The sequence below is a fragment of the Alligator mississippiensis genome, chromosome 3, assembly GCF_030867095.1.
Source record: "Alligator mississippiensis isolate rAllMis1 chromosome 3, rAllMis1, whole genome shotgun sequence".
NCBI lineage: Eukaryota > Metazoa > Chordata > Crocodylia > Alligatoridae > Alligator > Alligator mississippiensis.
In genome coordinates, this window is record NC_081826.1 from 97,600,384 (window position 1) to 97,829,266 (window position 228,883).

At 42.8% G+C, this 228,883-nt stretch overlaps 1 protein-coding gene across 2 annotated transcripts; it reads right to left on the reverse strand.

The window, feature by feature from the left end:
* Nucleotides 1-2,592: 2,592 nt before the first annotated feature.
* Nucleotides 2,593-204,138, reverse strand: SPIRE1 (spire type actin nucleation factor 1). 2 transcript variants are annotated; one of them, XM_019490406.2, is made up of 17 exons: nucleotides 203,851-204,138; nucleotides 168,948-168,982; nucleotides 98,652-98,885; nucleotides 76,725-76,850; nucleotides 53,626-53,709; nucleotides 50,211-50,375; nucleotides 42,637-42,723; nucleotides 41,851-41,980; nucleotides 23,521-23,690; nucleotides 17,568-17,649; nucleotides 17,056-17,198; nucleotides 14,098-14,271; nucleotides 10,441-10,578; nucleotides 9,188-9,258; nucleotides 8,020-8,047; nucleotides 7,791-7,927; nucleotides 2,593-6,802 (listed from the first exon to the last, which is right to left on the reverse strand). In XM_019490406.2, exons 1-17 carry the CDS (start codon nucleotides 204,098-204,100, stop codon nucleotides 6,544-6,546), a joined length of 2,313 nt encoding a protein of 770 aa, XP_019345951.1. In that variant the 5' UTR covers nucleotides 204,101-204,138; the 3' UTR covers nucleotides 2,593-6,543. The 2 variants fall into 2 exon arrangements, with proteins under 2 accessions (XP_019345951.1, XP_014462095.1); XM_014606609.3 differs by lacking the exon at nucleotides 14,098-14,271 and having other exon boundaries at nucleotides 203,851-204,137.
* Nucleotides 204,139-228,883: the final 24,745 nt, after the last annotated feature.

Consider the following 228,883-nt stretch of genomic DNA (forward strand, 5'->3'; position numbering starts at 1 on the left):
TGTGAATTAGCTTTAAGTGCAAAACCATAGAAGCAAAGACACTGGTTCACAAAATGTTCTTTGTTCATTACTTGATTGTTGCTTAGCTTTAACTGATCAGTATACTTTCTTGTAGCCTTTTAAATTAAAAACTAATTCACAAATCTTTGTGATCAGGAAACGTTTTTTTAAAGGACAAATTTGCTCTATCACACCACATGCAACCCACATTCACTTGCAGCCTGATTTTCTTCTCAGAATATTTTTGCATACACAACTCCACTTAGTTCAGCGGAGTAACTTCTGCTTGGTATCAGTCTGAGATCAGATTTGGTCTTCTCTACAGGATCAAGTACTTTTTCCTTTTCTGATCTAGGTGGCACACTGTTAAAAAGCCATACACTGCTGTATGAAGGTGTTTCCACTGGTGGAGACACCTTGGTGCTAGCCCAATAGCAAGAGAACGTGGGACAACTCTTAGGTATACAGAAGACCTTTGTGGCACTCATTTTGCCTGTTGTGCAATGAAAAATTTGAGGACAGCTTGTAAGCCCCCACAAGAGAAACTACTTTGAAACAAAGAACTTTTGCTAAACAGTAAAGGTGCAGTACAGGGAGAGTCTTACTGTAAATCTAAAAAGTTTTATAAACTAAAATATATTTTAGAAATCTGTTCAGAATCTCTGGTCTGTTAAGGTGGCTTTGTACTACTTTAAAGCCCCAACTGCCCAATGAAAAACATGCTCAGAAATTCTCCAATGGCATAAGATTGGCCACTAGCCAAGGTCTATCCACCTTTGTCATCTCCAGCTGCTGCAGAGACACCTGCAGCAGAGCAATAAGGTCTAACAGTGCTCTACTTTCCATTGGTGGCTGGCCTAGAACAGAGGGCTGTGAAGGTGGTTAAAACAGACCAGATCATGCCATGTGGCCTGTTTATTACCAAAGCTGCTGCAAATTCCCAGGACTGTATTATCAATATCAGCCCATCAAAAATAAAAACACCAAGAGGGAGAACTTTACTTATCCCAATTCCAGCATTTAAAAGTAACTGAAAATAGTTCCAAGCCATAGCTAATGAGGTTCAACTATGGCTGTAGCACAGGAAAAATAAGTAATTAGGCTTCGCTGTTAAATTTGCAAGTGAGGGTTTTAAGTTTTCATTAAATGGAGCTCCATTAATTTGTTAGTCTTTTTGGATATAGGGTTTCACACAGAAAACTAGACAGTTTGCAATAAAGGGTAATGCTACAATAACTGCAGCTTTTCATTCATAGATTTCCAAGTGCTTTACTAAGTGTGGTTCACATTGTTATCTCCATTTGACAGACTGGGAAATAGAAGCACAGACTTCCTGTAACTCACCCAAGGCAGAACCTAGGGCTTCAGCATTGTCTATTTATGGAACCCCCAGGGAATACCCTCCATGCAGGGAATACAAGCAGACTTTGTATTCTCCACCCCCATTCTTCACAGTTCCTGATGAACCTACATAGCTCAAGCCTTTCACCCCATTTCAGACTACATCTGTGAGAGACAGCCAAAAATCTAGCTCCAAAGTCTCCCAACCTCAGGGAGGGCTTGATAATGCTGTAATGAGGCCAATGCTAATTGTCTTTTATTTACAAGCTACACTCCAAAGGAGGATCAAGGTCTATTTCTATAATTTATAGGACTGGTCCAGTGCCACTTTCCAGCTGTTTTTTTTCTTAGGATGTGTTTGTAGTCATGTGTAACAGACAGGTTGAAAGCATATTCACCCAATCATAACAGACTACATAGAATCAACAGTCACCAGCCCCTCATTAACTTGAAGTATTTACATATCAAATCAAAAAACAGATCAGTATGATGTTTTCAATATGGATATGACACGTAATTTTCTGGTAGTATAACTGTATGCTGCAGTATTATAAAACATAGGTACAGCTCCCTTCCCCCTATGTGGTGTCACTGTTTAACAAATGAGATTGAGATCATAAGGAAGACATTCCAAAAAGGTGCACAGAACTGCTAGATGTGCTTAGGCATGAAGGCATCAACCATGGTAGTTTAAAACTGGAGTTTTGTTGTTTGTTTTTTTTTAACTATAGAGCATGCATCCAATAAATAACCATGGGACCGGACTATAAAATTGTGACTAAGAGGAAAAGTTAGAGCTGAAGAGGGAAGAAAACAATTGGTTGCTTGGTCATCTCTGAATGCCTCCTAGTGCCTCTCACACAATGCACATTGAAGATAAGCACAAAAAAGGCCAGTGGGGTGTGAAAAGTTCAGAAATGATGCATATAGGAATAGTCAAAATTATGTACAGATCTTTAGCTTTTGATATGGAAACATTCTGATCAAAGAAGGGATTTGGTTGGAAATGGTAATCCTTTTCTGCATGCTAATCATAATGATTTGGATGACACACAGTTTTATTGCTATTCTAAGAATACTTTGTCATGTTTCCTTCCTTTCATGCAGCAAGTGCTCTGATGTTACTCATCCATTATCATTCACATTTCTTTGCCAAAAGAAAAAGCCATGTGACCTTTGCAAAACTATACAAGCACTTATAGAAAGACTTTTACCGTTGTTTACATATGAATAATTAACACAGACAAAGGCTATGATGGAAAGGCATTTTATTTTCCCCAGTTAATGTGTTTTTTTTAATAAATGACTTCATGAAAAACCCATAAGTAATATTGTCACCATGAATGTTTAGAAAGTTTAGAGTTTATACACAAAGGGCTGCAAAAAAGGCCTGCTTGCTATTTTCATCACAGCTATTTGCAAGGCTGAGCTGGCTTTGAATTCTTAACAACTGTGTTCATATACAAAATACAAGACCATTGCACTGTCAACAGCTTCTTCTTTTTTTGTTTAACCCTTTGGGTCTCCTATGATACACTTAAAACAATCCTAGGTTTATTAACACTGTTAGAAAAATAAAAGATTTAAAACCCGGAAATGAGCTCCCTGTGCTAATCTCACATTCTTTTAAACAGAAAGTCATTTAAAAATGTCTACAGAGTGCAGGCCTCCAAGTTTCACCTTGAGAGGCACAAAACTTTAAGTCTAATAAAATAATAGTCAATATACATATAAATAAGACTAATTTTCTTTTTAAATCTTCATGGGAAAGTCAATTCCCATTGCTCAAGGGATGGCAGCTTTCTAAATATTAATAGATATAGTATTTACAGACTTTTGTTTTTATATTCTGATACTGATATGAAATTCAAACCATAAATAGGGCACTATGGGCAGCTTCAAGAGGTATGGAGGCAAAGTGGACTGATCCTTGCCACTTGGAGGGGGGTTTGGGACACCGGTGTGAGAGGCAAGTCACTCATTGCACATAGTTCCAGGTCCTTCAGTCTTCACATGACCAAGAGAATCCCATTCCTTACTCATGCCTTTGCCATGTTAACAGCTGGCACATTGTACAGGGCCTATTTCTCTACAGTACAGATGGGAATAATGATGGTGGGGGAAGAAAAAAGGGGAGTGTCAGTTGTCTGTCAGGGTTCCCCTTTCTAGGTGCTTTTGAAAGGTTGTGTATTGTGCATTATACAGCCCTAGAGGATCTTAGGTAGACAAGCCAGCCAAGGCAGGGCTGGGAGCTACCACCTGCTGCATCATAGTGCCCTCCTGTAACAGCAGATTGCTGTGCAAAAAGCCAGCAGTCAGTGAGTCTGTTCTGTGCTTATCTGGTTTCTAACACAAAGAGGTCCTGATCCATGCTGTGGGCTCCTACATTCGACAGTAACACACAGAGTAAATAATAAATAACAGCGCTAGCAGCAGCATTAACTCTCCTCTATGGCATCAGTCCCCTGGGAAGCAGCACTAATGGGGGAGAGAACAGGGAGACTCACTGGCAGAAGGGAACACAGTGGGGGAGGCACTTCTCTTGGATGATCAAGGGCCTTCAGAACTGGAATCTGGTTCTATCACACGCATGCTGGCTCCAGGGCATTACAGGGCCAGCGTCTCTGCCACCCCTGCAATGCTCTCAATAGAAAGAAAAGTAATGCTGGATACTCTGAAGGCCAGAGACCTGAGAGATGCCAAGGAACATACATCTTGTTCCTGCAACTTTTGCCATGGGACTATGAGAAGGGCTCTCTTAGATTTGTGCTGTGTATATGGGAGCATTTCTGGAGGAAAAATGTAAACAGAACAGCAGTGTTTAAAGCAAAATGGCATACACTTCCTTGAAAAGTGCTCATCAGCTGGGCATATTATGGAAGGGATGCAGGGATTTGTTTTGGCACAGAAACAAGAGGGAAAAAGAGCTCACCAGATTTGAAGACAGTGACTTCTAAGAGTGAGCACCTGACTTGAGAATTTTACTTCCTCATTATAGGTGAACTGCTCTGTGCTACCCACCTCCTGCAAGTCAACATACTTGCCCAAACCCTGCAGTTCAAGGTGCACTGTCTGAGAACCCAAAATAGAGGGCTATCCCAGCTGCACTATTCTATATCTTAAAGGAAGAGTTCAAGATGGGGACTCAGCTGCAATGCTTACTACCTGCTTCAGTCAAATCCCTAGCGGTAGTTCAGCATGCTGTGTGGTTAGGCAAACAGCTCTTTTATATAAATGTGATCAAAAGGAAATAAAGATGGGCTTGAGGGTCCTTGGGCCATGCATCTCAGGAATAACTTAAATGCATGACAGAAAACTCCCAAACTGTTTGGGAATTTACAATTTAACATGACAACATGCCTCAAAGGGGAAATCTTGTACATATGGGATGGCAGAGAGACCAGGCTGACAGTGGAATTGAAATAGTTCTGCTGTGTGCAAGGTGAGGGCAGAATCTGATACAGCTCCAGAAGAGATGAGCAAGTCACTGCTGCCCTTCCACACTGCAAGGACAGTGCACCAGTAGTTACACAGTGGCTCTAACATTGTTTTGTGGACGGAAGAAGCCAGGCTCAAGCCATTAAGCCAGAACCCTTCCTTAAAAAATTGTTATAAGTCTGGGGAGAAGATTTGGCCCCTAATGATTTTTTAAAAATGCGTACTATTTAGCCAAGAGATTCTATTTTTTTAAAAATATGTATTTAGATTTTGAAGAAAAATTGACCTTGGTTACATTACATAAGCTACTTTGGAGCAGTTCTGAGGTATCTCTCATCAATCTGTAGTATAGAAATGTTAATAAATAGATCAAACTTTTCTGTTATGTCACTCTATAATACAGTGCTGTATAGATATTAAATATGGTTCTGGGTATTAAAATTTATGAAAAAGTTACTGTATATACAGTAGCTGATTTTCAAGTATTAGTAACTTGGCTATGTTAATTTTGTTTTCTAAATACCAAAATGACCCAGCTCCAAATGATGGCCTAAGCTCTGCTTTTGTTTTAATTTAAAAAAAGCAAACCAAAACAACATTCCAAACATATAAAAAGTGCAAAATAGCATGTGATGTTAACTAACATTGTAACATTACTGGAACTTTTTTAAACAGCCAGGATGGCTTTTCTGTAAGCGTGTTAAAAAGTAAAAGAAAAAATGAAGCACTTCCCAATCTGAGACCCAGTCGTCCCAAATTTCAGCAGGATACCAATTTTTACAGCCAAGTTATAAACCCCAGAAAAAATGGGGTTTATAATGGATACGATCTCAGGCGCATAATTATAGTAGTGCTTGTGTTCCACTAGAATACAAATATACACATTACCCACACTTCTTGCTGGGTAACCATGTTACATACTTACAGGAATTCAGTTAAAATTAGAAGCCCCACTTATTCCCCACCCTCCCCATGAAGTCTACAGCTCTATCTACTACTAAAAGTATTACTATTACTACTGCTACCATCAATAATCATAATACATTCAAGATAAGATGTAAACTACTAAGACCTGCACAGGAGACACTTACAAATATGCCAGGGCTTAGAAGTACAGCAGCTCAGGGAAAATGACCACCCCTTTGGGCATACACCAATTTTGCACTGGAACACAGATAAAGTCCCATGCTGAACCATGATCTCAGAGCTGAAAGAAAGATCACTTTAAACCCTTCATGAATTGTTCTTGGTTTTGTGCTAAGAGACCATTTGAGCTACACAGCCCACACTAGGCAGTTGGTGTAGTGTACATGGCTGTGTGTGCCATATAAACTAGAACATGAACACTATTTGGTTGATAATGCCAATATGACTTACTGCTTAAACTGTGCTAACATTGACATTGCTAGATTTGGTTCTCCAGTAGGCATACATTTCAGCGCCTCTCCTGAAAATGATTCAAAGTTTGGTTAAAAAAAATCTGAATGCAACTAAAGGCTTTCTAGCTCCCAAGCACACAGAGGCAACAATTTAAAATTATTATTTTCCTCCAGTGCACATGAATTATTGGCTGACCTGTTGCCATCTTGCAGAAACATGAATGTATTATTCAGCATCTCTGGAAACTGTGAACTAGCAAACTCTGCCACCTAATGCAAATTTAAGCCCAGTAAGTAAAACAAAGAGAAAGAAAGACAATCAGTTGATCTCTCACAGATGTGGATCTCAAGAAGACAAAAAAAGAAAAAGAAAAAGGCACAGGGTTCAGATCTCATTGATAGTTCTCTCAGAAGGGCAGTATTCAGAGGTTCCTGGGGATGACATGTAGAATGACTGTGTTTTCCTTTTTAACCTGGCTCGCTTGTTGGCCAGAGAGAGGCTGCGTCGACTTGAATTGATGATTTCTGAAATAAACTTTTTGCAGTCCACACACACCTCCATGGTGCTCCAGTCCTCCATTAACTCCTTGGGAAACTGTAGCTCTTCATTTGACTTATCCACAGACTTGGACCTTGAGGGCAACCTGAGAGAGACAGAAGCAGTCCCTTACTTATTACCATTATTTATAGTTAATTACCATTATTTAGAGTTTAGCCCATCTTTGGGTCATAATGGAGACACACTTCCAAAAATGAGAGACTACATAAACGTTGCTGCCCCCTCGTCCATAACCAGGGGAGGGGAAAAATAGCAGAAAGAGGATGCAGATGGGAAGATATCAGTAAGATTACATGGCTATTCACTGAAGGCTAGTGAAAAGCGTGATTTGGCAAAAAGGATTTTCTGATTCTCTAAATGGATGTCTTACTTGGCTATATCATCTGCAAACACCATGGCGGAAGTGATTAACAGAGAGAGGCTTGAACAGATTTTACAGGAGTGTAGTTGATCATCTCAGAAAATACTCTTTTTCCATATTATTTCTGTGAGTGGTTTCAACAACAACCTGTGCTCAAAATGTTATTCTGTAATCTTGTCAAGGCCAAATTGAAGAAAATTCATGGCTAGAAGCAGAATGAGTTTGATCACTCAATATAGGAAATGTTTTTATTTAGTTACTAATCCCAGGCTGTAAGTTTTTCCTTCTAAGAATCCAGCTGTACTAGAAAAAAATTAGAGTATTTTGTAGGTGTCTTGCATGGATGCAGTTGTTCCGGTCTTAGTATAGTTTTCAACCACAATATAGACTGATATTGTTAATATCATGTCAGCTACTTCTATACAGATATATAAAGCTTATATTTCTTGACTGGCAAATGAAAAGGATCAAGCTGAGTGTCTACTTTCTCTTAAAATGAAAGGAAAAGCTTCAATTTTTAACAGATGGAAAAGCAAAATTAATAAGGAAAATAATTTATTTTCAGACTTCTACAAGGATACCACTAAAACTGAATAATTAAAACCAACTATAAAAGCAGACCCAAGTAATTGCATCTCTTTTATTATTAACCTTAGAAGATGATATTATGAAGAACCAAAGTACATGCATCTAAACTTAGGAGGTCTCTCACCTGGGCATACTCCTCAGTGACCGGTGATGGCTGGTAGATGGCTTTTCAGGTCTCATAAAACTTTCTCCTTTCTGCAAGGCAGAAGGTCCAAGAGAAAAGATAGGAAGGGTGGAATATGGCTTTGATGGCAATCGCATCTATTACAGGAACAGGAAAATGAGAATATGACATATCCTTACCAAAGACAGAACTTTTCAGAAAGGGACAAATTGTACATTTCTTAACTTACTTTTTTGCAACATTGGGAACATACAGGCCTGTGTAGAAAAGTAAAAGTATAAATCATTCAACTTGAAAAAATAATACTGAAATAAAATAATGTGGAATGTAAACTTTCAGTATTTACACTGTTTTCTACTAGCTGTTCTAAAATCTATACATTTTATTTCTGAAGCTGATTTATTATTCTGTCTTCAATCTGAAGCTGAAGCTTAAACCCAGGAAAAGGCCTGGTCAAGAAATACTGATTACAAACAAAATAGTGAAGAGAAATATAAATTACACCCCCTCCCTCCATTAAATAAAGGCTAGTATATTCTTTAAAAATGATAATGAAAATCAATGACAACCTGGAGCTCTTGATATACTGCCTCTTGCATTATCATTATAAAACCTGCTTATTTTAGAAGTAAACATTCCCTCCACCTGCAGCTGCCACTGCTGCAAACTAAAATGGAAATGGAGTTTCTTAGGATTTCAACATGTCACTGCAAATACCACATTTTTGCATGTATCAGAAACCACCAAATAAGATACACACCTTGTTTTGGGAAGGCAGAATGAAGAAAAAAAGATTTTTCTGGTCATGGCTAAATTCCAGCTGCGTGGAGCACAGTCAGTGTCACCTGCTCTTCCAAAAGCTAGAGACTGAACCAAGTCACAGTCATTGCTGAAATGACAGCAACTTTGGCTAAGCCAATAGCTTGTAGCTGCAGACTCCCCCCCTCACTTGCCTCTAGCCAGCAAGGAGCAAGAACCAGGCAGCCATCCCTGTGCCCTGGCACGGAAATCAGCTTCCTCGCTTAAAACATGCATGCCCATTTTAGACGGCTAATTTTTGTGGAAAGGATGCACATGGTATGAGAGTAAACACAATAATAAAGATTCTGCAGTTGATGAAGCAGGAGTTTACATAGATTCCCACTCACTCCTCCCCACATATGTGAGGGCTCTGCAGGGCTAACATATTAGTATCGTTTCTCTCATGTCATTGTAACACCTGAACAACATAGACTATGCAACAGGAAGTAAGCGGAGCCATTTTTACATACTAATTTGTTCACAACTGCACTTTTAAAAACAAAAGAAAACAATGGTGAAACATAAAACCAGTGAGGTTTCCAATGCATGAATCCTAGCATTTCACTGTAATATAATACCAGCTGTCAAACACTCACCTCTTACAGAACTGACAGGTATATGACCATGTGAAGAAAGAAAACCTCCTTGTTCGACAACAGAAACAGAGCTAATAAAAACAGAATAGTCCACAAGGTTAGAGTCCACAAGGTGCAATGGGCCAGCACTTTCCTTTAGCATATCTCAGGTTCTTAGACCCCTTGTGTTGTTTTCTATAAATATATCAAGAAGTTAAACACCAGAGAGGGAGAAGATCTATTCACAGAAAAAGACAATGCCAGAGCAGGAACAAAGAGGTACAATTCCGTGATTTCTACTCTTTCAAACACATTTGGACATTTTTAAACAACAGAGAGGAGCTGTGGCCTGGGACACCCGCATTTTATTGGTTTAAGTTTTATGCCTGTTATGCACAAAATCAGATTAAATGATAACAGTCCCTTGTGACCCTTAAATATATGACACATGCCTAGCCTTTGAAAAAACAGACTGAAGATGCATTTACTCTTACGTCAATAGGCAGGAGTCAAGGAGAAGGAATGGAGACGTGGTTAATACATATATTTATTTCTGATCTGCACTCTGTCAATTAAAGTACACTGATAGATGGGTTCTTTGTTATCACCCCTCATGAGGTCCCACAATGCATGATTGCCCTGGCACTTTTTGTTTCATCTTAGCTTGCTACTTACAAGCCCCTGCTTCTTATAAGTCATGCCTAAGGTTCAACATCCCATGAGCAAAAGACTAATGCACTTTATTTATCTTTTGAGAACAATGGAAATTTAAAATAATCCTACTTTCTTTAAAATTCAGAATGTAATAAATCAGCCAAGTCAGGAGAAAAGATTCCTCACCAATTTCATTACAAATTAATTAGAAGAATTTACTGACATGGCTGATTGTCTACTTTTCATAAAAAGGCTTTGATCAGTACTCATTCTATATGGAAAACTCCGCAAAGATTGAACGTGTGTCAATTTTTAAACTTCATCTGGTTTCAAAAGCTCCACTTTCTATTATTGGAATGTGACTGACAAGTGTTGCAATGTTCGTTGTAGAGAAGAACATCCATTTTATAGTGGGGGCTCGACACTTGCGTGAATAACTAAGTCTGAGAAGCTGGCACAAAACAATATAGAGCCATTGGCTTTAATCATCTCTGTACACTCTACACACTGGAATGATAGTAGAAGGGAGTGGGGACACTTGACCCCTGAGGTCAGAGGCTACATAACGTGCGAATACTCTCCGTGAAGGGGTTATTGTGGAACAACTGAACCAGGCTTACCTTTCCTTTCTTAAGGGCAGTATAGATATCTTTATACTGCTGGTACTTTTCCAACTCTGCCTTCACTAGTACCTGACGGATATGCATGACTTCCTCCACAGTCAGAGCTAGGCATTCCACTGGGTAACAAAATTCCTCCTGTTAAGTCAAAAATTGATATTACTATGAAGCCCATATTTTCCAGAATCCAACCTAGAAAGCCAGCCACCTGGTTAGTAACTTCAGAGACAGAAGATTTCACCATTCAAATGGAGTATCATTGGCTCATCTATGGGCATCACATGAGCTTCAAACCAGCTAGGAGACTGGTTAAATGCAATTCTAATGGTCTGATATCCAGGTTTTATAACACTGCAAACAAGAGAAATTTTCTCGTTTATTTCTCTGAGCACATACCATCTGATACCTGCATACATTTGCTTGCTTTATTTATTATGAATTTGTTATTATTATTAACCAATTATAATGCGTGTTATAATTTAATAGGGCACAGGGTGATTTACTATACAGTTATAAAAAGACAATGCTTAGAGCTGTTGACCTTGGAAGTGTGTTGTTTATAAAAACAAGCCACTTCTCTGAAATTTTGTGGTGCCCAGAATAGCCAAAGAAAGCAGTTAGTAACCCACTCTAAGAGAATTTTTTTTTATTCAGTGGTACCACACATTGATGATTGTTGATATAATCATAGATTTGAAAATTATGAATGTGTATGGCCTTCCTTTCCACCCAGAATGACAAAAATGGCAATTTAAATTTTCTGAAAATAATGTTAAAATATAAAGCTGGGCAAAATGGTTAATCCAATATTGTGTTTTTACTGACAGAGAACCACTCAGAGGTTCCAAATACTTCCTATTTGAGAAATTTCCATATATATTTAAGTACGTACATTTAATATAATTGCAACATTGAAGATACACCATCTAATTTTGGCACCACAGAATAAAAAGCATTATTCCAGCCCTCTAGTTGATTACACAGTTCTAACAGAAAGACAGATGCTGCACTAGGAATGCCCATCCCTTTAGGTATTATGCACCTTGTCAGTTAGCCCAGAGGGACTACTGTTGTAAAGTAACAATGCAATGTAATGTTCTTTGAGTAAATACAGAAAAGTTTTGTACTCACCAACACTTTGCTGGCAGTACTGTACAAGAAGTTTTGAAATATAATTTAGATAGCAATGTGATCATTCAGATTGGTTATAAAGTAGTATTCAATTTAGGTAGAATTCAAATTCTGTTCTGTCTTTCAATTAGGAAAAAAAAATTGATCTGTGTTGCAGCCCTGGCAAACATTAGCATTTAGGAACCACCACATTTTTAAGAACTGTTCTCTTACCTATCTAGAAAGGAAACACACAGAAACTTCACCCTGCTTAAAAGTACCCACAAACAGCTAAAATTAAGTTAATTTTGGTTTCTTTTAACAGCCAATCTTCTGGTTTGTATCTTCATTGAGGAAGCCTGGGTTTCTGGAAAACCCAAACCATGCCAAATCCAACTGTGATTTGCTCTGAGAGGAGTAAAACTCCACAAGCAAAAACAAAAAACAAACCACCCAAAACAAACCCTTTGCTTGTTAGCAACCTTTCAGCTAACCAGCAGCTGTCAGTATTGCATTCTAGATCCTTTCCATAAAAATAGCACTGATACATAGCATACAGACTTTGGGGAGGATGGGAAGGAAGTAGATGGGCAAACATTGGGCAGAAAATGTCAGTCGGAGACTTATTTTCTACAGTGTGAGATATTAAGGTGGTGTTTGGAGTAAACAGGACTGAATGCTTTTAGTCGACCACAATTTTCAATTTTTAAAAAGCTATTTCTTAACTGGAATCCCTTCCCCACTCCAAAAATGTACTTGGCATCAGATTTAGTTCTTTTTGTGGGCAACAAAATCTTTTTTATGTTTTTAAAGATCAGTTTTTCACATTTGACGACACACGATAAATATATGACATGATGCGTTTTTAAAGCCCTAGTAAAGACTTATTTAATTTGTGAATGTGCTATTTCACTGAAGATCTGTAAGTCTAGTACTTTGGGTAGCAGGAAAATGATTTGGATCTGTTCTTCCAACAATAAAAAAAAAAATCCTTAAGCCAAGTGTGAATAGCTACCAGGCAAAAAATAAAATTGCTAACATTTTTAAATGCTGATGTTTTAATTTGAGAGGTTAAACAAGGACAACAAAACTTTAATGCAACATTAAACAAAAGTTAATTTTCAGGCTGATTCTGCAGAATATTTGATTATTTTTCTTCTCAAAAGAATATTTAGTTTCAACCTAACTTCCAAAGTCTTGAAATTAAATGAATAGATATTAAACTAAGCACTAACTAAAGTTCACCAAAATAACAACGTTTAGAGTTGCAGTTCAAACTCAGAATTTACATGGATGCTGTACGTCCTATGTCCCCTGTAATACTGCTGCACAATAGATTATGTTAAGGACAGAATGTGACTTCTGAATTTCCTTGTTTTTCTGGGTTTGTACCCATTTTAATTTTAAAGTCTTATTATTAAAAGAGAAAAAAGTCACAATAAAATAATACTTTTTGTCCATTAATCTGTTAAGGATTTATTTGTCATTTATTGAACACGTAGTCACAGCACACACCAAAATGCATGGTTGTGGATAAATTTATATTTAGAACAATACACCGTCTTAATTATATAGCCATAATATGAAATAAGTGCTTTGCAGATCATTCTTCGTATGCATTCATCTAAATAACTCATTATGAACACCTATTAGTAGTATCTGTTTCCATACCAGTATATTCATTATACCACATGTATTGTAAAACTTATCACCACTTACGCAGATAAGTTGCAACAGTTAAGTATTGAATGATCAAGTGCTGGATGAAACCCATATTTATGCAACTCAGGTTAAACATTTTTAAATTCTTGACACTTAATATAAAACAGCTTCAGTTTGCAAAACCTGGCTGGATCTCTCTAACTTCTCTTTTGCAGTGGGTTTCTAATTTCATTTTCTGGTTGAGGCCATTCATGAGAGGAAAAATATACCAAATTTCAGATCTTTAAATTTCAGAAACCAAATTTTTAAAAAGATCCAATTCATATTCAATTAAAAATGGTTGTAGAGAAGCTCCTGTTTTCTTCTGAAGTGGTTGGTTCATTTACCCTGGAAAAGACTAGCACTAATAATATTGAAAGTTCTGTTGTTTACAAAGGCTTTAAAAGCATTAAAAGACCAAAACCATTTTTTCAAGTAACATTATGTTTACAAATGGCATTGTGTTCTGTAATACAACATATCCTGTTAAGGCAACAACATCTTAATCATTTCACCTTAGTTCAAAGATCATAATACCAATAGTTTTACTTGCTTAGGTTTCAGGATCTTTATAAACTGTGCCTTTAAGAATTGTCTTACTGATAGTCTTGTGATGTTGCATTTTTAGTTTGCTGTCCTTTCACAACTGATTATTTTTCCCCCATAAGTAACTGAAGCATGTAGATAGACATAAGTATCCTACAAACACTGAAATCAATTCTAAAGTCAAATCAATCAGGACTGCTGTTGCAACCTAAGCTGTTAATTCTTGTACAGCTTAGGAAGTGCTCCCCTTATGGGGAACTAGCTTGTAAAGATTTCCAAAACCAGCAGAAAGAGGCAAACCTTTGCGGGTTTCCACCTGCTGGTAAAAGCTCTCTCACAGAGATAATACATAGCCCCTGCCACCCCAAACATGGCTGCTTCAAAAGGATGAGAGTTGAACAAAGAAGCCGTTTGTATGGTTGAAAAAAGTGGCCTGAAAGTCGTCCTTGGAAAGAGACTGGTTATCCTAGGAACCTGAACAATAGATATAGGAAGCAGAAAAAGGAACGCGAAATAAAAATGACAATGTTAGCAGGGATTCTGGCTAATGAAAATAAGAAAAACCAAAAACACTTTAACATGCATATCTCAGTACACTGGCTGCATCTTATTGCGTAGGTACAAAGCTGAGTAACATCAATAAGCATGCCATAACACTAATTCTCAGAAAAGTAGTGAATGATGTAACCAATTTTTCCGAGTTTGTTTCTCCTCCCCACCCAACCAACTTCAGCACTAATTCCTTCGAGGTGTTTGAAAGGTCAGTTCACAAAAACACCGTATGCAAAACAGTTGCTTGCTAATCCTGTTAAAAAGCTCCAGAAATGGCCTGCCTGCTTTCACTGACACTGAGGTCTAGTTACTGATGAGCTCTTTCACCTTCAAGGGGAACTGCAGTCACTGGAACAGATGATAAGAAATGAAACTCCATCAATCCTGGAGGAAGGGATGAAGAAGTGTGAAGTCAAATAAAAAGGAAATAATATATTTAATTTTTTGTGGCTCTGACTCAAGGAACTGCAGTATTAAGAACTAGTGTCTGGTTCAGAAGCTAGACGGCAGCTTTCATAAGCAGGAGTTTTATGTCAGGGTAGAGTGGCTAGCTAATTTACAGTCAGTACCAAAACACTGTATTGAACTAAACAAAAAACCTTCTTCTGAATAACTGTGCACACCATGAGGGAAAAACTGCTAAGATTAACAAATAAATTCATCAGCAGCTAAGAAAAAAAATGTCAGTAAAAGAGCATTACCATCATTTTTTTTTCCTACACAAAAATGTTGCTAGCAAGTGGGCTGGGGGAGGACCAGCTCCTAAGAGGTAAAGAAAATAAACAAAAAAACAAAAAACAAATCATCCTTGCATGTTCTGAATATTTTTTAAGCCACACACTTTGGACTCCTTCAGATATTTTCCTGCTTTTGCTCAATTCTACCTCTGTGTAAGCCAATTAGAATTTGACTGTATTGGTTTTATTATACACTCGCTCCTTTATAAACAGTGCCTTACAGATGCCAAATATCAACAAATAGATTCACGGCAGGAAAACACATTTTTGTCAAGAACCTGATCAAGCTGACTAAAATAAGGACCTTATATATGAGTTTTTTAAGTTGCAAGGGCTTTCAAGCACTGTCTTGTTTAGAAGATATCGGCAAGTTGCATGAAATCAGTATCATAATCTAACTCAGGGGTTGGCCACATTTTGGGGCAGGGTACCAAAAATACCCACAACCTCAACTTGTAAAATGTTGGCGTGCCAGGGGCAGATGGCCGGGAAGCACGAGGGGCCCAATCCTTGTTGTGGCAGTGTAACCCTGGCCCCTTCCCCACTGTTCATTCCAAGGTGCACGTGCCCAGCAAAATGCCTTCGCATGCTACACTGGCACCCATGCTGGGGGTTGCCTACCCCTGATCTAACTTGTTCAGATATCTGAAAAGTGTAAAACAGTCAACATCTCGAGGTAGGACATATTGCTTTTTCCCCTTTTAATGATGGGAAATTGTTCCCCAAGTAAAAACATCTCCTGATCCAGAGTGACGGCCAAAATCCTCTTTTCACTGCTTGTGTCCCAAGCAGCCCTGAGGGAAACCCTCCTCTCAAGTCACTCCTTAAGCTAACACTTGGGCAAAGAATTCTAGCTGTGCTGCGCGCTCCTTAAGCTACGAGTGGGGACTCCAGAACGCCATTCACATAAATTGTAGTCAGGGTACAAGTGTGGTAAAGAGAGCCAATTTATTCCTTGCAGAGAAGTGGGTGAACCTTCCTCAGTATATATGAAGACTACATAATTACTACACTTCAACCTTCTCACCTTGATGGATTTGCACTACAGTCAGCCACTCTCTCTCGGGCCAAAGAAAAATAACACGGAGTCCCTTCAAAGCCCATTAGTGGCACTTAAGTAAGAGCAAGGACTGGCAGGTACTCCCTCCCTTTTAGACCGGGAACGCTTCTGTAAATCTACCATATGCTAAAACTTCAAAGCAGCACGCTGAGTCCCTGGTGATAAGGAAAATAAGAGACTAGGAACACAACCTTGGCATCTGACACAAAGTGGCAAAGCTCTATGCATCATGCCAGGACAAAGAGCCAACTTTTCATCTCCTGTGCCATTTATGCTCTGCTGGAAAACAGTTCTCAATTGAAGTTATTTGTTCAAATGTACCGCACTTTCTTCTCAAGTAGCAAAGCGGTTTTTGCCTTAGTGACTCCAACAATACAATGTGGTCACAACTGATATAGATGCCTGACATCTTTTACACACAGAAATTTTAACTGTATTAGTTGTTAACATGGGAGGAAGAGAAACCTGCTCCATGTGTTTACACATGAATGACAATACTTCAATAATAAGAACATAGATTGACTGCTTTGAAATTGCCTCATTTCAAATGAAATATCTGTCAATTATAAGGTAAGTTAGTTTCTTTACCATGCTGAAATTAAAAAACAAAATAATGGGCCTCAGTCACAAAGCTCAAATCAGAAGCCAAATCTCTTTGAAGTCCTGAGGTATCTGAACCCAGGAGGTTTGGTTTAATATTTTAGAGAAAGTTCAAATTCTGAATTCCCCTAAAACTCCCCCAATGTGTAAAACTGGGTTTGTAACTGGGATCTTGCTTTGGATCCAGCTCTAATAACACTGTAGCCAAGTTTTAATTCTATATAAACTACTAGAAAATGTCCCTCTCTTATCACAACTATAGCTTCTCACTCTATAGCCAACATTCAAAGATAACTCTGTACTACTTACAAGTGACCTTGAGCTCTGTTTCGAAGGTGGCAGGAATTGTCTCACATTAGTTGGAGTTTCCTTTTCAATTGAGTGTCGTCTCTGAGGAGGTTGCCGCCTCTCTGGCTGAGGTGTAGACGATATTGGCAAGAACTTCGGAGGCACTAAAGATTCAACCACCAGAAGTTAGCTCTAATGAAAAAACTATGAAATACTATTGTTCAGCAATGATAATAGCCATAGTTTTGGTGGAAAAAAAATGGTTAGATGTCGCAAACATTTGCCAAAACAACAGAGTATCTCTGTGCAGCTGTCAATGGCCAAAATTTTTAACCTATCTGAAATGAGCACACTCATAAAAAAGGGGTTTCTTACTCTAGGAACAGCCTTATCAATTAACACCAACCTGTTCCATCTTTTCGCAAAAGACATTCAGGCAAAGTTCATATGACAGAAAACAACAGGAGGCAGGAGAGCGAAAAAGCTTAGCCTCGTTTTATTTAAACATGATTGTCTAGATACTGAGCACTTACTCCTCCTGCTCTCTTGAGAAGCATCTTCCAATTGTGTGGGAGACGCGCTGCTGCTGCTTGTTGATTTGTGCATAGATTCCTCCTGGGAGCAAAAAAATTGGAAGGGTCAGAATTCCTCATACTCAGTCTCTCTCTTTTACCCCTACATGCAAAACTAATGTCAGTGGTATATCACATCATTAAACCACTTGTCTTCTAAGACTCTTTAAGAAAAATGTTGAAGTTAGGCAGTCTTGTGTAAGCATCTTTTTCCAGATATATTTTTTGCTGGTAATTGGAATATATGGTGCACAGCTCAAGAGCTCAATATATTCAACTGCATTATAAAGACCAAGAATAGAACCTAAGTGAGCGTTGTAATCTGCCTTTTCCTTAAGTAACTGCTCTGGATACTGAGGGCCTAGCAGATATTTTCAAGCACAGTGCCAAATTAATTCGAGTTTATTATTTCATACTGGCAAGAAACAAGCACGTGGCATTTTCTGGTCTCCAAAGAAATGAAGCATGACTCTAAGACAACATATGACTCAGTAAAGACAAATTAATCTAATCACTTATCTTTACTGCACTGTTCTCTAATCTCTAATTCTCATGCATTTCTCCTTCCTTCTGTGCTTAAAGACACTTCATTCATTAGGTTAAGTATGTTCTCACCACAGCAACCAAGCACTAGCAAGTGGTGGGAGATGAATGAGAGTGAAATAGGCTTTGACTAACATCTTTCAGTTAATGGGTGTCTGGAGAGTTGTGCTTCCTGATGAATTATTAGCTTTACAAACTGCCCTTACCTATAACCTGTTATTTAAATACTCAATACAAAGAACTTATAGGATATTACTGGTGCTTGCAGAGAGCAAATAGGGTTGAAGAAATGGTTGTGAACCCTGTTCAGGCTTAAGATAAATGCTCTTAGTAAAGAAGGCTTGATATTACAAGTGTCTGTAGAAAGAACATAAGGTTGAAGAAAAGGCTGGGGACATCGTTTAGTTCTAAGACAAATGCTCTTGGCAAAGGAGGCTTGTACGCAGTTACCTTTTATACTCTTGGGTTTACAAGTCAAACGAAGTGACTCAGTCAGAAAACAAGCAAGCAACTGAGGCTCCCTTCCAGGGACAGACTTAAAGTCACATGAATCTCAAGCAGGCAAGTCTGTAGTGACTGAAACAATGCCTCCTCTAGTTATGGAAAATCAGAAGGGAAAGTTGTTAGAAATATCACATGAACAAAAGGCACCACAGGCCAGGAGGCGTCACAAATTATGATCAGGTGATCTTCTATGCAATAACCAAGAAAAGGTCACAGCAAAAATTTCAAAAGAGTTGCATGAAAACTTAAAAGCTATCTGAAAACATTCAGCAGATCGAAAGGAGGGTTCCCAGACACTCCACCACAGCCAATTAGTGTAAACTTCGTGAAAAAGAAGAATTGCTGTTTAAACTGCAATGGTGAACTTTTACCTTTCTGAAAATTAAAACTTCTTATAAGGCAAAAGGTACCAAGACTAGTATATAGTCACAAAGATGACTATTTATTTTGTCCATAAGCAGAGGAAATAAGTAGCTAAAATATTAAGATAAAGACATTTTTTTTAAATCTGCCAGTACGCTTTTTTATTTAATTTTGAATAATTGATGCCACTCTCCACTCAATCTGTAAAAGCAGAGGGGTGCAAGAGCCTGTGGTTCAGGCTGGAAGAAAAGCAGCTGAGTGGACAAAAAAAAAATCAAAGAAATGTAAGCCATGACCCTCTCGCCGTTCCTCCTTTCTCGCAGAAATGTCATTCTAAGCAAGTGAAAACATATGTGCTTATTTGTGCTGAAAATTTTGACTTTTGTCTTCTGGGGTTTTGTTCTCTGAGCTTTTGTTCTCCTTTTTCTCTGCCTTTTTATTTTGCCATTGAAAATTTGTCACTGGAGGAGTCTGGGGAGGGAAAAATAAATGGTAACACTGAAAATAGCAACAGGACTACTTTTATTTTTGTAAAGAAGGAAAAATTGCAAACCATGAACATTTCTAATTATATCTTCCCATTGAAAAAAACTTCTGACGTTTGTTGTTGAAAAACACCTCTTAAAAATTTAGACGATTTGTTATTCTACTGGTAAGTGTGGGATTTAGTCAGATGCTGCCTTACCCCAACTGGCCAGGCCATGGGTGGCCAATCTTTGGTACATGTGCTGAAAGTGGCACAGGCAGCCTGTGTGTGTGGTACATGGCAGATTAGGGGCAGGCAGCACAGCAAGAGATAATACAGGAAGCAGCAAGCAGAGCACCAGATCAGCAGCGGGGAAGAAAGCAGAGCAGATCGGGCAGCAGAAGGGGACTGAAGTGGCACCAAGGAGGGTAAAGGCCTTAATTTGTGCTAGGCCTGCCAAAAAGGCTAGCCCCCACTGGACTAGGCTATGCAGTAGACAGATGTCCTCATCCTCTTGTCCATTAGCATTAGTGGGAATTTTGCTACTGACTACTATAGAATTGAATGGCCCAGAACAGTCTACTGTAATTTGTGTTGCTTCCCACTTTGTGGAATTGCTGCTCTTTCCACAAAGTGGGAAGCTGGGGGCAGCTCTGACCAAGCAACCACCTATCCAGGTACCACAGAAAAGTAGGATGAAAGTGGTGGAGAACAAGACTATGAAAATGAGATTTCCATCTACTGCCTCTGGCAGACCCCTCAGGATTCAACTTCTTTAAGTAGTAGAAATGAATGGATTTGTAGTTACTTCAGTGGTGGGATGGACTCTGCTCAGAAGCAACAGACGTCAAACATGACTAACCTGCTTCGGGAAGAACGAGAGCTATGGATATAGTTATGTTACAAATGCCAAGTCTGCTTAGGTAAAAATATACCATGTTCATATTTTAAATTACTTTTCACTCCCTGTAAGCCTCATGTGCAATGAGTATATGAACTATTTTGTTGCCCTGTGATCACGAGAGAGAGTTGTAGGCTCTCAAAAAAATATTAGCAAATCAGGTACAGTAATTATTAGTAAATCGTAAGAGAAATTTACATATACTAGTATTGTTCTGTTGATTTTTAATGTAGACAGAGGCAAGACCAGAATCTTTGATGACACTTCTGGACACATTTGGATCTAGAGCCAAATAAGCACAGCCTCATATCTACTCAGAAAGCCCTATCTACGTTAACATTTTCAGGGGCTCTACGTTAACGCCTGTGTTGTCTACACACACCCTTAGAGGCATGACCCCAGGGGTCATCTGAAGGTATCACTGCTACTGTCATCAGGTAAACTCATGTGTGTTGTCCATTAGGAGATTATTTCTATAATTCTTTAAAATACAAAGGGTAGGAGAGTATGGCTCTCCTAAATCTCCTACTCAGACTGTGACTCGTATTACAATAACGAATTAGAAGAGAACAGGCATGCTTGTTTGGTATTCAGCCTTGCAAGCAACTGGGCAGGGAGGGAGCTGCAAACCTCCAGCTGTTTAGATGTACAGGGGAAGGTAATTGCATAGTGAGGAGGGAGGAGAAGCTTACAAAACAAACTTCTCCACAGTACAAAGGGAAAGCCTTGTGACTGAGGCACCACTCATCCTCTGTTCTGCTGGGGTGGGACAGCTACATGCCACCTCTTATTTATGGAGGAATGTAGTTATAATTAAACTCCTAATGAGTAATTCTAAAGAGACTAGCAATTCACTCCCTGTGCAGTTGTAAGCATGGAAGTGTCTGAGTCATTCATAGGCCATTAGAATACTGCATCCGCCCCTAGTTATATATACTACAAATTAGGTCAGCAAAGAAATATATTTCAGCATCTCACTTCTCCTTTATCCTCTACAGCAGTGAGGGCCATCCTTTTTGACAGACATGACACAAATTAACTCCACACCTTCCAAGTGCCACTTTGATCCCTTTCCTTTACCCAATCTCATTTTCAACTTTCTGTTCCATGACCAACTCGCTGCTCTGCTTTCTGCTTCCTTCCCTATGCTCCCTGCCTGATCTGATGCTCTGCTTTCTGCTCCCTGTTCTGCCAGTGTACTGTCTCTCCCCTCCCCAATCTGCCTCATGCTACACACACAGGCTGCCTGTACCACTTGTGATACCAATGCCACAGGTTGGCCACCCTTGTTCTACAGCATTCTTCAACTTTTCTGTCAGTTTAATAACTTCCTTTTGAACTTTCCAATTAATTAATCTTTTTTACTATTTTAACACTGAACATAGCATTACACCAAGGCACAGCCACTACAGTAACAAAGCAGCCCAATTACCTTGGTTGTTTCACAATCTACTTCTGGTCATTCAAACCCACATAGCACTTTTTTTCTTTTTTGCAATTTCATTGCATGGACAACTTATTTCCTATTTATCTTCTGCTGTATCCCTCAGAGCCTTCTCTAAATGACACTCCTGCACAGAGCGAATTCCCCAGCATATACTTGAGCGTTTGATTATTCGTGCCTACAAGAATCAGTTTACATGCATCTTTACCAAACCTCTTTTTATTGATTTAAGCTCATTTCTCCAAGTCAAATATGATATATTATCTTGGGAGGAAATGCAGCAAACTGCAAGCTGGGAGACCATGAATTCTAGTCCCGGCTCTTTCGCTTACTGCTGCCATTACTTATCTCGCAATGTCTTTTTTATTAACAAGATCTCATGCACTTACTATTGTTCACTCATTTATAGAAAGATGAGAAGTTATACTTCAGGCCAAGCTGGAAATAGAGCCCAAGTCTCATCCATTTGGTTGCACTGTCTTTCAACATGAACATGTCAAATTATCACTTGTATAACTCCCACAAATATAAAGAGATCCTGTCACCCTCTAAAAGCTAGACCAAAAAAAGAGGTTTATAACAGCTTGACTGAGGCTGCCTTCACACTAACAGACCTGGTTCTTTAGTATAAGTGATAAGAAACTCATACTTTTACATCCAAACACAGGTTCTAGATGACCCACAACACAGTTACATGCAGTTATGCTTCCTTAACCTCAGCAACACACTGTGGTCCCAAAACAGGTGTAAAAATTAAGGATTCATCACTCTATTGCTGCCACACAAATGGCTGTGTAACCTGCCTTGCAAATCTTTCCAGGTTGATCCCCACAGTAGGTACTAGTGCATTTTCTTTACAAAATACTTGTACAACTTAAGTGAAAAATCTGTACTGATGATTTGTAGTTTGTGGGTCCAGACCCTGCTGATGACATATTTAGAAATGAATTTGGATGTTGTGGTAATACTTGGCTCATTGTTCCCTTTTTAGCATTAGTATTTGGTCAGTGGGAGGTATCTTACTAAAAACTGCAAAGAGTAGTTAACAGACAGAGCAACATGCAGGTGATTTAGCTGTCTCCCTTCTCCAGGATGTATTGTCATTACTCCTTAGGGTTTTGATAATGATCTACATAGCTTTTTTTTTTCTATAGCTCATCCTGCTCTCTGGCTGAGTTAGCTGGATTCAAAGCCATTCCCATTTAAAAGAAGTTGGATTGCCTTCACATGTAACAATTTGATGGGTCCCAGATGCAGCTCCCATATCACTTCAGTATTCTTCTATCCACTCTCTCCTTAATCATAAGCTCTTCCAGACAGCCCAGACATAAGCTCTTACTATGGGTTTGTTCAGAGTACAGCACAAAAACTTCTGCATGGGAGCCAACATCACGTTATTTTCAACGTATTTAGAAAATTGCCAACCATGTTATCATTATGTCCACATAGTGTTAGCAAATACTGGGAATTAAAGAAGTAGATAAAAGGCCAAAAAGATTAAATCATATATAAGACATCTGGGGAGGCTGAATTTTGGGAAACTGGCAATACTGTAATCCAATCCTCATTATAACTTAAAAAGTCAACATCAGTGACCACCACCACCTATGAATTCATGAACTCAGATTATTTTGTCCATCAAACAGTAATTAAATTAAATTCTGTAAGTAAGCTGAGCACAAAGATGTCTTACCTCAGAATCTGAACTGTCCAGTTCAGCCAAGGTAGGGGCTTTAAGGAGTCTCTTTCGCTGTCCTGTCACTTGGGTAGTGCCAAGACCATTCAGCTTTCCTTGGGGTGTCAAGCCACCATTCACTATGGAGCTATCTGCTAATTTTCTTGAAGACTTTGGAGTGGATACATCTGAAAAAAGAAACAGAAGGATTGGAATTTTGACTTTAGAAGGGATATGTATTTGGGCAATCAACTTGCAATGCTCCTTTCAGATTTTACTGCCAATGCAGCACATACAGAGAACTACTGTTTTGTGATAGTTATATGTGTAGTAATTTTACATAGCTTAGAAAATTACAAGCCATGGCATGTGGTGCAGACATGATGTAAAGAAATGAAAAGTGGAAGAAAACAGTAGTTCACTTTGCTTCTTTCTTGCTTTCTTTCTACTTCTTAAATAAAAATCCCTCCATTTAGTTGTTTTCTACGATTAGCTTCTAAATCACGAGCCAAGGAACAGAAATGCCCACTTAAGCCAGACAAATGGATCCTCAGTGAACACTGAGACTATTCTATATTGGCATGTTGACAAAATACACACACAAACTATTCCAAGTGAGGGTAAAATTACCCTTTCTTTTTCCATATATAAAGCAACAATGACAATGAGTTAAACAACAGGAGCTTGTCTAAAATGTGAACAATTTCATGTTTACATTTTAGTTTGTATTAAAAATGTGCATCTTTGGTCGTGTTTTGCATGTAGCAGTGGAGACATGAAGCCTGATTCCATTTTCATCTATGCAGGTTTTACATGGGCATAATTCCATTGAGTGCAATAAAATTATCCTGGATTTTTATCCAACCTAAGATCAAACTGAAGCCATATAATATAAGCAGGTCTGCTCTGTTCAGTCCAAACCTACAGATGACAACTTAGTTTTGAACATAATAAGGGAGGGAGGAGGAGGTTTTGACATTTATTTTTGTTTAGGTAAATGAACAGAGAAAATGAGGAGTTTCAAAATGATAAATTAAAAAAAATATATTGGAGGGAAGATGGTTCGATAAATAACTCCTTGCAATTCAATGGAGGATTCAACAACCAGAAAGGCCCCTTTCAGTCCTCTGACCATATGTGGAAGTAAAAGAATTTTGAGGAAAACTATACCAGATTTACATGTCGGCCTAAGCATCTGGCCTTCCTGTGATGTGTAGTTATATGACTCCCTTCCTTCTAACCACAGATCATGTCATGGAGTATTCCCATTTCAAAGACGGGGAACTGTGGTATAGTAGAAGACTCATCAGTTGAGTGATTCTCAACCAGTGTCCCATAGCCATGAAATCCTTGTTGAGCATTAATAGCACTATTAGGTGTGCCAGTGCCTACACAATTCACAAGGTAAACACAGATACTTCATAAATTCATAGATGTTAGGGTCGGAAGGGACCTCAGAAGGTCGTTGAGTCCAACCCCCTGCCCTGGGCAGGAAAGTGCGATGGGGTCAGACAACCCCAGCTAGGTGCTTGTCCAGTCTCCTCTTGAAGACCCCCAGGGTAGGGAAGAGCACCACCTCCCTTGGAAGCACATTCCAGATTCTGGCAACTCTTACTGTGAAGTTCTTTCTAATGTCCAGCCTAAATCTGCTCTCTGTCATTTTGTGGCCATTGTTCCTAGTTACTTCAGGGGATGCCCTAGTAAATAGAGCATCTCCTATTCCCAGCTGCCTTCCCCTGATGAATGTGTAGGCAGCCACAGGATCACCTCTCAGCCTTCTCTTGCCAAGGCTGAAGAGATCTAGGTCCCTGAGTCTCTCCTTGTAGGGCCTTGCCTGCAGGCCTCTGACCATACGAGTTTCCCTCCTCTGAACCCTCTCAAGATTCTCCGCATCCCTCTTGAAGTGCGGTACCCAAAACTGGATGCAGTACTCCAACTGCGGTCTATCCAGTGCCGCATAGAGTGGAAGCATCCCCTGGACCTGTTTGTCATGCATCTGCTAATGCATGATAAAGTGCAGTTAGCTTTGTTGATCACTTCATCACATTGACTCATGTTCATCTGGGAGTCAACTATGACTCCAAGATCCCTTTCCAGGGCTGTGCTGCTGGGAAGGTCATCCCCCAGTCTGTAAGTGTGTTGGTGGCTCTTTTTGCCCAGGTGCAGCACTTTGCACTTGTCTTTGTTGAACTGCATCCTATTTTGTTCTGCCCATTTTTCCAACCTGTCCAGATCAGCCTGGATCTGTTCCCTACCGTCTGATGTATTAACACTGCCCCAAAATTTGGTATTATTTGTGAGCTTGGACAGGGTGCTCTCCACACCCTTGTCCAAGTCACTGATGAAGACATTGAATAGCACCGGTCCAAGGACCAAGTGTTCAGGACTCCAATGTCCACATCTTTCCAGGTCAATATTGACCCATCCACCCCCACTCTCTGGGTGCGACCCCTAAGCCAATTTGTCACCCACCTGACTGTGTTATCATCTACATCACAGCCTGTCAGTTTATTTATGAGAACAGAATGCGATACAGTATCAAAGGCCTTCTTAAAGTCTAGGTAGATGACATCTACTTTTTATTCCCCACCAAGTCATCCCCTGTAGCTAACACCAAGTCCAGCAAGGCATTTCCCCTAGTGGGATCATATACCTCCTGCGTTAGGCATGTCTATTTCGAATAGAAATCCATAATGTTAAAAACCATTCTGACCTTTTGTGGTCTAAGTTTTCTGCAACAAGAATTGATCTATTATTTTTCTATAATAAAAAAACAAGTTAAAAATAAGAACTAGCATTTTCTGGAGGGTGCACTGAGTCCATCAAGGGGTGCCTTGTGCCTAAAAAGGTCAAGAACCACTGGATTAGTCACTTAACCCAATGTCTCACAGAACTCTGTGGGGCAAGGTTTCCCAAATCCCAGGTTAGCCCTACATACACTGGACCATCCTTTTTAAACACTGATGTTAAATATGTCTTTATTAGGAGAATGAATTGATGCAGTTACACTGGTAGATAAAATTGGATGGTGTTACAAAAGTATACCCATTTTAAAACACTCTCAATGCAACAGAATTCCACTTTAAACAACAATGACTTAATTATGTATTTTTAAAAGCTGGTCAGATTATTAAATGCAGGATCTATGAAAAGAGGAGAGAGAATAAGGTATGGTGTGATCCTTCTATAAATATACCCGCAAGTGGAAATGTGAGAAAACGTGACTATTTGCATCATGATACTCCAAGCTCATAAATTTGAATATTGCAGTATTATCACTGGTTCCAGGTATTTCCCTACCATGAGTCACCTGTCAAAGACCTTATAACCTTTCAACCCTTCTTTTTATTCTTCTGTAGTTTTGCTTATGGGAATATTGGATCTGCGGGAGATATTTTTGGGTTCTCTTTGATGTTCAGAAGTATCTGGTGACTGATGCACATCAATTACACAATATTCTCCTGGTGTCCACTCACCTCTACTTCGTAAGATCAGCAGAAAATATATTTCTGCTACCAGTCCTGGGGAAGCTCAGAATTTCCCAAACCAAATTCATCCCTTTAACTGTAGTTAAGGAAATGTGGAAGTTTTCCTGTCAACTGCATATAAGTTCATGGAGCCTCATATATCATAGGAAACCTAAAGCATTTTATTTTATTTTGACCGACAACCCAACACTGCGGGAAGTATTTAAATATTTTGCTTAAGAGTGTTCATAGGTTTACTATTCTGAACTACAAGTGAAACTTTGGTACTGGGTCATAATATATTTGTTTTGAAAAACTCCCTAGTATGGTATGTTATCTATGGGAAAAATGTTGGCACATATGAAGGATGAAACAAAAGAAAAAAATAGAAACGAACAAAACTAGCTTAATTAGCAAAAAAAGTTAGTGAATAAACAAACTGAATTTAGTTCACTATGATTTGTGTGGAGAGACTATTGGCCATTTACTAATATTTGGACAACTGCCTGGAATTTATGGGGGGGACAATTAATCCTATGAAGTTTAAGAGATTTTAGCACAAATAATTTGCCCAGAAACCAAATCAAAACCAAAAACGTGTTACTGGTTGCCCACTGGACACTATCTGCTAGTCCAGGGGTTGGCAACATTTTGGACAGAGTGCCAAAAATACCTGCAACCCCTACTTGGAAGATGCTGGCATGCCAAGGGTGGATGGTGGGGGAGCCACAAGGGCTCAATCCTGTGACAGCACAACCTGGGCCCCTACTCCACCGTCTGCCCCAACATGTGCGTGCACCTGCCGCCAGCAATAAGCCACGCCAGGTTTCCACAGATCCCAGTGCAGCTGCTTGCAGCCTCCCCGCCACCTGCTGTGAGCAGCCTGGGCTCTCTGGTGGGCAGCAGGGGCCTGCCCAGAGACCAGGCCAGCTGTGGCAGGCAGCCGGGAGGTGCAAACAGTTGCACCAGGGCTCTGCAGAGCCCTGGCCTAGCTTGTTGCTGGTGGCGGGTGCACATATGCTTTGGGGCGGATGGCAGGGAAAGGCCTGGGCTGCGCTGCCACAACAAGGATCGGGCTGCTTGCAGCTCCCCTGCTGTCTACCTCAGCTATGCATGCACCTGTCACCAGTGACAAGCTGGGCTGGGGCTCTGCAGCCCCCAGTTCAGCTGTTTGCAGCTTCCTGGCTGCCTGCCTAGGGCAGGGCCCTACAACCTCCATGGATCCTGGGCTGCTCACAACAGGCAGCAGGGAGACGCCAGCAGCTTCACCAGGGTCTGTGGCATCCCAGCCCAGCTTGTTGCTGGCAGCAGGTGCAAGCATGCCTCCAGGAGGACAGTGGGAGATCTGCAAGGGACCTGATCCTTCTTGTGGCAGTGCAGGCCCAGCTCCTTCCCCGCTGTCCGCCTTATGGTGCATATGCCAAGCCAAATGCCTTTATGTGCCGCACTGGCATGCATGCCAGGGGTTGCCAAACCCTGTGCTAGTCTCTTCTTGAAAAGATTTCAGTAATCTAATCAGGAAGCACAAACATTACCATGGGGTGATTAAAAGCACATTGACAAAAATAATGTCAAAGCAGTCAAAAGAACAGTTCACAAATAACCAGTAGACTGAAGATACAGGCAAATGTACATTCGGCACTGCTGCAAAAGCAGAACATTTCAGAAGGACAGATGGTAAATGGGGGTGTACAGCAGCTGTTACATTCAAATGGTTATTATGCCTGCACAGGCCAGGAGTGATGAAAATGTAGCAAAACTGCTCCAGATTTAACTGTGGATGAAGCAGTGCTAAAGTTGGGACTTTTGCTACATCTATACCTCTCCCAGCTTTGGCACACATACCCATTAAAACAGGGGTCAGTAAAATGTGGCTTGTGGGCTGAATGTAGCCTGCCAGCTGACTGGATCCAACCCGCAGAGGGCATTCGCCAAATGACTGGATCTAGTCCGTGGCTGCCCCCACTGAACTCCACATGGGGCTGAGCCCGGCCTGGGGCAGTGAGCGCTGAGCTGCTGCCCGTGCTTACTGGTCACAGCCCCAGCCAGCACGCACACAGAATCATGGAAAATTAGGGTTGGAGGGAACCTCAGGATGCTATCTAGTCCAACCCCCTGCTCAAAGCAGGACCATCACCAACTACATCATCCCAGCCAAGGTTTGTCTAGCCACATCTTAAAAACCACAACTTCTCTGGGTAACCTGTTACAGTGTTTTACTACTCTCCTAGTGAGAAAATTCTTCCTAATATCTAATCTAAACTTCCCTTGCTGCAACTTGAAACCATTGTTCCTTGTTCAACTTGTTCCTCCTTGCATCTGTCACCACTGAGAACAGTTTAGCTCCATCCTCTTTTGAATCCCCCCTTAGGTAGTTGAAGGCTGCTATTAAATCACCTCTCAGTCTCTCTTCTAGAGTAAAGCCCAGTTCCCACAGCATCTCCTCATAAGTCATGTCCCCCAGCCCCTAAACGATTTTTGCTCCCCTCCACTGGACTCTCTCCAACTTGTCCACATCCTTTCTGTAGTGGGGGCCCAAAACTGAACATAACACTCCAGATGTGGCCTCAATGACATCCTGAATAGATGGGAATAATCACTTCCCTTAACCTGCTGGCCACACTCCTACCAATACAGCCCAGTATGTCATTAGCCTTCTTGCCAACAAGGGCACATGGTTGGCTCATATTCAGTTTATTGTCCACTGTAACCACTAGGTCCTTTTCTGCAGAGCTGCTGCCCAGCCAATCAGCCCCCAGCCTGTACTGGTACATAGGATTGTTCCATCCTAAGTGCAGAACTTTGTATTTGTCCCTGTTGAACTTCATGAGATTCCTTTTAGCCCAATCCTCCAATCTGTCTAGGTCACTGAGCAGGAGGAGCTGCTGCTGGAAATGAGGGGAAATGCCACACCAGGACCAGTCCAGCTAGTAAGCTGTGCATAGTGGCCAGGGCAGAGCCAGCAGGCATGGATGGGAACATGGCACAGGATGCCCCAGGTGACAGCCAGTGGGGCTTGGACCCATGTGGAGTGCAAGACTGCACTACCTGGACAAGTTCTGCCACCCCTCTGCACCTTCCCCACTCCCTTGCTCACCCTCAGCCAGCTCCCGGGACCTAATGCCCAAGCAGCACCCTACCCCCACACTACACCCTCAGGGCAGGGGCATGCAAGGAGCAGATTGCCCATCCAGTTCCTGAACACCACTCCCTGCCTGTCTGTGGCCCCATCCCACATAGGGAGTTTTGGTGAGTTGTTTGGGCGGGAGTGGGGACCGATACAGCCCACAACAGTTCATCAAAACTTGGTATGTGGCTCCTGGGCCCAAATAATTGCCCACCCCTGCATTAGCATGTAATAGTTGCTGCATGATTCTGGGCAAGAGTTCCCTTTCCCTTTTGAAACAGCTCCAAATGCACATTTGTCCATACCTGGATACCTACTTATAATTAATGTATCTGAAGAAAAATTTCTTTGGTTCACACATAATTCACAAAATCTAAAAAGGAATTAAGTTCATAAAAAAAATACTCATCATACGTAATAAAGGGCCCAACTAGCTGTAGGCTATGTCTGAACTGAGGTGATTCAACTGCTATCCTGACAAGCTGCAGATGCAGGAGGTGCTGGGGATAACACCTTATTCCATTACAAACTGTTTTTTGCAAGACAAACAGGGTCAAGCAGTATCCATTCTCAGAGTTAGTTTTCAGAGTAAGCATTAGCTGTGCAATAGGAAGAATGCTTCTGGTTTTTCAGAAAGAAAGTTATGTGAGCTATCATATATACTACACACAGTATGAAAGCCAGAGAAAATGCTGTGTTTGCTTATTCTGTTTCATAAGCCATATTTTAAATCATTTTAATATCACCATTTTAACTCTTATATGGCATTTTTGTGCCTGTAGCTTATTGGAGGGTGATAGCAATAAAGCGAGTGTGACTTTAATTTTTCTTATTTACATATAAAATAGGAAATTATGTAGATGACAGATGCAAACCTAAGTGATTATATAACCATATGCAATTTGTGTTCTAACCAACTCTTTTTAGCACATGAAAACCTAGACTTGATTACTGTTGTAAAATAGGCTGCTTTGCCTTAAGTTTTTCACAATATGTTAAAGAGAAGGTAGAAAAGAAAATAGGCTACCTGGATTTCTCCATTAGTTACAATATTAGAATACTTGGAAAATAATATATATCGAGTAACAAGTACAGAGATGTGCTGTTCATTTGAATAGACTTGATTACATATTTAACTTAGATAGGAGAACTAATTGGCATACTGAGAAAACTCTTTCAAAGATTTGTGCCACGCTCATTACAGTGGCAGTGCAGTTAACAGATATCTGTGCCTTTACCAAGACATTTTATAATAGTCTTATGATCCTGTAAGACCAATGGAAGCAGAAGATACTCAGTATTTTTCTGGGAAGGGCCCAGAAAGAACATCTCTCATTGAGGTGGACCACAGCAATTTTGGAAAATAACAGAAACATTAACTTTGTACATTTGTGTTCAACATGTGTCCAAGAAAGCAAAATGACTAAGTTACTATACAACTTCCCTTAAACAACTACGGATTAAGGACTCTCCTAACACCTGGCATATACCATATACCCCTAGAAGACTGCTTTAATTTCCATCTGGCTATTTATGACTTCATTCTGCCTACTGAGAACCACAGGGACTGGCAACTCCTGTGTACCACCATCTCCAAGAACGCTTCCTGCACCAATAGCTAAGAGAAAGGTGGCATAAGAGATAGGCATTATGGTATGCCAACTACACTGGCTTACCCCAGGAGGACTTTCCCTCATGAAAGGGGAATCAGCTGATTAAGCTGATTAAGCTATCTTAATACCAGGCATGTCCTTCAGCATTCTACTTTAGTTGAAGGTTCTGTTTTTCAGCAAGTTTGCACTTTTATGACAATTTCAGTTGGACAGACAGCACTGAAAATAAAACAGGTAAATATGGATGTAATAATTACAAAATGGCAAGAAATGTAACTCGTCCCTCAAAATAAAGAACAAAGCAAAAGTTTCAATAAAATTAAGCAAAACTGCTTATCTGTGATCCACAAATATTTACTTCATTTTGTGCTGCTTATTCGTTGTCCCACCTCTACCTAGAAGGTTGACTTAATAACACCTGAATTTACTTACAAAGGCAAGTTTGGATCACAAGCGATAAAACATCTCTGTATATGCTTCACATGACTTTTAAAAAAGGACATTTAGCAAATGGATAAAAAAAAAAAACAGGAAGAATTCTTCACTGGTCAGTCAGAAAGGTCAAATCTAGGCACAGTATAATAACCAGGGTTGCTGTGAAGCAGCTTACCGAGATTATTATGGTAATAAATTGTCAAATTTATGAAAGGTTGGTGATGAAGAATATTTTTTGATTTAACATGAACTAGAAATAATGTTTCAGAGCCATGAACAGTAGTTCTGAAGAGCAAGAGTATACCTGGGCACACATACATGGAACAGATTCTCCCTTCACTGATCAGTACAGGTATTCTTACCACATTCTGCTTTTTTAGACATCACACGTTCACTAAGAAATAAACTACCTCAAATTTCCTGTGGAATAGGAGTGTGCATATAGGAAGTTATCACAGCACAGCTGATATGCTCTTAAATTCACAGCATTGCTTATTTTGGGGTAACTTACTCATGTACCCATACCCTTATACTTGCAGGTCAGTCAGCTCTGTCTTGAAATAACAGAAGTATTGAAAAATAAAAATTTAACTGGTTTATCCTAATCTTACCAGCAAAAAATTTCAAGGCAAAACACAGCCCCTAACATATGTATTGAGGTAGTAATGTTTTGCTCACTCTAACCTTTGCTGTTCTATTAGAAGCATTGGGCCACATTATGCCATTCCTTGAAAAAAAAATCTTCAGAAAAATAGGGAAATGGGAAGCTGGAAATGCATAAGGATAAAGTGGCACATTGATACCATCATGGAAGGAATCTCAGAGCTTGTCTGCACAGGGAAGTTAGGTCACAGTTAGCTAGGGTGTGGATCTAGTGCTTGACCTATTCTACATTCAGAATAGACACAACCAGGTTGCTCAACCCCAAATACAGCCCACGGGGCCATGGCAACTGGCCTGTGGGGCTTCCTGTGGTTTGGACATTTCGTGGCACAGGAGTAATGATAATTAACATGGCCACCTCTCTCCTGCTATCAAACTTCCAAGCCCCCGGCAGCCGGACCATGACCAGGATAGAATGATGCCATGTGGCTGGACTGGACCCCAGCTGCACCTGCTCCCACTGGCCAGATTTGGCCCATAGAAACTTGGTACTGTCCATCCAGCCAATAAGGCTAAAAGGTTGGGCACCACTAGGTGTGAGGAATGTGTGCAGTGTAGCTAGTATACTAACTTCAAACTCTAGATCACTGTGCATTAACTTCCCTACAGAGAAGCCATAAGGAACAATTAGGCAGGCATCCTATATAAACATACAGGTAAAAAAACACCAGCAAATTGTAACAATGTATTTTATAAAATTAGGTGAGTTAAAAGAACAGTTAAAAGAAAACTACCTGGCCTCCTTCTGTAAATGAATGTTTTCACATTTCATACTTCATCATATGCCTGTGCTGTGAGAGTGCTCAACAGAACTTCAGGTACCTATAGTCTATTACTGCTTATACATTAAAAAAAAATTAAATACACTAGAGAAATCTAACCATCTGATGGATTCCCATTCCGTATGTCAGCTAGGTGCTACAGCAGAGTTGGACTACCACAGATGGAAGGTAGCTTGTTGACTCTTCTCTGAGAAGAAGTCCTGCATCCTCATTAGGAGCTTTAAATGCTTCACATCCGACCACTGAGCCTTGGTCTTCAGGGGAAGGGAGTCCACAAAGAATTAGAAGCACATCGATACATTAAAAATAAATTTAAAATGTAAAAGTGGTGGCTCAGGGGTGAGTTCCCATGGTAGCATTAGAAGTTTTAAAGTTGTCATTTGGATTTTAATGCTTTGAAGCTTCTTTGAACATGTGAAAGGAAGCTTGCAAAACTTCCAATACAGCTAAAAGTAATGTGTTCCTCATCAGAGGACTACTGATAAATGTGATTACATCTGCACATATGATATCAATACACACAGATTTATTGTGTGCTTATGTGCATGGATTTGTATGTAACTTATGTATATATACAATGTTAATCAAAGACATATTTTTAGACATGTTAATAGTTGCTTTTGGATACCCTCAAAAACATTGTGAAAGATGATCAAATCGCACAGTGACTCTCTAGAGCAGTGGTTCTCAATATTTTTTTTTTGGAACCAAGGCACCCCTCCATAATTTTTGTGAACTGAGTGCCACCCAATTTTGAAAACTAAATATAGATATTATGGGGCTTATTTTCTTGGCTAGGGGCCTGGTCCTGGGTCTGGGGGATTGTCCAGACAGGGACAAGCCTGAACCTGCACTTATCAGCTTATCTCCTCACACTTCACTTATCTCCTCCATACCCTTGCTGGGAATCACTGTTCTAGAGATTCAGCTTAAACATTCTACAGTATGTATATTTGCTGGTAGCCTCAATACTAAAAGTCCAATTTTGAGGGAGGGGGAAAGATAAGACCTGGAAATAATAAATAATGAACAAATCAGGATTAAAGATAACATTGTGCTCAAGGTTCTTTTCCCAGATTTGCAAGTTAGCTGTGGATCATCTTACTTTTCACTAAACTAAGTGCTGGATGACAAACAGCTCTCCATACATTCATATCCTTTTACATAGCAGAACTGTAGATTTTAGGAGTTTATCTAGTTTAATCTACTTTCACTGACCATTGCTTGGAAGAATCACTTCAAGTTTTTCTTAGATGAGAGTTAAACAAACAAATGGATGGGACAAATTGCACAATAACCACGTCAGGTGTGTTAGCACCTTTTACCTGACAAGTCAAAACTGTAAGACATGCTAAGTGGCCGCATTGCTGGAAAAAAAAAGAAAAAAAAAACAACAAAAAGAACATAATTCAGCTATTAGGAAAACAGAGAAGTAACAAAAAGAAAAGATTAGCTTCATTTAAATCATTTTGGATTCCAGTGCACAGGTTAGCATAAATCCAAAATGTGTCAGAGACGCTTTTTTCTTTACTGTAGAAAAGGTGCAAGTGTGAACAGCATCAGTGGGATGTACAAATACATAGCTGTAGAACACCATTTCTGTAATACAATAAAACAAAAATCTAACTTAAGAAATAAATATCTTGAAAACCAGAAGTTAAGGTTTTTATCTAAAATAACATTTACAAATGACAAATCATAACTGACAGGAAAAAAAAGTAAAAGGTACAAAGCCATATTCACACAAGTTTCAGTGACCCAAAAGAAAGATCTGTAGTTTTTTGGAAGCTTAATCTCCCATGATTATAATTAAACTAATAAAGAGAGGCATTCAAACCAAGTTTAGTCACTAGCTCCTTAAAAAAAAGATGAAAACCTAACAAACGGAAAATTACTAAATCTTGGTCTTTTAGTTTGCCTTACACTTAAATATATACTATCCTCTCCTTGACAGTTATGTTTTCAGTGTAAATTAAGAAGTCAAAGGTTCATTGGGCCTGGAAAGTTCATATAACTAATGAAATGAGACATCTGTCTTGTTACAAGCATGTGGTCCGCCACACTTAAACACAGCTTGGTTAGTGCATTTATTTTTGACAAAAATATATATCTAGCTCCAATCTCAAACATGAATTACCAATTGTACTAAACTGGTACATTATCCAACATTTATTAGAAACTAGGATGAGACCAAATTCATTCTGATTTGCAACACAAATGCTAATGCTTTAACTGTAAGAGTTATCAAGTCAGTCAGTCCCAACATTAAGAATAATCAAAAGGAGAAAAAATAAACATAGCAGCTAAGCAACATAATCTGCACCTACTTGTCAACTTGTTAAAAATGCAGGGTGTCATAAATGGATCTGGCAGGCATATACCCTTTAAGCTAATATATGTTTAAAGGGCTCATTAATGGGAGTTAGTGACAGTAATATACAGTAGGTGCTTGAGCCAGAGCCAAGAAACGTGGGAGCAGAAGAGCTTCAAGTTCAAGACTAAACAAACCAAATGTTACAGCAGTTGCAGAAAGAATCCCTTAATACTGTATATTCAAATTATGTTCACTCTTAATTGAGAGACATGTATTTTAGTTAATTTTTTGCTGGGAGTTCCCAATCCTGAATTTAAAATAAAGCAAATCTCTGTAAAACAAAACATAGAAGGGAAGAGCTGGCTCCTTCCAAGGCTACTTCAGCTCCATTTGTTCATGTAAAAAATAAACCCACTCTTTTAATTAAAAATAAATACTTTTTAAGCCTCTCTTTTCCTGACATTTTATTTAGACTTGTTAGCTTAAGCCACTCAGTCATATCTGTCATTCTTTTGTTGCACTTTTCCCTATAAATACTTATAGTCTGGTTGTAGAAATTAATTGACATATTTCAACCAATGGTGAAAACAGTAACAACTGCACTTGTACAATATACCTTGTACTTTAATTGGATTCATCTCAAGGCCTTTTCGATTTTCACTGTTATGGTATTATCAAAGACATCCACCTTGATGGTTTAACTGGATTAGCCATACTCATCTCTCCCTTCTCTGTTCTTCCATTTAGATTATAAATCCTAAACCTTATTACCTTATTATTTCATTATACTAAATTACATGCAACACTTATCTGTAGACCTGATCTATTTCTAGCTTTCTAAATGTAGTAGCCATTTTCTCATCCCAATTCTATTGTATATAAGTGAATTTTGCTCTTAAGAAAATGCAGAGTTCAAACAGTTGGTCAGTTTCATTGTAAAAAAAGGAAAAAATGGCATACTTCAAAATAAGAAGCAACTCCCTCTAAATGAGTCAAAAGGTATTTTTCCATTTCTTTATGCTAGTGACAAATAAGCATTTGCATAGCTGTCTCAGCAAAACTTTTCTAGTTTTTTAAATAAACTAAGACATCACCCATTCATATCTCAAAAAGTTCTAAAAAGCCATTTTTGAGCTGGAAGAAGATAGCCATGGTTCCAAAAATTAAAAACTACTTTTAAGATAGTGGGGATTTGAAAAGTAGTTACTGGAGCACGTTTATATTCAATCCAAGTCCCCCCCCCCCCCCCCCCCCCCCCCCAAATCTAAGTACTAATGGTCTGAAATTTGGAATTGCTTTTGGAAATTAAAAAGCTATCTTTAAAATTCTGATTTGTTTTAAAGATGTGAACTTGCTCCCTCCGTAAGGACACAGTATAGTTCCGAGACAAAGAACACCTTATACATTCAAAGTTAAATGTTTACATATTGAAGCAGTGAAAATGAAGCCTCCTAAGATTCTGCTGAGCTTCCAGGCTTTCAAACAGAAAAAAATAAGTCTGAAAAAATAAACACGAGAAGGTTTGTCAACCATAAATCAAATCCCAAATAGGATCCAGATGGTCCACAAAAATCACTGTTAAGAACATCCTGTTGTTCAAATAGTACCCAAACTTTACCAATATATCGTATTTACTTGATTATAAGACAATCCTGAATATAACATGACCCCCCAATAATGACATTCTATATATGGAAAACTTATAAAGTTGTTATAATTTTCCAGGCATACTGTATAATTATTGGAGGTTTGCCTTGAATTTCTCTCACTCCCACTGTTACAGCAGGGAAAATAAAGGGGGGGAGGGGGAAAAGAATCAGGTCCTCTACCTTGTCCTCTACCCGCACCCCCATCTTCTTCCCCCTGCAACTCCTTCCCTACCTTCTCCCTGCAATTTCTTCCCCCCTGCAGCAACTTCCCCATCCCTGCTCTCCCTGAGGATGTGGAAATGAGGGACACATTTGAAAATACTGATGTTGACATAAACATAACTCTATGAATTTGCATATAGAGAAATTACTACAGATTCTCATACATTTGATTCATCCATAATGAATGGATTTTATCTTTTTTGAAACTGCTGCAAGCTTTACCTTTTGACCTTTTTCGAAACTGCACAGCTACTCCATAAAAACACTTTGAAGCAGCACTTACTTTTGTACCTACATATATATAGTGCAATTTTTTTTAAAGTAAAATTTTCATGTTCCAAACCAAATCAGAGAAATCAATTCCAAATCCGTGAGTCATTCAAAAACCATGTTGTGCGGGCCAGGTCGGGCCCCGGGCCCTTTTCGTCACTCTGCACGCGGGCTGTGGCCGGCAGCCCAGGCAGGCCAGGTTGGAGAGGGCGGGCGCCGAGCTAGAATTAGGCACAGACGCGTAACGGTTGATTTTAAGATTGTTTACTTACACCGAGATGGTCGCGGTGCAGGCTGAGAACTTGCTTGAGTTGCGGTTACAACAGAAAACACGAACAATCATGTGGAGTTTGCTAGGCTCCATGCAGACAGAAAACACGAACAATCACGTGGAGTTTGCTAGGCTCCACGCAGACAGAACTCCGGATGTCCAGGACAAGCGTGCATAAAACTCGTCGATACGTCTTATAGAAGGTTCCGTTCGAAGACGGGAAGAGGTGGGCGGTGGATCAGGCCGCCAAACTCCTCTGAGCAACACACAGGGTTTCTATTACCCTGCCGCGCACACCCAGAGTCCCCACGAGATGGATGCGGAGTCCTCTTCGGTTTGGGCGGAAACTGCTCCAGCCTCTTATACGGCCAGCAGGCCAATCGCCAGCCGCCACGTGGGAATAATTTAGCACTAGCCAATTGCGGGACACGAATTTGCATGCGAAGAGCGGGAACTCCTCTGCACCGTGCATTTCTGTGTTGCAAAGAAAATGCACCCTGCAAAGACCACTGCAAAGTGGCGGGAACACTCCTTTGCATGCGGGTTCTCTGTGCAGCAGAACTCCTCCGTGCAATGAAGCTGTAAACCCACGGGGATAATTCTTAGTGCCGAAGCACACACAAAAAATCAGACCTTTGGGTCATGACACATGTGCGGCCCTACTACCAGAAAACATCCTCTACCCCGGCCTGGGCTTCAGATGCTTCCAAATCCTTTGGCAGGCATCCTATGTGCGGGCCCAGGCCCAGAGCCTTGGGGTTCAGATGCCCCAAAGTTTCGCTTGCCCTCAGCTGTATGGCCACAGGGGCAAGCTGGGGAGAAGTCTCTCATTTCCATACAGTAGGCATATAGCCAAGATCTTCCCACTGGAACAGAAAGTGGGAGACAATGCCTTACCTAGGTCAAGGTACTACCTCTTGCCAAGAAAGTGGTTTTCCTCTGCAACTATGAAAGCCGCATTTATGCATGAGATTAGTCCAAAGCCAAAAGGCTCATAATTTACCATGTAGTTCACTGGACTGTGCCCCAGCAGAGTCAACAGTGTTTCAAAGCATGGTGAACCCACACCTAAGCAGTGATCAGTATACCCCCCACAAAGGATCCATGAGCTAATTACCCTCCTCCCCATTCATGACTGGAACCATGTGTTTTTGTCACAAGTCCTGGGATGCTCCAAAAATTTACAGGCAGATAAAACACAGGGCAATCTGGTCTGGCTTCACCTCATGGGGTTCAGGACCATGCTAATCATATGTGACAGGCTGAGAGATGAGGTGACAAGTGGGATTCCCGGTGAAGTGTTTGAGGCCCTGTTTGGTGATGTTTACCACATATTTAAAGATGGAGAAGAAATAGGAATCATTGGAAATGGGAAAGAAAGGTTCAGCTCAGTTGTGGGCGTGACGAGGAAGTTGCAATATATTCAATGTAGTGACTCACTATGACCTGAAAAAGAGCCGGTGCTAAGGGAGACTGAGCATGATGGACACTATCGTATGTCTCATTCAGATGGGCTGCATTAACCTATTCTTGTTGTAGGTTTCTGTTAGGATGTTTGCCTAATATGGACCATGTGTTTTAGAGTCATGTTCAGTGTTGGCTACATTTTATCATAGTTGGTTTCCATTACTGAGCACATACTGCTTTTGGCACCAGTTTAATGATAGACAATGTATTTAATGAGATTTCCTTATATGTGAATATGAGAGACTTGTTTCTTCCATGCTGATTGGGGGGAAAAGCCTTGTCTTATATTTGAGTAAATATTATAGTAATCACTACTAATTACACCCTAATTGCATTCACTTCTAAACAACTATGCACACTTATTCTGTTAAAACAGAATTGCAATTGTAGTTTGTTTCTTTGCCTCTTCAGCAGCCTTCCTCTGCACAAATATAGCTCACAAAACTTTCCTGTGACAGGTAAATATTTTAAGAAAAGAAAATGAAAGAGACAGCATAGGGCATTTACAACCTCTTTAGCTGTCAGGCTTTACATTAGTTTAAATAGTCTTGAGTGGTGATTGCTGAAAAATGCAATGTTTCTATTACTTCATAATACCGGGGAAGACAAATTATGGCCCATGAGCTACATATGGCCCACCAAGGGATTCTGTCCGGCCTCTGGTAGGTCCCTTGGCCCTGCCTGGGGCTAGGCACAGGGGGCAGCCTGGGCTGTAGTGTGTGTGTGGCCTATTCCACTGTCCCAGCCACGCAGCAGGACAGGGGTGGTGTGACAGCCAGACTTGACATCCTGGCAGCCCCCACCATGGTGGCTCACTCTGGCCGACTGCCACTGCCAGTCCACCCCATACCCACCACCATGGGCGCCAGGTGGAGCAGGTGGGGAGTTCTCTATGGAGACTAGCTTGGAGCCCCTGTGGGCAGGGCTCACTTGACAGGGCAGATAGAACGGGGCTAGGATAGGATTTGTTCCCTGCACGTCCCTGTGACGGGTGCCGGTTCCATGGGCAGGGACGTGCAAGGAGTGGATCATGACTCTGCCCCAGGCTTTGGCCCCAGCCCCGGCCCCATGCTATCACCCTCCCACAATCCTGGCTTTGGCTTGCCCGTTCCACTCCCAGACACCGCTCCCTGTCCACCCATGGCCCCATCCCATCTGCCTGGCCGAGCACATCTTGCATGTGGGGGTCCCAAGCCGTCTCCATGGAGACCCTGCCTGCATGCTCTGTCTAGCACCACCCCTCCAGGTGCTGGGTCATACAGGCCAGATAGAGTCAGTTGCCTCCCCCCACCCCTTCTGTGCTGAGTCAGCAAGAACTGCTGTCTTCTGCTGGGGAGCCAGTATTTTATTTTTATTAAGTTTTTTTGGTGATTTGGTGGGTTTCATGGACAATCTCAGATTTCCTGTAGTTTCAACAAAAGTGTGAATTAAGTAGGTCCCTCATAATAGGCAACTAATCATTATTTATGTACTGTAGAAGCTAAACACTTTGTTATGTAAATCTTAATCAGTCACTGATTCAGAAGTCATACACATGATTATAGAGGCTCCCACTCCATAACTTATAGAATGAGGCACAATTGTACATCCCAACTGATGCAATATTCTTATCTTTAAAGTTCAGCAAAACATAAATAAAAACAAATAATCACTAAAGAATAAAGAGAGTAATGAACTTGACAGCAAAAAATAAAGAGAATAAAATGAGTTAAGATCAGATCTAAGAAGTACATTTTACTGCATATTAGGAAAACAAGCTTCTGTTCACGTCTGAGCCAATTTAACGTAATTTCCTCTACCAAACAATAAATGTAATGGCAATTAAATTAGTCTATTTATGACATCAGAAACCTACAGAGATCAGGCTGAATTATAGTGTCATCTTCTTAAAGCAAGGAAATAATCATTTGAACATATTGGAAAAGCCACACGGTCCTAGGAAAGCTTGGAAGATCCACTGCCTCTACTTTAGCAATCTGCAGAGATTAATAATACTGTTGCCTACATGGGCCACTTTTATATGAGCACTGATGCCCAAGACAGGTGCTAATATGAGCAATACACTCACCTAGCCTGCTATGCCTGACCTCATCTGGTGAGACAGGACGCAGCTTTCTTTCTGCCTTGATTTCCTCCAATATCCTTTCATGGAGGCTGCGTGGTCGAGGTGGGGTTGGTTTCAGTTTTCTTGCAGATGCCTTTGGAATTAAAACAGTGACTATTAAAGCAAAACATTACTCCCTAGAAGTGATTCCATAAGTGTTCTTTTAAGCAGCAGATTATCTTGAAGTGATTTTATGTGCATTCAATTAAAAGACAACCAGAATATTGGAAGGATAATTTTGAAAGCCTCTAAGACAGTGGTTCTCAACTTTTTAAATTAAAGGCACCCCTCAGAAAATGCCAGCTCTTAGGCTTTCTTCGAACATTTTTTCTATTGCAAAGAATGCAACAGCCAGAATGTTTTTGATTTTGAATGCTATGGATTTCTATTTGAAATTTCTGGTCTTGTGTACATCATATTTGTACACCAAACAGTGGTAATATTGTGCAGCACCCTCAAAAGCATCTCACAGCACCCCTGGGTGCACTCTGGTTGAGAATCACTGCTCTGAGACAACATAGTTCCATGAAGTTATGGCACAAACATTAATGTAAAGGTGCCATGGTTTTACAATGATCATCTTACACAGACCTTGTTTTATACATAGAAGACAACATTTTTGGTGCAGCACACTCAAATATTTTTGCTACAGGATCATTTAAAAAAAAAAAAAATCACAACTATTCCCTGACCACAAGCACATTTTAAAAGCCATGCTTTCATTAGGAAGAAACATATTGGATTACATACAGGGTTTAATGGAGGTCGTGATCGGATAAAATCCAGGATTATTTCATGAGCGCTCTTTTTTAATCGAGGTGGAATATCACCACTGACCTGAAAGAAGGAAAATGACACATGTATTTTTATGCTCTGCATTCAAATTTGTGCTCTCAGATGAGATCAGATAAACATACTTAACATCCAGAGGGAGCCTTTAGTTTTGACACAAACATATTCTAAAAATGTCATCAGTTCTGAAAAAAGTGATAATTTGTGTGCAGGATATAGAAAAGAAATGCTGCATATAAGAGCATTTTCATTTTATAAGCAGATGTAGAATGAATGCAATCACAGTAATGTTAATTACTAATACTTAGGATTTAGTAGTGAAATCAGGGCTTGCAGGAGAACAGAGGGTTCATTAGGGCATTGACAAACTTCTGCAGTGTTTTGGAGGACAAAATGCAAACAGCTCTTAGCTAACTGTTTGAATCCAAGAGAACAACTTGCGATGCTGATAATTTTGCAAATTATTATGCTGTCTCCAATACAGTGGTTCTTAACCTTGTTAAATTCAAAGCACCCTCAGAAAATGCCAGCTCCTAGCTTTCACTCATTTCTTGACTACAGAAAAATAACCTGTTTTTCTGGTGCAAGGAACTCAGGAAGACCACAACAGGTCAGAATATTTTTGACACTATGGATTCCTGTTTGAAATCTCTGGGTTTATCTTGTAAACTGTGTGGGTGTTTGCACACCTAAGAGTGATACTTGCGTGGCACCCAGTGACATTCTTAAAGGAATCTCATGGAACCCCAGGGTGTTACAGCGCTCTGGTTGATAATCATTGCTCTAATATTCTGTTTTTCAGGAAGGTTATCAAGAAGGTTGTGATGAGGCAATTCGGGCATTACGTAGGGTCCTGAGATTTTCATGAGCCCTTTTCCAAGTTGTTTCTGATTTGGGTATGGGCACTCAGACTGTGCTAGTCCCATTGACTAAAGATCTGTTTCTGGAAACAGAAAAAGATCAAGTGTCCCTTCTCATTCTTTTAGATCAGGGTGGGCAATTATTTTGCCTGGAGGGCACCTTAATGACTTTTGGTGAGCTGTCAAGGGCCACAAGGGTAGCCCCACCCCTTGACAAGTGCCCTGCCTGGAACACCATCTGGGGATGAGAAGTCCCACCCCTAACCTTTGCCACCGGAAGTCCCTCCTCTTGCCCCCAAAAGCACTCATTTTGGGAGGAGGGGTTGCCATCTTGGAACCAGAAAAAAATCATATACTATGAATCAAATATCTACTATAATATATTTTAATTTTATTTTAAAAAATAGTTTTGTCCTGATTTACAGGTGTTTGCATAATAGCGCAAAATAAAGTCTTATTCTCGGATTTTGTGTGTGTGAGGGAGGTATGGGATTTGTGTGGGGTGTGGATGGGTTTTGGGGGGGTTGTAAAGTGGTGTGGGGGGCTGTGGATGTGTGTGTGGGTTGGTATGTGGTTTGTGGGGGTGTGGTCTGTGGGTGGTATGGGTGTATATGTGGGTGGGTGTGAGGTGTTTGTGGGTTTTATGGGGTATGTAGGTGTGTGTAGGAGATGTGGGGGGGTGGGAGTGTGTGTAGGGGGTGTCAGGTTTGTGGGGGAAGTGTGGGGCCCCCCTACCACATACCCCTTCCCCCCCATGGCGCACAGCCTCTACTTCCAGTGGCGGCAGCAGCAGGTGATGGGCCCTCAGGGCTCTCATGGCCCACAATAGGCAGAGCCCCCTGGGCGGCACTTGGCTCCAGCTGAGTCCTAGGGGCTGCACATGGCACGGAACTAGCCTGGCTCACTGCTGCCTGCCTCTAAAACAAACTGGACTGGCTCTGTGCCATCGTGTGGGGATCATGGCACTGAAGGCAGGAGCCATGCACCTGTGGGGTGGGCCAGGCCAGCTCTGTGCTTTCACATAGCGCTTCCATCACTCTAGTGGGAAACTGCACATGGTGACACGGAGCCTGCCTGGCCCAATGGCCCATGACTCCTGGCCCACATGTAATTGGTTAGGGCAGGCTCTCTGCCGCCATGTGGGGCTCCTGGCTTTGCAGCCAGGAGCACACGCTGCTGAGCCAGGCCAGGACAGCTCCATGCCACCACCTGCAGCCCCCCAGAACTCAGCCAGAGCCATGCATCACTGGAAGGCTCTGCCTGTCATAGGCTAGGAGAGCTCTGAGGACCCAGTGCCTGCTGTTGCTGCCTTTGGCAGCAGGGGCTATGCACCATAAGGTGGCAAGGGGCCCATACCCCCTCTACACAAACCACACACCCAGCCCCCACAAACCCCACACCCATGAACACCTAACCCACACTCCCGACAGCCACCTACACACACATACATGTGTGCACACCATCAGGCCAGGCAGATTCCCTGTCACCACATTTGGTTCCTAGCAATGCAGGCAGCAGCTCCACTCACCAGCTATCCAGTCACCTGGCATCACGCTCAGTGCCTCCACATGGGGCTCCCAGCTGGAGTGCCAGGAGCCCCAAGGACATGGAGGAGCCTGCCTAGTCTGATGACACACAACCTCTGAAAGCCTGAGCCTCCCAGTGGCTGCCAGAGGGGCAGCCACGCCGGTAATAATTGTTTTTCGGAGGGCCCCACAGGCCAAATAGAATGGCTGGATCTAGTCCCTAGGCCATATTTTGCCTGCCTGTTTTAGATCTACCAGCTGCCAATCAACCCTGAAGATGTGCCCCATGTGTGCAAATCTCAGCAAAAAGTGATGGTATTACTTTAAAACTGCTCCACTCTAAATTTCTCAATGTTTAAAGTCACCTGACTACACTGATCTACCCATACTTTAAAAAATACTTTGAAGATTTAAACTGAGCTTGCAGATAAATGATATACTTTGATAATAAATGTAAATAATCAAGACATTAAAATAAACAATTCAATTAAAAGGGAATATGACACTTTATGATATGGAGAGTATTATTTTAAAGCAATTAAGTATATTTTCCACTTTAAAAAAAAATTGACAGTTTTCAGAAAGCGTCATGGTTTTCACAGTTGAAAATAAGATAAGAAATCTCCCATCTCCAGGCTACTTTTCAAGAGCTATCAAAGGCAGGAGCAATACAAAATTAACATCAGACAGCTGCATGGTGAGCTGGGGGGGTCTTAATCCAGTCCCAAGTGGTCATATCTTAATATACCAATATAAAATAGAAAACTTTGCATTTCAATAGCACTTTTCATCAAAGGACCTCCAAGTGTCCTACACACTGAATTGAATAACAAGCTACCACTGTCCCATCAATAAGGGTTAAAAGCCCAACTATTTCACATCTGGAAAAACTGAAGCCGAAGATACATTCAAATAATTCCTCAAGGTCACAAAGGAAACCTGTGTCAAGGTGACTGTCATAGTTAGCAGCAGTATCAGTAAAAAGCTGAGGAATGGAGGAAGAGCTTGGAGATTTAGGAGGCAGCAGCTGCCAGAGCAGACTGGGAGCCTGGGGGGCTGTATGTTAACATGGTAACTCCTCAGGGGCTGCATGCAGTCCCCAGGCTACCAGTTGGATTGCCTTATACTAATGTTTATTCAGAGTGCCCCAAAGAACTTTTGAATTTATCCCAAATGCTTATTTTGGGGGGAAAAAAGTTTCTAAAATGAAGTCTAAAGAATAATTTTGTACAAACTCTGTATAAACTGTTGCTGTTAAACAGGTAAAATTAGTAATCTACTAGTAATCTACTGAGGTCATAAGATCCACCAGAAATTTAAAGAGTCACACAGTAAAAACAAAGTGAAATTAAAAAGTAATTAAAAATGGCTGCCTGCACTTGCATTCAGTCCATCACCATCAAGTTTGATAAATCTGATTTGTGGCTAAACAGGTTAATTGCATACAAGAAAGTTCAGTTTACTGAAATATTACTTAGCTATAGCACTTAGAAATATTACTTAGCTATAGCACTTACTTATAATAAAAGTGGAGAAGTAGCCGCAATTCTATAGAACTCAACTTTAGTAGTTTTGACCTTTACCTTTAAAATAGCTGGAATTCTTCTACTATTAAAGATCAATGAAAACCAGAAAACTGCAGTTATTAGTAATTATTACCCCACCTTGCCTTACAATCTGGAGCACCAAAAGCATTTCTAAATAAACTGTAAATTAAATCTTTTGTTCCGTTTTCAAAATTCCTTCTGGAGGCACTCAGGCCAATAATACTTTTATTTTGCTAGGGTGTTATATTATGACCCCCCCCCCCCCAAAAAAAAAAAAAAGTAATCACTTTATATTATAAATGAAAGAAATTTACTTTATAATGCCTTTTCACATAATTGTAAGATTTAGGTAACATTCTGTTATAATTATTAATATGTACTTTGATAGGTACCCATTAATGCTGACAACTCTTACACCTGCTTTGTTAACAATTCTGCCAAGTATCTGTTTCAACTGACAGGAAGAAAAATAATTTTTCTTCCCCTGGCTGCTTTTCAGTTCAGATTTGAGGTTTTTATCTTTCCTTCTCCTTTTATATAATAGTTATGACAGTCTTCTGATGGGATGATATATATTTAGGTATGATCCATGACAGACTTCTAAAAGATGCTGTACTGAGAAGATCTAAGTGAACTTGTGCTGATGTGTGAACCTGGCAGGCTTAGTAAATTTTATTCCACGTTAAATTGTATCTCTATTATTGTACAACTTCCTGAATATCTTTAGGCATACTCAGCAGTAAAACAAAATTCTCAGAGGAAACATGTAGTAATAACCTAGTTATTTTTTCATTATGAAGATACTAGCAAACCATAGTCAGACAGTCAAATAGTACCACAGATTTTATATCTGCAGCAGATTCTAATCCTAATTTATGTTTATGTATGTGTGCCCAAAGATCATTTTAGACAACCTGCCTAGTATTTCACAGATGAAAGCAGCAGGATAGAACTGGAGGTTTGCAGGCAGGCAGGTTTGCAGCCTGGACGCCAGGAGGAACAAACATGCCTTCAAAGCCTGGTATGTAATAAAGAAAAACACTTGAGAAGAAACAGAAATTAGTTTAACAGAAGGTGAAGTTGAAGCTAATTTGGTAGAAGTTGAACTAGAATATTGCCCATGGATACCCATTCAAACAAAACTACAGCACTCAATACATCTATTATGTCCAAAAGTCAAGGCCCATAAGGTTTTATTTTTCAGTGGATGAGATTTTAACACCTAATACAAGCCTCTGAATCAATAAGTTCAGGGAAGATAGGGATGTTATCTGTCTATTTATGTACTTACTTTGGCCCTACCACTACGTACTCTGAGCAGCAGCATCTGCTGTAGGAAAAACTTAGATCTGATAACAAATTCTGTTCCTGACAGGCACGAAGCCTTTCAGTTCACTTGTAATGAACTATTTCTATTCTTAAGGAAACACATTAATTTACTTGAATGTTTGGGTGCTCAGATTTTTTTCCTTCTAGTTTTTTTCCCTAAACATCTTTAGTCTTCTAATCATCCACTGATTATCTGCTTGATGCATAGGATTCCATCCCAATCATCAAAAGGAAAAAAAAATAGATTTGTAGCAGAGTAGAAGCACTTCAGTCATGGAGTGCTACCTTGTATTTGTTTTGCCTTAAGATTTGTGCTAGCTTCCTTCAAGTTTGCAAATGTTTTTCCTTGGTACAGCATCCATTTGCTACTCAGGCCCTTTGAGTGTCAGGCACCACAGGTATCCTGCTGCAAGCAGGCACTCAAAGGTGCTCTGCCACACCAACCTTTCTGGCAGGTGTGCCCCATACTAGGCCTTTATACTCCCCAAGTATACTCCAATCCTGCCTTGTGTTCCCTTCTGCTTCTTGCCCTCTACTCCCTGCCTGATCTGTTGCTCTGCTTTCTGTTTCCTTCCCCATCTGCCACTGTGCTGCCTGTCCCATCTCTGACCTGCTGCATGCCACATACAGAGGTGGTCTGTATCACTTGTGGCATGTGTGCCACAAGTTGTTCACTCCTGCCTCAGACCATACAGTTTCCTAATCTTTATGATGTAGATAGATATTCCACAAGTAAACCACTGACATTTGAAGCCTGCCTTCAAGCCTCAGCTTGTTTTTGGACTTCATAAAAGCACTAGGCTGCACTAACATAACTGTGCCCAAATCAGAATTTATGAAGCTTTTTCATAGGTGAAGATTTCAAGGGAAAACAATAAAAGCCCATAAATTATTAATACATGAAACATAAATGGGCCCCTGCTGTTTCAGTAAGTCAAGCATGTGATGTATATACAAATACTTCAGGTTTTCTTGTTCCTTTAGGAAATGTCCTCCTCCAGCACTTCATGAATTTTCAAAGTATCATGGCCTAACATCTTCAAATTAACACATTTAACTTTCCAAAATTATGTTAGGGTCTGAGAGTAATGTGTCCCCACCATAAAGAGCCTACAAGAATTTCTGCTCAATAGTGAAGAATGGCAAAACATGTTTGGTGTCACTAGGAAGCCAGTATAAAACCAATTTGTTCAAGGATATAAAATTTAGGTTCCCTGTCTGCTGCAATTTTTCAGTTCTTGTCGCATGAAAATGCAGTGTATAGCATTTACTAGATTAATTATTTGCTCTAGAATCATTTTCAAAATTTAGGATATAGTTTAAACTAGAATGGAGGCCAATTCTAAAAATTAAAGATAAGGCAAGAGGGACCTTTCATGTTTATATTAATACTGCTCTAACTCCAGGCTGTCTAAAAGGTGACCTATGGGCTGCATCTGGCCCCCAAGGGATCAACCTATGGTCCCCAAGCTCTTGTTCTGGATGCTGCTCCCTCCATTGCTCTTCTTCTGCTACTACAGAAATCTTCAGGCTCTCCTGCACTCCTCCAGCTTTCATAGCTCCCCTGAGGGAGCTCCTGCTTGGAAGGCAGAGGCCAGAGGCGGATCCAAGGGAGTGCTCTGGTGCACCTGCAGCCCCATTGGATTCTCGTTCCACCCAAAATTTAAAACTAACTCCCTGGAAGTGGCAGCAGCATTTCTAGTCAGGCAGTGCTGAGGGAATCAATTACTTCTAAACTATTCAATCCAGGAGTTTTAATGACCCTCACTTTTTTTAATAGTCTTGTTTTTCCACCAATCAAGCTATCCTTTGTTCTGAAATTCTGCTGTCTGTTAGGTGATTCTGGTGATGAAGCTCCCATTTCACAGCCCTGCAGACTGTTTTTGACCAATTCCAATGAAGTTATCTTTGTTTTTTTATTTCAATCTTAAACTGAATAATACAGCCCTAGGCCCCTGGCATATCAGTAAGGCTTCTAGTTCATTTTTAAATGGAGTACAAAAAAAAAAAAAAAGTGTTTTTATGTGATGATGGACCTCACCACCTGCACCCCCTTTTCAAAAGTCTAGATCTGCCCATGGCAGAGACCCAGTGTGCTGCAAAGAGAGTGGTGCAGCACAGGTTACAGTCCAAAAGGGGGAGGGAGGGAAACACAGTGCACTGCAGCAGGGTGCGCCCACAGCAGAGGGGGCAAGGGACCTCACGTGATGTGACATGCAGCTTGGGGAGGCGGGGGGCACATGGCCAGGGTGCCAACTGTTGTAACTTACCATAACCTTCCTTAAGGTGTAGCGCTTAGATCTAATATCATCCATCAGCATCTCGTAGGGCGTGAGCTGATATTCTATTGGGAGAGGGTTGTACTGACGCTCTTGAACCTTTTTAAGTTTTACACCATTCCGCAAATCTCGCATCACCTGTACCCAAAAACGAGCCTGGAGACGCACAGGAAACAAATATTGTTATAAATGTCTGCATTCATTACTCCTTAAACAAGACAGTTTAACCTAAAAAACACTGACTCCCCACATCTGAATAGCTTTAAACCCATTACATAAAATTGACTGACTTCAACCCCAGCTTGGGCTCAAGGTTGGAGTCAGAGACACTGACTTTGCTCCGCAACCTGTTCCTACCCTCAATTGCAGCTTCAGCCTGGCAGTGGCAGTGACAGCAGCCCCAGGCTGAGCTCAGATTACCTGCCCCACAATCGCCTGCCTGCCAATACTGCTTGCTTCCCTGCTGCTGTTTCCCCAGCTGCAGCTGAGGCAAGTAGGTGTGTTGGAGTGGGGGGACAAATTATGAATATATATTTTTAATTTGCATGTATAGAATCTAGTTTTGGGGGGCTGTCTTAAATTCAAAGTCATACTGGATTCAGGTTAAATTAGAAGAGAAAACAAAAGCTGTGAGTTATTTTGGTTCCTCATTACAGGGGGGTAGGTTGTAGCCATGTTGGTCTAAGGACATAAGCAGACAAGGTTCTTTGGGTAAATCTGATATCTTTTATTAGACCAATTCAAATAGTTGGACATTTTTTTCTTAGCAAGCTTTTGTGCTTAACCCTGACAAAGGGTTTTTAAATACATAAGCTTGCTAACAATTTTTTTCCAACTATTTGAGTTGGTCTAATAAAGATATTAGATTTACCCAAATAACCTTGTCTGCCTTTGGTTCCTCATGGATTTTACAAAATCACATTCTAACTCGGCATGACTTGCACTGTCAGCTCAAGAGATGTTCAAAACTGGAATAGCAGGGATATGACATATGATGAGGAAGGTATAATGACAGAGCTACATAAGGAATCTGCACAGCATGTTATCGTTTTGCTGTGTCTTCCCCATGGAGTTCACATAACTGGCTTTAATACCAAAACACTATGGGTGCTTACAAATGTGGAAAAAAAACAAAACGGCACTTTTCTTTCAGCTCAGTGCATCCCTGTGCCAAGCACAACACATGCCCAGAAGAGGTATCGCATCAGTTTGACCCAGCTAGCCCAGCATTTGTATAACTCACATGCTTCAGCGGAGCTTTCTGGTGCTTTTATCTAATAGCTTATTTAATAAGCTATTAGATAAAAGTGCCAAAAAGCCCCACTGAAGCACAAGCTATACAAATCCTGGGTGAGCTGGGTCAAACTGATGCGATGCCTCTTCTGGTAAAGCGCTGGTTTCCACCCTCCACCCCCCAACCCATCCCCCACCCCCTGCATCCGTCAGCACCCTATGTAGTTTGTATTTTAGCACGTGCAATGTTTGTATTTTAGCACATGCAGTGTAATATAATAAAAGTTTTACGTGTCCATGAGGATCAGTATCTTAGATAGCAAAGCTTAAAGGGAACCTTGACTTCATACATAAGCATCTGTAAAGTTTGAGCATACTGGTAGTGCTAGGCAGATACAACAAACAATGAACTAATTAAGAAACAACTAATCGTTGTTATTCCTTGGCCCAGAATTATTTGTCATATTGAATGAAATAGTTTGAATGTTTGTAAAGGTTGCCCATTAGCCAGTTTCAGGAAGAAGATAAGATTTATCTCCTTATCTAGTTCATTGTTTTGGGGACTACGTGCAAAAGGTCCTGACTTTGCTTAAAGTCTTAATTTAAATTTCATCTTTTAGAAGTCTTTTACAAAGAGAGCAAATATCCTGAATTCCAAGAGATCAAACCCTGAGGCCTTTTGACCAGATTGGTAAGAAAAGGGCATTTGCAGTGATATGGAAGTTTCCCAAAGGTAATTTAAAATGCTCAACAAAGGTAAAAGAATCTGTTGAGTAAGATCCGAGCCCAAATTTGGGAGCAGTGATATATTGAGTAGGAGGAGCCCACTGACGGCAGCTCGCTCAATAAAAACTGTAACTTACTGTCCCAATTTGGAGGTGACTATACTTGTAGAACAACGAAGGAAAAATCGCAAGTATAGCCTGGGTCAGACTGATCACCTGAACTACCCTCTCCGTGAACACGAATCTCTTAGTTCACGCTGAAGCCGTGGAGCACCTGAAAGGGACTGAAGGAAGGGGACTTAGTCCTATCACTGCTGAAGCCAGCCTATTGAATTGTATTGCTGAGCCCATTTCATTGAACCGTACTACTGAGGCCAACCCATTAAATCGTACTACTGAGGAATGAAACCATATTTTGGTATTTGGCTTCTTGGAATTCTAGGATTGTAAGTATAATATGAAAAATAATAGTATTGATTCAAATTTAACTTTTAGTTGTAATTGTAGTTGTTTTTGTAACACTAATTCTTATAGTATTGTTTGGGAAGGAAGTGCATTCGGAGCATTGTTTCTGATATATGTAATTATTGTGTTTTTAATGTTTGTGGTGTTTCTTAAAGCTAAGCAGTGTTATATATGTAGCAAAGAGTTTTAAAATAAAATTGTGTTGTATGAATTAAGTGTGTAATCATTGTGAAATCGTGCAATCAGCTAACTACTCCCCCAGCCAGTGCATCAAAACGAATCAGTAAATTGTGTGGGATTTTCTCTATTCCATAACCCACCAGAGACATTATTATTCAGAAATTTTTAGCAAATTTTCAGCAGGTAGAAGTATTGGGAGACTTCTTCAACCACTAAGAAACTTCTCCCATTCAATTGTATTTTGTTCCTTGGGTCACCCATGCCCTTTAACAGCTTCCACAAATTCTTCTTATCCATTTAGCAGGGAGCAGGGTGGGGTGAGGTGCAGGGTAGAACTCAGTCTATCTTCTCTGCTGCTATGACATATTGTCAATACAGCCTTTGTTTACATTTTGAACTTTTTAACTGCAAGTTCCTTCATGAAAAATTAGCTGAGACCTACTAAATTTCAACCAGAAAAGAAAAAAACATTTATGTGCAAATTATTTTCCCTGCTACTAATGTGAGTATGAAATATCAGTTGTTTCCCACCATTTCTGTAATTTATAACAGAATTATATCCCAGATCAACCTCATTGGCTATCTTTGGACCCATAGATCAGAATCATCCTAGACTGTGAGGGACTACCAAAGAAGAATTGATAACAAATTCTTATAACAGAACCAAAACATTGCATATACTGACTTTTACATAATGCAACTGATGTTAAATAAGCAATTTAAAAACATCATTACTTTTTTAACATGGAAATATAAAACACTAAAAATTCTGAAAATTTATGATTACTCAGCTACAGACTTACCCAATCAGCGTTTTTCAACTCATCAAGGTCTGTGCTGGATTCATCACTCCCTTCTTTGTCCATCTCCTGAATCTTCTTCAGATTCTGTCAATTAAAATAAATTTGTGAACAAGTTGTATAACAATGATGTACTGAAGCAAAGTAGATAAGATTTTCACAGGCTCCTGTTTGTTACAGCGAGATTTGTTTAGAGTCTGCTCATCTTTTCATAGTTTTATGGTGAATAATTCAGAGAAATGCTTTCAGAGTGTTTACAGCCACTAGCAACACCAAAAATTTTCTTTCCAATGAAAATTTCCTTTTATTGAAGGCGACTACAACATGTAATTCCCTGCATAAGCCAATCAAGCCCCAGTGTAAAAATAATTAAGTTTCTTCTTGATCCTGCTGTTTGGGAGTGGGGAAGGCTCTTTCAGAACTCTGCTTTCATTGTTGTTAGAAACTGTTTTCAAATTCCTAGTCTAAAGTTATTCAAAGCCAAGTTATACCATCTATTCTTGTGCCACTGTTATCTTTAACTTAAGTACCTTTACGCCCTCTCTGGTATTTAACCACCCAATGGATTTGTTGACAGTCATCATATGCATTCTCAGCTTGTTTGGCCTAAACAAATTGTAGGTCGTAAGACAGGCAATGAGCAATAAGTATTAAAATCTGTAAGTCTAAATTTCTGTGAAAGCAGCAGAGTGCATCAGAACATTTGGACTTCTCATCAAGAATGCTGCAATTAAATAAGTTCATTAACCAGCAAATTGTAAGGTGTATGGCACCAAATGTGACTGATCATGTATGGGTAATGACATGAGTTTAATATAAATGCTTCTAATGTATAAAAAGAGTAGGGCTGTGCGAAACAGCTTTGTTTCGATTCGGTTTTGGATTCGGCCATTTTGGAGGACAGTGATTCGTTTCGGCGTTTTGGATCACTGTCCTGGTTCGTTTCGGCCAAGCCTGTTTCAAACAGGCTGCAAGCTTAGCACAGCCCTACTGACCAGCTGGGCGGGGCTTGGGTCCGGGGGCTGCAGGGCCCCAGCAGGGAGCAGGATGGGGCTGTGGGTGGCTCATCTGGGGGAGGGCTGCTGCCCTCCATGCAGGCAAGGAGACCCCCATGCAGATCTCTGATCCCTGTCATGCTGGGTCGCGGGACAGGGAAGCAGCGCAGAGCAGTGAGCAAGCCTGCTGATCCCTGACATGTGACTGAACTCTGCAGGAAGCAAAGATCCACGCTGGGGTCTCCTGGCCGCCACTGCCCGCCCCGCACTGCCCCACCGACGTGGGGCTGTGCGGGGTGGGCAGCAGCGGCGGCAAGGAGACCCCAGAGTGGATCTCTGCTCCCTGCAGAGCCAGGTCGCGCAGCAGGGACCAGCACTGCCTTGCCGCGCAACCTGGCTCCATAGGGAGCAGAGATCCGTGCCAGGGTCTCCATGCTGCTGGTCCCACGTCATGCAGCCCTGTGTCACCAGGGCAGCATGGGGCAGGCAGCAGCTGCAGGGAGACCCCTGGCATGGATCTCTGCTCCCCACGGAGCCAACTTGCACAGCAGGGTAGCAGCATACAGCTGTTTCCCTGCAAGTCCAGCTCTGAAACACCGACATTTTCCGAAACATTTTGGATGCCTCATTTCATCGTCTTTCATTTCAATATGAGTTTGGTCTTTTGGGTGCCGAAATGGCCAGAAACACCTCCGAAATGAAACGGCTGCCGAAATTTTGTGCAGCCCTAAAAAACCAGTAAAACAGAAATTCACTTTAGATTTATGTTTAATCCTGCACTCTATCTGCTGTAGGCCAGTCCTATCACCTAGTTGATAGTATGAATAAAGGCTATGCTAAGTTTATTCACTGAATAGCTGCCATATGCTTATTCGAACCATGCTGCAGTAGGACCAAACAGGTCCTTGCAAGCAACACCACAAATAAACCAAGCTCTCATCTCACAAGATAAGCTCTGAATTTCTCTTCTCATTCTTTTGCAGCTCTTTTCCTAGATGAATCCCCATGCTTTGTATAATGGTATTAATACTTCCTCATCTTTACTGACAATGCCTCCACTGATATACATCCTAGGATTTAATTTGCCTTTTCAGCTAAGTACAGTCAAAAAGCTCAAGGCTGAATCAATTCAGTCTTCAAAGGTTAGTCTAAGCTGTAAAGATTGAATTGATATGCAAGTAAACAGACATTCACTTTTGATTCTAGAAATGCAGCCATATGCCTGCAGTGGCCCATGCCAGAAGCTAGGGTGCACTAGAGCATGCCTCCCTGCTTGGCTGGAGTAGACAGCTTGGGCTGAGGCTAGCCTACCCACCCTGCAAGGCTGGGTTTTTGAGGGAGGTGGAAAACATCCTGGGATGCTGGGGGACTGTGAATTAACTTGAATCTGGAGGGGATCTGGGACAGAAATTCAATAAACTGATTTAACCTAAATCAGTTAAGGCGGATACTATATCCAATCAGGTTCATCTTAAACTGGTTCCGGCCATTTGGAAACCAGTTAATGTGATGATCACCCTCCTTTACTGCAGTGAAACCTGGACTGTCTACTGATGCCACAGGATCAAATGGGAGGACAGCCAGACCAGTGCGAGCATCCTTCATGAAGCTGCGTCCACCAGCATTGAAGTCTTGCTCTTGAGAAATCAACTCCAATGGATGGACCACTGAGTCTGGATGTCCGAGAACTGCCTCCCTAACCAGATCCTCTTTTCCCAGCTCTCCGCTGGCCAACGCTCAAAGGGCGGTCAAAGGAAATGGTACAAAGACACACTCAAGGTCGCCCTCAAGCACAGAGGCATCAACATCAATGGCAGGGAGGAGCAAGCTGCTGACTGTTCAGCGGGGCGCCACCTGGTCCACTAAGGTGCGCACCACTTTGAGGCCCAAAGACTCGATACTGAGGCGGAACAGCAGTGGCAGAGGAAGGAAAAGGAAAGCAACCCAGGGCTGCAAATCCCACTCCCCTGTGCAACGTGTCCCCATTGTCAAAGAATGTGCGTATCCAGAATTATGGCTCCTCGTCACCTGAGAACCTATCAAGCCTGACTGAAATCATCCTCAACTCTGAGGGACTGCCAACAACTTCCCAGTCTAATGAATTCCCAGATTGTAGCAGAAGTTTTGTTACTTAATCCTTAAGTACACAACTTTTTCCTTTGTACTACTGAATTTCATCTGATTCCCATTATACCAGTTCAAGGTCATTCAGTTCTTTTGTACAACACAATCCTCCTCTGTACTGACTCTCTCTCCTAACTTGGTGTCATCAGCAAATATCATTAACACACTCCTACTTTTGATGCCAACATCATTAATTAAAATATTCAATAAAAACAAACCCAAAATAGCTCTTCAATCAATTCCACCAGTAACCTCCCACCAGCCTGATACTTCCCCTTTCAGCAATACTCATCACCATCCCCATTTGCGCCAGTTCCTTTTCCACCTTAACATTTTTTCTAGTGCTCCTCATATTCCTCAAACATGCTAATAGTTTCTTATGTGGCATGGTATCAAATGCTTTGCTGATGTTCAGTCTAGGGGAAGCTATCCAGTTAGTCTGGCATAATCAACCTTTGGTAAAACCGTACTACATCAGTATAAAAGTAGCTTTTATAATACATAGTTACCATCTTTTAATTGAAATAAAATAAACACAGATAATGACAAGAAATCAATCAACTACAAACAGATCTTTTAAAGATAATAAAGGTTATAAGATTTGATAATGCTTGTTTGCAAAGTTCATGTATTTTAATTGTAACAAAATATCAAGCTTAAAAGACATTTTAAAACATTTTAAAAAGTGTTTTTCTCAGCACAGATTAAAGATACTCAATAGCACTTTAAATTTACAGACTTTGATTAAAATTGGACCTGCGATTGAATGCTACAGTACCTGGAAGAGTAGGTTTTTCAGGTTCATTTCACATTTAAAAAATAAATATATTCTATATATTTTTAAATAAGTGGACTGAGCATTAGTAGTTATCATCTCATGCACACATCACATACAAAATATCACATTCAAATAAAATATCCTTTCTTACTTTTACACAGAGTGCTTTTGAAAGCACATTGGGACGCAAAGAAGGAATCCCACTTGACATTACTGCAGACACTTTAAGAACAGAACTGCACTTTAGAAGGGTTTAATTTACATTTTCCCAACTAATTACTTACTCCTGCACACTTCAAAAACATGACTAGCTAAAATTTTTGCTAACTAAACCTCTGGAGTTTACATTAGGAGATTAAATCAATCTGTTACAAATCTGGAAAAGTTTTAATTTATGAAGAACAAGAAATATTCACCTTCCCTTTAAAGTAGTGGTTTTCAACCTTTTTAGTTTGTGAACCCCTAAAAATGTTGAATGGAGATGCAGACCCCTTTAGAAATTTCAAATGAAGGTGTGGACCCCTTTGAATTGTAAGCTTGGGTATTCACATACTTTTAATATCAATCAATAGACATTTTTCACAGACCCCTTAGATCTAATCTGCAGACTGAAAACCACTGCTTTAGAGCTATGCAATTAAACCAGCATATCACACTTTAGTGCTTCCTTTAATGCAGGGATGTCAAAGATACTGCCCCTGGAGCCCCATCATCCAGCCTGTGGTGCTGCCCAGGGGTCTCAAGTAGACCCACAAGGGGCATGTGGGGTGCTCTGGATGGATCTGCATATGGCAGCTGCTCCAGGATCATGCTGCACACAGTGCCCACTCCAGTGTCCATCTGCTCCATGATGGATGCAGAGTGTGTCCTAAAGTAGCCAGAGTAGGTGCCAAATACAGCATGGCCCCAGAGTTGCTGGAATGGAGACTGTGTGCAGCATGATCCCAGAGTGGCCAGAGTAGATGCCATGTAGTGTGTGGTCCCAGAGTGGCCAATTCAGGACCATACCGCATATGGCACCCACCTGGGGCCACAGCACATGTGGTGCCTGCTCCAGTTTGCTCACTTGGTCTTTCAGCTGGTGAATGTCTGGTTTTTTTTAATCCAATGGTTACATTTGGCTGCTTCTCTTCCTTCATTTCCTTAGCGGTATGAACTCTTATCATTTCATGAATCCAAGGTGCCTTTTACCTTCTGATTCTCAACCAATTTCACTATATTAGTAAGCAACAAATGGAGAAGGCTTCTCTCCCATTTGTTTTTTTTATCCATTTGGACCAAAGTATCCCCAAAACAATGAAAAATTTGTTGGGCTGTCTCTGCACTGCTGTGTGTCACCCTCCCAGCAGACTTGTACAGCAACACTCTTTACACCACGTGTGGCCCATAAATAATGGTCATCAGTTAGAAATCCCAGGCATCTTTCAAGCCGCATAAGGCAATATAAAAGTCCTGAAAATCTGGGATGAATTTTTAAGCAATGGATGGTTTAGGTAGATTTTACATTTAGGAGACATCTAAATGCTTTTATTTACTCAGACACTCTGTGATTACACTCATTGGTTCAAATTCAGTTTGCCTCAGTCATGCAGGTTTACTACTCCAATGAACTGCTTCCATAGGTACTTATTTCCTTTTACTTACAAGATGCTCTTATGAGAAATGAAATTTGCTTTTAAAGTTGAAGTGAACAGTTAGAACAGCAGGGCATCATTCCACTGCCTCCCTGTTTAGCTTCTGATTTATGATATTTCAGATATTATTAATTATGTTAGCTACAATTTATGAGCTTAGTGCATAAGTTTATCTTATTCATAAGCTGTTTTGAGGGACAAGAGCATGGCAGTTAGTCTTAAACTACTGCAGATCTTAAACAGCCAAACAGCCATTTAATGCTAAAATAAATTCTTTTAAATTCTACTGTATATGAAAATATTCTTACAAAATGAAATCTTCAAGTAAATACTGAAGAATAAAAGTAATATACATTCAGTGCCAGGGTAAAGGACTGTGTTTTTGTTTACCAAATATCTCATTCTTATACTCTCCCCACTCCCACATGCCAAAGTAGTTCCTCTGATCTATTGTATTTCTATGGTAACTGAAACGATGTCCTTATTTCACCGTTTTCCACAATGTCTCTATTATGCTGGCCATGTCTCCCTGAAACATCCCTTGCGCTGGTCCTCAAGAGAAAAAGTTAATCAGATTCTTTGAACTCACTGGCTGTATCCAGATGAGTGTGACTGTGTAGTAGTATGTGGTGCTGCAGACCTGTCTGCAGCACCACATACCGCACATTCACATATTTCCCATACTGCTATCTTGCAGCACAGGGGTTTTTTTGACCTTGGGAGATCCTGGGGTCAAAAAAACCCACATGGAAAAAAACCAGGGTGGCACACATGGCTGCAGTGCACATGCCTGCAGTGCACAATCAGCTCCATGCAGAGGCACACTCCAGCTGTCAGCCAGGCTCCAAGCTGCAGGAGTGCCATGGCTAAAGCTTCCCTGGCCTCCACAACCCCGAGTAAGGCTGCTGGGGCCAGAGGGTGCATGGCACAGGGGTTCCCCAGGGACAAACAGCAGCAGCACAAGGCTTTTTGTCCCTGGAGACTCTAATGTCCGTGCTTGTCTGGATGTAGCCACTGAGTTCATTTTACCCACTCTCTAAAAACAATGTAAAGCTGGATTATTGGACAGGAGACCTGTGATGAATATTCCTGGGATGGGAACCCTAGTCGCAGGCAGGCCTGAGAACAAAGTATGAGCAGAGATCCATCCCCTTACTGTTATCATCTGTGTTAAGCCATACCCTAGAACTCCACATAGCAGGTGCATTCAAGATTTAAGTCCTGTGAGAAGTTATTTTCAAAATTATTTTTTAACTGATGTATAAATCAGAGATCTAAATTAGAACATTAAATCATTAACAAGAGAAACAAAACAGCAGGCTCATTAAACATCAATTTTTATACATATGTTTAAATTTTGTTCAAGTTTTACAGTAAGTAAACATGATAGTCTAATCTATTCCCTAGTGAACACCCGTCTGCATCCCAAGTTCCCCTTTAAAAAGCAGTAATTTTTTTTCCCAAAAAGGAGAAAAAGAAGTCTCATTTACTCTTATTTCTGCCACCAAATCCAGTGTTTAAATCTGAGTGTTTCCCCTTTTCTACAACAGTTGCAAAGTGCTGACTCATTTTAGAACCAGTCTTTGAGAACTGTAAATGTCTTGTATTCTCCTAAACTAGAGGGTCTCAATATTTTTAGACACAAGGCATCCCTCAGAAAATGCCAGCTCTATCTACATTTTCACTTGTTTTTTCACTACACAAAACTAACAGAGCAATTATTTTGCTTCAAAGAACTCAGAAAGACCATGGCAGACCAGAATGTTTTTAACACTAGGAATTCATATTTGAACTCTCTAGGTTCATCTTGTGAACCATGTTTGCACACTTAGCATGCTAATGTTGCATAGCACCCAATGGCACCTTGGTTGAGAATCACTGTCCTAAGCTATGAATGTTTGGGGATGGCCAGCAATATTATAAAATTTCTTCCTGCTCTTCCTAACCAAGTAAAAGGTAACTTTAATGAAGGGACTGAAAACAGTCACACATTACTACTCTCTTCAACAATGGAAGGCACACATGCATTTTTCAAGTTAACGAGTCCAGCTGCTTAACCTTTATTTTGAATGCTGAATGAGACCTGCAGCAATCATCTGTCAGCAACCATGAAGTTTTCCATTCCTTAACATATGGTTTGCTGGACTGGCTTATGTTCAAAGGATGCAAGTCTGACATAAATGCTGAATATTCCAGGTCACTAAGAGAGTCCAACCTGGTTAACTTTATAGCTATAAAATCAGAAGGCGCAAAAGCTACGAATAAGTGAAAGACCACCATCAACAAAGATGTCCCACTTGAGGAGTCTTTCCCTAATAAGATTAGTGGGGAAAATTTTACTTGGGGAAGTACAAATGTAGGTGAGTCATTATATATCACAGGGTTGTAAGAGCAAAGAATACCAAGTAAAACACTGTGGTGGAGCCCAACCCATTACTCTACCACAGCTGAGCTGTCTTCTTGTGATGGCCACGCTCCTCTTCCCACCTCAACAGCCATATTTTCAGCAGTTCTAACATGAATATATGAAGAGAAAGAAGAGAGGCAATATCTAGGTCCAGCAAATTTACCGTCTTGTATAGTGTTAGTCTATGTTCTGAATGACAACCCAACACAAACACATTGTTCAGCTCTTCAGATGCCAAGACATGAAGTACACGCTTTTCCATTAGATACTGAGCATCTCTATTAGCAACCAACATTATACACAGACTCAGGACACTGAAATAACAATGACAAAAAGTTGTTTTTACTTTTCATTTAGCCTTTTCCTTTTGAATGCTGATCTAACCACAACAGTCTCCACCTCCAGACAGGATTACTGTCCCAGACTGAATGCTTTACAAAGGTCAAAAGCAACTACAATCCCATCACAAAGGAGTCTGTCTGAGAGAGAGATTAAAAAGAGCACTTTGACACCAGGATTCTGGCTCCCTCTCTCCAAGTCTAAAACTGCTTCAAATCCCAGGTGAGATTCTGAGTCTTTAAATCCCAGTTGAGGATGGCAGCACGATGGGTTATGGTAGCTTTCCCTTATGCTTTCCTAAATCTGGGCTGCTCTTCAAACCCTGACACATCACAGACAGCTCTGGAGACCTAAATTATGGCAGATAGTTCTCAGATGCCTATTCCCAGAACCGCCACAGCATTGTGATCTGTGACCACAATCATTAACAGAGCTATAAAGCAGTTTGATTTTAAGTCAGAAGGCAACCACCACAATACCAAAGCAGCTTTGTGAGAGAGCAATAGAGACAAAGAGAGAAACAGAAGTCCAATGACTATCATAGTTCACAATGGATGAAATCTTTATGAATTTAGCCTGCAACTTTCATGGTGGTGGGTATATTAGGACTTAGTACAGAGGGTGGGAAAAATACAGGCCACGGGCTGGATCCAGTCCACCAACTGTTTGTATCCAGCACATGGCTGCCCCTGTGGTGCTTCACATGGGGCCAAGTGAGCAGAAACATGGCATGGGATGCCCCTGATGGGGCATTAACCCGTGTTCTGGTGTCCAGGGAGTGCACGCCTCTTTCCAGAAGAGGGGCCGCGAGTGGGGGGGGGGTGTCAGAGCTGCCGCAGACTAGCTGGGGCAGGCGGCTGCACCGGGCCTTGGAGTGGGCCACAGCCCCCCAAGCCTCCCTGGCAAAGCTGCTGCTTGCACCGCGCAGTCTGCAGCAGCTCTCCCCACCCCATAGCACAGCCCTCTTGCCCACAGTGAGGCCGCACTCCCTGCTGGGAAGAGGCTTCTTGTTCGGGACACTGTGACAGGGGCTGCAGCCCCAGTCAGGGTCGCTCCCCCCTCACTGCTCCAGCAGCAAGGGCAAGGCCAGAGGCCCGCCAGCACGGCCCCCTTAGGCAGGGGGCAGGGAGGGGAGTTATTCCCCCTCCCCTCCCCCGAGTGGGACTGCAGGAGGGCCTGCTTGCCCTGACCACCACTACCACCTCCTCCTTGCAGGGAGGGAGTGACAGAATAAGCCCCCTCCTGCCCCCTCTGCCAGATGCCAGAGAGGGGGGAATAACCCCCTGCTCTGTCCCCCACCTAAAGGGGCCATGCTGACTGGCCTCTGGCCCCACCTCTGCCACTGGAGTGGCAAGGGGGGAGCGACCCTGAAGGGGGCTGCAGCCCTTATCATGGTGTCCCAGAGTATGAACCTCTTCCCAGCAGGGGGGCCAAACAGCAGTCATGTGCTTGGATTTTGTGGGCAGGGGGGCCACACTGAGGGGTGGGGGGAGCTGCTGCAAACTGCTGCAAGTGGTGGCAGTGCTAGGAAGGCTTGGGGGGCTATGGCCCCCTCTGAGCCCCAGTGCTGCCACCTGCCCTGTGCAGTCCGCGGCAGCTCTGACCACCACTTGCTGCACCCCACCCCCGCAATGCTGGGAAGAGGCTCATGCTCCCCAGACACCAGGACAGGAGCTGCTGCCCCCATCAGAGCCCTGCTCCCTCACCGCTCCAGCAGCAGGGTTGGGGGCTTGGCCACAGGCCAGCCAGCAGGGCTCCTTAGGCGAGGAGGCAGGGAGAGGGGGTTGAGGAGGGAATAATCACCTCCCTGCCCCTTCTGCCCCTAGAGCCATGCCAGCCAGTGTTTGGCCATACCCTGGCCCTGCTGCTGCAGCAGCAAGCGGGGAGTGCCAGGCAGACCCTGGATTAGGTCGATGCCAGTGGGACAGGGAGAGGGGAATTAAAACCCTCCCTGGCCAGTTCACTCCAAGCTACTGCCTGGGCTGGCCACACGCTCCCCCAGCACAGCTTCCCTGAAGCCAAGGGTGCACCTAGGCTACTGTAGGCATGTGCCTGCATTTTGTGAGTGTCTATTCACCTGTAAATTGGTTCAATGTAGTCAGGTTAGGCTAACCTGCAAAGATTGAATTCAGGCTCCGGCTTTTTGAATGTCTGTCCCTAGCCTAGGGAATACTGGAGGCTGTATAATGTGGCCCTGCATGCCAGATCTAGGCACCCAGGATCAGGGTGCTGAATGGCTGAATTGGGGTGGCATGCTGGGGATCAGGCTGGTGCAGGGGTGAACCCCACACCACTCATCTGGCAGGCATGGCCAGAAGGTTAGTCACTACTGATACAGAGTTTGCCTCATAGAAATTTAGAAAACAGTGCAATTTAGCAAGATACACAAATAAAAAAAATATCCATAATAATACCAGTTACGAAGGTATCCTTAAACTCTTCTCTGTATATTAGGTACTGCTGAGCAGTGAATCTGTCCACTGTTATTGACATTTCTGCCAAGTCCTGCAGACTGAATTAAATTGAATCACCTTCCTCCATAATCCTCCATCATCAGCCAATGTAACCGAGGTTTGGAATCCATTTCAGTAGCAAATAAAGCAAACCAAAACATTTGCAGTAAAATGGAGCATTTATCAAAACTTAACTGAAATCCAAAATCTGTATGAACAATCTCTTCTGTGGTACCATTTATACTTACCCAAGGGACAAGAAACAAATAGCTAGAGGAAGCCTATTTTTCTTTGATACGTGCATAGCTTAGTTAAGTTTAATTTTAGAGGGGGAAAAAATCTTAAAAGGTCGCTCTGGCTAACCTTAAGACTTCAAACCCCACCACAGATTTCATTTACATGTTACAGAAAGGTCTTGATGCATTTGTACATTTGTAGGAAATCTGAACATTAAGCATTTCAACAGCTTTATTTTATAACCATTAAAGCACTTGACACTTTTTATATCCCTGTGGTCTGTCACACTGTTCCCTATTGATTTGTCTAAATAAATACATGGGTTTCTTTATATTTTTGCATTGTTTAAAGTAACCAGTTACTTTTTGAAAGTATCTTTCCTTTGCTCCAAGACAGATGGAAAATTATGTAATGCCCTTGTCTGCATAACAGCAAAAACTCAATGGTCCCTAAAATTTACAAGTTCAAGCAGCTCTGCATAAACAGGACTAGATCCTGCCTACATCTTTCAGTCATTCGAAACTGTAAAATATCATCACCTCCAGTTTCTGTTTTCTATTGCTAGATACTCTATTAAGCATGGAAGTGATTCTGACCCTGATAACTGGGGAACATAAAATATGCCATCTTGCACATCTGGAATAAGATGTAAGATGTCATTCATAAAACAGGCTGCTTCACAATGGTGACAAGAGATTTTACCTACCTAATTACCACATTTAAGTTGTGTGGGCCTGGGACTGCAGCAACTACTCCCTTGAGATTACCCCATTTAACTTAAGTGAGTTACCTATAAGAGTAAGGTTTGCAGAATCAGTCCTTAAAACATCTCTCTGGTTTTGGTACTTCTACAGGGATTTGAATTCCATATTCAATACTTGCTTTTTGAAGCTAGCAGGTACTTTGCAGTCGTGTGGAGAGAGAAAGCAGATTAAGTACTTTGTTGTCCATTTATGACCACTCACTGATCACAACAACAATATACTGACAGGCTCCACAATTAGCTGCTAGGTAGACGTTATTGGCTGTGATACCATAACTCATAGCAGGTATTTAAATGAATAAACATTTGGCAATATCTTCACGTTTGTGGAACATAACCTTAGCAATATTCTATAATATTTTTAAAAGTACATTAATAGATACAATGCAAAGATACTGTTTGATCCTAAGTATGTATCTATGCATTTATTTTTGTAGATTGGTGATGTGCTCTTTGAATCTAAGTTTATAGAAGCAAAATAGCTGCTTGTTTCACACTGTTCGTAAAAAAATGACAGTATGATTGCAAAGTTCTTACCAGTGTTGTTAATATTAGATTACATCTTGTTAAAGAGAAAAGAAAAAATCAGACCGTTATCAGCAACCATAGCAACAGCTTACTAGGTAAGCCTGCAAACAAGCTAAAGCAGGGGTTGACAATTTACAGCCTCTGGGCCAGATCCAGCCTGTAGAGCCACTAGATTTGGTCCAGAGCAGGGGGGCTTCAGCATTATTTGGTTCTTTATATTTTTTCACATACACCAGTAGGAACATATTATTCACAGAACAACCAGTCCCTCTTTGACCTCACTATCCTTGTATTCAAGGAAAATTTACCTAAAACCCTTAAGAGGCGAACTTGGAAACAAAAATTCATAACCTGGCTGGACACTAAGGCTAAGTACAGACATAGAAGTCCAAGCCTGAATTGATTCAATCTTTGCAGGTTACTGTAACCTGCGTAGATTAACCTGACAAGCAAGTGAATAGACATTCACTCTTGATTCTGGCAATGCAGCCACGTGCCTGCAGTGGCTCAGGCTAGAAGGTCCTAGGGTGAGCCCTCCCTTTCCTTCAGGCTGGAGGGAAGCTGAGCTGAAGGGAGGTGTGGCCAGGCCCTGGCAGGCTGAGTATAACTGGGGAGGGGTTTAAACTCCTACCCTGACTTGCAGGGACCCCAGCCAGGGTCTGCCCAGCTTTTCTCCCTGCTTGTGGCTCAGCATGACCCAGGACCCCCAGAAATCCCTTTCCAGCCATTGTGCCTTCCCTGCTGCTGGCGCCAGGGTTTCACTTGGGGCAGCTCAGGAGCAAAGGCCAGATTGTGGGGAGGGAGGGGAATGAAACGGCTCCAAGCCCAGGTGGGGGGACACAGAGGGATCGTGGCATCAGCTGGCTTCATCTTGGACATGAGCCTTGCTGAGCAGAGGTACCTAGGCTGTGGGGAGGGGGCGGAGAAGGGACTCAAGTGTATCCATGCTAGCCTGGGGCAGAGCCGAGCTGAACATGTAGCTGGGGGGAGCAGCTCCTGCCTGGCAGCCCCTTCTACCTATTGGAGAGCAGCACCCAGGCCAGCCCCAGCCCCTGAAGCAGTGCGGACGGCATGGGCTCACCCCCTCAGCCCCAAGCGCTATTACCTGCATGCCCCCAGGCCACCAGGCACACACCGTTCACTCTTCCCCTACACAGCGGCACAGCACGGCTCTGTATACCAGGCACCAAGCATGGGATGCTATCCCTACAGCTTCCCTGCCACCACCACCACCATCTGGTCACTGGGCAGCCGACTGCAGTTTGGTGCTGTGGGCGACATCTACCAATATGGCCAAGGTGGGCCTCCCTGATACTGGCAGCAAAGGCAGCAGCAACAACAGGGAAGCTGTGGGGATAGTGCCCTGTGCCTGGTACACAAGGCTGTGCTGCACCACTGCCAGGAGGGGAAAAGTGAGCAGTGCACACCCAGCTTGGCACCCAGTGGCCTGGGAGACACGTATAATAACACTCGGGGCTGAGCGGGCGAGCCCGTGCCATGCGCACCGCTGTAGGGGCCAGGGCCAGCCTAGGTACCTCTCCAGAGGGTAGAAGAGGCTGCCAGGCAGGAGCTGCTGCCCTAGCTAGCATGGACACACTTGAGCCCCTTCCCTGCCCCGCCCTCACGCCCCCAGCCTGAGTTCCTCTGCTTGGTGGGGCTCACATCCAGGATGAAGCCACTGCCACTGCAATTCCTCTGTGCATGTCCCAACCTGGGCTTGGGGTCATTTCATCCCCCTCCCTCCTCTGACCTGGCCTTTGCTCCTAGGCTGCCCCAAGCAAAATCCCGGTCCCGGTGGCTGGGAAGGCACAGTGGGATTGCCTCCCGGCTGGGAGGGGCTCTGAGGGTCCTGGGCTATGCTAAGCCATGAACAAGGGGGAAAAGCCAGCAAGACCCTGGTTTGGGTCCCTGTTGGTGGGAGAGGAGAGGCAGGGGGGTTTAATCCGCTAGCTGGGAAATTGGCTCCGTGGTTGGACCCAGAGGGTGGTAATTGATGGAAGTCAATCGTCATGGTGTCCTGTGACCAGTGGGGTCCCCTGAGGCTCTGTCTTTGGACCCATATTGTTCAACATCTTCATTAATGATGTGGACATTGGAGTCAGAAGCAGACTGGCCAGGTTTGCTGATGACAAACTTTGGGGCAAAGCATCCATGCCAGAAGACAGGAGGGTGATCCAGGCTGACCTGGACAGGCTCAGCAAATGAGCGGACGAGAACCTGATGGTGTTTAACACTGAAAAATACAAGGTTTTCCACCTTGGGAGGAAAAACCTGCAGCATCCCTATAGGCTCGGCAGTGCTACGCTGGCTAGCACTATGGAAGAAAGAGACTTGGGGGTCATCATTGACCACAAGATGAACATGAGCCTGCAATGCGATGCTGAGGCTAGTAAAGTGACCAAAACGCTGGCTTGCATCCATAGATGCTTCTCAAGCAAATCCCGGGACGTCATTCTCCCCTTGTACTTGGCTTTGGTGAGGCCGCAGCTGGAGTATTGCGTCTAGTTTTGGGCTCCACAATTCAAAAAGGATGTGGAGAAGCTTGGGAGAGTCCAGAGAAGAGCCACGTGCCTGATCAGAGGTCAGAAAAAGAGACCTTACAACAATAGGCTGAGAGCCATGGGGCTCTGTAGCCTGGAAAAGCGCAGGCTCAGGGGTGATCTGATGGCCACCTATAAGTTTATCGGGGTGACCACTGGTATCTGGGGGAACGTTTGTTCACCAGAGCGTCCCAAGGGATGACGAAGTTGAATGGTTTTAAACTACTACAAGACCGTTTCAGGCTGGACATAAGGAAGAATTTCTTTATTGTCCGAGCCCCCAAAGTCTGGAACAGTCTGCCATCGGAGGTGATTCAAGCACCTACAGTGAACACCTTCAAGAGTAAATTGGATGCATATCTTGCTGGGATCCTATGACCCCAGCTGACTGCCTGCCTTTCGGGCAGGGGGCTGGAGTCAACGATCTTCCAAGGTCCCTTCCAGCCCTAATGTCTATGAAATCTATGAAAATTCCCCTCTGCCTGAGCCTGCTGTCCCATGCCCCCGTCCCTTCCACTCCAGTGGAGAAAAGTCTGGCAGGGGCTGCTCTGCCCCTTCCAGGCAGGCCAGGCTATGTCCCCAACACACACACCCTCTTGTCAGCTAGCCATCACTGCTCCAGCTGGACAGCAGAGGCGTGGGGCCAATCCTGCTCTGCTCCAGCAGATGGCACAGCCCAGCCCAGGCCTGCAAAGCATGCTACAATGCTCGGGAACTGTGATTTAATTTAAATCAGGAAGGGGTCTGGGACAGAAGTTCCATAAACTGGTTTAACCTAAATCAGTTAAGTCTCATACTACATTCAACCAGATTTATCTTAAACCAGTTTCTGCCATTTTGAAACTGGTTTATGTGCACTGAATTTATGTTCTGTTACAGATTTAAACCAGTTTCTGATCACTTAAACCAGTCTGTGTATAACTTCTGTCCCTAGCTTTAACACCAACCTCTTAATATCAAGTATGTTGTTACCTGAAGAAGGGTGTTTGTACCCGAAAGCTTGCAAAGAACAATTTTTCCAACTATTTAGCTGGTCTAATAAAAGATATCACATTTACCCAAAGAACCTTGTCTGCTTAAGCTCTTATTATCACTGACATTGGTTTTATGGTGCATAATAGGTTATATAACTTACCTGATTCCCAAATTCTTTCCACACAGAAAAAGTGAGAACAACCCTTTTGATAGGCCTTGTTCACCCAGTAATCAGCTTCTTTTCTTTTCCTAATTGTTTATCTGCTACCCCTGGGAATTTCTCTCTGCCCTCTTACAACTCTTTTTTACTGTGCTGTGCTGGCTTCTACTGCTCAGACCTAATGAGGAATGTCTTGCATTTGAAAGCTTGTCTAACTCTAATCCCAACTATGCAGTTGGTCCAATAAATGATATCACCCTAGAAATCCTTACTTCTTGCATAATTCTTGCACCACCAAAGCTACAATGTAACTCTAACATCACCATAACTAGACCATTGAATTCACTGCCACAGGAAATCTTTGTGGCCAAGATTCAAAACAGAACTGGACGTTTAAAACTTATTGCAATTTATCTTGAAATTTATCTGGTCTTATGCCTCTGGGCTTGAGCTAATATTTAAATTTAAAAAATCTGGAAGAGGCCTATTGTGGCAAATTATCCCACATCTGCCTACTACACTTTCCTCAGAAGTATACACTGCTAGCTAGCAAGAGAGGCAGGATGATGGATTACATGCATCTCAGGTCTGATACACGATTGCAGTTTTTATGTTCCTATGTTTGCATAAAAAAATATTCCATTACAAAATGAACAGCTGCTCCTAGCCCCTAAAAAAAGGAATGTTCACTTTATCTGATGCATTCTTTTCCTTAGACCTGCAATTATGTCTTTGGTCCAGTTCATACAAAGGAAATCCTATACCTTTTGATCTTGAAAACAATTAGTCTCCTGCATTGTTACTTTTAAGCACATTTTAATTAAAGCACATCTGTTAAGTTTTGTGTCATTAAGAAAAGTAATTTTATCTTAATAAAGCAGGTAGTTTTCATTTCATAAGAACAGATATGACTGTTCTGTTTCAGGGGGTGCATTTTCAGCTGGTAGTGAAAAAAAGATGACTACCTCCCCTATGTGAGTTGCTTATGCAGTTAAGACAAAGCTCCACTGCTCAGGTTGAAGAAAAACAGCAAGTGTCTCACCTCTCTTTCGCCAACAGCCCTATGAGCCAGAGCAGCAGGCAAGGGAGTTATAGGAAGTCCTAGCCCATCTTGAGGCCAAAAAGCAGAAGGTACCGGCCCCAATTGTGGACCAGACAAGCATTATTTCTCCTCAGAGCACCTGAAAGGAGAGGCGTGAGTAGCAAAAGGAGATGGGCAGCAAGGCCAACAAAATGACCCAAATAAAAAAAAAAAAGCAAAAAATGGGAATAATTTACCAAGCTTGCCAGAAAGATTCTACTGTACAATGAAATTAAGGTTTTAGGAGATCTAATTTCTTTTAAGGGAGGTTGAGTTAATGAGGTTTATACTGAGAAGCTACCTTGTAGCTGCTGCAGCTATTCCATGACATTTCTTTATACATACTCTCTCTTGCTTTTTGCTATAACAGTAGCTAGTATGCCACCTCACCCTTCCTGGCTTCATTCTATTCACCCCATTTATCACTCTCTTAGTGAACAGATATCTTTCTCTGGCTGTAGGTTATTTTTGTTGCTCATCTCAGAACCTTTGTATAAAAAGGATACTATTAAAAAGGTGCAGCAGGGAACTATAAACATTTCAATTTGCACTCATTGTGATGACGTATACAAATTTACTCATTGCTTCCTCAATTATGAGTATTACGCTCACCCAAATTACTTCTAATGAAACCTTTCTGTCACTACACATAATCTATTGATTATATAGAAGTGGCATCCATATGATAAATTGGAGAGGTATATAATTAATTTCAAAGGTGGGTAGATAAACACACTGATTACATGTCTCGGACTACCATCTTCCCGCTGGTCCAGCCTCCAGGATTTTTGTAACATTCAAAACCCTGAGCAGGTTTCAAATGCACATCCTGTTTACAGGGGTGTAGGTTGTAACCTTGTTGGTCTAAGGATATAGACAGACATCTTATCTTTTTTTCTAATTTTTTTCTTATTTTCAAGTCTGGACTCTCCTCATCTACGTGCCTTGGAAACTTACGTAAGATATATAATTTGTATCAGATGAAATGCCAAGGCCCCATCTACACATTACATTTAAGGCATAATTAGCCAGTTAATCACATCTTAAACTGTGATCCAGCTATAAATTCAACCAATTAATGAAGTGATAAAGCAAGCAATAAGCTACAAAATTATTCCACAAAGAACGTGTAATAACTTTGTAGCTTGCTCTTATGCCATTAACTGAGCGTGTGTCCAGGTGCTCCCTTATGGCTGGGAGCCCCATCAACTGAGGAGCTCCCAGGGACAGGGGTGCACCACCCGCTGTCAGCCCCGCAGCTGACAAACACCACAGTGGCAGCAGTGTTCCTGGCAGTGTGCCTGCTGCCAGCCTCATCAGCAGTGGAGCTCGCAGCAAGGGAAATGTTGTCCCCTAGGTGTGGGGCTTCCAGTGAAGGGGCAGCAGGGAGAACATTGACATTTTTGTGAGCCCCATCAGCTCCCCACAGGAGCCAACTGTGATCCTGGGCTCTCCCTGCACTGGCGATAAGGCACAATGAGATCTAATGTGTGATCCCACAGTCGTACCTCCTCCCATGGAAATGAGGTATGGCAGGAGGCGCGATTATGTGGATCGGACATTAGATCTCACTGTGCCTTTATCTGCACAAGTAAAGGGGCCCCAAGAGATACGTGTGCACAGGTGAATGTGTGTGTTTTTAAAGAATTTAGGATATGGCCACACTGAGGGCACTTCTACATATGCTCCAAGGGGGAGCGGGGAGGGTGCAACACTTCAATTAGAGTGGCTCTGAGAGCTGCTCTAATCAAAATGCTGCAACATCTCATGTATCAGCATCCCCACGCTTCAAAACAGCGCTGGGGGCACTTGAACTAAAGCTCATTCGACGAGCTTTAGTTAAAAGCACCCACCACCTTTTTGAAGAGTAGAGATGCTGATATAAGAGACCAGGGAGGCTGCTAAAGCGCAGAGTCTGCTACAATGCACTGTAATTATAGCATGTTGGAGCAGCCTCTGCACTTGTGTACAGGCACTGTGAGATCTTGTGTTTGTTGAAAACAATGTGCGGGGAGTTTGCCACAAGAGCTTGTAACTTACACACTTTCCTGGCTGATGTGATCACCACAAATAAAGTTACCTTGGTGGAAAAGCATGTTAGAAAGCATATGATCAGTTTCGTCCAACAGAGTTTTCAAGCTGAAGGAAACTCCAAATCCCAAAGAGGCTATGGATCTCCAATAGGTTGACAGTCTATATTAGGGGTGCTCAACCTCCAGCCTGTGGGCCAAATGCAGTCCATGGAGCCACAGATATCTGGCCTGTGGGGATCTCCAGATAGAGAAATTCGGTGGCAGGAGAGAAGTGGCAATAAATATGGCCACCCTTCCACACTGCCAAATTCCCAAACCCCAAGCCCCATGTAGCAGGTTTGGGCCATGCCATGCCCCCTCCCACCACCCCAAGCTGGATAGGGCTGAGCCACACCCTCTTTCCCCTGCAGCTGGGCTGGGGCCAGCTCAAGCCCCCTTCCCCCACCACAGGGCCAAGCCAATCTACCTTCCCCTCCCTGAGGCTGGACCATACCCCCTCCCCACTTGGGGCCGGGCCACACCCCCTCCCCCCATAGGGCTGGGTTGGGACTGGGCCATGCGCCTTTCCCCTCTTCCCTGCAGAGGGCTAGGCCATGACCCTGCTCCCTTGTCCCATGGGACAGGTTGGAGCTGAGCCACACTCCTTTTTCCCCCACAGGGTCATGTTGGAGCCAGGATTTCCCCTGCCTCCCTCAGTGCAGCCAGATGGGGCTCTGCTGCAACCACCCTGTGCTGGATTGGGACCACCAATCGGATCCAGCCCACTGACGGCCCAGGCAACACCCATGCAACTCACTGCCAAAAAAAAGTTGAGCACTACTATCTAAATAACCCTTTTAAGAACATATGAACGATGGTTCAAGAATATTCAGCTTCTTTAGCTGAAGTGTTATCACAGCTAATCAAATTTTTAAGGTAGTAATAGAAACTACTAGTACCTCAAGGTACCACTCCCTTGAGGGAAGATGAATAATCTACAACATCTCAGGTATGGATCTCAACAAGAACTATATTGCAACAGTTATATACTTTTGTTCAAGAATCATTCATAGAACCATAGAAAATTAGGGTTGAAAGGGACCTCAGGAAGTCATCTAGTTCAACACCATGCCCAAAGCAGGACCATCCCTAACTAGATCATCCCAGCCAAAGCTTTGTCTACCCACATCTTAAAAACTTCCAAGGATAGAGCTTCCACCACATCTCTGGGTAACATGTTTCAGTATTTTACTACCCTTCTAGTCAGAACATTTTTCCTAATATCCAAACTAAACTTCCCCTGCTGCAGTTTGAAACTGTTGCTCCTTGTTCTGTCATCTGTCACCACTGAGAACAGTCTAGCTCCATCCTCTTTCGAGCCACCCTTCAAGTAGTTGAAGACTGCTATTAAATCTACTCTGTCTCCCCTTCTCTAGACTAAATAAGCCCAGTTCCCTTAGTCTTTCCTCGTAAGTCATGTCTCCCAGTCCCCTCAGCATTTTTGTTGCCCTCTGCTGGACTCTCCAATTTGTCCACATCTTTTCTGTAGTGGGGGCCCCACAGTACTCCAAGGCTAGGGACAGACATTCAAAAACCCTGAGCCTGAACTGATTTAATCTTTGCAGGATAGTCTAACCTGGCTAGGCTAAATCAGTTGGTAACTGTAAAGACATCCCAGATACACAGTTACATGCCTGCAGTGGCTCAGGCTAGAAGCCGTGGGCGGGGGTGCTATAGCAGCCCTCCCTTCCCTTCCACATTGCTGAGATAAGGGGGGCGTGGCCAGGCTCCAGCAAGCCCTCTGATTAGCCCAGCAGGGAATTGATAACATAGTGTTTATCACCCCTAACTCACTGTTTATCACCCCATTAAGAAAACAACAGAGAGACATTACCAGTTACCTGCTGATTCTTCCTTTGTCCTATCTGTCACAGCATGGACTGTAGCCAGCATGTGGTCTGCTAGCTAATACACAGACACCTCTCAGGAAGGCAGAGGGGAGGGGCAAATTCCTGCTTAGCAGGGAGTGGCGAAGGGTGGGGGTAGCTGCCTGCAGTCTCTGCCAAAGCTGCAGTCAGGGAGCAGAGGGGAGGGACCAGCCCTGCTGTGAAGCAGAGAGCCCCACTCAGCCCAAAGAGCATGCTGGGATGCTGGGGGTGCCTGGTGCTGTAGTCTGGGAGCTGGCCTTGCCTGTGAAGACTGAGGTGAAGGCAGCATTGAGCACTTCAGCCTTTTCTGCATCCTCTGTCACAAGGTTGCCTCCCCCATTCAGGAAAGGACCCACACTTTCCCTGATTCTCCTCTTGCCACCAACATACTTGCAGAAACCCTTCTTGTTACCCTTCATATCCCTTGCTAACTGCAACTCCAGTTGTGCTTTGGCCTTCCTGACTACATCCAAGCAATGCCCTTATACTCTTTCCTATCTATCTGTCCAAGTTTTTACTTCTATAAGCTTCCTTTTTGTGACGTAGTTTACTGAATAGCTCCCTGCTAAACCAAGCTGGTCTTCTGCCATACTTGCCAGTCTGTCTGCACATCGGGATGGTTGGTTCCTGCAGTCTCAGTAAGGCTTCCTTAAAGTACAGCCAGCTCTCCTGGGCTGCTCTTCCCCTCAGACTGGCTTCCCAGGGGATCCTGCCCACGAGTTCTCTGAGCGAGTCAAAGTCTGCTTTTTTTTAAGTCCAGGGTCCTTACACTGCTCCTCAGGATCCTTAACTCAATCATCTTGTGGTCACTGCTGCCCAAGCTGCCATCTACTACTACATTCCCCACCAATTCTTCCCTGTTTTGTGAGCAGCAGGTCAAGAAGAACATGGCCCCTAGTTGTCCAGTCCAGCATTTACACCAGGAAGTTGTCCCCAGCACTCTCCAAAAACTTCCTGGATTGCCTGTGCATTGCCTTCCCAGCAGATGTCAGAGTGATTGAAGTCCCCCATGAGAACCAGGGTGTATGACTGGGAAACTTCTGCTGGCTGTGTGAACAAAGCCTCATCCACCACTTCCTCCTCATCTGGTTGTCTATAGCAGGAATCCATTACAACATCACCCTTGTGCTCTCCCCATTAACTTTAACTCAGAGACTTTCAATAGGCCCATCTCCAGTTTCATACTCATGATCCTTCAGGAACCCTTTGCTAAAATGGTCCACAAAAACATTTTGTGCTCCTTGCAGGCAAGAGGACTTGCATGTAATGAAAAGGTTGGCAACCTATGGACCACTGAGGGTTGATCCAGGATGGGGAAAATCGGTGGCACAGAGATGTGCCTTGCCACCCATCCCTTCTGCAGCACTCCCCTACACTGTGCTGTGTCTATGCTTACCCACGCTGTAGAGGGATTGGGAATCTGGAGCGAGGGAGGTGCAGATGTGATGGAGCAGATTGAGCACTGCACTAGATGCAGGTGTATATATAGACCAGAACAAAAATATGCAATCACTCCAAAAATACTTTGTCTCCCCCTACTCACTTAGCATCATGGATCAGTCAGGAACCTACTGAAATTGTGGCAGAAGTGCACTGCACAGTGGCTCCTTTAAACTTGCCGTGTACCCCCCTCACAATTGTCAGAGATCCTTGGTGCTGACCAGCCAGGAGGCAAAAACTGTGGTTCTAAATATGCCGCAGTTTTTGCCTCCAGGCTAATCAGCACCAAGCAGCAGGGCTGCTGGGGCCCCGTAGCCAAGGGCGGGAAGCAAAAACTATGGTGCATTTAAAACCATGTTTTTCACCTTCTGGTTGATCAGTAGCAAGCAGATGGACTACCAGGGCCCCTCTGACAATCAGGGGTGGGGAAGGAGGGGGCACACAGCAAAAACAAATTAAGATTAAAGGTTTTGGTAGGTCCTTAATCACAGTCAACCATGAATATACATTAACCTCGATCAGATAAGTATGATTAACAGTTACTGGATGCAAAAGAAAACTGAACTGTACAGCTATCTTTCCAAACACTGTGTTAATAATTTCCTGAAGCAGTTGTCTATCACTGGTGGTTGGGAATAGAAAACATCTCACTCGAATCACTCACACAGTAACCAAAATAACAAGACAGAATTCTAGCAGATTGCTTACCTCTTTTGCACTTTTAATTTTTGCTAGGAACGTGTACAATTCCATTGTTTCAGCAAACAATGCTCGACATACTGCCTGATAGTGGTTTGGTGCCTCTGATCGTGTTGGTAGGTGGGCAGCACACAACTAGGGAGGAAAATAAAAATTGTTAAATACATACACACAGAAATTGCTGCTTCTACTGTTACAGAGATGGGAACTTATGCAACACCATACACTAGTATCTGTATATTTAGGTCAATATATCGTTTTCATTTGCTGTTCATATGTTACATAATTCTGTAACATAAAATAGAAAATAGAACATACAACAGAATAATTACAGCATAAAATTATGATATATGAGGTATTTAATTTTAGGCAGCAGTTGGGATACACATCCTTACTCTTCTGCTACCTTTCTATTTGTATAGAAAGAATTCTCTGAAAGGAGCTCAGATAAGGAAATAAGGAAATTACTGATGGTCTCTGTTCAGTAGCAGAGGAACCCTTCATTAGTCCAATAGTAAGTTTGTCTATATCCTGTCTTTCCTCTGATAAACTTTCTAGGAGCAAGTATACATGCATATTCAGTCCCATAATCTATGAGTTATAAATCCAATTTATACTTTACTGACTGTGTAGAACAAACACAGGAACTATTAAAGCTAAACGTTTATATGATTTAGTGAAATGGCCGGCACTATGTTTCATTAGAACTGGTCAAATTCTAAGTATTTTACTACAACTAATTCTGTTCTATTTGCTCAGTGACTAAACATGTTCTCATCTGACTTGCCTTTTTCCAGTAAACTACAGTTAATGAATTTTAATCCTGTATAGCTTGGTTCTCCAGTATGCCACCAATAGGAATAAGAAAGCAGTATTATCAAAATAATTTAGAGCATCACACCCTAAAACTCCATTTGAGCTTAGAATACAGGATGAAGCTTTGTTTTTGTTCAAGCCATACAAGATACTAACAATAAATCTATTCTTTACTTGTAAGTGTGTGAATTAGAGTCAATTTACATAAAATATTCAGGTAGTTAATGAAATCCAACACTGGCAAGTTCATAGATGGGGTAGATATAATTGTGATTCTTGAACATAAAGCGAGAGAGAATTGTTTGGGCTGTGATACTTTACAATGGAGAATTGAAAAGTTACATGCTGAAGGACTGATGCTTCTGAAAAATCAAACTATGACTCATGCTGTAAGGCTGCACCGTGCACAGAAAATGTGTTGGAATTAAAGCAATTTGGTTTAGCATAAACCAAAACAAATAGCCATCTTTATTGAGACCTATCATACCTGGTGGGTACTTCCAGGATGGCAATTACATAGGTGCTGTTACACACAGTTATGCTGCCAAATCTAGACATAAAGTACAGCAAATAATGAAATGATATACCTAAATCTTAAGCTTCATTTTTAAATCAGAACTTTAGCCTTGTAGTACTGAAGGTGTTTGAAAGCTGGAATATACTGACACAAAAATCAGCAGTCAATGTATATTCAAAATCTCAAACAAAATGAATTTGACAGGGATGATAATCCCTCATCCCTCCCCAAATTTAGCATGATCTAACAGCTCTCAGCACAATTTTCTGTCAAATCAACTACCCAACTGAAACGGTGCAGCTGGACGGTAAGTTGGTTTAGTGATCCTGGCACTTGCCTTTTCTTCCCTTAACAGTACAGTTCAAATTTATCCTAATGGAGTGAATGTGCAACCAGTTGACAGGGAATAATACAAGGGCTATTTGTTCTATTTTTAGGAAACCTACCAAAACGTACGTTAAGAAAAACCTGATGTAATGATGGAATAATTCAAATATTACTAGGTCATCAGAACGTTTCATAACTGAATCAGTAAACATGTTTATTTTCAATCATGATGCAGGCTTCTATTTTTTACTGAATCTTTTTAGAAAATAGGTTGACCCAATGCATTCAATTTTTGCTGAGATCACTAAGAACATTAGAGTGTTTTCATCCACGTTCAGAGTTCACAAAAAAACAGACATTATGTAAATATCAGAGCTTTGCCAGCTTTTTTCTCTGGATTCATTCTCTTCTCAATGACTAGGAAATAGTGCACGCCAAACTAACCCAGTGTTAACAGAAATCACTTAACAATCAGAGGAGACAAAACCAAATTTTTGGCTCTATTTGAATACATTCCATCAAGAGCTTAACCAAATTACAACAAATATTCACAACTGACTGATCTGTTGGAACTTAGCTGGATCCTGCACAGGCCTTTTGCAAATAAATACTTAAAATCTTTATCACAACATTCAGTTAGACTGGGATCGTATTTCAAAAGAGGGGGAAAAAAGTCATTCTACTTCTAATCATCTTCTGCAGTCTTTATATGAATGCACTATTTTTTTCTACAGAATAAAAGGAATTTTTTCCCATAGGACCCAAAGGCAGGTAAGTGAGTCTTAATGAGTGGGACATACTGTCCTAATCATGCCTAACCTTCCAGGGGAAGTGCATCAATAGAGAGAGCATGTATTCCAGCAACATCTGCACGCAGGGACAGGACACAAATTAAAATCTGTATAACAGTTTAACCAATATTCCATCAACTAAGTTTTGAAACTACTGTCTGTGTGACCTGAATGACTGAAAGTGAAGAGTTTTTCCACTCCAACATGAGGATATATTTTTTCTTGCCAATTATGCTCCCGTGAGCTTCTGGCCACCTATGCTACCACAGCCCTGAATACTTCTCTGACACTTGCTTTATCCTTAGGAGCAGCTAGTGCTGGCTTACTGTGGGGAATGTTCACGGGAACACAAAGCTGTTATTGTATCAGGCTGCTTTGCATAAGGCACAGGATGAGAGAGGTTTTATGGGATCTTCCTTCCCCATAATCCCTCCCTGCAAACAAAAATGAGGCATATTCAGGACCTAGGGCATATATGCAACTTCAGGATAAATTCAACTTAAGAATAACAATGCCTATTTGGCAGAGGCTAATAATAAGAAAAATGCAAATAAAATAAATATTGAGTAAAATATAAGAACCGTTGGATTTAAAACAAAAGGGGAAAAACCATGGCTTTATCAATAGCTACCTAAAACTGGCAAGGAATTTTCTTCAATGCAAAAGAACTCAAGAGCTCTATATAGGGTTAATATTTATGCATGAGAAAGGGGCAAAGAGGGTTAGTTTTTATAGTGGTTCTTTAATAATTCACATTAAATTTCAATACTAAGCAATCTGAATACAGTACATGGATATCTGATAAGTTAGTGTCACTGTAAGAAACTAAAGTGGTTATTATTAATTAGCTAAACAAAATTCAGAAAATATATTAAATAAAATGAACACCAGCAGGCATTACTTCTAGTAATTTACAGGTCTGTACAATACCATACAGAATTTTAAAATGTATGGCTGCATTTAATTGTTCTTATGTAGGACACTGAAATTACTCTCACTAGACACAAGTAGAATTTGCCATTACATTTTGTTTTGAAGCTTTGCAGAAGATTTTCAATTGCATAACCAAACACAAATCATTAACAAGCTTCTTAACCTCATTCACAATGAATAAGCACATGGATTTAACAACCAAAACCAGCCTTATTTTGCCTTCATTAGACCACAGTATGATAAAAGCTTATTTCTCCATGCATGGCATAACTCCTTACTTGTAAACCTTCATCTGGCAAGTTCAAGTCTTCAACTCTCATTGTAAAAATAAGGTTAAAGGAAAAACCTCCATTATCAGCAGTTTTAATGTACAGTATAGACACTGTATATATTAACTGTATGTAGTACCCTTCTCCAAGGCGCAGGGTGGCTTACAGTAAGAGATCAAATAACTTATAAAGCTTGTGTATGTATATTAAAACATATTTAAAATAATTTAAATAAATAAGTATAAAGAAAATAATTTGACTAGCAAACCAGATCCAAGGCTCCCTGGATGCAACAAAAGACCTGTGGCATGTTTTCCTAGTATATCTAAAATAAAGGCAAGTGGCAACCCTGCTCTTTTGTCCATTTGTACATCTCTTGGTAACAAAATCCTATAAGGACCATGGCTCCCATCTTTCAATTAATTCTGTGGGCAGATGCTTGTATTCCTGTTGTCTATTCTTATTAAATTAACACAAGTCCTGCAATAACTGGTATTGTCCTTTGAGCTCAGGCTTCTGAAAAGCAAGAGATTCTTACTATTTTTTGCCCTCATGATTGCACAGAAAAGCTTGAAACTGTGACCCTGTGTACTCAATAAGCTTAAAAATTAAATAAAATAAAAACCTGCAGAAGCCTAATACAAGAGCCTCAAGTATATTATTTTTATTTTAAACTCATGATATCTTAGGGCCAGGTTCATGTTGTGAATCAAAAATGAATTAACTGTAGGATCAGAGCCTAAAGCTACAGACATTTAACTGCAGCAGAACTAGAAAACTCTCCATAAGATTATTTGATACCAAGTAAATTTCCTCCTTCCCAGCTAAGAAAGCGAAGCTTCCTCCTTCCTGTTGGGATTAATAGCGAACCTAATTCCAAATATCGCATTTATAGCAGTAAGCTAGTCTGTGACTGCAGCCATGGGGAAATATGGTTGGGTTGTGTCCAACTGAGCTATTTATATTTGTGAAACTGATTAACTTTATTCATGTTTTTATACCTACTCCAAAAACTTTTCCAACAAGAAACTGGAACACATCTAGTATTTTGCTTGTGCTCCTTCCCTTATTCAAATCAAATATTTTTGCAGATTACTACAAGAGCACTGAATTTGTTTCTGTATTTGTGCATGCGGTAATTCTATCCAAAGTGCAAGACTTTACACTTGTGCTTGTTGAATCTCATCTGTTTGACTGTGGACCAATTCTCCAGTCTGTTCAAGTCATCCTGGATCCTAGCCATGTCCTCCAGAGCGTCTGTAATTCCACCCAATTTGGTGTTATTTGCCAGTTTGCTAAGAATGCATTCATTCCCATCATCCAAATCATTAATGAAGATGTTGACCAATACCAGACCTAGGGCAGACCCCTGAGGAACCTCACTTGATACCTCCTCCCAACTCAGCTAGACACTGAGCCATCAGCAGCACTAGAAATTATTATTTGGGTGGGGCTGGGTGGTGTGGAGTGTGCCTGTCTGACCCTGCCCCTTCCTCCCACAGGGCTGTTCCAGGGCCAACATGCACTGGCACTGTGTGTGCAGCAGCAGTGGAGTGCAAGGCAGGGGCACTGGGTGCAGCACTGCAGCAGCAGTGGTGCTGGAGCCACTGTTGCCAGCCCAGTTCGGTGGGGGCTAAACCCCGTTAGCCCAGACCTTCCACCACCTATGCATTGAGGACTAGTTGCTAAGTATGATGTTCCAACAACTTACATATCCACCCTACAGTACTTCCATCTAGTCTGTATTTCTTAGCTTGTTAATAAGGATATTGTAGGAGACTGTATCAAGAGCCTTGCTAAATTCAAGCTATACCAAATCCACTGCTCTTCCTTCATCCACAGTGCCTGTCACTTTAACATAGAAGGAAATCAGATTGATCAGGCATGACTTGCTCTTGGTGAATCCATGCTAACTTTTCCTGATAGTATTCTTCTCCTGTACGTGATTCACTGGATTCCTTCAGGAAGCTGGATTCATAATCAGGCCGACTGCTCTGTAGTTCTGCAGATCCTCTTCTCCTCCTTCTTAAACATGGACATTATTGTTTTTCCTTTTCCAGTCACCCAGGACCTCAGCTGACCTGCACAAATTCTCAATGAGGATAGCCAATGTTTCCAAAATTACCTCAAACAATTCCTTCAGCACCCTTGGGTGCACCCTATCCAGCCCTGCTGACTTCAGAACATCTAATTTCTCTAAGTAATCCCTAACGTCGGTTTGCCATTAATCTAAGTTGTTTGTCTCCTTCCATCTTTGTACTGTCAACTGCACTGGTGAGCTGGTAGCTGTCCCTAGCTGTGAAAACTGAAGTTAAAAAGGCATTAAATACTTCAGCCTTCTCTGCATCATCTGTGACTGGATTGCCTTCCACATTCCATAAGGGACATGTGGAGTTTTATTGTTGCCATACTTGTAGAATCCCTTTTTATTCCCTTTTATGCCCCTTGTCAGCTGCATCTCAAATTGTGTCTTGGCCTTCCTAATTTTCTCCCTACATGACCAAGCAATGCTCTTACAGTCTTCCACTTCTTCTAGGATTCCTTTTTGAGTTTCAACTCCTTAAGGAGACTCCCATCTAGCCAGGCTGGTCTCCTATTGCACTTTCCATTCTTCCATCTCATTGAGATACCTTGCTCCTGCACCCTTAAAAAAAGTTTCCTTAAAGTACAGCCAGCTTCCCGGGCATGGTGGAAATTTGAATTTCTCACAATTAAGAGAATAGATCTTTCATAGGAAGATGCATGCAACTAAGGCTGTCTGTGGAGAGCAGGCTAGCAACACCTTCTCCATTAAAATCTTACTGTCCTCCAGGCGGACAGAAGGCCATCACAGCCTCTGTTCCCACTAAAGTAATGGCATTATTGTATTTTTTCAGTAGGGGTTCTTACAATAAGTAAACTACTTTTGTGACAAGTATCTGTGCCCAACTCAAAGATAAATATACCTGGAATAATTGTTTTCAGTTATACCTCACAGCAGATCACTACTATTTCATTTGTGCCTCTTTACACACAAACAAGAGGGGACTCCCAGAATTCTGCGCTCTAAAAATCAATGGTACCAGCTAGAACAGGGGTGGGCAAAATGTGGTCCAAGGGCTGGATGCGGCCCGCCAGGGCATTCTATCCAGCCTGCGGGGCCCCTAAAAAATTTAGAAAATTAATATTTATCTGCCCTGGGCTGCCTGTCATGTGGCCCTCTATGGCTTGCCAAAAATCAGTAAGTGGCCCTCTGCCCAAAATAATTGCCTGCCCCTGAGCTAGAAGCATCTTGTATATGCCCCTGAAACTGAACATAGGTACCCTCATATCATGTGCGTCTCTCCAAGCATGAAATACGGGTCAGTCGCATCTTACGCAGGGGTTACGTTCTAAAATGGTGTATAGTGACATTGTGTATTACCGTGCCAGCAGTGACTGCCTCTGCCTCCAAAACCTCCTGCCGCCACCACGGAGCCGTGCTTAGAGCTGTGCAGCCGGCAGCAGCAGCGCAGTGCAGGGTGGTGGTGGGGATGGCTGCACCCCCACCACCACGCTGCTGCCCACCCACCACCACGCTGCTGCTGCTGCCCAGCGGCCGGCCACCCAGCTCCGGGCACACGTGCAAATTCAAGCCCCGCCCCACCTCCCACCCCGTGTATAGTTGAATTCACGCAAGTTAAATGCGCGTATGATGTGACTGACCTGTATGTATAAGAGAGGATTAAATACCAGAGGGAAAATTAAAATAAAAGCAACTTCAATCCTTTTGGAGAAGAAGGTATGCAAGAGACTCTTGCAGCATGCACTCTTGTATATATGCAATTCTTCTTTTCTTTAAAAAATATTCATCACAACATATCCTCATTTATTGCAAAAGCTAAAGCTCCAGAGAATTTGCTTCTTCAAGTCCTTTGTAAGAATGAAGGACTGACAATGAGATGTGCAGACAAGGTTAGTGTACTTAAAATATCCTTTACTTTGATAAGATGATCCAAGAACCTCATGGGCTGCTTCCACACGTGTGGACATTTGGTTCCCTGGAGACAACTAGCAGGGGCACACTTTGTGCCACCGCTAGTTCTCCCTGGGGAATGCCTGTGCCATGTGCGTTCCGGCACACAGCAAGTTACCCTGGGTGGGGTAGGGCAGGCTGGGGCCAGCACTGGGCTGACCCCAGGAGCCTTACCTGGGGCCTTCCTGGGGCTGCAGCAGCAGCAGCAATTCTGCCACGCAGAACCTGGCCAGCAGCGGAGCTTGGCTTCGGCTGGTCAGGCTCTAGCTTTGGGTAGCACATGCTGTCAATGCTGTCACTGTGTACACCACTCCACCTTTTTTTTTCCTGTGGGTATTTTTTGACCCCTGGATATCCAGGGATAAAAAACCCCTCCGAGCTGCTCCCTCACAGCTCAGAGAGCAACTGAAAAAGCAGTCTGTGGAGCCACATACCACACAGCCACACTCATCTGGACGTGGCCATGGAGGTTATTCAACTAGAATGGATAAGGGGACAAAATATTGGCGGGATACTTGAAGTGGAATTCTGTCAAATAACTCTAAAATCAAGTTTAAAACCCATTTCCTTCATCAACACGTCCTTAAAGATTTAGCATAGAGTGGATGAGTCACTGAATTTGGCAGTACACTATCAGCTGAAATAATGGATATCACCTTCTTCCGCATAGAAAGAAGCTGAAACGCTAACATGGCTCTAAACAACCTTGCATCAGCTCAGTGAAGACTATATTCTGCTCCCACCACACAGTAAGCTTTAAACAGGGAATGGCAGTTTCAGCTTTACCAAGCACTAAATGACTGCAATAAAAAAGATGCAAAGAAACTGGCCTACTCTCAATGTCTTCATTCATTTTACTTTCAAAGAGCTTTAATATGATGGCAAGAGGTGCTTTAGAAAACAGACAAGCAGAATATTTGTTGTTGGAAATGAAGTTAAGTGACTTGTGCTACATGCAAACATGAATCTACCAACACGGACCCAGTGAAGACAGTCGGGCTCATTTGGGTGTATAAATATAAAGACACAACCTTGATATTATCATTAACATTAACAAACAACTGTATCCTTCTCACTTAACTGAAGGAATGAAAGATCTTTCAAATGTTTTGTTTCTTTGCCATTTTCTCCAATGACATCTTAACCCAGCAGAGAAGAAAAAGTTTGCCTTCTTTTGTCCAAACAGGAAAGTCTTCATCCATATGGTTCCAATCATTTCTGATCAGCGTTGCAAGCAGCTGAAGAAGTGTCAGAGGCAGGACAGTAAAAACTAGAGGAATTCATTAATGCATTGTCTTCTAAAAGCACTGTTCTAATGCTAGTGTTTATGAGGTACTGAAGCACAAATCACACTTGTTTCTCCCATGACATAAATAGCCTCAACTTCTGTTGAGTGCTTCAGAGCTTAGTTTTTGTACCAAAACCTTCAACACCAGACTTCTCAATATTTCCCACTGGTTTTAATAGAGGTAAAAACATTGGTGCATGTGAAACCAGAGCTCTCAAACTACACCCAGGAGTCCTGCACAGGACGGAAAGTATGTATAGCATTGATGGGATGCTTTATGAAAGGCCTCCTCTACATGTTACAGATACTATGCAATTACCTGGTTAACTGCACAATTACCTTGCAACCAGCTACATGTGCAAAGTACCTATCATGCCATAAAATGCTTCAAATAGCTATGAAGTCAGACCTTGAAAATATGCACTAACTTTATGGCTGGTTGCTACCAAGCTTTAATTTGCAAGTGTAGCAGGGCCCCTCCCCTCCAGGGCAAAGTGAGGGGATTCTCAGCCACAGCAACTGAAGGGATCTTCAGAAGCTGCAGGGTGCCGCTGAGATCTCCCAGCCCCAGAGATGTGTGAAAGCATCCGAGTTGGGAGATCGCAGCTGCCACAATCCCCCAGCCCTGGGGATTTCACACACCCCCAAGGCTGGAAGACCACAGCAGCTATATTTTCCCACCCCCAGGAGTTTCATGCACCCCTGGTGCAGGGAGACGTAGCTGCTGCAATCTCCCAGCCCCAGGCATGAATAACTCATGCCTCCTGAGGCTGGGGTTCATGGCGACAGCCCACAGGCACCGGCCGTGGTGTCAGTGGTGAGCAGGGACCACTTGCAGGCGGCTGCGGTGATGTCAGCAGCGAGGACGGGCCTAGCGGGGACTCCCCACAGGCAGCTGCAGTGATGGGGGGCGGGGGGCAAGTGGCAACCGCCCACAGATGCTGGCGGCAGCATCAGCAGCAGCCAATCTTGGGGGCGGGGGGGGGCGCATGCCCCCCCTACACATCACCTATGGCCACAGGGGCTTTACGCACCCCCAGGGCTAGGAGATCACAGTAGCTGCATCTCCCAGCTGCAGAGGTACATGGGACACCCCCACGGCTGGAATCCCTCAGCTGAGGGGGCTTCCAGCCACAGGAGCTTGCTTCTTGCCAGTACAAGGGAGACTGGACTCCTTCTGCATTGGTAATAAGGCGTGATGGGATCTAATGCACATTCTCACAGTCACACTGCCTACCATGCACGTGTAGCATAGCAGGAGGCATGATTGTGTGGACTGCACATTAAATTTCACTGTGTCTTTAACTGCACATGTAGAGGGACCTAAACATCAAATCTGGCATGAAGAGGAGAGAGATGCTGGTCATCTGCCCTGCCTTTCCTTGTTGTTAATAGTAAGACTTAGTAATATTTACAAGTAAATGCAATCGGTGCTGTACAAGCACAGAACAACAATAATCCTTGCCCTAAAGCATTTAGGTGCAAACAGGTGAAGGCTAAGAAACACAAACAAACCATGACAGTGAAGAATTAACATAACCTTGTTAGTTATAGTTCTGCAGCCTTGTTAGTGCATTGTAGTTTTTCCTGAATGCCCAGTGTCAGCGTCAGCAACAGAGTAAGAGCTACCAAGACAACGGAAAAAAAAATCAGGTTGCCAAAGTGCTGATTTCTCTGCCCACAGGGCAAGATATTTAAACAACTGGAATGTATGCACATGCATGTGCATATTGATAGGCTTTTGTGAGGAAACTGTGCTAGCTAACCAAGCACTGTATGTGGACTGGGGTGTTTTCAGTAAAATAAACTGCAATAAGTAGCTCCTATTTCCATGTTATCACATTCAAGTAATCAAATTTATTATTATTTTTTAAAGAGAATGCAGTGTTTAAATTTCAAAAACAATAGTTGTGCACCACATACTGACTTCCAGTTGCAATGGCTGGAATGGAAAATCAGGACCTCAGTTCAAGACTCCAGAGCCCTATCTGGTGGACACCTATCCATCAAAATCATTCAGTTATCACATTTAATCAAATAACAAGTCGAGGTCCCCCCCCCAATCAGTATGGGTGGAAGCTTGTTGTCTTACATTTGCATACAAGGAAACCTCATTAAATACACTGTACATCATTGAACTGCTTGCCAGAAGCAGCCTGTGCTCAGTAATGGAAACCAACTATGTAGCTGATAAAATTCAGCCAACTCGGCGCATGACTACCTGACCCCCAGATTTATTTCCCCTGCTGTAGCAGTGGGAGGGAAACAAATTCAAGACAAACCTCCAATAATTATATTCTATACCTGGAAAATTATAACAAATGTATACAATTTCCAAATAAAGAATATAATTATTGGGTGTCCCCTTATACTCAAGTAACTGTGGTAAAGGCCTCACATTCAAAGCAGCTTTAAAATTGCATTAAATTTGAACTAAAGCCATTCATGAGTTTTGATCAAGCTAATGTGCAAGAATCCTTTTTCTTTCCACACATATTTTAAATACAAAAGCAGGCTTAGCATACTGAATATATTTTGGATTTTAAATTTCTGGTATTTAAAAACACATTTCCTACAGTTACCTTTGAGTCATTAAGTACATTTCCACCAAGACATGATTTCTCAAGGCCGGACATGAAAGGCCTTATTAAATCATGCTGACTAACACTTTCCTTAGCTTCACAGTGTTTGCATTTACTTGTTAATACTGTATGTTATCACAAAAGAAAAAAGGATTTTAACACATGATAAAGGACTTTTGAAGTTTGGTTTTAACCCAAAATTGCCATATTTTCTCTCTCCCCCATTCAAAAGCAAAATGTTATGTAGAGATACTTCAACTAGAATACATTAAATACGTGCATACAATTATATGAATGTGTATATACTATATAAATGCACATATGCATGTGTGCACACAGAGGACGGAAGAGTGTACATACTATGTTATAAATATGTAGTCAATTACATTTTAATATAATCACTTTGCTTTCAAAGGGATTTTTTCTCTCTAGAAAAGATGGAGTGCATGACGCAGACTACCATCGAACAGTGTTGGCATCAGTTTTTTAATTGAACGTTAGACTTGCTTGGCTTCTAAAGGAACCCAGATGGGCCAAAAAAAAAAATAAAAAATTTTTAGGTCTCTTGTTCTAGGGGCAAAGAAACAAGTGTCAAATCACTTGTCTCAGTATGAAATGGTTAAACTACCTAATATTTGATCCTTGTTGTCATGAAATAGAAAATTCTCTAATCACCTTTTCCAGGGTTCAAATGTATGTGTATACTTGCTTTACATATGTCTCTCCTTTCCTTAAAAAGGGGTAGAAAAATCCAATTTTAAAAAGAAAAAGGTTTTTTTCTTTCCTGTTGTCTTGAGTTATAGATTCAATAATTTACATCAAAATCTACACTGCGTAAAACATAAGAAATAAACCTTAGTGTACTGAACAGAGTTTTTGAGCGCAACTACAGGAAGTATTGAGCACAAAGTGCTAAAGGAGATGTGGAATTTCAAAATAACCTGGAAAGTATTGATTGTTATAGAAAATCTATAATGCAAACTCCACAAGCCACTCTGTGTAAGATACCTGGTACGTTCTCTTTGAGATGTTGTAGTTGCATAGTGTTCAAAAGTACCACTGACCCTACAGAAATTATGATAATTGTCAGCAGCAGAAGACTGAATCAGAGTTGAAACAGGCTAGATTTCTGTGCCTTTTTCAGAAAGGATCTTAAGCCAGCTAAGCTAAAACATGTAAATTATAATGCTGTAAGTATCAAGGACAGCAAGGTCTACAAGGATGAAAACTAGAACCTGACATGCTGATCCTTCATCGAATCCTGAAATTAGATCAGTTTCTGTCCTATCCAATTTGTCTGGATGGATCTACTGCTGCTGCTAGCATGGTGACAGTGAAACTGAGAAACGAAGCACGTGGGGATGCTTTGCAATTACCAGTTTCAATGTTCAGAAAGCACAGGCATTTGCTAGATGAAGAGGCAAAATAAAATGCGGATCAGTTCAGCTTTGAACAGAGCAGTCTGCTATGTCTGGCTCAAGGCCAATGAAAGTGTATCTTTAGGCCTGAGGATATACAGTTCACTTCAGTAATTAGAAGAACCTTTGTTGCTGTTGTTACTGTGTTGTACTGCCCAGTTGCTGTAGCAATTGACCTGGGGGACAACCTTTACCCAGATTCCCACAGTAATTAGTTAGAGATAGGAATGAATTTCTCTAGGAATTATTTGACTAAACAGCAAAATACCTTGCATCTCACTGCAAATAAGCAATGTATTAATGCAGAATGGCTTCCAGATTTTAGTTCTGAGTGCAAGATGCAAGATCCTCTTTAACACGGAATAAAGAACAGATTCATATTTTGTTAAAACAGAAAAAAATTGAGAGAAAAATGGTACATATTTCTTTGACATGAAAGATGATTAATATTATACATATATATTATGCATAAAAAATGGTGAGAGCAGGATTGCAAGGTGAATCTAAATCCAAAGACATAGGGAAAATCTGAGTTCAATGTAAGCAACAGAGAAGAAAACTGGTTTCCTGCCATGTTTTGCTTCTTTCAGATATACAGGAGCAACTGGAAATGTTTTGAGCATATTTTTAAAGAATCTGTTAGAATTATCACAACATCAAATCTGGTTGTGCTTTCAGGGAGATACTTGTTGCATATCTCAGATCACTTTAGGTCTAATCTACCCTATAAATTTTTGCTACAAAGATTGCAGCAAATTTGGGGGTGAATTTATACTCTCATTATGGTGTCAAAACTCTCCTTTCTGCCAGCAGAGATAGACCACCTCTGCCAAGCCAGAACGGCTAACAGCTGGCAGAAGGTGCATATAGACATTCCCAGGCTTTCTGTCAGCTGCCACAGCCCCTTCAGGGGCTGGTCCCTATCACGGTGCACTGCTACTGATTTGAATACAAGCTCTTGTGGTTCAGGTGTGACTGCTGCTGTCTGCCGCCAGAACTTCTGCAGCAGAGGCAAAGTATGCAGCCCAGTAGTAGTATAGTAGGTTTGGTACATAATGTTTTCTAGGTCACCAAACCAGATAAGTATACATTTTTAAATTAGAGAGAGTGTGTGTGTGCATGTGTGTGTGTGTGAGAGAACACAATATCAAATGTATATATTATAAATTATATATCATCTATAATATACAAGTATATATGTGTATATGTAATCTAATATTTCTGGATAGTTAGAAATCCAACATTTTAGTATGCTACAAAATGGTGAATATATATTTCTTAGTCACTAGATGACTACATTCATATTTGTATCAAGCTTCATTAAGATGGCAACTTAAATTTAAGTAAGCACAAAAAAAATCAGAAATTAAAATTTATTAAACAAAGCTTTAATGTTTTAGATATGAACACTGCTTTAAAAAGTAATCAAAAACATGATCCACATTTACAATTTACTAATTTATTAAACACTAGTATAAACTGTTACAGTATTAGAAGTAATAGTGAATTAAACCAATGATTTCAGGTCATCTTGGAGGAAAATTTGTAAAATGCTTGGGTGAAAATCATTTGAACTTAAGTTCCTACTTGCCTAATTTGCTTTAAAATGAGATAGCCAATTTTTTTTTTTAACCTAGGCTGTTTTGAAAATATTTACCCCCTTTCTTCCAAGTTTTTAGAGCTCATAAATCTCATTTCTCCTCCCTCTTTTTATTCTTAGACTAGAAGAGAAAAAACAAGCTCTCCCACTTCTTCAACTCCCAATTGATTTCTTAGCTTTGAATGAAGCAGTCCAGACTAAGAAAATATTCTTTCTGCACCTGCAAAAAGGCTACTGCTGGTAACATCTGGTTTAGCACTTCAATGAGCTTTGGTTCCAGGTGCTTCTTCTAGTGACTCCCACCAGATCAGGGACGTGATTTTCTTTAAAACATCCTCAGCAAACATGTACTGCTTGACTGGTTCACCTCTAGCCCTGAAATTTATTATGGGTGGCATGACTGATGAGTGATAAATAGATAGATGTCCATGTCATGGCAGCATTTTCCTGTTCAGCAGTTAGACATCTATCCTTGTACTTTGTATTAAGAATACTGGCAAGAAAAGGAGGTGGAGTAAGTGCTTGATCTATCTGCTTCTTTACTGCCTGCAATTTTACTTTGGTGTTGGGTACTTCTCGCTATAATGCTTTTTGAAATTCTTTACAAACAGCAGCAGTATCTGTAATAAAACATTCATCCATCCTGTCATCAATAAATATCCCCCAGTCCCTGAATTGATGATTTGTTCTATTCTCAGACTAGTGAAAAATGGAAAAAACCAGGCAGATCAGTACCACACTGTGAAGTTTAAATCCTTACCTTTCCACTGAAAAAAGTTGCTGTACACTATTAACATTTATGAGTCATCTAATCTTGAATCTGCTAATTTAAAAGGCCCATGTCAACAAATCGGTAGTATCAGCAAATCAGTAATATCAGCCGTGTTTGAAAGCAACCGCCATTCCATAGCCCCTCTAGCTAGCCTATTCCAGTGTTCAGCATCTACAACTTGCTGTGCCCAACACTTGCTTATGAACAAAGATGATTTTTAATTAATTATGTTGCATTATGTAATTTCAAACTATTATCTGGTTACTATGTAACCTTTTACATAGTTTCAGTGAGATCACACAGTACTGTGCATAACACCAGTTTCTAAAATCAGGAAATTGCTACAGTGACATTTTAAAATTGAGTTTATTGTTTATGAAAGGACCCAGAACTGCAAACAAGTTATGACACACATGAGAGAGAATTTGTTTTTGGTACACAGCAGCCTTTGTCAAAATGACTATAAATTGAAAGAGAAAAATTCCTGCTACACATAATGCAATCTGCTAAAACTGCCAGTCTTCACTAGTATCATCTCCTACCTCCTTCATTTGTGCCAGCACAACAACACCTGAAATGCACCAAGGTTTATAAAACATATCTATAGGACAAACATAATCTCTTCTCTGTGTATGTGTATTGTTCAAATACCAGGGGAGTTTCTACAGTAGTTTTGTGCTTAACAAGGCACATAACTGAATTTCAAATCAATTTGGCCAAATGGCTTTGAAGTACACAGAGCTGAAAAATGAGTTTCCCCATACCTCCGTAAGTTATTATCTCTGTTCATGATTTTGACAGAACTGGTCCTCAGTTGTCTTTTTTCCAGCTCTGGTGAATCCATATCAACCAGATTACTAGGGATTCCCAAAGTCAATTCCAGGTGAAGGCACAGTGCTAACCAAACCTCCTCTATCCCATGCCAAAACTAAAGTACTTTATTTTCTCCCCTGTGTTTCTACTTCTTGATAGTTTCCCCCCCATCCCCCCCAGATAAAAGAAAGTACACCTTTTTCAGCCAAGAGTCTTTGGCATAACAATGATGAACCTCTTAAGAGAAAACAGGTTATTATTCAAGTTTATTTCAAAGACAACTCTATATTCCCTACGTAGTTACAAGTGAAGAACTTTAAAAAAATCAATAGGAAAAACGAAAAGCCAATCTTCCATTTTTAAGCCTGACATGTTAGATGGAAAGTGGAGCAGGGAAGATGTGATAGTCATTCAAGGCAGCGAACAAACCTGTTTCAACATTCCCTCCAAGCTGTCAGACAAGGAGAAAGCTTTACAGTAAGCTCTGCTAAGAGGGAATTACAATAATTGAATCTTGTTGTCACAAGACCACATGGCTATTGTGAAGCACTGGATAAATAAGGGTGTAGCCTGTACATATTTTGCAACTGTGCAAGTGTATTCTCCTCCTATATCTGGCACACAGGCTTACCCTGGAAAAGGTGTGGTTGAAAGCGATGCAAAGTTGAAAGAATCTTATAGATCCACACAGATGTTAAGGACATGACAGAACAACGCTGTTGTACAGTCCTGGTAATGTAGTGGGAACGCAGACATATGCAGTCACAGTGTCAAGCTAGTGGCTATTAAATTATAAAGAGTAACAAAAGAAAACTGAAAAAATTCTAAGGCTTCTAATAAAAGGGGAAGAAAGTTCACGTAGCATTAATATTTGATATCCCTTAGGAATCGGAAAAACTTGTTTTTAAAAAAAAATAGAACCAAGTTTTAAGAGTTAATAAGCTGAAATACTTATATACGTATCATGATTAAAAGATGGCACATAAAACTACTTAAGAGTATGAACGAATGTTCACTTGGGGCCCTGCCAAACATTCAAATTAAAGCTCGATAGAAACCAGTTAGAGAGTTGTTACATGTTTTCAAGCACTAACGTTATAGCTGGTTGGCTCTTTTTATAGCTGAACTGTAATTTTTATCGTGTGATAATTAGGTTGCATGTGTGGCCACTCTAAATTTATTGCATGATTAACCAGTTATTTACCTAATCTATGTAACATATAGCAGGGGCCTTGGAGAGGCTTCAAAAGGAGAAGGGGAGCTGCTGCAGCTTTGAGCTGCTGCTCTGAGCTACTGCTCAGGACTAGGTAGAAGTTGTTGCACTGTAACTGTTACATGTGCATGAGTCTGAAGCTATACAAGTGAAGTTAAACCCTGTGTCGCAGGGCACCTCGGTGCTCTGCTCCTAGAGAGGAGAAACTGCCAGGGAGAGCGCCCTGGCAGAGCCAACTGAGCACAGCTGCGGGTTGCCGGAGCAACTAAGCGGAGCCAGCTGCCTGTAGGGGGCAGGGCCTGGCCCTTATAAAGCCCAGGGCTGAAGCCAGGCTGGTAGTTCCCTGCCAGCAGCCAGAGAGGCAGGAGCTCCCTCAGCCGAGATATGGGGAGAAGCCCGACGGGCAAGTACAGCTCATGATAGCCCTGAGAGGATTGGGCACTATGGTTTAGCCAGGGGGCTTTATGTTTGCATTACAGCCAGGAGGCTTGAGTTTGGCTCTGTTATTACATCCGGAGGCTTGGGTGAGGCTGTAGGGGTTGGAGGAGGCCTCAATCATAGGTGCCTCATAGGGACCCCATAGGGGTGGGGTGCCCTAGTGCCAGAGAGGGCGCTGGTTAGCGCCAAGAGGGCGCATTATTTTCACAGTGCCAGTGAAGGCGCAGCTTGCACGCCAGTGCAGGAGCAACTGGCGGCGAGGAGTGCGGCCAGTGGGTCGCGGGCGCAACCAGTAGCTTGCAGACGGGAGACACAGACCCCGGATCGCATGCGGGGTACATAGACCCCAGCCCCAGAGCGAGGGGCGATTTCATTGAGAAGCCCAGGGTTGGCACGGCGAGCCCCAAAGAGGGGGAGCGCCACATTGTATTATTGAGAAGCCCCGTGGGGGCACGGCGAGCCCCGGAGAGGGGGAGCGCCATATTAGGGAGCCCAGGACAGGCACAGCTGATGCCGGCAAGGGCGTCACTTGCGGGGTGCATAGACCCCAGCCCTAGAGCGGGGCCATACTGAGGAGCCCTAGAGCGGGGCCATACTGAGGAGCCCGAGCAGGGTGATTACCGAAGAGCCCTAGAGTGGGGCCATACTGAGGAGCCCAAAAGGGGCCATACTGAGGAGCCCGAGACGGGCATAGTGAGCCTGGCCGCAGGCTAGTGCGGTAACACCCTCAGACAGAGGCAAGGTGCTGCGGTTGCCCCCGAGAAGATGGGGAGTAGCAGTGCGGTGAGCCGGGGTCAGAGAGGATATCCATGTGGTTGGCCAGGGAAGGGCCGGGGCCCGCTAGAGAGTTCCTGAGCGGGACCACACCATCAGGGAAGGCCCAGAGTGGGCTGGACGAGAGTCCCAGTGAGAGGCTGGGCACTAGAGAGCCCAGAGTGGGCTAGACTATAGAGGAGGCCCGGGAAGCGGGCATGCAGACATACCAACGTCTATTACATCTGCGAGGCTTGGGCCGTGGTATCAGGGGAGGTAGGAGCCACGCATAGCCCATAAGGCTAGGGTGTCCGAGGAACACCCACCGTATCAGGAGATCTCCAGGGGTCCTGGAACACACTGGGACTGAGGTCCTGAGTAGCCGTGCCCAGGGAGTCATAGGCAGCCTCCTATTACATTTTCCAACAAGACGTGGCGGGTGAGAATTAGAGGGTGCCTTGGGCCGGCCTGACACGGAGCGAGGGACCTTAAGGAGATCACGGCCCTCCGAGAGGACCCCGCCGTGACACCCTGCTTTTATCCAGGGTCAAAATAGGGACAATGTAGCTCACTTGAATTGCTAAGGTTGATGCACAGGTAACAACTACAGTATCGCAATTTCTGCAGGCTCCTGAGATGCAGATCCTCCCTTCCTGAAGCTGCTCCACGTTTGTTTGTCCATACTTGAGATTATACAGCTAGACTACTGCCAGAGCGAACAGAGAAAAACCTTATCTGTGGATATCTGGCTGGGCTGAGATTTCTTGTAATTGTTTCATATTTTACTACTGCTGTCAGTGATATTCTGCCAATACTTTAATATGATGCATCCATATATTTTCCCCAATAGCCTGTGTAAATGATGTGTACCAACAGAATGTTTCCCAGTGACAGATAAAGCAGGTTTTATATTTTATTGATATTTTGATAAAATTAAGAGACAGGAAAGCAAATTATTCTTGCATTAGCCCCAAACAGTCTGCAATCCCCATAAGCTGCTTGCAAAAATAAGGAGCTTCAAAAAATCCTCAAAAAACACTTCCTGCACATCTGTACATTACATGTTTCCTTGTGCATACAATTTTCCCTTCTGCCATCCTAAGCGAAGTTTCTGAAGACAAGCTAAACTCATCTAAGCTAAACCATCCCACCTTTCCATTTGACAACTGTTTCTTCCATCTGTTCTTTCCAGTGACAAATTTTTCCCCTCAAGGAGAAATCAACTGTTACCTCCTCTAACATTTTTCTGTGGGCTAGGTGAAGTGGTACTCACCTAGCTCAAAGGTGCCAGTGCTGTCACCTCCCACTGACATCAACAGGAGATGCATGACTCCCCACAAAACTAGGTCACAAGCACACCTCTGATATACTCAACTTTAGGCAACCAAATGAAAAAAAAATTCATTTAGTTTCTGATTAAAGTATTTGTGTAGGTCAGTTTAATACTTTGCTCTCTATTAACCAGGGCAACAAGTCAAACCAGATTCACCCTATCCCTGTGCTAGTCCTAGTTGTTTCACACTGGGGTAATGGCAGGAATTGGCTGCTTCCTTTCTCTGTTTTATCAAAATAGTGACAAAACCTGAAACGCACTCTAAACTCAATGTAAAAGCCAGTTATTAAAACATTTAGAAGTTATGGACAAGGGGCTCCTGAAGCAGCTCTGGGAACTGCAGGCTCCTGCCCTGAGGTTTCAGTTGAAAGTAGGCCTGCCAAGTGTGGGCAAGGCTGCAGTAGAAGGGTGGCAGGGTATCCCAGCTAGGGCGACAGGGATCCAACAGGAAAAATTCCCAATCAAGGTTGAGGTCCCTGACCCAGCACATCTTCTCTATCCATTACTATGTGGCCAAGGGGAGAGTGATCTGCCTAGCCAATTTCCTGCTGAGCCAGGCCAAGATAGCAACTCTGAAAAGCTGCAGAAACCAGTATGCAGCGACCAGCTGATGACACCTTCCAACTCTTCCAGTTCTTGGTCCAGGCATGTGTGACATTTGAATTTGGTCACCACACCTTGCAACAAAATGTAGAACAGTTTGTAATGTGCTGGACCATTGTGGGGGCGCTCTGTAAGGCGGACGATGAATCAGGTGAGAGGCAGGGGAGAAGGAGGCTTCAATCTCTTGGCGATACGGGGGTTTTTGTCACTATCAAGCATTTTATGTTCCACCTGGGATGGATGCACTTTCACTTTTTGTTTTTAAGTTTTAATATTTAAATATTTGTATAATAAAGGCTTTAAAAAGTCAAAATAAAATTATCTTCATCCAGTCACAAGGGCAGCTTTCAGTAGTCTGACAAGTGCATATTGTTCCTGAGAAATCTGTTATCTTATGCTATCTTTGGCCATTCTGTCCCCATCTTCCATTCCTGAGGAAAGCCAAGCTAAGACTCTGGTCCTTAGATAATTACCTTGATCCTTAACCTTGAAAAGCTAGGTTAACCCCTTCATTCAGGGTTAAAGCTGTAGCTGGGTTTTCTGCACTTGAATTGTTCTCAGCTTATTCACACAGTCTGAATGTACTTGCTGCTGCCCATTTGAAAGTTCTCTTGAAAGGGCTGAAAGTTCCACTGTCCATGTCCTCACAGATCTTGGCACATAAGAGTAACCTGATCTGCAACCCTCTAGTCTACACAACACTCTTAATATAACAGTCTGCATAATGGTGTGTGCAGATTCCATTACTAAAAATAAAATATTTGTGAAAATCCAATACCCGTATTTATTTACACCTTGCTTCCCAGTACAAAGATGTCAGACAATTCTAACACCTCTATCTCTAAAAAGGTTTCTTACCATAAAATAGAGGCTTACCTACTTTGAAGTGACTGTCAAGAGAAGGAAAACTGATATTAGAGAGCCCAGTGTACTTAAAGCATATATGCTATATATTCCCAAATGTCACTACTAGGGTCAGAAATCGTAATCACAATTCTTAGCAGTGAAATATGGCACTCCGAGTCACAGTACACAAATGAGCTAATCTTAAGAATAGTCATTCCCTTAAGTGGGTGAGGAGAGAATAACTAAAGGAACATTGCACTACTGTGTAGGTGAATGTTACCTGAAAATGAACTCTCTCATTTTGATACTTTTAGTTCAAAAGAACAGAGCAGCTATCATACCATGAGGCTTAACATTCATCTGGTAGACAAAAATCAGAATGAAGTGCTTACAGAATATCCTGATATCAAGTAAAAGGAACAACAGATGATCTTTCACTTTCTGTTATTTACTGTCAAAGATTAAATACTACCAGATCATTATATTTACAAGCAACCATTATCTAAAGAAACTGATCTATCACATATGGCAAAATCACAAATGAAGCTAGCACAGGAAACAGATCTGCTGCTTTAGGAATAAACAAAGTTTTTAACAGTGAAGTAACACTTAAGTTGACCATTACTGTACCTTCATAACATCTTTATAGGAGTGAATGACCTCAACCTCTTTTTCATCTTCATCATCTTCCTCCACCCCTTCATCCAGAGCCTCATAGCCTTCATCTTTACCCCCATCTGCTTCCACTGTGTTGGTCATGTGATCAATAAGCCGCTCCAACGGAGGACTGAGCTCTCGTTCTTCATTCTCCTTCAAACCATAGTCCAACGCTTTATAAATTATAATCCCCAATGATTCAATAATCTAAAAGATAGAAAGTGAAATGATAATTATCATCAAGTACAGCACGGACAGACAAATAATTACATTTTATGCTCTAAGGTATAAGAATATATAAGCTGAGCTACAGTAACTGTTTTGCCTGCCTGCTCCTATTTCACAGTAAGTGAACCTAAACTGCAACAATTTACCCAGATAAATTAGCAAATTCAGCAAAAATGCATTAGGATCCCTTCCCCCATCACTGTTATAATTGTTTCATCTGTTCCCACTTTAAATGAACAAGTAGGCAAGTGTAAGCACAAATATTCTTGCATAAAATGTGACATACTGGGCATTCCACAAATGCTAAAATAGGATATCAAAAAAACAAGTGATTCTTTGCATTGCATCATTGTCTTACATGTGCAGTATACCACACCCAGAGGCATGACATGTCAAACTACAAGTATTTTGATTTCAGAATTTCACATGAGAAAACAAAATAATTACAGAAGAAAACAGGACTTATTTTTTCTTCTAAAATGCTGCACATCAATATATTATTTTAAAGTGTGGCATTTTAGAAGAAAAAATAAGTCCTGTTTTAGTTTGTGTAAAGTTTTCACAGGCACACAAATTCTTCTTTTCTCAAAAAGAGTAACCTATACAAAGTCTCACTCTTTCACCACAGTAGTGGCTACCTGAAATCTGCCTTCAACTTCATCACTTCACTGCTTCAAGACATAACTACATTTCACTACCAGGATCCCAGGGGCTGGCTTTGATGGAGCCAATGAGAAATGTCTTGTTTGCTACATAACTGAAGAATAGGCATGTACCTCAGATGCAAAACAACAGTATAAATGTTTTTAAAAAATGGTAGCACCATGGGACATTCACTGATATCAGAGTCCCATTGTCTGCACAATGCTTAGAGCAGAGTAAAAGTAGTCACTGTTCACTCAATATTTCAGAGTAATAAGGAATTAACCTTTAATGCCTCAAAATGCCAAGAACACATTTTCTTTGACTATGTTTATTTATAAAGGGAAGCACTGGAGGGTCTAGCACTATCAAGACATTAGAGAAAAGGGGTGCAATCTCATAGAACTGAGGACTTTAGACAGATAAATGACCACAAACGAAGGGCTGCAAAACAGTAATCGAAAAGGAAATATAGAGGTTAAAACAGCCTTGCTTGATGATGAAAGAGTATAGTTGTTGGGGGGGGGGGGTGTTTTTAATTTGTTCTCCCTTTTTTCTTGTTCTCTATGATGACTAGTCAGGCTATAGCTTAGGATTAGTTAGTACTGGAGCAGATGCTAGTAATGGGACTATTTCCAAACTTTCCAATCCTGGTAGCCAAATGCCATTTTTATCCAATGTGGTGTTGACTATTATTCTAACAACAAATTCTCTTGTCAGTAGCAATATAAATGCTTTTTTTTTTCCCAAGTATGACTTAAACAACCAAAATATTTCACTAGATTAGTCTAAAGCCATGGTCTCAACCTCTTTCAACTTAAGGCGCACCTCTTGTCAGAATCAAGGCACTCCTCAGAAAATGCCCACTGTTAGCTTTCAATCATTCCTTGATTATAAAAAAATAATAGAGCAATTTTTCTGTTGTAAAAAACTCAAAAGGACCATAACAGGTCAGAGTGCTTGCAGACATTAAAAAGCCAAAAAACCACAGCACTTTATTTTAAAAGCGGTGCATTCCTTTGCCAAAACCAGCATATGCCCAGAAGAGGCAGTGTGTTACCTCAACCTGGCCTGCCTGACATCTGTAAAGATTAGGTGCTTTAGTGGGTTTTGTTTTGTTTTTAAAAGGCTAAAAGTACCAAGAAGTGCCACTGAAGTGCCCACTCTTTACAGATGCTATAGACCTGGGTTGAAGTAATATACTGCTTCTTCCAACAAAGCACTTGGCGGGGGGAAGGGGGGGGGGATTGCTGTTGGGTTTTTTTAGTGTCTGCAAGCAGCCTATAGCTAATCAATTGAAATAAATGGATTTATCTTATGAGTCGCATGTAGATGCTTGTACACCTAACAGTACTAATACTGTGAAGCACCCCACTGTAAACTTAAAAGGATCTCACAGGGCCCCTGGGTGCAGCAGTTACCTGGTTGAGAATTACTGGTCTAAATGATTTAGGCTAATGGACAAATTGAAAATAAAATTCTTTCAATCATCCCCAGAAATAAACCATCATGAAATTCTGGTTGCTCGACAGGTTTCTACTTCATTCCTACAGTGAAACCATTTTGAAATTAATCAGTAGAGACTCTCAAACTGTCAGTGCAGAAATTACTTGCAATTTGTATGTAGGCTAATTAGTGTCGATAACAGCTCATGTTTTTAAGTCAAGGATTTTTTGGTGATATTTTTTATTGGACCTACTGGATAGTTAGAAGAGAAGTCAGAAGTGCTTTTGGGCACAAAACCAGCTTTCTTCAGGTCAAATATTTTTTCAAAACAGACTTTTCCTAGTAGTTTCTCAATAATCCAAATATTATTTAATATAAAAGGCTTTTATGAAAAGTGCCCACATTTTATGGTAAACCCATATAATCAAATAAAAGATAAAAAAAATCCCATATTCCTCCTCCTAAGATTTATTTTATTTTGATCATTTTGATAGCTGGATAGAATATCAGTCATTATCCTATGTTACTCTCTAGCAGCTTCCCCAGCACCTCCTCTCCCACATTTACACAGCACACATCTGGATTGGCTACACAGCAGAAGCTGAGTTTTGTCATCAGTAAATTTAGCTTTATAATTCATTTTTAGTGAAATGGAGTGACATGGAGGTACAAAAATAATGGAATTTCCTGTGGTAAGGCTGCTGTGCTTTTTAGAGGGATTGTCTAGAAAAATACATCAAAATAAGAGGAGGGGAGACAAGGGCTCTCACTCACTCATTCTCTGTTTGGAAACAGTGATTAAGGCTTTCAAAGGTCCCATGGCTAAAACTCTGTGACAACTGCTGCTTTACTTTGAAACCACCACCATGTTGGCACATCTATCTAGCAGTATGGCCTGCACATTTGTTTGGGCTAAGCGTAGATTTCATAATACATGCTAAGCTTTCACGACACAAAAGCCTGACCACCAACAGTTACAGAACTACACATGAGACTTCCAAATGCTTATTTTGTCATGTTCAGAAATATGTTCCGTCTTGGTTTCAGCCTCTTATAACAAAGCAGCAAACATCTTAACTGAGATACTTTGTATTACCTACTTCTCTACCACTGGAATCATGTCACCAAATGTAGCAACGTTTTAACTAATATTAATTACTATTGAAGCTATAAAATCATACATTAAATGCAGACAAAAATAAATCCACAGAAATGTTCCAACTTTTTTGCACATGTGCATATTAACTACTACAGTGACTTTAATATTGAAGGAAAGATTTTTTATTAATATTAAACTGGAAATAGTACATAAGAATTAAAAAAAAAACAGACAACGCTGCCTACACATAAAACTCAGTGCTTTCACCTGTGAGAAAACAAATAAAATCACAAGGCTTTAATGTTTTACTGTAAGAGTTGACAAATACCAGTTTATGGTATGCATAATTAAGGGCTGTATTTTTTTATTTTATTAACTATTTAAAGAATCAGTTGGATCTGACTTGGTACTTTAAGACCAAAATAATAAATTCTAGTTCCTAACAGATGGCAACAAGTTCTAATATACATCTAAATAACATCAATAATCAAAAGTTATAGTATGAAAATGTTAAAAGTCAAAAGGTGATGGACTGATCTGTAGTTGGAGGCTTTAATTTAAACTACCTGAAGCAGACGGAACTGTAATTATTATAAGACACTGCAATATTAAATTGCCAGGTTTGAAAATAAGCAATGCTATAATTGCCTCAATTGCCTTGGTAGTGTTGAGATGTTGTTGGAAAAAGCAGCAATTTTTGTGGGTGATATCTTTTATTGGATCAAATGCATGGTTAGAATAGACATAGGCATTTTCCATAGAGGGAAGGGGACATGGGAGACTCTCGTTGTTTAACATCATAGTTCTTGTAAAGTTGTCAGGTAGATTTCTGTAGCAGAACCTGCCTCAAGAGTGGCCAGGACACCCTCTGGTGGCTGCCTTAATCTTGCCCTGCTTGCCTACTCTGGCCTCTCAGGGTCTCACCCTATTGCCTTGCCTGCTACACCTTGAGGGTAAAAATTAAGTGGGGAGGCTGCCGTCAGAGACTGATGAGCTTTGGGTGCTTGATCTAGTTCTGCTCCTTTTTGGGTTCAACTTTCCAGCATAAGCAGAAGTCCTCTCATCGCTCTCAGTCTTGGCTCAACTTGGCCCATGTAATTTGGGACTCCAGCCTCACGACACCACCTCTCTCTTTGGGGGTCCAGCCTCATTGGACACCAGTTCTCTTTATGGGGCTCTGCTCCCTCTGGACACCAGCTCTCCCACTAGTTCCTCTATGGTCATAGTTGCCTTAAGGGCTAAAATTGCCTCCTGCAAACTCCCCTAGCCACACCCATGCATTTCAGATATTACACAGGCCCTCTGCCCCTGCCCTCTCATGCTATGGGCCCCTCAGCCCTGATGCTCTGACCCATCAAGTCCCTGGGCCTGGCTGAACCAAACTCTCTTCCTGCCCTTTAACTGGGCCCTTGCCCTGTACTGGGTTCAGCCCCCCAAATCCCTGATTGCAGGGCTGCTATCTCCAGCCTCTAAACTGCCTGGCTTTAGCCCACTGGGTCCCAGACCCTTGCAGAGTCTCTCCATCTCTGGGCCTTAGCCTCTTCTACTTCAGGGTGCCTCCTAGACACCCCCACTCCACATAACCCCTGTAGCCCATACCCAAACCTCTGGTACTATGCCAATCACTAATCAAACACAAACCCCTTCCGGGTCTCCCTGGGCTTCAGCAAACTCCTACCGTTTAGCTGCAGGCTCTCTGCAGCTCCCTCGGGTACCTGTGCTGCCTGAGTCTCTGTTCTCTTGCAGCCCAGGCTAGCAAGAGCCAGACTTTTAGTAGTCCATAGCTCCACCCATTTTGGTCACATGACCTTCACCTTGCTATGGGTTTTTTAATTAGCCCAATACTCAGCCTGCTCTCAGGTACCGCAGTTCAAACCACTGAGCTGCAACCATTGGACTCTCATCTGCATGGAGCCCTTTCTGCCTGTGTTCATGCAACTAGCACTCCCGCAGTCCTCCTGCTGCTGCACTTTTAACTCCTCATAGCTCACCTGGCTGCTTGCTACTGTGCAGCTAATTGCAGCCCTCCAATGATGGCTTCCTATCTTCCATGTAAAAGGGATTGTGGGATCCTGCTACAATTTCCTTTGGGGAGAAGATGAACTTGGGAATTAAATTCATTAGCCTATTGGGCACTAAGTACCAGAGACTTACATAGATCAATGGGGACCAACCTTTCCAGCAGACATGCTACAAATTAGTCCCCGACTTTCCCCAAGTGCCATTCTGATCCCCTTCCTCTGCCCAAATTTCTGCTCTGCTTTCTGCTTCTTATTCTGTCCTCCCTACCCAATCTCCTACTGCTTTTTTGCTTCCTGCCCTGTGCTCCTTGCCTAATCTCCTGCTCTGCTTTCTGTTTCCTGTCCTGTCCCTGATTTGCCACATACCACAGAGTGGCTGCCTGTGTTGTGGCACTTGTGCAGCAGGCTGACTAACCTCAACATCAACAATGACTTCATGGTCCATTATACTCTACCTGATACTCTCTATTCCATCTGCTACTTAGCTTTACTGTATCTGCTTCTCTCCCAGAGGCCTGAAGAAGGGTACTGGGATACCCAAAAGTTTGCCTAAATTGATTTGTTTCTTATGGTCCAGACTTGGAATTTTTAAATTGATTTGTCCCTGATCCTTCAAAATTTTGGCAGAAGATCAGGTCTCTACAAATCAACCAATGGGTGAATAACTTAAAAAAGGAAAAAAACTAGGGACCCTCCATCATTATGCTTTACACCTTCATACTAAGTTCTTTTGCAAGTCATGGCTTTGGACCAAGAAAAAAAAACCTGTTTCTCACAAACTGAACTTGTACTCTGTACTGTGCTTAAATCTTAAATCATTAGCGAAGGTGAAATTTTGTCTTAGCACAAATTACCTTTGTTTAAGTTCCCACCAGTCTGGACGCAAATCATACAATTAATTTTATAGACATAAATAGAACACCTTGACACCAGATAAACACAGTAAGAAATGTAATTCTTCAGTTCCTTTCATAAACAAGAAAAGTTCCTATTCTCATGAAGTCAGGCTGAAGTGGGCCTTCATTCCATATACCAGAACGTACCTCTTTTTTTTTCCTTTTTAAGAGCAACAAATTACATTCTTGTAATGAACTTTAGTAATCCATGATCAAAAATCTTTAAAGCATTACAAATCTACCAAGAACGTAAATTTATCAAACAACATACAAATTTAGGACATTTATAAAAAGTTTAACTGACACATAATTCTTTAATTACTGTTCTTGCTTTCTAATGTATCAATATTTTTTATCACATTTACTTTTAGCCTTTTTTAAAGTTGTGTGTAAATAGGCAGAGTCTACATGCCATTCCCCCATGCTTACCATATACACAAAAGGGCACTGTGTGTACACTATCCCCTTTCTAGGATTTGCTTTTTATTTTAAATAAAGCAACAAAGCCCAGAGGCAGGCCTGAACTTAAATTATAAAAGGGCTTTTCTCAGCAAGAATTCTTGTCCTTCCCTATAATTCTCCCTCCATCAGAGCCACTGGATGCCAATAGGAGTCCACTAGCTTTGAACTCCACCGTCCCCTGCCCTCCCTCCCAATCTCCCCACTAAGAACCCAGAGTCTGGCACCCAGTCACAGTATTTTCATTCCTATTGCATCTTCCATGAAAAATTCCAACTGTATTTTGCAAAGGTAATCTCCAAAATAAGTAATAAAAATAATTAATAATGTTTAGGGGTGTACGTTTAGTACATTTGTACCTCATTTACTGATCTCAAAAGCACGTTAGTGATTATTTCCGTTCTGATACAAGATTACCTGACACCTACAACTGAAGACATTTTCCCATGTCAGCACATAAATTAAGTAATACCTAACAGCTCATGCTGTGTATTAGAGAGAGAAAGAGAGACTTTTACAGTAAAAATTATAAAATGTAATGGAAAGCAGGGCAAATTTTTTTCAAAAGAATAAATACATAAGATCAACCATTTGTCTCAATTTAGATCTACAAAACTATTAATCTGACTGTTATTTCTAACAAAACAACAAGCCTTCTACAATGTCTAATATTGAAAGTCAAAATAGATTACAGTTGTTGGAGAGGATGAACAATTTTATTATATGACAATCTGCATTGCTATCAAAGTACACCTTAGAGACTAATGTCAATATTTAGTGTCCAATATGAGTTTAATGACAAAATCCTACTTATTTAATCTCCTATGTGAAATTCATCACCTTATCTGAATACCTTGCATATCAATATAATATTCATCACAGAATCCCAGCAGAAGGAGGGTAATATTTTATAAATGGGGAATAGTGGTGAAATTGACGCTGTAAGCCAGGGGCTGAATTGGACTACCTCAGAACAGACTATTGAATAGATAACATTAAACACTTCAACAGCTTCCAGTTTGCCAGCCAAGATTTAGCAAGTGCCCAGTTAATTAGATTAATTACTCATTATGAAACTACACAGACAAAAGGATGCAATATATTAACTTTGGAGTGACATGTTTCACTTAACCTTTTGTGTTTTTTTTTTTGTGTTTTTTTGTTTTTGTTTTGTGTGGGGGTTTTTTTAGGTACTACTAGTCTTTAGTACTAAATACACCTCAAAGTTAAAATGAAAAACTGGTACATACTGTATCTAACAGCAAATACACAAATGAAAAAGTAAAGTGTGTACACCCTACCCTCTTTGTAAAGATACATTCATGCAACAAACTTTCTCTCTACTTAAGGAGGACATTTTGATTTTATTTATGAATAACACCATTTTCTGAAAACCTCTAATATCCAGAGTAGGTCTCTTCCAAAAGTTTTACAAAGTATGCCAATGGTTTTCAAGGTTTTGGTCTAATGGACCTCTGTAAAGTGTCCAACCTTATTCCAGGTACTAAGTACAATCATGCCATCTATTTTGATGGTTATGTTTTCATTACAGAGATTTTTTTAGACATAATTCATATATGCTAGTGCCAATGAGAGTAGAATTTGCACATGCATAATAATTTACCTGATCTATTAAAAAAAGATTCAGACAAATTATAATTAATATTTTCTTTTGTTCTGTTCACATATAACAAGCCCATAGATTGGGACATTAGTTACCTTGTTAATTGTCAGCCTGTAGCAGGGCACTGGGATGTGACTGCACTTTTAAGGTGGCAGGGGGCTAATAAGACTCACCTGACAGGAAGGGGGCTTGGGCTGGAGCTATATCAGTCCAGAGCCTGAGCCAGTTAGGCAGTCTCTCCCTGGCAGACACAAAGTAAGGAGCTGCTGGCAGCAGGGCTCCTGAAGAGACTGGGACTCAATAAACAACCCTGCAGGCCTGGGAACAGGAAGGTTACCTGGGCAGAGGAAGACAGGGTTTTACAGGCAAGTGGTTTTTGACTTATTTTAAACCCATAGAGAGTCTGAGGGGGTTGCCAGAGGACTGAGATGCTCCTTTTATATTCAAGTACTACCGGTGCTTTAGCTTGCAGTGGTAGGCTCAAGGACCTGCAGTGGTAGGCTCAAGAACTGCTTAGAGCAGCATTTCTCAACCTGTGGGTCGTGACCCAAAAGTGGGTTGCAAGAATATATGACAGGGTTGTGAACAAACTCTAAAAATAGATCAACAAACTTTAAAAATGGATTCTCCTTTAAAGGAGAAAAACGTGGGAAACGGTAGCTTTTCCCTTGCAGGCTGGCAGAGTTCCAGCCTACAAAGGGCTGCTTGGGACCCCTCATGCCCTCCCCCATGCTGCATACTTGGGCCTGTGGGTGGGGGAGCAGTGGGTCAGGAATTGAGGGGCACTGGTTTGGAACTGGCCATCTATGTTTACAAATGGTTCCTGGTACAAAAAAAGTTGAGAACCACTGGCTTATAGAATCAGTAACCAAGGAGCCTACAAACTGAGGGTGCAGCCCAGTAAGGGATCAAGGAGCCTAAAGAAAGGCTGAGCAAGGCCAGAGAGCCCACAAGCCCAGAGGAGGGGCTGCACGTGGGACCATGGGTCCAAGAGCCCAGAGGAGGGCCTGCATGCAGGACCAGGGGTCCAAGAGTTCAGAACGAGACTGTGTCAGGCACCAGGGTATCTGGAGGCTCAAAGGGGCTCAAGTGTTTAGGGACCAGGGGGTCTGAAGGCCTAAGGGGGTCAAAGTGTTTAAACAGAAATAGATAGCATCAATAGGAGAGAGCACCAGTGAGGCTTGGGGCATGGTATAGGGGAAGAACGGAGCCATGCAATAAGCCCTTAAGGCTACAGGTGCCCAGGAGAGGTACAGAAAGGCCAAAAGGGCCTATTAGCCTGGGAACGCAGGACTGTGACTGAAAGAACGGGGTGGGGGGGCGGGGCCCACACGCACGTGGCAGGCCAGTGGTGATTGGCACAGGCTCACTCACAGGCAGCTTCTTTTTTACACCCCTCAATAAGAGCAGATGATCAAGGGGGGGCTGCAGCCCAGCCTGAGCCACGCAGGGGCCGCACAGCCACCAAGGGCATTACAGTTGCCCCTGTGGCCACAGACCTGTTACATGGCCCCAAAAGTTGGGGTTTTTTTTCAAATGAAAATGCATCCCCAGAGAACAACAGAATTAGTCTTCCTGACTTAGCTGTGCAACTTCTAGAAAGATCTGAAGTTCCAGTTAAGGAATACTTGTTTTGGGTCAATTCAAGAGTGAAGTGATATATGTTGCCTATGAAGGCAAGAGACAGCTGTGAGGGAGAGGGAAGGGGCCCCAAGGAAAGCCCAGTAAGGGCTAAGACAGGGGTCAGCAACGTTTTTGGGCAGAGTGCCAAAAACACCCATAATTTCAACTTGTAAGATGTTGGCATGCCAAGGGCACATGGCAGGGGAGCCACAAAGGGCCTGATCCTTGTTGTGGCCATGTAGCCCCAGCCTCTTTCCCACCATCCACCCAGAGGCACATGTGCCAAGCAAAATGTCTTCAAGTGCCACACTCTGGCACCTGTGCCAGGGGTTGCCTACCACTGGGCTAAGAGAAACTTATCCAGGGCCACAGAGTTGGAGGCAGTGGTGGGCTCACAGCAGTGGCAAGAGCCCCATTTTGTCAGCTCCTGCTCCCTCTGGATTGGGCCCCACTGTGGCTACAAGGGTATTTCCGGTGCAGCGGCACCACCAGAAGTCTGGCAAGACTATAAGGCGAACATGCCAGGCCAGGCAACACAGCCCAGTCCCATGGCCAGATCTCCCAGAGGACAGGGAAGGGAGCTGGCACCAAATCTGGAAGCTCGGGGGAGCCCCCAGTAATTCTGTTCACTGCCCAACGAAGGCTGCAGTGTCCGGACGCTCTGGAGGAACCTCACCAGACCCCACAGCCAGAGAAGAAGGTGATCACTGAAAAGAACGGCTCCAGTAAAGGCAAAATTCTTTTTTTTTTTCTTTTTTTTTGGGGGGGGGGGGAGGGAGTTTCCTTTCCACTCATGGGGGGAGCATAGGCACGGCCAGCCTCAACAACCCCTATAGGGAGGGGAGCAAACAGTCTTCCCCAATTGCACCTTGAATCATGATTACTGAGTGAGGCTTGTGCAGCACTCTGGGGAAACCTTACAAGTGTGAACCAGGGCTGATCAAATACAGGCACGGCTGAGGATTTGCTCTCAAGTAGAGCATCTGTGGAATTGACAAGAGATCCAGGGAACTTGATTTGTTTAGCGGAATGACTGACAAAAAGTTACAGGGCCAACTGACTCACCTGCAGATTTCTTTTTTTTTCTTTTTTTATTATTTTTGATCGGGCCGAGCGGTCTGGACAAGGAAGAACCTCTGCTCAATTAGAGCCTTGATTTACTTTAGAGGGCTGGGATCCTTGGTTTTAATGGGCCCCCCAAGGCCAGGACATTCACCTGACTTAAATTCTACAAGTTTTATTGAGCACCAGTAGAAAATAAGCCTTGGCTTGAGTGAGTGGTATAGCCCGTTGGACCTAGCCCAAAGATAACCCCTGGCCTAGTGGCTGTGAAGCCAGAATGTTTATCAACCTCAGACCTGGACACTGGGTTCAACCATCTTGGTTCCAGCTGGTTGATGTGTGGACAGAGTGTAAGGGGAGGTAGAAGCCCTGTGAAAACAACTGGCTCAACGGACCCAGAGGATGAACGCTTGGCTAGAAGCATTTCTACTGTAGTGATATTCAACATCAAGACATGGCAAATGAGAAGCGGGCAATCCAGGCTGAGCATCTGGACCAGGCAGGTCCAGTCTCCTCACAGCACACACCCATAAGGCACCTGGCCGCTGAGGGCCATGGCTGTAACCAGTGGAGCACCGACAATGGCCCCAAGCTTTTAAACCTGCCAACAGTGTGTATGTTTTGTACTTGACACACAGCTTTTTTTTTTCCAATTCCAATAGTGTATTGCTATGCAATGTAGGCACAAAGGCCTAAGTTAAGAATACTGTGATTTCACAGGCTTATTTGTTTTACCACTATTTTATTTTTTTAAATAGTAGATCTCAGGATCCAACTTATATTTTATGTGCATTCCATTATCATAAGGTCTCTAACACAAGATGTATAAAACATAGGTCTCTAATTTCACATTTTAACTATAAAATAGTTATACCATGGCAGCAGCACAAGACAGCAAAAGGTGCTAGAAGCCCATTGCCCATCACCCTCGTCAAGGCCCCGTCACTGAGGAGGGGTCAGGCAAACCCATTGTGGGACTGGGAGTCTTGCTGCTGTGGTGGGAAGGCCCTGCCCAACCCCTGTGGGGAGCCCAGCACCTCCCTCTCTCCCTCCCCATGGCAGCAGGATCCAGGCACAGGAGAGGTCTACAGTCCCAGCTCTGTCCACAGCCCCAGGCCTTGTCCGTGGGGGTGAGGGGAAGCCACAGCTGGGCAGTGACACCTAGAGACCTGGCCACCCACTTGGCTCCCTGGCAGAAGCCTGGGGCCAACACACCACTGGGCACTAGGGCTGCGCAAAGCTTAGGTTGCTGATTCGATTTGGCAGAGGTTCTTCCCAATTCACTGGCTGAATCTCCAAATCCAAATCAAATCAGGAGATCCTTTAATCTCTCCAAATTGAATCTGAACCCTCCAAATCAATTTGGAGAGATTTGGCTATTTGGACACAGACACAGCTTTAAGTGTTTTTTCTACATACCTCAAGGTAGCATGTGGCTCATGAATGCTGCGATGCTGGGGCAGATGGAGCATCCCACAGAAGCACAGGGGACTCATCAGCAGGCTTGGCAGCAGACCTGGAAGTGGACCAGAAGCACTTCCAGTTCACTTCTGAGTCTGCTGGGGAGTGGCCAGGGAGGCCCCCCCGCACCTGCTCAGCTCAAAGACTGGTGCCTCCTGGCTTTGGGAGGCCCCCTGGCGTGCTCCCCGATGGACCCGGAAGTGGACCGGAACTACTTCCAGTCCACGTCCGGGTTCGCCGTCAAGCATGCAGGCCCCACCCCCTCACCACGCTCCCATGGGACGCTCCATCTGCTCTAGCACCGCAGCGTTCACAAGCCTCACCTGTTACCTTGAGGTACACAGAAAAAACATTTAAAGCTGTGTCTATGGCCAAATCGCTGATTCTCCAAATCAGCATCAAATCTTCATATTCAGATTTAGCTGATTCAAATCGGAGACAGTGATCTGAATCAACGAATCAAATCACTGTCCCTGATTCGGGCCAAATCCGAATCAAATAGAAACCGTTTCACACACCTCTGCTGGGCACACAGTGAAGACATAAGGACCCAGGGCCATTCCTGCCACAGGTCACTAAGCTAGGCATGTGCTTGGTTAACTGTTTAACCAACAAAATTAGAAAAGGCTAAACAGATTTTTTTAAAACAATATTTAAATCCATAATAGAAAACCTTAAAGTAGAAATGGCAGGCTGACATATTAGATATAAATGTCATTTTGTATTTTGTCTCTGAATAAACACAAGTCAAATCATGCCACTAACTTTTGCCTTCATTCCCTTTTTTATACAACAGCATGTAAAAAACTTCAGTATTCTTCTGTTCTATGGTATACTATTTTCATGACAGCAATAATAATTTAGAGCAGCATCACTAATTTTCTGTGTAAAGAAGGCAAAAACCAAACTGAACATTACTACAACATAGCCATCCAATCTGTGGATCTCCTAGCCAAGAAACTGTTCCCCTGCTTGGCACGCATACCCTTCAACATTCGTATGTGTACCACATATAGGTAGAAAATCTATGCCTGATCTTGTCATAAAGAAGTAGAATCAGAGAAAATTAAGGTGGGAAGGGATCTCAGGATATCATCTAGTCCAATCCCCTGCTCAAAGCAAGACCAGCCCCAACTTGATCATCCCAGCCAAAGTTTTGTCTACCCACGTCTTAAAAACCTCCAAAGATGGAGATTCCACAACTTCTCTGCATAACCTGCTCTAGTGCTTTATTACCCTCCTAGTGAGAATGTTTTGCCTAGTGTCCAAGCTAAACTTCTCTTGCTACAACTTAAGACCATTGCTCATTGTTCTGTCATCTGCCACCACTGAGAACAGTCTAGTTCCATCCTCTTTGGAATCACCCATCAGGTAGTTAAAGACTGCTATTACTGTACATCCCCTCACAGTCTTCTCTTCTCCAGACTAAGTAAGTCTAGTTCAGGCTTGTCCAACATATGGCCCACGGGCCGCCATGTGGCCCGCCAAGCCATTTTATCTGGCCTGTGGTGGCGGCAGCACCGCCGCCGCTGCAGAGCGGGGAGCCGCGTCAGGGGCGGGGCAGCGGCACGGAGCCATGGTGGCAGCGGTGGTGCGGAGTGCGGCGGCAGGGCCATGACGCCGCAAGTGCAGAGCGCAGGGGTGGCAGCGCGGAGCACAGGGCCGCCGTCGCAGAGCGTGGGGCGGCAGCACAGAGCCACAGTGGTGGCAGGGCCACGGCAAGGCAGGTAGGGTGGGGCCGTGGGCCCCAGCCGGCAGCGAGGGGAGGAGAGATGCTTACCCCCGCAGGGTCCGGGGGAGCAGCCCCAAGCGGGACAGCAAGCAGCAGCCTGTGCCTGCCTCCTCACCCACCTGCTTGAAGCCCTGCCGCCCTGCCCTGCCCCACAGCAAGGCGGCGCCTGCTTGCTCCCCCAGCCAGTCTCCCCCCGGGCACTGCGGCTCTCCGGGCCCGGTCGTCCGTGCGCAAGGCCCTGAGGGGGCCGCTTCTCATGTGCTGCTGGGGATGGGAGGAGCCTGGCCAGGTCTGTACCAGCCAGCAGAAGCGGCGGCGGAGCCGTGTGCTGCTCGGGACGGGACGAGCTTGCACCGGTCAGTACCGAGTGGCACATGGCTCTGCTGCCATTTATGCTGGCCGGTGCAGACCTGGCCAGTCTCCTCCCGTCACCAGCAGCACACAGGAAGCCAGATTCAGCTACATGTTGCTTTTCCTGGCTGGTGCCGACACAGTTCTGCTCAGGCGGGTCCTGCAGCACCATGTCAATCCAGGCATGGCACTGGCAGGCTGGGCAGGCCCCAAGTTAACCTCGGCCTGGCCCTGCAGCTTCTCCAGCACCAGGTCAACCGGGTTGTAGCCAAGCGGCTCCTGTAGCACGATGTCAACCCAGGCATGCATGCCATGTCAGCCAGCACCATGTCAACCCTTGCAACTTCATTGGTGTCAAAGTTCACGTGACATCACTTCCTGATATGATTCCACTTCCTGTGACGTCTTTGAATATGGCTCACCAGCCCACTGGGTGATAAAAAGTTCATGATCTGGCCCCACATTCAAAAAGGTTGGTCTAGTTCCTTCAGCCTCTCCTCAGAAATTGTATGCCCCAGTCCCTTCATCATTGTCACTGCCCTTCACTGGACTCTCTCCAACTTGTCCACATCTTTTCTGTATTGGGGTGCCCAAAACTGGATACAGTATTCCAGAAGGGGCCTCACCAGCACTGAAGAGGGGAATAATTACTTCTTTCCATCTGATGGCAATACCTCTCCTAATGCAGCCCAGGTGTTTGAGTTCTTCACAACAAGTGCACATTGTTGGCTCATATTCAGCTTACTGTCCACTGTCAGGTCCTTTTCTGTAGAGCTGCTGCTTAGCCAGTCAATCCCCAGCCAATACTGGTGCATGTGATTGTTCCACACTAAGTGCAGGATTTTGCACTTGTCTTTATTGAATCTCATGATTTTTCTTTTAGTCCAATCCTCCAATTTGCCATGGTCTCTCTCATTCCTAGCACTACCCTCCAGCATATCTACTAATCTCCCCAGCTTGGTGTCATCTGTAAACTTGCTAAGGATGCACTCCATCTCATCTTCCAGGTCACTGATGAAGATATTGAAGAAAACCAGCCCCAGGATTGACCTCTGGGGCAATCCACTTGATACTGGCTGCCAACTAGACATCAAGCCATTGATTACTACCCTCTGAGCCTGATGATCCAGCCAGTTTTCTATCTACCTTACAGTTCATTCATCCAACACATACTTCCAACCCATGTAATTAAGCTTTTTATTTAGAAACCAATAAAGAAAAAGAGGGTAGCTGGCTACCATCTATAAAAACCAAGGAGAAGGAAAAAATGTTCAAAGTAGTATCATCTGCTGCAACTACTATACATTGCAACAGGGACAAAGTAGACTTGTATTCTGTTAACACTGTAAATTCAAGTGTTCATGAAAAATTACCAGTTTAACTAAATAGATTTTAAAATTGCTAAGTAGATGCAAAGTTACTATCCAAAAAAAAAAAATTCTAGGTAGGGTTGAAAGTAGTTGATGTGCTCTAGTATGAGGAATTTAGCTCTGTTTAACTACACTCAGTTATCTATACTGGTGCACTTGTTTTGTACAGACAAGTTTTATTCAGCCCACAAACTGAACTATACAAATTCTTGGTGCTTCATTTAAATTCCTGATTTAAATGAAGATCTCACTTTTAACCCCTAAACATATTTATGGATTATAAAACACACACAGAACTTTATACCACCAACATATTTATCTACGTAGACATTGTTAGTTAAATATTACTTTGTGATTACATATACATAGCATAAACTCTTCCCAACTTGATCATCCCAGCCAAAAGCTATGTCTACTCAGGCTTTGAAAATCTCCAAGGGTGAAGCTTCCATAGCTCTCCAGGTAACTTATTCCAGTATTTTACTACTCTCCTAGTGAGAAAATTCTTCCTAATATCTAACCTAAACTTCCCTTGCTGCAACTTGAGACTATTGCTCCTTGTTCCGTCATCTGCCACCACTGAGAACAGTCTAGCTCCATCCTCTTTCAAACCCCGCTTCAGGTAGTTGAAGGCTGCTATTAAGTCCCCTCTCAGTCTCTTCTTCTCTAGACTAAATAAGCCAAGTTCTCACAGTTCTTTTCATAAGACATGTCCCCCAGTCCCCTCACCATTTTTGTCGCCCTCCACTGGATTCCAATTTGTCCGCATCCTTTCTGTAGTCGGGGGACCCAAAACTGAACACAGTACTCCAGATGTGACCTCACCAGCGCTGAATAGAGGGGAATAATCACTTCCCTGGACCTACTGGCAATACACCTATCAATGGAGCCCAGTATGCTGTTAATCTTCTTGGCAACAAGGGCACACTGTTGGCTCATATTCAGTTTACTGTCCACTGTAACCCCCAGGTCCTCTTCTGCAGAGCTGCTGCCCAGCCAGACGGCCCCCAGCCTGTACTGGTGCATGGGACTGTTCCGTCCTAAGTGCAGGACTTTGCACCTGTCCTTGTTGAACCTCATAAGATTCCTTCTGGCCCAAATCTCCGATGTGTCTAAGTCACTCTGAATCCTAGCCCTACCGTCCAGCATATCTACTACTCCCCCCAGCTTGCTGTTATCTGCAAACTTGCTGAGGGTGCACTCTATTGTTGAAATACACTTCTTCAAGCTAGTATGATCTATGAAACTTTCATCTCAGATCAATGTGGAACTCATGGAGCCTGTTCTCTACTTTTTCAATAAAATCTGAAGTCCCTTTGGATGACACTAGCCCTCATAGGCAAATAGCCAATCATTGTGAAAATAATGGCAAATACTATCAGAAAAATCAAATCCCACAAAAAATAAAGCTAATTTAAAAAAATTATTCTTAAAAACCAACTGATACATTAAATATGTAGCCTTCTGCGATAAACATAAAAGATTTTTGCATATGTAATTATAATACAGACAGGACCTAAAGTCAGAGACAGCTGATTTGTAGAGAATATTATCCCTAACAGAACAGTCCTATCCCTGGATTGAGAATCACTTCCTGTTATTTACTTGTCTCCTAGCTCTAGTGTAGTGGTTTCCAACCTGGGGTCCATGGACTGCTGGGGGTCTGCAGACTACATCTAAAGGGTCTGTGAAAGATTACTATAATCAATCAAAAGTATGTGAATACCCAAGATGACAATTCAAAGGTGTCCACACCTCCATTTGAAATTTTTTTTTAGGGGTCCACAAATGAATAGAGATTGAAAACCACTGCTCTGTTATACCAGTGGTAGAACTGACAAACTAATTCAGGGCTGTCTAACTGGTGGCCCTTAGGCTCCATGTGACCCACAATGGGTTAAGTCGTGGTCCCCCCAGCCTCTCCCCCCCAACCCACCCACATCGCTCTGGCCTCCCTCTCCCTCCTTCAGCTGTTGCTTCCTGCCCTCACCCCAGGTGCAAGGAGCTGAGGGTGAATCTGGGGGTGCATGTTGCAGTGGAAAGGGCATCCCCATGGAATGGACCCTGGGTGGCTCCTGGCCCCCACTGGTGCAGCCCACATGGCATGTGGTCCTCATTAGTGTGGCCTGTGAGATGTGTGGCCCCTGGCCACTTTGAAGGTGAGCAGCCCTGGTCTAATTATTAAAACTCAGCAATGCTACATTCCTGAGAAAAACTGACCTTTTAAAGATAAAGATAAATCTGCCCTTTAAAGATAAAAAGCACTCAGTACCAGATTTTCAGAAGTTCAGATCCCTTTAAGCATTTGAGTTAAATGGCAAGGTTTTTCCAGTATACTCAGCAACTGATTACTTCAACCGAGTTGAAAAACCTGGCTACTTCATTTATCTGCAGAAAAGCTAACGAACTCTTAAATACTAGGTCCTTAAGATTGTTTTAGATATTTATGCCTGTATTAATTATGTAAGTTTGGGGAACCAGGGAAAAGATTAAATAAAAAAGGATACATATAACAACCATATGATGGCACACATAAGGATACACATAATACATGACCTCAGCTGGATATTCCTATAATCATCTAACTGGGGACTGAATAGGAAGGAAAGAAGTTCACACTTAAAGCAAATAGTCCACTTCATCAGGTGGTTGTAATGCAAATATCAAACTGCTTTTCTCTGAAAATATAAAAAATCTGTAGGGCTAGTTTATTTAAATGTAACTAGCTCAAAGAAGCCCAAGGAAACAGATTCTTCTGGTCTTTCTGGAAACAGAAAAACAAATTTGACAGCCACCATATATTCATCATGTTATACTTGAAGTCTACCAGATTACTATGAGACCCATTTCTTAAAAATATGTATTTGAATTAAATATGTGCAAAATATACTATTTTTACAGGTTTTTGATACTATTGTTTTGGCAGTTCTTTAATCTATAAAGGGTTTATATTTTATTTCCTTTAGTCTTCTAACATTTACCAATACATAATTACAGCAGCAAATTTGATTCTGCACACATGCACATTATTTTATAGCTATCTTATAAATAGCCTCTCATACACTTACTCTTTACATTAGGATTGAATTATAAAGAAGTAGACTAACCCTGGCTATGTTCAGAGTACAACAAAAGTCCATCTTTTTGCACTGGTCTTGAACCAGGTGAGAACAAATGCTTCCTTAAAGGTGAAAAGGATGTAGCACTGTATAACAAACAGATAACAATCTACAAGCACCAGGAAACAAGAGAAAGGTTGACTAGGTTGCTTCATAAAGAATTCTGCCAGACTCTAATGAGTTTCCCAAACACAAGACAAGCTGAATTAGGCACTAAAGTGGAGGAAGAACATTATTACAGAATTCCAGATAAATACTAGCATTAAAATTAATTTTAAAAATCTACAGCTCTCTCTATTGGGTTTAATTCCAATAAATAATGTGACTTGTCCGTTTTTAAGAGGGCACATAAACTAAGTTTAAGAAAAACTAAAAAATGTACAACACTTATAGATGCAACAAATATAATCCTAAAAATTTTAAACAAAGTTTTCAAATCAGTTACTACTCTTGAATTAATGTTTTAGAACACATAAATTGTAACAATCACCTAAGCAGGTCCCTCCTGCTTTCAAAAGCAGTAAGAACTTTGGCCTTTGAACTCTTCAACTTAGAACAATGACAGAATGTTTTCTATTTAGTTCTTCCTAATTATGCATGTGTGATTTTTTTTCCTTCACCAACTCATGATAATCAAGTCTTTGTATATTTTATTGAGCTGCATGATCATTTTAAAACTATAATTATGCATAACTCATGCTAACTCCTGAAAAGGTGGAGACAAGACTTCTATAAAAAATCCTGCGCATGAATATGGATGAGACTATCAGTATACAATACCAGCAGAACTTTGAAAAAATTCATAGTGCCCTGTTATAGGCACAGGACTACTTAGTAAATAGTATTCTTACTGCTACCATACGTCTCTGGACTTCTAACAAAAGTGAAAAAATACGACTGCTGAATCATTAGAGTTATACCATACAAGTTTACAGTAACCAGCATAACTTTTGAGCAGTGACAAGCTGCAATAATTCCTGAAAATATTTCAAAATGAAAGCCAACATTTAAAATCTGCTCAAACCTTACCATCTAGCCATCCTACATCCATCATTTTTTCTGGCTTCTGTATGCCCTAACTCTCTGAAACCATTACTTCATCATCCTTCACGATATTACTACATTATCATGTCCAAAGTTTTGAAAACCCTTGTTTACAACGGTTTGTATGTAATGTTGAACTTTTCTGACTAGGTTATTCTGCACTAATTCCAAAATAATATAGATCATTATTGTTAATGATAAGAAAAGAAACTTTAGGGTACATCTGTGTTATTGGATTTACCAAATGATCTTATTGTAACTTGGGTAATGCAGCATTTTTTACAATTATTAAGTTTATGTTGGAACTCAGAAGCATTTTTGTATGGTTACCTTCAAGACCTAGACACAAGTAACAATTCGTATCATTACTGCTTTTCACAAGTGACAGTACCAAGAATAACTGTGCAGTGCAGAAATTTTCCTCAATCTTTAAAATATTGTTTTTTGTATTTACTGTATCTGTTACAGAACTGTAGAGAATTTGCTGTTTTAAAATGTGAAGTGACATTTCACTCTCTCACAGACATTATAGAGATTGCCAAGTAACTGAATGTTTGCAGGAGTTTATATATAAATGTGCAGAGTCATCAAAGAGTTAACACAGCTCCAGGATTCAATCAAATAAAGTTTTTTGTTAGTCTCGCTGGAGCAGATGTAGAATTCTTGGCAAGCCACAATTAGAAACATCTCTTTGTTGAGACTGAAAGGTTTTAAGAGTACTTATATAACTACAGGGCAAGCTAAAGAAAATAAACAGTGAAATATAACAAAACAAATGCGGCACCATTAAACCAACACAAAAGGAACAAAAGTAGCTAATATCTCAGTTAAAATATAGTAACCTTGTCCAACATACTACTGTATTTCTCATTTGAGAAATTTAGGCATAATCCTTGTTTCCTTCTCTAAAAATAAACCCAGCAGCTGGTTGTGCTACCACTCTATAGTGCCAAAGGAAAGATGGACCTTTGGAAGAAATCAGTGGAATTCTGCTTTCCCAGACAAAGGAGACTACACAACATTAGGATGAGTGTGGCTGGAGGGAGGAAGAGGGGAATGCTTTTAAAATATCACATCATAAGTCAGCCCCAAACTGAGAAAAGCAACCAGACACCAATAAAACCGTGTTTTATACTCTTCCTCTTAGTCAGGTGTGTCTAAGGAAACACAAATGTTATTTATCTGTGAAAGTGGAATATACTTCAGAAACAACTTTAAAATATTCCTTTTCAAGTAGAAGCAGAAGTAAAAATATTACCCTTATCAGAGTAGGGATAATTAAATAATTTGAAAAAATGTCTCACTATTCTGCAGAGAGAGGTAGTTAGCCATGTCAGTCTGAAGTCAGACAGGACAGGGAATATTTGCACCTTACAGACTAACTAAATCAGAGAAGTATAGCATGAGCTTGGGCTCAAGAAAGCTTATGCTATACATATCTGATTTAGTTAGTCTATAAGGTGCAAATCCACCCTGCCTTCATTATCCTATAAACATTTATTATACCCCCTGGGTAATTAATGCAACATAAGTCTCCACATTCTTAGTCTCACCCTTCTAGCATAAGGAATACCTGCATCCTTTCTAGCATCTAAGAGGGATCCAAACGATCTCCTTCCTGACTGCTGTCTCAAAGGGAGGTATTTGTAGATTTCCTCGCTATTTGAAAAATGGCCCCTGACCAGGCTCATAGGATAATATCAAGGCATCAAACTTAGGCTCCAATTCAAGTACTTTTTACAACTGGGTGAAGCGTTTGGATTGAACTGAACATAGAAAGATACAGAGTATGAACAGCTCGGCAAACAACTGTTCACACCAAGGCACCCTTGGGGAAAACCAGGAGTAATGGCCACAAACTCCTGGAAGACCGTTTCAGGCTTAACACTAGGAAAAACTTCTTCACAGTCAGGGTGTCCAGACTGTGGAATAAACTTCCTCCAGAGGTGGTGCAGTCACCTATCCTGGAAATCTTCAAGAGGAGACTGGACAGTCATCTTGCTTGGGTCACTTGACCCCAGTTGTCTTTCCTGCCTAGTGCAGGGGGGCTGGACCCAATGATCTTGGGAGGTCCCTTCCAGCCTCTTCCAATCTATGAATCTGTAATCTATGAAGACATATTTAGGGTCCTCAAAGGACAAAGCATAGTATTTAAGAAATTAAGAGGGGAGAAATTTTGCAAGTATTTCAAGAGGGAAAAATTCCTGACAAGCTTACTGACATTCAGAAAAGTGATGAAAACCACATTACTTGAGTCATTTAAAACTAGGTTAGAAAGAAACAATTATAAAATATACTACAAAGAAGAAATCTTGTATTGGCAGAGATGTATATCAGATGATCTGATGGGTCTTTTCTCTCTCTAGCTTCTTTGGAAAGTTTTATTTACTACTGTCAAACCATTGAAACCATAGCTCCTGAATGAAGCTACACAAAAGTCAGTACTAACAGATGCAAAAGTAAGATGTTCCACATCTAGAAACATGGTAGCTTCCAACTAGGGCCTGCAATGAAGTATAAGAAAAAGACAGTTCTTCAGCATAAAAAACAAAGGTTATTTGACCCTCCTAATCTTTCAACATGTCAATTAATTCCAAATGGTGCTGCTTTCCCCCATCTTGTTCTGTAGCGGGGTTTTCAGCAGCAGAACCACAAACAAACAACAAAGACTGAAAAAAGGCTTCTTTAAAGCAATTAATGGTGATCTTATTAGTCCTAGACAAACCGCTCAGACTGATAGTGATAAAATATGTTCTTGGCTGTGAGTTAACTGCAGAATGATTGAAGCAGAAGGTTATTCTGCAATATTTCCACACCATCACTGTTATAGCACATAGTTCTATTTTAACCTATTTCAGCTCTACCAGCTTGTGTTCTAGTAACTAGGCAGTGAAGTCATATCAAAAGTATATACCAATCCATGAGCAAAGGTCTAAACTGTACAGAATAAATAATTTTTCCATTTTTCAGGAATGAGCAGTTCAGCGGTCATTCCTTGACAATCTAGATCTACCGAAAAAAACAAATACAAATGCAGTAAAAATAATGACTTCTTATTTTAGTTTCAAACTATTTATACAGAACCTTTCATAAATTATACCTAGGCTTAGTTATAAGATTATGCCAAAGAAGCTACACAGTAGTTTCATATTTCAGATAACAAAACATACTAGCCTACCGTAAACCCCAGAAATAATGTGATTATCTATGCAATTATATGCATACAAGAATCATGGGATTATTTTCCAAAAATTGAATGATCATGTTAATATCACTTTAGGTGGTATTATTATTATTATTATTATTATTATTTTGTCTCTAAAATAGCATTTGTAAGTGTTTCAAATTATCAGAACATATTCAGGACTCATTCTTTCCTGTTTACTAGAGGATTTACAGGATGAAATTCTGGCCTCGCTGTAGTCAATAGCAAAATCTCCACCACCTCTAACAGACCCTGTTTTTCATTCAGGGAGTCTGAAAGTACCATTAACTAACTGAGTACACACATGCACATAAATGAAGATTAGGGTTATCTCCAGTGAAACAAACACCTTGATATCTATAGTTTTAGACAGAGAGCATAAGGGTGGTTGAGCCACTATGAAAGAACTAATAGCAGGAGGAATCAACTCTAACAGTCATTTAAAAAGAATAATAATCACATATTTCTTCTGGCAGTCATCTGCTGCCTATTTCTGGCATTAATGCAATCTGTCACTGCATTCTTATTACCCTCAGGAAATACGGTTATCTGAGGAGAGAGCCAAACAGTTACTATGTAAGCAGAAAAGAAACCTGATGACTGAACTGAGCAGCCTAACAGATGCAAAATCTCTCTTCCAGATTGAGAATACAGCAACATACTCTGATGCTGCTGAAGATAGTGACAGGCAGGGTGGATTTAATTTAAATCAAATGGATTTAAATCACAATTTAAATCACTGATCAGGAAGCTTCGATTAAATCATTGTTTTCTACAAAAAGCACATTCTTGTTGTTTGAAATAGCCTTCATTAAAATATTCCCCAAAAGGTTCTCTTTTATGGCTTTGCCATAACAGGTTTGCCCTTCTATCATACCATTCTCTCACTAGATCTCAAATCAATGAAGAGGCTATACTCAGAAACTTATCCCTCAAGCAGAGATATGGGATCTTTATTTTTCCTTGGGAAATTTTCCATTTCTAAAAAGTAATTGTTTCATAAAATTAAATAATAACAATGAACAGATGCCAATACAATATTAGGCAAGCTTGAAAGTTTCAAACATGCAATTAATGTTTTTCAGGTGATTATCCCTAGGAAGTGTGTGAGAGAGTACATATATGTTTTACTGATTTGTACATAGGTGGGTAAATACACTCGCATAATAATCCAAACCAAAAATCAAGTTATGAATTCACCTAATTGGCTGTGCAGGTCAAATCAAAACCAAAGCATGGAATATCATGCACAGTTCTTTGGGTGTGCTAAAATTAGCGTGTCGACAGTTTTCTGTGCCTTGGTTATTTTTCTTAAATTTAAACAAACAATGTAAAGGAAATACATGCTATTGTGCACCATCTTTACATTTTTACAAGTAGTCTAATAAAAATAATTTATTTCCACATAAAGCTTTGAATTTGTTTGAATATAACAACATTTAAACCACATTAAGTGTGGTATATTTAATTTTTTTCATAATCAAATATTTCAGTTCAAATACAAGACATAAAATTTACAGGGGGGTACTTTTTTAGTTTTATTTATTAAGTACGAGTCAAATAAGCATGCTAAATCAGATCACACTCTATTTAGGCCATTGGAAAATTAAATTTTCTGGAAAATTTTCCAATTCACAATTTTCCAGAAAACCCACATCTCTCCCCTCAAGACTTCTGGAATATTCTGCTCAAAATGTTTCTTTCTTGTTTCTACTGCCCCTCCCTCCTTGCATTTATCTCCAAACTCCTCCTCCTTGCTCAGATCTACTCCACCCCCAACAATCCTCTATTCACTTAATTTCTTGAAACTTTGCACCTTTAGAGAGACGTAAGGGCTTGCCTCTGCATACACAAACTTGCAGAGAGACAAGAGGGCTGATGGGTAGGTAAACAGGCCTGTTATCTCTCATTTCCATATATTGCTCTTAACAAGGATGTTATCTCTAGAGACACAAATCCACAGTCTGAGAACTGAAACTAAGCATCACAGGGATGCTTAATGGGATCTTCTAGACTGAGCACTGAGTCCCATTGGGTAGAGTAGTTTTCTTTAATCTTTACTAATCTATAGAGGAGCCTCTGGGATCCACATAAGACTGGGCCACTAATATATAGTTCATGCCTGTTGTATATTTATAAAACATTGCTAAAAAGGTTACATGAATATATTGTCTCAAATACTATAATTATAAATTATAATCCCTGTTTCATAATGATATCTTTGAGCCCTAACATTTCTTAAATTAAAACTCTTTATATAGGTTTTTTTTTAAAGCATCTTAAAAATGAAAGACTATAAATCTAAAAAATATGATTTATATAAAAAAATCTGTTGGTTTTTTTTTTTAAATCATTGATTTTTATCCACCTTGGTGGCAAGATATAAGAGCAAAATAAAAAGGCACTAGAAGGAAGGATTTGGTTAGATTAGCAGCCCTTGGAACCAGGAGGCGACTGTGCCCAGTGATCTAATGATTAGTACAAGGTATTTTTGGAGGAGCAAAGTAAAACTGGATTTCCCGTCTCCTAAAATCAGACAAGGCAACGAAACCCTGCTCCATGATAGCAGGCAATTAGTGAAAATCAGATGCCACATATCCGCTAAATTTTTAAATAACTGTCTCTGCTCCTTCACCAAAAATCAAGTCATAGCTCTCATACTCTAAAGAAACTCATACAAGAAGGCAGGTAAAAATTAGCATCAACAAAAAAATGTTTTGATTAAAATATTTAATTTAAAAATATGCCCTCATCTAAAATCTCTCCAGGCTATGGAAAGGGTCGTCTTCTATGCTTTTATTACACTATTCACATATCAGTTATTAACAAATTACTGTTTCAAGGCAACATTTTCTCTCAAATTGCATTGGATACTATGACATATCATTTTATCATTAATAACATATTCTTAACTTATAATTAATAACTTTTACTATTTTATTCCACCTACATCTCTGAATATAAATGAATAATGCTTTTCCAAAATCAGTTTCTTTAAGTTACAGCACTTTCAGACTTTTGGCCAGCTGGAGTAGATTTAAAATGTACACCCTCCGCCCCCACAAACTAATAGTGATCAGTGGTCCAAAAGGCATATGGTAAATTACACTGGAATTCTAAATGTGTGTACTGTTCTAAGCCACTTTATCATGGAGATCATCCTCAAAAGAACCCCTTTCAAAGAAGAAGATAACATTCTGACAAATCAGCATTTGTCCAACACCACTTTGACCCATTTGCCAGACTGCTCCTCTACTAAAAGAAAACAATAAGGACTTCAGTGAGGACCTGACTTACAAAGCAGCATTGATTACAAACCTACTTTACAAGTAGCCAATTGTAGTTACCACACAATGCCTGATCTATAAGATATAATCTCAGGTGGTCTACACCTGTTCTTTAGGACTGTGGTCTGTCAAGGTCAGATATCCTGGGCTGGTTGTAACTTGAACTCTACCAGCGTTCAGATGAGAGCAGTTAATTAGAAAAAAAAAAAAAAAAAAGAAAGCCCTTCTGTCCCTTGAGTATCCTATTCCAGCAGAACGGAAAGAAAAAAGAACAAAGTTTGTTTTAGTACTGAGGTCTGACTTTATCTTAGATCTTTTTTCCAGACATGCAGCTCAAGTCAACTCTTATTAGGGGTTTAATTGCAGTTTCAGATATCAGAGATATCCCTTCATGGCTCTTTCAAATAAAATGGAATAGGGAATTTGAGTTTTTCCAAAATTTCAGAGAAGAATGGAAAAAAAATCTTGCTCGGTTTCTGAGAGCAGCTGTTCTATTAATTATTGACATGAGATTTTTTTTAAAAAAAGGAGAAATCTCTTCTCTCAGTGGAGCAAGACACAAAGAGAATATAGAAGAAGGTCACCAAAATGTGCATATTTGGGAGGAAAAGCCTGCAGAGGAATAGTTTTAGTATAAGCAGCTAAGACCCTTCTAATAACTGTGTCATCTCATTAGCCTAGAACAGCACATATTTTAGAAGCATGTTAAAATATTGCGACAGAAAAAGGGAAAGAAGCAAAAAGGACGAACTGTAAAAAGGCAGGGAGCTAGCTCTTACAAACCAAAAAATGTATTTCCTTCCTATCAAATGAGCTTGCAATAATGTTTATTACACACATATTAATATAAAAATGGTACATTTTTCAAAGTTGAACATTCAGAACTTAGTAAGTATCAGAATGAATGTTGTCTATGCCAGACATCTCATTATGTGAAATTGTATTATATTATATACGCACAAGAGCACCCTATTTTAGTTGAGGAGATACAATGATGTAGCAGGGCAGCTCCATGCCTGAAGCTGTGCTGGCTCCTGCACTGCAGGGTATGATTGGTTGCCCCCCTGCAGCAATGGCCCCTTGACAAAGCCCCTAGGGCTGCTGCCCCAGTCAGTTTTACAGTTAAGCACTTCTTAACTCTTGAAGCCTTGGTTTTGAGACCTTAATAACGTTCTTTTAACATAGTTGCTTGTGTGTACAGTATTCACACACACAAACACCTCTGCAAGACAAGAAATCACTTCTCATCCCCCTGCCCCTCCATCCACCCCCACTACTTTGAAGCTAAGCTGCTTACTTAAGAATACTGGCTTCCAGACTATTTACTCCAGAAGTGTTTGTTAGGACCTATGCTACTATTAGAATGAAGCTTGCTGTGTACTGCGATATGAAGACAAGGATGCTGAAGTCAGCCTGATTTCTGGTGTTTACAAATGTCACAACAATAACTGCTTTGAGTTCAAGCCAGTATTTTAAGAGCTATGCTCCTGTGGTGTGAAGCTGCTATGGAGAGGGTAGAGAGATGCAGTCATTAATATAACTCTGTCTGAGCCCATTTAGAGCTTTGAATGTAAGCACCAGAGCTTACAATTGCAGAACATCGAACTGGCAGGTGATGTATAGTGAAGAGTAAGGGCATTAGGTGTGCTCATCAGTTGGCTCCAAATAGCTCATAACAAATGCAGCATAAATACTTCATATGTGGCCTTGTGGCTGTACCAAATTATATTGTGTTGTAGTCCAGCATTGTGCCGCAGCTAGGGCAAGAACTGTTAGGTAATCATTCCAAGGGGAAGTTCCCAACCTGCTGAAGGTATAGTTGACTATTCATAGTTTCATAGTAGGTAGGGTCGGAAGAGACCTGAGCAGATCATCAAGTCCAACCCCCTACCATGGGCAGGAAAGAATGCTGGGGTCAAATGACCCCGGCTAAGTGATTATCTAGCCTCCTTTTGAAGATCCCCAGGGTAGGAGTGAACACCACTTCCTGTGGAAGTTCGTTACAGATCCTAGTCGTCCTGACTGTGAAGTAGCGCCTCCTGATGTCTAGTCAACTTATGGCCGTTATTCCTTGTTACTCTCGGTAGTATTCCTGCTACTTGAGCATCTATGATTAGTGTAGAATCCAATAGTACCTTAAAAAACAGAAGGCCACATGTCCTGCAATACTGTCCACATGTTTACTTATTATTTGTAGTGAATGATAACAACCATAACAACAATAGCAATACTAATAACAATACTACTACTACTAAAGCCAGCATTGGGATTTAATTATGCTAGATACTGTAGAAACCCAGAGTATAAATGATGATCCCTGACCAAGAGAGTTTTTATTCCAAAAGACAACAGACAGATTCACAAGGGAACAACAACATAATACTGGTCAGAACGATAGGCAATGATCTCAGCATATCACCAACTACTGTCCAATTTTTTGCAGGCATCACAACAAAGGACAGTTTTGCCATAGCATGAGTTATCATATTTATTCGCATACCACAGGCCTCTTACACCCAAAATTAGCCATCAAGTATCAGGTTGAATAGGTGTCTTAAGTTAGGAAACTGGTTTCCATGTCAGAGTGGAGGCAAGAAGACACTGAATTGCAGCCAGGCAAACGGAGCAGGGACAGAGTCTACTCCAGAGCATCACTTCCCCTTTGCCCTCCAGCTCCACAGCTAGATGTTTAACTCTCTCGCAGGTTTTGGCTGAGCAGTAGAGCTGCAGGGTCCAGAAAGAGCTATGTGGCCTGTTTGTTAATTGAGGGAGAAGAGTGGTCATTACATTAAAGAATTCAACATTAATTAATTTATTGCAAAGGCTGCCATGAATAGCTTTATTAGGGAAACCCTAATTGACATAGGGTTTGTAGGAGCAGGACTGATTTATTAGGGTAGCATTAACTACCTGGCAAACAGCCAAGCATTAGTTTAGAGAGGGCAGAATTAATTGGTTTATCATGTGCAACTGCAGCAGCATGAATTTGTCTCTTTTCTGTTGGGAATACAAACTGCCCAGGAACAGAATAGTTGATCTGGGGAATGGTGGAGTGAAAATACGGACATGAAAAGTAAATATGGCAGTGCAAGTACTCTTTATCAAGGCCACTTGATTTAAGGTCTGACAAATGTCTCATTAGAAACTGTTTTTTCTTTTATGGTGTGCCAGAACTAGATTGAACCATTAGTACTTTGTGAGGGGAATGTTCCAAGCTCTCTATTAGTAGCTGTTTTCTACAAATTGACATTTTAAATTTGTTAGTTGATTCCGATTGGAATAAAACAAACTACATACAGTCCAAACTACTGGATTTCATCGATTTCATAGACATTTGGGCTGGAAGGGACCCCGGAGGATCACTGAGTCCAGCCTCCTGCCCCGGGGGCAGGAAGTCAGCAGGGATCATAGGATCCCAGCAAGATAAGTATCCAAATGTGTCTTGAAGGCGTTCAAAGCAGGTGCTTGAACTGCCTCCGGTGGCAGTCTATTCCAGAACTTGGGGGCTTGGACAGTGAAGAAGTTCTTTCTTATTTCCAGCCTGAATCGGTCGTGGCAGAGTTTGTGACCGTTCGATCTTGTCATCCCTTGGGGCACTCTGGTGAACAGATGTTCCCCCTGATCCTGACGAGCACCCCTGATAAATTTATAGGTGGCCATCAGATCGCCCCTGAGCGTGCGCTTTTCCAGGCTGAAGAGCCCCATGGCTCTCAGTTTCTCTTCATAAGGTCTGTTTTCTTGACCTCTGGTCATGCGTGTGGCTCTCCTCTGCACCCTCTCAAGCTTCTCCACATCCTTTTTGAATTGTGGAGCCCAAAATTGGACACAGTACTCCAGCTGCGGCCTCACCAAGGCCGAGTACAATGGGAGAACTACGTCCCGGGATTTACTTGAGAAGCATCTATGGATGAAACCAACTTCAAACTCCAGACTGATGACAGAATAAACCAGGAAAAGAGAAGGTGGGGGGAGAGACAGAGTACAAACCAAAAAAGCAAGGTCACTCTTAAAATGCAATTTTACTTATTTTTCTCTTCCTCTGTTTTATAAAACTAATGGAATAGTAGAATCATCTCTGGCTCCTTGCTTATTTAACTGAAGTCAAGGAATATTTTCATTCAGATAAAACAATAATTTTATGTTTCTTCTTAAATTAGCTGGGGTTATTATGGGAATATCTATCTTTAGATATATAAATGGGGAATTCCTAATGTTTTAATTAAACAGATGAAAGTAAGCAGAAGATGGTTACTGCTAGAAGAGCAGAACTCATTATAGCATGGCACAGAAATAAAACAATTATCTTCTGCTCTGAGTGCAACAAGAGTGGTAACTGCTGGTTTATTATTTTTATTGCTCTGATACAGTATGACCAGGGTGCTGTGAGATCCTTTAAAGGGTGTCATGGGGTGCTAAATAATATTAGCACTGTTAGGTGAGCAAATACCTACACAACTCATGCAACAAACCCAAAGATTTAAAACAGGAATCCATTGTGTCAACAACATTCAGATCTGTTGCTGTCCAAGTTCTCTGCAACAGAAGAACTGTTCTAGTACTTTTCCATAGTCAAGAAAAGCAAAAATTAAGATCCAGCATTTTCTGAAAGGTACCTTGAGTCTAAAAAGTTTGAGAAACACTACTCTAGTACCTAGAAACTCTGGTCATAGACCTGGATCTCCGATGGTAGTCGTTGTTCAAATACAGAACAAGATGGTTGAGCTTGTTCCAGCATCCAGTAGAGATTTTTGTTGTTGTTTATTTTTAATGTAAAAGGTAGAACATTTCTAACTTCTGAACGTTGGAAACATGTCCTTGAAGTTCAGGACCTACTGAAACCCCAACCCAGCTTCCAGGAAACGCTAAATTAATTCATATTCCTGTCAGTTGAGAAAACTGTTCTTTGCAATGTATTGTAACACTTACATTATATGTTTCAAATGATGTGGTTTTTATATTTCGCCCTGACAAACTGTTCAGTATCCTAATACTTCTTACAAGGAAGAATGTATATCCCTGTTAGATTTCTCTTCCTTAATTTCACCCCATTACTCCCAATAAGACGGATAGCGTGGAAAAAATGCTCCCTAGACAGCCATCTCAGGCCCCATCTACACGTTACACTTAAGCCATGATTAACTGGTCCCAATCAAAGCTGCTGTTTTTCTCCAAATTCCTTCCAATTAGTTTAAATTTTATGAAAAGGAAGCTAGAAATAAATGTAAAATTTTAATTACTGTTGGAATTAAGCTGTGAGGAAAGACTGGCATTTAAAAAATTTGCATATTTTTTGTAGATGGGTCTAAAGAACCTGTAATAATGGGTCACACATACATTTAAATAGGTGGTAGTTATAGTTTAGTCTGTAAGGTGCGAATATACCCTGCCTTCTGCCTGATTTCAGACTAACGTGGCTAACTATCTTTTTCTACAGAATAGTGAGGCATTTTTCCAAATGATTTAATTATCTCTGCTCTGATGACGTGTGTGAGACTGCAACCGGGGCCCCTCTGCCGAAAAAACTGGAAAGACCACACCCTCGTCTCCTGCTTATTTGAGTCTCAGCTGGGAAACGAGCCCTGCTGGGGTCAGGAGCATTCGCAGGTGTTCCCTTACCAGGTTGGGAGCTTAAGCGAATAATTTCTCTGACAGCCTGCAATGAGATGAAAGGTAGAGTAGTTGTAGTTGATGGAATGTATTTCTTAAATCACTAAAATTAAATCAAAGAAAAAAACATAAAACATGGCTTGAATTTTTGAGCAAGGCATTTATCTGCAACTTTTAGTTTTACAGTCCCAACATGAGGGAAAAGGGTCGTCAGAAGACTGGCCATAAGCTAACCTGGAGGGGTTTTATTTTATTTTTTTAATTTAAATCAGAAAGAAAGTAATATCATAAGCAGTAAAGCACTACCAGTCAATATTTAGGTATAAAATAGTTTTTGGGGTGGAACTCTGCCTGCTAACCAGACAGCTTAAAAATTTTTCTTTGGAAACAGACTAACAAAATTGCACAGGGTTCTAGATAAAGTAATGTAATTTGAGAATTCATATAGGCTCAAGAGCACTCTCTCTACAGTGTGCAAAACACTAATCATCTACAAAAATAAAAGCCTCAACTGGACAAGTTATTCAAGTCCGTGTGTTATTGGAATAATTTTGGGCATCTTTTTGTGAAGATAATAGTAATGCATGAACCTACTTCAAAACAGCCACCCTTGTTTCACACACAGAGGTCTGTACAATAATAAAGATACTTCATTTGGACTAGAGCAACTGTAACTTTATTTAAGAGCGCTGTATTCAGCGGTACTGCTTGCAGCCACGTGATGTACCGTGTGCTCAGAGCTGTTGTGCGATCCTTAAGTACATGGACTTCCTGGAAACTTCCTAGTGTTACTTTTGTTCCAACAAACAGGGAGTTTGCAGGTAAGTTTCAGCAGGGCAAAATAACTAAGGAATAGCAAGGGTTTGGGTTGTAGCCGTGTTGGTCTAAGGACATAGGCAGACAAAGTTCCTTGGGTGAATTGGATATCTTTTATTAGACCAACCCAAATGGTTGGAGAATAGTTATTAAGCAAGCTTTTGGGTTCAAAAACCCTTTGTCAGGCTAAGGAAGCTTCAGCAGTTGGTGTGTGCTCTTCCTGGACGGAATGAAAAGTAAACAAGCCAGGGGCTGGGCTGGGCTGGGCTGGGCTGGGCTGGGCTGGGCTGGGGAGTCAGTTGCCAGGCAGATTATAATGTATCAAAAATCCAATGTCTATGTTTAGTCCATGATCTCTAGTATCCAGCAGGTTGATGAAATGGAGCTCATAAGCTCGTCCCAGCCCAGCCCAGCCCAGCCCAGCCCCTGGCTTGTTTACTTTTCATTCCATCCAGGAAGAGCACACACCAACTGCTGAAGCTTCCTTAGCCTGACGAAGGGTTTTTGAACCTGAAAGCTTGCTTAATAACTATTCTCCAACCATCTGGGTTGGTCCAATAAAAGATATCAAATTCACCCTAGGAACCTTGTCTGCCTAAGGAATAGCAAGGAATTTAAGATCAGTAAAAAAAGTCAGTAAAAAATTAATCCTTGTGATTTGTGTGGTGAAGCTGCCAAGTGCTACACACTAAGTGATGATTTCATTTCCAAGCTCTTGGGCTGGCATGGGACAAATAGGGAGACAAGCAGTCTCAGTCTAGGCTGGAATGGGAGGGAACATATATTAAGGATAGAGAGTAGAAGTATATTGCAAAAAACAGGGGAGAGGTACATGAAAAACTCTGAAAATCCAGGAAACCTCTCACAACCCTTCCTCTTATGTATTTTTCCACATAAGTTTGGACTTCTTCCTACAACTAGGGGTGCACCAACAGAGATTTTGGGGGCCGATACAGATAACTGATTTTTAAGGAGGCATTTCAGCTGACACTGATCCAATTTCTGATACAGCTGCATGCAGCTGGTAAATCCATTGTGGTGGAACAGGAGGATGGAGGGAAGGGGTGTGAGGGGTGGGGGCAGATCAAGGCCCCCCAGTGAGGGAGGGGACAGGGGCAGGTGCTGCCCAGCCAGGATGGGGTGTGGGATAGAGCCACAGCTCATCTGGGAGCAGGGGGGTAGCTCCTGCCACTGTGTGCACCCGGATCTGTGTGGGGCAGGGTGTACGGGCTGCAGCTGTGGGCTGGAGCCGGGGCTGTGCCAGGTTCTTCTTGGCAGGGGCTACAGAGGGGACTGAAGCCACCCCAAATTTCACCGTAGCCCTACTCCCAGCATTGCCATGTGCCCAGCGCAGCCCTGGCTCAATGCATTGCCTTCACCCATGCGCCAAGAAGAGCCACGGCTGGACTGAGTGTGCAGCAGCAGCGGTACTGGGAGTGAGGCTACAGCTAAATTTGGGGTGGCTGCTGCCCCCTCTGTAGCTGAGGCCCCAGCCCAGCACCTACCAAGAAGAGCCCAGCACAGCCCGAACTCCAGCCCACAGCTGCAGCCCGCCTGCCCTACACAGATCTGGGGGGCACACCCCCCCATGACCTCCTGGGGTGCGTGCAGCTGCCCCCTTGCCAACAAGCTGCATCTCCGTCCTGTGCCCTGCCCAGGCAGCACCTCCCCCTGTCCCCTTTCCTTCCCTCCTGCCTTGTCTTCCCCCACACCAGATTTACCAGATGCATGCAGCTCTCCACGCTGCCAAGCTGTGCTCCTCACTGAATGCATACAACAGCATTTATCGGACAAATTATCACCTGTGTCGCAGGGCACCTCGGTACCCCTGCTCCTAGAGAGGGGAAAGCTGCCAGAGGAGAAACTCTGGCAGTGCATTAGGAGCCCCAGAGGAGGCAACAAGCGCAGCTGCGGGTTGCTGGAGCAACTAAGGGGAGCCAGCTGGCCAGAAGGGGGCAGGACCTGGCCTTTATAAAGTCCAGGGCTGAAGCCAGGCTGGCAGTTCTCTGCCAGCAGCCAGAGAGGCAGGAGCTCCCTCAGCCGAGATATGGGAAGGAGCCTGAGTCACAAGTACAGCTCATGATAGCCCTGGAGGCTTGAGCTATGATAATGAGTTATGGCCATGCGGCTTGTGGTTATGTTACAGCCTAGGGGCTTGTGGTTTTGTGTTGTGTTTGTGTTATTACACCCGGAGATTTGGGTGAGGCTGTAGGGGTTGGAGGAGGCCTCAATCACAGGGACCCCAGAGAGTGTGGGGTGCCCTAGCGCCAAGAGGGCGCATTATTTTCATAGCGCCAGGGAAGGCGCAGCTCGCACGCCAGTGCGTGAGCAACTGGCGACGAGGAGCGCGGCCAGTGGGTCGCGGGCGCAACCGGTAGGTTGCAGACAGGGATCTAGACCCCGGATTGCGTTTGGGGGAACATAGACCCCGGCCCCAGGAAGAGGGGCGATCTGATTGAGAAGCCCCGTGGGGGGTGCGGCGAGCCCCAAAGAGGGGGAGCGCCATTGTATATGATTGAGAAGCCCCGTGGGGGCGCGGCGAGCCCCAAAGAGGGGGAGCGCCATTGTATATGACTGAGAAGCCCCGTGGGGGCACGGCGAGCCCCAAAGAGGGGGAGCGCCATACTGAGGAGCCCTAGAGAGAGGGGCAATTACTGAGAAGCCCAAGACGGGCATAGCGAGCCCAGCCGCAGGCTAGTGCGGTAACACCCCTCAGACCGAGGCAGGGCGCTGTGGTTGCCCCAAGAAGACAGGGAGTAGCAGCGCGGTGAGCCAGGGTCAGAGAGGGTGCCCATGCGGTTGGCCCATAGGACCGGAGGCCCGCTAGAGAGTCCCTGAGCAGAACCACACCGACAGGGGAAGCCCAGAGTGGGCAAGACGAGAGTTCCAGCAAGAAGCTGGGCATACAGACCAGACAACGTCTATTACATCTGCGAGGCTTGGGGCGTGGTATCAGGGGAGGTAGGAGCCACACATAGCCCATAAGGCTAGGGTGTCCGAGGAACACCCACCGTATCGGGAGACCCCCAGGGGGTCCGGAAGAACCGCGGGGACAGAGGTCCCGAGTAGCCGTGCTCAGGGAAGACACAAGGCAGCCTCCTAACATTATATTGACCAACAAGACGTGGTGGGCGAGAATTAGAGGGTGTCTTGGGCTGGCCTGACATGGAGCGAGGGACCTTAAGGAGATCACGGCCCACTGTGAGGACCCCGCCGTGACAATCTGCATCGGGCCGATTTCTGATACAGCCAATTTTCTTTATAATTGGTACTGATCCAATATTGATGCATTGGTGCACCTCTACCTACAACCCCAAAACATAAGAGCCAGTCTACTTCAGTACCCAATGAATGAGTGTATATTAAAAGTAGAAATTAAACTAATAAACCTGCTGGTACATTAGACCAAATTCATTTTGAAGATCATACCTAGAGTTTCTCGTCCCCCCATGAATACTGCATTAATATTTTTGAACAAACTTGCTCTTTCCAGCAGAGAAGAAATACTAGAGGACTCCATTATAAGAGATTTATCTTTCAAGTGGAAATTTGGAACACTGATGTTAATGTATTTTAATGGTCAATATTAACTATGCTAGCATATACAGGCTGCATCTATTCTCTGTCTCTTGCTTGTCTTCTAAAAATAGATTGTCATTTCTAATCCAGTCATGTGGTATAATATCTTTTATTTACATCAGAAGATATGAAAGTGGATTTGTTTTTCTAAGCAAAATGTTCTGTACAAGAAGAGAATAAGGTGGTTCGTGTCCTACATTTTGCTTGCTTTGGGGGAAAATTTGTTTTGAGAAAGATTTTCATTAAAAAAAAAAAAAAAAAAGTATGCATCTTACGAATCTTTATGGTCTCCATAAGGTCTGGTAAGCCAGTTAGTGAGGTCCTTGGCCCATGATGCAAAGACAAACATCCTGGTCATGTTTACCTTGAAATATACCTCAATCATTCTATACCCTTATCCAGTTGCTTTTGGTTCACTGCCAACTCTCACGATAAGTCCCATGTCATTTGGCTTTTTCTTAAATTCATATAATAACTCAGCAACCCTGTCTGGGTTTTTTTGGTTTTTTGTGTTGTTTAACTAAGGCCTTCTTGCTGTTATGTTTATAAAGAAAAGCTTGAAAGTACACCCTATAAGAGCAATGGTTCTCAACCTTTTTGTCTTAAGGCACCTCTCCATAACTTTTCTCAATTTAGTGGCACTCCACAGTACTGGATGAGGTGACATTCACTCAACTAGAATAAAAATCAGGAAAATCATGGAGGGCTACCTTGCTAAAAAGGTTGAAAAACACTAGTTTAGCTGGTGCCAAGGGAGGGAGACAGTGATGGGACCTCAACTCTGCTGTGCCCTGCTCTTGCCATGCTTTCTATGGCAAGGGTAGTCTCCACAGCTGAGGCTGCTCTCCTGGGGTCATGCATCTCAGCAACTGGAGCCACTGCCCCCACCCCCCCTACCCCGTGGCCCCTTACACTAGCTCTTAGGGGTATATGAGAAACTGCAGGGGTTAGCTAGGTTGAAAAGTGCAGCTCCATCCACATGTCTGCCTGCCCACAGCAGTGTGTGCTGCTCAGAGTGTAGAGATGGAAAGTGCAAGCATGTGGGAGGGTGGGGTAGGACAGCAGCAGCAAGAGCAGTCCCCAAAGATCAGCTGAGGATGATGCTGAGCTACAAGATGCTGCAGTAGACAAGGTAAGCTGAGCAATGGGAAAAGAGTGCTTTACTCCTCACATGCAGGCTGGATACCGCAGCACCCCTCAAGTAGCACCACAGGGTGCCATGGCACACTAGTTGAGAGTCACCAAGATAAAAGTTTCAAAAACCATAAGGCAAATTTAAAAAAAAAAATTACTTTTTTTTAATCAAATCACATGTTTTTAATCACATGCAGGTTTTTTTTAAAGCATCTCACTGGCTAAGTACAGAGAGTTAAAAAACCCAAGACAGAATCAATTCTATCTTCGCAAGTTAGTCTAAGCTGTGTAGACTGAACCAATAAGCAAGTGAACAGACATTCACTTTTAATTTCAGAGAGGCAGCCACATGCCTGTAGGGCCCAGGCTAGAAGCTAGAGGGTGCTAGAGCATGCATCACTGCTTGGCTGGAGCAAACAGCTTGGGCCAAGGCTAGCCTGCCCACCCTGTGGGGGGGGAGGTTGTGGGGGAGGTGCAAAGCATCATGGGATGCTGGGGGACTCTGGGTTAACTTGAATCTGGAGGGGATCTGGGACATTAGTTCAATAAACTGATTTCACCTAAATTGGTTAAGTCTGATACCACATCCATCCACGTTTATCTTAAGCTGGTTTTGACCATTTTGAAAGTGGTTTATATGTGCTAAACTTCTGTTGTGTTACAGACTTGAACTGGTTTCTAATCACTTAAACTGGTTTATGTGCACATTCTGTCCCTAGTCTCCATGTCAAATGCTTGGGGTTGGTAATAACCTTTTCCGAGTTCTCCCAGTTCTATTAGATTTAGGTTGACTATAAGAAAAAATAACCTTATGGTGGTGAAAACACTGTGATGGAGATATTATGGATTTTCCTTTATTACAGGCTTTACAGAACAGGTTAACTAAATATCTGCTGGTCACAGTCTAGATCCCTGAAAAACAGAGCTGGGTAGGACATGATCTCAAGCTACTCTCCAGATCCATAATTTTATGATCCAAGTCTACTTTCTTATTTATTATAAAAACTTAATTTCATATTTCTAACACTGGCATATTTTCTGGATATGCTATGCATCATACTGGGGTATCCAGGTTGACATCTCTCTACAAATACGTATGTAAAACATATATCTAAATAGCAAGCTTTAAGATGCATCAAGTAATACCATACCATCCCTTTGCTATAGTAATCCTCCTTACCCCATCATTTAATTATAAACCAAACACAAAACCATTTACAATTACTTCAAACATATAATCAACAAAAAGGTTTTATCAATAATGATGATTAATACAATACTCTCTCCAAGTCAACATAATTTAACAAGACTAAGTCAAACAATGCCCATTATCAAACCCAAGTTTCATGCCACGCACTCTCACAGACAGGACAGCCAGCTAAATCACAGGCTTCCAGCTTTAACTAGCTCTATTATAATCTTCTGTTTTAGTTTATTCAAATGACAAACCATAAGAAAAATGTACCTTTCTTTTAAGAACACTAAACTAACCTTCCCTCATTTTGTTTCAGCTAATTAGTTATTCTCATTTCCTCAGACAGAACAGAAAAATGGTTACTACATCTGAAAGCTCTTGTAAAAAACGTATTTTTTATAATAACTTTAAACTATTTTGAGGGATGAGGATATGAGGGATGAGGCTGAGGATGTTGGAAGCCAGTATGAGGTACTGGCTTGCAACATCCACCTAATTCAAGAACACAAAAGACAATTATTTGATAACCATCAAAAGACTGGATTCATACTCCATACTATTCCCTACTATATGCAGAGAGGTAGTATTAGAACGTAGGTACTACTGCAGAAGAAAAAAACTAGATTTCAAAGTGGTAATAACTATATAAGTACAAACCAAATAAAATCTCTTGGTATGATCTACATATACTTCATCCTGCCTCAGTACAAGACAGGACCAAAAGAAGGTCCCTTCCAACCTTACATTTCCATGAGTAATTCAGCTTGAGGCAACTGAAGGCACCAAAGCCATTATCACTGGGTACATGGGATGTCATAAGACTTAAAAACAAGAATCTCTCTACTGTTCTGATTAGACTGCAATATTTTGGTATTTTCATTCTTTTTAATTTCTATTTCTAGCTAGTTTTGTATAATATTCATGTCTCCTCCTCCTGTTTAGAAAAACATGGATGGATAAAAGCTGCTTTTATCCCCTTACAGCAATCTGATTTTTAAAGAAGACTGTTTAGACTAGTGGTTTTCAGCCTCACTAGACTTAAGGGCCCCTTGTTAGACTCAACACACCCATCAGAAATACCAACTCTTAGCTATCAGTCATTTTTTGACTACAGAAAAATAGAGCAATTCTCGTCACAAAGAAATTAGAAAGACAGCAGGGCAACATATTTTAACAATGAATTCCTGTATAAAATCTATGGGTTTATCTTGTGAACCATGTTTGCACACCTAGCAGTGCTAACATTGCTGTGTCATCCTGGTTGAGAATCACTGCTTTAGACACTATTTTACAGTGAAATCACCGAAAACCTGGGTTTTTTTCTTGCTTGTATTATAAACTTTGCAAGGGAAAAAAATAACTGATGGATTCTATCAAAAAGGTTGTTACAAATAAAAGGTTTCCTGATTACCATAATATTATTTGAATTCTTATATCCTACATACTTTCTCAAACTATTCACGGAAGCGATTATGATTTGGCTTAATGATTATGCACTAGTAATCAAAGGGCAGCAATGAGAACTCCACCTATATTACTTTCTTGCCAAAGTGTTCATTTCAGAGAGAGAGAGAGAGAGAGACTGAGCTGTTACAGTTTTAAAACTGTTGTCAAAAGGTTCTCTGTTTTGAGTTTAGAAACAGGAAAGCAAATCTGTCTGACTGACAGTGTCTGCTACAAATCCTTCTATGGGTACCAATACTGGGTGAGGTGACATTCACTCAACTAGAATAAAAATCAGGAAAATCATGGACAGCTACCTTGCTAAAAAGGTTGAAAAACACTAATCTAGCTGGTAGTAACTATGGGTTAGTATTGCAAACTATCTGGGAACAATAGGGAAGGGAAAGGTAGTTTCCAATGCCACAAATACTGCTATTCATTTTTTCTACTATTTTCTGTTTTTTAGTAGAAAATAGTAGAAAATCTCAATATCTCAATAAGATTCTTTAAAACTGCAGAGAAATCTAGGCCCAATGCGCCCAACATCCTTTTTAAAGAGGATGTTATGTGAGTGAAATCGGTTTAATTATCTCAGGCTGCCTGGATTTAAGACATTACACCCTCACCCTGCCCATCCTGCTTTGTTTCCAACAGTTTCACCTCAGGATAGAAAAGTGGTAGGAGTTTGGCTTGGAGAGGCTATATGTTTAGCTGGTCTTATAGAGCAGTGTTTCTCAACCTGTGGGTCTCAAGAGTATTTCAAAGGGTCACGAGTTGCGGCAGGGCAAAGGGGCAGTGGGAAGGTGCCTGCCCCTTCAAGCAGGGGAAGCAGGGTAGGAGAGAGCTGTGTGGTCGGGCTGGCAGCACCGGGGCTGGTGCCCATGCTTGCAGGGGTGGAGCGGCCAGGAGACACCGCTCAGGGGGCTAGAGGGGCCATGACTAGGCTGCCCGGGGGGGGGGGGGGGGGTGCCACAGGCCTCTCCCCTTTTCTTCCCTCTAGCCTGTGCCAGGGCCAGACTCACTCCACTGCCACACAGGAGCTGGAGACGTTGCAGCCACTGTGCTCTGGCCTAAGCAGGATGGGGGCAGCTGGGGGCCCAGCTAGGGGCCCCCTCCGGCAGGGCTGGGGGAGGGTAGGGGACTGTGGGTTAAGATTGAAGGACACCACCCAAGGGCACATGGGGAACCAGGGAGGTGTGGGTCTGGATAGGCCATTGATGTTTACAAATGGGTCCTAGCAGAGAAAAACATTAAGAACCACTGTTATAGAGCATCTTTATAGATAATGAATGTTCATCTTTATGTCTACCCCATACTTAATGGTAACCGTGCTCCAAATTTGATTTAAGTTTATATTTACATAGCATCCAAAAGCATGCGTACCCCATACTTAGTTCTCAGTTTTTATTCAAAAAATGTTTTAAAAATCCAGGAATTTTTCAGGGTTTATGTTCAAAACACAAAAACTGGGATGAAATCAGGATAAAAAGAAGAAATGGGAAAAAAAAAAACAGTTTAAATAGGGTAAAAATCAGCGATGAGGGAGATAAGAAGTGAGGCTGGGACTAGGGAAGCAGCCGAGGGAGGAGCGCAGCACAGCCTGTCGGCTGCTCCCAGTGCTGCAGCAGGGAGCAAAGCAGGGGGAGCTGTCAGTAGGTGCAGGGCACAGCTCTTGTTGCTATATGCCCCCCAGAAGGGCTGCAGGCTGGGGGGGCCTGTGCTGGGCTCTTCCCAGGGGGCGCATGCCCCCGGATCAGCAGCAGGAAGCACATGGCACTGCGCCCTGTCTTTCTTCCCTGGCTGCGTTTGCGCCCCTCCCCCCTGCTGCAGCAGTCTACTGCTGGGTTGCTCTGGCATTTGGGAGCAGCAGGGAGTGGCATGCAGTCAGTCAGATGTGGAGGCAAGTACACCTGACCCCAGCACTGGCACCTCCCACCCCGCCTGGGGTCAGAACCAGGAGCCCTGCACCCCCAGGCAGTGGCTCCAGCCCTGCAGGCCCATGCAGAGCAGCTGGGTGCAGCGCCCGCTTCAGGGAGTGAGGCCAGGCTCTCCTGCCTGCCCCAGTGGGGCTTGCAGCTCCCAGCGGGCAGGGCAGAGCTGAAGCTGCCGGGGTACAGCTCAGGCCCGTCTGCCCCAGAAGCGATTCCCACGGCCCATCCTGCCCAGCCCAGGATCAGAGTCAGGAGCCCCATGCCCTGAGGCAGCAGCTTCAGCTACCCTCCCCCAGCCCCTGTGCAACCACCACCACCCACTCATCCCCTGCTCCACATTCAGCCGCCACCCCCCCCACCCCATGTCCAGCTGGAAACCTGTGCCTCAGTAACTAGCACAGAGGCACTTTTAGCTTACCAGCACCACCCGTTTTTCAGTTCAAATCCCTGTTAACTGGCATGAGTGAGGAATGGGCCATTCCCCACTCATTCTGGTTAACAGGGATTTGAACTGAAAAAACAGGTGTAAATCATTAAAAACTGAATTACTTAAAAAAATCAGGGAATTTATCAGTGAAAAAAAAATTGGTAAAAACTGAGAATGCAGAACACTATCCATACTTTACAAAGATATAGGTCCTTTCTCCCTGCTGTCAATCAAAGAAACTATATTATGAAGAAACAGTTGCCTTCCCTTACCCTCAAACAGACACTATTATAAAAATCCCAGTGTCATGGGTCAATAGGCATCATTACACATAATATAGGATATGCTTTCTGAGCTTTCCTGAAAATTTATTTTCTTGAAGCAAAGAGGTCCACAGAACTACGTCTCTGCGATCTCCACTCTCCTTAGCTGTAGCAGCAGATCAGGCCTGCAGAAGACATGTGGTTGCACCTCTGAGAAATGTCATTTCAAAAGCTTACATAAGCTTGAGAAACCACAAGTCATTCTATATGGGTAAGGAAAATTAAGCGTTAACACTAAGCTGAACAACTCTTCAGCAAAACAAAAAATTAAAGGAACAATTCCATAACTCTTCCCAATTAACACCCCATTCAAGATGGTCTGGTTATGTAGACCTCATTATTTCAAGAAAGCCCAATTAACACCTCCCATTCAGGGTGATCTGGTAATGTAAACCTAATTATTCCAAGAAAACAAATTTTCAGACAAACCACAGGTATACTTTTCTATTCTGCAACACCAAGATTTCCATAGCAGTTCCCATTTGGGAGCAGTGGGGGGTGAGCAGAGGAATTCAAGAAGGAAACCCTTTCCTACTCGCTAATGGAATATTGCACCCTAGAGCATCCTTTTATCACAGGTGGCAGCAGACGATGACTTGGTGCCTGATTTATACAACGTGGAGAAGGTGTAAACAGAGGTTCACGTGGCTGTACTACAGATTCCTATGAGACATATGATGTTATACTCATTGTTTCAATCACAGTTTTACAGTAGTTTGTACAATACTGTAAGACTGAGCTACAGTTTAAACTTGTATGCTTCTGATATTACATATCTTTACCATCTGGGAACATAAAAGCAGGGTCGATTCCAAGTATCAAATTATCTTTAGGAAAGAGCAAAAGCTTTCAATTTACACATCCTGTGAGCTGAAAGGATCGCTAATCGATAGGTCATTTTAATGGTTGAAATATAATAAGACAATGAGTAGGACAAATAAAGAGCCTGCAATGGTACTGAGAACTGGATTTAAAGCCCGGGAAAGAACTATGCATTTTGGAAAACTAGTAGAGATTGTACTCTCAAAAAATAGAGATCAACTACTTGTCTATTACTCAAATCATGTTAGAGAAAACAGATGCTTTGAAATTGAGATAGCAATATCTCAGCACTACTAGTCTGAGTCCATTCTGAAGAAATGAGAGACTTCATAATACTGAGGCAGACATCTAGATAACACAGCTTTGCCCTGGCACCAAATGTGCAAACCTCAATCAAGTACTAGAATATGTTAAATTAGAAGATTTTTTTCTGGAAGCTAAAAGTATGGAAAACCTCTTTGGATTAGAAGGCTCTATTCAAGTACTATAACTTCTGTGTTCAGACCGGCTAGATTTCAATTCATGACAGGCTCTTGTAATACTCAAGGAACTTATGGACAGAAACAAAAGGGAAATCATTGTGCTACATCAGGCAGGTTGAAGACCCAAGTCCTCCTTGGCGAGAATGAGTTTAGCTAAATTGTCAGCATTGCTTCTTTCCTGATATCATGTAGCATTCTTGCGAGGAGGACACAAGGGAGACAAGGGCATAAGATGACTTCTGGCCAAGGCTCAACCGGGCATCTGTTGCCTTGGCTTTATGATAACATTGACAACAGAAGAACACTGAAACACTATAATTCAGTGGGGTGGGACATAATCAATACTGCTGGAACACCAAATTCCTTTTGCAAGATATCAAACATCTCTGGGTATAGTTCCTATTCTGTATCTTAATCTCTATCTGCTGAAACAGCTGGCAATTTCCTTTTGGATGAAAGAGAAGTGAACTGAATATATACTCTCCTCTGCTCAAGTTAGCCTGAAATATTCTAGATCTTGTGTCCCACTCTTCTGTTGATCTATAACATGGCTGAGTTATCCATCAAAATCAGCACACAGGAAGCTAAGATGTGTAAGCAAGGCCCACATTAAACAGCCATGAGTCCTTGCCAATTTACACTGCACTTACGCTTGTTTCAGCCTGGAGCACTGGACAATCCCTGTTCCACATGAGGACCCCATCTTTATAGGTTTGCATCTGTGATGAAAACTGTCTTCACTCCCATTATTCCCCCCATTGCTGGATGATGCTCAGATAAGGAGGTCATGTAGAAAGGAGCAGGCAATAGATAATGCCTGAAGATTGTTATTAACCCAATCCATGTTTTTTGTAAAAAATAGTACCATTGCTAAGCCAAAAGAGCAAGGACTTCTAAAAGGAGATGTCAGAAAGAGAATTAGTTATCATGTATCAGCTAATGCAAGTTAAGAAAATGCCTTAAGAAAGGACTGTCCAGATGTGCAGATAGAGTTCACACAATGCAATGTATACAAATATACCTGGACTTTGAAAAAGTCTTAATCTATCTTTAGTCCTCTATCTTTATGCATGTATTTAGAACTATGGTTATGCCTCAAGATAAGAGTTAAATTTCACTCTCCTAAAAGAAAATACTGTCAAATTTACAGATTTAATATTTTGTTTGCAATAATTATTTTGTGCAGATTATAAAATCAAATCTGTAAATTTAAAAACATGAAGATTCTTAGAGCTCTGAAGAAGTTCTCCATAAGTTTGTAATTAGGTTAATGATAGGTCCTATGTTAGAAAACAAGCCATTTAAACCTATGTTGTTTACAAAATCTAAAATACGGTAAAACAATCAATATCAAATTCATCAACACACCAAAATTATCGCACCTTTCTCTGAAAAGAAGACAGCAGTAAGTGAATTACTCAAAAAAATTGTAGAAAACTCTTGGTTCTAGAAGTTGATGGTTAACAAAATAACGTTGTTCTTCTGGTTGGCTATAATACATTTACTTCTGCTAGCATGAACCTCTCCCATGTGTATGCAATTCTTACAATTTTTCAATTCCTTCACTTTCTGCCATTATTCTTTGCCAGTTATCATGAACAAAACATATTGCATAAAGATTCATCCTTCCTAACAGGCTGATCATTCATGAGTAAGCTGGTAAGAATGATAACCAGTGCAACCCTTTTGCCTTCTTCCTCAAAACTTTGAGTCATCCCTGTGACAAATCATCCCCTTATGCTACGGTAATTTGGGAGGTTCCCAAATTAACAATTTCAGGTTTCACATATACTATCTAAACAATCTACAATTGTTACTCACCATGCACCTGGAGACAATGTTTGGTGTCCATTGATAACTCATGATAAAAGTTGTGCCCCAAACAAAAGAATGTTTTAAATTAAAAGGTAAAAACAAACAGTATACTTTAATATTGATTTTAGACAAAAACAACTTGAAGCAAAAGCATATAATATAAAATCAAATTTGGCAGTTAAATATTTTGAAGCCTCATTTTCTGCCCTTGAAAAAACTACCTAGAGTCTCACTTAAGTGTATATGTAGCATAAGTTTCCAAAAACAATCAACTCGTTACATATCAGGTGCACTTCTAATGAAAAATACAAAATATTTTCAATTAGATATACTCCAAAAATAACTACCCTCAAACATATACCCATTGTACTTAGCTAGCAAAAAGTAAGTCTAACTTGAAAATACTTTATTTGAAAATGTCACAACTCAATGATTTTAGTGCCTCGGCACGATGGAATTTTCCCGCCACGTGAGAGTCTCTGTGCACAGCAGAAGTTTTCTGCTGCAACAGAAAACCCCGGTGCAAGAGAGTTCCCGCCATTCGCATGCAAATTTGTGTCCTGCTATTGGCCAGTTCTAAATTATTCCTACGTAGTGGCTAGCGATTGGCTTGCTAGCCGTATAAAATTCTGTGTGACTTCCGCCCAAGTCGGAGAACTTTGAGCACGCTGCAGAGTGTCTTTGAAGATTCCTGGCTTGCGGCTGAGCTGATCGATAGCCTGATCACCTATCGATCCTTCTCCCCGTCGCTGAGCGCCATCCCTCGACGTACCCTTTCCCTGCCAGCCTGATTCGTGTACGGATTCGCTGGCCTGAGCCTTGCCAGCTGGAGCAACTCATGTAGTTGTTTAAGTGACCAGACCACCTGCGTCGTGACTACTAGTGGCATAAGTAAAGCTTTTTGCAACCAATACGCTTTGTCTGCCTCTCCATTCACCAGCCCGCCCAACGACCGAGTAATTTTTAAATCACCTCAAGTCGGCTCCGGCCGTCTGAGACATGGCGACGAGGATGGGATCTAAGGGCACGGTGATGGAGATGAACCTAACTGGATGCTGCCCTTGGCGCACCAGGATTTGCCACGTAGAGAATGCAAACGATCTACGGGCACATATCGCCTACCACCAGGCGGTAGAAGGGGATGAACGAAATATTGATGGCTACTTCTCCGTAAGGAAAGAAGAAGCGGTCATAAAAGAGTGGAGAACTAAACTATCCCTTGGGGAGTTCGGGTGTATAATGTGGAGCAATTGGGTCTATTATCGACCCCCGGAGGAAACATCGACCATATCCCTAGCCGGGGTGAAGGCGCAGAAGGCAGAAAAGCTGACCCCCGCTCAGGAGTTTGCTCAATGCACCCGATACCTGAGGGAAGGAGGGGAACCCACCCCAACGGACTGGTTCAACTGTCAGGATTTGGTGCCTGGGTCGCGGGGTCATGAGCTTCTCGTTCAGCTGCGGGAGGACCTAGAAACCAAGGGCCGTCACGTGCCCAAATGGGGTTTAACTAAATGGAAGAAGGGAAAAATGATGAATGTGTTGTTCCGTACAGTAGCGGGTCTACTAAGGGAATATGCAAATTTGGAGGTTCAGCTGCATACAGCAGGTAAGGAGTCGCTGGAGCGGACGGCAAAGAGCTCCAGAGCGACGCTTATCAATAGCGCCGGCCGCATGATGCAGCTGATAGAAAATGGCGCCAAAAGAAACGCAAGCTATCAGGAGAACCCGGAAAAGAGGGGCGGAGCTTCGGAAGACCCGGCGGGGATCCGCCTAGCGACTCCACCCCCTGAGGTGACGTCGTTCCCAACGGCCCCACCTCCTTGCCACGGGGAGGGGGCAATGGGAGGAGGGATGTATCCAACGCTCCCGCATGAAGAATTTAACTCTCTCTCTGTTGCAACTCACCCGATAGCTGTGATGAAGCCTGTTGCGGATGAAGAAGGTACCACGCGTACCACTGTTACCTCTCGCACACGCACCCGACCAGAAATTCAAGGACTTTGCAGAGAATCTAATATAAAACCAGAAGAAACTTTGGCCATGTGATTGGGACAATTAATAGTAGAGTTTAGATCTGAGATTTTAGACAGGGAAGAAGTGAGTGCCCTGACCCGACAAGCGGCATGGAGCAGAGGGCATGCTACTACTGATTTGAACGTGGTCACGGACAGTGCCCACTGGCCCATCCCACTCCCGGCGCTTGTAGTGGGACAGGTAACCCACAAATTCCACATCTGGCATGAGGGTCGCCCGCAGAAGGCCACTGTGGAGCAACTCCTCCTAGCCATAATCGGAGTATCATATCTTTCATGGAGCCCAAGAGCGAGTCCAATGGGGCTAACAGCAGCTCAACGCAAGGAAAGATGGGCTCATTGCCACCTATTGGACCCTGGGGCAATTCCAACGCCCCTGGAAGCTATAGACGCCTGTGTAGAGGTATATGGAGGAACAAATGCTGTTACGCTCCGACTCTTTTTGAACCGGATGGCGGGTCAGCCAGTGGGAAATCTCTTAGGCCATCTCCCACGACTGCAGGCGCTCATGAAACAAAGTGAAGAAACTTCTGATGATATAAGAGACCGACCTTCGGCATGCCCAGTCGAAACACCGAGACCAAGATGCCAAGAATTTACCCCCCGGTGAGAGCCACGGTGGTCACCTCCAAGAACCTTGAAGGAAAGAAATATGTTTGGTTTTCTCCTCACTCACTCCAGACTTACAAAGTATCAGTTGCGTATTTTGGGAGAAAGGAGCCAATGTCGTCTAGCCGAAGCATTAGGATTCAAATTCGAGGACCCACCAAAAAACGAGTAATGGCCGGCAGCTCCGCCGGTGGCCTTCTCCAATTTAAACCTGACCCCGCTGACCCTCGTCCTTATGCCGAACTTACTGTTTACGACCCTGCTGATCCAGATAACCGACAACAAGTACTCTTCCTTCTCGATACTGGAGCTCAAGTCAATGTGATTACCTCAACGATACCCCACCAGAAGACCACCAAAACAATCAAGGTACAAGGGCTTAACACTATTGCAGTCACCACAAAGGTCAAATTCTTAGTCCAAGGTTATCGATACGCTCTAGAGGCCGTGTTAGGGGGCATCAACATTCTAAGAATCCCGGGGATTAAGGCGCTTGACCTTAAGGAACAAGTGCTACAAGCGTTACCCATTATTATCCCAGAACAGGATTGGCATCGACCAATGCTTCGTAACACCTCCACCTGGTGGTATCGACCAATCCCAACCAAGAGTCACCTAAAAAAGTCCCTTACTGACCTCCTGCGGCGACTCGAGCAACGAGGTTGTATTAAAACCATAACTGCTAGCACCTACCTGTCACCAGGATGGGGAGTCGCGAAACCTGGAAAGTCCAACGAAGCCCGGCTAGTCGTCTATTATAGGGAGGTCAACAAAAGATGTCAAGTACTTCAACAACCTAACCCTTCTACTCTACCACAATGCATGTTCGAGATAGCTCAATTCGCAAAGTAAGCGGGTCGGGGTCACACTGGATTTAAAAAACATGTTCTTTTCCATTCCAATAACTGACCCTGAAGGAATACTAAATATGTGCATTGATGGCACTATGTACAGGTAGACGGTTTGCCCACAGGGATATTGCAACGCTCCGTCGCTAGCTACTGGTGCCATGAACAACACCCTGAAGAATTTTCAAGCCTCGCACTCTTTTCCCCCAGAGAAGGAATTAAGAATCTGGAGTTATGTCGACGACATTGCTATCATGGGTCGTGATAGTTCCATAGTTACTAGTATAGTCAACCTTCAGAGTGAGGGATGGACGATCAACGAGGAAAAGTCATGCCTACATCCTGTAGATGACATCACGTTCCTTGGTACCCGATACATCGGTTCCATCTGCCACGGAATCTCACGATGGTCCTAACATCGATCCATTAAAAACATTCCTCCCTGTTACTAAGAGGCATTTTCAACAGCTTTTGGGTCGTTTAAATTGGTACCGGCATTATGTTGATCCCAGTCATTTGGCGCTCCTCACTAAGTTGCAACGATAGATCCGTGACAAATCCCGAAAATCCACGCCCTGGACAAAAGGAGATCAGCGGAATCTGCTTCGCCTTCTAGCCACAGTTAAAAACACACAGCTCCACGCCATCGATCTAGGACCCTTGGGTTCACCACAAACCACGTGTGGGCTATGGCGCACAATCCTCGCGATGAGGTAGTATACACTGCCCATAAGACGCTTCAAGCGGCACAACATCAATATGGAGCTATAGGAAAAATCCTCTTAGCTGGACAACTACTGGAGCCATTAGCAAGGGGCATGGGACACTACGCGCTCCCGGTGCCACATTGTTACCCTTACTGGATGCGGAAAAAGTCGACCCGCATTTTCAGGGGGAGCCTAAAACGTGGAATACGTTGGTGCTTACCCACCATTACAACTGGCACTGCTGGCAGTATGAAGATACGACACCTAATCCTAGCCCAGAAGATGTGGAAAATGTCCCTACACTGTATGGAACCTCTGCCCCAGCATGCATGGCGTCAGATGGAACCTCCCAACATGGCGGAGGCTATGGGTATTACTGCAAGGCTTGTCACGATAAGAAAATATTTCAAGCCTACCCAGATGACAATTCGGCCGAAAAATGTGAGTTGTTAGGATTCCTCAAGGTACTGGAACATTGTCTGACACATCATGACGATACGCTCCCCGTTCCAATCATCGCAATCAACTCACAGTATATTTACAAAATTCTTACTGGTACAGCCCTTCCTACCGAAAATTTGAATGATTGGCAAGACATCTGGAAAACGTTAACTAAATTTGCACGGCTCCCGTTGGTTAGGCACACTAAGTCACACCGTCCGGATACTGATCCAGTACATGAAGTCATCAATAAGCTCTTAGAAGACCCACTCCGGATCAAAGTAGTTTTGCCTATCACATCTACCTCCGGTCCTGAAATAAATCCGTTCCTCGCGTGGCTTCATGAAAATTGGGGTCACCCGGGACCACGAGCTTGCCATCAACGTTGGTGCCGAACCATTATGGATCCGGCCTCATACGGAGTTCGGCGTGATTGGGAAAAGGTAGCTCAGGCCTGTGAGATATGTGCTAAAGAGAAGTGTCATAGAACTAAGCATCAACTCGGAGCTTTCGACTGTTCACAGTTCCAGGCAGGAAAAGTCTGGCAGGTAGATCTGCTAGGACCCCTCCCAGGGTCTAAGCCGCCAAATAAAGGATTAATTGTTGTCGACTTGGGAACAAGACAGTTACAAGTTATTCCCTTATGGAAAAGCAATGCCACTGCTGTTATTTCTGCTTTAACTGCTGTATTTGCCACCTGGCAACCTCCTCATGAAATTCAGTCTGATGGGGGACCCCCTTTTAACTCTAACGCTCTAGACAGATTTGCTCGTCTTCACAATGTAACATGGCATCTCCATCTGCCGTACCACCCGCAGTCCAATGGCATTGTAGAAAGACATATAGGCCTGTACAAAGAACAACTTCGTCTCAGAGGAGGAGGGACATTTAAAAACTGGACTAAATTCAATCATGATGTTCTCACCTCACTGAACACCGCAAAACCGTTATGGGACAAAGCTAATGTCCAAAAACCTCTACCTTGGGAACTTAAGTTCCAACCAGATGAGTTAGTGTGGATCTCAATACCGCACCCCCACCAGTCTCATCCGCAAGTTCACAAGGGAACAGTTCAACGGTCAGGACAGTATCCTAATACCTATTCTGTCCTATTGGAGGAAAAACCTGATCGTCCTCCTATTATCGTTCATCACAACTGTGTCACAACCAAATTAATCAGTGCCCATGTCATTAGCAAGTGATGCACACAACAGTCAATTAAGGGTTAAAGAAATCTCTGTCCAGAAGTTCCTAAGAAAAAAAAATCCAAGCAAGAAACTTAAATTTATGCCCAAGTCACAACCAAGAAACGAAACTTAAGCGTGATTTATGATTGGTCAGAGTAAAAGGGAATAGCCCTGTCATAAATCCCTGCAATTGGTCAAGAAACAAGCTCAGACCCCTCTCATGTATCAGACAAAAAACCTGACCCACTACCTTGTAACCTGATAGCAACCTGAGAGCACAAAGAACTGCTGCTTGCCAGATAATTAAAGATTCCACATAGCAGTCCATCATTGGACACCTCCGTTAGTTACCTCTGTCTATAAATAGTTTAACAACTTCCGCCTAAATCGAAGACCTCTGAACACAAGCATCAGAGTAAATTGGTGACTTGATCAATCATCAATCTCTTCCCGTCAGCATGGCTCCCAGACGTACCCCCAACCCTCCTGCAGGCCCGTACGGTTGTTTACGGTATCTCGTTCGTCATATTCACGGTCGATTATAATCTAAGACATGCTCGAATGTAAACAACGCAAGTCTTCTGCCTGCATCGTACTTCACTATCTGGGCGGCGTAAGTAAACAATCTCCTGTAACCAACACGCGTCTATGCCTGATTAATTTCACCCCATCCATCACTACCTGCCTGTTGAGGCGAAAGGTTTACGGCCCGGCTCCGGAAGTCAGCAGGCAGCCGACCAGCCACTGCTCTGATTCCCGACAAACTGGATGACTCGTCGCGCAGACGTTCACCTAGTATCCTTATAGTAAATTCAATCATGATTCTCTCTTGTTTTGTTTTGTTGTTGTTTTCTTTCTTTACAGGCCCGACCTCGAAAAAACAGTAATTTACAGCCGCTCAATTGTGAGATCCGTCGAGCACCCAACTGCGGTTCCTTCGAGTCAACAAAGTGACGGCTATGAAGGGGACACCGAGGAAGCGAATACCCGCCGGGCCAGAACTCACTCTGATGCTGCTCCTCTCTCATTTCTGCTGCAGTGTGTTAGTTAGACATGTTGTTGATCCACATGTAACAGCGGTTTGGGGAAAGAATGTCACATTAAAGTGTATAATTAACATGAATGAAACCATAATACAAATTTCATGGGAAAAACTGCATGGTAAAAGCTCAAATTATTGTTGTGCATCATCCTGAATATGGATTTTCTGTTCAAAGAGAGTACCCTGGAAGAGTGTCATTTAAAACTGCTTCGTTCAGTGATATAACAATCAACCTAAATAATGTGAGTTTCTATGATGAAGGAATATATAAATGCAAAGCAGTTACATTCCCATTAGGAAATGCAGAGTCATTAACAACTATAACTGTACTTGTTGAACCCACTGTGAGTTTCACCAAGGGGCCAAATTCTCTAATAGATGATGGAAATTGGACAGTAGCAGCTATCTGTACAGCAGCCACTGGAAAACCCGCTGCAAATATAAGTTGGGAAAGAGACTTTGGTAAAATAGAAAATAGTTTGATTTCCTTTCCAAATAGAACGGTAACAGTTATAAGCCAATATAAGATCATTCCCACTAAATTTGCGAGGAGAAGGCGTATAACTTGTATTGTGAAACACCCAGCTTTGGACAGGGAAATAAGGTATTCTCACGTACTAGACATCCAATATGCTCCTGAAGTGTCAATAACTGGCTATAATAAGAATTGGTTTGTTGAACAAAGAAATGTTCAACTTAAGTGTAATGCTAATTCTAACCCGCCACCTATAAAGTTTACCTGGGCCACATTAGATGGACAATGGCCTAAAGGCTTACTGTCTGTAAACAATACTCTGCATTTCAATAGCCCATTAACTCACAATCATGGCAGGACTTACATTTGTAGGGTGATAAATTCCCTTGGTCAAAGAAGCGATCAAAAGACTATTCACGTATTAGATCTTTCTACTATCACTACCACACGATCTCCCACGGTTTTATGGTATCCTTCAACTAACAGCATTACGGGTTTAGCATCAGCATTAACCTCAACAGTAATTCAGGGACGCAGTTGGGGTACCATCATCGGTAGTGCAGTAAGTGTAAGTCTCTTTCAAGTACTGGGAAGTATTTTAATTGGCATTGTCTGCTATGGTAGAAGACGGACGTCTCGCGGTAACTATTTTGTTATGAACCGCATTTCACTGACTGATAAAAGAGAGGAGTCCCAAACAGATGTTCTCCAATCAGATGATGACCAATAGTTATTGTTATATGTTTAAGTTATTGTATTTTATAGTTTGTTAAAAAGACCGGTCTGTAAAATTGTTTATTTGTATATATATATATTATTGTTGGTTGCTTAAGCTCCGTAAGGCCAGTGAATCCTAGAACGAAAATTCCTTATAAAGTGCTCATGTGTCTAAAATTCCAGTTGTGCCATCGGCAAGGGGGTATGTCACAACCCAATGATTTTAGTGCCTCAGCACGATGGAATTTTCCCGCCACATGAGAGTCTCTGTGCACAGCAAAAGTTTTCTGCTGCAACAGAAAACCCCGGTGCAAGAGAGTTCCCGCCATTCGCATGCAAATTTGTGTCCTGCTATTGGCCAGTTCTAAATTATTCCTATGTAGCGGCTAACGATTGGCTTGCTAGCCGTATAAAATTCTGTGCGACTTCCGCCCAAGTCGGAGAACTTTGAGCATGCTGCAGAGTGCCTTTGAAGATTCCTGACTTGCGGCTGAGCTGATCGATAGCCTGATTACCTATCGATCCTTCTCCCCGTCGCCAAGCACCATCCCTCAACGTACCCTTTCCCTGCCAGCCTGATTCGTGTACGGATTCGCTGGCCTGAGCCTTGCCAGCTGGAGCAACTCGTGTAGTTGTTTAAGCGACCGGACCACCTGTGTCGTGACTACTAGTGGCGTAAGTAAAGCTTTTTGCAACCAATACGCTTTGTCTGCCTCTCCATTCACCAGCCCACCCAACGACCGAGTAATTTCTAAATCACCTCAAGTCGGCTCCGGCCATCTGAGACAGAAAACAGTTTTGCAGGTAATAAAACAGTGATCATATGTGATGTACTACCAGTTCTCAGTTTCTCTTTTACATCTGGAAAATGCTTTGTTTATCATAGGCTATATCACAAATAAATAACAACCTCAATTAAGCCAGAAAAGGGAATAAATTGAACTGGTTCTAATGACATCAAATATTGATAAAGCTCTTTTTTCATTTAATTCTGAAACTGACTAAATTAAAATAAAATGTGATTTAAAAAAATTAATAAACAGGTCTTATGGCTTTTAATCACTACAAATGTTACGTATCAGGTTCAACTGTTTGTCATCTTATAAACTTGTGATCAGTCACAAGGTCCTATATACCTTGAAATGAGGGTTTTATTTCAGAAGGAACAGTTGTCCCAAATAATTTAGTCTCTGTATTTTGCTTGCTTAATGTATATAACATGACATTCCAGCACAGCTCATCAAAAAGACACAGAATTCTACACTGCTCCCTGTCTATGAGGTGTTCACTGACTCCTGCTGTAAAGTTTCAAAAAAATTAAACTTTCCTTTTTTCTTTACTTTAAAGGAATATATACAAATATTCTTTCTTCCATATACAGAATAGTGGGTTTTTTTCCGTGACAGAAACAAAACGGGAAATACTTTGTGCATATGCATATAAATAGGGACCTACCGAAATCATGGCAGAACTGGGCTGTGTGGTAGCTCCATTAATCCTGCAAGTTCCCCTGTGTACCCCTCCTATTGCTGACTGGCTAAGTGGCCCCTGCTGCCCTGTTGCTTGCTGCTGAGCAGCTGAGAGGCAAAAATGGTGCCATATTTAAAACCACAGTTTTTTGCCTCCCTGCCAATCAGAAGCAAGCAGAGGGGCCCCTCTGCCAATAGTTGGGGAAGGGGGGGGGGTGCAGGGCAAACTGAAAGATTAAAGGAGCTGCTGCCCAGCCCACTTCCACCATGAATTCAGTAGGTCTCTACATATAAATACACTTTATACATAAACAAATGTATATAACCTCTTAATCTAAAGATAATTCCAGAATACTTTACAAATTACATCTATAAAAATTATTTGCGAGTGTTATGAAATTGTCTATGGTTGGAATCAAACCATGTATAACACACAAAAACTACAATACAGGAAATGAGGAAAATCCTATTCCTTTGAAGCCAAAGTAGACAAAGTATTAGGGAAAATGTAATTACTCAAATAGGAATCTGGCAATCCCATGTGGACACAGGTACATATCTTTCTGTTTCTTAATCTCCATTAAAATTTTACAACTAAAAATAAAAATAATAGGTTTCTAAGCCAACAAATTCTCCTTGGCATCAGTACAATAGAGCTACTAAGGATGTACCTGTCAAACTGCCTGAAGCATTTGATGAACTTTCTTACTATAGTTTAAAAATAGGGATAGATTGTGTGATAAACAGTTTCCCTACATTATCTGAAAGCTTTTCAGAAACTTTTAGATAAATATTTTATAAAAATGTAACTGGCTATGTAAAAAAAACAAACAAAGATTACAACATATCAGCCATCTAATGTAAATGATGTTTTGATGGTTGTATACCACAATATATATTTAAGTACAGATATAAAAGAAGCTGATTAACCCACATCATATAAATATCTGTGTCAAGACAGAAAAGGAAAACCAGCTGTTAGAGTGTTTTTTTCCACCTTGTTTGTCAATATTATATTTTTGAAGGATGAAGACCTAAGAGACTGCCTCCTTCAAAAACAAAAAAGGATGCGACACTGAGGAAAAGCAGTTTGCAATCTCATTAGTTTGACCACATTTGTTTCTATATGACACTTGGAAGTATTGATGAAGTATAGAAATGCTTTATTTTGAAGAAATGCTGCACAGAATTGATAATGTATAAGAAGATGCTATTCTAATAAATATATCTCATTTCACACTGCGGCTGCTGAAAATAAACGGATAGTAAAATCTGGAGAATAAATTATTGTGATTTTAATTCTATCACATTAGATTTTAACAGCTTCAGCCTCAACATTTCATCTAACTCACTTATATTTCTTGTATGACTATTTTTTAACTCATTCTAACACAGATATTATTTTATTTAAATTCATTGACCTATGTTTGTATTGACTTTAACTCTGTAAAGTGGTAATGCATCTTCTACTGTTTTAGTCACAACCCATTTCATTTATTTGACTATTCTTCTAAGTGCTGCAGCAATGCAAAGGCTACCTTTGTTTCCTTAGTCCACTCTCACCTTCTTATGCCTTCTGTCCCATCTGCTTGGGAACGTGTCCCTTTTCTCGCATCCTTTTTCTAAAAATCCTTCCTTAATACACCCTTTCTTCTCTAAAGCCTTTCCATTTTTTATTTTTCCAGGACTCTTTTACTGATGTAGTCTTGAATCCTCAGCAGATGTTTGTGTCTAAATAACTGCCTGTCTTAAGTGTCCTTTGGGAACTTTGGTGTAGCAGTTGTCTCATGGTGCAGAACAGTGCTGAGCATAATGTTAGCACATAAATAGTAAAAAATGCTTCTGCTGTTACACTTGAATTGCAACATCCTTCTTTTCAGGAATCTGTAGAGCCCTGGAACAAATATATTTCTCCTTTTTTATGATGAAGCAGTTGAGCAACTACACAGCAAAAAGGATAGGCTGAATAGCAGCAGAGCCACTATATTTTGATGCGGTCATACTGAAAGATTACTATTTTCTTAGCACTGTATTGGTGGCATTTTTTCAGACTGTATTTAGAATTCAAAAGGGAAAAGCTGATCTTGTGATTACAGCACTTGACTGGGACTACAAAGAACTAGGTTCAAAATTTAGCTCTGCCACACACTTCTTACATCACACCAAGCAAGTCTCTTTGCGTCTCATCTCTCTTTCTGTAAAATGGAAATAGTATTGCTTTCTCTCAGCCTTTGTCTGTCTTTTATGCTTTCCTATTCAAGACTTGCCCTATTAAAATCTCTGGGACTATTTACAGTGTATTAAGTTAGGCATGTATGCAAGCCAATGTTGTATTGGATTCTTAGACTGCAAGTCCTTTGGAGCAAGCACCATCCATTATATTTACATACAGCATCTAACAAAAGAACACAAATATCACTTGGGGTCTCCTGGCACAGTCATAATACAAATAGTAACAAAAAACTCTACTGGGATCAAACAGGCTCCAACTTGTTTTTTGGGGGGGTTTTGTTTTTGATAAAATACTCTTATTCAGTAAGAAAGCAAAATGATTTTCAGAAAATTATAAAATTGCTTTGTTAATTATCACCCACAAAACAATCCCTAGATCCCTAATGTGGTTACTTTGAGTGAGGGCTTGCTTAAAGTAAGGGGGATATATTTAGGGTAGAGACAATATTGTTGGTACTTAGTTACAGAAAGAGGCAATAACAAGAACAAAAGATTAGGAGATTGAGCGAGGAAGAAGGAAAAAGACAGTAAATGAATGAACCCTAATGGATATAACGGAATATGGAAAGAAGGGCAGACACCTTGCAAGGAAGTCGGCAATAGTGTTGAAAAAAAGGCAAGAAGGGGACCAGGAAGAATTGGGTGTCTTTTTAGAAGAGCATGGGAAGATCAACTATGCCAAATTTGTCAAAACATAATTACAGACTTCCCTCATTTTATGCTGTACATGTATTCCTGGAAAACAGTGCATAACTCAATTTGCATAAAGGGAACCTACTTATAATGTAACAAATAGGGATATGTTCCAAGATCTCGATTGGACTGACCCCCAGACCCACTTTTCTATCACTTTTACAAGACAATTTTGGTACTCACCAACAGCAGACAGCATGAATGACTCATGCCCCCGGTGGCTGGGGAGGCACAGCGGTGGCAGGAGCTCAGCGGCTATAAGCAGGGGAGCTCCCAAAGCTGCCGATGGTGCTGTCGGTGGCGGGGGGAGGGCAAATGCTGACCACCCACAGCTGCCACCGGCAGTGTCAGCAGTGGCCAGCAGGGATTGCAGACTGCCTGCAGACACCACCAGCGGCGTTGGCAGCAGGGTGGCAAGTGGCGACTGCCCTGAGGCACCGTCAACAGTGTCAGCGGTGCTTTTTTGAAGAGGGTGCACTGCCATGCTCAGGAGGCGCATGTGCACCCATGTGCATCCCCTGCATGTTGCCCCTGGCAGACAGTGCACACAAGCACAGACCACTATCATAATGGGAATGGCAACTATAGCAACACGTGAGACAATGAGCGAGGAGCACAGATCCACACAGGAGACTATATTTTGGTATGCGTCACTCCCACAATGCACCGCACAAAGCAGCTGACTGCGGCCTTCCACCACACCAATCGCATAAGAGTGAATTTACCTTGCATATAACAAATATTTGAAATAAAAAGGGTCATCACATAAGAGCGAATTCGCACAAAGAAAACTCGCATAAAGCGGAGGAAACCTGTATAATATATTCCTACTTAACCAAACCTTAGGCTTCTAATACATATACAGTAATGCCAACTCTCATGAAAAAATCACAAGCCTCCTGATTTCCAAATCAAATTAACTCTGACTCATGATCTCCTGAAAGAAAGATCAAATCTAGGAATTTTTTTTTTTCTGGCGCATGTAGAGCACACTGATCTGGTAAGTCTGTGGAGGGGAAGGGGGAAAGGGAAGAGATGCGGGGGTGGGGGTGTAGATCGAGGCCCTCATGGTGAGGGAGGGAGTGGGGCAGGGGCTTGTCATGGAAGTGTGTGTGTGTGTGTGTGTGTGTGTGTGACTCCCAAGCCACAGCCCCCCAGCCCTGCCACTGTGCCTCACTCCTGACCCACAGTACCCTGTATCCTGCCAGCGTGGGCAGGGACCATCCCCCTTAACCAGGCTCCAAACCCCACACACCCCCACAGCTCCTCACACCTTCACAAATACCCACCCCCCACATACACATACACTTCAAAAAGCATTTCATGCCAAATCTCTTGATTTTTAAGAGTCTGCCTCATGATTTTTGACACTGTGGGGCTGGCAATACTGCATATAAGCAGCCAGGTTGTCGTGGTTAATTATTTAGCCTTAACTTTCTGGTAAAGGTAAATTGCCCAAGGTAATGGAAGTGCTATGTGTTTAACATTGATTAATAGAAAAAATGGAATGTGACAGAGAATATCTGTGTATAGCCTTTATCTGGAATAATAATAATAACAACAGTAGTAAAAGAACTGTTGAAAGATTTTTCTTAAGCAGCAAACATTTTCTTATCAGGAAACACAATGCATGAAACAGACAAAAAATGCCGATCTATAACAGTTCTGTCCTAAACATTTTCAATTTCTCCAATTCCTACCAAGGCTGAGCTATGTTAAAGCTTTTTGACTGCCTTTAGCGTATTTACACTGGAATCCTGGTTAAAACATGTCTCTACTACACGTAGAGAAATTAATGCTTCTGTGGAAGAACATGGAACGGACACGCCACAGGATCAGAAAAAGCACAGAAATGTATTTTTTTGGTACAAAATTAACTTTATAACAGAAACTGAAAAGACTTGCACTGTACCAGATCACACAAAAAACAGAACTATTTTTATAGTATTATTGGTAGTAGTATGATTATTAATACTACTACTAACAACAACAATAATAAACCTTTTGGTCTTAGCAAACCCCACATGACATAGTGGGCACGTCTACACGTGCAATTAATTTGCAGCAATAAACTCCAGCACAAGCCACACCAGAGTTTATTGTTTCCAGGAGCCGCGTTTGAAAGTGTTCCCAAGACCTCAGCACAGTGAGCCGTGTAGGAGCAGCCCCAGCTGGCACAGGGCCCGAGGGGGTCAGCCTGGCAGCCTGGAGCTGCTCCATCCCAGCTCAACAAGCTGCAGGGGAGATGGCTAGGGCACAAGGGTGCTCCAATGCAGGATTAGCTGGCAGGCAGCCCCCGCACTGAAGCACCCTCATGTCCCACCTAGCCCCGTCAGCATCTACATGTGAGCTGCTGCACACAAAAAAAACCACAGCAGGATAATACTTGAATTTACGAGTACTAACCTCCTGAGGAGTCTATTTGTTTCCTGCAACCTAATAGGGCCACACGTGTAAACACCGGACGTTTACTGCAGAGCTAATTAGGCAACTCTACAGTAAACCTCTCGTGTAGACACGCACACTGTGAGGAAGTTCATGAATTCTGAGCGTGTGTGGTTGGCAATACTGAATACTTCTGAATTAACCACCTTAACCTGCTCAACCTGACAGCAAGGTTACTGTCCAACTGGTTAAGTAATAACTTTATGAATTTTATGATGAGATAACACCGGAAGCCTTTCCCTAATTAGAGATTTCAGAGATTACTTGGACCCACTTGTGGTCTGTGACCAAAACGTACCAGCCCTTTTGGTTCTTAGCAAAGAGAAACTAAGCAAGGAAGGGAAACTAAATAAACAGAGAATGGCTCCATGTAAGAAAACATATGAATGGGGGGGGAAGAAACTTATCTAACACTGACTTGAATGTTAAAATTCAAGAGAAATACACAGGCATTACAAAACAATGAAGGTATAATAGACAACAGATTTTCTCAGTTTAAACCCGCCTCCCCTTTTTTCCCCTTAACTAATTGTCCTTTTCAGCTCTATTTTTTTAGTTTGCCATATTTTTCCCCTTTCAAATCAATTGACAACAGCACTGGCATTTAAATAAGGCCCTTGGCAGACGTTATACTTAAGATGTGATTAACTAGTTAATCACGTCTTAAGTAGTAACCCGCCACATGTTCATGCAATTAATGGTACAATAAAACAGGGAATACGACACAGAATTATGTGCATGTAATATATGTGCAATCATTTTTTGACTGGTTTCCATTGAGCTTTAAATTTTACATGGGACCAGTGTACTCCCCAAGCTGGAAGTGCCAGTCAGCTGATTGGTGCTCCCAGCCTAGGGAGCGCCAGTCCATTGAGCAGCACTTCCAGCCCTCTGAGAAGGACTCCAGTGTACTCCAAGCGTGTACTCCCAGCGTGGACATCAGTCAGCTGATTGGTGTTCCAGGCCTCAGGGGTGTACTAGAGACTTGATGACCCAGGTTGTTTTCCAAAGGCTGGGAGCACCAATCAGCTGACTGGCACTCCCAGCCACAGGTGCACTGGGCACCTGGCTTGCTACTTGTCAGTAAAGGGGGAGCCTGGGAGCCCTGCATTGGCAATAGGATGCAATTGGGACCCGATCCCTGATCCCATAATCGCACCTCTAGCCATGCACATATATCATGGCAGGAGACATGACTGTTAGGACTGAGGATCAGGTCCCATCTTGCCATTAACTGTCTGTCAGTGGTTTAAGAGTCAGGAAACTTGTTTGTTATGAGTTTCTGTTGGGGAGAAGTGAAATACTCAACTGTACTGCACTCCCACTCACTCTGAACACTGACCGTCTTAGAGCCACTCTAAGGAAAAAGGGGGATATAATTAAATAATTCTTCTTTTATAAAGATTAGATTTCCATACTGACTATACTGTATGTATACACACACACACACACACACACACACACACACAATATATAACTACTAGGGCTTAAACTTTGATCAGAAGAGATATTAATTCATCTCTCATTTGATACCAATAGCTCCTACTTTAGCCAGAAGAAGTTACTCATATCCTGTAGTGGAAGAATTGTATTACCAAGGAATACCCAGAAGGAAACAGCAGCTCAAGAACAAATGCAATACTTCTATATGAAGATACCTAATAGCAAGCTCAAAAACTGCTCCTTACTTTCCTAAAAAGTGGGTAGAAGGTTGTATGATCCCTCTGTAGTCAAAAACAAGTTTCCTATTAAGTTCTTGTTCTAATATAAGAAAGAGCTAGTCTAATACTTCTACCTACTTCTACATTATTCCACAAAGTACTACAAGTCATCTGGCTGGAAGTGACTGTGATATTCTCAACGATCTCTTAGGTGCAGGAAATTCCAAAAGAAATTTTAACTTAAATTGTACTAGCTATTTGTTCCCTACCCAACTTGTCATTGGAGCAGGGAAGAAGAGAAGAAAGAAAAACGTGCAGAGGATACAGCTTTTAAAAAAATGGGAAAGAAGGGGTAAAATTATTTTTTTTATTTTGTTTACTTTTTGAAAGGATAAATATGGAAGCTGATGAAACCCAAAGCTTTACATCTCCATTTACATCTCCAAAAGAAATCCTCCCCTGCTCAGATTCTTGATTGTGTGTGTCATTCTACAGAGGGAGGGAACAGGGAGAAAGAGTACTCAAGTAATATGGTACACCATTCTCTTCTGCTAAAATACTTCTCCAGCTGCTTTTTTAAAATATGTGTCTTTGTAAAATATTTAAAATTAGAAAGAGGGAATTGTGGGGGGGGTTATTTTTCTATTGCAACTAGCTCTGGTCAGCAGGAGAGTTGATTCTTTTGCTTTTCTGCATTAGGCAGATGCTTGTGTTGGGTTTGCCTCTGGATCTGCAAATTAATTATGACAATTTATATATATAATTACCATCCTCTAAATCAATGAAGAAATACTGGTTTGAATGAGGAAATAAACTAAGATAGGTGGACACCAATCACAAGTCAATAAAAATCGTGAGTCAAGGAACGAGGAAGTTATTTTTAGATTGAAAGAGTTCAAACTGGAGAACTAAAAGCTGATATATCATTTTTACACACCATCTAACACTAAGAAAATTAATGAGGGTTCAAGCAGAAGGCTAGGATTCAAAAGAACGTAGTTCCTTCCACCATTCTGTGTTCTACCTAATTCATTAACTTCTACATCTTTTTGCCTCATCTCCAACTTTTTTGTTCATCTTGATAGCTGGCACCATTGAGAATTGTGAGGAAGAGAAAGTTTTTTATCTGAGCTTAGAAGACAAAATTATACCGTTGGGAAAGACTGTCAGAAACTAGTGGAATCATATATATTCAGAAATCTATAGGTGTTTCTAGTTCATCTTATATTCACAAAATAACCTGAAAGTAAATTCCACAATGGGGTAAAAGTGTTACCTGCAGTCAAGTGCATTTTCAGCCTTTATTAGGTTTGTATTCACCACAGCAAAAAACCTTATCTGGAAATTTGGAGGGTGGGGAAAACATTAATCATTAATTACTGTCTATTCCTTCTCTGATTTATTTTAAGTCTTGATATTGAGGTGCATTTTTTTTTAATTATTAAAAGTTTTACTTTATCTTTGGCAAGAGTCAAGATTGATAACTTAAACCAGTAGATAACTTTGAGCTCAGTAAATAAAGTATGGTAACTGCCATTTAGTAGCATTTAAGTTTTTAATTCTAATATTTATTATAAAATAAGCATTCTGAAATCAAAGAACTGACAAAAAAATTAGATAATATGGACAAAATTGCCTAATTCACAGCATATTCTAGCCAAACTAATCTGAAAATCTTACTTGATGCAGCTGCATGGTAGGATGGAAAAAGATGGTTATGTTACAATCTTGCATTTGATAATCTAGCCCTTTTAACAGCTCTGTTTTTTGTCTTATTTCTTTTAGGCTTCATACATTTAAGTGAAGTCCCAGAAGCCTTAAGCCTTTAAGTCAAGTCCCAGAAGTGAAGTGAGCTCAGAATTTCACAGGATCATGTCCTATCTGAACTGTGATTTCACAAACCCAAGAAAAGTCAGAAGACTGTGAGATGGTTCTTTATAGAAACTGTGTTAGCAGGATTTCTAAGGATATTTCTAAGTACATACTAATTCTCCTCTTAACTTTGTCTGTAACCAAAAGCTTTCATAATATTACCAGCCTCATCCAGGAAATTATACTGCAGTTAGTTTTATGTCTGCATTTTTTCATTGCAAAATCTCCTTGTAATTAAAATCTATTTTAGGAGCAACTGAACTGGACCTGTATTTTGCTAGTGACTAACTGAAGCTGTTTCCAAGAAAGCTCTCCTGCCTCTCCTCATTATTGAAATAGGTGAAAAGTAGGTGGATGAAACAGATTAATTGCTAGGATATAAATTTTACTGCATTGTTTTCATCCTCAATCATTATACTACACTTGATTTACATTCAACAGTTATTAAAACTAATAATATACTTCTCCTATATTATCTGCATCATCACTCATTTTAATATACATGTATATGTATTTTTAAATGCAAAATGATAACATTCTTTTTATGAAATGCCACTTTTGGTTCTGTTAAGTATATATTACCATTTTTCATTAGAGATCTATAAGTGTTTGATATTCAGTATGACTCATCTCACAGCCACATAATAATAATAATTTTGTATTTAGCTGCAGACAAAATTTGAACCACTACTATGCCTAAATCTACTTTTTATCTTCCAAAGGAAAAATCAAATTTTCAATTCCTCCATGAAAAATAAAATAACTTAAATGTTTAAGATATGGTAACCACTTCAAATACTCCGCTGTATCAGTGACATCATTTTGAAGCAGAGCAGATTTAGAACTTTTTGCAATTTGGGGATCTGTGTAATAGTAGTAATGAAAATGTTTATTTACAAAAGCATGTAAAAATGATACATGTAAAAACGAGTCTTTAAAACATTTCTAAAAATAACTAACTTGTCATGTGGCATAAAACATCATTCATGATACTGAACTAAAAATTATGTAGATCATTGTTTTGAATGGCTTACCTAAAATTTGGCTCTGACACAAATGTGATATTTTATATATTTTTTTCTTAGTAGGAGTATGAGACAACTTCATAATTTGCACCCCAAACAAGGAACAATAAAATATTAATTACAATTAATATTATTTTACATTTAGTAGAATGCTTTTCACCAAGTATTACAGGTCTTTAAGAGTGATGCAAACATTGCTTAAATTATATTCAACGCTTTTGTAAAATAATTTAGTAGTATTCAGCTACAAAACAAGGTTAGCCAGATTCAAACAGATTACATTAACCTCTTTTGCCCTTCCTTCCTCCCATCTACAGACTGCAGCTGCAACATGTTCTTTGTACACCATATATTTCACAAAGAAAATAGTGTGCTAAAACTAACTGGTACTTACATCAAGGTTGAATTTGATCAGTATGGATCTCCTATTTTCTTAGACCACTCAACACTTAGCATGAAACAAATGCAATGCCTATTTCAAATGTTCTACACTAGGCAAAAGTTTAATGAACATTTGTTCTGAAAAATACTGAAGCCCTGTTACCGGGTCTCTGAAAGGGCCTTCAAATTAACAAAGATCAGAGAAGAGCAAATAATTTAGGAAAAAAGGCAGTTACTAAAAAGTAGTTCTCGCTGGATCAGATTAAAAAAATGGAGTTTCCATTAAAGGGAAATATTGGATATTCTTACATCATCTTTTCCCCGCTCCTGAACTGAAACAAACAAAAACTTGAAATATCAAAAACTTCCTTCTGACCAAAAAGTTTCCAGAAATTTCAAATACAGAAATAGCAACATTTTATTTTTTTCCACTTTTCTGTATGAAGCAAAATTTTCTGACATTCCCAAATGGATGTGTTTTGGCTGTCATTTCAGTAACTCAACCACAGGCAGAACAGTGACATCTCGGGAAATTTTGTATGTCAATGGAGCAGAACTAAAAGCAAACTCATTAAAGACCAGACCCAAGGAGTCCTTTTGGTATCTACAAATGAATGCTTTGCCCCATTTTCAGGAACCGCTCCACTAGAAACCAAAGCATTCATATGAAGAAATTGATGAGACCCTGAAAAAGATGTCTCCCCACAAAATACATCCCTGCTCACCAGCATGCTCTGCTAAGACTGCAGCTCAGAAACAGCTGAGCATGAAGGAGAGCAGAAGAGAGGGAGGCCTATCCTATTCTGAGATTCAAGAAATATGATCACCTTAATCATAAGATCCACACCCCCAATTCAAATGAAGCATCACAGAAGCTCAAGTAAATGAAGAGTTATGTTTTAACGCATCCAGAAACAAAATTATTTTATTTAACTTCAGTTCCAGCCATTGCAACACATTTCATTTGAGCTTTTCTCCAGTTAAAACTTAAACTTTAAACAAAATCTCATTTTCCAATGGAAAAAAAAAATTCTAAAATGTTGACCATTCTTGGTCATTGTACAATATTACTGTAACAAAGAGCCCCAGCCTCTCTGTTACTTACAGAGTGAAGCAGCCTAGCAAGGGAGCTCTGTGGGCAGGCAGGGTGCTGCAGCTGCAGGTTGCCAGGGTGACTGGCTAATGAGGTAATTGGCCAGCACCTACAGCCAGTCAGATGACCAGATGCAGGCAGCACCAGGGGAGCATTTAAGCCCAGGGCTGGGGCTAGCAGGGGTGCTCTCTCCCTGGTTGCCATTGGGGAAGGAGTGCCTGCCCAGGGGAATCACAGGATGCTAAGTAAGTAAGGGTTTATACTCATAAGGGGCAGAAGGCTGCTATATGCTGATATTTCTGTTATAGCCTGGGGCTTATGCTTATGTTGGGGAAAACCAGTGGTTTGTGGAAGAGGCTGTAGGGGAGGTGGAAGCCTCACTGGTGTCCAGAGGGGCAGGCTCAAGGCTTGAGTGCTAAGTGAGCCACAGAGGGGCCCAGCACCAGCAAGGGCACATGCACAGAGGGGCCAGGGGCCCATTATACAGGATCCAGGGGCTTGGTAACTTGTGAACAGATGAGGGAAGCTAGTGACTCAAAGCCAGAGCCTATCCAGTAGAACTAGGCTGATAGACCTAATTAGATTGAAGGGGTAGAAGCCAAGGGGGCTGAGGCCTCAACAAAGGGACATCCTACTGGTAACACCCACAAGGCATGCGGTGTAGTAAAGAGGAGGTTACAGAGCCACACAGTTGGCCCATAAGGCTCTGGGTGCCCAACTGGGCACTGTAGAGCATACAGGCCCAGCCAGAAGCTTGAGAGCAGTGGAACCAAGTTTGAGGAAAGGCCTGGGGGCAGCCTCCTTATATATTTTTTTTTTTTTTTTAAGATGCTTTTAAAAAAAACAACTGTGTATAAAGTTAGCTTTAATTTAAGTTAAAGCTCAAAGATATCATCATGGAATAGGGATTATAACTTCTAATTATATACTGTTTGAGACAACATATTCATGCAACCTTTTCAGAAATTTTATAAATAGGTCACAACAGGCCATGAACTATATTAGGGGCCCAGTCTTATGGGGCTCCCAGAGGTTCCCCTATAGATTAGGAAAGATTAAAGACAACCACTCTACCCAATGGGACTCTGTGCTCAGTCTAGAAGATCCCATTAAGCCATCCCTGTGATGCTTAGTTTTAGTTCTCAGACTGTGGATTTAAGTCTTCAGAGATCATAGGCAGGCAAGGTTCTTTGGGTAGATGTGATATCATTTATTAGACCAACTAAATAGTTCTTGGGTACAAACACCCTTCTTCAGGCATAGTGAGAGTTTGCTGTCTCCAGAGATAACATCCTTCTTAACAGCAGTATACGGAGATGAGATAACAGACCTGATTACCCACCCATCAGCCCTATTGTCTCTCTGCAAGCTTGTGTACACAGTCAAGCCCTTACCTTTCTCTAAAAGTGCAAAGTTTCAAGAAGTTAAATGAATAAAGGATATCAAACAACAAGAATGCACTTTTTGTACAAAACAATGATTCAACTGAGGTTTCCTGATCAGTGATTTAAATCAATTTAAATCAAATCCACCCTGCAATTAACCATAGGTCTTTTCCAACTAAGAACTGTTGTAGGGGAGATGCAGCTCTACGCAACTCACAGCTGACATTCCCTTGTTGTACCCAGGAGACAGAACTGCAAAATTTGCATTATAAAACTGTACTAATTTTTGCCATTTGAGAATTTTGTCATCGGGACAGCTCCCACCGGTCTATCAGAGGCCAGATTACACATATACAAAACCCAGAATCTAGAATCTGGCATACAGTACCTTAGTATTAAAATGCATACATTTCAATAACGTTTTCTTTGAAGATGTTATCTGCATTGAGCATACAGTCTGCATGGCCCTGTACTATACCAAATATGAAGAATTAAAATATATCTATTCTAATTATGTATCAAATATTTTTAAAACAAAATTTAAAAGCACGTTAGGCAAAGGACACAATCAACAGATAAAGAATATTTCAAAATTAATTTAATATTTAAAATTAATGCCACCTTCTTATACAAGTGCCACCACTAACTGAATATATAAAATTTTAAGGGCACTATTTGGTCCTGGCCCATGACTAGAATTCTTGCACATAACAGTAATACAATAAGATCATTTTTGTATTCCACACAATATTTATTTGCTGTGACAAAAATATTGATACTGTTTGCAGGGCTAAACAATATCAGTTAAATGCATACTCAATTCAGAACACGTTATTTTATGAAAGCAACAGACACACAAATACCCCCTTTTTTTTTTTATTTCTAATCTTCTACATAAACCTTTATAGGAAAATTCACAATTCTTATTAGCACTAATGTCCAACAGAAAAGCTAAATGGTTCTGTAGCTGTCACAAGTCATTCAAATGGTTACAAATCCATTAATATAAAGGTCAAAATTATTTCAAACAGCTTATACAGTTTATGACATGCTAAAATACCTTAGTTACCAGCATTATAATGATAATACTTCCACTGTCAGTTACCTCACAGGGCAAAACAATTACAGATCACAAAACATTTATTATTTCCTGGGCCTAGAAAACCTAGCACTATTATTTTTACAAAGTTTTTTCTTTATTTCTGGATTCTGATGTGAAAAATTTTTTTTAATTTAAAATTAGAAATACTTTACTGAGATACATGGTGAACTTGGGGATTTCTCCCAAACTTTCAACAAACTGGATGTTAAATACTATGCAATAATTATATAATCCATTGTCAGCTTTGACCTAATAAGTGTAAATAAGAAATAATTTAAGAAAGAAACTATAAAATAAAGCATGATGCAAAACACTAATTTAAAATTACTGAAAAGTGAAATATATATTTCCTACAAAATTTAACTTAAGTCTTTTTCTTGGAAGACGTTTGCCTTTCCCATTGTTTTTCTTCCTGCTGTTTCTGAATATGGGATGGAATACCCTGCAGTAAAGAACTCGCTCATTTTGCATTAATACAAGCCATACATAAAATTTACATTTGTGTAATGATTTTGCAAAGATATTTTAAAAATATTTTAAAAGCAATTTTATTGACAAACAGGTAGCAAGCAATGTGCTGAATTAATAACATTATGAAACTTCTCTTACCTCTGTTTCTGAAGAGTATGAATGCTCCAATTTACCTGTAGGAAAAAAAAAAATTTTTTCAGGTGGTTTAAAGAAAAAACAACAGCCAGCTCAAAACTAAACATTTAAGTCCCTTGCATCTATTATACATTTTATTGAAATGTATAGTTATGCAATATAGATATCATATCACCAAATACATTAGGACTGGCATTTCACATTAAAAGAACAATATATTTTTCTTTTTATTTATTTATTTATTTATTTATTTATTTATTATTATTTATTTTTACTGGAACAAAAGAGAGATTAAATTTTCTGTTGGAAAATGCAGATTGAACAGAATCAAATCCTTTCAAAGTAACCTAATTATTCTGTCAACGTTTTCAATAGGAACTTAAATCTTTCATTTTTATTTTATCATTTTGTCTTTAATGTTACATGAAATGTTTGGCAATCAGCAGGAAATCTGAGATCATGCCCCTAAAGGAATTCACATATTCCAGATTTCTGTATCTCCCTCACTCAAACACGCAGGGACTCCAATTATGCCTCCTCCCCTGATCATAAATAATATGAGAAACGGATGTAGAGAGAATCTACTATTGGCTATAGTAAACAAGAGCATGTTCAATCCAAACATAAGAACAAGATATATTTACATAGTTCCCCATTGTTTCTTCTCTTAAAACTAATAAAAAACAGCAAATAAAATAATAAAAGTACTATTACCTTCCCATTTACTTCTATTTATTAAGACTTTTGGTCATGCTCAGCTAGTTAGTCTAGGGAGCGATCCTCAATACACAAACTAATTCTATTTCATCTCGGAGGAAAGGCAGCAAGAGGGCACAGCAGCCCCCCCCTCCCCCCCCTTCAGCTCTCCAGGGATCTAGCAGATCTCCTGAGGCTAAAAAGACAGACCTACAAAGGATGGGATTCACCTCCAAGGAGGAATATTCTGCACTGGTCCGGTCCTGCAGGGAGCAAACCAGGAAAGCCAAGGCTGCAACTGAACTCCAACTAGCTTCAACTAGAAGGGACAATAAAAAGTCCTTTTTCATATATGTGGGGAGCCGGAAGAAAAGTAAGGGCAACACTGAACCCCTCCTAAACCGGATGGGATAACTGACAACTGATGCCCAGGAAAAAGCCAACCTATTAAATGGGTACTCTGCATCGGTCTTTCATTAGTCCCATGGGATGCCCATGCCCACTATGGGACAGGGAGGTCCGGGTGAGGGAGATCCCCTGCCCTCCATCAATGCTGTCCTTGTGAAGGAACACCTTGAGAGGCTGGATACCTTCAAGTCACCTGGCCCTGACAATCTACACCCCGAGGTACTCAAGGAGCTGGCGAGCATCATAGCCCAGCCCCTGGCACGGATCTTTGAGAAGTCCTGGCACACTCATGTAGTGCCCAAAGACTGGAAGAAGGCCAATGTGGTGCCTATTTTCAAGAAAGGGAGGAAAGTGGATCCGGCAAACTACAGGCCCATCAGCCTGACCTCTATCCTGGGGAAGGTCTTAGAAAAAATGGCGGAGAGCTGGACTCGATCTTCTGAGGTCCCTTCCAGCCCTAATGTCTATGAAATCTAAGCATATAAAATAAAGCAACAGAATCCACCAACATAATGGGAGAAAAAAAATTCTTAATCCTTCCTAAGGATGTAGTAATTGAATTCAAATCCAGGGTCTTCTTGCCAACTTCCAGAAGCAGCTCAGTGGATCTTAAGAACACTATATGAATCAGCCTCTTTACATGCAACTGGATATGGTACAGAGCAGTTATTACATTAGGACTATCTACCTGCAAGTGGCCAGGGGCCAGATACCCTGCTAGCCACACCAGTGGTAGCTGCACTTTGCATGAGCCACACCAGTGTGAGCCACAGGTCCCCCCAGGCACCTAAGTGCTTCCCCCTTAGCTACATCACATGCATTCAGACCCATCTTAAGTTCCCAGCCACCCTAGACAGCCACTGGGCCATGGGCTCCAGTGCACAGGCTGTGCCACACCTCTCTGCCCCATCCTGTCCAATGGGGTGGAAGTAGGAAGCAGAAGCCAAATCAGGGAAAGTGAGCCCAGAGCCCCCAACTCCTATTGCAGCCAAAACCATGAAGGGAGTGGCAGCCAGGTGCGAGCCTTGGGGCCACAAAAAATAACCCCTTGCAGGTTGTATGCAGCCCACAGGCAACCAATTGGACAGGCCTGCCCTGTACCCTCAACTACTACTTTTCTTATAACCCATGCTCAGTGCCAAGAATTCAGAAAAAACAGATCTGTGACTTCTGCAGAAAATGTAGGAACAGAAGGAAAACTTCATGATGTCCCATCAGAATTTTCCTACAGTTTTTCCAATAAAAAGGGAAATCATGGGTTTTGCTTCATTGTATCCCCTAATAACTCACTGCTGTTGCCCCCCAGCTTCTCACAAGTGTATCTCTCTCTGGTGCCATTACTCCTCCTCCTACTGGAGAAACAAGTTTCGTAACAGAGGGCACTTCTACACAAAGTGCCTGATGAGAATGATCTAATGTGATGGACAGGAATGAAACTTAACTGGCTGAACAAAAACCCAACCTATCATAGGGCCAAAACAATTTCAAGGACATGGCAGAAGGACAGAATTACAAAATATGTGCTCTAGGCACTATGTTCCTATAGCTATGAAGTGCATGCATTTTGTAATCTCTCTGTTGAAGTCAATGCTGCTCTTTTCTTGGACATCAACTTCTCTGAGATCCTTTGACTTGCATGATTTTCAGCTATTTAGGCTGTTGTGCCACTAAAGGGAAAAGAAACAGGAGTACCTACATGTTACCAACATGACAGTCCATCTCTGTGCATCCTTCATCAGAAAATAGTAGGACCCTACATGATCTCAACACACTTATCCCCCACTTCCTCAATTACAATGCCACTCCATTAACTGATGCAATCCTTGTTAAATAGTGCCTAAGTGGGGTTGACTTTTCATTTGCACTCCAAGTAATACTGTATGCATTATTTAATAAGAGACTATTAGTATATAAGTAGCCTTATTTATTGGGATCATTACTGCCCTTCATCCTGAGTAGCCCATCTAGGAATCCACGGACAGTAAAGGCTTGGCATCGCCAAAAGAGACTATATTCTATTGTGCATCAACATTAATTTGTCACAAGTTCAAAGAAATTTTATCAAGTTTTTGAAAAAAAGACCACTAAGTTGAGATCTATTTCCTGATATTTTTAAACATTTACCAATACTGCACATACTTTAGACCTTCTACCATAAACAGAGGCTTATCAAAAGCATGTCAAGCTGACTTGCTATGGATAATTTAACAGACATACAGAATCTGCTTCCTACTTTGCTGATTCAGCACCCATGAAAATAAACTGTGCTTGTTACTAAACTACCATATTTACCCAAATCCAAGATGACCCTGAATTTAACACAACCCCCCAGTAATTAGATGCTACGCGTGGAAAATTTATAAATGTATTACCACATATAGAATTTTAATCATTGGAGGACCATCTTAAATACATCTCCACAACAGGAAGGAAAGCAGTGTGTGCGTATATGGGGGGAGGGGGGCAGCAACAGAGACAGGCAGTAGGGGACATGTATCTTGCACCCTTGTCCCCCTCCAACTAACCTCCCCTTGTGCCTGCCCCCCCTAGCCCCAAGCCTTCTCCCCCTTTTCTATCTCTACCCCAACAATTTCCGACTCTCGTCCGCCCCTGCCCCCACCACTTCTCCTTGCTCCGAGGCTGGCAGGCTCCATTCCCACTCCAGCCTGGGACAGAGCACAACCTCAGCCCAGCCCCACAGCAGCAGCATGGAACTGGCTCTGCTGCTATGGAGCTGAGCTGGGGCTGTGCTCTGTGCCCCAGGCTGGAGTGGGGACCAGGCCTACTGGTACTGGAGCAAGGGGAAGGGGAAGGGAGGGACTTGGAGGTAGGAAGAGACCAAGGGAAGGGAGGGAGGACAAGGTGGGGGGGCAAAAGCAGCAGTGGGGGCAGGGGAGGGCCTGAGGCTGCAGGATGGGGCTAGACAGGAGTGCAGAGGTCGCAAGGGGGTTACTACCTGAGGCAGGGAAAACCTTACCTTGGAATCAAGTAAATAAAGTTGTTACTTTGCCTATTGAAAAGATTAACCATACCATATTTTCTCACATACCACATGCCCCCAAATGAGAACACCCTGTTTTTGTGAAGACAGAATGAAGAAAAAAAGATCTTTCCAGATTTATGGTCACAAATAGCAGTGACAGAGACTACTCCTCAGCTCCCCTGCTGTCCCTTTCCTACTCAGGCAAAAGGTACCCCTTTCACAGCTAAACATTCAGCAGTTCCTAGCTGCTCAAGCACTAGCTGAAACTAACTTCTGCTGACGAGTGGATACCATGGATGGATCTAAGATTTTGAGAGAGAGCTAAAAACAGTCTTCAGGGCTGTAAGATAGGAAGAGAGACCACAAGTAGCTAACAGATGGCAAAATTGCTGCAAAAAGTATACCTTGATTAATGAAACATTAAAACCATTAAGAAGCAGAGATGGTCATCAACACCTGCAGAGTGAAAAATAATTGGCAGGAATCAGGTAGATTATAATCAGCCATGAAATCAAATTACTCCATCTGCACTTCCTGAATAGAAATGCTACTCCTGCTGCCAGCCAGCTGTTTTTAAACTTTGGGTAGAGCAGGAACAAAGCAGAGTTTAGCTGCACCACTTCCCCTGGTCCCTGAGCTGCCCCCCCCCCCCTCCATGCTGAAGGAAAGAGAGGGGCAGGGGTGGAGGGAGTAGCAGACATTTTACAGCATCTCCATGCATTCATTCAGGACAGAAAATCAGCTTCTTCACTTAAAATACACACACCCCAATTTTGGAAGGCTAATTTTTAGGAAAAAGTGGGGTGTAGTAGGTGAGTAAAATATGGTACCGAGTAAGAGTAGGAGACATCCAAATATAATTAAAAAAATTCACCGTCAAATTGAATTGTGTCCAATATAAATTATATGCACAACATTGTCTTCTAAGCTGGACGGCATAACTAAAAAGTTTATTAAAAAGACATCTTTTAGATAGCGTATTAATCTTGTCACATACTAGTATGATTCCAATTGAATCAAGGACTTATAAAAACATTTTATGCTCAAAACACTAACACGTGCTAAATTATTACATTTAGTATATATAGAGCACATTCTCACTGGAAAAATCCCTTTGTGTTTTCTTATGCTAAGATATGGGATGGTACCGATAGGAGACTTCAATTTTCCAGACACCTGCTGGAAGAACAAGGCAGCCAGACATAAAATGTCAAGCCAATTTCTAATTTGTGTGGAGGACAACTTTCTGTTCCAGAGAGTAGAGAATACAACTAGGGGATTATCCATCTTGGATCTTATCCTGATCAACAAGGATAACTGGTGGACGATGTGAAGGTGATGGGTAATTCAGGAGGAACCAATCACGATGCAATAAAATTTGAGATCCTGAGGCAGGGAAAGCATAAAGTCAGCAAAATTAGGACACTAGGTTTCAAAAAAGAAGATTTCATCCAACTCAGAGCATGGTGTTGTGGGAGGATAGACTGATGTTTAAAGGCACCACAAAGGACTAAGAGCTTAACAGGCACAGTATTAGAAGCCCAACAAAAAACTGTTCGAAGACAATGGAAGCACAAGAAAAATGACAAGAGACCAATGTGGCTGTACAAGGAGCTTCTAAAATACCACAAATGCAACAGGGAGGCATACAGGCAATGGAGAAATAGGCAGGTCACCAAGGACATTTACCAAGAAATGGGAAGAACATGCAGGGACAAAATCAAGAAGTCAAAGATAAAGAATGAGCTACAACTGGCAAAGGAGGTTAAGGACAAGAAGAAGAAATTCTATAAGTATGTTGGCCAGAAAAGAAGGACCCAGGAAGTTGTGGGTCTGCCATTAACAAGCCCGGGAGAACTCCTAATCCAAAATACAAAGCAGATGGAAGTATTCAACAGCTACTTTGCCTCAGTCTTCTCAAAAAATTAGGTTGCAGTCAGACACCTAATAGGGATTATCTGGATAGGGAAGTGGGCAAGCTGAGGGAGGAGATGATAAAAGAGATATCCAGAATGCTTTAGTTGGGTCTGAATGAATTCAAGTCAGCAAGGCCGAAGAGCTTCATCCCAGGGTCCTGAAGGAACTAGCAGAGGGGATCTCGGGGCCCTTGGCAATCTCCCACATACCACGCAGTGTCCCTTCTTTTAAACAAAAAAAGGCAAGAAGGAGGACCCTAGGAACTTATGGACTGGCTAGCCTCACCTCAATACCTGGAAAGTTTCATAGTTGGTAGGGTTGGAAGGGACCTGAGCAGATCATCAAGTCTGATCCCCTGCTATGGCAGGAAAGAGTACTGGGGTCAAACTACCCCAGCAAGGTGTTCGTCTAGCCTCCTCTTAAAGACCCCCAGGGTAGGAGCCAGCACCACTTCTCTTGGAAGTTGGTTCCAGCTCCTAGCCGCCCTGACAGTGAAGTGCCTCCTGATGTCTAGCCTGAATCTACCCTCTGTCAGCTTGTGACCATTATTTCTAGTCACTCCTGGTAGCGCTCGGGGGGGAACAAGGACTCCCCCAATGCCTGCTGGTCCTGACTAGTTTGTAAATGGCCACTAGAACCCCACCTCAGCCTTCTCTTGTGAAGGCTGAACAGGTTCAGGTCCCTTAGCCTCTCCTAGTAGGGCCTGCCCTGCTGACCCCTGATCATGCGAGTGGCCCTCCTCTGGACCCTCTTCATGTTGTCCACATCCCTCCTGAAGTGCAGCACCCAAAACTGGATGCAGTACTCCAACTGCGGCCTGACCAGTGTCGCATAGAGGGGGAGGATCACCTCCTTGGACCTGTTTCAGATACATCTGTGGATGCATGACAAGGTATGGTTGGCCTTCCTGACCGCGTCCCCACACTGTCAACCCATATTCATTTTGGCATCAATAATGATTTTCTGCCTCTGCACTGACTACAGGGGAGTTGCCCAGCCTGTAGGTATGCTGCTTGTTCTCCCCTCCCCACCCCAGGCATAGTACCTTTCACATTAAACCCATCCTGTTCTCATCCACCCACCCCTGTAACCTGTCTAGGTCCGATTTGCAACCTATTCCTCCTTTCCAGTGTGCCCACTTCCCCCCCACATCTTTGTGTCATCTGCGAATTTGAACAGGCTGCTTTTTACCCCCTCGTCCAAGTTGCTGATGAAGATGTTGAACAGTGCAGGCCCAAGGACCAAGCCCTGCGGAACCCCACTGCCCACATCCCTCCAGATCAAAAATGACCAATCCACCACCACTCTCTGGGTGCAACCCTCCAGCCAGTGAGTGACCCATTTGACTGTGTATGTGTTGATGCCATAGTCCCCTAGTTTTTTAATGAGAATGGGGTGAGAGACAGTGTCGAAGGCTTTCCTAAAGTCCAGAAAGACTACATTCACTGCTACACCTGCATCTAAGGATTTTGTGACCTGGTCATAGAAGGCCACCAGGTTGGTCTGACAGGACCTGCCTCTAATGAACCCGTGTTAGTTGCCCCTAAGCATAATCTCCCCTGCTGGCCCCTCGCGGACATGCGCCAGGATAATTCTCTCAAAAAGCTTACCCAGGATCGAGGTAAGACTGACTGGCCTATAGTTTCCTGGGTCCTCCTTCCTCCCTTTTTTGAAAATAGGAACCACATTGGCCCTTTTCCAGTCCTGTGGCACCACGCCAGTGCACCGTGAGTGCTCATAAAGCCGTGCCAGGGTCCTGCAATGACCTCAGCTAATTCCCTCAGCTCTCTGGGGTAGAGATTGTCAGGAACAGCTGATTTAAATACGTCCAGTCCCTCCAGAAGTTCCCTGACTAGATCCTCACTGACCCTAGGCCTGTGTGTGCCTCCCCTGGGTCCTATGGGGGTCCTGGTGGGTGGGGGGGGTGACCCGGTCCCTGCTTAGAAAAATGGAGGCAAAGGAATTGTTAAATAGACTAGCTTTGCTGTCTGGTGCAACAACCAGATTTCCTAGCATGTCTTGCAGAGGCCCTATGTTACCCAGTACCTTCTTTTTATCCCCTATGCATTTAAAAAAGGACTTCTTGTTGTTCTTGATCCAGGTAGCTAGTCCCAGTTCCATCTCCACCTTGGCCTTCCTGACCACCCCCGCTACAGCCCCGAGCAACCGAGGTATAGTCCTCCTGGTGATGGCCCCTTCCTTCCATTGGGTGTATGCCTCCTTTTTAGCTAGGAGACGTTCCTGTAAGCTTTTGGTGAGCCAAGGGGGCTTTTGTGCCCTCTTGCCCCCTTTGATCCGCGATGGGATTACCTCCCTTGGGCTTGGAGGATCGTTTCCTGAAGGAATGACCACTCTTCTTGGACACCCGACTCCTCTCCCCTCCGGAACCTCAGGGTCTCCCCGACTATTCTCCTTACCTCATTGAAATCCGCCCTCCTGAAGTCCAGGGCTGCTGCTGGACCATATCCTAAGTTACTGGACCATATCCTAAGGAAGGCCATTTTTAAGCACTTGTAGGAGGAAAGGCTGATCACAAGGAGTCAGTATGGATTTATAAGAAACAAATCATGTCAGACAAACCCGATCTGCTTCTTTGACAAAGTAACTACTTGGGTGGATGAAGGGCATGCTATAGATATAGTGTATCTTGATTCAGCAAGGCTTGTGACAAGGTCCCACATGACCTTCTCATAAACAAACTGGAGAAATACGGGGTGGATAAAACTACTACAAAGTGGACAGATAACTGGCTCAATAGCTGTAAGCAAAGGGTAATTATTAATGGGTCCATATCAGAATGGCACAAGGTTTCAGGTGGAATTCAACAGGAAACTGTCCTGCACCCAATGCGGTTCAACACATTTATAAACTATTTGGATGCTGGCACAGAAATATTCTTGAGCAAGTTTGTGGATGATACAAAACTGGGAAGGATTGTAAACACATTGGAGGATGCAGGCACAATTCAGAAGTATCTCCACAGACTGGAAAGTTGGGCTAGAGCTAAAAGGATGAAGTTCAATGCAAACAAATGCAAGGTGCTACACCTCTGAAAGAATACTCAAAAACACAAAATGGGGGACACCTGGCTGGATAACAGCTGTATGGAAAAGGACTTGGGAGTCTTGGTAGACCACATACTCAATACGAGTCTGCAGTGCAATGCAGGCATAAAGAAGGCAAATGCAGTTTTGGGCTGCATCAACAGAAGCATTAGGTGCAAGAAAGAAGGTGATATAGTGCCTCTCTACTGGGCACTTTTGGCCTCATCCGAAGGACTTTGTGCAATCCTGGGCTCCATCTTTTAAAAAGGATGTGGAGAAATTGGAGAGGGCAACAAAGATGACCAAGGGCTTGGAAAGCAGGTCATATGAGGAGAGGCTGAAGGACATAGGGATGATCAGCTTGTGGAAATGGTGCTTAAGAGGGGATATGATAGCAGTCTTCAAATACATGAAGGGCTGCCAATAAAAAAAAGAGGGAAAGCGCCTTTTCTCTCTTACTGCAGAGAGAAGAATGCAGACTAATGGCTTGAAGCTGTAGCAAAGTAAATTTAGTTAGATATCTGGAGAAACTTTGTCACTGTTAGAATAAATCAGTGGAAGAGACTGCCTAGGGAAGTTGTGGACTCTATCACTCGAGGAGTTCAAGAAGAGGTTGCTACTGGTTGGGGATGATCTACGCATAGCTATGCCTATGTTCTACCATGGGTATTTCCCATGCTTCTGGGCTTTACTGGTTGCTCCCGCCCATCCCCCGTTTTCTGCTACATGTGTCAGGGTGTTTTTAAGCCTCCTCTGAGGCTTTGGGTGCTGGCTACATCCAAGGCTGAAGACTTCAACTGGGGTGTGCTGATTCTCCTGCTAGGAGCAAAGCCAGAAGTTCCTGGCTATAGGGTCTTGCCCCTCTGCTCAGGGTCAGACCAATTGCTATATCTGGAGTCAGGAAGCAATTTTATCCCATAGTCAGATTGGTACAGACTGTGCGGGTTTTTGTCGTCTTCTGTAGCAGGGGGAAAGGCCCTCTACCTGGGACCTTTGAGCATACATAGACAACATTTTAAAGAAGCAGGACATTGGCTGCCATGGCTCCCCTGCTTTACTTGTGGCAGGTTAGGCTGTTAGGTTTATGTTGTGTCAGGGTTGAGGGTAGTCTCACGTAGAGTTTAGATCAAGTTACCAATACGGTGCCCGCAGGCACCATGGCAGCCCCCGAGGTTTATTCAGGTGCCCACACGCATTTTCACGATCAGTAAAATCATTACTCCAACAAAAAATGCTGTCACTTCCAATTCAACTCAGAACAGCAACACTTCAAAAAAATTTTTGCAGGCTATACACAACAGCCGCCAAAATGAGACTGAGTCAGTCTGACTGATGCAGACACGCTTACTACTCCCTCCCCAAATGAAACTACACACACACACACACACACACACACACACACACACACACACACACACACATTCAGGAGTTACCTTGAGTCAGCCACAAGAAACCAACCAGCTAAATTCATGTTGGTGCCTGCTGCTTTTTCTTTTAAATTCGAATGAGCCCTTGGACACAAATGTTGGGAACACCTGGTTTAGATTATGGTGGTATGAGATGGTTTGGATAGGGATGATCCTGCCTCAGGCAGGGGCTCAACGTAGATGACCTCTTCCAGCCTTACTTCTCTATAACTCTATCATTTAACATTGAATTTTATTAAAGTTACACAGTATTTTGCACACACTCAAGTAATAAGTATCCAAAGCAAATATTCATCCCCAAAATACTGAGAAAGGAAGATCTATCCATACAGATGCATTTGAAAAAAAAATGCTTTCACAACAGAAAAAAGGAATTTTTAAATGTATAAGACTGAGTCAAACACATTAGTTCTGCAGACAGAACACAGGACTGGAAGGGGTGTCCTGGTCCATTCACCCAGTATGCTGCTTTTGCAGGCATCTTGTACTCAAGGAATCCTCAGAACCACCACTTCCAACTCTCACACACAGCTACAAGGCACAGTTTCTAAAACACCAAAACCAGCATCTAACATGCCATAGATAAAAGCAGAAGAGACAAAGGCACTGGCAGATCCAGAGGGGTTGAGAATACACTCCCTCTTAGCTGTTCTGCCCATACACAGCAAGCTCTCAACTCACCAGCTTATCAGCACAGCTCTGGAGTCTAGGGCGGTGTGAATGCTGCCACCACTTCCCCCTCCCTATCCCGTTTCCCACTGCTGAATTCAAGAAAACAATAAAAACAGAAAATAAAGACACATTTACAAGGATACAACCTGTGCAGTACATAGAAGAGCTTCTTATTCTTTTTCTTTATTCAAATTAAAGAGCCCTATGTGCCCTATATTCAAAGGAACGTAGTATGGGCTCAAAAGATCCTCAGCCAGTCATTCTCAATCTTTCTGGATGAGGCACCCCTTCATTGGACACTAAGCACCCCTCCATAACTTTTGTGAACTGAGCAGCACCCAAATTAAAAAAAACTAATGTATATATTACTTGACAGGAGCCAGGAAACAAGGATAGGGGATTGTCTAGGAAGGGAAAAGCCTGAGCCTATTCTTATTGCTTCACATCTCATTTATCTCCTCAGACCTCACAGCACCCTCCAAGAAATCTGGCTGCATCCCAGGGTGCCCAAGCCTCTTTGTTAAGAATGACTATGCTGGGCAAAAGGACCACAACCTACACTACAGAGGAAGGAGAAAAAGGTCTACAGTCCCTGTCAATCTGATCTTTCTAGCAACCAGTATGATCCAGAACAGAAAAGCAAGACCATCTAGCTACAAACCTCTGGGTTTTCTGAGTGCTAGCAGGAGCATCAGCACACCTGAGTAAAAAACTCACAGCCTTGGTGGTGCCAATATCCCAAAAACACAGAAGCGAGTAGCATCCATGATGTTGGTGAAGGGAAAATTTTTCCTGAGTTCTGCACAAAATTAGCAGTCACCTACTATACATGAGAGTTCCTTTGCCCCAAGATGGGAATTGCAAATACATGATTGTATATATTACACAAAGATAGTTGAGCTGGACCTCTTTGTCCTATTACATCCCTTGCACAGCTCAATCTCAAAAGGATTTAGGTACTTTCAACTACCATGAACTCAATATATTTTGCATCAACTCCCTCATGATCCAATGCAACAGCTCTCCAAAATTACTTAAGCTCTCTCAACTCATATGGACTCAGTGGAAGCATTCAAAGAATCATAGAAGATTAGTGTTGGAAGGGACATCAGGGGGTCCAACCCCCTGCCCAAAGCAGGACCATCCCCAACTAGATCATCCCACCCAAAGCTTTGTCTAGCCAAGTCTTAAAAACCTCCAAAGATGGAGATTCCACAACCTCTCTGGGTAACATGTTCCAGTGTTTTACTACCCTCTTAGGAACAAAATTCTTCCTAATATCCAACCTAAACTTCCCTTTCCGCAACTTAAGATCTTGTTCTGTCATCTGCCACCATTGAGAACAGTCTAGCTCCATCCTCCTTTGAATCCTGCAGCCCCATGGTGCTGCTGGGTTCTCCAATTTGTCCGCATCCTTTCTGTAGTGGGTGGCCCAAAACTGAACACAGTACTCCAGATGTGGCCTCACCAGTGCTGAATAGAGGGGAATAATCACTTCCCTGGACCTACTGGCAACACACCTGCCAATGCAGCCCAGTACACTGGTAGCGTTCCTGGCAAGAAGGGCACACTGCTGGCTCATATTCAGGTTACTTTCCACTGTGACCCCCAGGTCCTTTTCTAAGGAGCTGCTGCCAAGCCAGCCAGCCCCCAGCCTGTACTGGTGCATGGGACTGTTCCATCCTAAGTGCAGGACTTTGCACTTGTCCTTGTTGAACCTCATGAGATTCTTTTCGGCCCAATTCTCCCATCTGTGTAGGTCACTCTAAATCCTAGCCCTACCCTCCAGCATATCTACTACTCCCCTTGGTGTCATCTCCAAACTTATTGAGGGTGCACTCTATGCCATCTTCCAGGTCATTGATGAAGACATTGAACAAAACCAGCCCCAGGACTGACCCCTGGGTCATTCCACTTGATACTGGCTGCCAACTAGACACCGAGCCATTGATTATTACCTTGTGAGCCTGATGCTCCAGCCAGTTTTCTATCCACCTTACAGTCCATTCATCCAGCCCGTACTTCTATAGCTTGCCTGTGAGAACGCTGCGGGAGACTGTATCAAAAGCCTTGCTAAAATCAAGGCAGACAAGGTTCTTTGGGTAAAAGCTCTGTAAGTATAGGAGTGATTCCATTTTCCCTTTGATGCATATCACCTTCCATTTACCAATATATAAGTTTCATCTACCATCCTACTGCCCATTCTGAAAAACAAGACAGCAGAATCTTGTCCCTACAGGGTCAGCTCTTCTAAACTGACACTGTTATACCACCAAGGCTTAAGTACACTAGGTCTTTTATGGTCCCATCACAAACTCCTTATTGCTGTTAAACGTTTCCCTTAAGCAAAGACTAATACTGACTGCAGCAGTAAGAAGCCAATGTTATTCAGTAAATACTATGAAAGACATTTAAAAGTTTGCTTTTGTTTTAGTGTTTTAAGACGCAGGTGTACATTATTAGTGTTTCACAACTTCTTGAAGAAAAATCAGTGCAAAATTTAGAGGATTTTTCACTTCAAGAAATCTCCATGAGAGAAACAGTAATTCATTCAGTTGCAATTATTAGTATTTTACCCTTTGCCACCAGAAGAAACAATACGATTTCAGTACATCAAGCATTTATATAGAGCGACACACTTCAGAAGCTCAAGTGTTAGATTAATGTGAAAGGGTAAAAATAAATAATTATCTGCACATATAATCTCTGAGTGGCATACTTAATATAGTGCCCCCACCTTCTTTTTTAGTACTAAAAAAATGAGCCCAATTAATCAAAAAAATTATCCTTGCAGTGTGATTAATATGCAAGCCATTTCAGGGATTAACAGATCCTGTTTAAACTACATCAGATGGGAAACTTTCTACAAACAAAAACAACCATTTAACCAATCAAATGGAGAACAATGTGTTACATGATCACAGCACAGAATAACACCACATTTGAAAAAGATATTTGTAAAGAAGAGACTATGCTGTAGTTATAAAACCATATATGCTCCACTATTCCAAAGGTGACTAAAATAGAAAAGTTTATGCTGATGCCTTGACACCATAATTACATGGATATTGTCAACTACACAGAACTGCTGCAACAAAAGTGCAATTTGTAGCTTCAGAACTTCTGCTTGGCCCCTTTTCACTTATCACCTCTTATCCTTAGGCCCTGATTCATCATTAAGTCATGCAGATGTGAGGATCTGCCACTATTAAGCTCACTGCAGGGACATGCCTAAATATTCATCTCGGATTTTAAAGAATATTACATGTGCAAAAAGTAGCTAATCTGGAACTTGGAGTGCAAGATTATTTGCTAATTAAGAACTATAAGTGACATTCTGAAGGACTGTTACAACACAAGAACAAATCTAAAGTGGATAATTAGATTCAGAAGCATTCAAGTAAATTACAAATATTCTTCTGCTCTTCGCCAGTTCTAGCATAACTGCAGAATATTTCACACACACAAACCATAATGTTATAGATATATTATACATAGATAGGACAACATTCTGCAATGATTACAGTGGAACAAGTAATGAGCACAGCAGGTGTGGAACAAAATGCCTATACCACAACAAGTTTGTGATTAACAGGTGAAAGAGCAACTCAATAACATTTTAGAGGACAGATGAGATAAGAGATCAAAACAAACCTCTTCAGTATTTCCACAGTACCTCTGCAAATCATCAGAAACATTCCAGTGCTATTAACTGCTTCATGACACTGATTGGTTTACCTAATTATGTACCAAATATGCATATTTATTCTAACATTTTATCATATTCCAGACTGCACAATTGCTGTATTGCCAAATTTCACAATTGTCTCTCAGGGATCCTGATTTTCTGTTTAAAAACTGCAAATTCTCTGATTAAAAAACCTAAAACCCATAATTGAAATTAAATGCCACTATATTTATCTATCTACAAATAGATAGATCGATCGATCAACTGAACACAATGTTTTATTGGTATATCTACAATTTTAAAGCAATTTGGAAGCCTACTAGTGCCTCAATCACTATAATAAAATAAATTCTAAGTATCTAGACATTTTGATATTTGATTTTGGGGGGGTTTATCATGGAAAAATCAGAGCTCCCCCTGCCCCCTTCACTCACCAGGACACAGATCCAGGCCCCTCACACCCCACCCATCCCCTCAGTTCTGCCAGAGACCAGAGTCCACAGCCACCCACAGTAGCACCCAAGCCCAGGCTGTCATCCATGGGAGGCAGCAGTGGCTGCTGTGGCAGAGTGGAGCATAAAGCCCAGCTCCCTTGCCCCGACAACAGCAATGGCCAGAGCAGAGCCCATGGAAATGGGGGTGGGCTGCCTGCTGCAGGCTTCCCGCTGCAGGCTCGGATTCCTTGCCCTGCCCCCAAGGCCTCTGCAACCCAATGGGTAAGACCCCGCATGGCAGGGCAGAGCAGGGCTGAGTGGAGAAGCTTGTTGCCGCCACTGGGAACTCCGCACCGTCAAGACATGCCCACCCAGCAGCAGCAAGGGGCACAACTCCATGCTGTCAACCTGCTGCTGCCAGGCAGGCAGGGGGTACTTCACCAGGGCGGCATGGGGCTCGCAGTGGTGGCAACAAGCTTCCCCATCCGGCTTCACTCTGCCCTGCTATGCTGGGTCCCACCCACTAGGTTTAGGGCAGTGGGCAGCCCACACCCATCTTCACCCTGCGCACAGATCTGGGGGCACGTGCCTCCCCCTTGGGAATGTGTGCAGAGGTGGGGAGCCATCCCCAGACAAGCTGTCCATGGTTCCATCCCACTCCCTGCCAGGGCATTCCAGCCCCAGGCCCCATGCACCACCCTGGCTGGACAGCAGTCTCAGCCCCAGTCCTGCCCAACTCCCTCCCTTCCTATGCGAGCCTCAAGTCCCTTTCCCCCCTGCCAGACTTACTGGCGGGAGCTGCTCTCTAGGCTGCCTGGTAGCCACGCACATGTGTAAGTGTGCACGTGCACATGACGCCCCCTGCCTGACCACCCTTCTCGCACTCCCCCCAGCACCTTGCAGGCTGGAACTCTGCCAGCCTACAGAGAGCTCTGCAAAAGCAGAAAAGCCGCATGTTTCTCCATTAATATGAAAACTCTGTATTTCTCTCAGTTGAAGGGGAAAATTTGTGGGAGTTTTTCTGTTTTTCTGCAAGAAATGGAAAACCCAGACCCCTGCTCATAATACTTTGGATATTTTTAGTTACACATTAAATTGCTTTTTTATTTAAATTCTGCATTTAGTCTGATCAGCCACTGAATCCCATTACTACCCATAAAGCTGAAGCCACAGCTTGCTTTCAGTAATAATTAATGTCATTTTCCTATGGCTACATCTGGAAGATGGGATGCCCTATACTAAAAAGAGCAGGCAATTTATATTATTTCCAAGGCAGCTGAAGCAAAGCTGCCCTCGTGCAACATATTCACCTCTCGTACTCTCTATTTAAACTTTATGGCTTTATGGAGGTTGGGAGAAAAGACTGGCAGACAGAAGTGCTGGGGAATCTAGGATTCAAATGTGTTAACCCCTAGTTCTCAAAAAAATCAAGAGTTCAACCGAAAATATGAGAATTTTTAAAAATAATATCAAGTATTTGTTAACATTCTGGGTTTTGAAATTTTAGGGTGTACTCACATTAAGCTTTACTCTGCAGTTATGAAGACTAAAAACTTAAAAAAACCCAATGAAGAGTCTCATGTAATTGGTGAATCCAGGACTACAACATCATATACACCAAATATTACAAGATATGGAATAAAATATTGAGTGCTGGTAACACTGAGACCTAAGGCTGGCTGCAGTGTCTGCTGAAAAGTAGGACAAGAAATCAGAGGTGCAGGGAAGATAGAATAATGTGTAGGACATGGGTGCAAGAATAAAATAGCGGTACAGGTGAGTACACAGGGGGAGGAAGAAGCCAAGAACATGGCAGGGGATGGAGGAACAGGACACAAAAATCTGAGGAAGAAGGAATGTAAGGTATGAAAACTGACTTGGGATGCTGCATATGGAACAGAGAAAGTATATTATTAAAAGGGGTCCTAGAAGAAAAAAAAATAAAACCGACAGAGGACAGCAAACAGAGTAGGGGACAAGGAGGGAACAGTGACAGGATAGTGAGAGTAACTGCAACTGGAAATAAATAAAGTATATTAGGAATCTGTATGCAGACAACCCACTAAGAAGCCAAAAGCAATACCCATGTTTATATACATGTTTAAGACTTATTTCAGGGTCAAAAGTCAATCCAAAGACAATCAATTTCCTTCTCAAAACTACAAACCAAGAAGTTATCTATCAAAGTGTGTATGCTCTCATTTTTTCCAATTCAATTAATGCATTCTGAAGGCCTGAGGCTAGCAAACTGTGATTGCTGCCCTATAAGAAAAAACAGCAACATGTCTCACTCACTATGAGATTTTCCAAACAGTCATGGTTTTGTTTTAATTTATAACAATTGCAATGCTTCTCCAATTCCACTCTAACCCACTTAGCTAGGTTCACCCGAATTATTCTGAATTTTTATCTCCTTTCCAACTTTGTACGGCTATAACTGAATCCTGATGTTTGTTATCAAACAAATGTTGTTACCTCATTTAGAAGAGAAGCCGTATTAGAACATTTTACTTAGACTTTTGTAAAGGTAACAATTTTTCTTCCCAGAGAACTTAACCATGTTATCCTATGTAATTATTTATCCCATCAATGAGCTATGGAGGAGATCATCCCTGAATCAAGGGATTGCTGATGATGACAAATTCTTATGGTATTTAATCATATGGTATTGTACTAACTAGTCACTTGTCTTTGTCCCGATTCCTGCAACACACAAATACTCTGTCTTCAATAACCATGGAATCCTTCCTGTGTTCCATAGCTCCTTGACAGCTCATGTGCTTTATAATCATGTTTCCTAGGGATCAAGTACATTTTGTTTGTAACTTAAATTCTTACTTTCTCAGGCAAATTCTGCTAGGCATGTATCTCCAGGCAAAAATAAATAAATAAAGGGTGGGGGGAGGGAGGGAGGGAGACCTAGTTTTCTGTATATATGAAATATATGAAAGCTTTCCTGTGCTATGCTCCTAAATTAATAAGATTAATTCCTACCTGATTTATACCCAGGATGTTCTATTCCTCTCATCTCATTCTCCACTACTGCAAAACCTGTCTCTCTGGCCTTGACAAATGTCAAACTTACCCTGCTAGTATCCTTTCAGAATCTTACTGCAAAAAACAATTTCCCAGGCTGTCTCTTTGATGCATGTCCACTAGCTTCTCCTCCTCTATACCATCAGCCCATCACTTTCACTTTCCACCCTGAACAGCCTATGTCTACTCTACTTTCCACCCTGCATTCAGTATTGTGGTTGAAACCCAGTTAAATGCCATACATGTCATTTAGTCCCTACTTAATTGTCTTACAAAATCCTCCTAAAAACTTTATACTTTTTCATGATGCCTCCAAAATACTTGACACTGGTGTGTACCCATCATGACAACTAGTATTCTCAATGTCATTTTGTACTCCCTCACCTATTCATCTTCTATCCTGTTTTAGTCTTAGATCTCAAGCTCTTTTGGGCAAAGGCTATTTTTTTGCATTTGCACAGCATGTATTACAATGAGTTCTTGATCTAAGATGAGGGCTCCTACATGAGACAGTAGTACAACAGTAACTCCACCAGTTTTTCTATTTACTACAGGTTTTTTGTTGGTGGTGCACTGATACATCGGTCTATATCATATCAGCACTGGTAAAAAAGAAAATTGACATTACTGATAATCAGCTTTTTTGGCTGATGTGGCCGATAATGCCACCAATAAATAATGTGTGCACGTGCACAGCCACAGCAATCACATAGCCAGCCCGGCAACTTGGAGGGCAGCATCTGGCTGGTAGGTCTGTTGGAGTGAAGGGGCAGAGGGAAGGGAAGAGGCATGGTGGTGGGGCAGATTGAGGCCCCCACAGTGAGGGAGGGAGTAGGGCAGGTGCTGCCCAGCAGGCAGGGCACAGGACAGAGCTATAAGCAGCTGGTTCAGGGAGTGTGGGGAGGCAGAGAGGAAGGAGCAGCTCCAGAATAGGCATACACTCTGTATGCAGAGCAAGGGCGTGCTGCTGCTGCAGGCTGGGCCTGGGGGCTGTGTCGGGCTCTTCCCGGGGGGGGGATGTTGGGTCAGGGCTGCGCTAGGGGCAGGCAGCAGCAGTGCTGGGACTGGGGCTACAGGGTGGGTCCTTCCTCAACTCCCCTTCCCAACACTGCCACTGCCCAGCCCCCTTCTCCCCCCGTCAGGAAGAGCCCAGCACCACCTCCAGCCCCAACCTGCAGAAGCAACCCTTAGCCCCACACAGAGATCTAGAGGGCACATACCCTCTATGCCTGCCCCAGGGATGAGCACAGCAGTGAGACCTGTGTCCACCCCCACCTCCCTGGATGAGCCACTTACAGCTCCATTCTGCACCCTGCTCCAGCTGGGCAGAGCTTGCCCCAGCTCCAGCCCCACTCCTTCCTCAGCGTGGGGGCCTCAATCTGCTCCCCCCCACTCCTGCCAACAGACTTACCAGCCGGACGCTGCTCTCCAAGCTGCCGGGCTGCATATCGGCAATCAGATCAGTATTGGCCAATATGGCTCATTAATAATCAGCCACTGGTATTGGCCCAAAAAGCTTTATTGGTACACCCCTAGTTTTTATTTCTTATTTTTATTGCATTCGAATTGGGAATTCTTGGGCAAAATCATATTAAATAACACCTAGTGTAATCTTGAAATTATGATGAACCAACAATATCTGACCCTCACAATTTCTTTCAGTATATCTTTTCTTTACACTTACGACTGTTTTTTGCCCTTTGTGCTTCGTTTTGACCTTGTCTATAAACTAGATTGCTTACTATTTAACTCTCATTCCCTCACCAATTACACCCTGCATTTTGGTTACATATGCTGGTGCAAATATATTTCATGGTCACCCTTATTTTGATCAATCTTCTTGCATCTAGATTTTACAAGTGCCAGTTAGATTCTTTTCTTGAGCCTGGGGTTTCCTTCTCTGTTTATATGTTCTCTCTCCTTCCAGCCTTGTTGATGCCGGGAATCATAGCCATTGGTGTTTGTGCATGGGATACAAACTTGAGAACAGGATGCAACACTGTAAACTAGGACTGGACCCCTTCCAACTTACCACCCATATCAGCACAACCACATCAGCAGTGAAAAACCAAGAATAAATAAGATGCAAACATGTTACACCTCTCTCACCATTTAACAAAAAAAGCAGATAGAAATAAATTCATTATTAAGTACTTTCTGGACGTTTCACTTCTGGCTAGTGTCCGCTCCATTCACTCCCTACATCCCTAAAAATCATGTTTATAACTCTTACCAATTCTATTACTGTATGAAGGACTACTATAGGACAAAGCTAATGGATACCAAACTTTGCTATCTATAAACAGTAGTAAGCTGTAACTCTGGATACATTAGAGTATAAATTTAAAAGTCAGAAATAATGAAATGTTAATTTATGCTTTGATGATTCATTTTTCTTAATATACTTTTAAACAGTAAAGCAGCAATAATTTTTTGAACTAAAAGAGTAAATTTAAAGCCGTTCTGATCCACTCTCTTTCAAAGGGTTAACAATGTTGTAGCAAAATGCCTTCATACAAATTTGTCTTTTGTTTAAAAAATGAATATTTTTATCATATTTTTATGATATTTTTTATCAGCAAAGTTTTTGGAATCCTGATGGATGAAAAATATTTCTCATAATATATGACCTAAATCTGAAATTTATAAGGCCTAAACAGTCCCCTGTGATCTCCAGGCACACAAAGGACACACAAGTCACTGAAGCTGACAGAAGAGAAACCTTTCTTTAACAGTATGCTTCACCCTCATCTCGGGGAGACTCCAAAAGCTGCTCTGGAGTTAAATCCTGTGATCTTTTTGTGAGACAGCCAGAAAGCAGTCAGTCACTCTGTGCATAACGCCTCTGATCCAGTGGCAGATTTCCAGGACAAAAATCTGCATAGTGGTGAATTCTGGTAAAAAAAGAACAACCCCCCCCCAAACACACCAGTAATTCTCCTCTTTGCATTCCACTCAAGTGTTGGAGGACTGGAAAACAGCAGCCAGGGACAACACTGTTCCATACGAAAAAACACATTCTCTGTAGGAAAAGAGAGGGCGAGGAATCTCTGTAAAAGTGCCCGTCCTCATGCTTGACTGCTATAGACTGGCCTTGTTAAACGTTTAAACAGTCATATATTGATAACTAGTAATACCTTGCCAGTTATTGTTTAACATGGGCAGGGAGCAGTCCTGTGGGGAAAGGGAGGGAGGGAGGAATAGGTGGACAGGAAGAGGTGTGGTGCCTCTGAAGGCAGTGGGGTAAACCAGGAGGGAAGGAGAGAGAGCAGCGAGGAGGAGGGGAAGTGGGGTTAGTACCTAGTACTACATGGATGCAGCTGGGCAGCTGCAAGGGGCCTGATCCTTCCTATGCCAATTCAGCCCCAGGCCCCTCCCCACCATCCACCCCGAGGCACACATGTACCTGCCACTGGCAATGAACCGGGCTGAGGCTCCGCAAACCCTGGGGCAGCTGCTTGCAGCCTCCTAGTCACCTGCCACAGCCACTGGGCCCAGGCAGGCCCCTGCCACCCATCATGGCTCACATCAGGGAGGCTGCGAGCAACTGCACCAGGGTCCACAGAGCCCCCAACCTGGCTCTTTGCCAGTAGCAGATGCACATGCACCTCAGGCTGGATGGTAGGGAAGGGGCCTGGACTGCGCTGCCACAAGTAGGACTGGGCCCTTTGCAGTTTCCCCACCATCCACCCCGAGGTGCATGTTCACATGCACCTGCCACCAGCAACAAGTTAGGCTGGGTCTTTGCAGACCCAGTGCAGCTGTTCACCAGTGACAGCAGCAAGTGAGGGGGCTTGTCCTGCCTGCTGCTGCCACCCTCGGCTTCACAGGGATTGTGGCAGGGCTCACTACTGCTGCCTGCAGCCAGGCCCACCCCCAGGCAGCCACCTGCCGGCAGCAGCAGTGGATAAGGGGCTTTTCCAGCTTGCTGCTGCTGCCAACACAGCTGCCTAGGGGCCAGGGCTGGCTGCAGGCAGCAGCAGCAAGCCCTGCCAACTGCTCTGTAAAGCTGCGGCAGCAGTAATGGGTGAGGGGCTTTCCCAGTCAGTTGCTGCCCCTAGGAGAACAAGTGAATACAGGCAGAGGCTGGTCCCTGGTAGATGCATGTTATCACTGATCAGTTATCCCTTTAAGCCATAACATTAGGGGAATTTAAACAGGTACTTAACTCATCAGTATTTAGATACCTAATTTGGATCTGGCCCTGAGTGTATATAGGAAACTGCAAGCTTCCAGAGTATATTTTTCCATCCCAAAGCTCGTCTCATAGGCGTGGAACATGTAGCCAAGATTTTTAATAGCTAGAACTTGCTGGTTGCCTATGACAACAATTTACTTTTGAGAAGCAGTCTTATTTGTGCTGAATATATTACTAGACTTTCAGCATCAGTTTTTGTGCAGTTTTATTATTCATGCAACTGTCACCTGAACTTAACTACTTGAGATTTTAAAAATATCCAAGAACTGGTATTTTACAACAGCATTTATAAGTAGCAAATCACATCCCTATACCAAAATAAACAGAGGTTCTGCTGGCATTGTATCCAGTGCTGCATTCTAGGTAAAGATAAATAGTAAACAAGGAAGGAGAGGACAAGGGTAAAACACCATTTATGTTAAACAGATTCTGCACTTTGTTCTAGAATTTTGCCTTGAACTACACTCAAGGATAGTTAGGACAGATATGCATCTGTGGTATTTACATGCCAGATAGTCATTAAGATTCATATCAGGTGACCAGTAATTCTGTTCTTCGTTTCTTCTAAATTCATTTATTCATCTTTAATGCTTTTTTCTGTTTATTTCTTCCTACTCTTCAGCTCTGGCTAAATGAGGAGATTTGCAACACATTTTGAAAATAAGCACTTTGCAGTCATCTCTGAAGCAAATTCTATGATACTGCTGCAGCTCAGCACTTGCTGTTGCATTAGCATGAGTTACCCTGACAGGCATGACTGATCGCATCCTTCTTCACAATCCTGAACAAAGCCTGAATGTTCACTACCCAAAGATACAATTCTCAGGGAACTCCTTTATTTGCCCATACACACAGGATTCTGTTGTTTACAAAAAAAGAAACCAGCATCCAGTATTTGTTTCTTTTGACTAACAAAACCATCAACCTAGTCATGTATGTTCTTGCAAAAAAAATTAAAATGACCAGATTTTACAGATCAATTCCAACATTTTATTCCTTAACATAGTTATTTCGCTAGAAAACTAGTGAACAGTTTTAAAGTATGACATTTGAACACAGGATATGAAAAGTATTAATTAAAGACAATAATCAGATAGGTCCATACTTCTCCAAATAAAACAATGTACTGTATTAAAAGGAATTTGGACTAATAGGTAATGTGCACTACAGATGTAAAGATGAATAAGGTAGAGCCTTAGTTCTGAACACTGGGTTGTATTAATAAGCGTGGCACTTGCAAATACAGGGAAGTGATTCTTCTGCTCTGTTGGGCACTAATAAGGCCTCACCTGGAGTAATATATCCAGTTTTGGACCCACACTTCAAGAAAGATGTGGACAGATCGGTAAGAGTCCAGAGGAGAGTGACAAAAAAAATTTGAAGCTGTAAAGTATGACTTACAAGGACAGACTGAAAGAACAAGAGTTATTTAGTCCAGGGAAGAGAAGACGGGGAATTTTCTCTGTGGCTGCAAGAGACAGGACCAGGATCAATGCACTCAAACTGCAGCAGAGGAAATTGAGGTTGGAAATTAGGAGGAACTTTCTGACCATGAAGGTTGTGAAACATTTGAACAGGCTACCTAAGCACCTGTGGAATATCCACCCCTGGAAATTTCCAAAAGCAGGTTAGACAGACAGTTGGCTAGGATGGTTCAACCAAGGAAGATCCTGCCTTGAGCAGAGGACTGGACTAGATGACTTTGTGAGATCCCTTCCAGCCCTGCTTTCCTATGATCCCATATCCCTACCTTTATCCACCCCAAATCCAGTGGGAAATCTCTTAAAAATACATTTCTAAAAAATACTAAATCATTAATAAGATATGCAAATAAAATTTAAAAAATACCCCACCTGAGTATCACTTTCTTTTTTCACCTGAGAGGGCCTAAATTCAAATTTGTTTTTCTGCAAAGGCTGATGGTCTCTGATACACAAAACTGCATGATAGGGAACGCTTGGACTAATCTAAAATTCATACGGCGCAATAGAAAGGCTACTGAGCTACAAATCAGATCCTTTATTCCCATTTTGAGACACATAGCCATGAAGCAGTCAGAAACAGAATAAGCTAAGTCTTGCCCTATATGCCAAAACTATTTTAACTTATTTTGTAAAATATTCTGTATCCTGTTAATGACAAACAGCTGTTAATGAAGATCCCATTTGCAATAGGAAGCTGGTTTGGAAAAATACTGTCAAATTCTAAAGAATCTGAGCTTTTATTTAAGAACTGGTAAATTTCTAAGTCTTATGCTTGTAAGAATAATCTTCCAAATCTGTCTTCCTAAGTGTGCAGACAAACAGCTCCAGTGCCTCTGCTACTGCTCATTACTTTCCATGCCACAAGAAGAGTGAAGCTAGGAGACTTGTGAATTTTCACTGCTAATAATCAGAAGAGTATGAACAGCAATGGAACACCATGGCAGGGGTCAATAACCTGTGACCCCTGGAGCCATTTGATCCAGCCTGTGGACACAGGGCTTCAGCACAGGACTTTACCCTGATGCAAAGCTGGCTGCCAGTGCTCTCCCCACATGACTGCAGGGAAAAGCAGTGATGGTGGTGACCGGGTCCTAGCACCATCCTTCCACCTACCTGCCTCTGACCCAAACTGGGTCAATTCAACCTGAAGCCTTAAAAGGTTGCTAACCTTTGGAACAGAGACATTTTGTCTTTGTGTTGCTGATGCTTCTGAAAGCTATGGGGCAGAAGCAGCAGTCTATCAAGCTGGGTACCTGAAAACAGAGCCTCAAGAAAGAACATCCACACACACTCTCTCTCCCTCTTTTACACAATTCAGAAAAGTGAGGGAAGGACATATTTTATGAAACCACCACAGAAACATAAAGTTATGTGGAGAATATGAGGTGGACAGGAGAAACAGAAACAGAACATACTGCTTTTTTTCAAATTAAGCAGACTCCTGCCAGGTGATCTAGTGGCACAATTAAGGCATTGCAGCATCCCAGGCACACTTACAGCTGCCCCAAGTAACCCAGCTGTAAATGGGTGCCTGGTTCAGGTAGGGGAGTGAAGGATGACCAAACATGGTGCTAGCCACTTCATTCCTTTCTGTACCACTGACTACATAAAACAATAAACTTTAACTAACTACACTATCTCCCCTGGCTAATGGTTCTCACAGCACCTTGGGGAGCATGGGTACCTCAGGACAAAGAGAGGGGCAACGCAGCCCGCCCCGAGGTGCCCGTGCAGTCGCTGCCAGCACAGAGCTGATGCCGGAGATGTGGAGCCTGGCGCAGCTGTTTGCAGCCTGCCCCCTGCTTGCTTGCTTCAGCTGCCCAGACCCCGGGCTGGCTACAAACAACTGCACTGGGCTCTGGAAGCCTGCCATCACCTCTGTGCTGGGAGCAGGGGAGAGACCGGAGCTGCACTGCCTCAGGCCCCTCCCTCACCACCTACTCCGACGTGCGGGTGCATGCACCCATGCGGAGCCTCCCAGCTGCAGCTGCCCTGGCTCTGGGGAGCTGCTGCCAGGCTGGAGCCCGGGCTACTCCCAGCAGGCAGCTGGGACCAGCCCGGGCTCCAGCAGCTCCCCAGAGCCAGGGTAGCTGCTGACAGCCAGAGAGCCCGAGCTGGGGGGCAGGGGCTTTGGGTGGAGGGCACAGGGCAGCAGGGCTGGGGGGCACAGGGCAGGGGCTTTGGGTGGGGGGCAAGGGGCACAAGCAGGGCATCCTGCCACATACCCCTTGCCCTCATTTTGTTTTTCAGCCACGCTGGCACTCTGGCACCGTCTGAGGTAGGCATTCTGGTGTTTTTCGGCACTTCAGCCAAAAAACGTTGCCTACCCTTGCCTTAGACCAACACAGCTCCAACTTACACCCCTGAAAACTAAGAGCTGGCATTTTCCGAGGGGTGCCTCAAGTCTAATGAAGTTAAGAACCACTGATTTAGGTTTCAGAGTTGTTGTTTTTTTTTAAACTAGAGACCATGATAAAAGATGGAGCTAGTAAGCAGGTCTAGGAACAGACTTCTAGTAGGGATCCCCAAGAATCTTCCCCTTTTCCATTATATAGCAAGGAGAAGCATTGACCTTTTTTTTCGTAGACCACTTGAAAATAGCTGAGAGTCTTGGCAGACCACTTAATAAACTTTTTTCTTTTCTACAAATCAAAGCACACAACTCATATTTTAATACCAGTAGTCTTACCTTACAAGTACAGATATTCTCAATAGTTCTGTAACCTTCCTGCAGACCCCCTGAATGGAGCTTGTGGACCAGCGGTGGTCTGCAAACCACAGTTTGAGAACCTCTTAGACTATCCTGCCCATCCACCATTTTATTCCAATCCTGGGCTGCCAGCTGTATACTAAAATTCCGAAGAACTAAGCCCACATAGCTAACGCAAATCAATGAATGAAGTCTCCACATGTTTTGTGGCTAAAAGGAATACATTGCAAAAAAACCACAAAAAACTTGTAAACAAAAAAAAGGAAAACAATTCTAGAATAAAATTAAAAGAGTAAAGACAATGTATGTAGGACAGTACACAGGTGACACATGCTAAGTTGTTTAAGATGACTTGTGCAGACAAGGCCAGCCACGTTCAATACAAGCTAAATCTGATGGGTTAAAGTCAAAAGTCACTTTCAGCATCTACTGTGCAACACAGTGTCACGACTCAGTGATTTTGGTGCCGCAGCACTATGGAATTTTCTTGTCACATGAGAGCCTCTTGCACAGCGAGGGTTTTTGCTGCATAAAGAACCCGCGTGCAGGAGAGAGTTCCCGCCAATTTGCAGCTGTCTTTGCAGGATGCATTTTCCCTTTGCAGCACAGAAATGCACAGTGCAAAGAGTTCCCGCTATTTGAATGCAAATTCGTGTCCCGCTACTGGCTAGTGCTAAATTATTCACACGTGGCAACTGGTAATTGGCTTGCTGGCCGTTTAAAAATTAGCGCGACTTCCGCCCAAGTCGAAGAACTTTGAGCACGCTGCAGAGTGCCTCTAAAGAGATCCGACTTGCGGCTAGCTGGTCGATAGACTGATCACCTATCGATCCTTCTTCCCGTCGCCGAACGCAATCCCAGACGTACCCTTTTCCCACCGGCTTAAGTTACGAACGGATTTGCTGGCTTTGGCCTCGCCAGCTGGAGCAACTCACATTGTTGCTCAGACAACCGGACCGTTTCCGTCGCAGCCACCCGCGACGTAAGTAAAGTTTTTACAACCAGTAAACCTCGTCAGCCTCTCCATTCACCAGCCCGCCCTGACAAACGAGCAGTTTCTAAATCACCTCGAGTCGGCTCAGCCCAGCCGAGACATGGCGACGAGGATGAGATTAAAGGGCACGGTGATGGAGAAGAACCTAATCAGGTGCTGCCCCTGGCGCACCGGGAACCGCCACGTAGAGAATGCTAATGATCTACAGGCGCATATCGCTTACCACCAGGCGGTAGAAGGGGAGGAAAGAAGTATTGATGGTTACTTCTCCGTAAAAAGAGAAGAAGCCATAGTGAAAGAATGGAGAACAAAGCTATCCCTTGGGGAGTTCGGATGCATAATGGGGAGGGACCGGGTTTATTATCGGCCCCCGGAGAAAACATCAACCATATCCCTAGCCGGGGTGAAGGTGCGGAAAGCAGAAAAGCTGACCCCTGCTCAGGAGTTCACCCAATGCACCCGATACTTAAAGGAGGGGGGGGAACCCACCCCCGCGGACTGGTTCAACTGTCTGGATTTGGTGCCTGAGTCACGGGGCCATGAGCTCCTCGTTCAGCTACGGGAGGATTTGGAAACTAAGGGCCGTCACAAGCCGAAGTGGGGTCTAGTTAAATGGAAAAAGGGAAAGATGATAAATGTGCTGTTCCGTGCAGTAACGGGCCTACTAAGGGAATACGCGAATTTGGAGGCTCAGATGCATACTGCGGGTAAGGAGTCGCTGGAGCGGACAGCAAAGGGCTCCGGAGCAGCATTTATTAACAGTGCCAGCCGCATGATGCTGTTAGCAGAAAATGGTGCCGAAAGAAGCGCGAGCCACCCGGGGAACCCGGAAAAGAGGGGCGGAGTTTCGGAAGACCCGGCAGGGATCCGCCTAGTGACTCCACCCCCTGAGGTGACGTCGTTCCCAACGGCCACGCCTCTTTACCACGGGGAGGGGGCGATGGGAGGAGGAATATACCCAACGCTCCCAGATACAGAATTTAACCCTCTCTCTGCCGCAGCTCACCCGATAGCTGTGACGAAGCATGTTGCAGATGAAGATGGTGCTATGCGTACCACTATCATCTCACGCACACGCACCAGACCAGAGATTCAAGAGCTTTGCAAAGAATCTAAAATAAGGCCGGGAGAAACCTTGGCCATGTGGTTAGGAAGACTGATAGTGGAATTTGGATCCGACACTCTGGATAAGGAAGAAGCGAGTGCCCTGACACGACAAGCAGCATGGAGCGGAGGGCGCGCTACTGATTTGAATGTGGTCACGGACAGTGCCCACTGGCCTATCCCGCTCCCGGCGCTTGTGCTAGGACAGGTAACCCACAAATTTCACACCTGGCACGAGGGTTGCCCGCAAAAGGCTACTGCAGAACAACTTCTCCTGGCTATAGTTGGAGTGTCGTATCTCTCATGGAGCCCAAGGACAAATCCAATGGGACTAACAGCAGTCCAGCGTAAGGAGAGATGGGCTCATCGTCACCTATCGGACCCCAGGGCAATTCCAACGCCCTTGGAAGCTATAGATGCCTGCGTGGAGGTATACAGAGGAGCGAATGCTGTTACACTCTGACTCTTCTTGAACCCGATGGCAGGTCAACCAGTGGGAAATCTTTTAGGCCATCTCCCACGATTGCAGGCACTTATGAAGCAAGGTGAGGAAGCTTCTAATGACATAAGGGATCAACCTTCAGCGTACCTAGCTGCAATACTGAGGCCTAGGCATCAAGGGTATACCCCTCAGCGAGAGCCATCGGGGTCACCTCCAAGGACCCCAAAAGAAAGAACCTCAAAGGAAAGAACTCTGAAAGAAAGAACTATGTTCGGATTTCTTCTCACTTACTCTGGACTAACAAAGGCTCAATTGAGACTTTTGGGAGACAAGGCCCAGGCCAGCATGGCTGAAGCATTGGGATTTAATTTCAAGGACTCGCCAAAAAACGAGTAACGGCCGGCGGCTCTGCCGGCGGCCTTCACCAATTCAAACCCAATCCTACTGATTCTCGTCCATACACTGAACTCACTGTTTACAACCCTACCGATCCAGATGACCAACAACAGGTATTCTTCCTTCTCGATACTGGAGCTCAGACCAATGTGATTACCTCAATGATACCTCATCAAAAGACCACCAAGACGATCAAGGTACAAGGGCTTAATGCTATCGCCGTCGCAACGAAGGTCAAGTTTTGGGTTCAGGATCACCGATATCCCCTAGAGGCTGTTCTAGGGGGCATCAACATTTTAGGAATCCCGGGGATAAAAGCGCTTGACCTTAAAGAACAAGTGCTACGGGCATTACCCATTATTATCCCAAAACAGGACTGGCATCGACCAACACTTCGTAACACTTCCACCTGGCGATATCGGCCAATCCCAACTAAGGATTCTCTAAAACAGTCCCTTACTGACCTTCTGCAGCGACTCGAGCGATGAGGCTGTATCAAGACCGTAACAGCCAGCACCTACCTATCATCAGGATGGGGAGTTGCGAAACCTGGGAAGCCTAATGAAGCCCGGTTGGTTGTGGACTATAGAGAAGTCAACAAAAGGTGTCAGGTACTTCAACAACCTAATCCGTCTATGCTGCCACAGTATATGTTTGAGATGGCACAGTTCCAGCAAAGTCAGTGGGTCGGAGTCACATTGGATCTGAAAAATATGTTCTTTTCCATCCCAATAACTGACCCGGAGGGAATACTAAATATGTGTATTGATGGCATCATGTACAGGTGGACAGTTTGTCTGCAAGGATATCGCAATGCTCCATCATTAGCCACTGGTGCCATGAATAACACCCTGAAGAATTTTCGAGCCTTGCACTCTCTTCCCCCAGAAAAAGAATTAAAAATTTGGAGTTATGTTGATGATATTGTCATCATGGGTCATGATAGTTCTGTAGTTGCCAGTGTAGTAAACCAACTAGTTGCTCACCTTCAAAGTGAGGGATGGACAATCAACGAGGAAAAGTCAAACCTACATCCTGTAGATGACATTACGTTCCTTGGCACTCGATACACCGGTTCCATCCGCCACGGAGTCTCGCATGAGGGTCCTAACATCGATCCGCTAAAAACATTCCACCCTGTCACTAAGAGGCATTTTCAACAGCTTTTGGGTCATTTAAATTGGTATCGACATTATGTTGAACCCAGTGATTTGGCACTCCTCACTAAATTACAGCGACAGATTCGTGACAAGTCCTGAAAGTCCACACCTTGGATGGAAAAGGATCAGCAGAATCTGCTTCGCCTGCTAACCACGGTTAAAGGTACACAACTCCATGCCATCGATCTGGGTGAGTCACTAACCGTAACCCTTGGATTCACCACCAACCACGTGTGGGCTGTCGTGCACAACCCCCGCGATGAGTTAGTATACACGGCCCATAAAGCGCTTCAAGCAGCACAACATCGGTATGGAGCTATGGGAAAGATTCTCCTAGCTGAACAACTGGTGGAGCCATTAGCAAGGGGGCATGGGACGTTACGCGCTCCTGGTGCCACATTGTTACCCTTGCTGGACACGGGAAGAATTGACCCACATTTTCAAGGGGAGTCTAAGACCTGGAATACGCTAGTACTTTCCCACCATTATAATTGGCATTGTTGGAGGTTGGAGGACACGGTACCAGATCCAAGCCCAGAAGATGAGGAAAAGGTTCCTACACTGTATGGAACTTCAGCCCCAGCATGGATGGCCTCAGATGGAACCTCCAGACATGGTGGAGGCTATGGATACTACTGTAAAGCTTGTCACGATAAGGAAATATTCCAAGCCGACCCAGATGATAATTCGTCCCAAAAATATGAATTATTAGGATTCCTAAAGGTATTAGAGCATTGTCTGACACATCATGACGATACACTCCCCGTTCCAATTATCGCCATTGATTCGCAGTATATCTATAAAATTCTTACTGGCATAGCTTTTCCCACCGAACACTTGAATGATTGGCAGAACATCTGGAGGACGTTAACTAGATTTGTACGCCTTCCGTTAGTTAGGCACACTAAGTCCCACCGTCCGGATACTGACCCAGTACATGAGGTTATTGATAAGCTTTTGGAAGATCCACTCCGGACTGACGTGGTTTTGCCTATCACATCTGCTTCCGGTCCTGAAGTAAATCCGTTCCTCGCGTGGCTTCACGAAAATTGGGGTCACCCAGGATCACGGGCTTGTCATCAATGTTGGTGTCGAACCCTTAGAGAGCCGGCCTCATATGGGACTCGGCGTGATTGGGAGAGGGTAGCTCAGGCCTGTGAGACATGTGCTAAAGAGAAGTGTCATAAAACCAAACATCAGATCGGAGCTTTCGATTCTTCACAGTTTCAGGCAGGAAAAGTTTGGCAGGTAGACCTGCTGGGACCCCTCCCAGGGTCTAAACCGCCAAATAAAGGACTGGTTGTGGTTGATTTGGGGACCAGACAGTTGCAGGTTATTCCCTTATGGAAGAGCAATGCCACCGCTGTTATTGCTGCCTTAACTGCTGTGTTTGCCACCTGGCAACCTTCTCATGAAATTCAGTCCGATGGAGGACCTCCGTTTAACTCTAATGCTCTGGATAAATTTGCTCGTCTTCACAATGTAGCATGGCATCTTCATTTGCCGTACCACCCGCAGTCCAACAGCGTTGTGGAGAGACACATAGGTCTATACAAGGAGCAGCTTCACCTTAGAGGAGGAGGGACGTTTAAAAATTGGACTAAATTTAATCACGGCGTCCTTATTTCACTAAACACTGCTAAACCATTATGGGATGAAGCTAATGTCCAGAAACCCCCACCTTGGGAGCCCAAGTTCCAACCTGACGAGTTAGTGTGGATCTCAATACCTCACCCTCATTAGTCTCATCCACAAGTTCACAAAGGAACCATTCAGCGGTTGGGACAATATCCCAATACCTATTCTGTCCAATTAGAAGAGAAGCCCGATCGTCCTTCTATTATCGTTCATCACAACTAGATGGCTCGCCGTTCCGACGTTCACCCAGTATCCTCACAGTGAAACCAATGATGATTCTTTATTGTTTTGTTTTGTCTTGTTATTCTGTTTTCTTCACAGGTTTGACCCCAGCAAAAGCGGTAATCCACAACTACCTGATTATGAGACCAGACTGCAGTCCATTCGAGGCCAAAGAGTGATGGTTGCGAGGGAGGCATTGAGACAGCAAAGAACCCATCGGCTCAGGACTTGTTGTGACACTATTTTCATTTGTTAAGTGTTTACTGACATTGTCTGTTATAGGAGAAGACGGACCGAAGCGGATGTTCTCTGATCAGACGATGATCAACAGTTGTTGTTATGTGTTCAAAGTTATTGTATGTTGTAATTTGTTAAAAAGACCAGTCTGCCAAGTTATTTGTTTATGTATTTATATATATATCTATATATATATATCTATATCTATAGATATAGATATAGATATTGGTTGTGAAGGCTTTGCCAAGTCAGTGAATCCTCTAACAAAGATGCCGTATGATGTGCTCATGTGTCGAAAGTTCCAGTTGTGCCATCGGCAAGGGGGCATGTTACGACCCAGTGATTTTGGTGCCTCGGCACTATGGAATTTTCTTGTCACATGAGAGCCTCTTGCACAGCGAGGGTTTTTGCTGCATAAAGAACCCGCGTGCAGGAGAGAGTTCCCGCCAATTTGCAGCTGCTTTTGCAGGATGCATTTTCCCTTTGCAGCACAGAAATGCACAGTGCAAAGAGTTCCCGCTATTCAAATGCAAATTCGTGTCCTACTATTGGCTAGTGCTAAATTATTCACACGTGGTGACCAGTAATTGGCTTGCTGGCTGTTTAAAAATTAGCGCGACTTCCGCCCAAGTCGAAGAACTTTGAGCATGCTGCAGAGTGCCTCTAAAGAGATCTGACTTGTGGCTAGCTGGTCAATAGACTGACCACCTATCGATCCTTCTTCCCGTCGCCGAACACAATCCCAGACGTACCCTTTTCCCGCCGGCTTAAGTTACGAACGGATTTGCTGGCTTTGGCCTTGCCAGCTGGAGCAACTCATGTTGTTCAGATGACCGGACCGTTTCCGTCACAGCCACCCGCGACGTAAGTAAAGTTTTTACAACCAGTAAACCCTGTCAGCCTCTCCGTTCACCAGCCCGCCCTGATGAACGAGCAGTTTCTAAATCACTTTGAGTCGGCTCAGCCCGGCTGAGACACACAGGAGCCTGGGCAAGATGGACCTATGGTCTGATCCAGTCAGTGGTAATTAATATATTCTTACAACAGGACCAGAGCTTCAGACCACACTTTAAATCCTAGTCTAGACAATGCTGTATTGAAGAAAATACAGGCAGACACACCACGATAACAAAAAAAAGCAAAGCCATGAAAGAAAGAAGCGGGGCAAAAGCAAGATATAGAAGTGACCCGTTTGGAAAAAAAAATCTATTGCTGAAAACATCTCCAGGAAATGGAGTGCACCTCAAACAATGTACAACGCCGATTCGAGATCCCTGGGGCACAAGGGAGGTGTGGCCGAGCAGGCATTTCCCTTCTTGCCAGCAGCTGCTGTACGCAGTTTTTCTCCTGGTGACATCCTCCCACGCTTCCCTGGACAGCATCTCAAAGCATTTTTCAGGGGTCGTCTCCTTTCTACTTCTCTAAACAATACCCGAGAATTACAGCATGCCTGCCACACTGTATATGTGGGTTTCGGCACAATCATTTCTTCCTTCCAGCCTGGATGACTGGCAGGCTGTGCCAGCGGTTTATTTTTTCCAGGCAGACACGCAATGACAAGCTTCCTTCGATTCCAGTGCTGGGCTGCACATACAAACGTTCAGTCTCCCTACTGGAAAGACTAGGGGGTGTCTACGGGACTTTAAGCACCAACACCCAACCCTTCCTAAAACCCTGGGGGGGGGGACTGCGCCAGTGCCTGGTACCCTAGAGGATGCCATTACTGGGGGGTGGGCTTTCTTTTCATTCCCCTGCTGCCGGCTCCAGGTTTTAGGGCAATAACATTCATTTCGCTATTAATAAACACAGGATGCATTACTGAGCTGATGTTCCCTGGGTCCACAGCCTGCAAAGCAACGGGATTACACGCTTCGGTGTGGGGGGACGGGGTTGTTCCTGGAGGGGCTGCTCGGGGCCGGCGGGGAGGGCGCCGCGGCGCAGACAAAGAGGCGACATCGCGCCCCCGGTGCCCGCCCGCCTTTGTGTGCCTCCCTCGGCCGCGCGGCCGGGACCTACCGCTGCCGGCGGCCGGCTCCAGGCTCACGGCGCCGTCCCTCCAGATGCGGAGCTGGGCGGGCGCCTGCAAGCCGGCGGCGGGCGGCTGCCGGCGGCGGGCGCGGGCCCGGAGGGCGCCGCAGCACTGGTAGCACACAGCCCAGGCCTGCTCCTCGTTGATGGGCTGGTTGTACAGCCGCAGGATCTCCTCCAGCGACAGCGCCTCGGGCTGCCCCGAGCCACCCGCCGCCGCCGGCCCGCGCTCCGCCATCACCCCCGGCCTCCTAGTGCCGCCGCCGCCGCCGCCGCCGCGACTGCCCCCTCGCGCGCATCCCACAGCCGCCGCCCCGCCCTGCCCCGCCCCGCCCCGCGCCGCGCCGCGCCGCAGCACCCGGAGCCCGCAACGCGCCGCCTGTGCCGCTCTCTGGCGGCCGTCGGGGCTACGGTGCCCCTGCTGCAGGAGCCACACATCCCCCTTACGCGCCCCTTTCACACATACACATCCCCCATTACACCCCCGCACAGCCCTCTTACACACACAGCACCCTTACACACCTCCACCCTCCTTACACACGCCCCTTACACATACACATACCCGTTACACAGCCCACACCCCCTTACACACCCTTTATACACCTCCACCCCCCATTCACATACCCCTTGCACCCTCCTGCTTTACACACACACACACACACACACACACACACACACACACACACACACACACACACACACACCCCTGGACCAGAGGTGCTGAGTAGTGGGGCCTGAGGCTCTGGCCCCCTGTGGAAGGGGCTGTCCTCTGAAATGCACAAAGGAAAGAAGGAATTTGAATTGTTCTGTAGACAACACTGCCAAGATTCAAGAGAGGAGAGAACCATCCAAAACAGAACTGCTCTCCAAACGTCTCAGGCTGGATGACAGACTTTGACTTCCCAGTTTTCAGCATGTCCTCTGATCCTGCTGTGTGGGAAGGCCGCTCCTCCAGCCAGCACTGAATAACTCATACTTAAATTTCCCAAATGTCTTGGGAAGAGCTGACACAGAGGTCCAGCACGACATGGCTTAGTCCAGCAGCTGCTTTTGTCTAGTGGTTCTCCTGCTTCAGAGATTTTTACTTTCAAAAAGGGGCAGCAGGAGAGCTTAGTTACAACAATACATTTTAAAAAGTAACCCTAAAAGTACTTCAGGCAATAATGATCACTGATTTTGCAGACAATGTGAGTGTCTAGTGTGAAATCCTCCTTCATGTTAATGGGATATTAAATAATATATTTAAACTAATCCACCTAGATAACTATTTAATTGTTAAATAAAGCACACAAAATGGGCAAAATGTGAGGATCTGCATAATGTACAGTTTCAGTGTCAAGACCTGGCAGAACTTGATTTGAGAACAGAGCTATCCTTGGAGAACTATGACTTTTTTCCCTCCAACTCTGCATGTGTTGCATATAATCCTCCATGCTAAAACACAAAGTAAAATGTTTTATAGACAAGAGTGTCGGTTGTAGCCGTGTTGATCTAAGGACATAGGCAGACAAGGATCTTTGGGTAAATCTGATATCATTTATTAGACCAACTAAATAGTTGGGAAAATAGTTCTTAGCAAGCTTTCAGGTTTAAAAACCTTTCATCAGGCTGAGGAACCGACTGCAGATGCTTTCTCAGCCTGACAAAAAGTTTTTAAACCCAAAAGCTTTCTAAGAATATTTTTTCCAATTATTTGATCTAATAAAAGGTATCAGATTTACTCAGAGAACCTCGTCTGCCTTTATAGATAGGATGCTTATCACTTCTAGTCCATTAATCTGCCACTACAGAACAGTTCCCTCAAACACATCAGTACTAGGCTTAAATTTACCTAGGAAGTTGAAGATCTCCCCCTCGTGGAAAGGCAGAATTAGATACGATGTATAATATAAAATGTAAATACAATAACAATTCTAGAGTTACAGCACATATACTGGAAGGGTGTCAAAAATGGCATAGATGTAATGTGAGGATTTCTAAACTGTTATCCAGAATTGTATTTGGTGTCTGTTCAGCACTTTTTTCTCAGTGCTCTTTGAATGTTTTCTTCTAAATATTGCTTGAAGTAGGGCAAGTTTAGCTGCTTTTACTCTCAGCTTTTACCTCTCATTTAAAGAGCTTATATCTCTCATTTAAATATTGTATAATATCTTATCTTCAAATAATACAAACGGTAAAAGCATCAGCAATATGAATTAACAATGTAGAACCCATTTCAGAATAATTTAAACTGTATTACAGCAGAAGCGGGAAACTATTTCAGCTGCAGGGCTGCTTAATGAGTTTTGGTGAGCCGGGGAGGTCTGCATGGGTAGCCCCACCCCTTGACAGGTGCCCTGCCCCCTGGGTGCCATTTGAGACCAGAAGTCCCACACCTAACCACTGACCTTTGCTGCCGGAAGTCCTTCCCTTGCCCCCCACAGAAATACTCCTTTTGGGAGGGGAGGGTTGCCATCTTGGAACCAGAAAAAAACCAAATCATACACTAAAAATCAAACACCTACTATAACATAATTTAATTTTATTACAAAAAATATTTTTGTTATAGATTCTTAGAGGTTAGGGTCAGAAAGGACCTCAGTGGGTCATTGAGTCCGACCCCCTACCCTGGCCAGGAAAGAGCGCTGGGGTCAGACAACCCCAGCTAGGTGCTTGTCCAGCCTCCTCTTGAATTATGATTTGTGTTTACATCGTGTATGTAGAGATGATTGCATAATAATTTAAAAATAAAGTCTTAGTCTTGTGTATCATGCATGGAGGCTGTGGGGTGTGGGTCTGTGTATGTGTATGGTAGGGTGTGGGGGGAAATAGTGTATGTTGGGGGGGGTGTATGTGGGAGGGTTGTGGGGCCCTCCACACCCTCCCCCCATGGTGCACACAGCCCCCACCGACAGCAGCAGGAGCACCAGCAGGGAGTGGGTGCTTGTGCCCGGTGTGGGTGCTGCCACCCAGTGGCATGCAGCTCCAGCCAGTGCTGCATGTGGGGGTGAGGAGCTCAGCTTGGCCAGGCTGCCTCTATCATGGGGGCTTCTCATGTGCATGTGCAGCCCCCAGCACTCACACAGCATGGGAGGGAAGCTCCAAGCGCTGGAACCAGATGACTTCCCTGCACCCTGCCACACAGGTCCCAGGACTCCACCCGAAGTGGAGGGGAGCTCCAGCCTGCTTTCCCGTGGAATCTCGGGACCTGCACGGCAGGGGGTGGGGAAGGCAGCAGGCTTCAGGATGTGGAGCTTTCCTCCCACACCAGGTGAGTGCAGGAGCTGCACATGCACGTGGGGAGCACCATGCGACGGAGGCAGCTTGGCCAGGCTGTGCTCCGTACCCTTGCATGCAGCAGTGGCCAGAGCCATGTGCCACTGGGCAGCAGTGCCTGTGCTGGACACAAGTACCCACAGCCTGCTGGTGCTCCTGCTGCTGCCAGTATGGGCTATGTGTGCCATAAGGGGAAAGTGTAGGGGGTCCCCACACTCCCCCCTACCCATATGCTGCCCGCATGAACTCTGCACTCCTGCCACCCCCCTGGGCTCAGGCTCCATGCTGCCACCAGTCCCAGACCCATGCTCCTGCTCAACTGCAGCTCCCCTCCCACCTCTACCACTTCCCTACCTGCTGCCCATAACAAGCGGGATGCTGGGGAAGCAAAGCAGGTCCCCCAGCAGCTGCAGCATTGGCAGCAGCAGCTCTACCCAAAAACTGCTGCTGGCCTGGCCAGGCCCTTTGGCCCACAAGGGTGGGAGTGAGGCACAATAGGGTATGTTGGGGCAGGGGGATGTATACATGGACACCTCACTCCCACCCCCGTGGGCAGAAGGGCTGGACAGGGTTCAGTTGGAAGGCACTCGTGAACCAGATCCGGCTCACAGGCCATATTTTGCCCACCCCAGTATTACAGACTATAGCTACATTCCAATGAGATCTTAAAACCAAATGTTATAATCCCAACAAAATAATCTAGAATATTAATAAATAACACCAGTGATCAGTCCCTTTGACAAAATAAATATCATGGAAGAATCTGGCTGTTTTTTAGCTTATTCCTGACTTCCAAATTTACAGGAAGTGGATATAGAAACAAAATTTAATGAACTGTTATTCTATTAGTCAGAGAACACACTTAGATTGTAAAGGCTAACATTACCAGTGACTAATTTTCCCTGATTTTACATTGCTCTTTTTCCATTTTACACAAAGACAATCTAGGACAATGGCTCTCAACCTTTTTAGACTTAAGGCACCCCTTGGGAAATGCTAGCTCTTAGCTTTCCCGCCTTTTTTGACTACAGAGAATTTTTTCTGTTGCAAATGGCCACAACAGGTCATAATATTGTTGACATTATGGACTCCTATTTTAAATCTCTGGGTTTATCTTGTGGACCATTTGTAGGTGTTTGCCCACTTAACAGTGCTAATTTTGCATGGCACCCTTCAAAGATCTTACAGCACCCTTGAGAAACACTAATCTAGGACAAGCCAAAAATACAGGAAACAGCATTTTGAGACAGCCAGTTGCATGGTTCTGAGACCTGAAGCCACAGATAAAACCAGATATCAACATTGTGGCAAAGCAGCAATTCTGCTACAGTTTAGATTAAGTCACTGGTGCTCCAAACTGCACGTGCTAACTCAAATTGGCCTGTGGGAGTAGTTTAGGATTAATAGTCCAAACTGGGTGTCATACAACCAAGTAATTCCTGAGTTACGACTCCCTTGCCTACCTATCTCTCTCCCCCCCAAGCTTGACAAAAATCACCTTTAAAAACATACACTTAAGGCTCAAACTATGTCTCCAATCCCCTTAACTTCTGAGTGGCTGAAATCAATTTGAATTTAGGAAATGCATGACACCTGCTCCCTCTTTTCATAGATTTCATAGATTTCATAGACATTAGGGCTGGAAGGGACCTCGGAAGATCATCGAGTCCAGCCCCCCGCCCAAAGGGCAGGACGTCAGCTGGGGTCATAGGATCCCAGCAAGATAAGCATCCAGTTTCATCTTGAAGGTGTTCAATTAAGGCGCTTGAACCACCTCCGATGGCAGGCTGTTCCAGACCTTGGGGGTTCGGACAGTAAAGAAATTCTTCCTTATGTCCAGCCTGAAACGATCTTGTAGTAGTTTGTGACCATTCGTCCTCGTCATCCCTTGGGGCGCTCTGGTGAACAAACGTTCCCCCAGATACTGGTGATCACCCCTGATAAACTTGTAGGTGGCCATCAGATCACCCCTGAGCCTGCGCTTTTCCAGGCTAAAGAGCCCCAGGGCTCTCAGCCTGTCATCGTAGGGTCTGCTTCCCTGACCCCTGATCATGCGCGTGGCTCTTCTCTGGACTCTCTCAAGCTTCTCCACATCCTTTTTGAATTGTGGAGCCCAAAACTGTACGCAGTACTCCAGCTGTGGCCTCACTAAGGCCGAGTACAGGGGGAGAATGACGTCCCGGGATTTGCTTGAGAAGCATCTATGGATGCAAGCCAGCGTTTTGGTTGCTTTACTAGCCGCAGCATCGCATTGCAGGCTCATGTTCATCTTGTGGTCAATGATGACCCCCAAGTCTCTTTCTTCCATAGTGCTAACCAACATAGCACTGCCGAGCCTATAAGGATGCTGCGGGTTTTTCTTCCCAAGGTGGAGAACCTTGCATTTATCGGCATTGAACACCATCAGATTCTCATCCGCCCACTTGCTGAGCCTGTCCAGGTCAGCCTGGATCACCCGCCTGTCTTCTGGCGTGGATGCTTTGCCCCAAAGTTTGGTGTCATCGGCGAACTTGGCCAGTCCGCTTCTGACTCCAGTGTCCGCATCGTTAATGAAGATGTTGAACAGTATGGGTCCAAGGACAGAGCCCTGGGGGACCCCACTGGTCACAGGACACCACGATGAGTGACTTCCATCAATTACTACCCTCTGGGTCCGACCCCGGAGCCAATTTTCCAGCCAGTGGATCGTGGGGGACCCAAGGCGACAATTGGCCAGTTTCTCCAAGAGACGATCATGGGACACCAGATCGAAGGCTTTTTTGAAGTCAAGATATATGACATCAATCTCATCTCCCTTGTCCAGGTGATAGGTCACCTGGTTGTAGAAGGAAATGAGATTGGTCAAGCAAGACCTACCCGCAACAAACCGCTGGGGAGGGAAAGTTATATTGAGGTGACTGAAGTAATATTTACAACTCCATTTTGGCTCATACCACACTAACATATCTAGAAGACTTAAATGTGTATGGAAAAGATTTTACTGATGCAAGTGAGTTTTTAGGCAAGCTGTTGTCACAGTAGCTACCTGGCACAAGATGAGAGGCCTTTTATGTTCTGCATTATGAAAGAGTAGAAATTTATATTGTTTATCAGCTGGGTGCACCGTTATCAGTGCATGTTGATGTCTGTTCAAAAGCTGCTGATCCACAGATTTCAAATTTAATTTTAAAATAATTAAGGATTTTTTATATGTATGCTTCTTTTAGGGGTGGGCAGGACAATTTAACTAGAAGCTTTTATATCAGTATTGCTTTTTTTAACATGATTGCAGGCCAAGGAAGCCTTACATAATCAGTTGAAGCTCCCAAGGCGGAAAAAAAGAAAGCAGCTTTTTCAGACTAGTGGCAGAGTTGCATCTATCTATACAAAGCAGATTTTACTGTATTTACTTCAATCTAAGACTAGTTTTTCTACCCCCAATCAATATGGGGGAGAGTATCCCCTTGTCTTTGATTTGCATACAAAGCGAAGGCAGGGGACAGGCAGGTGCTATGGCTCTGACCCTGGCCCTCAGCCTGGGTTCGGGCAGTCAGATTCACACAGCCCCCTGGCCCTATCCACTTGCCTTCTGCAGCTTCTGCCCCCCGACTCTGCCCACTCCTCCCCATTTACTGTCTGGCACAGCTCAGCTTGGGCTCAGGGTGGATTCCCTCCAGGCCTAGAGCACATACAAGCTGTCTGCTGCCCAGCTGACCAGCAGCACTGCCTCTGCTGCATGGTCCAGAATGTGCTGCACTTCCACCTGCTGTGCTCTAGGTGGGAACAGAGCCTAAGCAGTGTCTCACAGTAAGGGGGGAGCAGGGGTAGGGATAGAGGCCATGTGAAGTGGGAAGGGGGTGCTTGTGGCTGGGGGGCAGTAAGGCTGCAGGTGGAAGAATTTGGTGGGGGTGGGGAAGAGGGCAAGGGGACCAGATGGACAAGATCTATGTCAGCAGGACCGGATGATTTCCATCTGAGAATGCTGAATGAACTAGCCAAAGTCATTGCAGGACTGCTGGTAAACTTCTTGGAGAATCTGTGGCGCTCTGGAGAGGTCCCAGAAGACTGGAAGAGTGCTAGTGTTGTGCCCATCTTCAAGAAGGGGAAGAGAGAGGACTCAGGGAACTACAGGCTGATCAGCCTGACCTCAATCCCAGGAAAAATCCTCAAAAAATCCCTCAAGGAGTCCATGCGATAAACCCGTAGAAGGCAAACTATTGATGAGAGCCAGCATGACTTTGTTGTGAGTAGGTCATGTCTGATTAACCCGATTGCCTTCTACAACCAGGTTACTCACCACCCGGATAAGGAAGATGAGGTCAACGTCATTTACTTGGACCTTAGGAAGGCCTTTGACTTGATGTCCCATGAGGCTCTCAGGGTAAAACTAGGGGACTATGGACTCAACAATTCAACAGTCAGATGGGTGGGAAACTGGCTGCAGGGTCAGACCCAGAATGTACTAATATGCATTGATTTGTTGGAAGGTAGCCAGTGGGGTCCCCCAAGGTTCGGTACTTGGACTGGTGCTTTTCAAATCTACATCAATTATATGGATGTGGGGATAAAAGCATACTGGCAAAGTTTGTCAATGACACCAAGCTCTGGGAAATTCTGGCCATGCCTCAGGGTAGGCTGACGATGCAGGTGGACCAAGACAGATTAGTTAGATGGGTGGACCAAAACCAGATGCTGTTCAAAACTGAGAAGTGTAAAGTGCTCCATTTGGGGAGGAAAAATTTGCAACTTACAGGCTTGGTGGTACTACGCTAGCTAGCACAATGTCCAAAAGGGACCCAGGGGCCATAATTGACCATAAAATGAATATGAGCCATCAGTGTGATGCTCTAGTCAGCAGAGCAAACAATATGCTGGCATGCATCAACCAATTCATCTCAAGCAAAAGTAAGGAAGTTATCCTCCAGCTCTACTCGGCATTGGTGAGACCACAGCTGGAGTACTGCATCCAGTTCTGGGTGCTGCACTTCAAGAAGGATGTGGAGAAGCTTGAGAGAATCCAGAGAAGAGCCACTTGTATGATTAGAGGCCTAAAGAGTAAGCCATACAAGCAAAGGCTGACAGATATGGGACTGTTCAGCCTAGAAAAGAGAAGACTTTGGGGGAATTTAGTGGCAGCTTACAAATATATCAGGGGAGAGCATCAGGGGCTAAGCCAGGGGTTAGCAACCTATGGCACACGTGACAAAGGCAGCACATGGCATGGTTTTGATTGGCACACAGACTGCTTCCCACCCCAAGGGGTGGGAAGAGCTGTGCCCAAATCCAGCAGCACGTGGTTGCCTGGGAACAGCTTTGCACTGCTGCTGACCCTGGCTGGAAGAGACTTGACACCCCCTGACCCCAGCCTGGGAACAACCTTGCTGTGCTGCTGACCCCAGCCCAGTAAGAGCCCCTGGCCCCAACCCTGCTCAGGCCCCAGCCCGGCACCACCAGCAGCCGCAGCCCCAGCCCAGTGCCACCAACCCCAGCCCAGGCCCTGGTCCCAGCCCAGTGCCACCCCTGGGCTGGGGGCTGTTGGTGCTCTGACAGCTCCAGCCCTGTGCTGCTGGCTGCCAGTGGGCCCAGCCCCAGCTGGTGCCAGCCCAGTGTCACCGTCGGGCCAGGGCCATTGGCAGCACCAGGATGGGGGCAAGGCTGGGGCTGGGGCCAGGGCTGGGGACCTGCACAGGCCCTGGTCTCATCCTGGCACTGCCAATGGTCCTGGTCCCAGCCCTGCACTGCTGGCCCCAGCCGGCACCACGGCTGCCACTGACCCCAGCCTAATGCCACTACTAGGATGGGGCTGTTGGCAGCACCGACATGGGGCCCCGGTTTCATCTTGGTGCTGCCAATGGCTCCAGCCCCGCGCTGCCAGCCACAGCCACATGCTGCTGGTGGACCCCGGCCCCAGCCAGTGCCACCACTGCTGCTGGCCCCAGCCCTGCTCGGGCCCTGGCCTCAGCCCCAGACCAATGCCCCCACCAGCCCCATCCTAGTTCTGGCAATGGCCTGGCTGCAGCTCCAGACCCGTGCTGCCCATGGGCCCTGGCCCCAGCCCCGTGTTGCCACGTGGCCCTGGCCCCAGCCCCGCACTCCCCACAGCTCCAAGTCCCGCACTGCCAGTGGGTCCTGGCCCGAGCTCCAGCCCCGCACTGCCCACAGCCCCAGCTCCAGTCCTGGCCCCAGCCCCATGCTGCCGGTGGGCCCCAGCCCCACACTGCCCATGGCCTGAGCCCTGCTTGGGCCCCAGCCCCATGCCAGTGCCACCAATGGCTCCAGCTGCAGCTGGGCACTGCAGCTGGCCTCAGTCCTGCGCAGGCCCCAGCCTGGTGCCCCCACTCCCAGGCTCTGTTGGGTTCTGCCAACTGCTCCAGCCTGGCTTGGGCACCAGCCCCAGCCCAGCGCCGGGGGATGGGGGCTCCCACTGTCCTTCCACTACAAGGATGATTAAAACACGGAGACATTCTAGGAACAAGACCAAGTCCCTTGCTACAAAAGAAGGCAAATACCCCAGCAGTCCATACCATTCTGACCACGAGATAAAATTCCTTCTTGATCCAAGCCCAGCGCCACTGACGGCCCCAGCCCAGGAAGAGCCCAGCGCCACTGTTGTTCATGATATTTTTTCCTTGAAGTTGAAGGGTACATTTGACAAAGTGTCAGCTCCTAAGAAAGCAAAGTCAGATGTTTGGTCATTTCAGCCTTCTTGGACAGACAAATTTGGATTTATTCAAAAGAAGGACCGTGCTGTTTGTGCTTTATGCTGTAAAAGTATTGTTTGTCACACATCAAGTGTTCGAGGACATATTCAAATGAAGCATGAGAAAACCTTTCTTAATGAAGCAAACATAACTGAACTGATCAAAAAGGCAGTAACAGGATACATGAACCAAATCAGTGTTTTTAAATGCTTAAGTGTAAGTAAAAATCAAGCCACAGAAGGAAGTTACAAAATTGCACAGTGGATTGCAATAAAACAATGCCATTTACAGATGGGGAATATATAAAAGAAGCTTTCCTCAACAGTTTGGAGGTTTTGTTCAATCATTTGCCAAATAAAGACACGATCCTATCTAGAATAAAAGAATTGCCTGTCTCTGCCAGAACAGTTGAGAGACGCATAAATGATATTGCAGAAAACATAAGCGAAAAGTAGACAACTGCATTAAAAGACACAGCGGTGTTTAGCGTTGCACTTGATGAGAGCGTGGATATAAACAACATTCCACGTTTGGCAGTTACTGCAAGATATTGTGCTTCTGATGAAATCTGAGAGCAACTTTGTTGCCTAAAACCCCTGCATGGCACAACAAAGAGGGAAGATATTGCAAAAATGTTTGTAAACTATTTTGAAGAACGAGGAGTCAACATCAGAAAAATATTGTGTGACAATAGATGGTGCTTCTGCCACATTTGGAAAACAGAAGGGATTTGTAAAGTTACTTGAAGATCAAATCGGCCACCCGACAGTCAAATTTCATTGTATCATCCACCAAGAAAACCTGTGCGCTAAAGTTTCTAATTCAGAGCTTAGTAATATGATGAATACAGTGGTGCAAATTGCAAATTTCCTTGTTGTTTGTTCTGCTTTGACTTGCAGACAGTTTCAAGCACTGTTAGAAGAGATGGACAGTACCTATAACAACATTCCACTTCACAGCAACGTCCGGTGGTTAAGTTGTGGCAAGGTTTTGATGCTCTTTGTAAACTATTTCGATGCAATCAAGGCCTTGTTGTCGGAAAAAGGACAAAGCTACCCAGAACTGGATGATGATGATAAATGGCTGTGTGACCTCATGTTCCTAGCTGACATCACTGCTCACCTAAGCAAACTCAACCTCCATCTCCAGGGTGCAGGGCAAGCAGTTCTAAATCTTTATGAAATCTGGAAGGCATTTCTTGCAAAACTATCAGTTTTTTCTTGGGATATTCAAACTTCAACTTTCTGCTGTTTCCAACATATAAAAGAGCTATCAATGCGTTTCACTGTCAGTGTCGATGAGATTGGAATGTACGTGCAAAAACTGGAATCAGATTTTTCTGACAGATTTAAAGATTTCCAGCGATTTGTCCCAATGTTTTCTTTTCTAATTAAACCAGAAAACTTCAACAAAAGCAACTTGGATTTGTATTTCAGTGGATGGGTGTTGAAGATTTTGAAATGCAGCTCATTGAGTTAAAAAGCTCAGACTTGTGGGCATCAAAGTTTAGAGATCTGCGGAGTGCACTTGAAGCTACCGAGAGAGATCATGGGGCCTCTATTCTGACCTGCTGAACATCCCTGCCAGTGAAATTTAACAGTTTGAAGAAAATTGTGTTTGCAATGTTTTCAGCATTTGGATCCACATACCTGTGTGAACAGGTATTTTCACACATGAAGGCAGTCCTCTGTCCCTCTCGGAGCCAGTTAACAACTGATCACTCAGAAGCTTGTGTGCTGCTTAAAGTATCCAAATACAAACTGGACATTGGAAAACTTAGCAAGAAAAAGCAAGAGCAAGGATCACAATAAACTGGTAGGATCTGCATTTTAATTTGGTTTTAAATGAAGCTTCTTAAGCATTTTAAAAACCTTATTTACTTTACATACAACAATAGTTTAATAATATATAGAGGAAGAGACCTTATACCACTAATATGCAATGTGTCCTGCTATGCACTCCCCCGCCCTCATTTTATTTTTCTGACATGCCGGCACTCCAGCACCTTCCAAGGTAGATGTGTTTTTTTTGGCACTCCAGCCAAAAAACGTTGCCTACCCCTGGGCTAAGCAAACAACTACTGACCAAAGCACCCCGGGGAAAAACCAGGAGCAATGGTCATAAATTCCTAGAAGAGGGTTTCAGACTGGATATAAGGAAAAACTTTTTCACAGTGTGTGTGACCAGACTCTGGAATAGACTCCCAGTGGGGTTGGTGTAGGCACCTACCCCAGAGATCTTCAAAATGAGACTGAATGCACACCTTGCTGGGGTTATTTGACCCCAGCAGTCTTTCCTGCCTAGAGCAGGGAGGCTGGACCCGAGGATCTCCTGAGGTCCCTTCCAGCCCTAAACTTCTGTGAATCTGTGAACTTAATACAGCCTCTAGGCTTCATAACTCAGGCTGCAGAGATAATGTATTAATTTTAGTAACAATATACCCCTCTAAAACCTTTATTGAGATGACAGAATAACAGAAAAATATTAGTGAAATACTTATTCTTACTAGGTAAAAACAATGATCCAAACTTTGATTCTTGTAAACAATCAGTTCAAACTTGCCTCAAAATCACCAGTTGCATGTTTAAATGTTTTCCCCCCATTTAGAATCCTTCTCAGGTCACACGTGGTGGGAGAGGAAGAAAGGGGCAGGGAAATGTTATGGTGCCTGTCCTCAACTGAAGCTAAGCCATTCCATTGCATCCAAGATAAAATTATTATTATGAACTATTAGTCATAACCCAGAAATCCCTCCCACTTAAGCTGTAATTTTCTGTCCCAAACAAACATGGCATAGCTTTGATTTGGAAATAAGCTTTGATTAAAGGATAGAGTAGTCACATTTCTTGAATAATGGCACTAGGTATGATCAAAAGAAAGCAAGACAATTGGGTCACTTAGATCAGGGCTTTCAGATATGCAGCTGTGTTGTGCTGCACTGCCTTCAATATGAGCTGCTCATGAAATGTTCCTTTTTTGTGCTAAATAAGGGAATACAAGAAAGATGGGTGGTCAGAACAGTGAAGTGAATGAAAAAGAATGCAAAACCCTAGAACTCTTGGTTCAGAGATGATACTTTTTATTAGACCAACTAAGAATTAGTAAAAAAACAAACAAACCCTTTTTCTGCAAGCTGTCAGGCACACACGCCCTTCCTCAGGCTCAGGGAAAATTAAGGATGGTAAAAAGTCCCCATAGGTAGAAAATAAACTTAATTTTTACACAGAGGAAGTTGAAGGTGGAAATCTGCTCCAGTTTTTTGCAATTTCTTAGTTGGTCTAATAAAAGGCAACATCTTTGAACCAAGAGTTCTAGGGTTTTGCATTTCTTTTTGTCTCAGACCAACACGGATACCAAATACATCCATGAATGAGAAGGAGCACTTACAAATTACATGAAAACTGTTGAAATAGGAGGATTTACAGGAGCATTTGTTTAGAACAGGAAGGAATCTGTCAACATTACATTCTCCCTTCTTGCTTAAAGTCACTACTCAACTTTTACCCACATTCTCCTTTTTAACAGTTGGACTAGGCAGAAAGGGTAGATGCTTCCCATCAGAGCCCCATCTCTAAGGGTAATGGCTGGAAGATAGAGGTGAGTGTTGTTCTCAGAATGGGAGGAAATGGGACAGGAACAGGATAGAAAGATTAAGGATGAGGGAATAGCTGATGCATGTGTTGTACAGGGGGAGGGAAGGCAGCTGAAATTAGTGAGGGTATTAATTATACAAGTTTTGGAGCAACAGGTACATGTATGAGGAATATAACCTATATTATGGAGAAAATGTTGAGGAAGCCGGACCAATATGCAGAAGTTTTAATTGGATGAAAAAAAAATAATCACACAATAGGGAGGAGAAATATGGATATTTTGGAATAGTGAATAAAAGAACAGGGTAGAAAGTGGGGTATCAGAGTGGAGTGGGGGTTAATGTGGGAGAAGAGAGTAGAAAATATTAGTTAAATTTAATCTGTCCTCCCAAAATCTTCCATCCTTTTCCCATATCCTATTTTCTGCTTCAGGAAATATCCCCACTGACTCCATACGAATCCTTTCCTTACCGCAATCTTTGGGTTCCTGTGTCCACATGCCTGCTTTTCCTTGTGGAGAACTCAGCCATGCACAATAGGCAGATCAAGGGGGGAGACAGATATAATATACTGAGGCAATAAAGGGTTTAAGTTGTGGTTGGAGTAATCATTGTTAAGGAATCAGAAGCTATGAATGGGGGTTGTGATATATAAGGATACTATTTACAAAATAATTTTTCAGCAAGGAAATTGAATACACTAGAACATCATTAATGGAGCTAAAATTAGAGTAACCTTTTTGAGAATACGACTACTTAACCCTTGAAAAACAAAAAAATACAAAGTTAAATTACATGCTGATTCCTGCAATGCAATATTAACTGTCAATTTTGAGCAGTACCCCTGTTGGCTACAAATGTCCAACTCGGGATCCTTAAAATTCTGGTTTATTAGGCGGATTGAAATACTGTAATGAGTTAAATCATAAACCTTGGGGCTGGTCTTTCCACACACACACACACGCACACGCACAGTAGCAAGCTACAAGAGTCAGGTATACCTATCCCACAGGTGCTGGAGTCTGTCGTCGAGGCTTCTTTCAGCGTGGTGTTATCTTCCAGAAGGGGGTCGCCAGCTGGTCCTTCTGGCTGGACAGGTCGGGTGCTGGTCAAGTTGGAGATCAAGAGGGCACCACCGAGGGTCACTTTTCACTGCTTTTTATCTGTCCTTGGCAGACTTTGGTGACTGCCCAGTTTTCAGGTTTGCCCAATCCAGGGGTTGTTGACCCTCATGGGACTTCCCCCCTCGGTGGCTACTGGATGGCATCTGTCAGCCCCAGGGGTCGTCCGCATGTACGTGCAGGTTTGGGAGTCCATTGATGAATTTTGAATAGGGCTCTGGGAGCGGTCGATTTGGAGATATTCAGCCCAAAAGTTGGTCCCCGGCGTTGATTAACTCAGGCCAGGGCTTCTAGCCCTTGATCAGTGACGTTTAGAGATGTCCCGGTTGCTACATTGTCTTCTATTGAGTTCTTCCATTGGTTGATCTGCAGTTTCCTGAGGTGTTAATTGCTGCCTGCTACCATGTTACACATTCAATCACTGATTCATTCACTCTTTCAGAGGCCAGCCTGATGCAGGGAAGGTCAGTTTGATTCCTACCCTTGTTAACATTGTTACAATGTATAACTTACTTATGAAACTAAACACATTTAGTTGAAAGTTGAAAGGTGAGGAGTATAAAATATAAGCTACAAAAGTAATGCCATGGCACACAAATAGATAAAAATACCAAACTACAAGGGGAGATACAAAACGCACACATACAAATTTCAAAACACAATTCCTTATCTTAAAGTGAAAGAAAGAGGAAGGAAGAAAAGGTAGAAGAGGAAAAACATATCCAAGGAGGGGAGAGCAACTGCAGGCAAAAGGAAAAGGGGCTTTCTGCTACATTATTCCCCCCCTTGACGTCAGCCTTACACAAGGGTGATGTCACTATATTGTTTGAACACCATTGTTCAGCTATATAGACAGGAGGTGTGTCATCTTCAGCTGGTTTGAAGTTAAAACAAAACTTAGGCAGTTAAAAGATATTGAAAGAGAAAAGCCTTGGGGGGCAGAGAGAGAAAATAACATAACGAGGTTGATTTGAACAGTTACAATGGTATAGTTGTCTCTTTGTTTATTAAAATATGACTTTGAATGCAGTTTTTTTACACACCTCTTGTTATACTGATATTCTAAATAGCATTTAAATCCTTAAGAGAAGTACAGAGAAAAAACAAAGACAAAACAAAACAAAACCCAAAAAACAAAGTACACATGACCCTTAATAAATATCCTTTTGCTAACCAAGTGGAATATAAAACCTTTTGAGAATTGCTGCTCTTGTTTCAAATATCAGAACAACTTTCCAGTCCAATTGGACGGAAGTGTTCTGGTCTGGGATCCATAGACAGGTCCAATTTTTAGAGGGGGTATTACCAATTACTCTTATTATATTTTTATGATATCATATGCATTTAAACTGACAACTTAAAACAAACCAAACAAACAAACACAAAACATATAAGAAGACAACACAAACAGAAAAGACAATTTTTGCCATGGCTGTGATGAGGAAGATGCTGCTGATGGTAGTGAGGCCTCATGGCTTGTCGGTCATCTTTGACTACACTGTGGTTTCTGCAAAAGAAAACAAACACACACAAGCCTGCCAAGGAAAACTCCTTGCAGTGGCTGATTATTTGTATTTACAAAGTGCAATGCTGACATGTTCAGTGGCAGTGCACACAGCATTTTCCATTATTTGGGTGCTTTTCTTTTATACTGAAAAAGTGAAGCTGTTACCTACAGGAGGGTGGCCATCCTAAGTTGAGGATTTTTTTGGCCTTTTCCTGCCTCAACATCGGGGTGGGCACTGATCAGCCCGTCCGATGTGTATTTTCCAACGGCTCAGAGCTGTTCCTTCCTGCTAGCCAAGAAGGGTGGCCGGCAGGATTAAGAGATTGGTTACCCTGTTTCTCGAGGGTCAAGTGGTTGGTGGCTCACTCTTTTTTTTTTTTTTTTTCAAGCTGGGTCACTGGGATGCTCTCCTCATGACACAAGGAATCCTATTAACAAGGCTAGATTCAGGGTTAGATCTATTCTGCCCCCTTAAACAGTTTCAGTTGGGACACACGAACCCATTTTCCTGATTTAGGTCCCATTTCCTGCCAAATACATTTAGCGCAGCTCCGGTGTCCAGGAGTGCACTGGTATGCCCTTGAGTTCCCACCGTAACAGGTATTTGGGGTCTCCCTCCTGGATCCCAATTGAGGTCCCCAATTTCTCCCATGAGCCAGGGGTTTGCTCAGGGGTCCCATTACGGAGGCTCCATCAGTGCTCTTCGGAGACCACGGCTGAGGCTGCTACCCTGTTAGAAAGGGGAGGTGCTGCTCCCTCCCCAGTCAGCTCTGCCATGCTGATAAGTGTCGGGGCCGAGGGGCTGTGGCCAGCAGCCCGGGCACGTGGGCCGTGGAAAGGGTTGGCAAGGCGAACTAGAATTAGGCACTGACGCATAGAGGTTGATTAAAGATTATTTACTTACACCATAGGTGGTCGCGGTGCAGGCAAGAAAACTTTCTTGAGTTGCAGTTACAAAAAGACGCACACGTGGAGTTTGCTAGGCTCCACAACACGAACACGAACAGAGCTCTGGATACCACTCACGGAGTTTGCTAGGCTCTGTGGACCGTCCAAAATGAGAGTCCGAAAGGTGACTCTCCACGAGCACGCAGGGTAGGATACATCGAGGGATCATGCGGCAACGGGGATAGGCTAGAGGTTGATCAGGCCCCTGTATCCTCCTCTAAGGCACACGCGGAGTTTGTTAGGCTCCACAGTGCGCTTAGAGTTCTTCACGAGATGGATGTGAAGTCCTCCAACTTGGGCAGAAACTGCTCAAGCCTCTTATACGGCTAGCAAGCCAATAGCTAGCCACCACGTGGGAATAATTTAGAAACAGCCAATAGTGGGAAACAAATTTACATACGGGTGGCGGGAACTCCTTTGCACCGGGGTTTTCTCTATGCAACTGAGAATTGCACCGTGCAAAGAAAGCTCCATGTGGCGGGAAATAATTCTGCAGTGCCGAAGCGCACACAAAATCATACCCTTTGGGTCATGACAATAAGCAGCTCGGCTAGAGGCTTTCCATGCCATCTCCCTTTTGGTTCCCCATGCTGAATTAAAAACTTCCACACTGCTGATCGAATCCTGTTTTCCTCCTCTCTTTCCTTTGATGCCCTCAGGTTAACCCAGTGTGGGCTGGGGCAATAATTTGGACCCCCAACCCCCCTATCAGTTTTGGGGTATGCACTTTCATTAGAATAGGTAACTATATAATTCGGTGTGTCATTAAGCTTTTCTCTAAACTGGGTGGCTGCAATCGCCCCCCCTGACGTCCAATTAACCTCTCCGCATCCTGAGCCCGGGCTAGGACTTGTCCCAGCACATATCTCCCGGTCTCTTGGAGCGGCCCCATCAGTCCAATTATGGGCTGATGCATGCCTTCTTGTACCTCCTTCCAAAACCCAGGAGGGTAATCTATACTTCTTATGTCCGATGTCCGTTTGTTCTCCTTGTCTAGGGGCAGAACCGCCCCTGACAGCAATCCCAACTTAACACACCGGATCACATAGTCCCTAACAGGTTCCCCAGGTGTCTGGTGGCTAGCCCCAAACTGTCCCCTAAATGTCTTTCTCCCCAAACTGATCCCCAAACCCACTATGCTCCGGAGAATACTGTCTCCCCCAAAGCTATCCTCCTGATTCATAGCTGCCTGAATCTCTGGGGTGGTGCAAGCCCTTAGTAGGCGGTGTCATTCCCGGACACTCAGGGTTTCACAGTCCACTACATTCAGGGATTTCTGCAACCACTGTCCCAAATTCCTAATGTTAGCAGATCCCAGGGTCTTGCCCAAGGCTGCTAGATCAGCTCCACTGAAGGGGACTGTTACCTGTGTGGTTTCTGTGGGTTTTCCCTGAGCATCCCGAGTGACTGAGGTCCGCATGATTGCGCTCACCTCAGGCACCACGGTCCTCTCTTGATCTGACTTAGGGTCTTCAGGAGAGGGCTCCCCTGCATCCTCTGGATCCCCCCATATCTCCCCATCCCAAATCTCTCCTGGATTGTAGGGGATGTCTGGATCCCTGGCTTGGTCTCCCCGGATGACAGCTGCTACTTGCAGGCTGCGCTCCTGGAGTTCCTTTTTTAAATGGTTAATGGTATTTAGACAGGGGCCATGGTTGACCTTGGCTCCCTTCTCGGCTTGGTCTTTAGCCATTGTCTTTACCAATTTTTACAAGGCGTCTCGGCTAGCCTTTTCTTGGTCCGATAATTCCAATTGTTGGGCATTGTCTTGATTTATTTTTCTCAATTGCTCATTTTCATTTTCCAAGTTTCAAGACAACCCCTTTAGAGTCTGATTACTGGTTTCCAATTGGACACATCTATCTTTTAGAATTTGGATTAGCTCCTCCTTTTCCTCAATTTCAGAGGCTCGCTGAGCTTTTTCCTCAACTGCTGTTTTTACAGCATGCCATAGTAGCCAGACCAAGGCACTGTGTTGCCTTTGAACCAAGGGTTTTTCACAAAGGCAAAATCTTTCAAATTGGGATTCAATGTGCACTATGGAAAAGCCTGGGGTGCACACATCCTCCCCCCCTGGGCTGGGTCCACCCTTCAGAATCTCCCTATGGAGAGGGGAAATTTCCTCCCTCCGTACCCACTTATCTTCTTGGCCTCCTGCTCCAACCTTAGGGGTTTTTTCCCTAAACAAAGACATTTTCCTCAACATGCCTCAAGCCTGTCAGTTTCCTTGAGCCCTCGTGCTCCCAACTGACTCTGCCTCTGCGCCTGCAGTTCTACAACCAAATCCCTTCCTTGGGATATGCTCACCCCCTTGGGTGACAACTAAATCCAGACCCTCCTTGAGTCTGCCCACCCCCTGGGGTGAGTCTAAATCCTAGTCCACCCCCTTGGGTGACTATTGCCCACCAACCTCTATGGATGTGGGTTCTATCTGGAGACACTGTCTCCCCAATTACCAATCCGCTAATAATCCTAGAATAATGCCCGCATTCTCCACCAAATAATGTTGGCTACAAATGTCCAACTCGGGATCCTTAAAATTCTGGTTTATTAGGCGGATTGAAACACTGTAATGAGTTAAAACACACACACACACACACACACACACACACACACACACACACACACACAGAGTAGCAAGCGACAAGAGTCAGGTATACCTATCCCACAGGCGCTGGAGTCTGTCGTTGAGGCTTCTTTCAGCGTGGTGTTATCTTCCAGAAGGGGGTTGCCGGCTGGTCCTACTGGCTGGACAGGTCGGGTGCTGGTCAAGTTGGAGATCAAGAGGGCACTACTGAGGGTCACTTTTCACTGCTTTTTATCTGTCCTTGGCAGACTTTGGTGACTGCCCAGTTTTCAGGTTTGCCCAATCCAGGGGTTGTTGACCCTCATGGGACTTCCCCCCTCGGTGGCTACTGGATGGCATCTGTCAGCCCCAGGGGTTGTCCGCATGTACGTGCAGGTTTGGGAGTCCGTTGATGAATTTTGAATAGGGCTCTGGGAGAGGTCGATTTGGAGATATTCAGCCCAAAAGTTGGTCCCCGGCGTTGATTAACTCAGGCCAGGGCTTCTAGCCCTTGATCAGTGACGTTTAGAGATGTCCCGGTTGCTACATTGTCTTCTATTGAGTTCTTCCATTGGTTGATCTGCAGTTTCCTGAGGAATTAATTGCTGCCTGCTACCATGTTACACATTCAATCACTGATTCATTCACTCTTTCAGAGGCCAGCCTGATGCAGGGAAGGTCAGTTTGATTCCTACCCTTGTTAACATTGTTACAATGTATAACTTACTTATGAAACTAAACACATTTAGTTGAAAGTTGAAAGGTGAGGAGTATAAAATATAAGCTACAAAAGTAATGCCATGGCACACAAATAGATAAAAATACCAAACTACAAGGGGAGATACAAAACGCACACATACAAATTTCAAAACACAATTCCTTATCTTAAAGTGAAAGAAAGAGGAAGGAAGAAAAGGTAGAAGAGGAAAAACATATCCAAGGAGGGGAGAGCAACTGCAGGCAAAAGGAAAAGGGACTTTCTGCTACATCCCAACATAACACTAACAAAAATAATTGTGCCTTCACATGCTATTTTGGACTACCTTTAGAAACTTAGTATCAAGCATGGTGTTAAATTTTTGTTTTACCTATAGGGCAAAACACTTATGTCTATTAAAAACAATACACCAATACTGGACCTATCCCATACAAAGTGGATAAAAATCAATTATTTTTAAAAAGTAATTAAAATGATCTTTTTTTATTTAAATCAGATTTTAAAAATTGTATTTTATTAAAATTCTTTAAAAATAAACCTATATATAGTTTTAATTTACGAGATGTTAAAACTCAAAGATATCATCATTAATAGTACATAATTAGAAGTTATAATCCCTATTTGAGACAATATATTAACGTAACTTTTTTATAAAAATGCTATAAATACCTTACAACAGGCTATGGACTATGTTAGGGGCCCAATCTTATGGGGCTCCCAGAGGCTCCTCTATAGATTAGTAAAGATTAAAGAAAACTACTCTACCCAATGGGACTCAGTGCTCAGTCTAGAGGTCCCATTAAGCATCTTTGTGACGCTTAGTTTCAGTTCTCAGACTGTGGACTTATGTCTCCAGAGATAACACCCTTGTTAACAGCAGTTTATGGAAATGAGAGATAACAGACTTGATTACCTACCCACCAGCCCTCTTGTCTGTTTGCAAGTTTATGTACTGAGTCAAGCCCTTACCTCTCTCTAAAACCACAAAGTTTCATGAAGCTAAATGAATAGAGGATTGTTGGGGGTGGAGTAGATCTGGGCAAAGAGGAGGAGTCTGGAGATAAATGCAAGGGGAGAGGGGCAGTAGAAACAAAAGAGACATTTTGAGCAGAATTTTGTTGAAATTGCAAAATACTTCTGCAACAACTTTGCAGCAGTTGCTTTGAAGAAAGCAGGAGGAACAGAACTAACTCTCCCACAAGACTGCAATGGAACTCAGTAGTGGCCTGTTTTAAGGAATATATTGAGAACTGGCCTAATCTGATGACAAATTGTGAACACAATCATGATAAAAGAGATAGAATTGTCATAGCCAAAGTTCTCCACGTTGGGGCAAAGAGAAATGTAGAATGTATGCTGACTATCCTGAAGCCTATTTCCATAGCCTTGAACAAAGGTTATATCAAACAACAATAATGCAGTTTTTATAGAAAACAATGATTAAATATAGGCTTCCTGACCAGTGATTGAAATCATTATTTAAATCAAATCCACCCTGACTCCACATACGTCATCTCAAGGTTGTAACCCCTTTTTGCCCTTGTCAAGAGAACTCCTTCCAAGACAATTTCACTAAGTAGTTGTCTACATATGAAAGTTGGTCATAGAACACTGTTCTGAAAAAAGAAGCATGTGAATTTAAAATTAAAAAACTATTCAAATTTAGTTAAGAATATCTAGATATTCTCTACAATATCTAGAAGAGTATCTGTATGAACACTCTTAATCCAGAATAAGATGACCACTGACACATCAAGTAAAACTATTTGAGAAGTTATTCAGGGAAGCTACTGTTCCTGAATAACTCCACATGCAGACAAACCTTAGCCCTGGACACTACTGTCATGTATGCTTCCAGACTGTTAACAATCACCATTTTATGTTGCTTTATACATTTGTTATATAACCTACAAAATTGTACATTGAAATAAGGCATACTTAGTTGGTCACTGTTCTAAATTACTGCTTAGTAAAAACACTTCATTGAAAACACACCTGGTGTTCACACTTTCAACTTTACAACGCTTGATCTGATGCGACACCACGTCAGTGAACAAGTTCTCTGTCACTCATTTCCCTGGAGAACATCTGTCCAAATTTCCTTGGACACTTTCTTTAAGAAAGCAAACAAGACTCCAGAAAAACCTGCAGCCAAGACTCCTGAGTAGACTCCAGCCAAAAACACTTCAAAAAGTCCAACCAAGAACCTTTTTAGAAGTCCAGCAAAGTCACCTCAAATAAATCCTTCCAAATCAAATTGATTGCTATTTACAATGTAAATACATTAATGTAGCTATGTTACTCATCTATAATTGATCAAGTACACAATTCTGGGGTATTTTTAGTGAAAACAGGATATTGGGTCTTGGTTCAGGAACCAATCCCCCATTTATAACATAGTTTCTTATAAGAAAATAGGTTCCGAGTTACATTTCAACTTAACATGCAGTTTTCAGGAACCAATTGTGTTGCAAGTCCGAGGACTGCCTGTATGTGAAACAACCCAATGGCACATTCTTGGTCATTTCTTCTATTTACTTATTGTAGGTTTTTCAGGCTATGAATGGAACACTAGATCCTTTAGGCTGACGTGTAACACATGCTAGAAAGCTTCATCCAGCTACTCCTATACTCAGCCTAATAACTCACAATTAATGAAAGCGCTTCTATCCAGGTGTCCAGTCTTGATTTGAGAACATCAAAAGACTGGGAATCCATCTGATGGTAGTTAACTTAGCTGTCTCTCATACCAACCATTCTCTGTGATTTCTGAAAGGTGGCATGTACCTTAACTTTAGTATTCCTTTGTTTACAAAGGTTTTAGTTTAGTCACTCTCCATATTCCAAGAGGGTCAGGAGGCACCACTAGACAACCTTAACTCAACATTAACAAAATGCTGAAGCAATTTACTAAAACATGAAGACCATCACATTGCCATCTTACAAATGTCTTATGTTGACACCTCATCTCTCCCTACCTCTCAAAAGATTCCAGACATTTGTGAGCTTTATGTACATCAGAAAATTGTCTGACCCACTAGTGGTGATTTTTGTAAACCATTTCCATGTTAGCTGACTTCAAAGCACTTGAACTGTTGAGCTTCTTCAACTCCTATAAATGATCATCCAAACTTCAAAAACACATTTAGTATTTGCTCAAATTAAAATTTATTTTTCGTGGGCAAATGTGGGAATAGGGCAGGAAATACGATCACTGGATTAATTACTGCGCGACTCCGTTCACCCTTACAATAGAGGCCAGCATGAGGAAAAAGACTGTTTATAGAAGCTAGTAGGAATAGGTACTTAATGAATACAGACTTCAGTTCCCAGATACAATTACAATTGTTACAGCTTGAATGAAGTTCCTACTAGTTCCAAGGGAGACTCCTTTAGCAGGGCAATATCAGGGAAAGATCCAGGGAAGGTTTGGGAAAAGGTAAGGGTCTCCAGCATTAAAAGTGAACCCTCAGTGTACACCTGTAATCTAATATCCTTGATTTGGATAACATGTAAGAACTGATGACTGAACCCAGGGGCACAGATTTTATATCCTTTAAAACTTGCAAGGAGGAAGAGATTTAAATTGCTCAGGAACAGGAATTTCTTTCAATACCCAATTAGGGCTAACATTATCAAAATACATGAGGTACAGCTGCAACTCCCTAGGCTTTAGTAGAAATCCCATGATTAAAAGAGAAAAGAAACTTTGCTGTTCTATCAGCACAATTTGGAATTAACTAAAGAGGATTCAGCCAGAAGGTCCTGATGATAGGAGAATTTCCTAATATACTACGTATCGTAAGCCAGGCACATTTGGTGGCCACAGGCTCAGTAATGAGAATTCTCTTATTCCACTTTCCACTAGCTATTCTGAGTAGGGGAAACAGTAGCCTATTTGCTATAAATGCAAAGGTCATGGCTACAGGTTGAGAGAGATAAACATAATACTCTCTAGTGAAAGGAGGGTCTGTGAAAGTTAGGACTTCAGCACACTAGCAGTCAGTCTGACAGCTGAGTTAGTTCAAAAGGAAACTGCTCTTCTTGGAGGTATACTGCTCAGAAGTACAAGAGTAATTCCCCAGGTTTCTGACTAGAGAGGAACCAGCTCTCAGTGGTTGTACACAGTAAGACCAACTATAATAATGGATTTGAATATACTTGTGAAACACAAGGAAGCTTCCAGATTTAAGAGGAACATCTCCCAAATTTTAAACAAGCTGATGCTCAAAGTTATTACTGATTACAGGTAAATCACTCTCCAGGATGAGAGATGGGCACAGATAAGCATCCCAGTTCAAGAGCCTTACCTTTTTAACAAGGGCAAATGACCAAGCTGAGCACAGAAAGAAGGGAGTCAAGATGCATGGTATGCAACACAAACAGGCAAAGAACAGATGCACCAATAAGAAAAAAAGGGAAGGATTTTCTCAGCTAGAAGAACAGAATTCCACCAAGCCTGCACCACGCCAGTGGAGGCAGAACTATGATAGTGAGTCGCAACAAATACTTTAGCTCTAAAGTAATCCAGTGTGAATTACTTTAGCTAAAGGTACTTAACTGGAATAAGGGTAAGTGACACAACCTGGAAGAATGTGTAGCTACGTGTTTAAGAACCTCAAAAAGACAGACTT

Coding starts and splice junctions, on each gene's coding strand:
- SPIRE1 (XM_019490406.2), bottom strand. CDS start 204,100: ATGGCGGAGCGCGGGCCGGCGGCGGCGGGTGGCTCGGGGCAGCCCGAG. Junction 23,691..41,850: donor GGTCAGGCATAGCAGGCTAG/GTGAGTGTATTG, acceptor TTCTTTTTTCAG/ATGTATCCACTCCAAAGTCT. Junction 6,803..7,790: donor TCACTGAGGAGTATGCCCAG/GTGAGAGACCTC, acceptor TGTCTCTCTCAG/GTTGCCCTCAAGGTCCAAGT.